The sequence below is a fragment of the Emydura macquarii genome, unplaced genomic scaffold (genome assembly GCF_026122565.2).
Source record: "Emydura macquarii macquarii isolate MOO-44397 ecotype Brisbane River unplaced genomic scaffold, CSIRO-AGI_Emac_v2 contig_509, whole genome shotgun sequence".
NCBI classification, from domain to species: domain Eukaryota; kingdom Metazoa; phylum Chordata; order Testudines; family Chelidae; genus Emydura; species Emydura macquarii.
The window spans coordinates 1311438-1599795 of record NW_027130646.1 but is presented as its reverse complement, the minus strand read 5'-3'; the positions used below and the strand labels follow the sequence as shown (position 1 = coordinate 1599795).

The 288358-nt window shown below is 50.2% G+C and overlaps 2 protein-coding genes across 3 annotated transcripts; one reads left to right on the top strand and one right to left on the bottom strand.

The window, feature by feature from the left end:
* Positions 1–73957: 73957 nt before the first annotated feature.
* WDR73 (WD repeat domain 73) lies at positions 73958–86997 on the top strand. Its single transcript, XM_067539092.1, has 8 exons — positions 73958–74130; positions 74614–74681; positions 77739–77827; positions 79372–79460; positions 80947–81014; positions 82334–82498; positions 84176–84550; positions 85593–86997. The coding sequence occupies exons 1-8, from the start codon at positions 74075–74077 to the stop codon at positions 85826–85828; spliced, it is 1146 nt and encodes a 381-aa protein (XP_067395193.1). The 5' UTR covers positions 73958–74074; the 3' UTR covers positions 85829–86997.
* A 4735-nt stretch (positions 86998–91732) lies between these two features.
* Positions 91733–265419, bottom strand: LOC137147202 (beta-arrestin-1). Of its 2 annotated transcripts, XM_067539090.1 has the most exons (16): positions 265021–265419; positions 173086–173116; positions 147807–147867; positions 136786–136830; positions 133456–133652; positions 123492–123551; positions 121939–122006; positions 119227–119362; positions 118715–118799; positions 116946–117018; positions 115203–115340; positions 114153–114236; positions 111745–111768; positions 100452–100522; positions 99707–99758; positions 91733–96868 (listed from the first exon to the last, which is right to left on the bottom strand). In XM_067539090.1, exons 1-16 carry the CDS (start codon positions 265038–265040, stop codon positions 96757–96759), a joined length of 1257 nt encoding a protein of 418 aa, XP_067395191.1. In that variant the 5' UTR covers positions 265041–265419; the 3' UTR covers positions 91733–96756. The 2 variants fall into 2 exon arrangements, with proteins under 2 accessions (XP_067395191.1, XP_067395192.1); XM_067539091.1 differs by lacking the exon at positions 111745–111768.
* Positions 265420–288358: the final 22939 nt, after the last annotated feature.

Genomic DNA, 288358 nt, shown 5'->3' with positions numbered 1-288358 from the left:
GAACACAGATGTGCGGTAACGGTGTTATAGAAGATGAGGAGGAATGTGACTGTGGCATGGATGAGGTTAGTAATGAAACACCTTAGTTTTATGCATATTTTACAGAAGAATTAATAAGTTTGTATTATCCAACTTCAAAACTACTCCATGAGACATGATTTTATGATGGAAGGGGTGTTCATGGTTCCATAGTTAAGACTGAGTTGAGTTTTGCATTTAAAGCAGAGATTCAATTAATTTGTTATTACATATGAAGAACACAGCATATGCACAGCAAAATTACAGCTTTGAGTACAAGAAGAATTACTCTTTGAGTGCACAATGAATTTTATGAAGATGTTTATAAAAAAAACCCAGGAATACATTTCCACATTTTCTAACTATTTTTAAGAAAGGGATAAAATTGATCCAGGAAACTACAGGAGTCTTAATATGACCTCAGTTGTATGCAAGATCTTAGAACAAATTTGGAAAGTTAAGGACATAGAGGAAAATGGTAATTGGGATAAAATACAGCATGGTTTTATAAAAGGTAGATCGTGCCAGACCAACCTGATCTTTTTCTTTATGAAGATTACTGATTTTTTAGACAAAGGAAGTGCAGTAGATCTCCTCTACCTGGATTTCAGTAAGGCATTTGATACAGTTCTACATGAGAAATTATTACTTAAATTGGATCAGGATGGGGATTAATATGAGCATTGAAGGGTGGATAAGGAACTGGTTAAAGAGGAGACTGCAATGAACCATACCGAAATGTGAACTGTCAGGTTGGAGAGAGATTTCTGGTTGAGTTCCTCATAGAATGGTCTTTGGGGACAATCTGATTTAATATTTTTATTAATAACCTTGGCACAAAAAATCATAAAATTTGCAGATGACACAAAGTTGGGAGGTATTTCCAGTATGGAGGAGGACCAGAATATCATACAAGAAGATCTGGATGACCTTGAAAATGGAGTAATAGAAATAGGATGAAATTTAATAGTGCAAAGTGCAAGGTCATGGACTTGAGGACTAACAACAAAATTCTTTGTTATAAACTGGGGATTTATCAGTTGGAAGCAACAGAGAAGGAGAAAGGCTTGGGTTTTTTGGTTGATCACAGGATGACTGTGAGCCGCCAATGTGATGCGGCTGTGAAAAAAGGCTAATGTGAATCTAGGGTGCATCAGGGGAGTTATTTCCAGTAGAGACAAGGAAGTGTTATTACCATTATACAAGGCACTGCTGAGACCTCATCTGGAATGTTGTGTACAATTATGGTCTCCCATATTTAAGAAAGATGAACAGGTGCAGAGAAGGGGTGATGATCACAGGCATGAAAAACCTCCCTTATGAGACTGAAAGAGCTTGTCTTGTTTACCCTAACCAAGAGAAGGCTGAGGGGTGATATTATTGCTCTCCATAAATACATCAGAGAGAGAAATAGCAGGGAGAGGAGTTGTTTAATATAATCACCAGTGTGGGCACAAGAACAAATGGATATAACTGTCCATCAACAAGTCTAGTCTTGAAATGAGATGGTGTCTTTCAACCATCAATGGAGTGAAGTTCTGGAACAGCCTTGCATGGGGAGCAGTGGAGGCAAAATAACCTAACTGACTTCAAGACTGAGTTTGATATGTTTATGGAAGAGATGGTCGGATGATACTGGCTATGATGGAATGCAGCTGATCTGCAACTGCTAGTAGCAAATATCACTAACAGCCCAGGATGGGACACTAGATGGGGATAGATCTAAGTTACTATAGAGAATTCTTTCCCAGGTGTGTGGCTGTTTGGTCTTGCTGAAATGCTGAGAGTCCAAATGTCCACCATATTTGTGGTTGGGAAGGAATTTTCCCCTGAGTCAAATTACTAGATACCCTGGGGGGAGAGGGTTCGCCTTCTTCTGCAGCATGGGCACGGGTCATTTGCAGGTTTAAATTAGAGTAAATGCTGGATTCTCTGTAACTGAAAGTCTTTAAATAATGATTTGAGGATTTCAGTAATTCAGCCAGAGGTTATGGGTCTAATACAAGAGTGGGTGGGTGAGGCTCTGTGGCCTGCAATGTTCGTGCAGAATGTCAGACTAGATGATCATGATGGTCCTTTTTGGTCTTAAAATCCATGAGTCTGGGTCTAAGACTGATCATAAAGCCTACTGCATCCATTCAAGTCAACAGAAGTCATGTATAATGAGGCACCATTTTGTGTGCATTTCTTATTTGAATTCTACTGTATGTATTAGCTGCCTATAAACAGGATCAAGCTCTTTGTATACAAAAAACTTAGCCTCCATCCCCCGTGGCCACAGAGAGCCCTTTTTCCAGATGGGAGCCCACATCAGTGCCAACCTGAGCACTCAGAGGCTCTGGTTGGGGGAAGAAAAGGTGCTTGCAGGTCACCGTGGAGGAGCTGAGAGCCATTTGCCTATCGTGCAGGCTGTTCCTCCAATTCCTGACAGGTAGAGTGGTGCAGGCGCTGCTGGACAAAACCACAGCCCTTTTTACATAAAGAGGTAGGGAGGGACATGCCCCTCCGCTCTCTGCGAGGAAGCTACCTGTCTGTGGGGCTTTTCCATGAGGCACGACTCCGCTGGACTGCCTCTCACTCATAGGGGTGAGGAGCGACGTGGCGGATTGCCTCAACAGGTCGTTTCTACCCCGCCACGACTGGTCGCTGCACCCAAAGGTCATGACCGCGATCCTCCAAAAGTGGGGTGTCCCCCAACTGGATCTATTTGCGTCGGTTTGGAATGCGCAGTGCCAAGGCTCGGCTTGCGCCGGGGTCATGAGACTGGGTCAGTTTCAGATACTTTCCTCAGTAACGGGACGGGGACCCTCGGGTATGCATTCCCGCCCATTCCACTCCTGCTAAAGGTGTTGCTGAAGATAAACAGGGACAGGGCAGATGTCATATTCATTGCTCAGGCCTGACCGAGCCAGCGCTGGCTCAGCATGCTGCTGGACCTTTCATTCGCCCTGCCCATCGGGCTCCCAAGGCAGCACGACCGTCTTTCCCAGGACCACGATCGCCTGTTGCACTCGGACCTGGACTCCCTGCAGCTCACGGCCTGGAGTCTCTGTGGCTGATGGAGGAGAGGGAGCCTGCTTGGTGCAGGTCCAACAAGTCTTGCTGGACAGCAGGGACCCTTCTACACAGGTCGTGTATCAGGCTAAGTGGACATGGTTTACCTCTTGGGCGGAGTCCCGGGGCATTCTGCCAGCCTTTTGCCTCCACAGGTGACCCTGGACTACTCCGGGGTCTGGTGCTGGCCTAGTTGATGGTCCACTTGGCAGCTATTTTGGCCTTCCATCACCTGCTAGCAGGGAGATCCCCGTTCTACCATCCCATGTTGGTCAGGGTGCTCAAGGGTGGTATCCCCAGGTCCGCAACCCGGTGCCTCACTGGGATATCAGCCTGGTCCTCTCAAGACTCATAGGGCCCTCCCCCTTGGAGCCCATGGCTTCATGCCCTCTGCCACACTTCGTGGAGGGTAGCCTTCTGGGCAGCCATTACCTCAGATTGGGGGATCTCCGAAATTAGGGCCTTGACTTCGGAGCCCCCTTATACATTATTCTATATGGATAAGGTGCAGTTGAGGCCACTCCAGCCTCCCAACCTGGGATGGTTTCCCAATTTCATTGTAACCATGATAAATCTCTCCCTGTGCACAGTTTGGAGGAGGAGCCTGTACACCAATGCAAGAAGCCTGGGAAACAAGCAGGAGGAACTGGAAGTCCTGGCACAGTCAAGAAACTATGACATGATTGGAATAACTGAGACTTGGTGGAGTAACTCACATGACTGGAGCACTGTCATGGATGGGTATAAACTGTTCAGGAAGGACAGGCAGGGGCGAAAGGGTGGAGGAGTTGCACTGTATGTAAAAGAGCACTATGATTGCTCTGAGCTCCAGTATGAAACTGGAGATAAGTCAGTTGAGTGTCTCTGGGTTAAGCTTAGAAGCAAGAACAATAAGGATGATGTCGTGGTGGGTGTCTGTTATAGACTACCAGACCACGAGGATGAGGTAGATGAGGCTTTCTTTACTCAACTAGGGAAAGTTTCCAGTTCACAGGACTTGATTCTCCTGGGGGACTTCAATCACCCTGACATCTGCTGGAAGAGCAATACAGCAGAGCACAAACAATCCAGGAAGTTTTTGGATAGTGTCGCAGACAATTTCCTGGTGTAAGTGCTGGAGCAACCAACTAGGGGCCGTGCTTCTCTTGACCTGCTGCTCACAAACAGGGAAGATTTGGTAGGGGAAGTAGAAGTGGGTGGCAACCTAGGCAGCAGTGACCATGAGATGGTCGAGTTCAGGATCCTGACAAAAGGAAGAAAGGAGAACAGCAGGATACGGACCATGGACTTCAGAAAAGCGGACTTTGACTCCCCCAGGGAACTGATGGGCAGGATTCCCTGGGAGGCTAATATGAGGGGGAAAGGAACCCAAGAGAGCTGGCTGTATTTTAAAGAAACCTTATTGAGGACACAGGAGCAAATCATCCCGATGTGCAGAAAGAATAGCAAATATGGTAGGCGTCCAGCTTGGCTTAACAAAGAAGTCTTTGGCGAACTTAAACACAAAAAAGAAGCTTACAAGAAGTGGAAGCTTGGTCAGATGACTAGGGAGGATTATAAAAATACTGCTCGAACATGCAGGAATGAAATCAGGAAGGCCAAATCACAATTGGAGTTGCAGCTAGCAAGGGACGTGAAGGGGAACAAGAAGGGTTTCTACAGGAATGTTGCCAACAAGAGGAAGATTAGGGAAAGTGTGGGCCCCTTAGAGAATGAGGGAGGCAACCTAGTGACAGAGGATGTGGAGAAAGCTGAGGTACTCACTGCCATTTTTGCCTCTGTCTTCACAGACAAGGTCAGCTCCCAGACTGCTTCACTGGGTGGCACAGAATGGGAAGGAGGCGAACATCCCACAGTGCTGAAGGAACAGGTCCAAGACTATTTAGAAGGATTGGACATACACAAGTCCATGGGGATGGATGCAATGCACCCGAGGGTGCTGTGGGAGTTGGCTGAGGTGATTTCAGAGCCATTGGCTATTATCTTTGAAAGCTCGTGGCAACAGGAGGAGGTCCCTGAGGACTGGAAAAAAACAAATATAGTGCCCATCTTCAAAAAAGGGAGGAAAGAGGATCCAGGAAACTACAGCCTCACTTCAATCCCTGGAAAAATCATGGAGCAGGTCCTTAAGAAATCCATTTTAAGGCACTTGGAAGAGAGGAAGGTGATCAGGAACAGTCAACATGAACTCACCAAGGGCAAGTCATGCCTGACCAACCTGATTGCTTTCTATGATGAGGTGACTGGCTCTGTAGATGTAGGGAAGGTGGTAGATGTGATAAACCTTGACTTTAGCAAAGCTTTTGATACTGTCTTTCACAGTATTCTTATCAGCAAGTTAAAGAAGTATGGGTTGGAAGAATGGACTATAAAATGCATAGAGAACTGGCTACAGCATAGGGCTCAACGAGTAGTGATCAATGGCTCCATGTCTAGCTGGCTACCGGTCACAAGCGGAGTGCCCCAGGGGTCGGTCCTGGGGCCGGTTTTGTTCAACATCTTCATTAATGATCTGGAAGATGGGGTAGATTGCACCCTCAGCAAGTTTGCAGATGACACTAAGCTGGGGGGAGTGATAGATACCCTGGAAGGTAGGGATAGGATACAGAGTGACCTAGACAAGTTGGAGGATTGGGCCAAAAGAAATCTGAAGAGGTTCAACAAAGAAAAGTGCAGAGTCCTCCACTTAGGAAGGAAGAATCCCATGCACAGCTACAGACTGGGGACCGATGAGCTAGGCAGCAGTTCTGCAGAAAAGGACCTGGGAGTAACAGTGGATAAGAAGCTGGATATGAGTCAGCAGTGTGCCCTGGTTGTCAAGAAGGCTAATAGCATATTGGGCTGCATTAGTGGGAGCATTGCCAGCAGATCACGGGAAGTGATCATTCCCCTCTATTCGGCATTGGTGAGGCCGCATTTGGAGTATTGTGTCAACTTTTGGGCCCCCCACTACAACAAAGATGTGGAGAAGTTAGAGAGAGTCCAGCGGAGGACAACAAAAATGATTAGGGGGCTGGAGCTTTATGAGGAGAGGCTGAAGGAACTAGGCTTGTTCAGTCTACAGAAGAGAAGACTGAGGGGGGATTTGATAGCAGCCTTCAACTACCTGAAAGGAGGTTCCAGGGAGGATGGAGCTAGGCTGTTCTCAGTGGTGGCAGATGACAGAACAAGGAGCAATGGTCTCAAGTTGCAGTGAGGGAGGTCTAGGTTGGACATTAGGAAATAGTTTTTCACTAGGAGGGTGGTGAAGCACTGGAATGGGTTACCTAGGGAAGTGGTGGAATCTCCATCTTTATAGGTTTTTAAGCTGTGGCTTGACAAAGCCCTTGCTGGGATTATTTAGCTGAGGTTAGTCCTGCTCTGAGTAAGGGGTTGGACTAGATGACCTCCTGAAGTCCCTTCCAACTCTGTGATTCTATGATCTATGATTCTATGAAAATGCAGCTTCTGTCTCTGGTGCTGACTCTAGCTTTTATTGTTGGAGAAACACAGACACAGCACACAGTCATATCAGCCACTCTGAGACCTGACAAATTTATATCAGCATTGGTCTGTTTAGGGCATTGTTTTTAGCTGCCTTTCTAGACACAGGCTTACAGCCATGTTGCAAAATATACAGTCTTGGCCAGTTAAGCCAGGATCTGATTAAACAGAAGGAAAAAGAAGAGCAATGGGAAAAAGAAGAAATTAGATGGGGAAGGAAGAGGATATGCAGTGGGAGATTAGAGGTGGGGGTGGAGAAAGAGAGATGGTATCTCACATTCCAGCTGGTCTTCAGGATTTAGCATGTGGAGGTGTCAGTGCCTTCTGAGTTCCTTTTTCTGGCCTGATTTGGTCAGTGGTATCAGTAAAACCCTCTTTGTTTAAATTAATTCAGTCTGTGTCTGTCTTACATCTTTTCTTCCAGGGGTGAGGTCGACTTAACTATGTCCCTCAGGGTTGTGGATTTTTCACACCCCTGAGTGACATAGCTGGTCAACCTAACTTTTTAGTGTAGATCAGACCTTAGAGCATATATCAGGCTTAGTCTTAGAGTTAGTGAAACCAAAGTATCTTATTTATTGCACCAAGAACAAATACAATCTTACAAGGGACTGGAGGATTAAAGAAATACTTTTATATGCAGAATTTTTTTATCTCACCCTGTCTACATAAGTCAGTCTTGAGTTTCTGAATTGTTTATAAATATACATACTTATTGTGCTGTGACCTGTGTCTGATGTCACCTCTCAGCACCAGCCCTTGGTGCCAGGTTACTAGGATGGCTTTGGTAATCCCTCACTTTCTCTGACAAAGCTCTGCACTGAAAAGACCATGGTCTACTTATGTGGAAAGCTTCTGGGGCTAAGGGACACCAACCTGAGCTCTTTTCAGCTTCTTCGGGTTCCCTTCTCAGAGCTCTTCTAACCCTTCTTCACCTAGGCTAGACTTCCCTGGAGAAGTGGGCTATGACATCCCTATCAATACCCAGATCGCCCTCTCTCAAGATCCACTTTGTCACCTTGACCAAATCCCCCCTCCCGAGGTTCCACTCTTCTGGTGACATCACCACTGATATTGGATATCAGTGTTTAAAAGGCTTCCCATCTCAAAACATTGCCTTGGCACCACTCCCATTTTGGCAACACAGCCAGAAGAACTGATGTAGGAGCACAGGGGGTGCCTTTAAACCATGAAGACATTGGGACTCAGGGATTATGCTGTCACCACACCTAATATCACATAATACCAATCTCACTAACACAATCCTGTAAATCAATTATACATTCAGTGATAGATTCATAAGTACATTTTGGCTTCTTTGTGCCACTTTAGTATACTGATTAATATGCCTTTAAAAGTTTACATTACAATAATTTTAGTTTGTTTGCACATATCTTAAAATTATTAGCAATATTACATATATCTATGGTATTTATGTGATAAATATCACTTTAATATCTAGCTCCTTACAATTCTTTCAATCTTTTTAATGTATTTATGTGATGTTTCCCTGGTGCAATCTGGACTGTTGTTTTGCTGCGTCACTGGAGCCCCTCTTACTCTGCTGTTCGGTGAGAACCTCCACTCGTGGGGTATTCATCCACAATGTCCAGCATGTAAACTGCTTCCAACTAAGTGAGTGAGTGCTTCTAGTCAGCCATTCTTTGAATTATGCAACAGAATGACTCCAGGCACTACTCCCAGTCCCAGATGCAACCCTAGGAAACTCTGTCTTATAATGTTCAATTATGCCCACTGAACAATGTAAGCTCATATACATTCTTCAGTTTAACAAATAAATTAATATGCACCAGCCTTGTTATACCAAGTGGAGTCTCCAACACAGTTCAAACCAAATGCACTGCTTTACGTAAAACAAATGTATTAACTACAGAAGGATTTTAAGTGATTATAAGTCAAAGCATAACAAGTCATATTTGGTCGAGAGAAACAAAGACAAAACTCATTCTAAACTAAGCTTAACACTTTCAACTACCTTACAAACTTGGGTGATTCTCACTACAGTCTGTCTGGTTTCCCTTCAGCTAGCCTCTCCCGTTTGGTCAGCACTTCAGTTGCTTAGTGATGTATGTAGATGGAGATGGAGGAGAGAGAGCATGGCAAAAGTCTCCCCTTCTTATAATGGTCCTTCTCCCTTCTGGGGTTTTGGACCTCCTCCTCCCCCAGGGCCAGATGACAAACAATGTCCTTGTATAGACTCATCCATGTCCTGAGTAAGTGAGCATCACCTCCTTATGATTCCAAGCTGCCCAAGGAAAAGGAGGTGATTCACTCGAGAGTCCAACTGATCCTCCATTGATGCCCAGGCCAGTCCTTTGTCCCTGGAAGGCTGAGCTAGGTTTGTCCTATACATGCCTTGATGCAGTACAAACTGCCGTCTGCTCCTGGAGAGTTTTGCCTGGGTATGTTTCAAGCCATAAGGACACATCTTTGGGAATATTACATAGTGAAGCCTCATCACTACACACATGACATTACAACAAACATGTCACTATAACAATAATGATCCGTATATCATGAGCACTCCAAAGACATCTAACATGACATACTTTGCATTAGACAATACTATAAAGGTGACCATGGAGGTGCATGGTGTCACAATTTAACCTCACAATATCCCTCTGAGATAATACGTCCTTATTGCCCCCACTTTGCACATAGGGAACTGAGGAACAGAAAAACTAAGTGACTTCCCAAACTCACAGCAGATCAGAGAATTGAACGCAGTATCCATAATCCCAAACCACTGGACCATCCTTCCTTTCTTGATCATAGCACTCACTTTGGATTCCTGGTGTTGCACAAATAACTAAAAATACTATTAGTACTTAGAAGAATTCTATACAATTAGAACTATGGTAAGAAATGGGAGTTTGTTTCTCAAATTCACTGAGCTTTGTTACAGTTTGAAATAAAACAATAAGTGGCAAAATGGTGTTGTTATAGGAGAGTCCCACAAAAGACTTTTATGGTGAGGTGCTATTCATTTTGTACTTGAAGGTGTGCCAACAGAGTGGTTGTTGCCTGTCCAATTGTAGAAAAAAGCCAGGTGCTGCTTGTATTTCTGGACTTTGCTGCAAAAATTGTCAGGTAAGAAAAATGTATCGTAGGTTTTGTATTTAATGATAAACTGAACGTTTAATTACTTTTAAAAAAAAGTTAATAGCCAGTAGCAATATTATTCATTTGCACTATTTCCTTCTCAAGTACTGGATCTGTTTATTTGCTGAAAAGGGAAGTTTTGGTCAACCCAAAAGTATTTGTGAAGTCATGTAGCGTTCACTCAATGTTTTTAACCAAACCAAAAAATCAAAATGTTTCAATAATGTTCAAATTAAATGTTTTACTTTACCTCAAATCAATTTTTTTGTTTTGACTTGAGGCATTTTGACAAAAGCAAAAGAGGAGAAAATTGCAATGCTTTAGTTGCTTGATATTGTCCATAGCTTGATAGCAAGAGAGAACCAGCAGCCAAAATATCTCCCCTTTTCAACATGTCCCTGTGCCCCCCTCTAGGGCCTCATGCCCTTCCTTCAGGGCCAGGTGACCAACAGTATTCCTTCATGGTCTTCTACATGTCCTGAGTCAATGAGCATCACCTTATCAGATGCTTAGGTTAGTCCATTGTGCCTGGAAGAGCTGGGTTGTTTTAGGCATTTCTTAGTGAGATGTGAATTACCTCTCTGCTTTTAGTGTTTGCCTGGATCTGCTTCAAGCCCTGTGAGACACATATTTGTGAATATTACATAGCAGAGCTTCATAACCATACAAATGACATTGTAAGAAACATGCTACCATAACAATAATGTTCAGTATGTCATAGAGCATTCCAAAAACACCTTACCTGACATACTTTGCATTAAAAACAATACACAGTTACACTATGAGGATGAATGTGAATGATACACAATCACACCATAAGGTGTATATGGGGTGAATTGAGTCACACTCCCATATTAGAGGAAAGTGTCCTAGACACTGGGCTATGGGAAATTCTGGTGTCATTCTTTCTTAATGTCTCCTGTTGAAGTTGTTCCATTTTTTAATGAGTTAGTCATTGGAGCAAGAACTTGAACTTGGGTCCATTACATTCTAGGTACCTGCCCAAACTACCAGTCTAGAGAGTCATTCTCATTTGTTTTCCTGAACCCAATAACTATCCATTTTCATTATGCATGACTAAGGCTAAGATTTTGTCAGTTATTTTTAGTAAAAGTCAAGGACAGGTCACAGGCAATAAACAAACCTGACTTTTACTAAAAATTACTGACAAAATGGGGCTGAACCTGAGCCCTGCTGCGGAAGAAGAGGAAGGGTCCAGCACCCTCCACTACTGCAGTTCAGAGCTTGGGTGTCCCCTTACCGCCTCTGGCACCCTTGGTAGCTGAGAGCTATGAAGCTGGTGCTTGAAGCTCCAAGTCCCCCAACACCTGTGGCAGGTCGAAACTCTGGCTCCCCAGGGATGGTTGGGAGCTGCTGGGTCTTCCTGCCACGCATGGCAGCTAAGAACTTCAGGTCATCCTTTGGTGGCTGGGAGTTGTGGGGGACTCCACCACGCATGACAGCTCAGAGCTCCAGGGCCCCCACCAGCTGATAGCTGCAGCCCTGCTACCCCAGGGATGAAGCAGAAAATGTCACGGAAATCACAGATTCTGTGACTAGTACTTCAAGTGCTGCCCCTGGGTGTGCTCCACTTCATGTATCAGTGCGTCCCGGTACCATCAATTAGAAATTTCTAGCAGCAGTGTCCAAGCAGGTTGTGCGTGGCTCCGTTGGCACCTCAACCACCATGACCGCAACCCGACCTCCTCATTTCTTTCTCAGCTGTCCTTGATCTGAGACTGAGCTCCACAGCACTCTCACTCACAGACTTAGAAAAAAAATTGTTTTAAATAGTTTTAGATAGCATTTAGAATAGTAATAGTTGAGTCAAAATAAGTTAGTTTTGGTGTAACTCACTTAATTTTTTAATTTAAAAAAAATCATCTTTTTGTTTTTTCTTAAGTAGTTTTCTCATATTGAAACTACCCAATAGTGCCCAGTTCCCAGGTTTTAAGAGATGTGACTCCTGTAGAGACATGATACCCATCTCTGATGGTCACTCTCTTTGTGTCAGGAGCCTTGGAGAAGGGCACTGTAGGAAGGCGCTGTGGTCTTCCTTGGAGCCTGGGCCCAAGGAAGGGTTGCGACGCCCCAGCTGGACCATGCCACCGGCTTACAGGCACATATTACAGAAGTGCACTCACTGCACAAATTTAAAGGTCAGAGATAGGCGAGATAGAGATCTCCATGTCAAGATGATACTTATGGAACGATACCTCAGACAGGAGAACTCCCTGAGGAAATCAGACAGAGACAAGGTTCATTCCTCCACAAAAGTGTGGAAAAGAGTCCTTACCTCACCACAGAGAGACGGGCCTAAAAAGAAGCAGTCTCCTGCCAAGCTGCTGTCCTTGGTGCCGATCACCTCCCGGGTGAGCGCCTTGAAGGTACTAGGCACATTTGACACCATCCACACCAGGACCGCTGCCAAGCCCCAACTGAAAGAAAAGGAGCCAAAATGTAAGTCTGACTCCACCTCCATGGCACCATTGACTCCAGCAAAACCTTCACAAAGACCTTCTCTGGTGACTATGTCTCCACCACTGGTGCTGAAGGCCCTGCCGGTACCAACCAAGATGGCACCGAGAAACTCAGGGTGGAAAATAATGGCACCAGCTTTGGCACCAGCCAAGCCAATCACATCAGCACCAACAGCACCAAAGCAGAAGGCACCGCAACAACTGTTGGAAACTGAGGACATCACGGTACCCTCGGCAATACACTCACCGCTCTTTGGCACTGATGGTTCCCCAGAATACATGGCACTGGAGCAGCCATTATCACCCATCACCACTCCTTTCTCAAGTGATGATGAAAATGACCAGGAAGAAGGTGCCTTTTCATCACATTACTCTTCCTCCATTAGACACTAGTCTGCATTGGGATACACAAAATCAGGACATCAATATGGCAGGGAAATGCAATAATGGTTCAGCCAGACATAGATGTATCCATTAATGTTGTGCCCAATGCAATGGTCACCATGGGACCCCTGGGAGGCATACAGGAATCAATACAGTCATCTCACAATGCCACCCCATGGTGAACTAAGATCACTGCCATCATCACCTGTGCCTGAAACTTCTGAAGTCCATGAAGAGACAATGGAAGAAATGGAAGAAGGTTGGGAACACGACACACACAATTCTTCTTTGTCACCTGATGAGGCCATAACGCCAGTGCCTGTCACCACAGCAAACAAATTTAAATAATTCCAAGAGCTCTTCAAGAGGGTGACTCAGAGGCAAAAGATTCCTCTTGAGGAAATATCTGAGAACCATCATTAATTACTTCAGATACTCCAGACAACTCCCAATACCAAAATAACATTACCAATAAACAACATATTCATGGAGCCAGCAGAAGTCATGTTGCAGACACCAGCCATTGCCCCACCAACATGTAAAAGAGCTAATAGAATATACTATATTCCTGCTAAAGGCATGGAATTTTTATTCATTCCCCCCTCCTCCAAACTCCCTAGTGGGAGAGGCAGTGAATCAACAAGGAAAGAAAACCCAATATAAATCCACGATAGAGTGAAAGAGACTCGATTTATTCAGCTGCAAAGTGTACTTTTCTTCAACGTTGCAGTTTAAGATAGCGAACTACATTGCACTCCTAGTGAAATATGATTGTCAACTACAATAAACTTAGTTAATTCATCAGTGGCCTGCCAAAGGATAGACAGGAACAATTCAGAGCCATGATAAGCAGGGGGCACCTTGTCACTTGTATGGTATTGCAAGCATCCTTCGATGCTGCTGACAGCGGCATGAACAACTGCCATTGCTGTAGACATGTGCAGGCCATCATAGCTGAAATCATCCGGAATACCAAAAGACCTACAAATGAAAGTAGAAGACCTCACTTTCAATATAGCAAAACTATTATCAGCTCAAATGGACGAGGTCCTCCATTCCATGAAGAACTCCAGAGCAAGCCTAAGAACCCTCAGTGTATATACACAGCTGCATCCAACTGCAAGAAATATCAACCATACCAATGCAGGGAATCATCATTTCCCCGCCAAAACAGACATTTTGATAGCTACAGACAAAGGTAAAGGCCCCAAAGATGGAGACCACCACAGACACAGTCATCTTCTTTGTAATCAACATCAGCGAAACAGTCATTTTGGAGTCTTGGTCGAGGGTCCAAAAGACCGCCCCACATTCCAACATCAATAGCCACCAACACACAAATCTTTGGACACAGATTATGCCCTTTTTACAATATATGGACATCAATTACCTCAGACAAATAGAAATCATATCAGTGGGCTATTCCATCCCTTTCACATTGATTTCACCCACCCAACCTTCCTCCCCATCAGGGAACCCTCTCATGAGCACCATCTGTGACAAGAAGTACACCATCTTCTATAGTTATGTGCAATGGAACAAGTTCCTCCACAATACAGACAGAAAGGATTCTATTCCCATTATTTCTTAACACAGAAGAAAAGTGGAGGTTGGAGGCTCATTCCATATCTCAACAAGTTCACGCAAGTCCAAAGATTCAAGATGTCACATTAGCCATGATAATCCCAACAGTGGAACAAGGGGACTGGTTCTCAGCCCTACAAAAAGAATATTTTCATATCACAAAACACACACCTCACAGACGATTCCTTCATTTCACAGTTGGAACAGGCCACTACCAATACAGAGTACTGACATTTGGCATATCTACAGCACCACAAGTCTTCTCAAAACCCTTGCAGTAGTAGCAGCACACTTATGCAAGCAAGAGATAGTAATATTCCCATATCTCAATGACTGCCTACTAAGAAATCCCAATAATAGAGGCCACAGACAATATTCAGAAGACCATCAACCTCTTTCGAACCTTAGAATTGCAGATAAACTAAAAGAAGTCAACCCTAATTCCAGTCCAACAACTGGAATTCATAGGAGCACACTTGAATTCCATACAGGCCAAAGCATCACTACCACTATAGAGATTTCAAACACTGATAAATCTTATCTCAATAGTGATGGACAGTCAATATATACCTGCCTACTGTTCACACACCAAACTAGCACAGGCTCAACAGACGCCTCACAATACCCGCTAAAGTCAAGTCATCAGTACACTGGTGGACAAAACCAGAAAATGTATGTTTGGGAATACCTTTCCAACAGGAACAACTATCAGTAATGATCACAACAGATGCTTTGCTAATTGGATGGTGTGCAACAATACACCATTCAGCGACCTAGGGAGGTGGTGGAATCTCCATCTTTAGAGGTTTTTAAGCTGCGGCTTTACAAAACCCTTGCTGGGATTATTTAACTGAGGTTAGTCCTGCTTTGAGCAGGGGGTTGGACTAGATGACCTCCTGAGATCCCTTCCAACTCTATGATTCTATGACAGTAATCTCCTACAGAAACATGACTGCACATCAATCTCCTTGAATTACAGGCAGTCCGCAACGCATGCCTACATTTCCATCCACAGATAACAAACAAGACAGTACAAGTAATGACCAATGACATCCCCTGTATGTTCTTCATAAATTGCCAGGGTGAAGCCTGATCTTATTCTCTATGTACAGAAGCCATGAGACTGTGGAATTGGTGCATAAGTCACAACATAACCATCTCAGCCTCATACCACCCAAGTTGCCAGAACATGACAGTGGACATACTAAGCAGACAATTCTTTCACAACCACGAATGGGAAATGGACAACACAGTCCTGTAGTCAATATTCCAACAATGGGGTTCCCATCCATAGACAGCAAAAAATTAGAAATGCCCACTATTTGCTCAAGAGTTGGATGGGGGCCCCTTTCCCTGGCCGGGGGGGGGGGGGGGGGGCGGGGACGGACACGGGGACTCCTTCCTCAAATGGGAAGGAATACAGCTGTATGTGTTCCACCAATCCCGTTACTCTCCAGAGTGATAAACAAGATACAACATGGCAAGGCCAGGGTGATATTGATAACCTCAATATGGCCCAGAGAAACCTGGTATTCTTACCTGCTGAGAATGATGGTCTCTACCCTACGACAGCTCCCTCTCCGGAAGGACCTCCTCTCACATAACAATGGTTGGATTCTCCACCCTACTGGGTTCCATCATGATGAATTAAACTATTGAGAACAAGTTAAATAAGTATTACTTAACAGCAGGAAACCAACCATACATATAACTTACCTTCAGAAATGGAAGAGATTCCACATATGGTGCCAAAATAAACAAACTAACACACTTTTGGCACTCCTCCTGCTAGATCTGGACTACATATTGGAATTAAAAACCTTGGGAGTCTCCATGAGCTCCATCAGGGTACATCTTGCAGCCATTAATGCATCCCACCACAAAATGTAAGGGATGTTATTATTTATACATCCCATTACCAAACATTTCCTCATCAGTTTACATAATATACACACAAAAGTCTATGACACCATTCCAACATGGGACTTAAACGTGGTACTAAAAACTCAGAAGACCCCCCATTCGAACCATTGGCTACATGCTCATTACTGCACCTATCGGTAAAAGTAGCATTTTTGGTCACTATCTCCTCAGCAACACAAATAGGTGAAATAGGAGCCCTCATGGCTCACCATCCATTTACCATATTCTTTAGGGATAAAATCACACGGAAACCTCACCCTAAATTTGTACTGAAAGTCACATCATCCTTTCACATAAATCAATCAATCCATGTCCCTACATTTGACCCAAAACCACCTGGGAGCAAACAGGAGGCCTGGTGGCATACATTAGATGTCAGAAGAGCACTGGCATTGTACCTAAAGAGAACTAAGCCTTTCCGTAAATCTGCAAGACTATTAGGGCTGATTTACACTGGCGGCAGTGGTCGACACACATATCTCCCATCAATATACTTATGTGGACCTACAGTCCATGGTCAACACTGCCTTCCACCTTTCTACAGACAGACCTGCTCAATCGATGCCACTTCATCAATGCCTGTCACCATGGAAGTGTAGACATAACTTTAATCTCTACAATGGAAAAATTCAGAGGCTCCACTATATCCACACAGAAACTTTCCAAATGGATCTCTAGCTGTATCCATTATGCTATGAGGGAAACAAAATAAAACCACCGTTGGGTATCAGAACCCACTCCACTAGGTCAATGACGACTTCAGTCGCTTTCCTGCATAATGTGCCACTTATGGACATATGTATAACTGCAACCTGGACCTCTAAACAGACATTCATTAAACATTATGCAATCACACAGAGCTCAGGTACTGACACACTGGTAGGCTCTACAATGTTAACATCAGTCACTCAAACCTCTCCTAAATTCCCCCACCCATGCACAATGGGGCAATGCTCTACAGTCATCCACAGTGCACAGCACTCGAAGAAGAAGAGAAGATTACTCACCCTGTGCAGTAACTGAGGTTCTTTGAGATGTGTCCCCCTGTGGGTGCTCCACTACCCTCCCTTCACCATGGTAGGGAAGAAACTGAGGGGAATCCATAGTACAGAAGGAACTGAGGGGGTTGGGTCATGCACGTGATGATTGAGGCACCCATGGAGCTGTGTGACAGCCACTGTGCATGCGTGACCCAGACAGACATTTCTGCTTAAAATCTCTGATTGACAGCATTGGGATGCACTGATACCTGAAGTGGAGCACCCACAGGGACATACATCTTGAAGAACCTCAGTTACTGCGCAGGGTGAGTAGCATTCTCTTCCATGACTTCTGTGACATAATCTTAGTCTTATGCATGACTGAATAGTAATTGGTCCAGGGAAAGAGTGAGAATGATTCGATAGCCTGGTAGTTAGGGCACTCACCTAGGATGGCAGCTAAAATTATCAATGGCAGATGAGGTTGAAAATCTGCCCATCAAAATCCTTTCCAGAATGTTCTGCCTCCATTGGCAGTGCCTGACTTTGGGCCCTATTGGAATGTCTGCTCTGCATTTAGGAACGAGCCTCCCAGCGTAGGTCAGACTTGTGCTATCAGGGCTTGTACTAGTGTGCTATTTAGACAGAGATTTGATGTTGTGGCTTGGTTTGGATATCAGACTCTGAAGCCTGGAGATGGGAGGAATTACCTGGACAGCGCAACCTTCAGCCTGAATCAAAATGTCAAAGCACCATCTACACAGCTAAAAATAGTGCACTGGCTCAAGCCCTGTTGTTACAAATCTGTGGACCTTGGCTGGGAGGCTCCCTCCCAAATGCTGTGTAAATATACCCTATGTGACTTCAAAACATCCCCAAATTGATATATTTCCCTGTATTATCTTCTCACATGGATTTCTAATTTCTCTCTATTGTTCTTCTCTTCCTTCATCGTAGTTCTTGGTTTCCCACCATAGCATGGAGTACCTTTATGTCCAGAATCATGAGCTTGGGCACTGTTAAGATGGTTCACCTGGAGAAATTCTATGTTCTCTTCCCCTACCTAGCATCCTATAGCTCTTTACTTCCGTTCTCCTGGGTTGGAGCCCTCTCAGAGCAACCCAATTTAATCATATCATTCATCCCTCCACCCAAGTTCTCAGGAAAACTGGGTAAAAATTCCAAAGGATGTTTTCTGATAGATGTGTAGTGCTGGGCACACAGATAGTTCTTCTTTTTCCCCAGTGCCCAGTTATTCAGAAATATTTACCATAAGCCTGTATTTACCCAAAGATAATGGAATCCTCTAGAATTGACATTGGAGGATGCATCCAGACTCTCCTTTCAGGCCACAGATAAAACAAAACACATACTTACAGATCTCGTTTACTACTCTAGACCTGTCTTCCTCTCTCCAAACAGAAATCTCAGCGTATGTCTCTGGTGTCTCCTTGTGGATGTCCAGCCGTCAGTTCAAGCTCAACATGGCTAAAACGGAGTTATTGATCTCTTTCTCCCAACCCCCACTGTTCCCTCTCTTTCCTTTCTATCTCACTGTGGACAATAGCATCCTATCGTTCCTTAGGCCCATAACCTGGGTGTCATCTTGGAGTTGTACCACATTCAGGCAGTTTCTAAACCCTGCCAATTCTTTCTGTATCACATATCTAAGATATGGCCTTAACTCATCCCAGCTCTCATCATCTCACAACTCGATTACTACAACATCCTTCTCTCTGGTCTTGATAAATGCAGTCTTTCTCCACTCATACCCTTTCTGAATGCATTTTCCTAGTCTGTAATTTTGACCATGTCATCCATCTCTCTGTTTCCCTCCTCTGACTCCCTCTTCTTTATCACATTAAATATACACTACTTGTCTTCACTTTCAAAACCCTTCATGGCCAATCCCCACCATGTCATCTCTCATTTGCTATCGAGAGGTCAGTACTCAGCTCCAGTCCACACATCATGCCAGCCTATACAACCCACTTGTTCATTTTTCAAACAAGTACTTTCATGCTTTCTCCATTCTGGCCCCCGGGCTTGGGAGGAGCTCTTCATAAACATTGATACATCTAAGTAATTATCCTCCAAAACCCAACTCAAAACTCTTTTTTTCCTTAATGCCTAACAAAAAAATTGACAGCAGTCAGGCTGCTGGTGAACTGAGACCACTGCCTATCAAGCTGTTCAATACTGTCAGATTGGTTCCTTGTACGCTCCCCCATCTGTCTGTATCCATCACTTGTCTCTTATCTTATACTTGGACTCTGGCTCTTTCATGCAGGGACTCGTTTCTTGTTCTGTGTTTGTACATTGCCGAGCACAATATAGTCTGGGTCCTTGACTGTGGCTCCTAGGTGCTGCAGTAATACTACTTCTAGTAAGTACTCATTCTGGAGAGGAAATTTATAGGTGGGTCCCATCACCCTTTCCCCAATGATTGACAGATCCAACTTCTGAGTAAGTGACCCCAGTTCTAGCTTCAGCAGATTCAACATGGAAAAAAACGAGTAGATGGGCAAAAACTACTTATTCGTTTGTTCATTGTTATTGATTAAAGTTTATCATCATTTGGGAGTGAAAAAGAACAACGAATACTTTAAATACTGGAATTATGATGCACTCCTTAATAAACAGCCCAAGGAGTATTTATGTTGCATCTTCCTCTTACTTGATCTGTGTTAAAATAAATGGCAAAGTAACTGCAGGTGACTTTTTCATTCCTGTTAGATGTTTGAGGACTCCTAAAACAAACATATTTTAAGAAAGTAAATGGTGGCTTGTGGAATAAGTGTCCGGAGAGAAATCACCTCCAGATTCTTATTATTTTAACAGCTTCGTAGACAAGGGAAAATATGCAGAGAAAGTATCGGAGAGTGTGACCTTCCCGAGTACTGCAGTGGGACTTCAAACTGGTGCCCAGAGGATGTATTTAAAGAAGATGGAACTCCATGTGGTGACAATGACTGTTGTTTCCAAAGGAGATGCCATAGCCACAAGAGACAGTGCAAAGCTATATTTGGCAAAGGCAAGACCTGCATTGTTGTTTACAAAAACACATAGCAGCAGCAATTAACTCAATTAACTTTAATTAATCAATTAAATCAGTTAATGTAATTTAACAGAAAATTGGACAGTTCTTAAATGATTGCCATCTAGGGACTAAGTAACAGCATTTTTTGGGCAGTGGGCTCTGCCACAAAGGAGGGAGAGTTTGTGTGGCTGCTGGGCGTGGCTGCAGCCTTGGTTGATCCTTCCTCACCTCTGCTGGGAATCTCCCCTTCTCCCTGGGCTTGCCCTGTCTAAGCAGTGGATTTTTGTATCACACCTATATATTAGGATGGTTATTCTATAACATCCATCATAGCAATATCTAAACAATCTCACTGTGCCCTTTACCTATCTATAGCAGCCTGAAAGTTCAGTTCTGCTTCCAGGCAAACTAGAACTCTTCCTTGAATTTAGTAAGGCTTTTGATACTGTCTCACATGATCTTCTCATTTAAAAAACCAAAAAAACAAAAAGGAAATACAACCTAGATGGACCTTACTATAAGGTGGGTGCATAACTGGTTGGAAAACCTTTCGCAGAGAGTAGTTATCAGTGGGTCAAAGTCAAGTTGGAAGGGCATATTGAGTGGGGTCCCACAGGGATCAGTTCTGGGCCAGTTCTGTTCAATATCTTCATCAATGATTTAGACAGTGACATAGAGAGTACACTTATAAAGTTTGTGGACAGTACCAAGCCGGAGGGGTTGCAAGTGCTTTGAAGGATAGGATTAAAATTCAAAATGATTTGGACAAACTGGGGGAATGGTTTGAAGTAAATAGGATGAAACTCAATAAGGAGAAATGCTAAATACTCTACTTAGGAAGGAACAATAAATTGCACACGTGCAAAATGGGAAATGACTGTCTAGGAAGAAGTACTGTAGAAAGGGATTCGGGGGTCATAGTGGATCACAAGCTAAATATGAGTCAACAAGGAAACATCATTCTGGGATGTATTAGAAGGACTCTTGTAAGCAAGATCCGAGAAGTAATTCTTCTGCTGTACTCTGTGCTGATACGGCCTCAACTGGAGTGTTGTGTCCAGTTCTGGGCGCCATATTTCAGGAAAGAGGTGGACAAAATAGAGACAGTGCAGAGAAGAGCAACAAAAACTACAGGTCCAGAAAACTTGATCTATGAGGTAAGATTACATAGGTAATTTTATCTCATAGATCACATAGATTAGGTAATTTGAGGTATAAATTACATAGAATTTTAGGTATAGATTACATAGATTAGGTAATAGGTATGAAGTAAGATTATAAAATTACAGGTCTAGAAAACATGACCTATGAGGCAAGATTTTAAAAAATGGATTTGTTTAGTCTGGAGAAGAGAAGACTGAGTGGGGACATAATAGTTTTCAAATACCTAAAAGGTTGTTACAAGGAGGAGGGAAAAAAATTGTTCTCCTTAACCTCTGAAGATAGAAGAAGAATTAAGGGTTTAAATTGAAGAGAGGGCGGTTTAGGTTGGACAAAGGAAAAACTTCTTAACTGCTCAGGTAGTTAAGCACTGGAATAAATTGCCTAAGGAAGTTGTAGAATCTCCATCATTGGAGAATTTTAAGAGCAGGTTAGACAAACACCTGTCAGGGATGGTTTAGATAATGCTTGGTCCTGTCATGAGTGCAGGGGACTGGACTAGATGACCTATCGAGGTCCTTTCTAGTCCTATGATCCTATGATTATCTTCCCTTTCAATATAAAATTGCTTTCCAGCTTTTGACCTAAAGGACACACATTTCCATATTTGTATCAGTCTGGCACACAACAAGCATCTTTGTTTCCTGAGAGAAAAGGATCATTTCCAGTTCAGAGTTCTTCCCTTTGGCCTTTCTACTATTCATACAATAAGCAATATCAATACACCTTTATTTAAAGAAGTTTTTTAATTTATCATACATTTATTCATATTCATTCTTTTTTCATTTTAACTGTTAGAAAATGGTGAGTGATGCATTTCTTATTTAATAGATTATTTTTTTATTTGTGATTTATGTCAAGCTGCATTTGGATGGAAATTGAAATTCAATTTAAAATACACAAAACCAGCATTTTAACATTTTTTTAGTTAGATTAACTGCCTTTGAATGTGCAGATGGCCTAAGACAAAAGTTTTCAAAAACATTTTTTGCATTTAAAACTGACATATTAAATGAAGGCTGTATTAGGGGTAGTTAGTGAATTGAATTGATTGTTTCTGGCCACTGTGTCCTTGAAGATTTTAGAGCTAGTAGATATCATCCTCTCTCACACCTGGTTTTAGTTATAGAGTGGAAGAGGAAAACAAGCTTTTCTGCTTTTTCAACTCCCAATCAATTTCTTAACTTTGAGTGACCTACTCACTGAACTGAACTGAACTAATTGAAAAAGATGTAATGAAGAAAATATTCTCTGTGACCTGCAGAAGAAGCTACTGTTGTCCAAAGCTGGTATAGAATTTCAACAAACTCTGGTTCCATTTGCTTAGCCAGTGACTTTTATCAATTCAGTGGTCCAACTGTCTTTAAAACTTTGGGGTAAGGATGCACTGTTAATATTTGTATTTAATTTAAGTGATTTTAATAGATTCTAATAAATGTGGGCCTTGACATAGGCTCTCATAATTTCAAACTCAAATTTAAATAGGTTTCTATTTAAATACAAATATATTTAATTTAAAACATACTGGATTTCTTTTTTTTTAATATTTGATTTTTATACACAGCAGTACTGTATCTTTGTTTATTCATGCCTCCTGTCTGTAATCCCATTCCATGAGGAGGGCTGGGGCCTCCTGATCATAGGAGAGGATACTTGTCCTTAGCCCCAGGACCAAAAGGTTTTGATTTGAGGGATTCATGAGATTTTCATACTTTGTAAAAGGAGCCAAAATGAGCCCCCGAAAAGGAGTTCCTGGGGTCAGGTCTACACAAAAATGTATGTCGACCCAGATATGACACTCGTGTAGGGTGATCGGATGTCCTGATTTTACAGGGACAGTCTTGATATTCAGGGCTTTTTCTTATATAGCTGTCCGTTACCCACCTCCTGTCCTGATTTTTCTCACTTGCTATCTGGTAACCCTACTCTTGATATAAAGAAGCCACACCCTTGAGCGATGTAGTTAAGCTGATTTATCTCCCAGTGTAGAAGGCACTAGGTCAATGGAGGTATTTGTCCATCAACCTCACTACCTTGTCTTGGAGAGATGACTTAATTACAGTAATGTAAGAACCCCTCCCACTGTAGTGATTATCTACACTGAAATGGTACAGCTGTGCTGCTGCAGCCCTTCTAATGAAGACAGCCTAAATCTGAATAAATGATTGCATGCCACAACAGGGTGCTGAGGGCAGCACACCTGCAGAGCCTTGAGGGTGACAACCTGTAACTTCATACTAAAACAACTGGCTAATTAAAGGGTTACCAGAAAAATCTATTGGGAGCCATATCCTACACCTGCTTCCTATTCAGGAAAGTAGGTCTAAGAATATTAGGGATTTCTCCCACTTTGATACCCACAAGGCAATGGGCAACATTGAACTCCTATATCAGCACCGCCGCCTTTGCAGAAGAAATGTTTGTAAGATTCAATGAGCCATAGTCTTGCTGCACCGATTTCCATGTCAGAAAGTCATCTTGCTCAGATTAATGGGCCTCATAGACTCATCTATGTAGGTATAACATTATACCTGGCTAGAAATGTGGTCTATCCAGCCGTGACTGGCAAAGAAGTACAGACATCATTTAGATAGTATGTCTCTAATATTGACTATATCAAGAAATGTGCCCCTGCCTCTGTCATGGTGGACTGTGTCTCAAGATGAAGAAAGGAGTTTTAACTGTCCAGTAGCATCAGCAATAGTAAGTTCAAGTACATCCAACCAAACCAGGGGAGTTCATATTGACAATTTGACAGTTTGTGGCCACTGGAACTCTCAGGAAAATAATGCACATCAGTGTGCTAGAACTCAGAGCAATGTGCTGGGCTCTACAATCTTTCCTGCATCACTTATATTTCAAGGTTGTGCAGCTTATCAAGGACAACACAGGCCAGCTACAATCAAGGAAAGTGATGTATTATATAAACAAGCAAGAAAGCACTCCTTCCACACATCTATGAAGAGAAGCAGTGGCTGGGGGGCAGTGGTGCATTCAACACAAGATCTACCCTGTACACTGAGCAGAGAAATGCAACAGTATTGTAGACCTACTGAGCAGACACACAGTAGAATTCCAGGATTGGCTATTAAAGACCTCAGTGATGAACATGATCTTCTACTTGTGGGCTTTGTCTGCATATAGACCTCATTGCAACCAGGCAAAATTTTTGTCCCAGATTTTGCTCAAGAACAGGAAGAGACAGCCAGTCCATCTCAGACACATTGCTGGTAACTGGTGGAAAGGTCTTCTATATGCTCTCCCCTATTTCCCCTCATCCACAAGGTGATAAAAATGATAAAACTGGACAGAGCCACTATAAAGTGACAGTGGTTCCCAGGCCTCCATCTAACAAAAGGAGTCTACCAATTTCTCCTCCCTCCTCCTGATCTGTTGAAGAGTTGATCACCCAGATCTACAGATCTGACAACCTGGGCTATGCATCTTTGATAGAATTAGAACAATCTTGCTCTCTACTGATACATGTCCTACTTAACTGTAGGAAGGAATCAACTTGTAAGTATTATAGCTTCAAATTGAAGAGATTTATTCCCAGGGCAAACAATAGTAATGTAGCTGCTGCAATGAATCATAGAATATTAGGGTTGGAAGGGACCTCAGGAGGTCATTTAGTCCAACCCTCTGCTCCAAGCAGGACCAACCCCAACTAAATCATCCCAGCCAAAGCTTTGTCAAGCTGCACCTTAAAAACCTGTGAGGATGGAGATTTCACCACATCCCTCGATAACCCATTCCAGTGCTTCACCACCGTCCTAGGGAAAATCGCTCCAGTTCATCATCTTTTAGAATACCTGCAACAGCTGAAACTTTCAGATTTTTGTTATCAGCACTTAATGTTCATCTAGCAGCTATATTGGTATACCACTCTCATAGATAACAAGTCTGTATTCACATAAAACACAGTTAAGACCTTCGTGAAAGAGTTCAGTAAATCTTCCCTCCAGGTAAGGATCCTTATCGAGCATGGATCCTCTGGTAGCTAATAAGGCTGCCATCTGAGCCAAAAGCAGAAAGCTCTGTATGTTAACTCTCAGTTAAAACAGCTTTTATTATAGAACCATAGAAATGCAGGGCTGGAAGGGACCTCAAGAGGTCAACAATTCCAACCCCCTGCACTGAGTCAAGATCAAGTAAACCTAGACCATCCCTGACAAGTGTTTGTCCAAGCTGTTTTTAAAACTTCCAATGATGGGGATTCCATAGCCTTCCTTGGAAGCCTATTCCATAGCTTAACTAATCTTATAATTAGCATGTTTTCCTAATATCTGATCTAAATCCCCCTTGCTGCAGAGTAAACCCATCGCTACAGCATGTGTGATAGCCATAACAGCTGTGTAATTACTGGAGATTGCACTGTGCTGGAGTACACTAAATCCCTAAAGTATTAGCAGCATGCCTCCTGTACAGCAACTCAGAAGCAAGTGCTGTAGGTGCTTCAAAAACTAAGCCTTGTAGATGGTAGCCCTGGTAGATCCCAATAATCAATTGACCCTATGGTTAAGTGAAATGAAAAGGTAATGTGCAAATACCCTAGGAATAGAGGCTTAACAGTTACATTTCAAAGTTCACAATATGCGGTTTTGTTTTGGGCCTTGGGGCAGTCCAACTTAAAGCCAGGGCTCTTCAGGACTAGTGCCTGAAATGCCCCATCCAGTCTAGTCTCTATTGAAGTAAATTGGCTCTTGCAGGTTTCCAGGCGAGCTCAATTAATTTCTCTCATTGGGGCTCTCTCCACTGGCTTCCTCCACTGCCCCACAAGTCCCACACTGACCTGCACTCAACTGCAGCATTCAGCAGTCACAGCCTGTTCCACGCATGGCTCTGCATACAGTTCCTGGCATTTCTTCTCTGCAGCTCCTGGCTTGTTATGAGACTGCTGATTTTTAAACATTGCCCAGCCACTTCCTGGGTCAGGAACTTTCCCCCTCCTGGCCAGAGGAAAGGGAAATGCAGTGTGAAGAGCTGATTGGGTTTGCAATCTTTTGCTTAGCCAATCCATCACATCTGCTAGAAGAATGCATGAATTACAGGCCCTCACAGCTGAACCGCCATTCACTGTTTTCCATAAGGATAGAGGAGAGTTACGTCCCCATCCCTAATGTGGTGACTGCATTTTATATGCTTCTTACTTTAGGAGCAAAAAAGTCTTTAGCTTATTTCAACAGGGCTAAATGATTCAGATAGTGCCATAATAGATTCACTTCCTTTCCTGATAGCGAAAAGAGACAAGTGCTTAAGTCTCATACACTCTCAAAATTGGTTAGGCTATGCTTTCATGAGACCTGCATTTTAGCACCAGACCCTGTTCTGGAGGGAATTTGGTCATATGCCATTAGACATATGCCTCAGACATTCCTTTTACACAGATCTGTAGAGCTGTAACGTTGGGTTCTTTGCAAACATTTTACAAAATTCTATTCTTTGGACTTAGCATCCAGATTGGCTGCACAATTTGCCAGGGCAGTACTTCAGTCTCTCTCTAATTATAGGACCCACCTTCATCTAAAGGGAGTGCTGCTTGTCAAACTGTCCCATGAGTAGGAATCTGCAGAGAACCTCTATTTCTTCAAGCGTCATCAATCTGTAACCAGAATTCTTCAAAATGTACTCTGCATATTCATACCTCGCACCCACCCTTCCTCTTTGTTGGAGTCCTAAGTACAACCTGGGACTTGGAGGAGGTGGAGGAAGTCACTGAGATGGGTGAAATGCCATGCTCCCTTTTATAGCCTTGCCCTCAGAAAATTTAGGAATAGTGAGGGCAGGGGTAAGAGAGGGTATGAGAGTGCTCCAACAGGCACTACTCCCTAAAAGTTCCACCATCACATCTGCACCATCACATCTGCATGAGTGTGAATATGCAGAGTTCATCTCAAAGAACTCTGATTACAGGCAAACAACCTCAGTTTCCCCTTAATCCCTTGACTTGGTTGGGGGAATTAGTACAATGCATTATGTGCTTTATTTCTGCCTTGTCATTTACCTTGTGCCTTTTTCCTCCTTGCAGCAGCACATCTGGCCCCAATGAGTTGTTTCAAAGCAGTGAATACTAAAGGTGACCGGTGTGGCAACTGTGGTGGGGATGGACTTACTTACAATAAGTGTGAACATAAGTAAGTTATATATATTGATGTCTCTGATCTACTCGAAAATGTACTAAGAAGAAATCACTGTAGATTAAAAAACCACCTTATTTTAAGAAATGTATAAAAATAAATCATAGACAAGTGAGAGAAGATTAAGAGCAGCATTTTACCAGAAATAGTTTGCTTAAGCCTTTCATTTTCACTCCCAGTGTGTTTGATAAGGGTGGCTTGATTTTTTTTTAAAGGTAGTTCTACATATTCTTCTGTGCAGCCCAAGCAGTGGCAAACATTGTCACATTCTTGTGGTTTCATTCAGCCTCAGGAAACTGTTACACAGTTGAAACCATTAATTACTAAAATTATTTAGAGGTACAAGGTGGGTGAGGTAATCTCTTTTATTGGACCATCTCCTGTTGGTGAGAGAGACATGCTTTCAAAAAGAAAAGCACTGTGTAGTTTGAAAGCTTGTTTGTTTCATCTACAGAAGTTTGTCCAATAAAAGATATTATGTCATCCATCTTGTCTCTCTCATATTCAGGGACCAGCATAGTGATAACACTGCAAACAAAATACAATTATTTAATCTAGAGAAACAAGAAATAGTGCAATTCTGACTAATTGTTTCTCTTACTGTCAACACAGAGATGTGATGCCCGCTATTTTAGTCATAGGGGTTCTTTAACATGCCTTAAGGCACACCATGATTAAAACCAAGCAAAATAATCACAATTGTTAACCATGGCTATTTTATCAAATAAAAATAAACAAAATTACATAAAAGATAGAACACATATGAAAACTAATGTGTTGTGTGTTTGGATTTAATAAGTCATGATGTCTAATAAGTAAAACATCAACTGAGTTACTTAAGTAAGGCGACCAAGCAATACTCAATGCAGCACTATGCAGGACACAGAATAGGAAACATATGTACCAAATCTGAGATTGGAGAAGAGAGGCAGCCTACTTGAGTTCACATCTGACTAATTCCCTAAATCTCACTGTTTTATATGTTCAGAACAAAGAAAACATCTCTTTCAAGCTTCATCTCATATTGAATCAATAAGCCAATGATATTTGTAATGAATTTATCACTTCTAGCACCATCTATGACCACAGTTAGCTCTTAATGCTTAGGATTAATCCACACATTACTGTTTTGCTGATATATTGATTATAAAACACACCTTACATGTTCCTCGTCTATTTTGTCTTACACTGTAAGAAATTCTGTAGTGTAGGAAACTCAGTGTTCCTACACTGTAGGAACTCTTCTATAATTACAAATAGTTTATTAATATATTTAGCACATTCATAAACACCCCAATATAGTAATCTAGAGAGAGATAGTATAGAATGGACATTCATATACTTACACCATCCCTTGTAGAAAACCTGAAACATTAGCCATCATCTTCCTCATCACAATCGCCTTTTCCTTTATCCTTTATCATCTTTTCTTTTTCCTTTATCACCAGTGGCTAAATCATTTTAGCACTTTCCAAGGATTACATCTTTTTTTCCCACTGCCCCAAGGCTGGGATGTAACTTTTATAATATGACATGCTGACACCATGATGTTTGATACATATTCAGTAGGAGATTTTTCCTTTTTCTTATTTGTATTTTCTTACCTTACGAACATTGGAGTATTCTTCTCCTTATAGGTTAGCACAGTGATTTCCAACCTGTGGCCTGCAGGCCAAAAGTGGCCCATGGGGTCTTTCAGAGTGGCCCACAGTTCTCCTGCCACTGGCTGCAGAAGGGAGCTGGTGCCTAAGTACCCACATGGTGCACATTGCCAGTGCAGGCTCATTGCTGCAGCCCAGGGAATGGGAGATCAGCATGTCTATCCCCTTAGCTGTAGCAGGAAGCACAGCAAAGCAATCTGCCTGGGTCCCTTCTGGAGTTAGAGGGAGGGGAGCACTGCTCCTCTGTCCCCCTGGCTGCAGATGCTGCCTGAGGACCCAGATGGAGTGCACAGTTTCCCTGCTGCAGCCAGGGGGATAGGAGATCAGCACTCCTCTCCCCTGGCTCCAGCAGAAAGCAAAGATCTCTGTCTTGGTCCCTAAGTTCTGAGTTCCTGCTGGAGCCAGAGGGAGGGGAGCACTAATGTTCTGTACTCCTGGCTTCAGAAGGGAACCACTGCCTAGGGACCCAGGTGGACCACATGGTTTCCCTGCTGCAGCCAGGGAGACGGGAGATCCTCCATTCTGAACTCCTTCCCCTGGCAGAGACTGGTGGCCTGTAGGTTTCTTGCATTACTGCTGAAAATAATGGAAGGCAATTAATATAATAAAGGCAAGCTAGCCCTATGGGCTACACGTGATAGTGTTGCCCTGGATTTGAGGAGTGTGTTACCTTCAAATTTAATCACGCTAATAGCAGTCATCTTGTGTTCATTCAGCCACCATAAATTAATAAAATAAAACACCACATAGTTAAGGGTTAATTTGAACAAGCAGGGCTTCTGGAGGTAAGGTCAAATGCTAGCTGCAGGCTTGCAGTTTCTGCAAATCAGAATGGGAAGAGGAAAAAAAATCAGCAATTTAAAACTAAAAATAAAATAAGTAACTACAAACCTTAAGTCCTTTAATATAAAATATTATTATAACTGAAATTATTACAAATATTAGTAAGTAGTTTATTAAAATTTAAAAATAATGACCCAATAGGTGTCACTATAATTTATATATTTTATAAAAATTAATTACAAACAATCTAAATATGCAGTCTTTAAAGTGCTACAGAACTCTCATTTTTTAAATAATAAATTATCATTTAAAGCAGTTATCTTAAGCTGTTTCTAAAATACTTTTTCCTAACATCTTACTCCCCGGTGGGCAAGCAACCAGCCATTGCTGATCTGCTGCAAATTATTCAATACCGTCTCATATTCTAGATAATTATTTTAAATGATCTAAACTTATTGCTTATGTCTCTGTGTGCTTAAATCTAATAAATAGTGGTTTAAATAAAAGCATATTTGCTTGTATTAATCTTCATCAGCTGAAAGCGCTGTGTTCCCATTGATTTATTCCTGACAGTGCCTGGAGTGAAGCAGTTAAGTTACCACTGCTTTGGGTTTTCTGAAAACCCTGGATAACAATAGAGCCAGTGGGAACTCTGATAATAGAAACAAGAAAACTATTACTTATTTTAATCCATACATACCAAAGCACTTTATAAAGGAAGGTAGTAGGGCTTGTGGTAGAACAGTAGACTTACCATATAGGATCCAAATTCGGACACAATTCCTTATTCCTAGGCATCAGGCTGGGAGTACTGCAGAAGCAGCATATCACATTGCTCTGCTATCACCTTGCTGATGCAACATTGATGAGATTCTGATTGAACTGAACACAGTCCTTCATGGCAGAAAGATCAGTAATCGTGCTGGTACATTAATGGGGTTAGCATGGCACACAGAGAATGGATGTAGGGAAGGATTTATGGCAGAGACTTTGCATCTTCCATAGTAAGACGCACCACAACTCACACAGATTTCCTCAAATCTCTCATAAACTTTTAAGCAATTTTTTCTTTCAGAGATGTCCTGTGTGGAAGACTGCAGTGTGTTAATATTAAAAAAATACCTCAAATGAAAAGTCTTGCTTCCATTGTTCAGACTCCAGTTGATGATATCTTGTGTTGGGGTACAGAATTTCATACTGGGAGAGACATGGTGGATATTGGCTCAGTGAGAGATGGCACATCATGTGGTGATAACAAGGTACTATAGTAAGTATAGTTAGACTTGTCAATGGGGTAGAACAGAGATTAAATGGGGAGAGAAGCCTTGAACTCCTGTTTCCCCCTCCAGGTTCCCTTCCCTCCCCTTATCTGAAAAGCCTCAGAGATCACTGTAAGGACAGTCTGTTCTCACCCACAAGCAGCTAAAAAAGATCAGCTGAACCCTTTACAAGCTGCAGCAGATGTGCATTTCCCTTGTGTGGGGTGGATGAAGAAATGGTCAGTAGGGGTCAGTCTCACAGTTTTAGGGTTCACTGAACTTTTCAGAATTCCACCTAAGGGCCGAAATGCTTTTAAAATCTGTCCCCAGATGTCGTCTTCCCTCCTGAAGTTGCTAAACTGTCTAAATCCATCTTCATTTGCTCAGTATATGCCAGAATGTGACTAAAAAGACAGAAAACAAGACTCTCCAGGAAGAATGCTTTTGCAAAAAAGTTGATCTTGCAACATGCTCTGAGAATAGTTAGACTTGAGCTAAGCATTCTCTGCCAGGTATCTGTCTGAGTTTGAATTACAAATCTAGATGCAAAATCCTCAAGTATTAAAATAGTGGTGAAGACATCTGGGGTCTATTTGTTCTATCGTATGTAAGGCTACAACTTATGGGATAACTGGGCCTCTTTGTTATTCTTCCATTGGATGGGCATACAGGAGTTTTTCTGCTTAATTAGCTTCTAATATGATCCCTATTACTGTATTTTTATTTTGACACCTGAGATTATCTGCACAGTCCAGACTACTAGATGCATAGGAGTCACTTTCTCAGATTAAGTAAGTAAATCCATTTATTCATGTCTGAATGTTGGTGACATCAGAGCAGAATTTAATGAATTTAATTTAATTTAAGCGTTAATGATCCATTGTAGTTGTGCTTTAAAAATGCTTTAAAGTCTGCCTTACAAATGAAAAAAGATCCAGGGCATTTAAAAATAACATACTTCCTTCTTCAGATAGTGGCACTGTGGGTGCTCCACTTCAGATACACATGTGCCCCATGTGCCTTGAATCAGAGATTTTCAGTAGCAGTGCCTGTTTGGCCCACACAAGTGCTGCAGACATCCTCATGCCCCATACAGAGGCTGTATAGAGTTGTGTGAGCAACCACTCTGTTTCTTCTCATGCCCTCTTCTAGTGTGCAGAAAGCTTAGCTTTAGCATCCTCTAGTTTTTAGTTTAGTTTAGTGTAGTTATTTATTTCTACTTTAAGTACTATATTCTAATTTCTTTATTTCATTTGAGGATTATTTTTCCAATCTTTCTCCCCTCCTCCTCTTCCCTACTTGAAAGTTTCCCTTAGAGATTATAACCAGGGTGTGCCAGGATCTCAAGAATTCAAGCACTTCTCCACGGGCTGTGACTCCTGGTCAATGGCAGACATTCCTGATACATTTGCTGTCTGGGGAACATGCACATCCCACAAAAGTGCAATATTTGGTCAACCTTTAAGATCACAGCTAGAAAAAACAGGGAGATTAGGCTCAGGCTCCTTATGATGGAACACTTCTTTTTCCTGCCCTGGATGCAGGCTATGATATCTGCCCCATACATCAGCCTCCAAGCAAGCATAATGCCCCATTAACCTCCAAACATTGTTCACCCAGACCTTCCTGGCAAAAGACAACAGAGGGTGCTGGAAAGGCCTCTAAGAAGAGGAATTCTAGTTCTTCTCATAAATAACCTACCGTATTTCCCCATGTATAAGACGCACCTTTTTTCAAAAAATTTGGGGTCTAAAAACTGGGTGCGTCTTATACAGTGGTTTTAGATTTTTTTACCGTAATACATTTTTTTTCAAATTTCGGGCCCCAAAATTAAGGTGCGTCATACATGAAAAAACCTCAGTCTCGTCAGAAATCAATTGCATCAGAGACCTCATGTCCTGGACTGGGTACTGCTGAGATTCCAGGCTCCTAAAGTACTGGGAGCCCTTCTAAGACTCCAAGCTCTTCGAAGAGCCATGGTACCAAGCATACTCAGTACCACCTAAGCATAACCATTCAAGGAGGCCCAAGAGTTTCAGCATAAGTTTTAGACTTTCTGCATTTAACAGTCTCAGCTCAAGGGACTTTATCAGTAAATGATGCTTTACCAAAACCCACCAAGACCATCTAGCAGATGGAACCACCCACATGTAAAGGCTCCAATAAAAAAAAATTTACATTTCAGCCAAAAGCTCTGAATTTTTATTTTCATACCCTTCACCTAACTCCTTGGATGTCAAAGCCGTCAATTAACATGGCAGACAATATCACACTAAATCAGCACCATATAATAAGGATCAAAAATGCCTTGACCTCTTTGGCCATAAGAATTATTCATCTGTGTCCCTGCAGTTTAGGATCGTGAACCATTAAGCTCTGATGGTGAAGTATAATCAAACAACTATGTTGAATTTAAAAGCTTTATTGAACACCTTCCTTTGGAACATCCTGAATATTTTCAAGCCATCATAGCTGAGGGTTAGCATTAGATGCAACTGACTTTGCATCTCATTCCATTTCCATCGCAATTGTCATGCACTGAGCAACAAAATACTGTAAAAGACCTTGCCTTTGACACTGCAGAAGACTTGAGAGAGGTTCCCACACCTGACCATTCTTTTTAGGTGACAAATCTGAGGAATTGTCCTGAACTGAAGTGTCAGTAGAGGAGGTGTGACAGGGTGGATTAGGTTCTAAGGCCTCTGCTGGAGGCCCCATGACTGTGTCACACCCCACCCCAGAAAAAGGCAGAGGAGAGGATCTCCAAGGCTGTAAGGGAGGCAGCCAATCAGGATAGAGGCTGCAGGGAGCAGCCAGTCAGGGCCTAGCAAGCTCATATAAAGAGAACTGCAGGGCCAGAGTGAAGTCAGTCTATTGGAAGCAACCTGGAGAACAAGAGATGCTTCTGGCTGGCTGCAGGAGCTGAAAGGGCTGGACAGATCAGTTGCCATTAGGGACCCAGGGAATGAGAGAATAGCTTCTGGGTGGCTGCTGGGACTCAACTAAGACAGGCTAGGGGGAAGTGGACCAGGGAAATGTAGAGCAGCAATTGTAATAGCACAAGGCAGCTATACTAAAAGGTCCCTAGGTTGGGACTGGGAGCAGTAGGCGGGACCTGGTCCCCCTCCCTACCCCTCACCAGCACTGGGGGAAGTGACTACGCTCTAAGGAAGGGAATTAGAACTGTGGCAGCCGAGTGAAGGGGGTCACATTGTTGGGACTGACTCAGTGGTGAGTTGTGGTCGGGGAACTGAGTTCAAGAAGGGTGACACAGCAGGAAGGCTGGGCTCACTGAGGACTCAAGTAGAGACAAGGAGTCCACAGGGCAGAAGCCCTCCGGGCACTGCTCAATACCAGAGCAGGAACCTTTGCAAAGCAGCCAGACCCAAGCTGAGGGTACTGTGTTGGATCCTGTTGGATGGACAGACTAAGGGCTGATCATAGGGAAGGCTACATAGAAGGACAAACCCAAATGAGGATACCATGATGGGCCCTGTTGGACTGTGAAGGGACTGAGCCCAGGGAGGGCTACAGGATATTATACTGTATACCCTGAAAGGGGGTTGTTTGTTTTGCACACGGACTGTGTATGATTTGGCCAGAGGGCTGAGTCACCGAAGACCTGCCTGACGAGTGCAGTAGGTGACAGGGTACCCTGCGGATAGGAAAATAAGAAAACTGCAGGTCTGCATACACTTGACCAAGAGGTGAGTGCACCTCATTACAGGACAGTTTAGGAACAAATTGATAAATTAAACAGTAATAAGTCACCAGGTGGCATTCACCCAAGAGTTCTGAAGGAACTCAAATATGAAATTGCGGAACTACTAAGTGTGTTATGTAACCTATCATTTAAATCAGCTTCTGTACCAGATGACTGGAGGGTAGCTAAATGTGACACCAATTGTTAAAAAAGGCTTCAGGGGCTAGCCTGGCAAGTACAGTCCAATAAGCTTAACTTCAGTACCAGGCAAACTGATTGAAACTATAGAAAAGAACAGAATTATCAAACACGTAGATTAATGCAGTTTTGGGGGGAAGAGTCAACATGGATTTTGTAAAGGGACATCATGCCTTACCAATCTATTAGAATTCTTTGATGTCAACACACGTGGACAAGGGTGATCCAGTGGACATAGTGTATCTGAACTTTCAGAAGGCCTTTCACAAGATGCCTTACCAAAGGCACTTAAGCAAAGTAAGGAGTCATGGGGTAAGAGGGAAGAGCCTCTCATGTGTCAGTAACTGATTAAAAGATAGGAAATAAGGATAAAATAAATAGTCAGTTTTCAGAATGGAGAGAGGTAAGTAGCAGTATTCCCCAGGAATCTGTACTGAGTCCGTGCTGGTCAACATATTCATAAATGATCTGGAAAAGGATAAACAGTGAGGTGGCAAAATTTGCAGACAGTACAAAATTATTTAAGATAATTAAGTCCAAAACTGACTGAAAAAAGTTGAGGGATCTCACAAAACTGGATAACTGGGAAACAAAATGGCAGATGAAATTCAATGTTGATAAATGCAAATTACTGCGTATTGGAAAACATAATCCCACCTTCTTGTCCACTGTAACTTCCAGGTCCTTTTCTGCAGAACGGCTGCTAGCCCGTTGGTCCCCAGTCTGTAGCTGTGCATGGGATTCTTCCAGCCTAAGTGCATGACTCTGCATTTGTCCTTGTTGAACCTCATCAGATTTCTTTTGGCCCAATCCTCCAATTTGTCTAGGTCACTCTGTATCTTATCCCTACCTTCCAGTGTATCTACCACTGCCCCCCAGCTTAGTGTCATCCGCAAATTTGTGGAGAGTGCAATCCACCCCATCCTCCAGATTATAAATGAAGATATTGAACAAAACTGGCCCCAGGACTGGCTTCCCTTGTTATCGGCTGCCAACTAGAAATCAAGCCATTGATCACTACTGTGGGAGACCGTATCAAAAGCTTTGCTAAAGTCAAGTTATATCACATCCACCACTTTCTCCACATCTACACAGTCAGCTCATCATAGAAGGCAATCAGGTTGGTCAGATATCACTTGCCCTTGGTAACTCCATGCTGACTGTTCCCGATCACCTTCCTCTCTTCCAAGTGCTTTGAAATGGATTCTCTGAGGACCTGCTCCATAATTTTTCCAGGGTCTGAGGTGAGGCTGATTGGTCTGTTCTTTTCCAAATCCTCCTCCTTTTCTTCTTTGAAGATGAGCACTATATTTGTCTTTTTCCAATCATCTGGGACCTCCCCCAATTACCACAAGTTTTCAAAGATAATGGCCAATGGCTCTGCAGACATATCAGCCAACTCCCTCAGCACCCTCAGATATATTGTATCCATCCCCATGGATTTGTGCATGTCCAGCCTTTCTAAATAGTCCTGAACCTGTTCTTGCACCACTGAGGGCTGCTCACTTCCTCCCCATTCTGTGCTGCCAAGTGCAGGAGTCTGGGAGCTGACCTTGTCTGTGAATAGAGGCCAAAAAAGCTTTGAGTACTTCAGCTTTTTCATTGAATCATAGAATACTAGAGTTGGAAGGGAGGTCATGTAATCCAACCCCCTGCTCAAAGCAGGACTAACCTCAGCTAAATCATCCCAGCCAGGGCTTTGTCACGCCGCAGCTTAAAAACCTCTAAAGATGGAGATTCCACCACCTCCCTAGGTAACCCATTCCAGTGCTTCACCACCCTCCTAGTGAAAAACATTCCTAATATCCAACCTAGACCTCCCCCACTGCAACTTGAGACCATTGCTCCTTGTTCTGTCATCTACCACCATTGAGAACAGCCTAGCTCCATCCTCCCTGGAACCCCCTTTCAGGTAGTTAAAGGCTGCTATCAAATCCCCCCTCATTCTTCTCTTTTGCAGACTAAACAAGCCTCATTCTCTCAGTCTCTCCTCATAGGTCACATGCTCCAGCCCCCTAATCATTTTTGTTGCCATCCACTGGACTCTCTCCAACTTTTCCACATCCTTTTTGTAGTGGGAGGCCCAAAACTGGACACAATACTCCAAATGCGGCCTCACCAATGCCAAATAGAGGGGAATAATCACTTCCCTCCATCTCCTGGCAATGCTCCTACTAATGCAGCCCAATATGCTATTAAGCTTCTTGGCAACAAGGGCACACTGCTGACTCATATCCAGCTTCTTATCCACTGTAAATCCCAGGTCCTTTTCTGCAGAACTGCTGCTAGCCCGTTGGTCCCCAGTCTGTAGCTGTGCATGGGATTCTTCCTTCCTAAGTGGAGGACTCTGCACTTGTCCTTGTTGAACCTCATCAGATTTCTTTTCGCCAAATCCTCCAATTTGTCCAGGTCCCTCTGTATCCTATCCCTACCTTCCAGGATATCTAACACTCCCCCTAGCTTAATGTCATCTGCAAACTTGCTGAGGGTGCAATCTACCCCATCGTCCAGATCATTAATGAAAATGTTGAACAAAACCGGCCCTGGGACCAACCCCTGGGGCACTCCGCTTGTTACCGGCTGCCAGCTAGACATGGAGCCATTGATCACTACCCGTTGAGCCCTATGCTCTAGCCAGTTCTCTATCCATTTTATAGTCCATTCATCCAACCCATACTCCTTTAACTTGCTGATAAGAATACTGTGGGAGACTGAATCAAAAGCTTTGCTAAAGTTTTTTTTTTCCCCACTAGGTTGCTTCCACCATTCAGTAAAGGGCCCACACTTTCCCTGACTTTGTTCTTGTTAATATAGCTGTAGAAACCCTTTTTGTTATCCTTCATATCCCTCACTAGATGCAACTCCAGTTGTGCTTTGGCCTTCCTGATTTCACTCCTGCATGCTTGAACAGTATTTTTATACTCCTCCCTAGTCATCTGTCCAAGCTTCCACGTGTAAGCTTCCTTTTTGTGTTTAAGATCACAGAAGATTTCTCTGTTAAGCCAAGTTGGTTGGCTGCCATATTTGCTATTCTTTCTACACATCGGGATGGTTTGTTCCTGTGCCCTCCATAAGTCCCAGGAGATCCTGCCCATCAGCTCCCTGAGGGAGTCAAAGTCTGCTTTTCTGAAGTGCAGGGTCCATATTCTCCTGTTCTCCTTTTGTCAGGATCATGAACTCTATCATCTGATGGTCATTGCTTCCCAGATTGCCACCCACTTCTACTTCCCCTGCCAATTCTTCCCTGTTTGTGAGAAGCAGGTCAGTTCCTCCAGCACTTGTACCAGGAATTGTCTCCAGCATACCCCAAAACTTCCTGGATTGTCTGTGTATTGCTGTATTGCTCTCCCACCAGATGTCAGGGTGATAGAAGTCCCCCATGAGAACCAGGGCCTGTGATCTGGAAACTTTTGTTAGTTTTCTGAAGAAAGCCTCGTGTACCTCAACCTCATGGTCTGGTAGTCTATAACAGACACCCACCATGACATCGCCCTTGTTGCTCTCGCTTCTAAAGTTAACCCAGAGACTCTCAATAGGCTTTTCTGCAGTTTCATACCTGAGCACTGAGCAGTCATATTAGTCTCTTCCATATAGTGTGACTCCTTCACCATTTTTCCCCTGTCTGTCCTTCCTGAACAGTTTATACCCATCCATGACAGTGCTCTAGCCATGTGAGTTACCCCACCAAGTCTCGGTTATTCCAATCACATCATACTTCCTTGACTGTGCCAGGGCTTCGAATTTCTCCTCCTTGGTTCCCAGGCATCTTGCATTTGTGAACAGGCGCCTAAAATAACAACTGATTGCCCTACTTTCTCAGTATGAATCAGAGGCCTCCCCTGTTTCACCCTCATCCTTGTCCTTCCTCTTGGTATCCCACTTCTCTATTTACCTGCGGGCTTAGGTCCCTGCCCCCTGGCGAATCTAGTTTAAAGCCCTCCTCATTAAGTTAGCAAGCCTGTCTGCGAAGATGCTCTTCCCTCTCTTTGTTAGGTGATCCTGTCTCTTCTTAACAATCCTTCTTCCTGAAACGACATCCCATGGTCAAAGAATCCAAAGAATCCTTTCTCTGACACCACCTGTGTAACCATGCATTTACTTCCACAATTCGATGGTCTCTACTTGGGCCTAGAAATTTTATGTCTGCATCCTATTCTGAAGTAACATGTTCCCAGTCAATATGCAGATAGTTGAAATGCCTCATTATTATTATTTATTCTATTTTTATAGGCTCTGTTATCTCTAGGGGCATTTCACACTCACCATCACTATCCTGGTCAGGCAGTTGGCAGTATATTCTATGCAATAAACTGAATAGTTCTCACTCTGCGGCTTGACTTCTATATGCATTCATTTTACTCCTGCAGCTTTTTTGGCGGGGTGATTGTTTTGTTTTGACTCACAAAACACCATGACCAACCATCTCAACAGGCACTTATTCCAGGATTACAAATGGGAGCTGGATTTACAGAACATCAGTCACATTTTTCTGACCTCAGGATTTATAAAGGCGGAACTTTTTGGCACTGCCACTAACTTGGGGGATGTGTTCCTCATTCCTTGGAGGAAGGGCTTTCTCTGTGCATATTCTCCAATACTGTTGATCTTGAGAATTTTGAACAAGGTCAAACGTGATCATGCCAGGGCCATTTTAGTTCTCCCGGTGTGTCCAAGACAAGCCTGATACCCTTACATGATTCACCTCACGTCTTTTCTGGTGTTGTCTTCTGTTCATTCCCCACCTGTTGTCTAAGGACTCTGGTCACACTCTTCATCCCAACCTGGGAATTCTTCATCTCAGAGCTTGGTTATTCAATGGTTCCCAGGGACAGAGACTTCCTGTTCTGCAGAGGTAAAACAGGTACCATTAAGCAATATGAAGATGTCTACATAAAACACTTACCTTCAGAAATGGAAGAGATTTTATCACTGGTTTACCTGGTGACAGTTTTCGCCTGTTGACACCTTCCTCTATGCTGTTTTTGACTACCCTTTGGCGTTGAAAAAGTCAGGACTCTCCATGAGTTCTGTCAAGGTTCATTTGGTAACAATAACTGCTTTTCATTCCTCTGTTGAGAGATTCTCAGTATTTGATCACCCCAAAACAGCAAGACTCATTAAGGGGCTGATGAACTTTTTTCCATCAGTTAGAGAGCCCATCTTATATGTGATCTAAAGTTGGTCCTTCTTTGTCAAATGAAACCCCCCTTTGAATCAATGGCCACATGTCCCCATCTTCACCTGGCTATGAAAATGGCTTTCAGGGTGGCATCACTTTTGCACGAAGAGTTGGGGAAATGGGAGTGTTATGGGGCATACACCCCACACTTGCCCAGCAAGAACTGGGTGGAGCCAAATGGGACCAAGCTACTAATTAGGCTGAAAACCAGGAAGTTAATTGATGAGGAACAGGCTCACCTGGACAGGACAGGCAGGGCCTGTGGGAAGCTCCCTGGAAAGAGGGAGGAGTGTTTGTAGTTGCAGGAAGGCAAGCTGCACACACTCCCCGAGAGAAGGGAGTGGAGAAGATGACGAACCCAGAGATGGGGGAGCCAATTAGGTAGGAAAAAGCCCAGGGAAACAGCAGCAAGGTCACAGGCAGTACAGGCCAAGGCTGCATGTTATAGGGTCCCTGGCTGGAATCCAGTGTAGAGGGCTGGCCTGGGTTCCCTTGCCAGACACTGTGTAGTGGCTCAGGGCACTGGAGATGCCCACCGGAGAGCTGGTCTGGAAAGACTGTAATTTCCCCAGAAGGGGAGGGACTTAGTGACCTGGCTGGAGGGCAATAATCCGGAAGCGGCAGCACTGAGAACAAGAGAAGCCACGTATGGAGAGAGGACAGGCAGAGAGACAGTTGAGGAGGGTGCAGCTGAGAGACTGAGCTAATCCCCAGAGCGACCAGCAGGAGATGCCATGAGCAGAGAGGGAACCCCTGTCACAGGGGGCTTTAATTGCAGACCCTCCCATTACAGTATTCTTCAGGAAGAAAGATTCATTATGGCCATATCCAAAGTTTCTTCCAAAAATCTCCAATCAAAGACACATGGGTTGCATCTGCAACTGAAATACAGTATTCACAGGGGATGTGACTCTTGAAGAACTGCAGTTACTGCATAAGGTGAGTAACCTCTCCTTCTGTACAGTTTCTTTAGCTTCTGAAATGGTTATTTCTCCCCAACAGCATCAAAAAAAATCTGTATTTTGATACGAGACCAACCCTTTTTCTTCTGATCTCATTTTTCCACCATCACACTAGGAATTTCAGGTTGATGCCCCATCTGACCCAGTAGCTATTCACTTCCTTGCTCTCACCTACCCATATGATCTTTCAACCATGGATTGATTTATAAAGCACAAATCTTAATCCGTGATGTTCATTTGATATTCTAAAGATTCTCTTTTGTGCAACCACCCATTGGGAATCTCCCCAAAAGGAATTTTCGTTGATCCTGCAAAAGATATAGTATATAAAACAACAGACTAGTTGTCTATTGATTAATGTTGGAAATATTGGACAAAAATTATGAAATCTGGTCAGCTTACAGGGGTAACAGGTGAAGATAAGAAGTTTAAATGCAATGCAATGAATAAAGAGGGATCCAGTAGAGAGCCAATAGAGGAATACAAAGGAGGGAGAGGGTTATATGGTCAGAAAATTGAGCTAGGATAATTTTGAATGGATGGGGAGCAATGTGGAGATGCTAGAAAAAAGGATGTTGCAGTAGTCAACAGGCTATGGATGAGTTTTAGCTGTTACCATGTATCGCTGCTCCTTAAAACTCAATTCATATATTCATCTAGCATTACTCTGTTGACTTGGCAGCTGATGCCTGTTTCAAGAAAGCAATAGTGCAAGGCTTTACACTAAAAATACTTAAAGAAGAAATGCTTTTTGCCAGAATCTGACTCTTTGAGTAGATTGTCCATATAGATCTACACTCCCCACTTCTTCAAAGTCTCTGATGTGGATTCTGAAGAATTGGAAGGAACTCTGTTCTGCAAATGAGTACGTGCATGACCTTTAATGCTTTCTAGAGGGCTTTGACAGTGGTGCCAGGGGTGTATGCATCCTCAAGTATGTGACTTTGTGCAAAGAAATTTAAAAAAAAACATTTACCATTAACCTTTTTTTTTTGACCTATAGTATTGTTTCCACATCTAAAAACCAGTCACGATACAGACTATCCTAATGTCATTCTATTATCTAATGTATATTTATTTGTGAACTTTTACAGATATGTATAAACAGGACATGTGTCAATATAACAATTCTGAATTACGAATGTAATTATACAAAATGCAGTGGCAGAGGGGTAAGTAGTAAAGATTTTAACATCCTCAGAATTTTAGAGTATAATATGTAGAACACTAAACTTAGTCTCTTAGAAGTGATGCTTCACATTAGACTTAATAAGATTATTTTACTCAGAGAAGATCTTGGAAAGCAGCAATTAAAGTATTTTCAGGAGGGCGTTTATCAACTGTACACCATTTGATGAAAAGCTACATATGACGTATACTACAGTAAGATCTTCAAAATAGCCAGATCTCATGCCATTTGGGATTTTATTACTAATACATTATTTCTATATGTTGCACTTGCAGTCAGCTAGGAAATCGGTGCAGAACAAGAAACTTAGGTTTTACATTCTCATAGCACAAGATAAAGGTTTCTGGGGTCTTCAAGAATAGTCCTAAATGGAGCACATTACACTCATGCATCCTGGAGTTAAGAAGGATAGGATTTAGAGGTTTACACACTTCATTGCTTTTTAAGGTCAAGCTCATTGCTTGCACCATCTTGCGTCCCTCTGTTACATAGGGGGAGGAGAAATATACAACCCCCAAGCACCTGACTCCAATTAAGTAGACTCCTCAGACCCAGATCATTTCAAGGAGGGAGAGAAAGGTATGGTGACACTCTAGAAAACTGGCACACTGAAGCAGTACTGTTGGAAATAATTTTCCTAATACATTTACTAAGGTTCATCATGACTTAGCTTCAACACAAGTATTACTTTATTAGTTTAAAGGCCATTTGGTGTTGATTACATTCAAAATACAAATTCCAGCATATACATATTTGTACTCTATATTTTAGTGACAATACAGTTATAAGCATTGCCCAAATACGTACAACAGGATCAGGCTTGGGAGATACCGTCCCATGTTGGCATGTATGCAGAAGAATAAGAATAAGCTGTGACAAAGGAACCCCTAAAAACCTTGCCTTTTATACACTTTAATAAGCAAGTATGTCATTGCTAGTTATCAGATCTTGGCTAAAACCTGATGAGGCAGTTCATGGCTGAACTCTGTCTGCTGGATCGGTTGAGACAAGATTAATGGCTGGACCCCTCTCTTCCAGGTTTTCTTATCTTATTTTGCTATATTACTCCCTAGCTATTGTACGAAGCAGTTCTTTATAATAAATTAAAGAAGTATACATAATTAAGTATTTACTGAACCTGGTACCCAATTAACCATGTTTTCTTTATTTTTAAAGACTTATTTACTGCATCTGAACCCCAACCTTAAATAAGATAATGTTGGTATTTCAAGGGTCCCTATAAATTTAACACAAACATCCTTTTTTCTCATTTCAACCTCTCCACTTCTCATTCTTTTTGGTTACAAGCTTCAGGCCTATCATTTGCACGAACATCCAAACTCAATTTAAAATCACAGTTCACCAGGTCTATCTTCCAACAGGTACTTAGGGAAAAACAGCTCCAGAAAGGGTCAGGAGAAGAGAGAAACACTGATGGGGAAAACATAAATACTCATACACCCCTTTTTAAGTATTAGTACATTAATGATCAGCTGCCAAACTCCCTGCTCCAGATGAGAATCCACTGGTTCAAACCTCCATTTCTCCCTATAAGCTCCCTGTGCACCACCTTCCAATCCACATCCACTTCAGGAAGTCCTTGCAACCCCCGTGCCCCTTCCCTCAAAGCAGGGATTCTGTATTACCACCCATGTTCTGCCTTCCCTGCCCCCCCCATCCCCATGGCAAGGGCTCTGTATGTGTCTCCTCTTTCTTCCTCTCTCTCATTCCAACTCCTCCCCCCCCCCCCCCCGGTGGATCTTTTTTCCCCCCTGGGATGGATAGACATATTGTTTCCTCTTCCTTCCCTCACCAAAACCCATGGAGCAGACTTTGGGGAGGCTGCACACTGAGGGAGAGGAAGGAAGAGAAATACTATGCAATTGAGTGTAGGGCCACTTCACTTAGCTCAGCCCAAAACTGAGGTGAGGTCTCCATCTGACAGCAAAGGTCATAATCTCCAGGTCAGCTGAAGCAATAAAAGCATTTTCAACCATCATTGTCCCCTGGGATTCCTTGGCTTACTGATGGATACAGTAATATTAATATTTCTCACAGAGGGGTGAAAGGCTTGCAAATCTCTGTGAGCTGAAGTCCTCTGAGATCCTCAGCTGAATGGTGCAAAATACTTCATTAGTTTTATTCCTTCTGAGTAGGCTTCTCATCCGCATACAACCATCTCTCCTCTTCTATATTGTCTCTTGTTTTCTCCCCCAACAATTTTCATCCCTTCTTCAACAAAAAATGATAGAACAATCATTTCCATTGCTCCCAGTGGCATGTCATTTCTAGATGAACTTCATAGAAATATTTACCCCTCTATCTTATGGCAGTTCTATGACCAACAGTCCTTGTTCTGTCACTTTCTGAATGAAGAGACTGAATGGCTCCAGAATGTCAGCAGAATGGGAAAGCCTCAGAAAAAAACTTGCTCTCCTCAATAAGACTGACTCTATCCCATGCTAACTTTAAAGAGAAACTTGCTGTGCAGGATGAAGGGCTGTTAACTGTAGGTACCAGCTTAGTTTACACACCAAAATTAACTGGAGGAATCAGGAAGAGATGAACATAGTTATTTCAAGCCTTTTGGAATGAATGACAATGAGAAACAGGAAGACTTAACTTGCCCTCAGATTCCAGTGAAATGTAATATTTATGTGTATCACTACAGCAAAGTTTTAAATGTCGTCACCTCTGTGGCAGCGCAGTCACTGGGATTCCTGACAAGCTGTCCAAAGTCCCAGCATGACATAGACTATATTAGAAACCACTAGACATAGCTATAAGCTCGAGGAACTGGGACTAGAACCCTATCCTTTGACTCCAAAAAGCCACGTCCCTGCTGTTTCAGATAAAGGAGAGCTCCTATATTAACTAGTAGCAGAATTGTGACGCTCTCTAAAGAGCAACATGACACTTTCAGTCCATTACTTGCCTACCTATCAGGTAGACAACGTTTAGCCTGAGCAACTGATATTCTCAGTATTTGATGTCTAGCAGTCAGGTGCCAGTCTGTAAGGTGATCTATGCAGACCACAGATGCAATTGCTATTTAAATCAAACACACACAAATGGGAATCTGGAACAAGAAGCTCAGGATGCATGTGCCCTAATCTTAGCAGAGCTATGAGAGCGTTAAGCTCCTTCAGTGAGCCGAGGGGAAGAGCCCAGCCTGTAAAGATTATCTTAAGTGTCAGGCTTGAGAAGACTTGAGGGCTGTAGCTTAATAGCACTGACAGAGGAAGCCATAAAGATTAAGGGTTTCAGCAGGAAGCGGGTGCTTGTGGGAAGCATGTCTTCTGCCCAAATGAAGAGGAGAGGATTTTGTGTGTGGATTGGAGCTTGGGAAGGGGATAAGCACTCTCTTCTTTAGCCCCCTGAGGAAAGGGGGACCCAGACTATTTGGCTGTCCTGATGAAAGGGAACAGAGGGATTTTAATCGATAACCCTCAAAAAATAAATGTGGTTTATGAAATTCTAATAACAAAACTACAGTAGTACCTTTATTAGGAGGAATCACTCTTTCTTAAAACCCAGTTCTACAGTATCTGGCTGATTTCTGGCCTGACCTGAGGTCTCTGTATTACTGAGTATTATCCTGAGCTCAGCCAAGTTCTAACCAAGTTCTTTGGGGCAGGAACTGTCATTTATCACATATTTGTGCACCAGTTAACACAATGGGAGAACAACCTTCTTATGTCCTTTAGGCACTACTGCAAAGTCAATGTTAAAATATAACATTGTGTCCTGACCTCGATTTACGCCTAGAAGTAGGAAACCTGTTTTATAATCCCATAGCTTCTCATCTACCTTACATCAGTCAATGTAAAGCCAGTACCAGCTTTCCAAGTTGCATTCCTAGCACCAGATGGTGCAGTGCAAAAATAGAAACAGTAGCAGTTGCACGAATGAAAATGGAGTTCAAGACCTACAGGTTAATATAGTCAGCTTCACCTGGCTCTGAGGGTAAAACATACTCCTCCAATATAAGAATGCCCAGATCTCTACTTTTTATAGTACAGGGCAGAGAAAGGAAGAAACCAATTCTGCCATGTGCAAACTGCTGTTGCTTTCTCAATCCCTATCTTTCCCCTTGGGGCTTTACACATGATTTCACTAAGGGTTTCAGTAAAATTAAAATTTCTTTTATCAGAAATTAATAACTCTACACATTGGATTTCTCACGAGGGGAAATCTGCTCTATTGTGTACTCTATTTTCAAAGGCTTGGTGATTTCTACCAGAGACGATATACAGTCAGTCAATTAAACTTTATATTTTGGCTCCAAAATACTGCCCTATAGAAGTTAAACTAAAGGAGAAATCATTTAACTGATTAGAGAAGTGGTTCCATTTTTTCTTTTTTAGTCAGCCATTAAATGACAAGATTGCACACTATTAAACCAAAGTTAGTAAATTAACTCCTTCTGCAAAGATGCAGACTTTGGATAACTTGTTATCTTGGTGCTCATATCAAGAGACATGGAGAAACATAAAGTAGCAGCTAAGAAATTACCATACTGTCTCTTACTTAGTACGTGATGCCATGCTGTACAGGGCAGTTAGAATGTACCAGTAGTTCAGGAAGGCTGTATTTTAATCAGATTACTCATTTGTTTCATGTTATTTACATCCTTAATTCTATTTCAGGTGTGCAACAATAAGAAAAACTGCCATTGTGATTATGGTTGGGCCCCGCCAGACTGCAAATTCAAAGGATTTGGAGGAAGTGTTGACAGTGGGCCCCCTCCAACTAGCAAGAGTAAGTGCTGTGAAAAACTAAGCACGCTATATTTTATCCTGTTTTTCAGTCTAAAGCCCAGGAACCTGGATTATAATGTGGTCCTTGTAGCTTTCACCCACGCCTTTCTCACATCCAGGCTATATTACAGCAATGTGGTCAATTTGGGGCTACCCTTGAAAGGATCTGGAAGCCATTACTTACATAGTACCCAAAAGGCCTGATTCTGATATCCTTACTCAAACTAAGTGTAGCCCAATCTATAGATTATGGATTAATTATATTGATTACTTAAGAATTCTGTTATCACTCTGAGGTTTGACAGGTTCTTGTCCCAAGATCAGACCCAGTATTATTAAAATTACTGTATAGCCGAGAAATTTGATGAGCACAGTTGCAACACTCACACAGTAGGAGCATTTCTATATTTACAATAGTTTATTAATACCTTTAGCAAAGTGACAAATACTCTAACCCAGTAAAGTGGATAGAGATAATACAGAATGCACATCCGAACATCCATACACTCACACCATCCCTTGCAGAACAACCTGAAATGTTAGCCATTATCTTCCTCATCAGCATCACCTTCCCCCTCATTACCTGTGACCATTATCCTGGCATTTCCCACAGGCTACAACTCACTCTCCTCCTGCACACAGGCTTGGACACAACTTTTATAATATGTTATGCTGATGCCATTATGGCTAATGCATATTCAGTAGGGAATTCTCCCCTCTTCCTTATTCGTATTTCCCCACCTTACTGATGATAAGGTGCCCTTCTTCTATAGGTTAGCATATGAATGATCTCAACTTATTATCATATACATCAGTTCATTGTCATGGCACTCTTGTGGTCAGATATCTGTGGATGTTCTATCCAAAAGCCAGTATTAGCTCATGTTCCTTTGGTTGGCTGATGTCATTATGGACAAAATTCCCACTTACACACACTATTTCCAGTTCCCCAAAACTTATGGGTGACCATTAGGCCATTTATCTGTGCCTAAGTTCATAGGCTTCAAGCCTTATGCTAACTGCTGAAGCCAATGTCTTACAGGTTACAGGCCTGTGGGTTCCTTGCATTACTGCCAAATAAAATCAATGCTAAAACTAACCCCTTCAGCTACACAAGTAGCACCTTACTTCACAAATGGTTCCACTGATGTCAGTAGGATCTTGTGGAGTTAAGGTACTATTTATCATGAATAAATGTATCAAAATCTGGTCCTAAATAGACACCAGCGGCAAAAGAGTAGTGGAAAAAATGTGATGCACTTTTTTTCTACCTAGCTCAGTGGCCCCTATTATATTCCTACCCAAACCCTTTGAATTTTCCTTCTTCCGTATGTAGCATTTCTCTATTTTACCATAAGCCTAAATCCCCCAATCCTAGTAGTCACCCATTCCTTTTTAATGGTTCTTATTTTCCAAGTTTTATAAACTCACTGAATTCCCATATTGCCTCAGTTCTTCAAGTGAATATCCACATGTAGTGCACTTTTGGTGTACATCTGCAGTAGAAAGGGCTGTTTCAAGTTGTTGAGCATCAAGTAATTTCATCTTAAAAATGACTACAATTTTATTGTCTAGAGTAATAAGAAATAATAGGCCAAATCTTAATAAATGTCTCTCTTAATGCCAGTGCAGGGACACAACTCCCACTGTTTAGTCACATGAAGTTCTTTGCCTCGTGGTGACTAAACTATAAACAATGGCTGCTGTTAAAGAAATGTAAAAAATTAAAACTAAAAGAGAACACAAAATTAAACAATGTATATTTCAGTTGCAGTCTTGTCCATAAGTCATTTGACAAAGATTATATCTTTTCAGAGTTGGTCTACCCTTGGAGGGGACCAAACTATCTTACTCCCAAAAATTGGCAGAGAGGCTTGTCTTAGTGTATCATAGATAATAAAACAGTTTATAGATGGGCAAAAGACATTTACTTAAGGGCTGGTGAGCCCTGTTTGAATTGTCATGGATAAGAACAGCCACGCTGGCTCAGACCAATGGTCCATGTAGCCCAGTATCCTGTCTTCCAACAGTGGCCAATGCCAGGTGCTTCAAAGGCAATGAATAGAACAGGTAATCATCAAATGATCCATCTCGTCATCCATTCCCAGTTTGTGGCAAACAGCAATCCCTACCCCTCCTGGCTAATAGCCATTGATGGACCTATCCTCCATGAACTTATATAGTTCTTTTTTGAACCTCGTTATACTCTTGGCCTTCACAACATCCTCTGGCAAGGAGTTCCAAAGGTTGACTGTCCATAATGTGAAGACATACATCCTTTTGTTTATTTTAAACCTAATTTAATTTGGTGACTCCTGATCCTTGTGTTATGAGTAAATAACACTTACTTATTTACTTTCTCCAAACCAGTCATGGTTTTATATACCTCTATCATATCCCCCCTTCTCATCTCTTTTCCAAGCTGAAAAGTCCCAGTCTTATTAATCTCTCCTCATATGGAAGCTTTTCCATACCCCTAATCATTTTTGTTGTCCTTTTCTATACCTTTTCCAATTCCAGGACATCTTATTTGAGATGGGGAGACCATATCTGCACACAGTATTCAAAATGTGGGTGAACTATAGATTTATAAAGAGGCAATATGATATTTTTTATCTATCCCTTCCCTAATGATTCCTACACATTGTTAGCTTTTTTGACTGCCACTGCACATTGAGTGGATGTTTTCAAAGAACTATCCACAATGACTCCAAGATCCCTTTCTTGAGTGGTAACAGCTAATTTAGACCCCATCATTTTATATGTATAGTTCAGATTATGTTTTCCAATGTGCAGAACTTTGCATTTATCAACAATGAATTTTCATCCGCCATTTGTTTCCCAGTCACCCAGTTTTGTGAGATCCCTTTGTAATACTTCATAGTCTATTTTGCAATTAACTGTCTTGAGTACTTTTGTATCTGTGATGCTGGCTGGATTAGGGTGACCATTTATGTTATTATTTAACATCAATATTTCAAAATTACAACAATTCATATGAGATAGGCCATGTCAGGTACTGTTAGAAAGGTTATAATTTGCTAAGTATGATCATATTGTTTATGTGCATGTTTCATATTTGTGTTGGAAGTTATGGATATGTTTGATGTATCTGTATTTCAACTTGTTCTGTTTCTGGGCGACATCTCAGACAGGATGGTTGCAGCACTAGCCTGCTTCATGGCCCATTAAGAAACTCCCAGGTACAATGGGCCCAGGAAAAGAAGCTGGGGCTACACTTGATGAGTCACCAGGATTTACTCATGTGACCCTGAACTCCATCTTATTCCTGTAAATTTCACAAGCAACATGGCAAAGGCTAAGGGACATAAAAGGCAGCTGCACCATATCCATTTTGTCTTCAGTCAGTCATCAGTCTTCAGTTTGTCTTCAGTCATCAGTCTTCACCTACCTCTGGATCAACTCATCTACAACTGATGCTGTGAATCAAAGGACTGAGACCCATCCAGGTACTGGATATACACCAGAGGGACTATACAAGCCTGAAAACTTCACAATTCTACTGGAAACCTGATTTATATGGACTTTCCAATCATTTGTATGTATCTGATTGCTTTAATCATTTAATATTTCTCTTATAGTTTGTTTCTTTCCTTAAATAATAAACCTTTAATTTTAATTACTAAAGGATTGACTGGCAGCCTGGTATTTTGGATAAGATCCAAATTTATATTGATCTGGTAATGTGGCTGACCTTTTGGGGTCAGGAGAATATTTCTGGTAAAGAGCATAGAGTTAAAATATCTTATCTCTTTACTAGACCTAGTGGCTTATTGGGAGCCAGAGACTGACATGCAGTAAAGGGGGCTGTGTATATTGTTTTAGCTTCTTGATAACCAGCATGTGGAATCAGAAACATTGTTTGTCACTGGTTGGGAAGTCTGACTTCAGTGTCACCCAGTGCTGGGAGAATCTGCTCTCCTTTTGCAGCCTGCCTTGACCTTGGCGTTTTCAGGTGGCTACCCTAGGCATAAATGGGTCACAGTATCATCTTCAAATTTTGCCACCTCACCATTTACCTCTTTTTCCAGATCAGTTATGAATATGTTGAACAGTACTGGTCCCAGTACAGACTCTGGGGGACACCACTATTTATCTCTCTTCTTTCTGAAAACTGACCATTTATTCCTATCCTTTGTTTCCTATCTTTTAACCAGTTACTAATCCAGGAGAGGACCTTCCCTCTTATCCCATGACAGCTTACTTTGCTTAAGAACATTTGGTGAGGGACCTTGTCAAAGGCTTTCGGAAGATCTAAGTACACTATATCCACTGGATCACCGTTGTCCACATGCTTGTTGAGCCCCTCAAAGAATTCTAGTAGATTGGTGAGGCATGATTTCCCTTTACAAAAACCATGTTGATGCTTGCCCAATAAATTGTGTTTGTCTATGTGTCTGATCATTCTGTTCTATACTATAGTTTCAACCAATTTGCCTGGTATTGAAGTGAAGTTAGGCTTACCAGCCTATAATTGCTAGGATCACCTCTGGAGCCTTTTTTAAAAATTGGCATCACATTAGCTATCATCCATTCATTTGAAGCTGATTTAAATGACAGGTTACGTACCACAGTTAATAGTTCTGCAATTTCACATTTGAGTTCCTTCAGAATTCTTCGGGGAATACCATCAGATCCTGGTGACTTATTACTGTTTAATTTATCAATTTGTTCCAAAATCTCTTCTACTGGTACCTCAATCTGGGACAGTTCCTCAGATTTGTCACCTGAAAAGAATGGCTCAAGTTTGGGAATCTCCATCACATCCTCAGCTGTGAAGACTGATACACTAGCCTTATCTTCCTTGGACGCTCCCTTAGCATCTCAATCGTCCAGTGGCCCCACTGGTTATTTAGCAGGCTTCCTGCTTCTGATGTACTTTAAAAAAAATGCCGTTACTTTTTTAATCTTTGTCTAGCTGTTCTTCAAATTCTTTTTTGGCCTTCCTAATTATATTTTTACACTTTTTTTTTATTTTTATATTTTTTTTATATTTTTACACATTTTTACACTTCACTTGCCAGAGTTTATGCTCCTTTCTATTTTCCTCAATAGGATTTAATTTCAATTTTTAAATGATGCCTTTTTGCTTCTAACTGCTTCTTTTACTTTGTTTAGCCATGGTGGCACTTTTTTGGTCCTCTTACTATGTTTTTTAATTTGGGGCATACATTAAATTGCCCCTCAATGATGGTGTCTTTATAAAGGTACCATGAAGCTTGCAGGGATTTGACTTGTGGGTCTGTATCTTTTAATTTTTGTTTAACTAACTTTCTCATTTTTGTGTAGCTCCCCTTTCTTTAATTAAATGCTACCGTGATGGGCTGCTTTGGTGTCTTCCCTCCCACAGGGATATTAAATTTTATTTTGTTATGGTCACTATTACCAAGCAGTTCAGCTATATTCGCCTCTTGAACCAGAGTCTGTGTTCCACTTAAGAATAAAACAAGAATTGCCTCTCCTCTTGTGGGTTCCAAGAGTAGCTGCTCCGTTTAAAGTGTCCAGAAACTTTTATCTCTACATCTCATCCTGAGGTGACGTGCCCAGTTAATATGGGGATAGTTGATATCCCCCATTATTATTGAGTTGTTTTAATTTTTTTAGCCTCTGACATCTCCCTGAGCATTTCATAGTCACTATCACCATCCTGGTCAGGTAGTCAGTGGTATATCTCTTCTGCTATATTCTTATTAAACATTGAATTACTATCTATAGAGCTTCTGTGATACAGGTTGGTTCATTTAAGATTTTTACTTCATTTGACTCCATGCTTTCTTTCTCAAATAATGCCACTCCCCCACCAGTACGACCTATTCTGTCCTTCCGATATTTTTTGTACCCTGGTATTACTGTCCGCCATTGATTATCTTCATTCCACCAAATTTCTGTGATGCCTATTATATCAATATCCTCATTTAATATGAGGCACTCAAGTTCACCCATCTTAGTATTTAGACTTCTAGCATTTGTATATAAGCACTTTAAAAAATTGTCACTTTTTAGCTGTCTGCTATTATATGATGTAATTGAATGGGACTCTTCCTTAATTGATTGTTTCACATCAGATCCTACCCTCTTTTATCATCTTCCATCCTCTCCTCTTTACCAGGATATAGAGCATTCTGTTTCTAAAAGATCACAGAAGGCAAGAGAGCGTCACAGTTATTATTTCTTCTAGAGAAGTTTAGAAGGGACCTTCAGATCTGGAGAAGAAAGGCCCTGCAAGGACTGAAAAGCCTTCATCTTACAGTGCTCTGATGAACTCTAGCTAAGCTTTCAACTCCTGGGCTCACTATATTTTAAGAAGGCATCAGTGGGGGCTGGCATCCACTCCTGCACTTAGATGGCTCAGTGCCTTCACCCACCATTAAAGTTCAGGATGGTATCCTTAGCCTCTCCTCATGGCTGGTTTTCAGCTCTCAAGCTGTAGAACACGTATTTTCACACAGTTCACTTGGCACATGTGGAAGAGTACCTAAGAGTCCAAGTGGGAAATTCTCACTATCAGTACAGAGTCCTGCCCTTCAGTCTATCAGCCACTCCAAGACTTTTCACCAGTTGCTTGGCGGTAGTGGCTGCTCACCTGACAAAGCAGGGGACCCAGGTATTCCCATACACTGATGATTGGCTCATTAAAGGAAGATCAACATAGCAGGTAATGACTCCATCCATCAAATCCTACAACTTTTCACCACATTGGGCCTCAGAATAAGCGAGGAGAAATCATTTTTATTGCCAGCTCAGAGAACAGAGTTCAGAGAGCAGTAGTAGATTCCTCAACAGCAAAGGCTTATCTACTGCAGGATGGATTCAACGCCATAGAAGATCTCAGCCAGCTGCCGGCTTACTTTCAAACACTGAAAGAGTCTGTCTCAGACTTCTTGGTCACATGGCCCCCTGAATGTATGTCTCTCAGCATGCCAGCCTGTACCTGTGCTGCATGCAAGCATGGTTAAAATCAGAAAATTGTTATATCTACCCAACATTCATCACATTGACAGAGGGTACAAGTCTGCCAAGAAGTCCTCTCTCATCATTAACTGAGTGGAAGGCTCTTCTTCAGGTATGCAAAGGAATACCATTTTCTTCCCCTCTACCTACCAACAAGCTCATGATGGATGTTCCCAAATGTGGGTGAGGAGCTCACCTGGACCACGTTCAGACACAAACTCACTAGACTCCCAAAGAAACTCATTTTCACATAAATGTGCTGGAGCTCAGAGCTATTCATCTAACCTTCACAGCATTTCTCCCCATGTTATGAGAACTGACCGTCTAGTCTCTGACTATTCCCTATTTGAGGTCTCAAGATCTGATGCCACTTTGGCAAAGCTATTCTGCAGCCTTTATTTAGGTAGAGTCTGAGTACTGGCCTCCTATCAACCAGATCACGGCTTGTGAGTCACCAGAAGCAGGGACTACATGTGGACAATTACTCTAAAGAGTAAGGTGGAGGACGCAATATTTTTCATTAGACCAACTTCTATTGGTAAAAGAGACAATCTTTCAAGCTTACCCAGAGCTCTTCTTCAGGTCCTGAAGAAGCTTGTCTGTTTCACCAACAGAAGTTGGCCTAAAAAAAAATTACCTCACCCACCTTGTCTCGCTAATATCCTAGGACCAGCATGGCTACAACACTGCAAACATCAAAGAAGAAAGAACAGTTCCTTTCCCTACAGTTAGTGTATTTACTCAAGACGTGTTGTCCACACATATTCCATGACCCACTTCTATGGAATCCTACAGCAGCTGGGTTCTCTATTGGTGATGGAACTTAGAGACGGTTGGGCTCAGCCCACCCTTTCTACCCTTGCGGGGATGTGGTGGCCAGGGCATAGGCACAGATATAGCTTCAGCAGACACTGTTGGCCAAAAGAATCCTATCTTGAGTGCATGGGGCACATGCACACCAGAAATGAAATACAAGTGGACAACACATCTTGAACCACAGTTTCTTTAAGGTAAATACATTTTCTTTCTCCCTCCACGCAGCAATTTCTAAACTCTCCTCCAGCAAGTTCAACACACCTACATGCAATCCCTTTTCCCCTTCACAAATATGCTGGTACACACACACTGGTGCTGCTGACATCATGAAGATAACTGAAGGCACCCAGAGACATGAATGCAGACTGTTGCTCTGTTGTGTATGTATCTCCCAGAATTCTTTTCCCATGTGGTACCTTAGGTGTTAGTGCCAGTGCTCTAGAGAAGTGCTTCTCTGTCCATGGGATGGTCATGGAGTTGCACTGTATCTTCCATGCTTTCTGTGGATCTGAATCTGCCACCAGAGGGTAGTTGGTGCAGAATGCAGTGGCTCTCCTCTTGAACTGAATGAGCTAGTTAGCTGTTGGCATATAACAGTAATGCTATGTGATCTGTACTGGGTATCCATTTGTGGCTTTAGTTCTAGTTGTTGGGTATGATCTTTAAAGCTCTATATAGCCTGGGACCCAAGTGTTTGAGAGACTACCTCTCTCACTATGGCAGCTAACAGTTGCTGGGGTGCTCAGGATTGGCAGAAGCAGACCATTTTCATTTGGGAATGCTTACATAATTGTAGACTCTTATCATGTTCCTCCTTAGTCATTGCTCAATCAAACTATAAGTTTTTTTCTCTGTTACTTTTCCCTTGTGAATCAAGCCCCCAAGGTCCCTGATAATGTTGTTATTTTTTCTTCACTGTCTCTAATTTGTCAAAGTCTTTCTGGTACTGTAGTGCTGAAAAATGAACACAGTTCTAGGTGTGGTCCATATAGACCCATATAGTCCCTCCTTGTTCCATGATCTGGTGCTTGTACATACTCAGTCTGAAACTGCATTGGCCCTTTTTTTGGCAGCTGTATTGCATCACAAATTCATGGGCAATAAGCCAGTCATATAACTCTGTCACACCACCTGCCCACCTGCTGCTAGTACATGACATTCATGATTGGGGGAATGCACAGTAGAAACAAGCAGCAATGCTGGCAGCTTATGTTCAGACATAGTTTGGAGGCTCTCTTTCCTAGAATTGTTAGGTAATTTACATATGGGATAGCTGTATGTGTGTGTGACACATGCACACTTCATGCAGGGACGAGTCTCAGCTTCTACAGAAATGTTTGTTACAGTTGTATGAGTAAGTCTTAAGTGCAAACGAAGTGTAATGGTCTGTGTTTTTTTTTTTCTTTCCAAGTGTCCATTAGTGACATTATCATTATGGGAATAGCAATTGGAATCATCCTACTTCTTCTTCTGGCTATCAGCTTTGCCATATATAAAAGAAATCAAATTGCTCAGCTCTTTAGAAGGCAAGTAAAATTCCATTTATGTTTTCACTATATGATAAGATTGTGACACTTTTACTTATTTCTAATCCCAGCTCCCCCAGTGTTTCTGTTAACATAACACTTGGCTGTAAGCCTGCTATGCATTACTGGCTACCTGCAAAAGCACCTGTTACATTTCCTTACTTATATGTACAGGAGCCCACATGGAGGGGCAGGTAATGCAAAGGACTTGGTCTCCTCAGGAGCCCATGTTCCACATCAACATGTTGGAAGTGAGACTGGTCAGGCTGGCCTGTGAGCGATTCCTCCCAAACATCCGCAGACAGTCAGTCCAGGTATTATGGGACACATGACAGCGGTCTGTTATATCAGCTAGCAGGGAGGAGCACTCTCCTCACAGCTTTGTGTGGAGGCCATCACCTCTGGTACTGATGCATACCTATGCAGATTACCCTGACTGCTGTCCATTTGCCAGGAACCAGAAGACCATGGGAGACTCTCTGAGCAGACATTTCTTCACAGGGAATGTGCGGGAGTGGAATGACTGACCCTACTGGAGGTGTTTCAGATGTGGGGTTTCCCAACCACACGTCTTTTTTGGTCACATATGAACAAAAAGTGCAGGGAGTTGTGCTCCAGAGGGGGCTGCAACCCAAGCTCTCTGGGCAACACTTTCCTCAAATAATGGTCAGTAGTCCTGAGGTTGTATGTTCTTTCTGATTCCATTATTACTGATAATGGATGTCAGACCTAAAAAGGTTTGCTTGTCTGACATCCAGACTATACAAAGCACTACTTGAAAAGACTCTACCAGGAAGTATTACACAGTAAGTGAGAAACATTTATGTTTTGGTGTGACCAATGAGGAATTTCCCCTTCATGAGCAAAGTTTCCAGGCATGCCAGACTACCTAATATCCTTAAAATTCATAGGACTGCCTCACAGTTACCTCAGAAAAAACCTGCTGACCATCAGCCCTATTTCTTAACAGAGGGAAATTTCTTTTTGGTTTTTAAAAAAACAAAGGAAATTTAATGTAGAAAAAGTTAATGCAGAGTTAAGGTTACACAGCTAAAAAGACAAAATGGTAAAGGGTTGGGCTCAGAATCTGATGGGATCTCCACACATCATCTAATGTCTAGTTTCATTCAATAAATAGTAAATATTATTCTATTTATTTCTGAAATTCATCTGGTACATTCCAGATACTAGCTTCCCTGGTCATCAGAATGCACTTATTTTAGTTTGTTCAGGACCTATTGCAATAGCATGCTACCTGCAGATTTAATAGGAAATTTGTGTGTGGCTGTAGGAGCATCTTACCTGATCTAGTACTGAATGCCTCAGCTGCCTCAGTTTCCCTTCTGCCTGCAGGCTTCCAAAGCTGGTAGGCTGTTCTGGTGCCTTCGGAGGTTTTTTCTGGCATTTTGCTTTCTTGCCAAACCTCAATTTAGCATCAGTCCTCTGTCAGGGATCAAAGTTTATATAAAGCGCTATGAAAAAACCTGAAATGAGGAATTCCAGAGAGATGGAGGCTGCCAGGAGCCAACATTTGCACATTGATACCAGTTACTTAAGGTGAAAGAGCAACCCATTCACCCAGACTGGTTTAATTTGAAATGCAGAAACACTATTACAGAGTTAATTAATATTCTGTCATATACCATTTGGTTTGATAGATTTCAGTAAGCATCTTCTCAAAACCATGCATGATAATTATGGTTTCAGCTTGCTCACAAACTGTATTGTACAAACAGCATGTGATTTGTATCGTAGGTCCTCCAGAAAAAAACAAACAACACCAAGTGGTTCTGAAGCTGCAGACATAGTAAGTGTTTTTTAGATAGCTTGCTTCTGTTATTCTTTAATATGTGTTCTTAATTCCTGGAGGAACTGTAGTTACCTCTCCCATGGAATTACTTACAGTCACTGTCTCACAATGATACATACACTTAATGCAGTAATATCTCCCAAAGATAGTGCAGGAAATTGCCATATGTGCTACAATAATATCAGGCGGTACCAGGTCAAATGCCTTATAAAAGTTATATATATTACATCAACAGATTTACGTTTATCCATCACGCTTACTGGTTTTAAATTTTGGCACAACATTAGCTTTCTTCCAGTCTTCTGGAATTTCCTTGGTGTTCCAAGACTTATTGGAAATCAACATTAATGATCCAACAAGCTCCTCAGCCAGCTCTTTTAAAACTCTTGGATGCAAATGCTCCAGATCTGCTGGTCTGAAAATATCTAACTTAATTAGCTAATATTTTGACATCCTTCTGAGATACAAGTGGAGTGCAAAGAGTGTTTCCTTTGATATGACTACATTATTTGTTTTTTTACCCAAGTGTAGAACAGAAATATTTTGAACACATCTGCCTTTTCTGCGTTATTATTGATAATTTTACCATTTCCATCTATTAATGAACCAATGTCATGATTAAAATTCTTTTTGTTGCTAGTATACTTAAAAAACTCCTTCTTATTGTCCTTAACTCTGCTGGCCATGCATTTCTTCTTCAAGTGCTTGCTCATGTCCATTCCCAAATTAGGTGTGTGCGTGCGCCACATGCACTGGTGCCAGACAACTTTTTCCCCTAGTAGTACTCGAAGGAGCCCATTCTAGTGCCCCCTGCAGTGGCATGCCTATGCACCTGCATATAGGTGCCATCAGCTCTCCCTCCCTCTCAGTTCCTTCTTGCTACCAGTGACGGTGCTGAATCGTCTCTTGCCTTCGCAAGTCCTCTCGCTATACCTATTGGTTTATTGTTCTAGTTGGTAGTTTACTTAATACTTTAGCTATAGTTTGTTCCAGTTTTGTTAGCCTGTTAGTTGATAGAATCCCAGGGTCGGGGCATGCCCTGTTCACCGGGGTTCAAACCCTGCACTTTGTGTCAGAAGCCTATGCTGAGGAGCGACCCGCATCAAAGTTGTTTAAAGTGTTTCGGAGAAGCGCACGTCAATGAGAGGTGCAAAATCTGCAGAAGTTTTCGCCCTCAGACCAAGAAAGAGCAGGACATCTGTCTTAAGGCCACCCTCATGGAGTCGGAACTTAGACCGGTGTCGGAGCCCGGTAGATCCAATTCTACACCAAGTACAACAGCCTCAGTGCGCAACACTCCTCTAGCACTGTCTGCTTCATCTCAGCACCGTTCGCTATTCCTGGTGTTGAAAAAGAGACTAAAGAAGACTCGCACGGAGCGGGGATGCTCCCCTGCGGAAAAAGCTAAAGGGGACCAGGCGAGATCCGGGTCAGGCCGCAACTCCGCCCAACTTCAGAAGGGTCCCTCACCATTGCGAGCATCAACCCCGGCACTAGGCCCCACACCAACTCCAGGTAGCAGTAGAGGCCCTCTCCGCCTTGTGGTGCCATCGACCCCAGAGGCTTTCCAAGCCATGAAAGACGACTTGGCATTGCCCGTGCCTCCAATGCAGAGGGATGGTAGGCCGCTCCATGAGTTGGCACCGGCAATAACGGGCAGTGTTTCGAGGGCCATATCTACCCATTCTTTCTTCGAGGCACCGTTCACCGGTGTGCAGGTGATCCCTGGAGTCAAGACCATGCTCTCCGGGTCAGGACGGTACCAGAACGGGCTCCCGAAAGAGATCACCAGACTCGCGGCACGTCTCCCTGGCACCATGGCCTTGCTTGCCTACTCCATACAGAAAAACGAAGGACAAGAGCAAGTCCCAGCACGCCCACCGCTCAGGATCCCCTCACCACTCTCTGGTGCTGGAACTATGCGATATTTGGGCTCGGTGCCACCATGGCCATCGGATAGTGGTTCATCCTTGGACAGCAAGGAGGTTACTCATACGAGGCAGACCGCGGCACTGATGCCCAGCTTCCCTACTGCACTGCCGATGGGAACGTGGCCTCAGGGTCAATGGCCTGGACCATGGCCCTATTGGTGGGGGTTTGACTCAGGGATCCCTCAGCCTGGCTTCAGGAGAGGAACTTCGGTGCCACAGTCCTCCATCTCTCAAGGTTCGGCACTGCTCTTGGACTCGGAGTCCAACCATGAGGAATTGCATGCTTCAAGCTCAGGGAGCACTACCCCTCCCAGAGCAGAGAAACCTCCCCCACCTCAGCTTCTGGCCTCTTCATCATCATCCCTGGACGAGGCAGTCGCAGGGTCGTCGTCAGCAGTACCGTCAGACGACTTCAGAGCACACCAGAACTTATTGAAAAGGGTTGCTTCTAACCTGGGCTTTAAGATAGAGGAGCTGAATGAGCCAGTAGACGAGCTCTTTGGAATGCTGGCCTCAGTGGCTCCCAGCAGAGTGGCCTCTCCCGGTCTATGAATGGGTGATTAAATTAGTCAAAGTGTTGTGGCAAACTTCAGCCTCCCTTCCCCCACATCGAAAAGGGCAGAGAAAAAATACTATTCCGATAAAGGGGTTTGAATACCTCTATACCCACCCCATGCCCAGTTCCCTGGTGGTCACCGCTGCTAACGAGAGGGACAGTCAGGGGAAGATGAGCTCACCCCTAAGAATAAAGAGGTGAAAAGCCTGGATCTCTTCGGTCGGAAAATGTATTCCACGGCCAGCTTACAACTGCGAGTGGCTAATCAACAGGCTGGGCAGGTATCATTTCAATATCTGGCAGCCGCTAGAAAAAATTGCAGACTCCTTGTCCCCCTCCTCCAAACAGGAGTAAGGGAAAGCGGTGGCCAGGGCATCTCTACATGCGGCTTCCAATGTGGCGGACTCAGCTGCTATGTCAATGGTCTCAGTGGTATCGATGAGGCGGGTGTCATGGCTGCAGTCCTAGAGGTCAAGCAGTGGATACTGGACCTCCCTTTCGATGGCGCAGACGGACTCCAGACTGCACGGCATGAAAGATTCGAGGGCAACGCTAAAATCCCTTGGACTATATACCCCATCTTCCTCCAGGAGACACTTCAAGCCCCCATATCACCAACGGTCGAGGGACTACTCCCTCAAGGACTCCTATAAGAGGAAGAGCAAGGGTTATAAGAGGCACCAGACAGCTCATCATCAGCCGGCCCACAGCCAGGCCTAGCCGCCATTATCAGGGCACAAAACAGGCCTTTTGAAGGTGCGCCCGAGAGCGACCCACCAGTTTCAACTGCGGATCCAACCCCCCTTATGTTTTCTTTCTGTTTGGCCCACTTCTTCCTGTCTTGGGCCACCATCACTTCAAACCAATGGGTGCTCAGCACGGTGGCATTTGGCTATACCCTCCAGTTTGCCTCACTACCTCCCTCCCACCTTCTCTCCCCATCCCTCTTTGGGGACCCCTCTCATGAGCAATTCCTCAAACAGAAGGTGCAAGCACTCCTGCAGGTGGGTGCAGTGGAAGAGGTTCCCTGGGACCTACAGGGTTGAGGATTTTACTCCCGTTATTTCTTAATTCCAAAGGCAAAAGGAAGTCTGAGGCCTATCCTGGACTTAAGACGCCTCAACAAATACCTCAGAAAGTTAAAGTTCCGTATGATTTCCCTGGCTTCCATCATTCCCTCTCTGGATCCAGGCGACTGGTACCCCACTTTCGATTTAAAGGACACTTACTTTCACATTGCAATCTTCCCTGGCCACAGGAGGTTCCTACGGTTTACGGTAGGAGACCATCATTACCAGTTTGCAGTGCTCCCCTTTGGCCTTTCAACTGCACCAAGAGTCTTTACCAAATGCATGTTGGTAGTAGCGGCATACCAAGAGAGGGGTGCCAAGTGTTCCCTTACCCGGACGATTGGCTCATCAGGGGCAGGTCTAGGTTTCAGGTCCAGGACAGCATCGCGAGGACCCAAAACATTTGCCAGGTGCTAGGCCTCCTAATAAACGAGCAAAAATCGACTTTAATCCCCATACAAAGGATAGAGTTCATCGGTGTTATGCGGGACTCAGCTGAAACTGAAGCATTTCTTCCAGAGGAAAGACTCCTGGCTATGACAGACATTATAATCCGCATTTTGTCTCTCCCCCTCACGACAACGAGGGTTTGCCTCAGCCTCCTGGGCCACATGGCGGCCTGCACCTTTGTGGTTTCCCATGCCAGACTGCACCTCTGACCCCTCCAGATGTGGATGGCATCTGTGTATTCTCCAGCCAGGCACTGCCTAGACAGGATACTTCCAATTCCTCCGGAAGTACTTACCTCTCTAGGGTGATGGACAGATCAGCGCTGGGTGCTCACAGGGATGCCTTTTGAGATGCCCCAAATATCAGTGACACTGATTTACGATGCTTCAGACCGGGGATGGGGCGCTCACTTGGGTTCCCTAAAAGCCCAGGGTATGTGGGCCTCAGAAGAACTGCAGCTACATATCAATGTCAGAGAACTCAGGGCAATTCATTTAGCTTGCATGGTCTTCCTACCACATCTTACCAACAAAGTGGTGCAGATACTCACGGACAATACTGCCTCCGTGTACTATATCAACAGGCAAAGGGGAGCTCAATCCCCGGCCTTGTGCAAGGAGGCCATAAGTTTCTGGGACCTTTCTGTCATGCACAGCATTCACTCAATCACAGTACATCTTCCAGGGGTCAATAACTCTTTGGTGGACTGACTCAGCAGCTCCTTCTGCTCTCACCACGAGTGGTCCCTCCATGCGGAGGTAGCAACCCACATCTTCCAGTGGTGGGGCTCTCCCCAAGTGGACCTCTTTGCCACCAGGAAAAACAAGAAGTGCCCTCGCTTCTGCTTCTGTCTAAGTCTCAGTACGGGCTCCAACACAGATGCCTTTCTCCTCTCCTGGTCGGAGGGTTTCTTGTATACCTTCCTGCTTATATGTCTGATCCACTCTGTTTTCCTGAAGGTGAAGAGAGACAGGGGTTGGGTCATTCTTGTAGCATCAGCATGGCCCTCGCAACAGTGGTTCATGATGCTTCTGGAGTTGGCGGGACCCAGCTGTCGGACGCTGCTGCTGCAGTTGGATCTCCTGTCTCAAGATCAGGGTCTCCGGCTTCACCTGGAGCTGAGCTCCCTACATCTGATGGCATGGATGCTCCATGGCTGGGTTGGGAGGAACTGGCCTGTTCAGCCCAAGTTCAGCGCGTGCTCTTAGAGAGCAGGAAACTATCGAACAGACCGGCCTATAGGACCAAGTGGAAGCGCTTTATCTGCTGGGTGTCTGAAGGTGGTATGTCCCCAACGGAGGCATCGATCCTGACAATTCTGATGTATCTGCTCCACCTAAAGCAAGGAGGGTTGGCCTTCTTGTCTGTTAAGGTCCATGTAGAGGTCATTTTGGCTTTCCACCCCTTGGTGGAAAGTAGAACAGTCTTCTCATACGAGATCATGGCCAGGTTCCTTAAGGGTTTAGAGAGGCTTTTCACGTCAATAAGGGAGCCTTCTCCTCAGTGGATCTTGAATTTGGTCCTCTCCAGACTCACCGGTCCACCCTTTGAACTCATGGCCTTGTGCTGCCTGATGCATCTGTCCTGGAAGGTCGCCTTCCTGGTGGCTATTACGTCTGCCAGGTGAGTCTTGGAGATCATAGAATCATAGAATATTAGAGTTGGAAGGGACCTCGGGAGGTCATCTAGTCCAACCCCCTGCTCAAAGCAGGACTAGCCTCAGCTATATCATCCCAGCCAGGGCTTTGTCAAGCCTCAGCTTAAAAACCTCTAAGGATGGAGATTCCACCACCTCCCTAGGTAACCCATTCCAGTGCTTCACCACCCGCCTAGTGAAAAACTTTTTCCTAATGTCCAACCTAGACCTCCCGCCCTGCAACTTGAGACCGTTGCTCCTTGTTCTGTCATCTGCCACCACCGAGAACAGCCTAGGCCTATTCTCCCTGGAACCCCCTTTCAGGTAGTTAGAGGCTGCTATCAAATCCCCCCTCATTCTTCTCTTTTGCAGACTAAACAAGCCCAGTTTCCTTAGCCTCTCCTCATAAGTCCTGGCGTTGACATCAGAACCACGCTACATGGTGTTCTATAAGGACATGGTCCAGCTGCACCCACACTCGGCCTTCTTGCCTAAGGTAGTCTCCCATTTTCACCTTAATCAGGACATCTTTCTATCTTTGTCCCAACCCTCACAACTCCAGTGAAGAGAGAAGCCTGCACTCTTTTGATGTGAGATGGGCCCTGGCATTTTACATCAACAGGAGCAAACCATTTCGTTGTTTGACACAACTCTTCATGGCTGTTGCAGACCGAATGAAGCGGCTGATGGTTTCTTTGCAGTGTATCTCAGAATGGATTATGGCCTGTATCCAAACCTGTTATGAGCAGGCTGGTGTCACGCCTCCAGGACCCTTCACAGACCACTCAATGAAAGTGCAAGCCTCATATGCAGCCTTCCAAGCTCATGTCCCCATCCAGGACATCTGCAGGCTGCTACCTGATCATCGGTACACACCTTCACATCCCACTATGCCTTAACGCAGCAAGCTCGGGATGATGCTGGCTTCGGTAGAGCAGTGCTCCAAGTGTCACGTCCATGAACTCCTGCCCACCTCTGGAGACACTGCTGGTGAGTCACCTAATTTGGGAATGGACATGAGCAAGCACTCGAAGAAGAAAGAACGGTTACTTACCTGTAATTGTTATTCTTTGAGATGTGTTGCTCATGTCTATTCCACACCCGCCTGCCTTCCCCTCCATCGGAGTTCCAGCAAGAAGGAACTGAGGGGGGGGAACCGACAACACTTACATGCAGGCGCATATGCGCGCCTCTGCAGGGGGCACTAGAGTTAGCTCCTATAGGTACTACTAGGGGAAAAAGTTGTCTGGCACCGGTGCAGGTGGCATGCGCACACACCTAATTTGGGAATGGACATGAGCAACACATCTCGAAGAACAACACTTACAGGCAAGTAACCGTTCTTTGTCTTTGTGTCCATTTGCTTCCATTATCAATTTTCAAAAATGTCTTGCTTCTGATTTATATTCATTACTTTCAGCTTCCCATTTCTTCCATTTGTTATGTAAGCCAAATTGCTTTTTTTAAACCAATACAGCCTTCTTCCTCTATTCAGGGTTTGTGGATTTTTGGGCATCTAGAAAAGTGTCCTTAAACAGTTCCCAATTATTCACATTTTTCTGATTAAATTCTTCCTCTCAACTGCTTTGGCTTATGATGATTTTCAGCTTTGTGAAACTGGCCCTTTAAAAGTATCAAATACATACATCACTGGTTTGGATTTTATTCTCTTTGCATATTATATATATGACCAAGTCATGATCTCTTGTGCCTAATTTACCATTAATTTGAGTTCTGTGATCAGTTCCTTTTTATTTGTCAAGATGAGGTCTAATAAAAAATTCCCCATGCTGGATGCCACACTCTTTGAGTTGGGAAATGGTCATCTATAATATTTAGAAATTCCAAGGATGTCTTAACACTGGCAGCATGATAATTCCAGCATTTGTCACGCAAACTGAAGTGTTAAGGTTGCATGACTAAGCACGCAAAAATCTGATGATGCCAAAGTTAAAAATGCAACCATAACCTTAACTCTGACTTGTTGTGAGTACCTTAATTACATGATTTTATATTATTTTTTCATATAATCTAATGTGTTAAATCACACAGTTGCAACTTTAGATACATAGGTAGCATATTCTAGTCAGGGTCCCATGTAATCCATGATTCTGTAGCTATGGAATTTGCCAAGGAGTTCCTGCTCCAGGTCCTAAGATTAGTTTATAAAATTCTGTTCTCATACATCAAAGAAATCCACTGGTTAGTGGTCTAGCTTCTAGTTTAACCACACCCACCAAAATATCTGAAACTCCGTTGTTTTCCCAAATTGCCCTTTCTATATTCATTTGGAACTGCCCTACAGCGCTGGTTTGCTGCTTCTTTAATAGAACATGCAGCCTCTCAGCAGTCTGCTCTGCCAGGGGGAGGGAAAAAATATAGGCCACCCACTCTTATCACAGCAGTCTTTCTGCACTTTCACCTCCCCTTCTTCTTCGAGGAGTGTCCCTGTGAGTGCTCCACTTCAGATGAAAATGCGTCCCTGCGCCTGCAGAGAACTTCAGTGGCAATGCCCATTTGACTTGTACATGCACTCTCCCTGTCTCACGCCGCTCCTGGCTGCTACGTAGCGCTGTGAGACCAACCCACCCTCAGTTCTTTCTCAACTGCCTTTAGCCCTAGATGCAGCCACAGCAGCGCCTCTTGGCTTGATTCACATTTACCTCTTAGAGTCAGTGTTAGTACAGTTTAGAGTACAGTTAGTTAGCTATAGCTGCCCTTCTCTCTCCCCATTTATTTTCTTTAAAAAAAAAGTTGTTTTTAATTATTATTAGTTTAGATTCCATTCACCCTTACAGTGCAATGTAGCTTTACTCTCCTTCACCTGGGGGAATGCTTGGATCCCCAGAGTTTAAATGGTGCCTTTCTTGCCAGGATGCAATCCCAGTCAGTTACAGGTATTCTCAGTGTGTCCGTTGTCTGAGCAAGACACACATATCTCAGAAGTATCCCCATTGGCCTCTTTTTGCAAGAAGCTGAGAATGGGCGACGGGATGGATCACTTGGTGATTACCTGCTCTGTTAATTCCTTCTGAAGCACCTGGTATTAGCCAATGTCAGAAGACAGGATTCTGGATTAAATCAACCATTGTATGATCCAAAAGGGCATTGCTACTGAAGTTATCTGCAGCTGTAGGGACACACTTTCTTCTTAAGTAGAGCACACACAGGGACATTCCTCAAAAAAGAGGAGGTGAAGGTGCAGAAAGACTGTTGTGATGAACGAGTGGGTAGCCTATATTTTTCCCTTTCCCCTGAGGAGGGGAAAAATTGATGAGGTTCAACAAGAACAACTGCAGAGTCTTGCACTTTGGACGGAAGAACCCTATGCACTGCTACAGACTGGGGACTAACTGGCTAAGCAGCAGTTCTGCATGTCGTGGAAAAGAATCACACTGCTACATTTTAGAGTTGGATCGGGTGCAGCTTTAATTGTGACACACACAATCACATAACCATAGCTATGGGGAATACTATAGCCATAGGGAAAACCCAGGTGGCTATAGGGAAGTCAAGCAGCATGTTTGGATGCTGAGCAAATGTACTTCAACGGGCTAACAGATACAAAAGACTTATATAGGGGTTGCTTAGGTTCATTTACATGTTGATCGTATAGTGGGATTGGATTAACAGTTTATACTTAACAAGGTAGACAATCACAATGCATAGTGGGCACACCAGACGCCCTCCCAGAGACGCCCAATGAGTCACTTGAGTATACAATGGTGTGAGTCTCTGTGGGGCCCGTAAGACAAAGGGACAAGTATTGGTACTTATCAAACAGGTGAAGTCTGTTCACAGACTTCAATAAGATTTAAGGCTCAACAGAGAACTTGCCTCTCGGGTGTGGTTCAGAGACCTCTTGTGGGATTTTAACATCTTTATCCTAATTTCAGTTGAGGCATTCTGTTAATGGCTTAGCCTGGGCCTTCTGTTTCAGTTTCAGGCTACAACTTCAGGGCAGGCCTTCTATGACCAGTTTCAGACCAGGCATTCTATTAATCAATTTTATGATTAATTCTTTGATTCCACATGCAGAAAAGGACCCCTGGGGGTTACAGTGATTAAGAAGCTGGATATGAGTCAAGAGTGTGCCTTTATTGCCAAGAAGGCTAACAGCATATTGGGCTGCATTAGTAGGAGCATTGCCAGTAGATCAAGGGAAGTGGAATCGCCATCCTTAGAGATTTTTAAGACCCGGCTTGACAAAGCCCTGCTTGTGATGATTTAGTTGGGATTGGTGGGCAGCATTATCTCCCGTAAATGGACTTGTAGGCTCTAAATTTTATGTTAATTTTACGTTAATTTTTAAACCCGTTATTTCACCTCTGTCCCATTGTCCTGTTTGGGGATTTTCCACTGTCCTCACTTCCCATCCCTGCAAACAACTTAGAGGAAGTAGATTCTCCCAGCTCCAGCCATGAGATGGTCGAGTTTAGGATCCTGACAAAAGGAAGAAAGGAGAATAGCAGGATACGGACCCTGGACTTCAAAAAAGCAGACTTTGACTACCTCAGGGAGCTGATGGGCAGGATCCCTTGGGAGGCTAATATGAGGGGGAAAGGAATCCAAGAGAGCTGGCTGTATTTTAAAGAAACCTTATTGAGGGCACAGGAACAAACCATCCCGATGTGTAGAAAGAATAGCAAATATGGTAGGCATCCAGCTTGGCTTAACAAAGAAGTCTTTGGTGAACTTAAACACAAAAAAGAAGCTCACAAGAAGTGGAAGCTTGGTCAGATGACTAGGGAGGATTATAAAAATACTGCTCGAACATGCAGGAATGAAATCAGGAAGGCCAAAGCACAATTAGAGTTGCAGCTAGCAAGGGACGTGAAGGGGAACAAGAAGGGTTTCTACAGGTATGTTACCAACAAGAGGAAGATTAGGGAAAGTGTGGGCCCCTTACAGAATGGGGGAGGCAACCTAGTGACAGAGGATGTGGAGAAAGCTGAGGTACTCAATGCCTTTTTTGCCTCTGTCTTCACAGACAAGGTCAGCTCCCAGACTGCTGCACTGGGCGGCACAGAATGGGAAGGAGGTGAACATCCCACAGTGCTAAAGGAACAGGTCCAAGACTATTTAGAAAGATTGGACATACACAAGTCCATGCGCCGGATGAAATGCATCCTAGGGTGCTGAGGGAGTTGGCTGATGTGATTTCAGAGCCATTGGTTATTATCTTTGAAAGCTCATGGCAATTGGGGTGGTCCCTGATGACTAGAAAAAAGCAAATATAGTGCCCATCTTCAAGAAAGGGAGGAAAGAGGATGCGAGGTACTACACACTGGTCAGCCTCACCTCAATCCCTGGGAAAATCATGAAGCAGGTTCTCAAGGAATCCATTTTAAGGCACTTGGAAGAGAGGAAGGTGATCAGGAACAGTCAACACGGATTCACCAAGGGAAAGTCATGCCTGATCAACCTGATTGCTTTCTATGAAGAGGTGACTGGCTCTGTGGATGTGGGGAAAGCAGTGGACGGGATATACCTTGACTTTAGCAAAGCTTTTGATATGTCTCTCACAGTATTCTTATCAGCAAGTTAAGGAAGTATGGGTTGGATGAATGGACTATAAAATGGACAGAGAACTGACTAGAGCATAGGGCTTAAGGAGTAGTGATCAATGGCTCCATGTCTAGCTGGCAGCCGGTCACAAGCGGAGTACCCCATGGGTCGGTGCTGGGGCCGGTTTTGTTCAACATCTTCATTAATGATCTGGAGGATGGGGTAGATTGCACCCTCAGCAAGTTTGCAGATGACACTAAGCTGGGGGGGGAGTGATAGATACCCTGGAAGGTAGGGATAGGATACAGAGGGACCTAAACAAACTGGAGGATTGGACCAAAAGAAATCTGATGAGGTTCAACAAGGACAAGTGCAGAGTCCTGCACCTAGGACGGAAGAATCCCATGCACAGCTACAGAGTGGGGACCAACTAGCTAGGCAGCAGTTCTGCAGAAAAGGACCTGGGGTAACAGTGGATAAGAAACTGTATATGAGTCAGCAGTGTGCCCAGGTTGCCAAGAAGGCTAATAGCATATTGGGCTGCATTAGTAGGAGCATTGCCAGCAGATCGAGGGAAGTGATCATTCCCCTCTATTCGGCACTGGTGAGGCCGCATTTGGAGTATTTTGTCCAGTTTTGGGCCCCCCACTACAACATGGATGTGGAGAAATTAGAGATAGTCCAGCGGAGGGCAACAAAAATGATTAGGGGCTGGAGCACAAGCCTTATGAGGATGATGAAGGAACTAGGCTTGTTCAGTCTACAGAAGAGAAGAATGAGGGGGGATTTGATAGCAGCTGTTAACTACCTGAAAGGGGGTTCCAGGGAGGATGGAGCTAGGCTGTTCTCGGTGGTGGCAGATGACAGAACAAGGAGCAACGGTCTCAAGTTGCAGGGGTGGAGGTCTAGGTTGGATATTAGGAAAAAGTTTTTCACTAGGAGGGTGGTGAAGCACTGGAATGGGTTACCGAGGGAGGTGGTGGAATCTCCATCTTTAGAGGTTTTTAAGCTGCGGCTTGGCAAAACCCTCGCTGGGATTATTTAGCTGAGGTTAGTTCTGCTCTGAGCAGGGGGTTGGACTAGATGACCTCCCGAGGTCCCGTCCAACTCTATGATTCTATGATTCTCCTTAACAACTTTCTGTTGTCCATCACCTGACAGGAATGGTGGATTCCACATTCACAGAAAGGCATCCCTTTATACAACAAATCTATCACATCATAATATCAACCAGAATTCATACGTTTTAAACATACAGATTTCCTAAATTGTCACAGATGCTTCTATAGTGCCAAACTATTGGCCACGAACAAACCACATAAACCTAGAGGAACTATGAAAGTTTGGTGACACAGATAGGCTACCTATATTTGAAAGCAATTTAGCTTCATAGTTAACTGACTATCACCTGAACCAAACCTAAGGAAGGCTGTACTGTTAGTTGAAAAGAAATAGAGAGCATCCTAAATGGTTGTGTCAAAGGTATTTTGGTAATTCTAAAAAGATAAGAGTAAGAAGTAATGTAAAAAGTCTATGGACCTGATCCTGTATTCTTGCTTGACTTCAAGGGGCTCTGTCTGGGTACAGAGCGGTGTTCACCAACATGGAGTTGCTTGTGAATTGGGCCAGCATGAATAATGATACACTGCATCTTTGTGACAACTAAATCAGTGCAAGTATTTGAGTGAAAAATACATTGCAAGATGCTACACACACACACACACACACACACGCACACACACACACAGAGTTCTAGAACAATTGTATAATTTATTAAATTTGTAAAGCAGTATTTGAAAACCACATTAATAGAATATCCAAAAGCACTCATGCAAGGGGCAGGAGTGAAGGCTGCATGTGCAGATGACTGAGGCTCAAAGCCAGTAGGTTTATTTTATTATCGTATTTGCTGGTGGATATGTATTTATATATCAGGAGTAAGTAATCCTGGACTGCATGATTTTGTATTTTAATTTGGTAATAGATTCCTAAGGTATAAGATGGATGCATAGTGAGTCTTATAAGAATATTAAAGAGAAAAAATTCCTGACTTGAGCACTTAGCTGTGCAACTTTAAGATTCTTGAGAGGTTATTTTTAAGTGTTATGGCGTGAATACATAGCATATGGAAAATGGTAGATTTATCAAAGAGTGTTTCCAAATCAGGCAGTAGCATGTAAGGTCATAGTGCCTGATAGGAGTTCTTTGTGAAAATTAAACTAGAAATGTAAGTGGATTGTATAAACTTTTACATCTTTACTATAGTCCTTTTCCCAAGGGAATATGATTGCTTAGAACTCTGAATGCCAGATCCCAACTGACAGAATAAATATGGTTATATAAGGTTTGCCTGTTTGATTTGAATATGCTTTACTCATTTTACTGTTTTGATTTTTTTTAGATGAGCCTGAAGAAGAAAAGCAGTATTCAGACTAAAAAGTAGAAGGGAAGCAATTTGTTTAACAAAACACAGGATACTGGAAGTTTGAAAAAACAATGTTTTTCTTATCAAATCAGCCTCTGAAAGAGCATAGGAACCCTGCTGAGATATTGGTGTGCCAAAACTCCCAATTACATGGGATTCATATGGAGTTTTAGTTTTTTGAAACTGTCCATTTTATTTTGTTGTTCTGATCCACTTTTTTATTTGAATAAAAATGCTTTGTTCTTATCTGTGCATCTCTTTTGTATTCATGTCTCTCCTTGGCACTTTACAATAAAAAGAGCTGATTTGCAGCAAGCAACCAACCAGCTGCTGAACAAAACAGAGGTCTTTAATGTGAGCTTCAAACATAAAGCTCAGACTCTGAACATACAGAGACAGTGAATTTCACAAATGACGTGCACAGAGATTAGGCAGCAGTTCAGCAGAAAAGGACTGGAGGTTACAGTGGACAAGAAGCTGGATATGAGTCAACAATGAGCCCTTTTTGATAAGAAGGCTAATGGCATATTGGGCCGCATTAGCAGAAGCATTGCCAGAAGATCGAGGGAAGTGATTATTCCCGTCTCTTCAGCACTGGTGAGGCCACATTTGGAGTATTGTGTCCAGTTTTGGGCCCCCCACTACAGAAAGGATGTGGAGAAATTAGAGAGAGTCCAGGGGAGGGCAATGAAAATGATTAGGGGGCTAGAGCACAAGACTTATGAAGAGAGGTTGAGAGAATTGGGCATGTTTAGCCGCAGAAGAGAAGAATGAGGGGAGATTTGAAAGCAGCCTTCAACTACCTTTTTCACCAGGAGGGTGGTGAAGCACTGGAATGGGTTACCTAGGGAGGTGTTAGAATCTCCATCCTTAGAAGTTTTTAAGGTGCAAGTTGACAAAGCCCTGGCTGGGATGGTTTAGCTGGGGTTGGTTCTGCTTTGAACAGGGGATTGGACTAGATGACCTCCTGAGGTCCTTTCCAACCCTCATCTTCTATGATTAAACTCCCAAAAAGATGAGTGAGCAAGCAAATAATCACTATGCTTGGAAAATCACAGGATGTGTCTAAACACGCTGTTGAAGCGAGCCTCTCAGCGCAGGTTGACAGACTTAGGCTCTACCTCTCCCTAGGCTTCAGCTCCCGACCCGCAACTTCATGGCACTGTCTATGCAGCTATTTTTAAAGCACTAGTGTGAGCCCTACACCCTCAAGTCCGTTGGTCCAGGCTGAGAGGCTGTGTAAACATACTCAGTGTGCTCCACAACAAGAGGAATGTTTAGGAAAGAAATAACGCCCACGTCACAAACTAAGAATACTAATTTAGATAGACTGACAGTATGAATCCTGCAGCAAAGTCCCCTTTGACGGCAATAGGCGTCTTGCTCAAGTACAGACCACAGGACTCGCCCCAGACAGAGGTCGGTTCCTTGTTCTGTTTCTTTACACCCTGGGCCATCCCTAGCACGGCAGGCAGGTGCAGCAAGGCGGGAGAGCGCAGGCCGTGGCTGCGCGGGGTTTACTCGTTACGTGTCCATGCTGGTGGCTGGCCCCGATCACTCAATGGCAGACCCTGAAGCTGGCTAGCCACCAGTGACACAGGGCCACCGCGCTCAGGCAAGGCTCCTGCTAGCAGGCGCCCGGCCTGCAAAGGACCAGGCCCAGGCCCAGGCCAAGGCCGTTGTGGTCGGACCCGCACCCATCCTCGGCGTCACCACCCCACGACGCAGGGGCTGCCGCGGCGGCGACGCAGGGGCTGAGAGACGGCTAGAGACGCCGGGCTGGCGCGGACTGAGGCCGGGCTACCGACACCTCCTGGCACAGGAGCCAGCCCCGCCTCACACCGCAGCCCAACGCGGGCCGGCGCAGAGCCCCCCCCGCCGGCCGTGCGATCATGTGACCTGGGAATCATGGGATGTTTGAGTGACGCGCACGCTCGGTTACGGGCGCGGGGCGGGGCCGGCTGGAACCACGAGCTGCGCCGCGCGTCCCGGAGGGCTTGTGCGCATGCGTAGAAGTAGTTCTGTCCACTGTGGGCTGGGCGGGGGCGGGGGAGGAGCCTGGGCGTGGCGGGCGAGAGGAAGCCGGAAGCGGCGGCGCTCGGCTCGCGCGGGGTGATGACGCAGGCGTCTCCCGCGCCTCTGTCCCGAACGGGACAGCCACCCCGGGGAGGGATCACGTGAGCTGAGGGGGGTGTCACGTGCCGGGGTACCAGGCGACTGGCCCTGAAGGAGGCTGTCGGTCACGCGGACGGGGTCATGTGACCGTGTCGGGGTGTGAGTGACGGGCTGGACCGTTGCTGGGAGCGCGCCGGGATGGCGGCGGCGGGGCCGGCCGAGGCCGAGGACTGGCTGCTGGAGTCCCTGCGGCTGTGAGCGCCCAGCGCGATCCCGCCCGGATCCCCTCCCCTCCCCCACCCAGCCCCGCTGTGTGAGCGCCCGGGCAGCGTCCCCTCTCCCCCCGCTGCGCCGTGCCTCGGTTTCCCCCCCGCGCCAGGGGGCACCGCCCTGTGCGGTCAAGCGCTTTGAGATCCCCAGGCGGCAGCGCGGGATGAGACAGAGCGGCTGGGCTCGGCTGTCAGCAACACTGGCACCGTCTGTCCTGCCCTGGAGGGACAGAGAGACAGCCTGGCCCTGCTCCCCGCTGCCTTGCCCGGGGTGGGTGGGGGAGGGGCGCTGTTCTCATGCCGTGCTCGGGGGCGGGGAGGGGAGGGGAGCTGTTCTCATGTCATGCTGGGGTGGAGGGGGAGGGGAGCTGTTCTCATGCCGTGTCGGTGTGGGTGGGGGAGGGGAGCTGTTCTCATGCCGTGAGGCGGGGAGGGGCGCTGTTCTCATGCCGTGCTCCTTGCTCTCAGGTACAATGACTTGCACGTGTTTGAGCTCCAGGAGCCCACCCGAGTCATCGAATGGACGGGAGAAAAAAGTGAGTCGTTTGGCTTGCCTTTGCCTGGCGAAACGAGCAGCTGGTGCCAGACCTCGGTGGCTCCCGCGTTTGTCTTTGAGTGAATTTCCTGCCGGTGAAAGTTGCCAGTTTAACACCCCCGGAGATAGGAAATCTTCTGCCCGTCCGCAGAAATCGGCACGGCCCTGGCAGACGCAGCCTGGCTCTCCAGACGATTCCATCCAGAGATTTTGGATGGCTCATTTGTAGGCCTAAAAGGGGATTAAAATTAATGTGTGGGGGTGAGATAAATTGGGAGGGTAAATCTTGTATTGGACCAACTTCTGTTGGTGGAAGATACAAGCTTTCAAGTCACACAGAGCTCTTCCTAAGGGCTGGGGGAGGAAGCAGACCTGAAAAGAGTTCTGTGAACTTCAAAAGCTTGTATCTTCCACCACCAAGTCAGTCCAATAAAAGATATTACCTCAGACGGTTCAGAGAAGAGCAACAGGCATGATCAAGGGCCTGCAAACAAGAAAGAGAGAGTGAAAAGATTGGGATTGTTACTGAGATGAATAAAAGGGGACAAGATAAAAGTATATAAAATAACAAATGGTCTTAGAGAAGGTAGGATGGGAGCTTCAAGCATATCCAGTGTTGTTATAATTAATGACAAGTTTTTAGTAGGGATTTAAGCCTTGTGTTTCAGAGTTTAAGCCAATCACTATTAAAAATCAGGGTAAGACCTGTGTTGGGCTAGATAATTATACATCTGCTGCTGTATTCTGCATCTGCATGCTTTTCTCTGAAGCATTTGGTTTTCACCACTTTCAGAGACCACATACTGGGTTAGATGGACTGCTGGTCTGTTCCAGTATGGCAATGTCTATGTTCCTGTGAGTTGGTTTTTAATCACTGGCTTCTAGTTGAAAGGTTCTGTGTTCCATTAACATCCTCCTGAAGCATCCACATCTCTGGCTTGTTTGCCATTTAATTAATTCACTTTAATTTTCATAAAGCCTCTATTCCTAAATTCATATGCTTTTCCTAAAATCTCAATGAGCTTAGGCGGAAATCAGGGGTAGTGAAAGCAGGTGCAATTTGACAGGCTCTGTAATAGACCTATGTCTAGACCGATGTCCAGGCCCTGTAATGAAAAGGAGACAGTAGGTTGGAGGCTTCAGTGACAGTTGGTGCATACTCATGTCAGCTATGGTAGCTGAGTTCCTGGCCTGCCATGTTACGTGGATATTCCTGGAGCAGAGTAAATGCTTTCATTCATGGTGGAAGGACTACAATTCAGAATTATGTGCCCACTAAGGCCATGTCTACACTACAGAGTTTTGTCGACACAAGTTATGCCGGCGTACAGCCTCCACTGTAATTAAACCGTGGTTGCAAGTCCTCACTATGCATCTTGTGTCAGTGGAGTGCACCCTGACATCAGTCCTCACCTCCATCCCTGGCTCTGCACAGCACATCAGGAGTCTCTCCCCTTCTCCGCCCCCAGCAGCAGCAGACCGCACTGCTTGCATGCTTGCCATCGGAGAGCAGGATTGATTCTCTGAGTTCTCCCACAGCCTTGTCTCCCCACAGACCCGGAGAATGATCCACCCTCTCCCCTGTAGTCTAGGCAGGATTGTGTTTGCTGCCAGAAGCCGGTATGCTCAGCTGGGCAGTAGTTGTGTGAGCTCTCCGTGTGGAGCAATTTCAAAACTTCCTGGGATTTGAAAGGGGCTGGGCGCATGCTTGTGTAGCTGGAATGCAGGGCAGTGCAGCAGAGTTCAAACCAGTGAGTAGAGTGGTCAGGGTGGGCATTATGGGATAGTTCCTGAAGCAGTTACAGCACACAGCGTCTACACTGATGCTTTGTCACTCTAACTTTGCCAAAAAAACCTCTATCCTCTCGTCGAGGTGGTTTTATTTTGTCACCAAAGCAGGGGAGTTTTGTCGATGCGGGGGAGCATTGTACCATGTACACCGCCACTGTTTTGTTGCCAAAAGCTGACGTTTGTTGACCAAACTAGTGTGGATGAGCCCTAAAAGTGAGAGTGCTCTTGCAAATATACAGAGCACAAGGCACAGCTGGAATCGCTGTTTTCCAGTGTCAGTTCCACTCTGCAGCAGTTCATGGAACCTTTTCGTTCTCAGGAAATATTATCTTGAAGCTGCAGACTTCGGGATCTTGTAGACTAGATGCAGATCCTACAAACCTTCAATCCTAGATACCATGGGGATAGGCACCTTGGGAAGGACCTGAGAGGGAGAAAGGTCATTGAAACTGATACAGCAGCTCAGCAACTTGCTTCTTCCTTCAGCCCCTGTGGACTCCTCTTCACCTTCCTCCATATGCCTAGACATTGCCATCCCCTATGAAAGCTGCTTCTGTCCCCTGTAATACATACCCACAATCCAGGAAACTGGCCAAGGTCTGGAGTCTAGTGCTTTGGTTGACCAAAGGTGCTGTCGCCATAAAAGCCTTTATTTTATTGTTTCTGGAACCTTGCCCCAACTTAAGAAAATTATGCTTCTAGTGCCGCTCGTGTTTGCATCACCCTGCCGGGGCCTTACCTGGAGCAGCGGTAGAGAAGGATGCGATCTTTGCCAAGCTCATTCTGCTGAGGAAGCTGTACTTACAGAGGCCCAGACACAAGTACAGTCCTTGGCTGATGTAGGGGATTTGGAATGCAATGCAATGCAATGCAATGCTTCTCCTACATTACTGTGACCTTACAGCACCTGGGCTCCTGCACATAGCACTTCATCCAGCAGGAAATTGAGTTGGTGACTCTAGCAAAGTACTGTGTGCTGTAGCTGAGACAGTGGCGTCACCCTGTGGAGAGTAAAACGAGATGGGAGAACAGTGAAGGGCAAGTTTGCTGGGTTAAAAAATACCAGGATGGAAGGAAGAAATGGGTTAGAAGGCAAATGTAGCGGAGAGGTAAATTGATACAATGGCAGCACGTCGTGGTTTGAGATACATTTCCCAGACAATAGAGCTCACACTCTAATCCTTAAATTCCCATCAGAAGATGGTTCCTAGTGAATGAGCAGGCTCGTTCTGAACTCATCTCATCATTGTTTATTTTGTAACTCTAGGTGTCTGTGTAGCGGGATATGAAAACTCCAGAAGAAATGAAATTCTCCAGCTTCTGTTGCCTCAAAAACTGTATGTGAAAGAGAAGCAGGTGATGGTGACTAAGTGTGGTATCCGTTTAAAATTCATTACCTCCCCCAAATGTGCCCTCAGCAGGCATTTTACAGAACCCTGCAAGAAGACTGGGTCTGTCCCCTGAAGAACGTAGGGGGCTACATGTAGACATGACCTGGTTAGACACAAAAGGTAGAATGAGAGAGACATTGAGATCACTCAGTGAAGGGATGGATGCATGTTGACATTTCAGTCTGACTGGTTGTGGGATTGTGAGCATGTACTGATTTGTCATAGGGCTGGGGTGTTTTCAGCAGGAATTGAATGAGGAGAGAGAAGTGGTCTGGTGAACTTGTTTTAGGAGGTTGTTCCTATCGCAGGGCAGTGTGGATGAATGTGCGGAGACCAGCTGCTCGGGAGTTAGTTCATGCAGACTGTTGGGCTCTTTTGCTTGTTCTCCTCTTTACTCAGCTAGTTTAAATAATCAGTTTGCAGTCTAATGGAGACTCAAGTCGTCTGCCTCTCTGAGGGCCCAGTCCTGAAGCCTCTCTGCGTGCAGAACCTCATGCGAATAAGAATACCTAACTCTTCTGTCACTTTTCTTGTAGATCTCAAAGCACTTTACTCCAGATATCAGTTTCATTGTCTTCATTTTACAGATGGGGAAACTGAGGCATAGAGAGGCAAAAGCAACTGGTCTCAGATTCCCCAGCAGGCAAATGGCAGAGTAGGAAATATAACCCACATCTCCTGAGTCCCAGTCGAGAGCTTTGTCCACCAGGCCACACTGCCAGTTTGGTTCCTGTGTCATCACTTGAGTATCTCTGCTCAGTTCTGACTGACTCACCTCCCCACCCCCTGAACAGAAACTTTTGTGATCTGGCAGTGCTGCCAGTGGCTCAGATACGCATCCTTGGTACCTGAAGAAACTCCTAGTATCTCCCTGCACTTATAATAAACACCATGGGGCCCCCTTGCAAACACTGGTACCTGCTGGACCGCCTTGTGCTGTGGTCTCTGATCTCCGAAGCGAAGCGGAAATAGATGAAGTTCGTACTTAAATGGGCGACCTCCCAAGTGCTGCAGAAAATGGTGCTTGCTCACTTGTGGCGTGCTCCCCGTGGCCAGTGCACCACGTGAGGGAACGGGGCACTCTGCTGTCTTTAGGTGAGTTGTAAATCCAGAGTCATGGCTGCTAGTGAGAAATGGCTCCAATGACTCCACAAGCAGGAGTGTTAAACCCTGGTGTCTGGCTGTACCCCAGCACTAGTCAGCCTCTTGCAGTTGATTGGATGTCGTATTCTTCGTGTCTTGTCTCAAACTGCAGTGTTCGTATGCTAGGCTTTTCCCCAGAACTGGGTGCAGAAATGCTCCCTGTGTATCAGATTGTTTTCAAAGGGCCTTGGGATCCCTCAGGACGAAAGACACTGCATAAATCTACAGTGTTGACTGTAACTGAGGACTTCAGCCCTTGCAGACCTTGACTTATTGTTCCATTACCTTGAAAGAATGAAGGAATGTCAAACTTAGCAGCGTTATGTGCTAAAGAACAGCCTCTGTCTGTCTGCTTCTGGTTTTTAGGGTTTGTGTCCCGAGAGAGATTTCAAGGTGGAACGTGGTGGATTTTCCGACCGCCCTGTGTACAGCCTGCAGCATGTGCCAGACACCAGGTACATGGGTGGGGACTTTCTGGTTCCTGTTGAATGGATGTGTTAGATTTGTTTTGTTTGACGAAAAATCCCCCTTCTCTGTCCATTTTAAGAGCCACCTTTTAACGTAGCTGGCCAGCAACATGAATGTAACAAAGGGCCCCCCAACACTCAGACAGGCCGCCTGCCACGAAGGTCCAGTAAAACGGGATTGTCATGTACCTCCGGCTCCATCCTTCTCCCTTCAGTGCCATGCCAATTTCCTTTCTCTTTCTCCTTCTTTCTCTTGCCCCAGTTCACAGTCACTCCCCCGCCTTGTCCTCTCTGATGTGGTGTTGCCTCTCCTGTCTCCTCTGTGCCACCTTCCCCATGCCGATCCCCCTGGGCCCCTGTGTATTTTCCCCTCTGCTTTCCATTGGTTTTCCACTCTTTTATCTTCTCCAGTTGTCCTCCCTCTTTGGGGTTTCTCTGCACGGCCTCCCCCAGAACAGGTGTCTTAGGTATCTCACCCACTAAGGTATCTACCTCCCCAGTACAGAAGTGCTTAAGCTGGTGTGGGTGGGGTGCACAGGGCAGCTGGCTGCTCCATTTTTGCCCTAGTGTGATATGCAGGGGCAGGGAGCCAGCAGAAAGGGAGCAGCTGTAGAGAAGAGGCAGTGCTAGCAGCACTCCCTCATGGTGGGAAACCACTGACTGCTCCGTGGGGGGCAGAAAGGACTGCCCCGGTGGTGGAGTTTTTAGGAGGCAGCACCTGCAAACAGCCTCCTTCACTGACACCGGCTCCTTCTCCCCTGTCCCTCTCTTCTCCCCAAGCTCCCACAGATGGTTCCCTGGATATTTTCCAGTGCTTTGCCCAGTCTAGTGTTAGAGGCTGTGAGTCAATTGCTGGCATTAAAGCAGGGCAGGAATGAAAAGGCAGAGCAGCCCGAGGTGTCTGTTAGGTCCCAATGGCTCTCGAAAGACTTGATTAACTGGCACCGTCTGCTGTGCCTCGGACTCTCCCCTCTCTTGGGTCTGAGTGTCCCTGCCAAGGAGAGTGCTGGGCACCTCTGCAAGGATTTTCCCATGGCCATTTGAGGACCATGCAAACAGCCAACTTCTGTTTCCTGTTCATTCCAGCTGAGCTGCTCCACTTATCAGTGGATTTCCCCACCATGCGCCCACGGCCCTCTGCTAGTCTCCCTTCCTCGGTGTTTGCTCACATTGTTCTTCCCAGTCTTGGGATGTGCTACAAATACGCTAAAGAAATGATGTCACCTTGGGGCTGCTCTAACCAGGCAGGCTCATGCGAGGTCCCCAAATACAGGCAGCACTAGCATAGCTTAATGCCTCAGGTGTATCCGTCCTGCCCCGGTTGCAGGATGGGAGTAACTGAGTCCTGGGCAGGGCAGGTGGAAACAGAGAGAACAGACATGCTTGTCATCATCATTGGCAAGTATCAGTCCTGAGGGGCAAGTTTATTGCCCCATTAATGAAGAGCTTGCATCTGGTTTCCTTGTTTTCGCAGCTTGCTAGTAACAAGTGGCCCACCAGACAGTTCCCTTCAGGTTTGGCAGTTAGCAGCAGAGGACACTGGTGAGTGTGTATTGGAACAGCAGTTACGCAGGTGTAAGCTGGTAGGTAAACAGTCTGCCACTAGCTACTCTCCCCACACAGTCCTCCTGCAAATCAGGTGACTTATAAAGTACCATTTGCAACTCACTCAGCCTCGCTGCCTTGCTTTCCCCTCATATAAAAGAGGGCTAGAGCTTCCCTGCTTCACGGGAGGCGCGGGGTTGTGTGAATTAATCCTCTCCGGCTTGTAGAGCACTTAGAGGCTCTTGGATAGAAGGTGCTAGAGAAGGGCAGAATGTTAATGCCACTTACTGACCTGCTCTGGGATTACGGAGGACAAAAAAGGCTCTATGGCCTAAACTTTGAAAAGCGGCTGGTTGTTATGGGGGCCCAAATTGAGACCCCCTAGAAGGACGGGTGAGCAGCATCTCTGAGAATCAGGCCCCCAAGTCACTAGTTTCTGGAAACTTTGGCCTATATATCAGTGTGAAATTGTCATTTAGAGAGCCGTAGTTCACCAGGAGAGCTGTGGCTGTGAGCTCTGACCCACCATCTGAGTTTTCCTTTGTTGGGAAGCTTCCACTTGCCCAGGTCAGGTTATTTTATAGGTCCTGGGGTCCATTTTCATCACTTTTCTGTGGGTGATCTTCACTCAGTGTTACTAGCCCATGGCCAGACCCACTGCACTGCAAATGACCTCGGAGGTGTTTAGCTCAAAGGACAGTTTCACGTTTCTAACCACTGACGTGGGCTGTGCTGTGACTAGGGAGGCACGCAGCCCCATCAGACTGGAAGTTAGGACAGCGGGGTTCTGCTCTCATTTCTGCCTGTGACTTGCTTTGGGCCGGATTGTAAATCCCTTACTCTTGTTTGCGAGCACTTATTCACAGTTGTCGTCTCATTCACTGCATTGGCATCACTCTCCTAAGGAGACGCTTTCAGCAGTATGAGTAAAGGCTCCATGCTCTGATCCTTTGTGACCTGCTCCGTGCCTCAGTTTCCCCACCTGTCAAATGGGGATTCACGGTGTTTCCCCAATTTGTAAAGCACTTTGAAGTCTATGGATGAGAAGTGCTAAGTATTTACTGCAATTATTTTATTTATTCTGTTGTCCAGTGAAAACAAGCAACTTGCTTAACATTTTTTAATCTCGGTTTTTCTAGATTTCTAAATAGACCATTATACCAGCTTGACTGTTGTGAAGGGTATTCTTGCCCTGAGAAGAGGATTTAAAATATCAATTGAGAGTTGAATTGTAATGCCTCTTCACAAAACACTTCAAAAACATGACTAACGCAGTACTTGCATTGTGCAGCTCAGCATGTCTCTCTTTCAAATAGATGTTATTAAATCTGTAAGTACCATCCCTACGGGAAATGACAGCAAGAAACTTTGGGCTAAAATTGCAACCACTTTCACCAGCAGCCCCTGTGTCCTTCATGGCTCAAGAGTCAACAATGTCCAAATTACAGAGATTGATTCAAAGAAAAACATCTACACAGCAGGTATTTAAAGAAAAACCTTCTCTTGTTTGCCTTTATAAAGCTGGGGATATGGGGGGGGGAGGTGATTTCACAATAGACTACCCAAGCTGTGCACTCTTGAAACCAGTGGTTTTCAAGGGGGAACATTTTCAAAAGCATCTAAATCCCAGTGCAAGCCAATGGGACTTAGGCACCTAGGTCCCTTAAGCACTTTCAAAAATTATATACTCAACCTTTGCTACATGTAGACCCCATGTTGCAGCAGAACATAGCTTTGGCATCGTCCTCTTATCTAGCCAGGAAGAAGGGATGATGGTTGCAATGCCATGAATACAGCTATAAGCCCTACACTACACTACACTAGAAAGTTGTACCAGCAAAACTCACCTCTTTGGAGCACAAGTTGGTGCACATCCACACTTAATTTTGTCTCCTACTGACAAAACCCTCCACTTCTTCCAGCATAGTTAATCCCTTTTTCAGAGTGATGCAAGCTACCAGTTGGTGAAGTTCTGCTGGCACCATGACAGTACGAACTCACATCTGTACCTGTGTAAGCAGTCCCCCAGCTGCAATCCCACCGTGCAACATTCTCTTAGTGTGATCTCTCTGTTGGCACTTTTGAACTCCTCTGCCTAGGGGCCCACAGTGATTGAGGAACTTAAATCTCATTGAAAGTCAGTGGATCTTAGCCCCTTCTGTACATTTTATCCTAAATCTGTCCAAAGCCTGGAAAATCCACATTCCAGGATCAGCTTTCTCAATCCACTTGGATTGAGATACATTTACCCAGCAGATGGATCTAAATAATATCTTTAAAGGCAGAACACTCTAGCAAGTAGTGTTTCGTCACTCACAAGTGGGAAGCTCATCAGGAAGGTCTCACCATAGTTAGTTCTCCTTCCTCATCAGTACAGATTTAATGTTCGTTCACTCCAGTGTTTTCTAGCTTTTTAGTTACTTTCCCTTTTCTTGGTCTCACAAACATGATTACTCTGCAGTTTCTTTCGTATACAGTAAGCATAAAGAAAACTGTGTGTTAACCGTTATCAGAATAGACTCAAAATCCACAGCCTGTCTGTCAGGCCTAAACATGTCTTCCCTCCCAATAAATCCAGCTTCTGAGGAACAACACTTGTATTTGCCAAACTAGTAAGAGTTCAAATGTAAAGAGTCCTAATGGGTTGTAGCTGTGGCTGGTTGTACTGAGGGGGCGTTGGGAAGTGCAGGTCTGCAGTGAAAAGTAGCTGACGCCGTGGGATTCTGCATCACAGTAATGCTGTACCAAAGTGCTGCTTTTCTGGCACCAGTGGCACTCTTAGTAGTGAGGATAGCTGTGGGGCTTATCTGCAGGTTGATGATTTGGGTGTGGAACTGCCCCGTGCTGGGGTAGATTCACCTGCACAGGTCCTCTGCCCGGGGTTCATTTCCCCCCAGCCAGAGCAGAACAAGCCTCTTCAACTTTGAGCCTATACAGTAATAGACCTAGGGCATCCAGTTCCCTGTTGCTAGTTCTGCCCGAAAACTGACCCTTCCTCTTTCTAAAGCAGCTTCCATGGAGATGGCCGAAGTCTACTTCCACAGAAAGGAATGTGTCTAATCCCCTATTTGATGTGTTTGTCACCTCTGCAATGTCTGAACCTGGCATTTGTTGCTGAGCGTTCTGTGAAGTCTGAGGTTCTCTTCCTCCTCTCTTAGCCTCAAGTATCAGTGATGAGGTCAGTGGCCTGGAATTCCTGGATGGCAATACACTGCTAGCCTGCTGCGTGACGGGCCAGCTGTGCCTGGCAGATATTCGTCAGCCTCAGAGTCCCCTGGCTGATACATCCGTTCCTTCAGCGTTCGGTGGGGAGCAGTGGTGCCTGGGCGTCCGTCTGGGTCTGCGGGGCTCTGATGTGAATGCACTCTCCATTGCCCGCCTCTCCTCTGGAGGACAGCTCATGCTAACGGACTTGAGGAATATCCCGAAGCCTCTGAAATCAGCCAAGTGCAACGTTCCTGCAGCCAGCCCAAGTGCGGAGTTCCTGTGTGTCTCCTGGGCGCCTGCTCTGGACGGATGCCTCGCCGTTTCAGGTACCTCTGGGGAGGAGGGGATTTCTTTGCCCTGTGTTTTTAGATCTAGTTGACTGCACTGAAAGCCTGGTCCCATGGTTGTCTGTGTACACATGGTGCCTTGCATTATAACATAGCTTGTCAGTTTGACAAGAGCGAGATCATGTGACTGCTGATTCCCCTAAGACTCTCATGGAGTGGAGCTGTGTGTTTCGTCTCCCAGAGAGCTAAAATAACAAAACTTGATGGACCAAACTCTGCCCTGGTGTAACCCCAGGGACTTCAGTAGTTACAGCAGGGTTGGGCTTGGCGCAGTGCCTGGGACAAGATGGCAAGTGGATGCAGCTTTCATCAAATGCATGAAGAGCCTGGCTCTGAGTGCAGCCCCAGGCCTACACCTGCTTTTGTGCACACACTTGGGCCTGTGTGCAGATCCTCGGTTAGTCTGCATGTGTGTGGTTAGTGCTTGAGCTAGTGTCTCCTGCCAGTGTGGTCTAGTTATTACTTCAGCCCTGCTTTGAGTGTAGCAGACTGGACTAGATGATTGATTGATTCTATGATTGATTGACGTCTATGATTCTATGTACAGCATACACCAATAGCTGTCACCCAATTGTATGTGAAGAGCTAGTTTCCTTCTTTACTTAGAACTCAAATTCACTCTGGTAACCGTGTGGAAGCTGTTGGTAAATGCTGCCTGTTCAACGGTGACAGCTGTCGTATATACAGATCTAGGATACCAGGCAGTGTACCTGTCGGGACACCATGGACATAAGGTCTTGTCTCAGCGGGGATGGTACAAATATAGGTGAATGAATTCTCAGGTTACCTGAGCCTGCACTATGCTCTCTACAGTCATGTGGATAAATACCTGGTCTCTCTGACTCCAGGACTGTAGCCTGTTCGATCTCACCTGTCCTGCCCAGATGGAATGTGTGAACAGGAGAGCAGTCTACTGAATGTAACTCATGCTGCAGGGCAAGTGGAAGTTAGGGCTCCTGGACCACGCGAAGAGTTGGCCATTTCTACAGTCTGACATTCTTTTTTTATTCTTTTAACAAAGGCTTCAATGGAACTGTTCACATCTATGACACACGGAGCTGGCCTGTGTCTGGTGGAGAAGTAGAGCCGCTCTTTAGTCACAAAGGACACATCTGCAGTGGCATGGACAATGGCGGTGACTTTCCCTTGGTTACAGCACATGCTTGGCATCCGTGGAAACCAAGAACGTTGTTATCAGCAGCAAGTGATGGCTCCCTGCATGTCTGGGACTGGGTGGAGTCTCACAATAACAGTTGATCTGTCTTCCCCTTATGAAAACTCAGATCCGTTTTAATTTTTCTAGAGTATTTGCACTCTAGAATCCGACCTATCTCAGCTGCCCTTGCATGTGTAATCTTGTTTATAAGGGACATGCTAGACTGATGATCATCGTTCCGAATAAATTTTACACTTTGGGTTATTTAAAACAGTAAGAATTTTAAACATCTATTTAATTTGTCACCATTTATCCTGTTTTAGTTCTTGTATCCCCCTCTGACTGCTCTCATGGGGCCTGTTTCACTTACTGCTTCTCAAAGCGACTGAGCTGGCTTCCCACACCACGGGAAAATTGGCAACCTACAACAGCAACATTTCACTGAAGTTTATTTTATACTATGAGAGTAGTTCTGCTAATGAAACTCGTGCACCAGGCGATCAACTCCTATGGCTTCTGTGATGCAAGCAGCAGCCTTTCAACACTAACACACACAGCTTAATTTTGAAAGGCTTTTGGATCTCTCTTCTGTAACGAAGGCCCAGAAAAGCGTGGATGACATAACTCATAATGGCTCTTTTCATCAGGAGATGTCTGATCATTTAGGCTGTTAACTAGCCTCCAATCGCATCCTGTTTTTATTACTGTTATAGAGAGCCATCGTTGCACATAATGCCTTACGGATAAAATCCCTGCCACAAATACCGTACAGTCAAATCCCTAAATGCTGCAGCCACATGTCTGAGCAGTGCCCCATTGACTTCAATGGGATGCCTTGTGGGCATAAAGGCTTCAGTTGTAAACCCCGAGTTTACGGTAAAGAATGTCGGGAATGGTTGTAACAAGTACATGTACAATATGCTGTTGAAGTTTGGCTTACGTTTAACTGCAGAGTTTTGTATACTGCGTGTGGGTGTCACAAAGTGCTGTTACAGTCCGAGCACGTGAAGAACGTGGCTCATGAAAGTCCGAGTGAAGAAAGTGAGTGAGCAAAAAGTTATAGGGGAGAATAAAGTAGCTAGATTCATAGGGGACAAGAATTCACCCCTGGTCGTCCTGTGCACTACTTCAGTTGCATTTTGGCCTAGGTCTTGGCTGGTATCTGCTCCTTTTTTCGGTCAGCCAATAAGCGTGTGTTTTTCAGCCACATCCAGAGGCCCAGCCAGTCTGTTTTCCTCCTGCTGTGTATAACTCTGCTCCCAAGGGACTGTAGCCTGTCCTTGTTTTCTTTCAGCAGCAGTTTACACCTGTCTTTCGCAACGTTACTGCCTCCTTGGTAGGTCTGTGGTGCTGAATGCACATACAAGATTGGGTTTGGGGTGATGGGGAGGTATAGAGTCTAGGGGATTTATTGCTAACAATCCCCAATGCTTTAGCTGGTACTCCAGACACACACAGCACAGTATTGTTTGTGTATATATTGAAAATGAGGGTACTAGTAGAGGGCATACAGAGTCCAAGGCCAAAAGGGACCATTGTGATCATCGGGTCTGACTGCCTGTACAGCAGAGGCCAGAGAACTGCCCCAAAATAATTCCTAGAGCAGATCTTTTAGAAGAAATTTGATTTTGATATAAAAATTCAGTGATGGAGAATCCACCACAACCCTTGGTGAATTGTTCCAGTGATTAATCACTCTCATCATTAAAAATGTATGCCTTATTTCTAGACTGAATGTGCCTAGTTTCAACTTCCAGCCATTGGATCGTGTTAGACCTTTCTCTACTGGACTGAAGAGCCCATCCTTAAATATTTGTTCCCCATTGGTAATCAAGTCGCCCCTTAACCTTGCCTTGGTTCAGCTACATAAAGTGTGCGCTTTGAGTCTCTGGCTAGAAGACAGATTTTCTAATCTTTTAATCATTCCTATGACTCTTCTCTGAATCCTCTCCAGTTCATGCACATCCTTCTTGAAGTGTGAGCACCAGAACTGGACCCAGGATTCCAGCAGCGGTCACACCAGTTCCAAATGGAGAAGTAAAATAACCTCTCTCCACTCCTACTTGTGTAGTCTTTTCTTTTATTTAAAGTGAGGTATTTATTTAGTGATGTAATACACCAGTGAGGGTTCATCTCTGGGGGCTAGTCTCTAGCTCAACAGCGTTACCTCTGCCCCTTGTTTCAGATCTAGAACTAGGAACACATGAAAACCAAGGCAAAGAACACAGACAGTCACATGTACGAGATCTAATATCTTCTATCAGTTTTATTGAGGTTGCCAACAAAGTTATGAATATCACAACATCTATAACTCTGAGGTATATCCATGCACAAATTACAGCTACAGTCACTCTCGTACACCTAGATAGGCGTAGGGTCTGGTAGGTCTCTCATGACTTCAGCAGCAGCAGAGGGATGGTTCTTGTGGGAGTTTTCCCGTAGGGAGCTCAGTTTTCCTAATCTGGGCCCCATCTTTTTATACTGTGATTCTGAGTATACTGCATACCCTTCACATGTGCTTGAAAGTGTCAACCCTTTTTTTCCTTATTTGTATTGTGTCCCCAAGGATATTCGTGTACCCTGTTTTCCATAGGTGGTTTATAGCAGTGTTGCACACCCTGTCTCCTGCGAGTAAGACACATGTTAGAAGAAATGTGCCTATTGCGCATTTTATGACCTAAAATTAATCTTATGGCTTAATTTTCACACCAGCACCCGTTGGTACAACTTTTCCTGTCACACTATGGCATCGTGTTGTTCTTTGGTCACTCACTTACGGCAAGCATTTCTCATCTCTAAGGCTTAATATGGTGAAGCTAAAACCTTTACAGGCCTTGTGTTTCAGCCCTCCTTACTTAGAAATCTAATACATATTTATCCTTTCTAATCACTGATCAATCTTACACTTCTATAATCCTAACATTACACAGTACATGAACCATAAGATAAAGTCATTGGCCTGTTTATATATCCCAGGATCACCTTAGCTCGTTTGGCCACAGTCACACGGGGAACTTATGTTCAGCTGATTATCCACCATGACCCCCAAATCTTTTTCAGAGTCCCTGCTTCCTAGGATAGATTCCCCCATCCAGTAAGTAGCCAGCATTCTTTGTTCCTAGCTGAATACATTTACATTTACCTGTATTCAAATGTGTATTATTTGCTTATGCCCCGCTTACCAAGTGCTCCAGATCTCTCTCTATCAGGGACCTGTCCCCTTTGTTAATTGTCTCTCCCCCAACTTTTGTGTAAGCTGCAGTCTTTGTCAGTGATGATTTTATGTTTTCTTCCAGCTCATTGATAAAAACATTAGATAGGCTAAGAACTGATCCCTGCGGGACGTGTAGAAACACACCCGCTCAGTGACAATTCCATGTTTACAGTAACATTTTCAGTCCTATCAACCAGTTTTTAATCCATGTGTGTGCCATGTTAACTTGATACCTTTCTTGTTTTTTAATCAAAATCTGTGGTACTCCATTAAATGCCTTACAGAAGTTGAAGTATATTACGTCAAAACACTTACCTTTATCAACCAAACTTGTCTCATCAGAAAGGGATCCTATTAGTCTAACAGGCTGTTTTCCATCCACCTATGTTGACTGGCATTAATTATACTGCCCTCCTTGAATTCTGTATTGATCAAGTCATGTGTGGGCCTTCCATTAACTTGCCCAGGATGGATGTCAGGCCTCGTCCAGCTAACCTTATTGAAAATCAACATGGGTCTGTCTTTTGATGGCTGAACACCCCCTGGGTGTGTGTGAATGACAGTGCACGTGTACTGGGGAAGGGGGTTTTGACTGGACCTTGTGCCCCCACTTCTACCCAGCCCTGCCTATCAGCTCAGTCCCCCTCAGCATCCTGCATCTGCACCTCTGGTCCTGGGGCTCATCACCGCCCTCTATGCCTTCCCAGGCTGAGGGCTGCAGATGGGTAGAGGCCATCCTGTCCGGGGTGCATGAGGAACGGGGGGAGCCTGCTGTCCCCACTGTGTGCAGAAGGGGAAGAGGGCACCTAGTACTAAGTGGAAGGAGGAGGCCACTCTGAGCAACAGGGCTCTTTTAACACCGCCTCCACCCCTGGTGAAATGGTTTGGGGTTACTTTAGCAGAGGGGGCTGGCGAGAAAGCTTTGCCTGCAGCGGCTCTGATGGGTTATTCCGCCCCAGGAGGTGCACAAGGGGGTCTGACAGCCACTTGGAGGGCTCAGGTTTGCGTAGCGGCCGGAGCCCCCTGGCCAAAAATCCCTTCGCTGCTGAACCAGTCAAGGGGCAAGAGCAAGTGGCCCCAGCCTGGGCATGGCTTCAGGAATGTGCCCTCCCCCCGCCCCCCAGGCTCAGACTGTGCTGGGCAGAGCCCCGGGCTCTGTTTCTGCACCCACTGAAGGCAGCGGCGAGGCTCTGGTGCATTCAGGCTCAAGCCCTGGATGAGGCAGGGAGAGGGGCTGATTTCCTGCTCCTCCCGCCATAACAAACCCACCCAGAGGCAGCAGGGGGCCCAGCGGCGGCCCTGCCCCACGGCAGGGGCTTTCCTCTGCTGAACTGCGGCGGACCATCAGGCTGGGTCGGGCCATCGCACGCAGCGTCCTTTGCTTATGGGACCGGGGCGCAGGGTTTGCTGAGCTCACAGCTGTGCAGACCTGAGCCCACTCTTGGGTTTCCTACCCATATGCAGGGGGGATACGGATTACCATGCGGGAGGGCGGGCACATTTCCTCAGGAGACGTTGGCAAGGCCCATAGACGTTCAGCACCGTCGTCTGGTGCCCTCAGTGAGGGGCAGGGCAGCGTATCCCACATGAACACTTCACCGCCCTCACTGAAGGGCTGGGACTTGGGAACCTCAACACCCAAGGAGAACTGCTGATTTATAAAGCACCATGGGCCTTAGTTGGGGCCAGCTTCGGCTCTCTGTAGCACCAGACTAACGCCAGAGTAACACTGCCCAAGTCAAGCAGGGGCGGAGGGACGTGCAACCACAGGGCAGAGCTAGAGTCCTTCATAAAAACACACACACAGCCCAGTCACACCCGATCCACAGGGAAGCCAAGCATCGCATCCCCCATGGAAAGGGCAAGTCATTGGGAGCAGAAGCGAAAAGGGCCGAAGCCAATTCAGGCTGTCCCAGCCATGGCCTGAGCAACAGTGGCACGTAAACGTTTTAGGCCAAATGCAGGCCTCGAAATCACCCATTGGGGCCCATGGGCGTCTCAGAGGCCAAATTCAGTGGGCTGTAAGGCAATGGGGTCTAGGTTACACAAATCACACAACTCACACAGCTTTGCGGGTCAACTTTTGCTCTCAGTCAGGTGCTGGATGAACAGTGCATATGGTGTAAATAGACATGATGAAAAGCTCGAGAGCAAAGATTTTTTTCAGGCCAAATGGGCCATGGACTGAAGTGTGAGGCTTGAATCTGAGTCACAAGGACGTCGTGAGGTGTAGGATTTTCATCTGGCCTAATCCGCCTGCAGTAGTTCAGTGAAGGCCCGTAGCTGGCAGTGCGAGCCGAGTCTTTCGAGGAGAGATGCGAGAGATAGGAACTCTCACATTTCCATAGCACTTTTCATGTGCATATGCCAGCAAACCTGCCTCGCCGTCGCGCTGGGCTGAGCTGGTGGGGCAGTGTGCATGTGCCCAACCTTAGTGCCGGGCACGAGGGTATTTACTGAGCACTGGCCACTTACTTGGTGCTTTACGAACCTCCTACTAGGCCCAGTGCTTGGCACCGGACCATTGCCTGCTTGTCTAGCTACAGCTGACGTAGGCGCTGTCAGTGGTGCTGTGTGGGTACATCGCAAGGCAGGTCTTGCCCTGTTGGATGCTAGACTGACTCTGTCATGCTAGCGTGAGGCTAACATCACTCCATGGGCTGCTTTCGGCTTTACCAGCATAACCAAGGTTGGAATTTGCCCCTTAATGTACTCATCTGAGGCGCCCAGGACACAATGCTAGGTGAAAACATCCAGCCTTCAACCACAAACTAAAGCCAGACCCGGGAGGGCGGTTGGTTTCTTCTCCGAGTTTAATAAACTAGAATAATTTATGTGACAGAACACTGAAACGCCACAGATACAGTGGAGAACCAAAGCAGCACATTATCAATGACCAGTACAAAGGAACCACGTTACAAAAAGTACCACATTGCCCAGTTAGGTCACTGCACAAGAACAACGGTTGGTTTTTCTCTCTGTCCCGCTCTCGTGCTCCCTTGGGGTGTCTATATAAATCAAATGGTCACTGCCTGGTTTCCAGACGTTCATGCTGAGTGCGAGTGAGTTATGACACAGGGCCAAGGTCTTTATTTACCAGCACTCCATCATCGGGGAGCCCATTCCTGGCTCAATGATTGGGGCAGACGGAACTGTCTGACTACATGAGCTGAGCGCCTCAGTCATCATTGTATGGGCCCTTTTTTTCCCCTCCCAGCGGATGGATTGTTGCTGCTTTCATTGCATGTAACTCTACAGATTTTACCGTCCAAACAGTGAGCCTCAAAGAGCTGCTGGCCCCTAGCTAGACCCAGTGGCCACGCTAGCAAGCACAACTGGCTGTGAGGGCACCTGTTAGTGGTGTAAATGCCACACATCCAGTCCCCCCGGGCCCAGCCCCGTGTTGGCCTGGAAATTTCACACACTTGGTGGTGGACGTGACACTCTGTCAAGGGCCTGATCCAAGGCGCGCTGACGTCACGGGGCGTCTGAATGAGGCTCCCATTAGCTTCAATGGACTTTGGCTCAGCCCCTAAGGGGTGATCACTGGCGTAACTTGGCTTGCTTTGATGAAAGTCCACCCCGAATGACTTTAGCCTGCAACGCACAATTCTGAGCTGCTGGGGTCAGTGGTGCTACTCTGGAGCTACCCCTGTGCTAACAAGCTCAGCAGCTGACCCACTGCATCCAAGGGAGCCTAAACTAGTGGAACAAATATGCGGCAGGGCCGGGAGAGCGGAGAAGAGCAGGGAAGCCAGTCACAGGCAGCTGTTAGTCAAAGTAGCCCCTGCACCAATCCACTGCACCAGTTAGAAGTGGGCTAACGCCTGAAGCATGCAGGAGTTGAGCCCACTTAAACATATGATAGTTTTGGCTCTTGTCACAGCTGCACGGCAGTTCCTCTTTTAAATCCTCCTCAGCGCTTTGCCGTGATATCCTGTGGTGGTGAGTTCCACAAGTTAATTCTGTGTGGTGTGTAAGCAATCCGTTATAATCGGTTTCCCTGCTCCAGCCCATTAGTTTGTGCACCTTTGTCATGCCCTCTCTTACTCTTCACTCTAAACAGGCCCATCTTTTCAATCACGCTTTATACAGACGTTGCTCACCATTGTCATCACCTAGCCCGGGACCCCCTGTATTTCTGCTCAATCTTTTCTGCACAAGGGGCGACGAGATCTAACACATTCTATTGTGGCAGATGATCTTTCCAGCATTATTTGCTAGCCCGTTTCTTATACTTCTGGGACATTCGCTTTCCTGTGTTTGCCACACATTGACCAGTGCGGAGGCTTTCGCTGAGCTGCAGCTTTCTCCAGCGTTGGAGACGGTTCACTTAGGCCCCATCAGTGTCTGTGGGCAGGTGGCTGATTTGATTTAATGTGCCGCTCCTTGCACTTGGCACAGTGGAGCCCCCTCATAGTTTTCTCTAACTTAAATAATCTTGTGTCCTCTACAAATTTTGCCACCTCTTTGTTCAGTCCTTGCCCAGTTCCCTGATAAATACCATGGGCCGCGCCAGTCCTAGGACAGGGCCGCGGCGCATCTGTTACCAGTGAATCTCTTGAGGGCCAGTGGAGTTGCACCACTTGCAAATCAGCCCCTTTAGGTGAACTCAACGTGCCACCAGGCCCTGCCAGGACAACAGATGCAAAACCTGCAGCCATATCTCCAGCGCTACAATGACCAACACCCCCCCCCACAACACACCTTTCAGGGCCCCCACACGTGCCTATCACAGCATGTGATGTACCTCACCCAGGGCATCAAGGCCCCAACAACTGCAGCGTGGCTGAAACCAGACAGTCACTCTGCGCTCGACTGAACTCACACACCACAATGATAAGAGATAAAAACACCCTCGCGCCGGTGGGTGAACATTTTGCACAAAGCAACCACGGAGTAGCACAGCGCGCATTCCCCGTGCTCCAAGGAAACCTGCCCAACGCCTCCAAAGACAAGCCGGGGAGTTAACTTTAGAACTTTGCTGGACACCAAAAATCAGGGTCTTACTAAAGCCGCTGGTTTTATGGCTCATTACAATGTGCGACCGACCAGCTATCCTTTGTCCTGTGACCGCAACGGTGTTAATTGCCCGCAGCACTTTACCTGGGCTCTGGCAACATGCGGTAACCCCGTTATGCTTACCAAGCTGGCCCACCTTGCACTGACCTCTGGCCCACACGGTACCGTCCCCACTCCAGAGCTTGGTTCTTCCACCCCCATAAAAGCTATTCCCTCAGCCACCTCGTCTCGCTCAGATCCTGGGACCAACACGGCCGCAGCTCTGCAAACAGCAGGAGCAGCAGGCCTGGGGGCATCCGGAATAGGCATGGCGATGATTGATGTCAGGCGCAGGGCACCCGCCCTGAGTTCTCCGGCGGGTTGACAGGAGAAGATGGCTTCTCAAGGGCCCGGTAGATCCTGCCCGGATGTAGCTCACCACAACAGGACTTTATCCCAGGGGGCATCTTTCCTCTCAGCCCTGGCACCGATGAGGAGCTCAGTCCGTTGTTTGGAAATGAGACAGGGAATCAGTGGTGGGAGGCAGGAGCTGCAGACCAGAGTTGTTCACTGCAGACCATGGAGACTGAGGGGCTTGTCTGAGCCCCCAGTGACGGCGGACTGAGCGAGGAACGGATGACGGGCTGCGGGCTGAGACGGGACAGCTGGACACTTTCTGTCCCGGTACGAAGGTTTTTCTTTAAATCTAATCTGGCTGCTGTGGACTAGCTAGTGAGTTTCAGCTCTGTGTGTGTGGGTGTGTAATGTGGAGATACACGCGCATGCAGTCCTGGTATGGAGGATAAAAACGTGAGGGGGTTTCTACAACGCGCCGGTACTCAGGCTTTCATGCCATTGGCCCTGCAGCTCAAACACCACCGAGCGCTGCAGTATTTGTCTCTCCTGCATTGCTGGGGGCAGGCGTGTGCGTGGCGGTGGAGCAGAGGCGGGTCTAGAGCAGTGTTTACCTCCAACAGAATAAATGCAAACAACCTAGGTGCAGATCATCACCCCATGCCAGCCGCGCTGCAGGGGCCCATCCGACTGTGCAAACCCGACCAAAACTCTTCCTGGCCTCAGCGCGTTTTGCCTTCATAAGGCTGCCAGGACTGGCCCCCAAGCCTCAGCTAACCTCGGCCAGAGCATTTATGGAGGAACGAGCGAGTGAAATCCCAGGAGGCGGGAATCTCGCTCTCATGCCTCACTCTAGGAACATGCCCTTGATCCGACGACGGAAGGGCCCCGGACTGGCGCTACAATACTGCCTGTTTCTCTCTTCACACTGCTGCACCTGCCTCCCTTAACACCGAGGGTCCCAGTGCTCAGCTCATTAGCACCACAGCCACATGCCGGGCCTGTGCAGTAGGGATCATGATGGGACAGTGCACGGCCTGGTCCGCGCACAGAGCCCCTATCGCTGCCTGGCAATGTCCAAACCCAGCCCTTCCCATCCTTAAAGAGCAACTGCGCCACTTCGCCACGGCTGCGGCTGGGCCAGCTGGTGCCCTCTGCCTCCCATACCCCAGAGGGCATCCGAACTCACCCCGCAGCTGGCAGTCCAGAGCCTGGGTCTGGAGCAGCCCGAGTCCCTGGAGCGGCACACGAGGTGCAGAACGGGAGACGGGCTGCCCAGGCCAGAGGCTCATCAACAAGTAAGGGAAGGTGAAGCCAGAACAGCAGTCTCCGTATTGGGAGCCGACACGCTCAGCAGCCTTGTGTCAGATCTCACGAACCGGCTGGTAACCATCACGCCCCTGTCCTGGCCACAACAGACATCGCCCATCATCCTGCCTCCAAACACGCGAGTCTCGGGGGAAAGTGTGTCACAGGAAAAACAAAACTCCTGGGGTCAAGCCCCCGGCAGTCCCCTTTCTCCTGACTCTGCAAGAGCCGAGCGGAACGGGCAGGGATCAGGTAAGGAGATGCTTCGTCCAGCCCCACCTGCAGCTAATGGGGGACTCTGCACGTGTTCCCAGCAAGCGCGCCCTGGCAGACCCCGCCTTCCTGCAAGACCCCGTGCGGGGCTGCGATCCTGGCATAGCGGTGGGGGTGCCGGGGTCAAAGCAGGGCCAGTCTGGGACCCACATTGCAGAGTCTCGCAGCCCTGGAAGGAGGGAGCCGATTGCCATCAGCCGGGACGGGTGGAGGGCCAGCAGTCCTAAGGCTGGGGAGCCGGCTTGGAGCTCTGTGCTAAGAACAGGCCAGGCCCTTCGCACAGATCTGCCATGCACAGATCCGCAGGCTTTGCCAATCGCCTGTGACCCGCAGGGAGGGGGGCTTGTCAGCTGATCGGTGCCACCCCTGATCTCCAGCCCGGCTATGGCACTGTCCCATCTGCAGTGAAAACAATTTGCCTAGAAAATAAACCCTTTTCCATGCGTTCTCCGCCCCCCCTTTCCTCCCACCCCCGTAGCAAATATTTGTCTCGTCTCGATTATACAAAATGCATAAACGGTGCAGATCATACGAAAGGGCTGAGAGCAGCTGCTCCATAGTGAAAACGGGGCCAGGAACTAGACGGGGCCAAATCCTAAGGGGTGCAGCGCACGGGCAATGCCCATTTGCTGCAGTCCCCCTCAGGCTCCAGCCCGCCACCCTGTGCTCGTTCTCCGAGACAGCTGCTGAAACGTCAGGCTAGGTAGCTAGATGCACGCTGATAAATACGGCACAGCTGGAAGGTTATAATTGCTGTCACGATTCGGGTGGTCCATAGGCTCCTGGTACACGTAGAAAAAAAAAAACTCATACAAAATATAAGAAGCCTAATGCAGAGGTGTTACTGGAAACGAACAAAATGGGTGAAAAGAATCCCGTCTATCTGTCGTTCAGCTGCGGCGAGTTTGTGCCCTCCTCGTCTTCCTCCTTGTCGTCTTTCATGCCCTTCAGTCGCTGCCGGGCGAAGTCTTCGAACACGATGTCGTCGTCACTGGCGGAAGACACGGGAAGAAGGTTATGGCGGAACGGGCGGGTTGGGACCGGTTGGGGCCGGTTGGGACCGGGTTGGGAGGTCTCACGCTGTCTCTGCGTGAGCGGGGAGCAAAAGCAGCCACTGAGAAATCAGTGCAAGAGGGGGAGAAAAATCGTACTAAGGAAGCAGTATGTATGGGGCACCCAAGGGGTAGGGACAGGGGGTCCTACCCTCAACGCAGCAAAAGCTCCCCTTGAACGAAACAAACGTCTATTGAACAGTGACTTTTTTTAAGGGGGCGTGGATCGGCTGTAAATCCCAGGAACAAAGGATTTGCCAGGAGCCTCCTGCAATGACCAGCACCTCAGAGGCCGTCCCAGCGCAGTGCAGTCTCTGAGAGGGCCAGTGCTACTTCTTGAGGGCCGGTCCCAGCTGGCACCAAGTGTAACGTCACAGCTAGAAACAGCCTCAGACAATATGATGGTGCAAGGGATCACGACTTGAGAGGGGGTTGAAATCGAAGCCACAGACAGAGGGCTCGTCACCTCTCGGTTCTGCCAGCGAGCCCCCCGTGATTTCAGCAGGGGAGTTTTACCTAAACGCATCAGGAGGAGATATTGGCACTCGCCAACTAAGGATGTTCTGCACCCGCAGCATTTGAGTTTCGAATAACTCCCAGAGTTTGGAGTTGTTTGGGCCCAGGGTCTGGATCTCTGCGCCCAGATCATCCCTCAACCTGTTTAGTCCCCTGGGCTTTTTTCACCTTCAGAACCGAGGGCTGAAGGGGAACCAGGGGTCTTTTCACCAGAACCTGCATGGCATGTAGAGAGAGCCTGGGGGTGTAAGGCCCTTGCTATAAAATAATCAGGCATGATCGTGAGCTTTCCTAAAGGGCGTGAATCCGCTCTAACAGGAAGACTTGCAGCTGCCACGAGAGGCTGTGTCCGAGCCAAGCGGAACACGGACTGAGACAAACCAGTGCAGCTGCCCGTGGCTAGAGAACCCAAAAGGGGGATTTGAGCATCAAGCTTTAGCTCTGCAGACCTGTTGGACAGCCAAGACCACGGGACACCCGGCTGATGCGGTGGGTCCTCCTAGCTCTACTGCACGGAACAGGCCATTGTTTAGAGTCTCAGGCAAGGCTTATTCTTGGAACCGGATCGAAAGCTTCCAGTGGGGGTGTAGGGGTTTGGGTGTCAGAACAGGGATGGATAAAAGCAAATCTCAGTAGAGTGCCCCGGACTCGGTATTGTCAATACAGGTGATTTGGCTTCCAAGCTACCAATTTGCCAGATAGGGTGGAAGGGACGTGGGATATGCAGCAAGGAGCAGAAAGAACTAGAAAGCGTTTCAGACATTTTATACAAACTGAGTGCTACAGGAGACAGGTACCAACCAAATTCTGATGAAGAGAGCCCTGAATTTCCCTGCCACATGGAGAATTTACCAGATTACGACTCAGCTAGGAAACAGTTTTGATCCAACCCCCAAATTATGCACATTTTCAGCTTATCTGAGCCAAAGGACCAGGTTCACGTTCCAGGTTGGGGCGCACAGTGGAATTCTGTTAAAAAGAGTGAACTCAGCATCTCCCGTCCACAGCATCGGGCCGTGTGACAGTGAGCTCCCTGCATCAGATTGGATGGAGAAGCCAGATTCCCATGGTGCAAGGATAGCGTGGGTGTCTAACAGAGTCTTAGTGCCAAGGCAGGGCAGCCAGATTACTACGCACTCTATAACTCTCGCTAACATTCAGTGTAGTTTTTGTGGCCTTCAGAAAGGTGTGAGAGCCTCTCTCGACTTGGACAACATCATAGAAAACCATTTCGGCTCTGACCCTGTCAGCCCACATGCCCACTGATAAACTTACAGGCAGGGGGTAAATGCAGCAGGATCCAGGGATTCTGGAGTTTTGAAAGTGCCCAACTACAGGCATCCCGAGTGGGATTTTCCAAAGCCTCTAAGTCTTAGAAGCTTTTGAAAGTCCCGGCAGCCCTAGTTCAGCACCTCAATTAGCAGCCTGGTTTTCAGAGGTGTTGGGCGTTCTTGGATGCCTTCGGCCCAAAATCTCAACCATAAGAAGGGCCAGATTGGCTCAGACCAAGGGTCCATCTAGCCCAGTCTCCTGCCTTCCGACAGTGGCCAAAGCCAGATGCTTCAGCGGGAATGAACAGAACAGGCAGGGCAATTTTGGAGTGATCCTGTCACCCATTCCCAGCCTCAGGCAAGCAGGGCTAGGGACGTTTCAGAGCATGGTTTCTAGGCCCAACCAGAAAACCCTAGGGCCTGATTTTCAGCAGCGCCAAGCACCCCTAGCTCCCCCTGCAGGCAAGAAGAGCTGCACGCACGAGGCGCCAGGTGCTGCCAAGTCCGGTTACCTGAAAATCTGAGCCACCCAAAACCAGTGTCACTTCTGGGCTAAATATGGATTCAGCTTTGGCCTGTGATATATACCCACAGCACTTAACGTCTCCCCCAAGCGACACTCGGGACAAGCAGATTCCACTGCGTGACACCCAAGCCCAGCTGTGACGATACAACACAATGGATGAAACAGAGCAAACTACAACTCAGAGACAGAGAAAGGGGTTTCTTACTGTGGTTTTCCTGTTGCAAAACACATGCAAGATGGTGGTTATCATGCAGAAAGGAAAGAAAAGAAACATACGCCTCATGCATTAAAGGTTACGTGCCGGTGAGTCAATCATTGACTGTTACATGGAGATGGTATTGAGCGAGTTGTGTCTAGATGAGTTAGCTGGTTATTGAGTTACATGCAAATGAGCTGATCCCCGATTGAGTTATATGCAAATGAGTCAACATTCCCATATAGGCTCTGGGGTGATTTTAGCTTACTTTGTATCAAGCTCTATGAGATTTGTATCTATGGGCGCTTCGTTCTCTGGAACTAAACACAGGAAATTATGGCACATGGTTAGTTACTTGACAGAATAATCATAAATTAACAAATAACCTTTACACAGCGTCTTTCATTCCATAGCATCATGGAAACGGGCACAATCCTACCATCTTTGCTTGGACAAAACTCCTTTGGAAGTCAGTGGCAATAGGGTTTGTCCTCGAATGTATCAGGACCGGGACTGAAATGCAGCCACCTCGGGGGTGAAGAGTGGCAATCAACCCATACCGTGGCGACGTTGCGGAGAGGAAACTTTGCCCATAATGCTGGACTCAACATCCCCGTGCATAGAAAGAAAACCGGGGGATCTTTATCACCCACAGGGAGCAGCCAGCGAAATTCTTCCATGGCAATCCACAAGGAGTTCAGTTTACCTGCCTGGACCACGTCAGCTGCACCATTTACACATGCAAAGGGGCATTTGCACATGAAACTGTGGGAGCCCACACACTATGTGACTTTCACCCGCTTCTAATCTGACGCCTCCACCGCCCCGTATCCTGCTTGTCAGTGTTTACATGGTCTCTTTTTCAAACACAAGAGGGGGTCTGAAACCGCAGTTCTGGCGCAGGACATTTCTGTATCTAACAAACCCACCCAGGTTGCGACGCCCCCCCACGCCCCACCCCACAGCAGAGCAAGTCCTGAAGCTAAGAGAGGACTAGAAAGGGTTCGACTCACCATCCCTGTGCAAGGGTTCTTCTTTGGGCTTGGGGTGCATCAGTGTGAAAGGCAGCTCCACGGCAACGTCACTGAAACAGACCCAGAGACACGGATGAGACTCTGTCCTGCCCTGGGAAAGCCCAATTCCTGCCCCCAGCTGAAATTCTGCTACTGACAGCAACGGAGCAGGCTCAGGCCCTGAAGCGTGCTATGTGCAGACACCTCACACGGCAGTGTGTCTACATGACACCTCGCATGGCTGTGCGTCTACATGACACGGTGGACTAGAGCCTGCTTTGAAAGCAGCTCTCTAGCGCCCCCTGCTGTGCTGGGCCAATCGGATGGGAATATTTTGGGGGTCAGAACAGCTCTGGCAAGTGGGAGTATTTTTCCAGTTGCAAAAGAAGTATTTCACCTGGAGTCGAGGCCTGTGACGTTAGTGTAAACCCTAGACACTTGGATCCTGGATTTACAGCCCCTTTTTTCGAGTCTCCTCTCACACCACTGTGAGTCAGGAGTGACGCCACTGACGTCAAAGGAGCATCTATCACTGCAGCAGCTAAACTTGGGGTGATACTAAGTCACATGCTGACGCGTGTCCTACACTGAAGTCAAGGGTGTTTCAAGGAGTAAAGCTGGAGTTCTTAAGAAAAAAGGATTACTAACCTCTCCAGAACTGTTGGTCTTCGAGATGTGTTGCTTGTGTCCATTGCTATGTAGGTGTGCGCGCGCTGGATACTTTTTCCCAGTGGTATCTGCTGGGTCAGCCCTGGTGCCCCCTGGTGTGGCGCCCCCATGATGTGGTATATAGGCAGTAGCCACCCCACTGCTCCCTCCTGCCGGCTACTGGGACAGATGGGCTGGTGGGCGGGTTTGGAAAGGGACATGGCAGCACATCTCGAAGAACAACAGTTACGGGAAAGTTAGTCATCGTTTTTTCTTCTTCGAGTGCTTGTTCCCGTCCAGCCCCGTGTAGGTGACTCCCAAGCCGTGAGTCAGGGGGTGGCGGAGGAGTTTCGATTTGATACAGACTGTAAGATCGCTTGTCCAAAGGCTGCACTGCTCCTTGCCTGCTGCGGGATTGCACAGCGTGCAGTCAGCGTGTGGATAGATGACCAGGTCACAGCTTCGCACACGTCCAGAACCGGGAACTTTGCCACAAAAACCACTGATCAAGCCTGGGACCTCATGGAATGCGCTGTTCGCTGGGGAGGCGAGATCTTTGCCAGATCGTAGCCCTTGCGTATGCAGGATGTAATCCAGGAGGAGCTTCTCTGTGCAGAGACTGGACCCCCCTCTCATGAACTCTCCAATTGCTATGAAGAGTTGAGTGGTCTCTTGAAATGGTTTGGTCTTCTCTATGTAGAAAGCCAGAGCACACCTGACACTTCGAGAATGGAGCCTTTGCTCTTCCCTGGTAGTGTGTGGCTTAGGATAAAATACCGGGAGAAAAATGTCCTGGCTACTGTGAAAGTGCGAAACCATCTTAGGGAGGAAGGAAGAGCGTGGGCGAAGTTGCACCTTGTCCTTAAAGAAGATGGCGTACAGTGGTTCAGAGGTAAAGGCCCTGAGCTCTGAAACCCTCCTAGCCGAAGTAATGACAACTAAGAACACTACATTCCAAGAAAAATGGAGCAAGGAATACGTCACCTCGAACGAGGGCCCCATGAACCTTGACAACACCAAATTGAGATCCCAGGGAAGCAGGGGTTGATGAACTTGGGAGTATAAATGTTCCAGCCCCTTCAGGAGCCGAGAGCAAATTGGGTTAGAAAACACCGACCGGCCATTTACTGGTGGGTGGAAAGCCAAGATCGCGGCCAAGTGAACTCGGATGGACGATACCACAAGGCCTGCCTTCATGAGGTGGAGCACACAGTCCAGGATAAGAGGCAGGGGCGTGGCAGGATCCCTTTTGGCAATGCCCACAGCGAGGACCTCTTCCATTTCGCCACATAAGTCACCCTAGTTGCCGGCTTCCTGCTACTCAGAAGGACGGTCTGTACAAGTGCGGAGCAGCCCTGCTCTGCCTCACTCAGCCACGGGGTCAGCTGCAGCGACCTGAGAGGCGGGTGGAGCAGGAAGCCGTGCTCCTGGGAGACCAGGCCTAGGAGCGTCAGGCGGCTGATCGGTTTGTCCGCTGACGATTGCGGGAGAGTCGAGAACCAACGGTGTCACAGCCAGGCCGGGTTCTAAGGATCGTTCTCCCTTTGTCCCTCCTGACTTTGAGCAACACCATGTAGACCAGGGCCGTGGGGGGGACGGCGTAAAGCAGAGTCCCTCCCCAGGAGAGGAGAAAAGCGGCCGAGAGGGATCCCGGACTGTGCCCCAGGAATGAGCAGAACTGGGGATATTTTCTGTTGAGCCTGGTTGTGAACAAGTCTATTTGGGGAAACCCTCACTGCGGGAAAACGACATTCAAGCCATCCGTGCGAATGGACCACTTGCGATGGGGGACGAAGGATCTGCTCAAGCGGTCCGCCCGCTTGTTCTGCGAGCCTGGCGGGCAAAACGCCTCCAGGTGAATGGACTGGGCGATGCAGTCATCCCACAGGCTCACCGCCTCCCAGCACAAGGGGAAGGGTTTATTTATACGGAACGTTGCTGTAGGATTGGCCGGGAGCACGGAGATGCATTTGCCCCGCAGGTGGGACTGAAACGCCTGGCACGCTAAGTGCACCACGCTCCGCTCTCTGATGTTGATGTGCAGGGTCAGTTCATCCGGTGACCATAGGCCCTGAATCCCGAGAAGCTCCAGGTGGGCTCCCCATCCCAGGTCTGAGGCGTCGGCGACTAACGGCATCGAAGGAACTGGCCTTGTAAAAGGGACGCCCCTGCACACCGTGTCCTGGTCCAGCCACCATTGCAGGGCGAGGATCACCGCCGGCGGGATTGTAATTACTTTGTGTAATGGGTGACGGCCTGGCATAGAGACTGACGCCAGCCAGGACTGGAGGGGTCTCCGTTTGCTGCATCACGTAGGTACAAGAGGCCATGTGACCCAGAAGCTTCAGGCAGTTTCATGCTGTGGTGATGGGAAAGGTTTTTAGACCATTTAAGAGGGCTTCGGTGGCTCTGAAACAACTCTCCGGAAGGGAGGCTGTGGCCCTGGTCGAGTTGAAGACCGCCCCTATAGATTCTGTTCTCTGCACCGCGAAGAATGTTGACTTCTGCTGGTTTATTAGGAGGCCCGGATTTGAGAAAGTGGCCTGAACGAGTCTTACATGGCTTTCCACCAGTTCCCTGGAGTGGCCCTTGATTAGCCAATCGTCCAGGTGTGGGTACACCTGCACTCCTGCTTTCCTAGGGGAAGCCACCACCACTTCTATGCACTTTGTAAATACTCTCAGAGCCGCCGACATGCCGATGGGCAGCACCGTGAACTGATAATGGTTGTGACCGATGATGAATCAGAGGTACTTTCCGGGGCCCCGGAATATCGCTAGGTGAAAATATGCATCCTTCAAATGGAGGGCAGCGTACCAGTGCCCTGGATCTAGGGAAGGGATGATTGAGGATAGGCAGGCCATGCGAAACTTCAGTTTCTTCATGAACTTGTTGAGATTTTGCAGGTCTAGGATAGGCCTGAGACCCCCGTTGGGCTTCGGGATCAGGAAGTAGCGTGAGTAGAACCCTGGGCCTCTTAGTTCCGTGGGAACCTCCACAGCTTCCATCCTTAGGAGCCACCGCACCGCCTGGGTTAGAAGAATCTCATGAGAAGGGCCCCTGAAGTGGGACAGGAAGTGGAGATGGGAAGGAGGAGAAGAAATAAACTGAAGGGTGCATCCCACTTCTTCAGCGCGGAGCACCCAGCGGTCCAAGGCCATGTTGACCCACGCCCTGTAAAAATGGGATCGACCGTTTCCAAACATAGGGGTCGGATCCAGCTTTTGGGTCTGATGCCTCGCTCCCCGAGCGCCCCTTCAAAAGTTCTGCCTCAGGCCTGAAGGTTGCCTTGGACTGCAGCCACAGGGGCCCAGGAAGAGTGGCGGGAGTGCCTCTGTCCCAAGCCCTTGTTTCGCTGCCGCCTAAAGTCCTGTCTTTGCTGGTTCTGTGGCGGGTAGAAATGGACCAAAGGCAGGGGCTTGAAATGCCTTCGGGACGGGGACGGAGTGTGGATACTCAGAGACTTCAGTGTGGTGCAAGAGTCTTTCAAACTATGGAGCCACGCGACTGTTTCAGCGGAGAAGAGAGATCTGCCCTCGAATCCAGGCCCTGCACTGTTTGCTGTACTGCCCGGGGCAGGCCTGATGATGGGTGCCAAAAGGTGCATCTCACCACCACTGCTGTGGCCATGGTGCGGGTTGCTGTGGCTGTAGCATCCAAGGCGGCCTGGAGGGATGCCTTGGCTATGGCCCTGCCTTCCTCCACCAATGCTGGGAACTCCACTTTGGCCGTCCAGGAATAAAAATCTTGGCGACTGAAGAAAGCCTGGTGGTTTGAGACCCTCCGTTGGAGGCTCCCAGTGGAATACACTTTCCTTCCTAACAGGTCCAATTTCCTGGCTTCTTTGGCCTTTGGTGATGGACCTTGTTGCCCTTGCCTCTCTGGCTCATTGGCTCGGGCCCGGAACAGGGATCTTGGAGTAGGGTGCTAGTGTAAGTACTCGTCTCCCTTCAGGGGTACGAAGTGTTTCTTCTCGACCGGCTTCACCATGGGCGGGAGGGACGCGGGAATCTACCACGAGGCTGTTAGGGGTTTCAAAATGGCCTCATTGAGGGGTAAGGACACCCTTGCTGATCCAGGGGGTGTTAATACATCCACCAAGGCCGGAGCTGAGTCCTCAATCTCTTCCACCTTCAAGGCCGTGGTTTTGCACCATCCTCTGTAAAGGCTCCTGGTGAGTTTTGTGGTCATCCTGCACCGGTGCTAGGGACGTGCCAGCTACTGCTTCGTCCGGAGAGGCGGACGAGGTGACCAAGGCTGTCCCGGGGTCCTGCAACTCCTCTGGTGCTGGCGGCCCCCCCCCCCGTAGGGGTACCGTGGGCCTCCGTCACCTCTGCCCCTGGAACTGAACCCCGCTCTGACAGGAAGGAGGGGGCGCTTTCGCCTCAGAGGGCGCCGAGTGCAAGTGACTTGTGTAGGAGCTTTGGAAGGCCTGAGTTGTCCATCTGCCACTGGCGGGAGGTTCATGCTGGCAGGACGGGTCCCTGGGTTGCAGCCACATATTTCTGGCCTGCGTGGTACGTGCTCCTTCCTGACCCATACGTTTCTGCCCGAGATTCTGAGCCAGAGGAGTCGCTCCTCGGCGAGTGGGGGGTGCTGTGCCTCACGGTGCCGTCTAACAGTGCCACGATGCTGAACGGTGTCGAGATGGCGAGTGATGGTGCTATGACCCGGTGCGGCATCGGGACCGGGAGCGGGGCCGGGAGCAGGACCTGTGCCATACCGGTGTTTGCTGCCATGGCGCCGAGGCTCGCGAGGTCGGGCGAGTTAGAGGCCGATGCTTCGCCATCATTGCTGGCTTGCCCCGGGCTGGGACCAGTCTCCGTGAGGTGATCTTTTGTGGTGCTGGAGCCGTCCCCTGTGGGCCGTGGCCTGAAGGAGATGGAGGGTCAAAAGACTCCTCGCTACCCCATACACCTCTGGCGAATCTCCTTCCTGGATAACCGTCAGCACGGCATCCATGCGCACCAGACTCAACGGTTCCCCCGCCGGGGCCAGAGTAATGATGCCGGCTGGCCGATGGCCGTTGGAGATGGTCCAGCACAGATCTCACTCGCTCCGTGTTCTCTCTCGTTGGCGAACGTCCCAGGTCAGATTTCGTCATTTTCTTCTTCAGCACCAACGATGGGAAGCGGTGCCGCGGCAACGGGACTGATTCTTTGGGTCCCGGGGAAGTGTTATGGGGCCAGGTGGCCATCGGTGCCAGGGATGCCCGGCTCCGTTGAGGCTCTCTGGTTGAGGCCGGGCCGGGAGCTGCTTGATGCCGGGTCCAGCTGATACTCCGATGCAGGGCAAAGTGCAGCCTCCATTGGAAGGAACCATAGTCTACTCCCCCTCTCTTGTCTGGTCCTGGGCCTGAAGTTCTTACAAACCCAGCACTTTGCCTGGCTGTGCCCCTCTCCCAGACACGTCAGGCCGCTGCCGGGTGGGCCGCTTACTGAGATGTTCTTCAGGCGAGTCGCAGGCTGTCTGACGCCCTGGGATCGAGGCATGCCCTGGGGCTCCAGGCGGGCTAGCCCTGCAGGGCGGGGACTCTGAGCACACGAACTCACCGGTGCTCCATCTCATTAACTATCTGCACTGTTTACAGCCGTTTACAGGAAACAATCCCTGAGGAGTATCACTTACAAAGCAAGAGCTGAACCGCATTCCAGTGGTCACCAGCGGACAGACAGAACCGAGGGGGTGGCAGCTGCTGATGGACCGCGCCATGAGGGCACCACCGTCTCCCCTGAAGCACGCTCCACGGCTGCAGGGGCAGACGGGGGAGAGAATCAGGCGTCGGAGATGTGCATTTCGACTTCAGGATTTGCATAGAGACAGAGAAGCTCCCTGCAGCCAGTTTACTCTGAGATCAGCTGCCGTTCTGCAGCCCCTCCAGAGCCTCATGAAAACAAGGACTGCATCATCTTCCACGGCTCAGTCAGTCTGGATTTCAGTGCTGGTGCAAGGAGCTACCCTTGCAAACTGAAAGTTTGTTTAGCCACAGCATAAGCAGAGCCTGGGCGGGTTTCCCCCACACTGCCACCCCCCTATGAGTGAGAGAGGCGATCAGGCTCCAGGACCATTCAATCCCTGGCATCTCCACCAAGCACTGCCAACGAGGAACCGAATGTGGATAGCTGGGTCCTATGGAATGGATTGTAGGCCTGGCCAACACACGGCTGCCAGCTGGAAGCAGCTCTTGAACAATGCAACATCTGAACGGGCAGCCAAAAGAGGCCAGGTGCTCCCTCCATTACCAATCCTCACAGCCATCCAATCCACATCGTGAAATGACACGTCGTGCCACAGGAGAGACGCCGGTTTCAAAGGTGGAGACAGATTGTCTGAGAAAGGGCCATAGCTCAAAGCCTTCGTCCTGGAAACATGTCCTCACGTAGCTCAATGCATGCTTTGCATCTGGTCTACCTAGAGTGCCGCTTGCAGCAGCGTTTTCACTCTGAGCAGCACTAAACCATACACTGAAACACGTGCACGGTGACCATAAGCTACTGAGTGTGGTGAAAAGCAGCAGTCAGTCATGTCACACTTCATCCCAGGCTCAAAAGACCATTCGAGGGCAGTCAATTCTGAATTCAGTCTGGGGACAGATTTTTTGCAGCGTACCAACAGTTTACCAGCAGAAGGGGGTTTCTATCTCTTGTTTAAAGGCTGTTGTGTCCGGAGTTGCTGTGGATGGCACAATACAGCTCTCACGCCATTACACAGCACACGTGAGGAAGGGTTTAATAAGTGACGAAGACATCACGCTGTGTGAGATACACTTTTCTGAATGGAATAGATCCATCTTTGCTCCTACACGGTCCCCATCAGTAGCACCAGTTCTCCTCCTCCTCATTCAAAGTGATTGCTCCCCGTACCGGAACGCACGTCAGAGCAGGCAGAACATGCAAGGTAATAGACAAGGCGGCGCTTGACAATGAATGTCCAGAAAGGAGGACAGAGAATTGGATGTGACAGGAAGATTGCACAAAACCTCTAGTTCTGCGCCTCATTGAGAAGCTCTGCTGTTTTTTCCTTGGAGGTCTGGGACATTTTCAAAATTGACTCTAATTAGTTGCAAATTAAACAACCATCCTGAAAACATCTTCCTACAGCCTTAAGTACAGAGAAGAATTTAAAGACCTGGCACAGGATGAAAGCTCATTCCAGCCCTGCAGTCTCACCAGCATTTCTTTATTCTCACATAAATATCGGTTTCCATTTGTGACTCAGCACCACTGAGTTGGCAGAACATCCTTCCCTTGACTTGAAAAAGCTTTGTGGTTAGTCGCTATCGGAGGCTGACTCCGTAGAAAGAGCTTCATTCCACAGCAGCAGTAGCAGCAATTTTTTCTTGGTGGCCTATTGGTAGAGAACAATTTATTGGATCAGTTTATTGCTCACAGATTATCCACAGGCAGCTCTCTGTGAAGTTATTGACAAACATTTTATGCAAACCTGGTTCGGCCAAAGGGATGTTTGTTTTGACCACCTCTGACTAGTTATGCTGTGTAACAGCTCACTTACATCATGGGGTGTCATTTCTCTTCCCTGAGAGAAGGGAAATCAAGAACATGTATTCGTGAGACTCTTGCTTTCCACACACATTCCTGGGAACAATCTCTCTTGCCAATCTTTATGGAAAATTAAGGGTCATGCAACGGGGAAATAGCACCCTGTGCTCAGATATTGGCACGTGAAGTGTGAAAATGTTGTCCTGTGGGCCTAAGTGACATCTAATTCTGTTCACAAAAGGAGCTAAAACGGCCTGCCCCTTCTTCAAACCCATCTGCGCAGGATTGCTTAGTTGGTTCTTCCAGGGGAGCATCCATTTTGTTGCTCTGGAGGAAAGGTTTGGGTAAGGAGATGGCTTCTGGCGAGACTTGAGCGCATCCTGATTTCCAGTGGCAGGGAGTTCCACAGGCTGGGACCCTCTGTTGCCGACACCCAGTGCCTGAGAGTTCTACTGTGAGGACGGTCAAGGGCAGAGTCCCTGCTGATCACAGTCAGTGAGGGACAGGTGGCCTCCACGATTGCTTGGGCCTCACCGCTGTAAATATTCTGAGAATCCAGCTGTGGTGGTTGAGCCTGCAGCAGGGCCTGGATTACACACAAGTTCACAGTATGAAAGAGTTGGAGAACCACCTTCCTGGGCAACCAAAGGAACCTCCCAGCCCATACAGCATCCTCCACCGCGCAGCGAACATGCCACTGCTACAGAACTGTAATGTAAGAGAGGGACGCCCTTTTACCCTCAACGCTCCATGTGAGGTGTAATCTCAGCCAGATGGGACAGCCCATTTATCTCCAGTGGAGCCTGTTATGGTGCAAGGGGCTCTCCGTCATCTACCTCAGCATTTGTGGGGTGGAACCGGAAGAGCCGCTGCTGGCACCTGCACGCCTGGCACGAACAATGCTACCACTTCCTCCGGAGAGCACGCAATCCTGCCGGTCGGAGACCGTGTCCAGTCACACCTGCAGCTGGTTGAGACAGATGATCCCCTGGCAGCGCCTGGACTCTCACACAGAAGCGGGAAAGCCAGCGATCATGGCAGATGGCAGTTGCAGGGCCCGACGTGAGTAGGGATTGAGCTATCCGGCCCTGCAATGGCAGCTCACAGAAGTGCGGGGACGCTGAGAGGAAAGAGGCTGTGTCAAACCCAGAGCCACGTGCAATTTCCCAGCCACAGGGCCTTCCTCAGGGGCTTTGCATGGATGGTTTGGGCTCTTAAAGGGCTGTGAACGGCTCCCATGGCGTTCTGTACGAAGAGAGGTGGATCCAAGCTATGGAACTTGGAGCTGGATCTCCAGAGATTCCTCCCAAGAAGCCTGCAGGTGGTCAGGCCCAGGGCCGGCTTGGATCATTCAGATGTTTATCCTGACACGCTTCTGGTTGCCCTGTTCCATCTCTATTACATTCAGCCATGTTGCCAGGAGGAAGGTCTCCCCTTGCCTGCACCACACCTCACGAGCAGTAGGGCAGGGTTCCTAATTAGCGTAGTGGAGAGTGCGGCCTGGCTATTCTGCTCACCAGACGTGCGGAGGCTGAAGAGGGTGTGGGCAACTGGGTAGCAGCATGGTTTGGGCCTAGGCACCAGCAGCCCGTCCCTACACCGTAGTCCCCTCAACAGGAGACTCAACAGGGGTTGCATTGCCAAGAAAAGGAGGTGGGACTCTTCCAAGCTCTGCCCACAAAATAAGCTCCACCCACAAGTTGCCAAAATGAGACACCACTCATCGGCTATCGTGCAGCTGTTCAAACTGTGATCATTTGCCGCTTGGCTTCACTTCAGTAGGGCTGGAGCATGGCCATGGACTCTGTTAGGGTCCTTTGATGTAGGGTGACTAGAGGAAGGTAAATGGAGGCAGCTCCCAAACACCATCCGTGTGTGGCACCAAAACAAGACGTCCCTCTTGGTGCATGGTGCCCATACGTGACTCTCCCTCGCTGCTCTTACATGCCTGTTGACAATGGAGTTAACCCCTCCCTGGGATGAATGGGGCAGTTCACACCTCCGAGCTTTTGTCCCAGGTGCCTTCAGACTCCGAGTCTCTGCATTCGTGATGCTTGGTTCACATTTTTGAGCTTATCTTTGCCACCAGAAAAGCGAGAGGGCTTGCCTACACGTACAGCACTGCAGCGGCACCACCGCTGCGGCACTTCGGTGAAGACACTGCTACACTTACGGGAGAGCTTCTCCCGGCGGCATAGTCAATCTACCTTCGCGCGAGGCGGGAGCAGCTCTCCTGTCGACAGAGCCTCGTCTACACCAGGGCCTCGGTCGGTCAGGGGCGTGGATTTTTCACACCCCTGAGCAATGTAATTATACTGAGGTAAGTTTGTAATGTAGACCTGGCCAGAGACTTGCTATTTTTTAAATGAGAGACAAAGCAGGTGACGTAGCATTTTTTTATTGGACCAACTTCGGTTGGTGAAAGAGACGAACTTTAAAGCTCTGTGGTGCTTGAAAGCTTGTCTCTCCCCAACAGAAGTCGGTCCAAGAAACGATACGACCTCCCCCCCTTGTCTCTCATCTCCTGGGACTGAAGTGGCTCCCACGACACTGCATGCAGCGGAAGATAGTTTTTAAATGACAGCAGCGATTCTGAAAAGCAAACTAGCAGCTCAGCCTCCTGCCCGTTTGCCATACGAGCATGTATCACCTGTCTCGGAGCCCACCCCCTCACTCACTCAGAGCCAACCTGCCCTGTGCCAACAGGGTAGGAGCTGAGCCAACACTTTACTCTGCAACCCTTCGCCGGTGCTGCCCCGGGCACAGAGCAACATCAGTAAAAAGGCTGGCATAAGTCCGGAGTGGTAAATTAAATTGTTACAACGATCCTGCAGTGAGAGAGCCAATGTCCCTGAACCAGCAGGCATGGCCTCCCATTCCAGGGACTGATGAAGTCAGTAAACAAGGATCTGAGTGAATGGTTTATCTGCAGAGTTTGTCATTTCCCGCCAGCTGCGAAGCCATGATGATATTCTGGGGTTTGGGTGGAAAAGGAATCAAAGGAAAAAGAAAAGATGAAGTGGGGAAACGAAAGATGGCGAAGGGTGAAGGGGAAGGTGAGAACCATGGAAGGGTCTGAAATATGATGAATGAAAAAGGTGGGCTGCAGATGTCTATGCAGCACGGCCATCGCGGGAAAGCGTTACCTGGATGCAAGATCTCCCAGCAGGCTGGCATGGTTCAAAGGAGACGAGAATTAGTCACCAGTTTAAAAAAGAAGCGCAGCAGGCAGCCCACAGGTCTGAAAGCAGGAACAAGCCCTGAGATCAACTCCCCGCTCCACAGCGCCTGCCTAGATTACACGGCCCTTAACCACGTGGGAATGTGTGTGTCTAGCCTGGGTCCTGCCGGGATCCCACAGGACACTGCTCTCAAGCCTCCAGAATCCTTTGTCCCGCTTCAGGCGGCATCTGCGGGAACCAGCAGAGTGGTTTATGGGGTCCTGCTGGGCCTGCGGCGGCACGGGCGAAGTGGAGACTAGAGACAGGACGTAACAACTGACCTTCCCCACCAGGCAGCAGCTAGGATCATAGAAATGTAGGAGTGGAAAGGACCTCGACAGGTAGTTAGTCCAGTCCCCGGCATGGAGGCAGGGCCAAGGATATAATATCTTCCAAGGTCTGGAGACGTCCCCGAGTCACACCTGCCCATCAAGGCCTATTGGCTCTGTCTTGCCAGGAACTTCAAGCAGGGTTTCAGCAGATAATGTCAGGGGCAGGAGACAGGCGATGGCAGACTGCGGAGGGCAGAGTTAGCGGGGAATGGGTTACCTAGGGAGGTGGTGGAATCTCCATCTTCAAAGGTTGTTAAGGCCTGGCTTGACAAAGCCCTGGCTGGGATGGCTTAGTCAGGGTTGGTCCTGCGTTGAGCAGGGGGCTGGACTAGACACCTCCTGAGGTCCCTTCCAACCCTCGTCTTCCCTGATTCTATGTCCCCTTGGTGGCCATTTGTTGGGCTACGCTGTCTGTGTGATCTAATCAGCACCAATGAGGCCTCATCAAATCACGTCACGCAGCTCTCTGTACAGGGCTGTCGAGAGAGATGAACCCCAATGACACCCGCTTTGCATTGCGACAGCAACTTCCCTGCAAGGATCTCAAAGCTCATCACAGACACAAGCCGTCACCTTCAGCAGCCCGCGTGGAATAAGGAGTCAGGATCACTAGCCCCGTTGTAGAGAAGGGGAAGCTGAGGCACAGAGGGCAGGTCACTGGCCGTGCTGGGAATTGAGCCTATCATTCTAATGTTCCTGGGAAGGACAGATCCCAGAATACCTCGAATTTGGCACCACAACAGAGCGGTACCGAGCTGAGCCTCCAGCCTGCCCGTAAGCAGCCTGCACCCCACCCTCTTCCACAATTACTATCCTCGCCCCTTCCCCCTGGTCCTCCCAGGCCGAGCGACCGACTTGTGGTCAGGAGCTTTCACCCCCCGGTGTGTGAACTGAATGGCCTGCCAATGCCTCTCTGGAGGCCGCCTAGCAGGAAGCGCCGAGACGCTGCGTGAAGCTTTAGCCGTGTGCCTGGCAGCAAAGGTTGCTGGCAAAGCCGTGTCTCCTGGCCTGACAGCAGGACCCTGGGGGCTTTGCCAGTCTAGGCTGCAGAATGCTTCGCTCCAGCAATAAACCGTGACGCGTCTCCAAAAAGGTCTTCCCAGCTGCAGGTAATGTCAAGGGCTACAGGACATTGGTACCTGGCTGAATTCAAGTCTCAGCCGAAGAGCTGAGGCAAAGAGCACATGTCAAATGGAGGGAAGAAGGGTTGTTGACGAGGAAGCGGGACTCTTGGCTCTGCCACTGATTGAGTGCCAGGCCCTGGACCAGTTGCTCAGAGGAGTGCGGTGAGACTGAGCCAGTTCTTGTGAAGTGCTTTGAGATCCGCAGAGGAAAGGCACCCAGGGTTTGAGCCAAAGCTCACTGAAGCCAATGGTGGTGATTGGCGAACGCTGCCACCCAGTCAGACTTCACCTGTACTAGAGCCAGAGCCACTCACAGCCAGGAGACCGAGGTTGGGAGCAACACAAGCAAAACTGCAGGCTATGAAGTTCCCAAATGAAAGGGGAGCGGGGCATGATGACCACACCACTCCGAGCATAGATGGTGTTGAGCTAATCCGAGGAGCTGGACATTGGCAGGCTGGTAGCCCACCCCGTGAACATCATCCCGATTCAGGGCCAGACAAAAGAAGATTCAACAAACCCTCAGTATAAAAACACCACAAAGGCTTCTTCCTCGGTGAGTGTTGGAAAACTCCATGCAGCTTCTTTCTCAGACTACAGGGGCGCAGCGCAGCCATGTGCTGGAGGGTGTGGTCATAGGGCATGACCATGTGGTGGAGGGTGTGGCCTATGAGGTCTTAGAAGGTGTGGCCATGATCTAGAGGGTGTGGCCATGGGGCATGGCCATGTTTTGGAGGGTGAGGCCTATGAGGTTAAAGATTTAAATTACTGGATATATTTGCATCATGGAATCTCCCTGGCCTTCATCTGGAGCAGAGAAAAGGTTGATTTAATTTTTCTGAGCTGTGATTAGCCACAGAAGTAAGAAGATACTCACCCTCCCCGAGAGACGACAAGTTTCACTTTCACCTTGTACGAGACAATAATTCCCAGGACCTCCTTATTGGCTCCATCTCTTAGTCTAGAAGCAAGAACAAATGAGGGATTTGTAAGGAAACGGCTGCTGGGACTTTCAATTAGAACTACATGAAAATAGTAGATCTTCTTCCCAAACACAGACTCTCAGACTTGGCCATTTCCCAGCTACCGAGCCCCACCACATTTTCTGCAAAATAGCGGTTTCTCCAGGGAGTCAGGTGACATTTTGAAATTTCACGTATTTACACAGGAAAATTGACTAACTGAGAAGGGACTTCAAATTTGGAAAATTACACCTTTTTTGCCACCCGCAAAACGGGTGACGTGAAGTGAAAAATCAGCCAGTTTTTGGAGTGAAAATGGGCTCACCAGTCCAAAAAATGCCAGAGGCTCTCCCAGGGTCTCCTCTGGTGCTGGGTGGGGAGAGAGAAAGAAACAAAGGAAAGCCAATGGGAAGTGTAAGCAAGAGGAGTTAGGCCCCTCAATAACTTTGCGAATATCACCCAAAGTGGCTAGCTAAGAACTTTGGCTGACGTTTCCAAACCTGGGTGCTCAGGGTCCTAAGTCCCTGGTAAGGACTTAGTTGGCATTTTGGGGTCTCCCTTTAAGTAGCCAGGTATGAAAGTTTTGGCCATCATCTTTGTAGAATCCCAGAAATTAGCAATAGGGTATTAGCCTCCAGGGTATTCTACAGAGCTCTGGCCAGGGCCGTTTGAAATGTCTCATTTTTATGACATCTGATTCTGGTACCAACACAGAGGTTTCAACCCTGATCCAGCAAAGCACGTGAGCACAAGTTTAAGTCCACAGGCAGTCCCATTGAAGCCAACCGGTATTGAAGCCAACAGCACAACACCTGTTCTTCGAGTTAAGCCCGTTCCCACGTGCTTTGCAGGACCAGGGACTTTGTGGGTGTTTCATAGCCCAGGGATTCTTCACGACAGTAATTCTCTAGGTGGCCCACAACAAACCACTCAGACATGCAGGTGAGGAAGGAAGGAGCTCTCACAACGTGCTGGAAGCCAGATTGGTGTCTTCGTGTTTAAGCTTCCCGTCCAGGGCCAGGCCGCGCTTCTCACGGTTGTTGGCGAGAAAGGGGGTCAGCGTGTAGACCTTGCAGAACGTTGAACTTGGAGCCACCACGTCACTGGGGAGAACAACGCGGGTGAATGAAACTGACATCATGTCTGAGAGCAAACCAACACTGGCACCTCCCCACATGGTCCAAGAGCTCCCATCTCGCTAGGAGAAAGGCAAACGTCAGAAGCACGTCACAACAGTAAAGGCAAGGCTGATGGGTCAGCCTCACTGGAGATCATGTGAGTGCCTAACGCCATCATGGTGATTCCCGGGGTGGAGCAGAAACGTGACTCCCTCTCTGTGACACAGAGAAATCCTAACACAAGAACTACCACTACGGACCTGAACACGCCCACCTCACCTCACCCTTACTCGGACAATCAGGGTTAGCACAAGCTAGGGTGTGCGCTGTGGAGGCTGAGACAATCCTAGCACTGGAACCAATTCCTGACAGCACCTGACACTCAGCCTAAATCCATCTACCATTCGCATCCTCTTGGGGAAACTGGGAGCTAGTTGCCAGCTCACCAAGAGATTTTAGGCAGGAGCCGTGTGAAGCGCGCGATGCTTTTGACAACGTTCCACTCTGAGTTTTGAGATGTGATCAAAAGCCAGTTCAAACAAAGGCAGCCCCGAAGCCCAGCCAGACCGAATCGCGTTGCCGTGCGCAGGGCGACGCGCAGCACTGAAGCTGTGTTACAATGCTGGCATCTTTCCACAGCCATCTCACACTGATGCCACATCACGGAGTCGTGTCGTGACATCGCAATGCGACAGCACTGTGTGACTCCAGCACGATTTAAAGGGCAGTTCTCTGGAAAGGGACGCTCTAAAAATACCACTCGGGGGCCTCTGTGTTTGTTGTCTCAAGGACTCCGGATCAGCAGTGCGGAGATGGCAGGTAAAGAGATTTCGCCAGCACACTCAGCGTGGGGGCTGACAGGCAAGCTGGGGTCTCTGCGCACCAGCAACAATAAAGATCCAGGACTCAGGAGTGAAAAGCGGTGAAGCTGTGGCGGAGAGCAGCAGCAAAGGCTGCCCCAACCAATCAGCAGGATGAAGTACAGAGGGGTTTAGCAGAGAAGAAAAGGTACCAAAATTTCCTTTTAAACAAAATCAAAACCCAAAAGAACATCAGCGGGTACCTTCCCATCCCATCAGGCACCCCGCTTACCCAGACAAAGTACTTTGTATACATTATAACAGGCCTTCCTTCCTAGCCCCACAACTCTGACTCCCTAGCTGGGAGGGAGCCAGAGGATTTATAGAGGGCTTCCCTACCCAGAACCCTTTACACTGAAGGGAAGTCCCGCCCAGCTCTCTGGTTGATTGACAGTTTGTCTAGCCAATCAGCTCTTTCCCTTCTGGTTCTAGAGGGGCTTCCCCCCGTCCTATAAGCCTTATGTAAGGAAGTAAAGCCAGCTGCTCTGACTCTGAGGCGCACACACGGGGACAGGTCTGTGAGTCAGAAGAGACCAGTTCTGCATAATCCTGGAGATCACGTCTTTAACGGTCCTCAAGCTCATAAGCTTCAGAAGGGAGCCATGAAAATCAGGCTGACTTGCTAATCTTGGACTCAGCAGGAGGCCCCAGCACACCCAGATGTGCCATGGGCCCTGAAGTCGAGCAATGCCTGTTACATCACCGAGGGAAGGGAGCGGGGCATACTCACTCTGCTTCTTCCACCGCAACCGGGCACTTGTATTGAGCAGTGTTGAAGAGGCAGATGTCCGCATACTGGCGCACTGGGGACGAGAGACAAGCAGAGAGGGCAGGGCTGTGAGAGCGCCGGCCAACCTGGGCAGTGCTTGGGCAGCTAGGGACACGCGGGGGCACCACAGGCCCTGGTGGCTGGGAAGGGATAGGGGCCCAGCACAACTTCTGGGGCTAGCGAGACATGAAGGATCAACACCCCCTCACACACACGCGCTCGATTCCTGGTTACACAGCCCAGCCGTGATACGGAGAATGAGGATCGTTCTAAGTCCAGAAAGGACCCTTAGATAATCTAGTCTGCTCTCCCATGTACATTACATTTTGCCCAGTTACCTCTGTAGTGAGCCCATTAACTAGCGTTTGACTAAAGTTAAACTTGTGTTGGGCGAAGACACATCTTCCAGAAAGGCAGCCAATCGGGATCTGAGATGGCGGGCCCACCCCTGGCCTTGGTGGTTGGTTCTAGGTTAATGACCTGCGCTGTTAAACGTGTGCGCCTTCTTTCTAATGTGCATTTGTCCGGTACCAACCTCCAGCCATTGGTTCTTGTTCTGCCTCTGTCTGCTAGATTAAAAAGCCCTTCAGTACCCATTCTTTTGTCTCTCATCTAAAGCATTTTCTTCAGCCCTTGGATCGCTTGCGGCCCTCCCCTGCACCTTTAGCATCCTTTTTAAAATGCAGACACCAGATCTAGACACAGTATTCCAGTCCTGGTCTCACCAACGCTGCATACAGAAGTTGAAATCACCGCCCAGCTCACTACTCCCTTGTTTGTACAGCCAAGGACGGCATTAGCTTTTTTTGCCCCAGCATTGCATTGGGAGCTCAGCCTACTTTTTAGGTCCCTGTGGGTAGAGGACCTTGCTCTTCATCCACAGATCTCAGAGATCTGTAATCTGTAACCCCTCCTCCTCCAGACCATTGCTGAGCAAAGTGATGGACTCATTTCTCTTTCTCAATTGTTGCCTTTACACCCCCCTTTCCTTGCTGGCCAGCGGCTGGGTCTTTCTGTAACAGTCTGGCACCAGGGCTCCCTGGACCTAAGAACAGCCAGAATGGTCCATCCGGCCCAATGTCCTGTCTTCTGACAGTGGCAAATGCCAGGGGTTGCAGAGGGAATGTACAGCACAGATCACCATCACATGATCCATCCCATCAGCCATTCCCAGCCTCCGGCAAACAGCAATCCCTGTCTGTCCTGGATAATAGCCATCGATGGACCTATCCTCCAGGAACCTCTCTAGTGTTTTGTTTTATTTTGTTTTAATCCCGTTATACTCTGGCCTGTCACAACATCCTCTGGCAAGGAGTTCCACAGGTTGACTGTGCGTTGTGTGAAGAAATATTTCCTTTGGTTCGTTTTAAACCTGCTGCCTATTCATTTCATTTGGTGACCCCTAGTTTTTGTGTTATGAGAAGCAGTAAATAACACTTCCTGCTTTACTTTCTCCGCACCGGTCATGATTTTATAGACATCTATCATATCCCCCCTTAGTCGTCTCTTTCCCAAGCTGAAGAGTCCCAGTCTCATTAATCTCTCCTCATATGGAAACTGTTCCATACCCCTCATCATTTTTATTGCCTTCTTCTGTACCTTTTCCAAAGACTTAAAGAGCTCTCACTGGAAGGTTGGGGAGGAGGGGGTGGCCCAACTGTGACAGCCTGCGATGGTCCCCTCCTGCCATTCAGCGAGGCCGACACGGGGAACGCAGCCTCCCCCCTTACCTGAGATTTTAATCTTCTTCACTGTCTTGTTTGTGTTGTTTGTCACGTGGACGTTGACGTTGATTGGCTCGCCGTGGTAGTAAATCTGCGGGAACAAGGGAGCAGTCAGGGGCAGGCAGGTGGGAAGGGGGCTCCCTGGCTGGGCAGTCAGGGCACCCCCCAGTCAGGGGATGGCCCAGGGTCGGGGCTAACCTCACATCGATGTTTATTAACAACAACCCGCAGAGAGAGCTGTGCGGGGGTCAGACAGCCGGGTCTCTGCCAACCCTTCGCTGGATCGGTGAACAAGGGTCCCAGTCCAGAGCTGCACTCGCCACCGTGCACCCACCGAGGGTGGCGGGGGTGGCCTCGATGGCGTGGCTGTGAATTGGGCCCCAGGATATTTCCCCAGTGTCACCCCCTTGGGGCCTGCTCCTCGCTCGAAGGGTGCAGGGCAGTCATTAGGCACCGGCCCACGGGCCCTACGCCGCCGAGCACCACAGCTGCCCGGTGAGAAGCGGGGCACCCCGCACCTCTTTGTCCAGGGACGCCTCCAGATGTAGCGGCTTGTCGGACATCAGGAAATGCCGGGTGGTCTCCGCCGTGGGCTGGGGACCCGGTCGCTCCGGCGCGTACTGCACTTTGCGGATCACCAGGCGCACGGAATTCCTGCGGGGACATTTGGAGGCAGAGGCTGACCCCGAGGCTGCGGGGAGATGCCCCGGGTGCCGGCATGCTGCCCTGGCATCCCAAACCCTGACCTTCCCTTCCACCCCCCCCAGAACGCCTGATCCAGTCCTGCCACAGCTCCAAGCAAATCAAAGGGCCCCTCCCTGGGACCCCATTTCTCTCCTGCTTCCGCCTTCCCTGGATTTCCCCCATCGGAGTGAAATCTCAGGCCTCCACGAGCCCCGTCCCAGCCCAGGGCTGCCTCCTTGAATCCTGCCTTTCCCCAGGCACAGGGAGAGAGGTGAAGTGACGTAACGGGTCGCACCGTGAATTAGAGGCAGAGCTAAGGACAGAACCCAGGCACCCTGACTCTCACACTCCAGCTCTAACCACTAGGCAACGCATTTGCCTCAGCCTGAGCGTCCAAGGTCTGTGTGCAAGTCACACCGCCATTGGCCACAGGATGGCGCACCAGGCTCTGGCGCCCAGGGCCAAGCCTGGATGGAGTCAGTGCATGCACCCTTTCCTTCCCGATGCTTCCCTGGAGCAGCAGGGTGCTGGAAGCCCCCAGCAGACGTAAGCCATTGAGCAGGGTCGCTGCCCCCCCCCACAAAAAGTCAAAGACCCAGAAATGTGGCGGGGGGATAAGGCCGCGGGAGGCAGGGAGGGGAAGCGAGATGTGTCTTTGCGCTTCACATATTAACAACCGGCTTGGAAGGATTTGATTTTTATCGGCAATCATCAATTTGCCCACACACCCCCAAACCGACGCGGGCCTATGTCCCGTCGAGAATAATCACAGTGCACGGCTGGGCAAAGGAAGGACAAAGGCCGCTTGAGAACGGACGGGTTTGATTTAAGGATGTCTAGACCCGTTTTCTGTTTCAGTGCTTCTAAAGCTGGAAACTTTTTAGCCTCTCAGCATCTCTCGGCATTAAATAATTATCATCCGACGCCCCGGGATTTCCTGGAACGGTGAGAAGTGAAACCGCTCAAACTCGGGGGGATTCTTTACAAAGAAACACCAAGAGTAGCTGTCCGAATGACAAAGACAGAAAAATCGAATTCTGCCCAGCCTGAGCGGGAGCATCAGGCTCCCTAGGCTCCGGGGGCTGCTGCAATCGTGAGACCCACTAGATGGCGCTCGAAATATTTAGAGGGTTACGCTACCCCGCTATGCACTACACTGGGGGGTGGCGCCCACCCTCAAGGTAACAGGCTTCCTGGTCTCACTACTTACCCTCTTTGTGCCTCAGTTTCCCCATCTGCGTAACAGGGAGGATACTGCTTAGCTGTCTGACAGTGGCACAGACACGCCATGCTAAAAGTGGGGACCAGGGCCTAGAACCAGGACCCTGCAGAGAGGGAGGCCCAGGCGGCTGTTACCTGACGGGCCATGAAGCTTTTTCCAAGGGGGGACGTGCTTCCGTGCAGCTCAGAGGGGTGCCAGCTCTGAAGCTCACCGGCTGCTCTCACTCAGCGCATCTGCTCTGTCTCCACTGGACCTCGACCAGGGGCTCTGTGACTAGCCCGGGAACGAGGCTTCATGAGCCACCCCCACTGGGCCCCACGCACCGCGCTCACGGACTGCCGGTGGGAGAAATCCCCAGGCTGGCGATCTGCCGGGTGGTCACCAACCCGTGGTCCACAGGCCAAAAGTGGCAGAGCCTGGAGGCCCTTCAGGTTGTAAGAATTATATTTGTGGCCCTCGAGCCAAAAAGGTTGGGAACCACTGCTCTAGGGCAAGGGATCATTGAAGGGCCCAGCCCCCGCCCAGGTGCAGAGTTCTCAGAGCGGCTGGATGCTCCCCCAGAGCAGGACCCGCCCAGAGACCCTCTGCACTCTCTGAGGGCCGGGGAGCTCCCTGCAGAAGCTGCAACGGTCTAATCAAAGTGCCGTGGCTGGGCTGAGCAACCAGGAGATAATGGAGTTAAACTCCCCCGGCTGCCCAGCGGAGCCAGGCAAACGTTCTCAGTTCCCACCCAGCCGCAACCCTCGAGATCCACTGAGGACCAACGAGAATCAGCCACCCCAGCGTCACAGACCAGGGGCTGGAGTGGGCAGGAAATGTGACCAGCCTAATGCAGAGGGAGCCCACGCTGCCATGTGGGTGGCTGGGATCCAGGCCTCAGCTCCTGGAGCCGGAACTTGGCTCCTAGCTCCAGCTGGGGGAAATTGCTGGCCCGGCAAGCGAGAGGAAGGACGATGCTCTGTGACAGAGGCGTCTGGCGCTGGGTTTGGAGCCTCCCAGCCAGCAGGCGAGGGATCAGAACGAGGCATGTGGAAGGCCCAGGAAGGACATCGAAGGCCTGGCCATGGAGGAGGGAGCACACGGGGCGAGGGGCTGTCATTTACAGCTAACACCTAGCGTCTGCTGCCGGCTGGTGGAGCCACCGGCATGCGAGAGAGAGAACGGCACCGAGCACCAGTTTGCAGCCTTCAGTGTCAGCACTTGAGGCCTGTCCACAGCTGGCTGGACTGTTCCCTCCCCTTGCTCTGCATTCTCTCTCCCCAGCGCCGCCACAGAAGGGCCTTTTGCCCCCGGCAGGGTCGATAAAAACCCGGGCTTCGTTTACCTCTTGTGGATTTTCTCCTCCAGGTTCTCTGCACAGAACGCTTTGACCTCATAGTCCACACCACAGGCCTGCAAAGCAGAACACAGTGAGGCAGGAAGCTGGGAAATCATTTCTCCTGGCCCTTCCTTATCGCCTCAGTGGGGGTCTAATGGCTTTGCCATGTCTGTGTGCAGTGAGGTGTTAGCGGGAGGGTGTGTGGACGTCACTTTGTTCTCCTGGACTGGTCGCACGCACCCTTATCCCGTTTGAGGGGCTCAGAAATGCTCAGCTGTGTAATAGCCCCCGTACTGCTAATGGAGATTCTCCTCATGTGACAGGGGCCTGGGCCGCCAACGTGTTACCATGAAGTTCCGAGCGGGCAGCCCGGTTATGAACCCTATGTGTTATGATGTCTACACTGAGCTTGAGGTCTTGTAGCGATTGTGAAGACCAAGTAACCACTTCCCGTTTCCAGCCAAAGCTCATCTTCCGGGCTGACATTTTCAGGATCTGGTCTCAGTGCAAGGGGTCGTTTTTTGGGAGGAAGGAAGGTGTGTGTGGGGGGGGGGTTGAATGGTGAGCAAGTGGAGAAAACTCGATTTTCCCGGGTAGAAGAATTACTGCCACTCTTTTCCACGTGCCCAGGCAAGTAACACCTGAAAATCAGGGCGGTGGAGGGTGAAAATGGGGGTGCAATGGGGCAAACGCTGCCATTCTAAGTTTAATGGAACTTATTACTAGCGGGTCATTAATATTCCTGCAGAGACCCGACAAGCTAGGGCTTAAAGGGCTGTTCTCTGAGCCATGGCCATGTAGACGTTGCCCTGCTCAGCGGATCTGCCCATCGTGTGTGTGTCAGAGCCAGAGCGGCTGGCTTTAGTGACCATAGCAAGTCTGTGCTGCCTTTGTTTTGCAGACCAAGCGGCGCTTTGGGCGGGGAAGCTGGAGTCTATTTCTTTTGGGGCATCCACGGAATCGTTCACAGCGTTCCACTTCCAGGGCCGTTCTGCAAGCCCATCGAAAGCCAGCAGGGTCTCATGGGGCTACTAAAAGCCTCATTTGGCCTGTGGACCTTTTAGTTGGTTTGGAAGCACAAGAAGGAAGGGAGCCAGCTTGACTCTCAGATCCCAGGCGAGCTGGCAGGGCTGGGATACCTGTACTGCGTAGCCACTTGGTTGTCGTGCCACCGGCACAGCTACTCCCAGGACAGCCAGTCCCTTGGCAAAAACCTTTTGGTTTGAATCTGAGCCAATAGGATCTGGGGATGGCTGAGACACAGCCACAAAGGAGCCCCCACCTTGCCACTGGCCTACGGTCCTTTTTCAGAGGAGAGCCGCCTCTATAGGGCAACCTCATCACCCCCTGGAGCTGCATGGAGCTCGCTTCCCGAGGAGTGTAGTGAGCCGTCGGACCATGCCATCGCTCTGAGAAGCCGCCGCCCATTGCTTGGGTCACTCTGAGGCAGGCACGGCTTTCGGGAGCGAGCCCAGGGGACTGGAGGATTCCAGCTAAGCCATCATCGTGCCTCCGCGAAGCATGAGCTACTGAGCGACAAAGAGGAAACCAGCATTTACCTTCCCCGTGTCCTCCGGTCCGGGCTGCAGCGTAACAGAGCACGGCAAGTTGGGAGGGATCTGAAAGAGAAATCAGGGTCAGGGTCGGACTGTAACCAGATGTAGCCCACGGAAGAGACCAAGTGCCTGCCTGCTCCACACACGCACGCTACACCGCACGGGACTCTATTTACCTACCTCGGGAGGAGGAAGGGCTCAGCTGGCCGGTCCAGGGTGCCTCAGTGTCCCAGGTCCGAGCAGGGTTGAATTTTGGGGCTCAGAGGGTGAGCAGAGAGTCACACCTAGGATGAATGTGGCCCTAATGCTGAGTGGCCCAATCCTGCAAGGTGCTGAGGCCTCCGGCAGGATGCTGTGCACGCCCATCTCCAGCAGAGGGCAGGTGCCTGGCACCTCATAGGAGACATTCAGCTGCTTAGCGCCCTGGAGCCGAAGGCACGAGACAACCCGGCCCGCCTCCACATCTCAGCTACTGAGGGCGGCTGCAGCCAGCCCCACTGGAGCGACGTGGGGGCAAGCAGGGGTGAGACGGGTCCTTAGAAACCCTTGGCATCTCCTGAGTGTTTCCCAGCCCTCTACAGAGCAGCAGAGTGCTCCACACACACACCCCGTGGGCCGTTTCTGCCCTGCCGCCATGCCCACTGACGTGCAGGGACTCGCACCGCGCCCCTGTGTGCGAACGGCTGCGCGGCTAAGCCAGGAGTGATGGGCGAGCCCAAAGCTCGGACTGAGTGTGACCCAGAGACCGCGTGGTGCTAGCTAGTAAAGGCTCAGGGGGTGTATAGACTTTCACAGGATGCTCTGGGTTGGATTGACGCAGGATAATTCACTAGAGGGTGGCTTGTGAGGTCTCCACCAAGGCCTGGAAGCCCAGGGGTCGTCGTAATCACTGTGAAACGTACGGACGGCTCGTATTTAACAAGCTGTGCGACAGTGAAAACAGACTGAAATCTTCCAGAGAGGAAATTTACCGGGGTGGGGGGGAAGGGCAGGAGGGGCTCCTGTTCGTGAGTAAAGACATTGCTTGTGGGGGTGTCGCTGGGAATGCAGAGAATCTTTCATCGAGGAGGCAAGCGGGCAGTGCGGGCTTGTCTCGGGAGTGGAAGATCCCAGCCGAGCTGCTGGTCAAACGCCGGCAGGACATCCAGTGAGCGCTGCTTTCTGCAACGTGAAAGTACCTGCGTGAGGGAGGCGAGGCTCTAGAGTGTGTGCTGTGATTTTATGTGGTACGTAATGATTTCCTCCCTGCACTCCTGCTTGCTGTTCCGTGAGTCCCTATACTTCGTTAAAGAAGCTCAACGCTATAAAGGTATCCAAGCGCTGGGGGTTAGCCGAGCGGTGAGCCGAGGTGGGACTGGCAAGCTGCAGTTGTCTTGCTTCTTTGGAAGCAGCGTAGCGGTGCACACCGCCCGTGTCCTGGAGATCAGGTGCTGTACACGCCGGAGGGGCGCTCTGCGGGCGGGGCTGTGCCGATCGCTAACCTGCAGAGAGCGAGCGGGGTCTGTGTAGGCCTAGAGGGGAATGTGTGGGTTGCCTGTGGCCAGCGGGGCTGGAGAGCTGACCCCTGGCCGGCACAGCCAGGCGGTGGTAGCTGGGTACCCCACGATGCTGGGTATCCCTGGGAAGCATCACAGTGAACATCCTGCAGAGGATGAAGTCTCAAATCCCCAGTGACCAGCCCCCGCTCACCCCCACGGGGCTGCTAGTGAAATGGCACCACGGTGGCAGGAGTTAAAGCGCCTGGCCCTTTTAATGAGTGCTGGGCGATGCCAGCAGGAGGGTGACAGACGCAGCGGTGGCGTGCCCCTCTCCTGGTCGGCTTGGACTGGCTGTCCCAGCGGAGGAGCGGTTCGTGGTTCAGGGCAGCATCTGAGGTGAGTGGACAAGACACTGCGACCTACACAAGCAGCCGTGAGAGGGCAAAATTATCCACAATTTAAAAACAAGGGGCCAGGTCGCCGGCGGGCATCGATCACAGTAGCTGTGCTGAAGTAAATGGAGATACTGGCCCAGGAGTTTTCACCTTTCATCCAAAGCTCTCAAAACTCGGATTCTTATATTATCCCCAGGAGGGAGCTGTGGGAGACACAGGAGTCTCACAGACCCATAGACTTTAAGGGCAGAAGGAACCATCATGACCATCCCGTCTGACCTCCTGCACACAGAACCTCACCCACACCCCTCCTGTCATAGACCCCTGGCTGCGTTACTGGCATTCTCAACTCATGACTTCAAGACTCCAAGTTACAGAGAATCCACCATTTACTCTAGTTTAAACCTGCACGTGACCTGGGCCCCCGTGCTGCAAAGGAAGGCAAAAAAAAAAAAACAACAAAAACAACCCAGGATCTCTGACCCAGGGGAAAATTCCTTCCTGACCCCAGATATGGTGATCAGTTAGACCCTGAACATGTGGGCAAGACCCGCCAGCCAGACCCCTGGGAAAGAATCTCACCCACCCCTGAAATGCCATCGCCTGGGAAGGGGGGACACACAGCGGGTGTGTAACAGCTGAGTGAAGAATGCTGTATCCAAGTAAAAGCACAGATGGGGGCTGGGGAGGATGGGAATTGAAGTAGAATTTATCTAAGGTGCTGGGGCTAATCCCCCATTCCTTACCAAAAGCACCACATGATCTTTAATGATCATCACAGGACCATGGCAGGACCTCGGCTCACCTGACAGAACTTCCACAGCAGCCACTGGGAGAAGCACCCGCTACTGAGTCACCAGCACCACCCTGGATGTTCCTCGAAGGCCTGCCCTCCAGGTACTGATCTACCCACACCCCTTAGCTTTGCATAAGTCAGTCCCAGGGCATTTAAAGCTGTGCCCCCAGAGACACCCCCAACAGAAAGGCCACTTTTGACCATCAGTCCCTAAGTGACTTGACCAAAGTCCCACAGGATCTCTGTAGCAGAGCCAGGAGCAGAACCCAGGAGTCCTGCCTTCCGTTCCAGCCCAGTGCACACAACAAACGGCTGCGCTGACAGGCACAACAAACCGTAGCTGTGTCGCCAGAGCCACAAGGCCCTGCTGTCAGATCGATGCACGGCATCACAAAACGTCCCTAAACAGATGTTGGCTGGCAAGAAGCTGCACTAGCACGGGGGGAGACAGTGGCTGGAGCATCAGCCTTCCCCAGTGCCTGCAGTAGTTGGACTTTCCTTTCCACTTGCTTTCAGTATCCAAGAAGATACAATGGCCTCCTTCTTAAAACTCACCTGCGCTGCGAACCCCACCAAACCAGCAGCCATGCAGCTGGCGTGTAATGTCTGCTGATTGTTACACGGGTCATAATTGTCTCTGTTCCCCCGCGCTCCCCTGTCTTTCTGTTGTCAGCTGTTCTCTCTTGTTTGTAGTGCGCTCGTGCCTTGGAGGCTAGTCAATGGACCAGGCCCCCCTTGGGCTAGCCACTGTAAAAACACAGAACAAAAGGACAGTCCCTGCCCCAAAGAGCTTCCAATCAGTCTTTTTGTCCGATGTGTGTACAGCTCCCAGCACAATGGGTACTTGATTGGGCCTCCAGGAGCTAGCACAATATAAACAATCATCTTCTGCCTCTCTTTACAAGGACAGCATTCAGTGGGTGCAGAAAGGAGTTCTGCGGGAAGCTGCTAAGATCCCAACAAATGGGAGAGGGACAGAAAGTATAATGATGGCTCCCAGCTGGTTGAAACTTACACCTCTCTGCTCTATGCAAATAGGGTTCCAGCTCATTTCTACCTCGCTGCTTTATGTCACGTTGGCACCTCACACAGTGCCACGTCATTCCATGCCACGGTTTAGTCCACACCGTTTCATGCCACGTCTTTGCATGTCACGGGCTGTGTCATATTCCAGGCCCTCTCCTGGTCCCCAGCCTGTCACCCTGCATTTTCTCTTGCCAGTCCTTCGGCGATGCATCTCCCCCTCAGACACCAAAACGTCAGAAGATTCTTCGCTTGGGGCTGCTGATTACAAGCCCCTCGGATACTAACAAAGACGAGCCACCCCTGATGAGATGCTATGGAACGTGCGTCCCTCAGCCTCTCCCCCGAGTCTGATGTCAAACCCACTTCTCGAGGTACAGTTTAATGAGACTCGAAAGTCAGCATGACTAAGGCTGAATAAAAACAAAATTACCCGGGGAAAAAGATGAAAGAACTGATCTCCCCAACACACACATTAAAATGATGCAAACCAGGTCAATCCAACCTCCTGGCTGTAGAGACTCTGCTTCACCCTAACCTCCGACTATCCTAGGTACTTATATGGCTCCTATCACCGTAGCACAATCATTAATGTATTTATCCTCACACACACCCGTGAGGCAAGGCGGGGCTGTTATCCTCACTGTACAGATGGGGAACCGAGGCACAGAGAAGCGAAGTAACTGGCCCAACAGGAAGTCTATAGCGGAGCAGGGACTTGAATCGAAGTCTGGAACTCTAACCACTAGACTGCCCTTCCTTTCCTGTGCTCAGCCATTCCACAGCTCCCTAGAGCAGGGACTGTCTTGTATAGATACAGGGTAACATTTTCTAAGGGGCCTATGTGACTAAGGAGCAAAAGTCCCATTGCCTTTTATTATAATTTAGGCTCCTAAATCACTTAGACACTTTTGAAAAGGTTACCCACAAAGCCCAGCACAACGGGGTTCTCATGCCTACTGGGGCTGTCGGCACTACTGTAATACAACTACTTTATCATCCTGACGATTGGTCAGTTTCTAGTTGGTTTCATTTATTGGTTTTCAGGAACTGAAGTAAGATCTGGGAATGTCAGATTTAAAGGGGGGGGAAGGGAGAAACTGTTTTCACTGAAATAAAGAAACCCTCAAAACGTTTCTGTTCCGATCAGGCTTTGCAATCCTCCCTCCTTTTAAAAACAAACAAGCCTGCCCCCCCAGTCCCTGAATTCAGGACCTAGTTTAAACTGACTGGCCCTTTAAATATCCCAAATCCAAGAGGGTATACAACGTATAAAGACATGTTTAATCTGTGGGATTTGGAGGAATTAAGCTTGTTTTACAAGGACATGGGAGTGTTTACAAATCTGGTGACCCCGGCGAGTGTAACTGCAGCCTCACGCATGCGAAATATTTCTGGCTTGCTTTTCTGCTCTTCTGTGTCGGCTGGTGTTTTGCAACCTGCCGTGGTCCAAATGCGGGGGGGCAAATACCCTCTTAAACGAACGACACCCCACAGAAAAATACCATGGCCCTGGCAATGGGAGAGAGCCAGACAGTGGTCGATGCAAACGTAACAGTGCTTGGCACAGCCTGCAATCTTAAACCGCTACCCTATTATTCTTCTTAACGCTGTGCCAGCAGGCCTATGAAAATCTTGAAAACAGTCAGGCTGCTGGTGTGCAGAGTGCACTGCTTGTCCTGCTGATGAGAACGGTCTCATTGTTCCTTTATGCTCCCCTGTCAGACTGTCCGTCTCCCTCTCTTGTCTTACACTTAGATTGTAAAATGCGGGGGGAGGAATCATCTTGTTCTCTGTTTGTACGGCACCCGGCACAGTGGAGTCCTGGTCCTTGGAACTACAGTAATACATATAATAACTAATTATTAGAACAAGCCTTTCTCTGTCCAGCTACAGATCTTGGTGCAGTCTGTACCACGGGGGCACAGAAGCATTGCATTCTCTCTAATTCCACTGGCTGTTACAATCTGTAGCATTCATTGTCCCCTGTATCGGGGAGCAAAGAGGTGGCTGGTTATACTGAAATTTCCCTGACTGCCTCTCCTCCGCTGTGTTTAGTAACTGCAGGGTTCTCAGAACAGTGCATGTTTTAGTGGCTGTAGTGGGATGTCTGTCTGGTAGCTGTGAGATCTATTTGATTGTGGAATAGTTTCCCCGTGGAAGTCGCAGAAGCCTCATCAGCTGAGTAATTCTGAACTAGATTGAACCTAGCACTGGGGAATATGCTGTAGGAAGCAATCTGAGGGGTGGACAAGATGTTCTGAACCAATGCAGGGCGGTACATCACAGCTGCAGGGCTTTTTAAAGGGCCCATCAGTTTCTGCTGAATTTCAAATCTCACGTTGCAAGCAGTTCCTCGCACTAATGGTCGCAAAGAAAACTTTCCCTATGTGACGCAATGCAGCGCGGCCTTCCTGAATCTGCAGAGAGTCTGCACCAGCACCTCTCACGGCTGGCATGACTGGCAATGGGGCATTTGCTTTGGTGCAAAATGAGCACAACACCAACCCGGTTCTGCTGCCGTTCAAGCAGAGATCGTGAGCGGGGATTTAGTAGCGCACTGAGTTTATTTTTTTTATTTTTGCCCCTTCTCTGATACCTGGGACTTGCTCCAGTGGAAAGCTATACAGTTCTGGCTAGCATCTACAATCCAGCCTATTAATGCCTGGGAAGGTCAAACGGTAGAGGGGAAAACCGAGTATCTACACCCAGAAACAGAGAAGCAAGAGAAATCTAGGAGATCTGTGGCCTTGCATGGATTTATGCCTGGTTTTCTTGTCAAATCCGTTAATGAGAACACTTGAAGAAGTGTTTAATTATTGATTACTTGTGGATGGGGTATTTAGCTGTAATGTGTAATTGCCCTGTGTGTGCCACTCGGCTGTATTGAACATTTATAATTGAGAAGTATTGCCAAAATGCTATTCTGTTGTGATTCTTTATCAAAGGATGTAAGTCAGAATAGGCATTTCTGGGTGTGATTTCAAACCAGGAATGGCCAGGGATCTCCAAGAAAAGACTAATTATTTGCATTACAGGCAAAATCTGGGTGAGCCCCATTGCGCTGGGTGCTGTACATACATATAGTGAGAGATGCCCTGTCCCAAAGAGCTGACAGTCGAAACAGGCAAAGGATGGGAGGGGTAACTGAGGCACAGAGAGGGGATGTGAAATGCCCACCGTCACCCAGCAGGTCAGCAACAGAGTCGGGAATAAGGCCCAGGTCTTGTGACCCCCAAAACAGTACCCCATTGACTACAGCAAACTGCCTGCCCAGGGTGGGGGGAAGCAGTGGATGCAACAGGAACAAATGTTAGGCCACTCCGTTATAACTGGATATTTGTCCTTTCATTGCTGAGATAATTTGCTTCATTTCAGTTACTATTTAATCGATATGGGAGGTCGCAGGACAGGCCTCTTTGCTTCTCTACATTTTAGACAACATTTTCCTCCCACCCAGCAAACCATTTCTGGCTGCTCCTCTTTGCATTCCAGACAAGAGTGGGAGCTAATTTCCAGAGCAATTAAAACTTGGTGCGGAGGAACTGTTTGAAATTGCCGAGCTGATAATAACAACGGACAATTAGATGGTGGCTCTCAGCCAAGTGCTCCACAAACTTAGATTAAAAACTCTTTATCATCAAGGGATCGCTTCCCCCCATCATCGAAATGCAGGCACTTCAGGGGTGGAAAGCAGCAGCCTTTAAACAGCACACAGCAACCCTGCACAACAGTTTAGGACAAGAAGTACCTATGAATCCTCTATCCCACTCAAACTACTGGCAGAATTTAAGGTCCAAAATGTAAATATAGATTCATAGAGCCCAAGGCCAGAAGGGACCATCGTGATCATCTAGTCTGACCTCCTGCATCGCACAGGCCAGAGACCTGCCCTGCAATAATTCCTAGAGCAGATCTTTTTAGCAAAACAGCCTGTCTTGATTGAAAACTGGTCAGTGATGAAGAGTCCCAAATCCAATGGTGAAGTAACATCACAGTTAAAAATGTACACATTTTTTTCAGTGTTAATTGGTCTAACTCCGACTTCCAGCCATTAGATCGGGTTAGGCCTGTCTCTGCTAGACTGGAGAGCCTGTTATTAAATATTTCTTCCCCATGTAGATACTTATATACTATGATCAAGGCATCCCATAACCTTCTCTTTGCTAAGCTAAATAGATGCAGCTCTCTGAGTCAATCACTAGAAACAGATTTTCTCATCCTGTAATCATTCTCCCGGCTCTTCTCTGAACCCTCCCCAATTTATCAACGTCCTTCTTGAATTGCGGGCACCAGAACTGGGCCCAGGATTCCAGCGGCGGTCGCACTAGTGCCAAATACAGAGGTCAAATAACTTCTCGACTTTTACTCAAGCCTATTTATGCATCCAAGGATCACATTAGCATTACACTGGGAGCTCGTGTTCAGCTGATTATCCACCACGACCCCCAAACCTTTTTCAGAGTCACTGCTTCCCATCCTGTAAGTATGGCCTGCATTCTGTGTTCACATTCTTCGTCTACATTTACCTGTGTTCAAACACACATTGTTTGCTTGCACCCACTTACTAAGTGATCGAAATCGCTCTGACTCAGTGACCTGTCTTCTTTGTTATTTACCACCCCTCCAATTTTCATATATGACACAATTTTTGCATCATATTACACACACACACACACACACACAGAGAGAGAGAGAGAGAGAGAGCTGAGAGAGCTATTCACAATGAGCAAATCCTGGTAGAAAAACTAGTCTTTTCTGTTTGTTATCTCTGAACAGCCTTTGGTTGAGAGTTCCAAAGCGGACTAGGAGATTTAGCCACACAACTCCCATTAACTTCAGCCTCGATCTTTACACACGTCTTCGTTATTCAGAATTATTCACTGACTTCTGCAGCCCACACGGGCTAGTCACTGTCGCTATGTTATGAGAGCTCTGTGTACAAAGCGATATCTGTAGCTACACGAGTATATGGATAATACACATCCAGAGTCTCATCTAGTGGGGTATGAGAATAGGGACTTGCTCACAACTGTATAGGCTCAATACAGATTTTGTTCTTATACTGCATGAGCAGCTCTTAACAGACAGGTTCAGGGCCAATAGTTGTTGGATCAGGCCCTTCAATCATAGAGATTTGCACCGTCTCTGTATATGTGCAGCTCCTAGCACATTGTGAGCGACACTAAAGCACGTAAATAATAACAACACATCATTCACACTGTGCAATTGGGCACCCAAGTCACATGGTGTTTTTCCCACTTCCCTCATTGGTCAACTCCCCAGAGCATGTGAAGCTTTCAACAGAAGGGCCGGGTGAAGCCTCCCAGCCTGAACATTTGCACGCACACCAATTTGCACGAGTTCTCCCCAGGCTCTCTCTTTTCAGACAGTCCCTGCAAACAGAGAGATGCACTGCAACGTCCATGAGGATGTCCGAGCAGTGCCACAGGGATGAGGGGCTTGCCAGTACCCACCCAACTCCCAGATTCGCCTGCGTTGGCATTGGGCCAGGACGCTGGGCCCGGCATGCCTGCTCTTCCGAGAAAGGCACCAATGGACCTTCACTGGCCCGAGATGGCCAGGAGCTTGGCTCCACGTCTCATCTGAAAGACGCCACCTCCGCCAGCACGGCACCCCAGCACCAGGCTCCAGCGTTTGTCCAGCACCGACTTAGGCCTCGTCTACGCCTGGGTAAGCCATGCACACTCAGTGCATGCCCTGTCCCCACCCATGGTGGCTGGACCACAGGGACAGGGAGATACACCCACTGGAGCCTTTGCTCTTTGAACTCCCGCAGTAGAGGCTTGTGCATTTCCATCTCGAGGTTCCAGATTTAATCCCCCTGCTGACGACCGGGCCGGGGTGTGTCAGTATGCTGGAAACAGTGGGACCTCTGATCTCCATTGATGAGCTCCGTATTGTTGACAGGACTCTGGTGTTTATACCACTGCGCCATCTAACCCGCTCCAGAGCCCTCTCAGCCCCTGCTGTTGCTGGCACCGATACAGCAGCACCAGTGGATACCGGTGGTCCCATTTTTTTTTTTTCCAGCACAGATGCAGCCTCCGATGGAAAAGCACCACCTACTGAACTGCCAGCATCACTTCCTGCAGTGATCTGGTGTTTCCACGGAGACATCTCAGCCAAGTTCTGATCTGGTCCAGCACCACCCTGGCTTGGGATGAAGGAACCGCCCAAGGGGCAGGAGAGCCAATCAGGGATGAAATGGGAGAAACGCTCCCCTCCCCCCCCCCCAACGTGAGGGCTCCTACCTCAAAAGTGAAGGGGTAGGCATGCTCGCCAAGCTTCTTGATCAGCCGTTCCTGGAGTCGCGTCAGGGGTTTCTTCTCCTCAGGGACCGGGGGGAAGGCTTGGATGTTGGCCACAAAAAGATCCTTCCGGAAGGTCAGTCCCAGCACGTCCAGATCCTCCCGGCCGTAACGGAAGGCGCAGGTCAGCGTGACGAAGACTGGCAGGGAGAGAAGGCATCAAATGGGAGAGATCAGCAAATAATCCTTTCAACGGTATTAACATTATGGTGGGATCAGGGCCCCACTGTGCTGCATAAACACACCACCAGAGACCAGAGAGTTCACATGCTAAAGAGACAGAGGACGTTGTGAAAGGAAGCGAAGAGCTTGTATATTTCCCACAGGCGGCACAGCTAGGATTTGAGCCGGGATCTCCTGCCTCCTATTCCACTGCCCTAGGCACAAGATTCGGGTGCAACACGCACTTTTGTGTGTGCTGCGGGGCTGAGGAGAGGAACAGACAGACCTGGCAGTCGAGACGGGAGGGTGGGAGCTGGGATTTCATTACACAAGTACCTAATTCCACGCTTGCGATTTCATTTCCCCCTCGCCCCATCGTTTCTGCTGCTAGCAAACAGCCCAGCGAGGGGAACTTTCATCCGTCGCCTCGTATTTCTCCCAGGAACGCAGACACAAACAGAAAATGACACAGCTGAACCAAATACCCACGAGAAATGACTCAGACTAGGGGGATGGGACCCATGCACTCCGCCCCAGGGTCTGGGCAGCTGTCTCAATGCCGGCTCTAGTCCCACCGGCCCCGTCACCTGCAGCAACGTCTGAAGGCTTAAATAACAATCTCCGTGCTGCCGTGTCCCACTCTGGAGTGCGGGTGATGGTGGGAGAACAGGAGGGTTCAGAGTGATTTCAACCCCTCTTCCAGACTGTTTTAGAGCTGGATTTATACTGATCCCTTCCCTAGGCAAAGGCATCACAGGCACAGCTGGGCCAGCATCGCCTTGTTCGTTTGCTTCATCGTTAGATCCCTGCCCTTCTGCTGTTCTTCTCTCTCTAGGTTGCAGAGCAGGGACTGTCTGTGTGCGTGCTCGGTACTTCTGTTACAGCACACTTCGTATTTCTCTTACAGGAATGCCTAAAGAGCTGAACTGCGATCAAGCACGCTGCGTCGGCTTTGCCTTCTGCCAGCGAAAGCATACAGCACAGCTTCCGCACGCTACATTAAAGAAGAAAAGGACCCTGCACCACCTGGGAAAATGAAGGGAGAAAGACCAAGCCACAGGTGCGCGTCATTGCACTCAGATACTGCGGTGATGGGTGCGCTGTGTAAGGACCTGAACAGACCAGAACAGTGCTAGGCACTGTACGCACAGAGTAAGAGACGATCCCTGCTGCAGGGAGCTTGCAATCTAAGACGACAAGGAAAAGGTAGTTGAAAGAAAACACCCCTGCTTGGCGCTGTAGCACCCTGCTGGCTGAATGTCATACTACAGGGACCCCCAGCCTCAGTTTCCCCCTCCCAATGATTTTCTGCCTCTCCGGTGGGCTCGTGTGGGTCATTGTCCAAGTTCAGTCCCCTTTTGGGTAGCTGAAGTCCAAACCCACAAGAATCTCTTTTGACCCATTTGGTTTCTTCAGCCTCCTTCTGGGCTCAGTTCCCAGTCACTGCTGGGCTACCTTTCAGTTTCTGTGCTCTGGGATAGAGCGCTGACTCCCCACTGCTTCCTCTGACTCCCCGAGACCCGGTTTCAGGGTTTTCCACGGGCACCCAACTTGCTGCCTGCAGTCCCTCCTCTAAACTAAGTTTTCTTAGCCCTTGTAAAGAAATCGCCCAGCCTGGGGGGAGAAGGGGTGCTAATCTTATACAGGTATGAGTCCAACTGTCCTTAAAGGGCTAGCCAACCTGTGACACCCTGTCACAGGCCAGCGGGACCCTGAAATCAGCCTTGCCCCCAGTCTCTCCCGGTCGGGGCAGACTCCCAGCTGGGTGTAATGGCGTTGAGTGATGGAGCCTGGCTGCAGGCAAGGACTCAGACACAGCTGAGGGAGGACGACCCAGGGGAGAGGGGGTTGAATTTTGTGACATTTAGTCTGCAGAAGAGAAGAGTGAGGGGGGATTTGATAGCAGCCTTTAACTACCTGAAAGGGGGTTCCAGGGAGGATGGAGCTAGGCTGTTCTCAGTGGTGGATGACAGAACTAGGAGCAATGGTCTCAAGTTGCAGGGCGGGAGGTCTAGGTTGGATATTAAGATAAACTTTTTCCCTAGGCGGGTGGTGAAGCACTGGAATGGGTTACCTAGGGAGGTGGTGGAATCTCCATCCTTAGAGGTTTTAAGCTGCGGCTTGACAGAACCCTGGCTGGGATGATTTAGCTGAAGTTAGTCCTGGTTTGAGCAGGTGGTTGTACAAGACACCTCCTGAGGTCCCTCCCAACCCTCATCTTCTCTGATTGATTCTATGACTTGGCCAGAGGGCTGAGCCACAGAAGACCCAGTGAGAGGCAGACGGCCTGTAGGAGGCGCTAGAGCCAAGGATACCAGTGACATTACACACAGATACTGGGGGGCGCTCTAAGGGCGAGCGTACCCTATCGCACACCCCCATTTCACAGACAGGAAAGCGAGAGGTTCAGTGACTTGTCCAAGAGCACATGGGAAGTCCCTGGCAGACCTGGGAATCAAACCCAACTCTCTCCTGAGTTCTAGTCAAGTGCCTTATCAACAAAACCAGCCTCCTTTCTCTACAGCTCAGGGCGCCATTTTCCAGCTGAATGAAATGCTTTGTCCTCACCAGCCTCAACATTCACAACACCTGAAGAGAACACAATTCTAAGTCTAAATCCTCCTGACTGGGGCCTTTCAGGGTTATTCTAATGACAGCAGCAGCAGAGATGCTATTTCTTACCTAGAACAAGAGGCGTCTGCGACAGAGAATTTGGAGGCGACCCCCCCCATTTTCTCCCGCTCTGCTGAGATTTGGTGGGTGACTTTCTCTTAGAGGTGCTGAGCCCTGCTGCTAATCCTGAACGACCACTCCTTGATGTGGTGCGCGCCCTAGCCCCTGCTTTGGCGCAGCAGATAGCTGACCCCCCTACATCCCCCAGCGATATTTAGGAACCGTGTCTGTGCTTTTTTGTTGCCATTTGAAGCAAGCAGGTTTTCAATGGGCCTCCTGCTCCTTGCGTGGTCACTGTAAAAGCACATTCGGATGGCCCTGCAGCAATGGAGTTGTTCTGCCCTGCAGAACAGGTGAGAGGCTGCTCCCCCCACGTGGGTTTTGAAGCCCCAGTTAAACACTGCCCAGTCAGCTGGGACCAAAGGGCTAAGCAGTTACCTTTCCTTTCTTTTAAGTACTCTGGATCAACCAACACAACGCCATCTGAAAGAGAAGACAGGCAAAATTAGGAGGGAAACTCAGAACACAAACTAGTCTCCCGTGCATAGGGGTCAGGGGGAGAATCTCAGGGGTGCCCCGTTAACACAATTCTCTGGTATCCCACAACAGCATGTCCTACACATGGTGAAAGGATGGGTCTGCCCGTTCCCCACCTGCCTTACACACCGTCTCCATCAGTCTCTGTCACTCCCCCTGTCTCTGGGCCACTCAGACCCAGTCTTGGATCCAGTTCCCTTCCCCGTCGGTCCAGCTCCCTCCACCCCACCCAGAACCAGAGCTCATGATCAAAAAGGACTTTACAAGCATTAATCTTCCTAGCCACCGCTGTGAGAATGGTCAGTAATATCCTCACTTTGCAGATTGGGAAACTGAGGCACAGAGAGATTTAAGGCCAGGATCTTCAGCAGTATTTAGGTGCCTAACTCCCATTGGTTTCTTTGGGAGTTAGGGGCCTAAATACTTTTGATACTCAGTGACTTGCCAGAAGTCTCACAGGTCAGAGCTGGGACTAGAACCAAGGAGCCCTGAACTCACTGGTGAGGACATCGAGGGACATTGCTCAGATAATCGCAGCAGAGCAGAGCACATTTTCTCGGGGGCATTTACCGGCTGCCACATGGCACAGACCAGCTGGTGGCTGGCTGCCTTCCAAAGGCAGCTCCCATCATGAGTCGCACCAGGGCTGCTTCTAGACCTTCCCAGGGGTTATGCCACTCTGCCTGACCCTCCGTCGGGGAAGGCTCAGAGGCCTCTTGCACCAGCGGGCTGGACAGGCTGTGACGGAGGCACCACGACTTACATTCCCAACTCCCTTTCTAGCGAACACTCGAGGAAACCTCGTCAAAATGACCCTCGTGAACTCTCTGATGTTTATCCTCTCCTTGCTCTCACCTGGGGCTCTGAAGCCGGCCGAGACCACCGTGGAAACCAAAGAGAACTTGCAGCAACCAGCATCTTGGTCATCATCAAGGATTGAATTTGGGACCTCCCAAGTGAAAGCTGTGAGAGGCTAAAGCTTGAGCCAAAGGACTACGAACCCTGAGGAGGGACCTGTAGCAGAGTCATAGCCTCTGTGGATATGGCGGCTGTGTAATAAACACTGCGCCTAGCCTACGCACGAAGACCCAGCTCCTCAGAGGTATTTGTCTACCTCCCCCTGACTTCAGTGGCAGCGAGGTGCCTAAATACCTTGGAGGGTCTGGGCCAAAGTGAATAAAGATCTCAAGGGTTGGCCTCCTGAGTAGAGAAAAGGTTCCTCTCTGCCTATGGGAATTAGGGCGCTGGGTGACAGCACACGCTGCGTAAATGTTCAGTCTAGGTTGCTTTCTGTACTGAGCTTCTGCTTCCCAGCCTGTCTTGTGGATGCCCTCCCACACACACGCGGCACTGAGCGCTGCGAGCGCAGGCGACGCATGCGTGGCCCAAAGAGAAACCATTAGTGGTGAGAATCAAGTCCCATTGCAGAACAAACCAACCACACCCGCTCCTAGGGCAACCGATCTCCTCCCAGCAGAAGGGGTGAGCCAGTTGCAAGCATAGCTCTGCAGCCTAGAGAACGCAGGGTCAGGACAGGTTTTGCCACACCGGAACAAGAGCCCATCCAAGCTGTTACCTGGCAGCTCTGAGTTCTTGGGGAACCAGGGCGCAAAACCCCGACTCTCTCTCTGGCTCACCTGAATACCTCCCCCAGGCTGCTTGAACCAGAAACCAAAGGCATTTCAACATGAAAAGGCCGTGGAAAACCCTCCCATCAAGGGTGATACAACTCCCCATGCCTCATCTACAGCAAAGATGTAAAAAGGGGGCATACAGAAGCCTCATCTACATGGAAGATGGAACACGCACTGAACTCTGGGACTGCCAAAGCAGGGAACGCACTGAACTCTGGGATTGGTAAAGCAGGGACGCACTGCATGTTGGGAAATCTCTGCTCTGGATGTAAATGAACTCACACCTGTGCACATCCGGCTCGGCTCCGCAGTTATCAGACCATTCTAGGTATTGATATGCAAAACACTGAATCCTGGTTGCATTGGGAGCTCTCTCTCAAGGAAAAACACCCTTCCAGGAAGGATCAGCTCCTTTTATCCAGACATTGTTTATCCATAAACAAACCTGGTGTCTACAAAATCCCCCTATCAGAGTTCAAACCCCTGTTCTGATGCTTGGATCCAAACTCTGCATCAGTTTCACTGGAACCTGTCTTCTCTTCCTGACTGATCATGCTGGGGACTCTGCCAGACTCAGAGCGCTCCAGACCCTAAGCCGACCAGCCTGTTCCTGGGAACCTCTGAGCTGCATGGAGTGGTGAGACCGCCCCCCCGCCTTTCTTCCCCCAACACACTTTTTGTCTCTCTCCATCTCTCTCTCTTAGTCCAGGTATAACTTCCTACTTTTGTAATCAAACCTGGGCTAGCTTTCTCCAATCCCCCAACTGTGATTGTGTAGTACTGTAAGTGTTTGATTGTTTTTCTCTCCTTGTATGGTATTACTATTAGTATCATAAGTTTTATATACCTGGCAATAAAATAACTGTTATAATCAAGCTGGTTGCCACTCTCTCTCTCTCTCTCTCTCTCTTTCTACAAACTGCATGTACTCCTTTGTGTTCTTGGTCCCTATCTTGCTCTGCAGCAATGCTTCTCTTACCTAAGCCAAAGATCTCTGGAGTGCCCAAAAATCCTATGGGGTTTGCTCATCAAGGGGGTCACTGCTAGAACAATTGTGGTGTAAAGGGGCATATGAAGAGGACAGCCAGGAAGTGCTATTCTGCCTAGCCTATGGAGTCCAGGGGCAAATAAGGGTGTGGCTCAAGGTGCCGTTTGACCCAGCCTGATTGAGTCCAGGGGCAAATAAGGGGAGTAGCCGAAAAGTGCTATTTGGACCCAGCCTGCTCAAGAAGCACGCTCTATTCTGGTGCGTGGCAAAGGGGCATATAAGGGTGGCCACTGAAAATGTGACGTCACCCAACCTGCTGAGTTCAGGGACGCATAAGGGGTCAGCTGAGAGTGCTGATAGCCCGGTCCGCTCAGACGTACTCGGTTAATCTGGAATGTGTGTGTGTGTGTGTGTGTATGTGGGGGGGGAGGGTTTATTTGAATCAGGGGCTGGAGGAACCCAGCCCTGAAAACCTTAGGTCCTGCAGGATAGCTCCATTGGGAGGGGACTTGTAGCCATATGAACACACAAGTAACGCAAGCAGTACATTAGTAGAATCACACCCCTAGAATCACCCCCCCTTCCAGGAAGGTAACCCTAATAAATGAGCATACCCCAAGGTGAAGAGCAAATCTGGTAACAAAGCCTGGTATCCCCTTGCCAGGCCTGAGCAGACACTCCTGCTGGCCTCCCTGGGCTTTGGATTAGGTGCTTGGACAACAGTCCTGTAATACACTAGCTATATAACACCACACAGGTGCGGGGGGTGGCATTTTCCCCTGACCCCAGCAGCTGATCAGTTTCTGCCCTCATCATTTTGATCCTGCTCACACCTCCAGAGGTGAGACTATTCTGAATAGTGACACCATCAAATCATTGCCCATCAGTTCCAGAAGGGATCATTAAATCATCTCGTCTGACCTCCTGTATAACACAGGCCAGAGCGTTTCACCCAGGTACACCTGTCTTCCTTAATGATCTGGAGGATGGGGTGGATTGCACCCTCAGCAAGTTTGCAGATGACACTAAGCTGGGGGGAGTGGTAGATAGGCTGGAGGGCAGGGATAGGATACAGAGTGACCTAGACAAATTGGGGATTGGGCCAAAAGAAATCTGATTAGGTTCAACAAGGACAAGTGCAGAGTCCTTCACTTAGGACGGAAGAATCCCATGCACAGCTACAGACTGGGGACCGACGAGCTAGGCAGCAGTTCTGCAGAAAAGGACCTGGGGGTTACAGTGAACAAGAAGCTGGATATGAGTCAGCAGTGTGCCCTGGTTGTCAAGAAGGCTAACGGCATATTGGGCTTCATTAGTAGGAGCATTGCCAGCAGTGGAGGAAAGTGATTATTCCCTCTATTCGGCATTGGTGAGGCTGCATTTGGAGTATTGTGTCCAACTTTGGAACCCCCACTACAGGAAGGATGTGGACAAACTGGAGAGAGTCCAACGAAGGGCAACGAAGATGATTAGGGGGGTGGAGCACAGGACGTATGAGGAAAGGCTGAGGGAACTGGGCTTGTTTAGTCCACAGAAGAGGGGATTTGGTAGCAGCCTTCAACTACCTGAAGGCAGGTTCCAGGGAGGATGGAGCTAGGCTGTTCTCAGTGGTGGCAGGTGACAGAACAAGGAGCAACACTCTCAAGTTGCAGTGGGGGAGGTCTAGGTTGGATATTATGATAAACTTTTTCCCTAAGCGGGTGGTGAAGCACTGTAATGGGTTACCTAGGGAGGTGGTGGAATCTCCATCCTTAGAGGTTTTTAAGCTGCGGCTTGACAAAGCCCTGGCTGGGATGATTTAGCTGGGGTTGGCCCTGCTATGAGCAGGGGATTGGACTAAAGACCTCCTGAGGTCCCTTCCAACCCCCATCTTCTATGATTCTATGTCTTGAGCCCAATATCTTGTGCCGGACTAACGCATCTTCCAGCACGGCAGCCAGTCTGGATCTGAAGGCGGCAAGAAATGGGGAATCCACAGAACATGCTGCACACAAACACTGCCTTATCTCCTTTGCAAATCCGTTGCACCTTCCTCCCTGAATTCATTCGTAACACAGCTCTGCTGGGCATGAAGACAGGGGCACGGGAGAAAAGAGACCCGAGATGGAGGCAGGGCCGATGCCAGGATGGTGAGGACAAGCAGGCTGGAGATGGCAGAAGAGAGGGATTTGGAGGAGGGAGTGAAGTGGTGGGAGGGGAGAGGGTTTGGGCAGCTGGGTTCAGGATAAATGATACAGGGAGGCCGAGATGAGCTGCAGTTGGTGGTCACAGTGGCTGAGGTCAGAGGACAGAGGCCGGCGTGGAGACTGGGAAGCACTCAGATAATGAAGGCATCCAATCATGGGCTCCAGCAAGGCTGGGACCTCAACCACTGTGCTCAAGGCTAAAACCGGAACTTCATCTCCCCACTCCTTGGACTTTTTGGGGGAGGGCTTAGGAACGCAGCCCAGACAGACCCAGCCCTCCCCAGCGACGGGGAGGAGTCACAGCATGGAGCCGTCTGCCTGGTGGTTCTGGTTTTGGGAAGGCGGCGGTCTCCTCAGAACACCCCTAGCAGGAGGGTTGGGCCCAATCCTCCCTCGAAACCTCTTTGCTCCTCCTGAGCCGCACATCTAACTAAGCTCATGTCCTCTGTGTCCCTTCCCATGACAGCTGGAATTGCATAACCCTTCTGGGGCCATCTGCCAGCATCCCTTGTGACTTATCTCAACAAAGGGCCCAAGCAGAAACCGCGGGTGAGCCCGGATCAAGGCCCTGCACAGGGACTCAGGCCACAAACTCCCTGGGTCACCCTGAGCCAGTGACTTCATCTCTCTGGGCCTCGGTTCCCCAGCTATACAATGGGGCCAGTGATGCTTCTTTTTTCCCCACCCTTTGTCCATTTTGTCTGCCCGGACTGTAAGCTCCTCGGCGGCAGGGATTGTCTCCCACTCTGAGTTTCAATGGGGCCCTGATCCCAGCTGGGGCTAGGGCTGGTCAAAAAATTCCATCGTAACATTTTGGATTGGGAATCGGGTTCCCCACAAGCCAGTCATTTCCCCCGGGATGTCTGCTGTCTTCCAAATGCTTTGATGGTTTCATCAAAACACCAACAACCCTGGAGTGTTTTTGGTTTTTCGATGAAAAGTCCAAAGTTTCTGCTGAGAAGTTTGATGAAAGCTATACCTGCCCCGACCACCCATTTGAATAAAAAATCTCCATGAAAACCCCCCCATTTTCCAGCCAGCTCTTACTGCAGATGCTTCCATCTCACGAAGACTAGAGTACACCCTTGCCATACGGCACAGCACTTGAGTAGCCACATGCAGCTGTAATAAGCACTTTACCCAGGAGCCTTTGCAGGATCGCAAACTCCTGTGGCAGGATCATAACCTGCCATGCCTGTGAAGTCCTATGTCATGTATATGTTGCTGACAGAGGAGGTGATGATGGACACTGCAGGGAATGGTTGATGCCCGCCACCAGGAGATGCTATGGAGCACGCTTGCACTACTTCTGGGTTATCAATCTGGTACTGCCCACTCCAGAGATATATTGCAATGCACACGAATAAAAGCAAACAAACATGTCTGTCGGCAAAGGCCCCCGCGCTTCAGTCTGTGACTAATAAGGTGCAGCCGTGGTCCTTTGCGATGTGCTGAAATTAATTAGTTTGTCGGGGAAAGGGCAGCCACTTGAAAACAAATCAGAAGAATCTGAATCAGCAAAAGTTAAACGGGTGCAATCAGCTCCTCCCAGAACAAAGGAGATTGGACGTGGGGATGAGTCAGGTTTACAAATTCCTAGGGAGGAGAAATTAGCAATTTGAAAAGGTTGTTTTTCTTTTTTTTCCTAGCTAAAGTAATCAAAGGCAGGAGTGTAATTAAATATTAAAAACACCCGCCACGCGCAAGATGGAAGAAAATGGGGAAGCAATGTTCTCTGCTACTCTGTGTAATTAATCCAGGGAGACTCGGTGTATAATAAAAATAACAACGATAATTAGAAATTGACTCTAGTACAAATACCCAGATAGCGGTGATGGGATTGGGAGCGTCTCAAGACCCCCCACTACAAAAAAGATGTGGACAATTTGGAGAGAGTGCAGCGGAGGGCAACCAAAATGATTAGGGGGCTGGAGCACAGGACTTATGAGGAGAGGCTGAGGGAACTGGGCTTGTTTAGTCTGCAAAAGAGAAGAGTGAGGGGGGATTTGATAGCGGCTTTTAACTACCTGAAAGGGGGTTCCAGGGAGGATGGGGCTAGGCTGTTCTCGGTGGTGGCAGATGACAGAACAAGGAGCAACGGTCTCAAGTTGCAGGGGGAGGTCTAGGTTGGACATTAGGAAAAAGTTTTTTACTAGGAGGGTGGTGAAGCATTGGAATGGGTTACCTAGGGAGGTGGTGGAATCTCCATCCTTACAGGTTTTTAAGCTGAGGCTTGACAAAGCCCTGGTTGGGATGATATAGCTGAGGTTAGTCCTGCTTTGAGCAGGGGGTTGGACTAGATGACCTCCTGAGGTCCCTTCCAACTCTAATATTCTATGATTCTATGATTCTATGAAGACAAACAGTGTCACTTAACTCTGAAGGAGGACAGGTGGTCCCATGGATAGGGGCCTGGACTAGGACACCTGGGATGTCTTCCACTAATGTCTTTTGTTGTTTGGGGAAGTTGCTTTCCCTCACTCTCCTTGTCTATTTAGGTGGTAGGGTCTTCAGAGCAGGACCTATCTCTCACTGTACATGTGCAGCATCTGACACGGGGGGACCCAGGTCACAGTTGCGGCCCTCAAGCACCATGGTAAGACAAATAAAAAAAACACTGGGAGATACATATGCTGAAATGAGGGCAAACAAGTGTCATGCTTCAGGGCATAAGATGGTGTCCACATTGACACGGGTCAGGAAGGAATGGGTCCCCCTCACCTCTGTGTGCAGCATTGCACAGCTGGACAAGTGAGTTATACAGAGTGTTCACCCTCCTTTCTGTATGGGCCATTCTCAGACTAGCTGGACTCATTGTCCGATCCAGTACAGCCAGTCCTATGATCCAGAATGAATGGCCTTTTCTATCCCTCCTGCCTTCTCTCAGAGCTCTGGGTGGAGGAATGCACCTCCAGTTTGGCAGGTCAGTGTTCTCAGTGCTATGCCTTTCCAGCCAGGGATACTCCTCTGGGTTTGCAACGGGTGTAGCTGAGAGTGAAGTTCTGCCCTTGGAATCTAGACATGGAAAGGACCTGTCAGGTCCATCTCACAGCGACCTGCAGAGGACTGCCCCCAACAGGTCATTGACTCTTCTCTGCCCGCCCACTCCTTTGCCAATTTATTTCCGCTAACGCGGTACCAGGGACCAAACGCAACAGTCCAGGTCCTGCTGTACCTCAGCTACACCACAAGAGACCACGGCTCCCTGCTCTGTGCCACGTTGGCTCTGACCAGTCAGCCTTCAGTCACACTGCTGGCCTTTTCGACAGCCACTGCAAACTCCGCTCTGATTTAACACACTCCAGGCTCTTTGGTCACTATGGCCGGCCAGTTTTTCCCCAAGCAGAAAGCAGCCAAGGCAATGATGCTCGGACCAGATTAGTGTTCAGGGCAGATTAGGTTTAGGGATAAGGGGGAGGCCAGTTCCAAAACTGTTTCTTATTATTTCCTTGATGGAAATATTTCCTAGGTGGTCTCTCTCTGGATCCATGTCCCTGGACCACCCCATCCTTCACCACTAGGGGCTGGGCTTCGTGATGCAAAATTTTTATGCTGGGGGAATTACAAAATGGCCCTCAGATGGCAACAGTTCCAGGTACTTTTATAGTTCCATTCTCCCCATGGCTGCCTCCCACTCACAGACAGCCTGACCCACAGCCCAGCGAAGAGAGTGGAAAGGCTCCCATGACTAAGTGGTTCAGGTCCCATTTTCAAAAGTGATTGAGATGCAGGCGCCTAAAGCGCTTCTGAAAATGCTACCCAAGGACTTTGGTAGGAAGGCCAGTCTTGTAGCACCAGCTCAGGGGCTCTGAGTTCAATTCCCAGCTGCTACAAATGCCCTGTGTGACCTTGGGCGAGTCATTGGATCTCTCTGCGCCTCCGTCCGCAAACTGGAGAGGATAGCAGTTTAGGTGTCTGGTTAAATATAGGGCATGGACTGTCTTCTGATGCGTGTGTCCAGCACCTAGCACAATGAGTCTCTGATCTCAGCTGGGGCTCCTAGGTGTAACCGCAATACAAATAACAAATAACACTAAGTAAATGCCTGGGCAATGGTCTCCCAGCGTAAGCCGGGAATGGAGCTGGACTGATTCCCTCTGCACAAATCAGAATCCCTTTGCTTCGAACCCCTCCAGGGCGTGGTTTCAGCCCAGGGGACTTGGTGCTGTGTTGAATCCTAATGCTGCTCCCCGCATGCGTGGGAGCTGTACAAATGACGAGCCCTCCTGGGGATTCTGCTAAAAAAGAGTTACTGCACCCAACACGTGTCAAGGTTGCTGTTGTCATTTTCCAAGAAGGTTCCTAGGCTGCACTGGGGGGCGCTGCACAGCCAGAACTGCTCTGTATTCGATCAGAAGCTGCTTTCAGCGTTTCAAGACTGAAATAAAAATACCTCCCCCCACTCCCCAAGCTAGTGCAACTGTTATCCTGGGACTTGCATGGCCTGGACAGTCAGAAACCAGCTCATTCGCAACTGGAGGGGCGTTAAAAAGGAAACGTTCTCCAAAGCCGGCTCTCTCGGCGTGCCACGTTTGGACCAGGAGCACACTGCAGGCAAAAGGGAGTGCTGCCACTGACTTTGATCAGAGCATGACTGGACACTGAGGGCTTGTATGCAGCGAGCTTCTCCCTGACAGAGCAACGTACAGCCACGGCGATGCAATCCCAGGCCACGGACGCACTGCAGCCGTGTCAGAAGGGACGTATGCGCCGGGAGCTGCAAGTCCCTCTTCCTCCACATCATGATGGCTAGAACTAGTCCATAAACCACTGCCTTGTCTCCTTGCAAATCCCTCTGCAGACCCTCTTGTGAAGCCTCTAGCCAGCTGGGATTGCTCCTAGCTACCGTTCTGGTTAATCTAGATGTTATTATTCATTCGGTAGTGAGATAGCCACTCCAAGTTTCTGTTTAAACCCAGTATGAATGTGTCAAGTTTGCAGTTGTTATATATGCCATCATGTGCCAGCAATGCCCCTCTGCCATGTACATTGGCCAAACTGGACTATCACTACGCACAAGGATAAATGGACACAAATCAGACATAAAAAATAACAACATCCATAAACTAGTGGGAGAACACTTTAATTCCCCAGGGCATTCTGTCTCTGACCTGAAAGTTGCTGTACTTCTCCAAAAAAACTCCAAAAACAGACTTCAAAGAGAAACTGCTGAATTAGAATTGATCTGCAAACTTGACACATTCAAACTGGGTTTAAACAGAGATTTGGAATGGCTATCTCACTACCGAAGGTAAATTACTTTGTTCACCCATTCTCACCGCCTACTCAATGGTTGTCATTAGGTCTTAAATACCGGACTCCACCTCCCCCATTGTTCTCAATGCACCTGTATATCTATAAGATGCCTCTGTGTTACCTATTTTCTGTATTACTGCATCTGAAGAAGAGAGCTGAAGTCTCTCGAAAGCTTATGCCTACAAATATTAAATTTGTTAGTCTTTAAAGTGCCACAGAACTCTCGTTGTTTTTGATGTCTACAGACTAACACGGCTACCCCTCTGGAATTATTATTCATTGCAATCCAAGCGTTTAATAATCGTACTTAATTGACTTGACACCATGCTTAGACAGCCGGTGCACATGCGTGTTCTTAGTACCATGGCCCTCATCCCCCTTCCAATAGCTACACCCACTTGCATCTGGACTTGACGGTATAATGTGAGCTCTCTGAGGCATGAACTGTCTTCTACCATGTGTTTGTGCAGCATCCTGCACAAGGAGGCCATTATCCTGAGCCTGTGGGTGCTACCGTAATAATAATGCTAGATCTCAGGGCCCTAGAATTCAATCCTCTCCTCTAACCACTAGATAAGATGCCCTCCAAGCAGTTAAAATTGGCACTGAAACAAGCTCCATTAGCAGCTGAGAGAACATGCTGCTGTGGAAAATCTCTTAAGTCTTGTGTCTAATTAGAAAGTACAACCAAGCCGGTACGTAAGAACAAAGTTCTGGACGTGCCATATTCAGGTTTAATACAAAGCAAAAGTGCCTTCGACCGGCACACAAGGTCTTCTCGTAATGTCATCTCTGCACTGCAAATTCAACCGCGAGTCGCTATTAGATTGCACAAAACCGAGCCAAACTCTGACTTACCGACAGGATCGACAACATCTATATGGTCGACAAAGTCCCTCTTCCCAAGGTAGACGGTGAGCTGGTGGGAGAAGAGACAAACAGAAACGGAATGAGAGACCGGACAAAGCATTGCCATAAAATAGCCAGAACTGCACCTTTCACCATCGCTATCCGTTCCGTTAGTGTGAGTCGAAGAGAGGCCGGAATAAAAAGGCAACAGCTGAAGACATGGGATACAAGGTTTTATTTTCCATGTGGCTTCAGTTCAATTCTAGTTAAAACCACTCTGGCTGTTTGCTTTTTATTAGTGAATTCAGACTACGCTAAAAGGGTTTTAAAATGCTCACCTTTGAATAAGGGAAGTGGTGGGGCTACAATCTTGGAGGTGGTGACATAGGCCATAATCTCTGGGACATAGGTTCTGGGTGGTGGGATGGGGTCTGCTCTGGGAGATGGGACATGTTACCCGGGATGGCACAAGAGGAATGATCTCTGACCATGGTTTCTAGAGAGGGGGATGGAACACGGCATGATGCTGTATAACAGAACGGTGACTATGTTTACACTAATGGAAGGGACCTCAGGAGGTGTCTAGTCCAGCTCCCTGCTCAAAGCAGAACCCACCCCAATGAAATCATCCCAGCCAGGGCTTTGTCAAGCTGCACCTTAGAAACTTCTAAGGGTGAAGATTCCACCCCCTCCCTGGTAACCCATTCCAGTGCTTCACCACCCGCCTAGGGGAAAAGTATTTTCCTAATATCCAACCTAGACCTCCCCCCTGCAACTTGAGACCATTGCTCCTTGTTCTGTCATCTGCCACCACCGAGAACAGCCTAGCCCCATCCTCCCTGGAACCCCCTTTCAGGTAGTTGAAGGCTGCTATCAAATCCCCCTCATTCTTCTCTTCTGCAGACTAAACAAGCCCAGTTCCCTCAGCCTCTCCTCATAAGTCCTGTGCTCCAGCCCACTAATCATTTTTGTTGTCCTCCGCTAGACTCTCTCCAACTTCTCCACATCCTTTTTGTAGTGGGGGGCCCAAAACTGGACACAATACTCCAAATGCGGCCTCACCAGTGCCGAATAGAGGGGAATAATCACTTCCTGCGATCTGCTGGCAATGCTCCTACTAATGCAACCCAATATGCCATTAGCCTTCTTGGCAACCAGGGCACACTGCTGACTCATATCCAGCTTCTTGTATCACAGTTCGGATCAATCTTGCACAAAGTATGCCTTATAAGGAATCAGTAGAAAAGTTATCGTCTGCTAACTATGATTATCCTGTTTCTATCAAGTAACACCCCAAGACAGATGTACATCAAGGCTAGCCAGCCTGTTTTCTGACCCATTAAGGACAATCAACTCTTCCAGGGACCCCTCCGGAGGTCTCTTCAGTCAGCACATAGGCAATGAAGCCTCATGACTCAGCCAGGCACATATGACCCAGGACTCCATGTTTGTGCAAGTCACTTTTTATGCCCCTGGACTAAGAGGTATAAATTGCAGACTGTTACATCATTCTTCGTCTTCACTCCTGCTCCCCATCTCTGAACTCTGATTTCGAACCAAAGGAAGCTTTGAACAAGCTAGCAGATTTAACATCACATCCTGATCCACAAACTCTGACATCAACTGTAATGTACCTGATTCATTTTAACCTTTTAATAATTCTGGTCATTTTTTTTTGATTAATCATGATTTTTTGGGTGAGATCTGAAATATATATTGACCTGGGAGGTGTGTCTGATCCTTTGGGATGGCAGGAACCTAATATATGTGATTTCTGCTTTTAATGCTCATGTGGCTTCATAATAACCAGGATAGTATTTGAGAAGCACACATTTGTTACGGGCTTGGTGAAATCTTACGATAGAACACACCCCCAGTGTGGGATATTGCCCTGTATTCTGGGACCTGAGATTGGCACTCTTAGCTGTGTCCCTTACCAGGCAGTGTGACACCTGGTCTATGGGGTGGAGGGCTGGGATGTGCTCTCTGGGATAGCTGTCGCCGGGTGATGGGACGTGATCTCTGGGACAGCTGTTGCCAGGCGGAGGGGCAGGACATAGTATCCCGTTTTTAAAGCAGCACTTTGATAACAATTCTTTAATAGATTTTAACCTTTCTGGCCACCAATGACCATTCACTCCCTAGTTTGTCACTGATGCTAGAATAAACAGCAAGGAGCATTGTTAATGAAGCCACTGTGCTATTCTAGCCCTGCAGGTGGACATAGCAAGATCCACAATTTAATCTACAGCTCTGCACGCCTCTGCAGCTAGTGCTGAAACCCACAAGGAGGGAAGCAATTCTTGATTTAGTCCTCAGTGGAGCAAAGGATCTGGTCTAAAAGGTGAACCGTTTGGTTATAGCAACCATAATGTAATTAAAATTAACATCCTCGTAGGGGAAAAACGCCAAAGAAACCCAGCACAGTAGCATTTAACTTCAAAAAGGGGAATCCTACACAACAAAGAGAAAGCTAATTAAATGGAAATTAAAATTAAAAGAACAGTCACAAGGGTGAAATGCCTGCAAACTGCATGGAGACTATTTTAAAACAACATAATAGAGGCTCAAACTAAATGTATACCCCCAAATTAAAAACAAAGAAAAACCAGTAAGAAGACTAAAAAATGCCACCAAGGCTAACCAGCAGAATAAAAGAGATGGTTAGAAGCAAAAATGCATCCTTTAAAAATTTGAAGTCAGATCCTACTGAGGAAAATAGAAAGGAGCATAAACTCTGGCAAGTACAGGTATAATAAGGCAGGCCAAGAAAGAATCTGAGGAGCACCTAACAAAGGACACAAAACTAACAGGAATTTTTTTTAAAAGTATATCAGAAGCAGGAAAGTGGTCAAACAGTTAGTGGGGCCCCTTGTTGATCAAAGTGCTAAAGAAACGCTCAAGGAAAATAAGGCCATTGCAGAAAAGCTAAATAAATTCTTTGCATCGGTCTTCACTACAGAGGATGTGAGAGGGATTCCCACACGTGAGCCATCCTTTTTAGGTGACAAATCTGAGGTACTGTCCCAGACTGAGGTATCAATAGAAGAGGTTTTGGAAGAAATTGATGAATTAAACAGTAATAAGTCTCCAGGTCCAGATGGGATCCATCCAAGAGTTCTGAACGAACTCAAATATGAAATTGCAGAACTGCTAACTACTGTATGTAAACTACCATTTAAATCAGCTTCTGTACCAGATGACTGGAGGTTAGCTAATGTGATGCCAAGTTTTTAAAAAGGCTCCAGATGTGATCCTGGCAATTACAGGTCAGTAAGCCTAAATTCAGTACCAGGAAAATTGGTTGAAACTATAGTAAAGAGCAAAATGATAAGACACATAGATTAATGTGATTTGTTGGGGAAGAGTCAACATGGTTTTTGTAAAGGAAAATCATGCCTCACCAATCTACTAAAATTCTTTGAGAGGGTCAACAATGTGGGCAAGGGTGATCTGGTGGATACAATGTACTTGGACTTTCAGAAAGCCTTTGACAAGATCCCTAATCAAAGGCTCTTAAAGCAAATGGTAATGGGATAAGAGGAAAGGTCCTCTCATGGGTCAGTAACTGGTTAAAAGATAAGAAACAAAGGGAAGGAATAAATGGTCAGTTTTCACAGTGGAGAGAGCAAATGGCAGGGTCCCTCACATATCTGATCTTGGACCTGTTGAATAGCAAGATGGCAAGGTTTGCAGTTGACACAAAATAACTTAAGATAGTTAAGTCCAAATCTCACTGTGAGAGCTACAAAGGGGATCTCACAAAACGGAGTGACTGGACAACAAAGTAGCAGATGAAATTAAATGTTGATAGATGCAAAGTAATATACACTGGAAAACATAATCCTAACTCTACATACAAAATGATGGGGTCTAAATTAGCTGTTACCACTCAAGAAAGAGATATTGGAGACACTGTGGGTGGTTCTCTGAACACATCCACTCAATGTGCAGAGGCTGTCATAAAAGCTAACAGAACATAAGGACCCATTCAGAAGGGGATAGATAATAAGACAGAAAATATTATAATGCCACTAGATAAATCCATGGCATGTCCACACCTTGAATGCTGCCTGCAGTTCTGGTTGCTCCATCTCAAAAAAGACACTGGGCATGTCTACACTGCCGGCGGCATTGTCGGCAGTGCAGATCGATTCTGCAGGATCAATTGAGCGTCAGTGGAGACCCGCTCAATCGATTCCGGAAGTGTCCTTCGATCAATGCCATCAATCCACCCCCGCAAGAAGAGTAACGCCGCGTCGACTGGAGGGCATTTCCCATTGGCGCAGCACAGTGGGGACGTTGTGGTAGGTAGAAGTTAGTAAATCGACGGGATATAAGCACACGACTCTACGAAGGTTCTGTATCTCTCGTCAACTGCCACCGAAATCTGTCGGCAGTGTAGACCAAGCCATTATAATTTGAAAAGATGCGAAGAAGGGCAAAAAAAAGTGATTAGTAATTAGATTAAACAGTTTCCATATGATGAGAGATTAAAAAGATTGGGACTGTTTGGTTTAGAAAAAAGACGACTGAAGGGGGATATGATAGAGGTCTATAAAATCTTGACTGTTGTGCAGAAAGTGAATAAGGAAGTGTTATTTGCCCCTTTGCATAACACAAGAACCAGGGGTCATGCTATTAAATTAATAGGCAACAGGTTTAAAACAAACAAAAGGAAGTATTTCTTCACACAACGCACAGTCAACCTGTGGAACTCCTTGCCAGAGGATGTTGTAATGGCCAAAAGCATAACTGGATTCAAAAAAGAATTAGATAAATTCATGGAGGTTAGGTCCATCAATGGTTATTAGCCACAATGGTAAGGGGTGCAACCCCATGCTGTGGGGGACCCTAAACCTCCAACTGCCAGAAACTGGAACAGGATGACAGGAGGTAGGTCACCTGAAATTGCCTTGTTCTGTTCATTCCCTCTGTGATGCTGGCTGGACTAGGGGGACCATTTGTTACAGGATTTAATATAAATATTTCAAAATTACAATAATTCATATGGGACAGGCCATGTCAGGTACCGTTAGAAAGGTTACAATTTGCTAAGGACGATGATATTATTTATGTGTATGTGTCATATTTGTAAAGGACGTTATGGATATGTTTGATGTACCTGCATTTCAACTTGGGCTGTGTTTCTGGGTGACTCCCAGACAGGATGGCCACTGCAATAAGCTGCTTAATGGCCCATTAAGAAACTCACAGGTACAGGGGGCCCAGGGAGAGAAGCCGGGAATACACCTGATGAGTCACCAGGACTTACTCATGTGACCCTGGACTCCATCTTATTTCTGTCAGTTTCCACAAGCAGCATGGCAAAGGCCAAGGGAAATAAAAGGCAGCCGCACCACATCCATTTTGTCTTCAGTCAGTCTTTGCCTTCACCTACCTCTGGATCAACTCATCTGCAACTGAAACTGTGAATCAAAGGACTAAGACCCATCCAGGTACTGGATGTACGCCCCAGGAACTATACAAGCCTGCAAACTCCACACTTCTAATGAGAACCTGATCTATATGGACTTTCCAATCATTTCTATGTGTCTGATTGCTTTAATCCTTTAACATTTCTCTTATAGTTTGTTTTTTTCCTTTTACAATAAACCTTTAGTTTTAGTTACTAAAGGATTGGCTGGCAGCGTGGTATTTTGGGTAAGATCCAAACTTATATTGATCTGGTACTGTGGCTGACCCTTTGGGGTCAGGAGAACTTTTTTGGTAAAGAGCATACAATTTTAAATAACATCTCTCTTTACTGGACCTAGTGGCTGATTGGGAGCCAGAGACTGACATGTAGTAAAGGGGGCTGTGTATATTTTGTTTTGGCTTCTTGATAACCAGCATGCAGAGTCAGAAGCACTGTTTGTGGCTGGTTGGAAAGTGGGACTTCAGCGTCATCCACCAGTGCTGGGATAATCTGCTCTCCTTTTGCAGCCTGTCCTGACCTTGGCATTTTCGGGTGGCTACCTAGGCACGGACGGGTCAGACCCTCTGAAGCATCTGGCACCAGCCACCGTCAGAAGACAGGATACTGGGCTAGATGGACCATCGATCTGACCCAGTCTGGCCGTTCTTATGGCCTAATTCAGGTCTAAATTGCCAATTCCAGGTCTCCCACTTGGCTTGAGTGAAAGAAGCTAGCAGCAAGGCTACTGGGTTGGCCAGGAATGAGCCATTAAAGTCACTGGCTTAGCCAAATTTTCACCACTAGGATCCTTAGGTAGGTAAAGAATTAACATAAAGAAAATGCTCAGTGCTTTGTGAAGAGTTAAAGGAACCGACTCTGGGGAAGGTCTCTCCCAACGTTCCTCCTGTTTCTTTATCGAAGGCTTTTTTTTAATACCCAGGATAGGCCAATTAAACACGACAGCTTGTTTACGAGTTCTTGTCTGGGTCTCGTTACCATTAAGTGCCTGCTTTTGGCTCCTCTGTAGATTTGCTCCATGGGACAGTCCCTAAATGCAGCTGGATAGTCCAGCTCTCGCCTGGTAGGATAACTAGAGAACTCCTGGTTCAGTCCAGGTCCCACCAGTGTATGGGGGCGGCTCTCAGGATCACAGAACTTTGGCTCTTTCAGTTATGTTGGGTCTCCTGATCATTTCCTGACGGGGAGACCTGGGTGCAATACAACCTGAAACTCAAGTTTCATTGGATGAAAGACTTTCTGACGGTCCGGCAGCCCACACACCTGGGTATGTTATGAATCCCCTCTCTTTTGCCATTCTACACGGGCTGTGAAGCTGCCACAACTACCAGCGAGGGGACTTTGTTCTGTAAAAGCAGATTTTCATACCTCTGGATTTCCCAGGCTCAATCTCTGGGGATGACCAAGATGGCAGGCATTACATTACTAAGCCTGCGCTGAATGCAGGGTAAGTATCAAGCAAATCAATATGACACTCTGGGCCTGCACTGAGTTTGGCTTTGGGTGCAAGGGATGAAATTCATGGTTTCAAGCAGGAAATTTCTGAAATGACTAGGGCGCTGGAGCACATGACTTACGAGGAGAGGCTGAGGGAACCGGGCTTGTTTAGTCTGCAGAAGAGAAGAATGAGGGGGGCGGTGATAGCAGCCTTCAACTACCTGAAAGGGGGTTCCAGGGAGGATGGAGCTAGGCTGTTCTCGGTGGTGGCAGGTGACAGAACAAGGAGCAATGGTCTCAAGTTGCAGTGGGGGAGGTCTAGGTTGGATATTAGGAAAGCTTTTTCCCTAGGCAGGTGGTGAAGCACTGCAATGGGTTACCTAGGGAGGTGGTGGAATCTCCATCCTTAGAGGTTTTTAAGGCTTGGCTTGACAAAGCCCTGGCTGGGATGATTTAGTCGGGGTTGGTCCTGATTTGAGCAGGGGCTTGGACTAGGTGACCTCCTGAGGTTCCTTCCAACTTTCACCTTCTCTGATTCTTCTGTAATTCTGTGAAATGCTCTGTGTCCATCATGCTTTCTCCCCAGAACAAGTAAAACTTGGCAGTTTGGGCTGTATTTTGCCTTGATGTGGGGTTTCTTCAGAGTTTAGTTCAGCAGGTACTCTGCTCTGACCTGCTTGCAATCCTACGGGCAATGATCACCAGCCAACGTGTGCTTTTCTAGACAGTAACAAGGTAAAAGCAGCTGACTGGGATTGCTGTCAGGATCCAGTCAGGTGCATCCAGGAACCCAGTTCGAGTTAATCTGCTTATTTGAAATGCGTTAACAAGCTGGAGGAAATCCTTTGTTTGGCACAGTGAACTTGGCTTGTTGGGATATCAGCCTGGATTTCTCACGTCTTTATTTGTTGACGTTACACATTTCAAGTTCTCCAGGTGGCCGAAGGAACATGCCACTGGAAGTTGGCCCAGTTAGTCAGATCTGAAGTGCCTACGTGGGCTGGGTCTCTCTGGATCCATTTCCAAAATAAACCCAGAAGCAGGGAGGCGCAGAAGGCAACGCTCTGAATCAGGGTTATACAGGGACCCTCTGAGCTGAGCTATTGAATGTACATGCAGCCAACAGATGGTATCAGAGAGCTTACAAGGTAGTTCAGATGATCTGCAATACTACAGCACCCCTTTTTATATATAGCATCCATCTCACATGGCATTAAAGTAAGATTTGCCAAGCCCCGAATAAATCCAGTTGTTCATAAATGTTTTGCCGATGTCCAATTTTATCATGGTTTGACCCCTTCCTCCTGCCTGGAGGAAAATGATCTGCTTAAATGAAAAGCTCCGAAAGCTTAATTCCCCACACAGGGCTGGAGAAAGAAATAACAGTCACCAGCATTTACACCACAGGCTACGGTATCTTTCACCCATCGCCCATCTACATGGGAAGGCGGGAGTGGAACCAACCCCAGCAAATAAGCCAGGCACCTAGCTGCACTGTGATCACACCGTGGCTGTGTTCTGAATCTCTTCTCCCCCACCCCCCACCTCTCTTTGTGACTGTGGGGCTCATTTACAGCCTGGCCCCTTGACACTCCTGTGTAGGGGCTGGTCAGCCCCTGCTTCTTCCTGAGCCGGGAAAGGGCCAAATGCAGCTTGAGAAAGAAGAACACCCATCCCCAGATCACAACATGTGCAACAACCTGCACTGATTACCCAGCACAAGAGCCCATGGACTCTGCTGGCTTTGGATCAGGCCCATATCGCGCACACCCCTCCTCCAGCAAGCCAAAGGATTCCTTTCCCGCAGAGCATCGCCTGCCCATGGAGTCCTCCTGATCGACACCAGTTCTTGTATTAAGCCACTGCCCTTCTGCCGAACCGTGCCCGGGCGCAGGTGCGATCAAGAGCATCAGGTGGGACCTCAGACTCCAGAATTGTCTGTCACCGTTATTATATAGACAGACCCAGCATTCATTATAGACCGGCACAGGAGCCTGGAGGTGTTCCCGCAGCATTAGAAACCATTCTCTGGACAGCAGATGCTCTGTGCAGAGTCTGGTCTATTTGCTATGGATTTGGTACAAATCAGGGGGCATTTCGGGAGGCAGCGGGAGACGGGCGGGCGGAGAGCTAGCATCACGCAGCTCGGGAAGGTGCAAATCGCTTGGAAGAGGCAGACTTGCTAATGGCTAATCCTCAACGGCCTGCAAATGACAAACCGCCCGGTGCGTGGCACTGGACACTGTCTCTGCTGCTCGTCCAGATTCCGGCTGCTGTCTGGTCCCAGCTCCACTTCAGGGCTGGGCGCTGGTCCCTTGGCGATGAATGGCACAGAAGTCTAGACAGACAGACGGACACTCCCAGCCATCATTTCCTACAGCAGTCGTAATGGTTACGGCTAACTGAATTATTCTCGACCTGCCGTCGCAGATCATCTCTCCCAGCGCGGCACCATTTGTCACTTAACCAGCCTCTGCAAAGAAAAGCTCAATACACCGCGCTTGGCTTCCAGCCCACCCAATAGACGGTACCCGTGGGAACACCGCGGTCCTCGCTGCACACGGGGGGCTCTGGCGGAGTACAGGCTCAGCGGGGAGAGTGCTAGCCACTGAATGACCAGCGCCGCTTACTGCGGCACCCTGGGGTGTTCTTGGGGTCTCCCAGCCAAGTCCAGCGATGAGTCCGTGCACATCCCGTTCTGTTGCGCTTAGGTTAACAACCACTGCTCAGAGCAACGGACGCCAGGCTAGCCGTAAGCTCAGTCCCTGGATTTTCCTTTCCTGCGCAGTGCCCAGGCCCCAGGCAGCTGATCGCAGCAGACGCCCAGCTGCCGCTCTCCCCCGCTAATGAAGCTGGCGGCGGCTCAGGACCGGCTTGCCACCCGGCTGTTTGCTTTGTGCCATGCTATAAACGTTTCCCAGGTGCCAGCTCTCAGAGACTGCTCGTGCGACAGGCACCCCCGGGGTACCCCTCTCTAACCAGATGGCGTGGCCACGTGCCAGCAAAGCAATTAGCTGCTGTGCGTCACGAGAGACGGATGAAGTCACCCGGGGCTGGGCAAAAGGCCTGCGAGCCATGAAGCTGCACTAGTCCCTAGGAGCGGGGGATGGAAAGGAGCAGCAGGTCACCCCACCCCTCTTCCAGCAGGTTCTTATTCCCTACGGTTGGTGCTGCCCCTGCAAGAAGGTCTCAGCTCCGGGGCCCCTCCGGCGCCATGCTGACGCCGCTGCGCAGCTCTTCTGGCTCCTGTCCTTTGACTCAGCTGCTAGGGCCCATCTGCTGCTCTCTGGGGGGCACTTAAATGTTCGTTGTAATGAATAAGAAATGACGGCTCTTGCTCGGGACGTTCTACAGCACAGCCGCTCCCACCACACCTGGGAGAGAGATTTGTGGAATTGCACACAGGACTGGAAGCTCGTCTGGGCCGGGGCTTGTCACGGTATCGGTCTGCAACGTGCCGTGCATGCACGTGGCGTCGCGCTAAGCACCTTCAGTCACTGCAGTTAGGATAGTAGCGATGACCACAGAGGCCTCCAAAGCTGCTCAGAAAAGGAAAAGGGGGAGATGACGCCAGGCACTAATATCTTTGGATGGAAGGGTGTAGGTCTCCGAGTCCTTTGCACAGATGGGTAAACAGCATGACTTCCCTCGTTGTCCCAATGGGGAAACTGAGGCACAGGGCGGTGACGTGACTTGTCCCAGGGCATACAGGGAGCCAAGTGGCAGAGCCCCGAGTAGAGCCGAGACTCTAGAACCGCAGCTGCTCCCTTAACCAGTCCCTGGTACCACTCGGCTGGGGCTGGGAATAGGATATGGAGTCTTTGTCTGACCCTGGCTCCGGCTGGTAGCGCCAGAGGTGTTGCGGCCCGGGGGCGGTGTGGTGATCTAGGAGACACAGGCTGGGGTTACAAACCCGCACCTGGTCGGCAGGCGTCCACATCACAGCTGGCTCGGTCGCTGATGGACTCTGGCTCGAGGTCTGAAGGGGCCACGGACACAGAGCTCCTGGCCCACCCTAGAAGGCATGGGCCCACTCCAGCACAGGGTGAAGGTGCGTCAGCACAGCAGCCTGGGGAGGAACACACAGGGGAGATGCTGGGGAGGTCTTGCGGGGGCTATAGCCACCCCAAAATTTGCCTGTCCGGGCAGAAATTACCGGCTGAGAGCAGCCAGTCCTGCACCGCCGGCTCTGTCCAGCTTCTGGCCTTCGACCTGGCCAGGGGGTGGGGCCACAGAGAGGGGCGGGTCCTTGTGTGCCCCCCCCAATTTTCAGTCTGGCCCACCTCAGCCGCCGGAAATACACAGAAATCCAGAGTTCACTCAAGCACCATTCTCCGGCATGTCTAACAAACAGCCACTCCTGGTTCTGCTTCCCCGACCTCGCAGGCAGCTATTCCAACAAGTGCTGCTGGTCCCCTCATCCCCCGCTCCGGTCACATCCCTCCAGATCCCTTCGCTGCCTCTTCCGTCCAGTCCCAACATCACACCCTCCAGGTCCCTGCTCTGTCAGTCCCTGTGGCCCCCCATCACTTCTTCCACTCCTCCCTGCTCCCCGGGCCTGGCACTTCATCCCTCCCTACGCCATCTCCAGTCTGCATTCAATCCCTCCCCGCAAAGCACACAAGCCTTTTCGGCGGAGATCCCGCCCAGGCTGGTGTACGCTTGGCCCACCAGCCCCGGCCCTAGCATCACGCTCCCAATCGCCGGCGATCCCAGAGAAGGACCCGGCTCAGAGCCAGAGGTGGCTGTCGGCTAGACTGGCTGTGGGTGTGTGTGGTTCATGAGAGCCCCGGCCTGTGGCAGGGAAGGAGGGGTTAATCCAGCAGGGCATCGGCGGAGAGGACGATGAGGATTCAACAGACGCCAAGGAAGCAGATTGGCCTGGGAACATATGTCTCCTGGCTAATTCGATTGCCCTTCACGGGCCTGGCCACATGCGAGCCCGCCGGCCAGGCGCACTGGGAAGGAGACAGTTGTATGAACACAGGCCATCGTTAGCACCCCAGGAAACGAGCCCGGCGCAGAGTAACAGGCCGAGGGGCTGCAGACCTACGTCTGGCCAGGCCTCGAGGCCAGCGCCCAGGGGACCGCGGGCTTCATCTGAGAGAGAAGCCCCGTCAGGGTGATGCCCAGCTCCCAACAGAATCCACATGCCCCCTGCTCGGCCACCTGGGGGCTGGCTCTGAGGTAGTGTGCTCGTGTCTGTTTAGGGATTCCCTCCCTGCCTAGCACAATAGGGGCCTGGTCCGGGCTGGGGCTCCGTCAGCTACCATACGGTAATACCCATGACAGGAGAATGGGCTTTGTCTGGCAGTGCCCGGACATTCCCGGGTGGGGTCAGTGTGCAATCAGCCTCCTTCCTTTCCCAGTCCCAGGTGAAACCTGGCCATGCCCCTGGGACTTTCGCAGACCTCAGCGCTGGCTCAGCGCGGTCTGGGGTGGGTGAGAGTTTGAGTCATGCCTCAGTTTACCTGGACAGGCTGGCTGCTGATCTGACTGGGCTCTGACTCCAAAAGGTGAGGCGTGCCCTCCCCGTTCCCAGAGACGCTGAGCCATTGGCGCTGCACGCAGCACCAGCTCCCTCCTGGAGGGCAAGGAGCAGAGCGGGTGCACCATGGTGCCACGATGAGTCATGTCCCCCCTCCCAACCCCACCCCACCCGCTTCATGGGCTGTTGAAATTCAGATCAGGCTTTCTGGAGCTTGCAGGACCAGCCCGCTCCGCTCTCTGGGATAAGTGGGAGCAGCTGGCAGGCAGAGAGATAAGCTGTTCATCTGGAGGAAGGGGAAGGGGAACAGAGCTTGTTTCATTCCTAATTGTCTCCTGGCAGAGCCGTGATAACGGGGGAATTGCTTTAATTACAGGCGCGGCCGCAGCTCGCTGCGCACAGAGATCGCTGGCCTGCGCTCGGAACTTGATCAACCGCAGCAGCCGACTCAACACAGCTCTGCATGAGAGAGGAGGGCTAATGCCGGTGTCAGCGTGGCTTCAATTCAAGGCAAATCCTTCAGCAGCCTCCTGCTCATCTCCGAGCTGCATTTTATCCTGGCTGGGATAGGGCTGGATTACGCTCCTGGCAGCAGGACGGTATGGCTCTGGAGGGATGGTGCATCTCCACCGGCTGCCTTTGGACCCATTGCTTTCCACCTGCGGCAGAGGCTGGAGAGCTGGCGGGGAGATCTGCGGAGCCTGACGCCCAGCGTCACTCACTCACGTGGCCATGCGGGGACCGAGCGAGGCCTCAGCCGTGCTGATGAGCAAGCTGCGCAGAGAGCATCACACTCTGCTCTCCGCTAGAATGGCCCGAACTGAGAGCCCGGTCTGGTGCCCAGCTGGCAGAGATTATAGAGCACACTCCACACCGGTGGGCAAGCCCCAGAGACCGCAGTGCGGCACGGCTGTCTTGCTGCAGGTTCCGTGCCTCGAGCCACAGCATCTGGGCAGAGAACCACGGCACCAATTTAAAGACGTGCTTAGGAATTTTTCCACGGACTCCAACGGGCGTTGTCTCCCCGCCACATCTCACAAGCTGTGAGATGGTGCAACACAAAGGCTTGCCTTCCCTGTTCAGTTCCTAGGTTTTTTAGAGCCAGCTCTATCCAACCCTGCTAAATTCTACGGGACTTTTCCGCAAGGGCGGACTTAGCGTGGCTTTGCTCTAAAGGAAAGTTGTCCCCACTCAGGGGCGTGCACAGGAATAAAAATCTGGCCGCTTTTGGAGGGGCACTTTCTGTGCCCCCGGCAGCGGGAGGAGTTGTCTTCCCCCGCTTCCCCACCCCGGGGCCGGTGAAGCTTTCATCTCCCGCCCCAGCCCCGGAGGAGGCCCACTGACGGAGGGGGCTGGGCCCCTGCTTGCCCCCCCTTGCGCACGCCCGTCTCCACTGCGTCTGTGAGCATTGGTGATCCAGCTGAGGATCATTGCTAATATGACTTCATATGACTGAATGACTATTAGATATGACTGAGATGACTTTGCAAAGCCATTAGACTATGCTGCTTCTTCGTCACTTGCCCCTGTGCTCCGTCCCCACTTTGCCCTCCGGATGGGAAGTCCTGCGGGCTGTGCATTTGGCCCGCTGGTGGTGAGAAGGGTAATGTGCATCTCTTCACACAACTCCTCTAAGGCGCAGCTGCATTAACGTACGCCTTTTTCCAGCTCCTTTCTGAGTACGCTGCCTCAGCTAAGCCTTCCTTGCCCGTGGGTAGAGTGGGTGCCGGGAGGCAGAAGGGAGCCTGAATGGGCGGAAGGAGGAGGTTTGAATGACAGGTGCCTCAGAATCAGACAGCAATAAGTTGATGTGTACGCCACTGTTGCAACACACACACACACAAAGGGCGTGGAGCCTCACACACCTCTCCTGGCTGAGATGCCGACGAGGTTTCCGAGTCTGCTACTGCTGCCAGCTAGGGAAGCTGTTCTTTTAATTCAAGCAAGCCAGGCACTTTCTTTGAGTGCCGGAGGTCCTGGGTTCGAATCCTGCCGTCACAGCCCAAGTGGGGTGGCTTACACTGTTAAAATAATAAATAAAGCAGCAATACAGAGCCAAATTCTCCCCCGCCTAAGACCACATAGCTCTCCTGAACTCAAAGAGTCACTCATTTGGGAGCGAGACAGACCCACAGGAAGCATGTGGCTCCTGCATGCCAGCCAGAGGGAAAGGCCTGAGTGGAACGACCTGCAGCGAGGGAGAGGGGCAAAAAACCCTTCAGAGGAAATTCAGAGCCCCTGGATCAAACAGCGGAAGAGGCTGTGGGATGTCAGCTTTTGTTTTATTGAACCGTGTTGTTTTAATAAACCAGATCTTGGAAGGAGGGGGTGATTTGATGTGCCCCAGAGCCTGGAATGGACCCCAAGAGTGGGGCCAGGGAGATAGGGTAGGGGCTGACCCTGGGTGAGGTACGTTGTAGGCTTTGCCTGCTCTGTGGATACACAGATGACCTCATCCTTCAAGGCTGTTGATGTGGCCCCTTTCACCTGCTGGGAATTAACTCTAAACCTGGCCGTTTATCTGGGGGCCTTGCCAAAGCGCTTCCTGGGTTGTGCTTATCTCCCGCCCGAGCCCCGTCAAACCAGGAACAAAGAGATTGCACAAGCAACACATCTGATGCACTGAACCAGGCGGGACAAACCAGTGAGCTTAGGGATTTGGAGCCCTGGCTGTTATATGCCTGTCGGAGGTGCCAGCAGAGCCGCTGTATGAATACGCAAAGAGGGGCGCCGCTTGGTGGAGGGGCACACGAACATGCTGAGAGCTGCAGGCAACTAAATGCCACTGGGCTCTGTGTGGGGAAAGCAAAGCAGCAGGGTTCCCGGCAGCTGGTATTCAGGGCTGAAATGAAGATCATCAGTTATGGAGGGAATAGCGGCTCCTGCGTCCCGGCTTTAATCTCGAGACCCCAGATTTGCAGCTGTCGCTGTTTTATGGACCTTGCTTTCCCCACAGCAACCTCCAGATCAGACCCAAACCATTCGAGGGTCCCGTGCCAGTCCCAGTGCAGCTACAAGTGCTAGCAACACACCGCTGGTGCGAAAACACAGCCTGGGGAAAGCGTTTCTCTGTAGAATGAAGGAAAGGGTTTTTCCCAGCAGGGTTCAAATCCACAGATGCATACCTCTGCCATCTGAGCTATGGGTGCATTTCCTTTCCCTAGTAGCAGCAGTAGGCTGTTCTCTCCCAGTGGATTGGGAGAATTGTCGCACCCTTTGATTGTATGTTACACCAGTAAAGGGTAGCCACAATGGTTTCGCTATCATCCCTTTAAGAGACCACAGGCTGGTTGTATTGAGGCAGGATTGTGTGGCCACCCGGCTCTGAGCTGGTGTAACAGCATCCACAGCCACACCGGGAATTGTGGTCGCACCCTACGCTATGCACCAAACCCGCAATGAGCTGCAAGACCTTCTGCTCCAAACCTGCAGCCCTCTGAAGAGCGAAGGTAGATTTAAATCTGCAGCAAGTGTATTAAGCTGCGTCCACTGGAGGGCAGCATGATCACTCCCACGCTTCCACAGGCGAGCTGCTCTGCCACTTTGCCCTGTAAGGAAGCAGTGTGCTCACACAAACACTAGCCCTTACATTGCAGTGTGCGGAGCCGAGCTGATCGGCCCATTTGAACTTAGCCTTTTCCCACTCCCAGGGAATAACAAGGGACTCTTCGCAAGTCCTCACCTTCTGGTACACAATAGAGAGCAGGAGGAATGCTACAGGGGGACCCAAAGGGATGAAAATGAGCAAAGGGAAACCGATTATAGAGCCTGTTTCTTCGACAAGAAATCCCTACAAACAGGACTGTGTCATTTTATGTGTACATGCAGCACCTAGCACTACCAGGCCCTGAACCGGCGTGGTGCCTCTGGATGCTCCCATGATATAAATATCACTGAATAATAGAGAGCGGCCAGGACTTTCATTTTTAAGGCCCCTTTCAGTAAAATCTGCACATAGTAAACCCTGTGGTGCTCAATTTATCTCCTTCAGAAGGATGAAGAGACCAAGATGTTGCTCTCTGGATTTGAATCTGTGGCTTAGGGGAGTCCGCGGGGAAGATTTTGATTCAGCTGCATCGGTACAAAGCCAGACTATCCCTGAAAAATCTGATTAAGAACATCCAGATGTGGCTCTGGGGCAGTTGGGAACCTTTAGGCTAAAGGAGATTATACCAGGGAAAATCTACCGGGTAGGGCAGTGGATGAGATGTCAGAAGAGCCGGGTTCTAGTCCTACCTCTACTGCTGGGTGACCTGATAGTCAGTTTTAAGGGAGGATAAGCATCATTGTCTTCATTTTACAGATGGGGAAACTGAGGCAGTTTGAGGCTGTGATATGACACCCTCTCTCTAAAACCTACGGCTGAAAAGCACCACGTTAGAGTCAGGTATTACGAGTATGCATGGTCTGCCGTCATCGCCCAGCAGCAGAGCCAGAGCAGAGTACAATGCACAGCTCCCATTCCATTCTTCCAGCAACTACAAGCGTTCATGCCAGGAAGGCATTCAGAGCGCAGCTCCAGCCGATAATGGTCATTTCGAAGCTTCAGCCTCACAGCCCATCCTGCCCCGGCGTGGCTGACGCTGACTAGAGCCGTCCATGTTAACGGACACATTTGCCCCAGGCATGCTTTTCATTCACGGGGTTCCCAGGGCCTGTCAATCAGGACCCGCAATAAACCCAAACCAGTCTTGGCAGACGCTTCCTCCGTGACAGCACCAGATTAACGCACGGAGAATTTCTCCAGCAGGCGACAGATGCTCCGGCTCTTGGGGAGGATGGGCTGGGGGGAAGGGGTGTTATATGCTGAAAGCAGCAACGCCGGCAGCTTTGCTATAGAAAAGCCTTAAAAATGCCTTCTTAAGGGAGTGCTGGTGTCTAGGCCTTGGGCTAGCCCCCGGCACAGGGTGAATTTCACCCTCTGGGGGAGCCCTGAGCAATCATTAATCTATGGCTAAATGTCAATCAACCCTGAAACTCCCTACAGCTAGCCTCCATCCGCAACTCGGTCCCCATTCTCAGCCGTGCCGTGTGCCCCGGTCATTCCTGCCGCTCTGCCTCTGCCATAGCTCATTGCCTCTTCCCAGCAGGTCCAGCTCCCTGCACACCAGCACCGGCCAGCCGCTCGTGTCTGCAGATGGGACAATCTCCATCTTGGCCAACACGCCTGGCAGTGAGCTAGGCATCCCCCGAGCTGAAAGCATGAGCACGTGCGCTGCTTGCGCTAAAAAGTCAGGCCACCTCATGGGCGCTGTACCTGACTCACCTCCTCTGAGGGCTGGGCACTGAAGGGCATTCATAGCACGCTGTCCAAAGGGCCACACCAGGAAACCCAACCATGGCTCCAAATCTTCCAGCTTGCTCATTTCAGGAACTGGTTCGAAGTCTCCCATTGGCCATAGCTCACCAGAGTGCAGAGAGCTTTACTAACCCAGTGATGGGTGCTCTGGTGATGGGGCAGACAGAACAGGCATTTCCCAGTGGGCTACGGCCCTTTGTCAGCCACCCCGATGGAAATCATTCTTCCTTTTAGCGGGAGCAGGCTCCCTGCGTAGAACGGCCATGTGCAGGCCGATTGCTTTCATCGGTGCTGCTGTTACAGGCAGCTTAAGCCGCTTCCTCCAGCTTACCGTGTCCTAGGAAGTATCCAGTGACCAGTTCAGAAATGCGAAGTCACTGGTTCAGATGGCGTATTCCTGCCTGAGGGCTGTTTCCCATAGTCATGGAGCTACCAGCTTATCAGTGAGAGTATTTTCTTTTCTATAACACCTTTCGCCCCAGGACCCCAGAGCGCTTTGCAAACATTAAATAAGCCCCAGGAACACCCCTGGGAGGACGTATTGTCATTCCCATGTTACAGAGGGGAAACTGAGGCACAGAGAGGCTAAGTGACTTTACTACTGTCAGCAACACAGCTAGAAGCAAGGAAACCCCTACTCCTTTGCTCTAACTACTAGCCAATGCTCCCTCTGCCTCTAATGTGTTAGATCTGCAAGGGGCCTCTGAGTCCCTGTGGGTCAAATGTTTCTCTCGTTGACACAGAAATAAATCTAGGACATCCCAGTGGATATCACCAGAGTTTCTTTGGTTCCACAGAGAGCAGAATCTGTTCCTCCACGTGAACCGATGTAAGGATCAAATTAACCCTGGTGTAAACTCACTGCAGTCAACAGGTTACATTAGGGTTGGATTGGCCCCTTAAATTTCCTTTCCTCCCCATTCTGGCCTACCTCTTCATTATCCGGGAGAGCGCACATCCCTTGCCTTGCCTGCCCTCCACACTCAGATGCCTTATGGGCCATCAGAACAAATCAGATTGGAATTGGTCCGGCCCTGGAATTCCAGATGCAACTCGTTAGCTCCCTGACCCCGAAACTCATCCGATTAGCTTATTGAATAAGCTTCCATCTCAATCACACTTACAGCACTGGCGCTAGAGAGCGGGTAGCATGACTCACCGGCCAGCTGTATGCACAGCAGCATTCGGCAAACAAGCGTCTGTCCTGATAAATGACCCTGGCAGTCGATCGTTTGCGCTGCCGTGATTTCTGGGCAGTTGGATCTCTCACCGCTGCAAGGCGGGGGGGGGGGGGGGGGGGGGGGAAGAGGGGACTTCTTTCAAAACAGTGGCCATGACTTTTCTGCAATTAAGCTGCGGGACTTCAAATGTCCACTGGTGAATACAACAGCTCTCCAAGGAGATGTCTCAGGCCTGTGTGTCTTATTCATGGCATGGGGCTCTGGATGGAAAGCAGCTATGTGCCAATCAGCTGCTGCCCGGGGCTTTCCGGCTCTCTAGCAGCCTGGTCCCCATTGCCAGCCCGGCAGCTGACCACTGCTGCTAACAATAACGCAGCATGTAGGCACCTGCATGGATAGATTTACCCCTTTCGCCTGTTACGAACCTCGTTGTGGGTTGAGCTAAAGCCTCCTTCGAGCTGCTGCGTGAACAAGTCCGTCATTTCAGATAGAAGGGCCGCAGCGAAATCCAAGCCTAAAGTCTGCTCAAAGTCTTGTCGGAAAACGTCAAGGCCATAAGCACAAAATGGTCAACAAAGCAGCCCAACCTCACGACGGGCGGGGTTGATATTGAGTGTGTTAAAGGATTAGAGCAATCACATACATACAAATGATTGAAAGTCCAGATACATCAGGTTTCTGGAAGAAATGTGGAGTTGCAGGCTTGTATAGTCCCCTCTGGTACACATCCAATATCTGGATGGGTCTCAGTCCTTTGTTACACAGCTTCAGTTGCAGATGACTTGATCCAGAGGTAGGTAGGTGGCTGAAGCTCAGGATAGAAGGCAAAATGGTTTCTGAGGTTTGATCTTATACACCCTCTGTCCCTGGCCATGCGGCCTGTGGAAAGTTACAAGAACTAAAACGCAGTCCAGAGTCACATGGGCCAATCCTGGTAACTCTTCAGGTATGCCTTTAGTTTCTTCCTGGGCCCCTTGCTTCTGTAAAGGTTTTGATGGGCCATTAAGCGGGCTATTGTCCTGCCGCCTCTCTGTCTGGGGTGTATCCCAGCCAGCACAATTTGAAATACAGGTACATCAGATATGTCCCTCAACTTCCACTACACACATAACACATTAATATAAACGTCATCATCTTACTTAGCACCTTATAGCCATTCTAACAGTACCTGACATGGCATACCTCCCATGAATTATTATGATGTTGACATATTGATGTTAATCAATATGACAAATGCTCTCCCCCCCATCTACCCAGCGTGATATGCCTATTCCCAGTTCTGTCCCATTTCCCTGTCATGCCCTGAGTGACGCAAGCTGGTATTTTTCGGGCTTAACCCAGTGCGTAATCAGGTCCACTTTCCACTGGCGTCAATGCGGGCTGGGTCCGGCCCATATGGCTCAGCACAGGGTAACTGTGAAGTTACAAGGCTTGTGTTGTACAGGAGGTCGGCCTACATGATCTAATGTTCCCTTCCGGCCTGAAGCGCCATGAAGCTGTGGTTTACCCTTGGCTCTGCCACTGACTCAGTGTGTGACCGTGGGCAAGTCCCTTAATCTGCCTGCGCCTCAACTGCCCACTGCTCAGATAGGAATAAATGCTGCTCCCCTCCCCCCTTTTGTAAAGCACTTGGAGGTCTCGGGATGGAAAGCTCTGCTTTGCTTAGCTGTTTGTTTTCTAAATCTATTTCTCTGAATTGCTTTAAAGCTTTCCTGTCAAAGCCCAGAAGCTATTAAATCGTCATCTTTGGTTTTTACTGCTCCAACGGCGAGGGTGAGTGGAAAAGCGACCGGCACTTCTGCTGCATGGGGGCTGTGTGACGTCAGAAATCAGCACCTGGCAGGCCGTTGCCTGTCGAGCCGTTTCTGAGAAGTGCGGAAATACTTGCACTTTACACAACAACTCAGATTTGGGTGTCAAATAGGCAAGATTCCAGCCCATCGGGGATTTCCTTCAGCTTCTCAAGTGAAATGCTCACCCTTAGCCCCCCATACCTTGTGCGGCTTCTCCCCACCCCCACGCAAGCACCATCGCAGTCACCCTCGTGGGGCTCGTCCCCCCAGCCGGTCCTAGCCTCACAGCTGAAATGCTTCAGCCACGGGAGTCTCCCCTTGCTACCCCTAGGCTCTCTCTGCGCAGGACCGGGGCCACATTCCCCCCCATTCTCTTTTCCCTCTTACTGAATCTCTTCCCCCTTCTGGTGTTCTCTTCACACCACTCCCCCCCCCCGTCTTTGACTCTTTACCATTGGGATGTGCTCTCCGCAGCTCTCCTAAGCTAAGCAGGGCCAGGTGGCGGAGCACTGGGGCAGGAGTCCTGCCCTGGCATCCAGCCCATAGCTCTCTTCCCTCCCCCAGCTAAGGGCCCAGTAGGATTTAGTGTGTTACTGGAAGGGCTGATAGCACGTTCCATTTGAGGACACTGCCAACTGCCTAATGACACTCTGCCTGTGCACGTTTCCACCGAGTCACTGATCCCTTCGCAGCATCTGCAGCCAGGATGGAGGCAACTGGGGGAGGGAAGAGAAGGTTGCTTTAAGTTTCCCTATATTCTGGGTCATGAAAGGGTTTTTCCAGTCCCTGGCGTGAGCTAGAGCAGCCTCAGGGCTGCTCTAAATTATACTCCGCTTTCTGTGGGCCCTGGTAGGCAGAGAATAGCTGTACTGCAATGCACTCTGCCCACCCTAGTTCTGCACTGGCCAGGAAGGACTCAAGCACATGAAGGATTCTCAGGGGGATGTTTCCACCTCGACTCAGGCTCCGTTACGCTGCCAGAGTGGCCTCAAGAGGCTTTGCTATGAGTGACCATCAGGCCCTACCCTAAACTATTGAGCAGTATTGCTGTGTGCTGTTAAGCAGCTGCTATGATCCACCCAGAGATGGTTGAATGTCAGGGGGGGTGCAGCAGAGAGCATATGCACGTTTTTCACGTGCTTCGGGCTATCTGGATGAAAGGCAGGGTATCAATGGCAGACAGTCATCTTGGATTCCTCCAGCCCTCTTATGCCGGTTTCTCAGGCCACAACAGTGAAGTTCACCATGACAAAGCGTTTCCCTTAGGGGCTGGATTTTCTACAGAGATCGGTCCCCATTTAGGCACCAAAATAAGTGGCCAGATTTTCAGAAGCTCAGCACGGTGGGTGCTCTTTCGAAACAGCTTATCGGTGTCACACAGGGAGCTGCTGGGCGCAGAGAACCGACCCTTAGTTAGGCGCCCACGTGGGATCTGAGCCCTTCTGAAAATATCTCACCCCAAAGCTGCAGACTGGAAGAAATAAGTCCTTGAAGTTTTGGTGGGACGGTTGTACTTACGGGCTATTGCAATCCTACGGGGTGTGACCAGACAGCTGAGTAACCACCACATAGTGACAATAAATAGAACTTCATTAATCAGCTGATAGGAGTTTAATCAATTAATAGGAGTAACCATTTCAACTAGAACTCTCCATTATAACTGCAGAGCAAGGACTCGAATTCCCCTATGACTCACGGCAGCTTCTCGCTTTGTGTTCTTTATTTGGCTTGCTAGAGATTGGCCCGGATTCTACTTTCCCTGACACCAGTGCAAATCCGAAGTTTGCTCCCATTCGATCCAATGGAGTTACACCTGCACAAAGGAGAATCTGGCCCCTTCTGTCCCATAAGTGCCTGTATCCAGCGGTAGAGAAGCACAGGATAGGAAACAAGTCACTGCTAGTGTGTCAGTGGGTATGTAGAGCTCTACTGACCATCAAATTTTTTTTTTGATTTGATGTGATGTGGAATAATCTGATCCTAAAACAGGGAATCCACTGGGAAAGGGGGAAGGTGTGTGTACATAGGCCCTGTATCTTCAAAGGATTTTTTTTTTTTTTTTTTTTTTTTAAGCATTAAAAGACTTATTTTTGGGAGGTGGGGAATAGATATTTGAGGTCTGATGTTGCTGGAATGCAGAGCAACATCCGCTCAATGTGCAGCGGCAGTCAAGTTAGCTGACATTCTGTGAGCTTTCGTTAGGAAAGGAATAGATAAGAAGACAGAAAATATCATGATGCATCTATAAATCCATGGTACACCCACATCTTGAATACGCCGTGCAGATCTGGTCACACCATCTCAAAAATGATGTATTGGAATTGGAAAAGGGTACAGAAAAGGGCAACAGAAACGATGAGGGATCTGGAACAGCTTCCATATGAGGAGAGATTAATAAGACTAGGACTTTTCAGCTTGGAAAAGAGACGACTAAAGGAGGTCTATGATTGTCGTCTATAAAAACCATGACAGGTGTGGAGAAAGTGAATAAGAAAATGTTATTTACTCCTTCACCTAACACAAGAACCAGGGGTCACCCAATGAAATCAACAGGCAGCAGTTTAAAGCAAACCAAAGGAAGTGTTTCTTCACTCAAAGCACTGTTCAACCTGTAGAACTTGTTACCAGGGGATGTTGTGAAGGCCAAAACTATACCAGGGCTCAAAAAAGAATGAGGTATGTTCATGGAGGATAGGTCCATCAATGGCTGTTAGTCAGGATGGGCAGGGATGCAACCCCATGCGCTAAGTGTCCCTAGCCTCTGTGTGCCAGAAGCTGGGACTGGACAACAGGGGATGGATCACTTGATAAATTGCCCTGGTCTGCTCATTCCCTCTGAAGACAGGACACTGGGCTAGATGGACCATTGGTCTGACCCAGTAGGACCGTTCTTATGTACCCTGCAGCTCAGACAGCTCTCGCCTGCCCCTTTCCTTGCTCCTCCAATCTGTGCTCTCAGGCAGCAATGTCTCCCCATGTCTAGGCCTCAGCTGCCCCTTTCGAGCCCAGTTGGGGGGCAGCCGACCAGTCACAGGGTCTCCCCCATCCCCATCTGTACCCTCCGATCCACCCAGTTTACTTGAGAAGTGCCCTTCTCAATCACCAACCTAGTTCTTCCCTTGCAACCCGCATTTTAATCCCTCTTTGCAACGAACCTTTCCTGAACTGGGAAAGTTTCTGAACTGAAAGTTCCAGTTTCCTGAACTGGGCTGCCTGCTCCAAACCACTGGAACACTCCCGTGGCCACCTGGGAGCTTAGCAGGACGTAGGATGGGTGCCAGATCTGCTCCTCCAGCTCCACCAGCACAAGCCCCCTGCCACTTGACCTCAGGGAAAGTCACCATGAGCAGCATGGTTCTTATGACACACAGAGGAGTCCTGGTTCTGTCCAGTAGGGGGCAGTGCACAGATACACAGTAGTCCGTTAATCACAATTCCTACTCTGGTGTGCCCACTGGCTGTTCCTAGTTCCATTTCAGCTTCCCTACTTTTCCCAGCAGAGTGAGACAATCCCCCCAGCAGGGAAAGGCAAATCAATGGTTTGTTTCATTTTCAAGCAAGGCAAAGGCTCTTCTCCCCAATGGTAGGTAAAACCGCCATCCTGGACTGGCTGCCCTCACGGACCAATCAAATTCCATGTCATCCTCCCTGCAGAATTCCAGGTAACTGGCTGACAGCCAGACCCAACTTGTCTCACTCAGCAAGTCTCCACTCTCAGCCAGAATGCTCCTTTTTAGGAGAGGGACACCCCACGGGGAGCTACAGGGAAGGTTTTTAATCCCCTGATGGCAGCAGGGGAACTGATTTGTTCCCTGATTCATTTGCTGCTGAATAAAGACAGGGCTTCAGCAAAGCCCTGGATGTGAATTAAGAGCCAGATTTGCATTTTGCAGCTTAATGGAGCTTTACATTGGGCCAGAACAAATCCCTTTCTCTAGACACTCCGGAACTTTGACTATTTGCCAACTTGCAATTTTATCATGTGTTATGACAGTCAGAGGTTTTCTTAAAGCCCCAGCTCCTGGATTCATGGGATTGCATGACAATTTCAGATCAATCTCCCTCTTTTCTTTTTTTCTTTTTTTTTTTTTTAAAGTTTCTTCCTTTCTAGCTGCAGAGAAAAGCTTGAAAACATGACCCAAGCACACCTTAATGGCTCAGAAATCAAAGGCAAGTATAAAAAAGAACCCAAAATTCATTTTTTTTTTAAAAAAAAACCCCACATTTTTACACCAATCTCAAGATTTTTTCAGACCTGATCTCCCCCCCCCCCCCCCCACCCTCGCCCCTCACATGGGGCTGGCAGTACTGTATCAGGATCTGAATTTTGCGGCTGGGGGGCAGGGACCATTGCTTCCCATGTTTTCCAAGAACCATCTAGCAGATGTATGGGTGCCATAAAATGAAGAACAAGCTTCCCTATTGCCCAGTGCTTGGCCCATATTTTGCCATTTAAAAATGCCTTATCGGCCAGGTTGCTTACTTCTCCATTCACTTCATTCTGCACACACACCACAGCAAATTCAGGCATTGTCATGTCATGTCCACAAAAGGAGCCCTCGAATTTTGGCAGGGCACCTTTTGAAAAAATGGCATTTGTCACACCCCACTCCTGCTTTTCAAAACCCAAAGGTACAAGGACGGTCGACTCACCTTCCCGTTGGGACTCGCTTTCTTAAATACTCTGCAAAACAAAGACAGGAAAGATTCATTAGCAACAAGAGAACAGAGACTTTGAAACCAGGGTGAACTTCACCGAGGCGTGCAGCTGTACCTGCATAGCTAAATTGGTGTAGGCAAAACACAATCTAGGCAAGCCCCGGCTTTAATCAGGCCTCTCTGTAACTGGATTTCTATATGATCTGTCTGTCTACCTGGATCTTATCACTGGGGTGTCAGAGACCCTAAGGTCCGATAGAAGCTCTGATCAACATCAGCTGATCTTTCGATTACTGCAAACTGGACAAACCCAGTGGAGTGCAGTCATCACGCAAGTCCGCCACCCACGGAAATCAGCGGCAGGTGAGCCTGAGTCGTGACTGTGAGTCTGTTTAAAGCCAGCAGTCTTTCCAACAGTGGGGACAGGAGCCGGTGATTGAATTCTTGTGGCATGTTCTGTTCTGTTCCCAACTCTATCGGACCATGGGCAAGTCACTCCCCTCTCCCCCCGTGCCTCAGTTTCCCCTCCCATCCTTTGTCTATTTAGATTGTAATCTCTTTGGGCCAGAGACTCTCTCTCACTATGTCATAGGCTGGCTTCTCCTCTGGCAGGCCCCAGGTGTGACTGCCTTTGCTTCCCTTTTCGGCACCCATGCAAAGGAACATTGTCTCTCTCAATAGAAAATTCCAAACCCTTTTATTCACACAGTTCCAGGCAGCAGATCCCACATGGAAAAAAATCAGTTCCTCCCCAAACCCCAAAGGAAAACCAGATCACAACACAGCAGCTCTGCAATCCCATTCAAAAGGCGCTGTTCCCAGGTGAGTCACCCGAGACTCATTACCCCCCTGCCCCACTTCTGTTGGCCCCATTTCCAGCACCCCACAGACCCAGCCTGAGAGTTCCAGGACCCACATCGCTCCGCGAGCCTTCTCCGGCAGCCCCAGTCAGGTTTCCTGCCAGACAGCTCCCCACAGGGTCCCCCTCCCCTGCCTCCTCGCTGGTGAGTCTGGGGAGCCCCCTCCCTGGCTTCCATGCCCAGCTGGCACTTGCCAGACTGGTCCCTCCCCTCATTCCTAGGCCCCATTGCAAAAGCCTTCATGCAACTCAGCCGGGCCGCCCAGCTCCGGCCAGTCTGCCCAACCATCTCCTCAAGCATGCACAATTACTGCTCTCCTTCAGCTCCTTGCAACTCTCTGCTGCACCGTCTGTCTCTCCTCTGTCTCCAGGCAGCGCTCCTGCACTCACTCACTCACATTTCTCACTCCCTGCAGCTCTCCATTTTATAGACCAGGTGCCTTCTCTTAAGCCCAATGGGGAGACAGCTGACCAGTCACAGGTGTACTCGACCCCGTTCCCTCTTAAAGGGGCCAGTCACCAGTGACAAAGCCCCAGGCTCAGAGGTGCTCCCGTAGCATTAGAAACCATTCTCTGGACAGCAGATGCTCTGTGCAGAGTCTGGTCCATTTGCTGCGGATTTGGTACAAATCAGGGGGCATTTCGGGAGGAAGCAGGAGACGGGCGGGCTAAGAGCTAGCATCGCACAGCTAGGGAAGGTGCAAATCGCTCGGAAGAAGCAGACTTGCTCAAGGCTAATCCTCAACGGCCTGCAAATGACAAACCGCCCGGTGCGTGGCACTGGACACTGTCTCTGCTGCTCGTCCAGATTCCGGCTGCCGTCAGAAATTCAAACACTGAGCTTTTCTTTGCAGAGGCTGGTTAAGTGACAAATTGTGTAGCGCTGGGAGAGATGATCTGCGACGGCAGGTCGAGAATAATTCTGTTAGCCGTAACCATTACGACTGCTGTAGGAAATGATGGCTGGGAGCGTCTGTCTAGACTTCTGTGCCACTCATCACCAAGGGACCAGTGTTTGCTGAAAGATAAGCAACTCAGACATCATTACACAGAGCCAGTGGCAGAGCCGGGACAGAACCCAGGCAGCCTGATTCCAGGAAGCTGTGCGCCTAATCCTACACCCCTTGAAGCCAGAGGGAGTCAGTCCCTTGATTTAAATGGAGGTTTAAGTCCATTCCATTGATAGCAATGGGGTAAAGTTAACTATCAGGTGCACACATACACACCGGGCAATGACTGCCGAGGAAGGAGCACTGCAGCATGGGATCTGGGGTCACAGTGGATCACAAGCTAAATATGAGTCAACAGTGTCACACTGCTGCAAAAAAAGCAACCATCATTCTGGGCTGGATTAGCAGGAATGTCGTAAGCAAGACACGAGGAGTGATTCTTCCACTGTACTCCGCACTGATCAGGCCTCAGCTGGAGTATTGTGTCCAGTTCTGGGCAGCACATTTCAGGAGAGATGTGGACAAATTGGAGTAAGTCCAGAGAAGAGCAACAAAAATGATGAAAGGTTCGGAAAAGAGGGAAGATTGAAAAAATGTGGTTTGTTTAGTCTAAAAAGAGAAGCCTGAGGGGGGACCTGAGAACAGTTTTCAAGTACATAAAAGTTTGTTGCAAGGAGGAGGGTGAAAAATTGATCTTGTTAACCTCTGAGGACAGGACAAGAAGCAATGGGCTTAAATTGAACCACGGGAGGTTTAGTTTGGACATTAGGAAAAACTTCCTACCTGTCAGGGTAGTTAAGCACGGGAATAAATTGCCTAGGGAGGTTGTGGAATCTCTATCACTGGAGCTGTTTAAGAGCAGGTTAGACAAACACCTGTCAGGGATGGGCTAGATAATGCTTGGTCCTGCCATGAGTGCAGGGGACTGGACTAGATGACCCCGCGAGGCCCTTCCAGTCCTACGATTCTATGATTAGATGGGGCGCTGGGTCTGATCCAGTCTGGCAGGTCCTCAGAGCTGAGACGATCTACCATAACTTCCACAGGATGTTTCAGAATATCGCTCGTGAGCTCTTGTTGTGATTTATGGTCTGTACGGAGTAGCACAAAGGATTCCCAGTCAGGGGTCAGGATCCTCTTGCATTTGGTGCTGTGCATACTCAGAACAAAAAGATGGTCCCGATCCCAAAGAGTTTACTCTCCAACTAATCTCTGTAACAACATGGAAACATGCCAAGGAGTGGATAGGTCACAGCTCCTAGGCAGGGCTCGGCTTTGCTCCTTCATTCGTATCGGATCCAGAATACGCAAGCCGTTTAAAGAGAAGCCAGGTTAGACAAAGAACAGGTCGGTCAGCTGAAGGCGGGATCTATATGTTAGAAAAACATCTGCCCTTTACAAAGGGTATCCCAAATGCCTCCGGCGCCGGCAGGTGCGCCGAGCACTGCGGGAACTTGGCCTGAGATTTTGAAGGGGCCTGAAGGATTCAGGCACCTACTGAAATTCAATGGGAGTCGGCCACCTGCTTCTCATGCAGGAGGTTTCCCGTCTCACACTGTGCCAGCGAGTGAACTGATTAACCCAGGGTCCGGGCCAAGTCACTGCCCATCAGGATAAGAGCTCATTGGCTCCCGTTCCATCCCAGTTGATGGGACACAGCGCTGCGTCCCCTCTTCCAGAGGCGAGGTCGCCACATTAATCAGGACTCTATTAGGGAGACCGGCCTTTCCTTTCCTTGTCTCACGCCCGACACAACACGACCTTTACACAGCTGGGTACATTGCCTCTGAGCTCGCGGGTCACATCTGAGTGTCCATTTCGCCAACTCTCCTGCCCCTCTCAGAAGCCATCTGTCCGCACTGGGCACGTCTCGCCCACCTACTCGCCCCTTCCTGAAAAGAGTCACAGACACAGCTGCCGAGCGGCAGCATGCTTCAGTGGGCAGGGCTCTGGCCAGGGACTCAGGAGACCGAAGTTCTAGTCCCAGCGCTGCTGTGTGCTCGTGGGCAAGCTGCTTTCCCTCCCACCCCCTTCTGTGCCTCAGTTTCCCCACCCCCTCCTTTCTGTTGGTTATATAGATTGTGAGTCTGTTTCTCAGTGGGTTTGTACAGCACCCAGCAGGATGGAGTCCCAGCCTGGGGCAGGGCCTCTCTTGTAATGGTAGTAAACAACCACAGCATGGGATCTGTGACCAGGAAAGAGAAGCCAAACTGAGTCTCGCTCTATTAACTCAGCAGCAGCTAAATGCTTCACGTAGAAGCTTCTCCCTGCTCTAAGAAGCGTCGCCATCTTTGCCACCCCAGGTTCCCCTGCCCAGCACTACATCTTCAGCTATTGTTCTCCCCAGTCGGCTGTTTGCCATCCCTAAAGCAGCTGGAGTATTTGCGAGCCGGATTCCCTCTGATGTGTGGGGCTATTGTTTGCTCGCCGAGCAGCTGGCGATGGATTCTTTGTGCTTCCGTTCCGCTTCCCCTTCGCTACGCAGCAGCAGCAGCTTCGCAGACGCTCAGAGAATCGCGGCGTAACTGGAATCGTATTTCCCTTTCCTTTAATGTCCCCGCCAGCTGCTCGGCTTCCTCGCCATTTCAAAGGCAGTCGGGTGGCATCCTACCCCGCGAATGCGGCCTGCACCCTCCATTTAACTGAGTGAGGGGGGCTTGACGGATGGATGGCGGGGCGCCAGCGCAGGCCAGCGCTTCGGCTCACAGCTCGCGCGGGTCCCAGGGAGGCCGAGAGCCGGCGAAGCACGCGCGAGGAAGGAGAGTCGGCCAGGGACACGGGCCCACAAACACGCAGGGAAATAAACCACGCCTCCCCCCAGGTGAACACAAATCCAGGAGCCAGAGACGCTGACAAATGGGAAATCAAAGCTCACCCAGAGGCACGCACAAAGGTGCACGCCCACCTGACCACAAAACCCACAACCGCACGAGAGAGCCGGGGGGCAGACACACAACACCCCCAGGCACGTGCACGGAGAAAGATCCGACTCACGCGCCGACCACCAGTGGCGCAGGATCCCTCCCCACCCCCCGCACACATCCTGGCTTTGCTCAGCCTCCCCCCAGCTCTCGCCCCCCGGCTCCATGTCATTTCCTGAGGACAGTGAATGAAGCATCTACATCTCCTCCCTGGCTTGTGGTGTCCACGTCACTCGGAGCTGGCAGCGGCCCCATCCTTCACAGCCACTGACCCAGTTAGCTGCATCACAAGCAATTAGCAAGCCTGGGAACTCAGCTCCACGGCTCCTTCCCTTCCCTGCCTTTCCACGCTGCCACACGCCTGCTCTCCAACAGCCCCCGCGAGGGAGTCGGCAGCCGGGACGCCCATCACCTTCGCAGGCACCTCGCCCCGGGCTGCAGCGTCTGACTCGAACCATCGCTATTTCGCCGTCCGTTATCAGGGTCCCCAAACCACTGAAATATCCGACTCCGAGGCCACCGAGCCCAGGGCAGGGCAGAGGTGCAGTTTGACGCGGGGGCAGATGGCGTTTCAGAGACACGGAGAGTCGCGGCCCAGAAGTTTTACAATTCCACCGGCCCGGCCAGGCAAATTCCAGGGAGAAGCACCGAGTCTGTGCACTGAAGGAATCTTCCGACAGGACAAGCTGGTGTGTACAGCAACCTGGCCCGGGTGGAGCACTGGGACGTATGTCACATGTATGCCATGGTCCCCACCAGTGGCTAGTCTGCAGGGAGGATAACAGCCTCCTACTGCTGCCAGGCCAGCCAATGGAGTTACTTCTTTAGTTCGGGTAACAGTGGGGTGTGTTTTGGGGCTTTAAATGTCTCTGAAATGCAACCTGAGCCTGCATTAAATGGCAGCTCCCAGAGCAAAGCCGTGAAGGTTGCTCTCTAAAGCGCCCAGGGATTAGTCAGAGGTCTCTGATTGGGAGCATTGCAGGAACAGACCTGTGAGGGCTAATGGGGGGGCCGGTCAGAGATGACCCAGGGCTGTGGATCTTTAATAACCAGCTCTGATTCTATTAGCACTTGCCCCAGCCTCCCCCTTATTCATCTCAAACCGGTGCACGGCGTATTTTACAGCCCGGCCCAGGCAAATGAGATGAAAACGCTTTCAATTTTCCTGGCAAAGCTCATCTTTTAGTCATGCCTCCATGAATTTTTTATCGTCACACTCCTCCTTGTCCTCCCCCGGCCTTTCGGGAAGGGGGGGAGGATAGGAATGATTTCAATTTGGCGTAATGCAACCTCAACAGAAAGGAGCGAATGAGGGAGCCTGTCCATCACAGCCACCGCGCATCTCTGGTTGGGGAGTGGACGAGAGAAGAAGCCAAGCCTGCCGCAAAGGCGTCTGCTGCACTGGATCTCTGGGGGCCTTCGAGCACTGATTTTGTAATGACAGCGGTAGCTGTCTTCTGCCATTTCCTGTTTGCGGGCCAATTAAGAGCAGCTCTTTAACATGGAAACGGCCCTGGAAACAAAGAAACCTTTAGCTGCCAGTACAGAATCCAGAGGCCTGGCTCAGGACCAGATCTAAGCTGATTTAGCGCTTCCGGGGGGTCAGTGTGCAGCTCACCGGCAGGCTGGGTCAGCGGGCGCGGCTGCACGTGCCAGCAAGTCCGACCCGGTTCCGGAGCCGCGTACCTGTCTTGGAGCAGAAGCCGGGGGTCGGTGATGGAGGGGAGCACGGGCGGGGGTCCCTCCCGAGACCAGCGATTGTCAGAGCTTTTATGCCCCGGCTGGCAGCTGCTGAAAGGTTCCCTCGGAGCCACATGCCCCGGCAAGCGGATGAGTCCCGGGAGCTCTGGAGATTGGAGGTCCCTGCAGCACATGCGGCGCTGTGCGGAGCCCGGGGCAAGCAGACTCAGCGCTTGCTTTGGGCCATAACTGCCCCCCAGAGGAGAGCTGGGGACCTGAGGGTCCCTCCCCCCTGGATGTTCAGCCTACACTTTCCTTAGGCGCAGGCCACCACTCCTGGCGAAACCATCGATGCAATTCCCCGGCCCCTGGGCTCTGGGTGGAAATCACCGTAACCCAATTTCCTCTCGGCCCCGTCACACACGTAGGGCACAGTCCTGCCCCCTGTGGTACCCGCGCACGTGCTGGGATTGCCGGGGCGGGGGGGTCGCACCTGCACGGCCGAGCCCATGAGACTCAGCTCTTCTCCCCCTCCGCTCAGTTCTGCCGCTCCTTTCAGCTCCTCACTCTCTGGCTCTCCACAGGCCCAGACATGAACACGGCCACCCCAGGGGCCATTCCCTGCCTGCTCTGGGAGGCCGTGCTGCCGCGTGTCGAGCTCCCCGCCCCACCAGGCCTATCTGCTGCCATTCCCGCCTTGCTCACCCTGGTGGGATCTGGGGCACATTCACCCCACCATCTCTCAGCATCACAGCATCCCGGGCTTCTCCCACCAAGTTCCTCTGCATTTTGCCTGGCTTCCCCGGGGCGCATTCGCCCGCGTTGCCCCTCATGCCTGTATCCGCTCGGTAGCTTCTAACCTCTCCCACTCCCTCTGGCTTCTTTCTCCATCCTCCCCGGTATCGGCAGCTCCTCACAACTTCGTGTCAGCTGCACGTTGACGTGCCTTTTGGTCCGTTTTCCAGACCGTTCCTGGCAATGGTAAATAAGACCCAACCCGGCCCCGATCCCTGAGTTATGTGCTAGCTGGCAACTCCCCCTACACAGATACCCCTGAGGTTCAGCGTTACACTTCGGCCCAGACCCATGGCTGCATTGTAGCGGTGCTCAGCAGAGCTCAGAGAGCGGGGGGAGAGGAGGATGGGTAAACCTAGGCCACCTTTACATCTCTCTCAGTCCTGGGTCCAACCAGCTGCCCAACTGCTCTCTGGCGTAAAGCAGAGCAGCCTCAGGGTTGCTCTACTTTGCACCAGCTGCCAGTGGCCACAAAGACATGGAGACGCCTCTTCCATGCCCCCCTGTTCCCGAGGCTGGCGGAGGCGGGGTAGGAGCGGCTTCGGTAGCTCTATATCACCTGGAGATTTTCACACACAGGGGATCTCCTCAACAGCCCAGGAAAGCCGAGCGGCGGGACAAGATCCGCCTCTCCATTTATAGTCCTTAAACCAGTTCTCAATCCCCAGAACAGCATTTCCACCCAAATCAATTCAAGTTCATTCACCCAGGGAGCTTTTGAAAGACCCGGTATCAAACGCGTACCGAAATCCCACTGTCTTGGGTCTGCTCCTTCAGTCACTCCGTGGGCAAGTCGCTCAGAGACAAGACACCAGTTCATGGGGCAGGGTTTAGCCCGTGCTGCTGTCACCCTTTGGGTAGTTAGTGATTCCTCCTCGTATTTGGGCCCACTGACTGCCAGGATCCCACTGCTTCCTTCCCCCAGGAGCAGGAGCCCACTTGCATTGCTACACAGTTGTCTGACTTCCCTCCTCCCGCTCCAAAGTGCCAACAGAGGAACAGAAAGACCTTGAGCAAATCGCCTCTAAGACGGTGCCAGCTGTGATGGACGGCGGCTGAGACACAGCCATGTGTGCTTCTGTAACTGGACTGGGACTCCAAGCAAGGTCAGGCGAGAAGGGGCATGGAGAAGCCATCTCGCCCAGCCCCCAGCCCCGAGGCAGCTCCAAATAAACCCAGACCATCCCTGAGAGGAGATCAACCGGTTCTTCAAAACCTCCGATGACGGGGATCTCACAGCCCGCTGGGCCGTCAGTTCAGTGCTTAGCTACCCTGATAGATAAAAAGCTTTTCCTAATACTAACCTAACCCCCCGTTTTGATCTCTGCTGAGCCAGGCTGTCCTGAACTGGAGACGAAAGGTTCTGGATCACATTATGTCAGTCCTGTCCGCCGTCGGGTGGATGCACCGGTGCTAACGCTCCTGGTGCTACAACTCAGGTTCCTAGTTACTCCTCGTGCTGATGCACTTCGATGATCTTGTAGTTAAGGCCCCGGCGACTGGGACTCAGGAGACAAAGGTTCGATTCCGGGCTGTGCCACTGACTCCCTGCATGACCTGGGGCAAGTCGCCACAGCTCTGTGCCTCAGTTTCCCAACCTGTATAATGGCTACAATAACGCTTCCTTGGTATGTTTCGATTGCAGGACGGAGATTCGCCCTTACAGTGTGAGTCCGGCGCCACGGGGCCCTGATCTCAGGTAGGTTCTGCAGGCGCGTTTAGCATCCGCGAACGAGGAGGCCAACACCAACCTGACAGCCGTGGCCCTCCACGCCGACCCCGGCCAGCAGAGTGCCAACCAGCAGGTTAGGGAAGATGCCGCTTAGTCCAGTTCATAAGGCTCTAATCTCAGAGCCACCAAACCTAGTCAGAAAACCAAGTCCCTGGGGCACTCTCCGCCCTCAGGCAGTGACCAGAGCTTGCAAGTTGTAGCAGCTAGCAGGACAACAGCCTGGGCCTGTGTACAGATCACACCAGGTGAGCCCCAGGCTGTCTGGGAAAGGGGCAGCACATCCCGTCCCAAGGTCCGCAGGGCTGACAGACCTCCCAAAGTCCTGCCCCAGCGCGCAGGGGGCCGAGTGTAAAACCTGGGCGGGGTTCTCAGGAGGGGTGCGAGCCGGCGGTGGGGCTGGCTGTCTCTTCAGAGCCGTTCCACCGTCCGGGCCAGGAACCTGGAGGGGATATGGCTGAGATAGGAGAGGGCAAACCGGAGCATCCCTGAGGCGGCCAGCCTCACTGCAGGCCCCGTGCCCTGCAGGATTGTGCGCTGGAGTCACACAGGCTTATTGCACGGTCAGGATAGTCCTCACCAGCCGATCACTGCTTCCAGCCTGGCGGGGGAGATTTGTGCTATTTAACGAACCCCCCCCCCCCCCCCGGGCAAAGCCTTTCCCATAAATCTCCCCCTGGTGAAAAGGGCCCACTTTCCGTTATTAATCTACCCATCGCCTCGGAAGCCCCACCAAGCGACTACATTGCATTAATGGTCTGGAAATGGCTCCATCTATCTCGACTCTGCTCTGTGTGATCATAAATCTCCAATGCTTTCTCCACACAGCAGGAGCTAATAAGTGGGATCTGACGGGCCAAGGGGCTATCCCCGGGCAGCCTCTCTTCAGCACGAACTGTTCAGAGGAGGGTCACGGCGGGAGAGAAAGAGCCAGCCCCTGCTGGAAAATAAACCATGCCCTGAGAACTCAGCAGCCTGTGGAGCAAAGGTTTAAAACCACAGCACATGCGTGGCCTGGTTTAGAGCGGGGCAGGCGGGGTGGAAGGAAGGGCATATCCCCAGAAATGCAGCAGCCCTCTGACCGTGCTGCCTGCACAGGCTTCTATGGACAAGTGGGGAGGGGAAGGGGTACATTTCAGGGTCTCCCACTCCGGAGATGCTGGTGCCTTAGCGCTCGAGCTGTCAGCTGTGACTCATCTCAGCGCTCATGGCCTGGCTGGGCCTCCAGCCACCGGGGGCAATAGAGTTCTACACTTGAATGGGTGGGATATTCCAGCCAGTAGAGAAAGCGCTGCTAGTTCAATTCTCTTCTCTGCCACTGACTTCTTGGGTGTCCGCGGGCACATCACTTAAGCCTGTCTGTGCCTCGGCTCCCCATCTGTGCAATGGGGACAACAGCCCTGCCTTGCCTTACGGGAGGGTGTGAGGATAAATACATTAAAGATTGTGAGGTGCTCGGATGCTCTGGTGATGGGGGCCAGATAAGTACCTAAGACAGATAACCCACATGAACCCTATTCAGTAAGAGATTTAGTGCTTTCATGTCTCTCTGGACCCAATTCTGCAAGGTGCTGAGCACCCGCTGCTTAGGATGACCAGAAAGCAATGTGAAAAATCGGGACAGGAGGCGGGGGGGCGGTAATCGGTGCCTGTTTAAGCAAAAGCCCCAAATATCAGGACTGTCCCTATCAAATCAGGACCCCTGGTCACCTTATCGCAATTCTTGCTGACTTCCCTGGGAGTGCAGGGTGCTCAGCGGGCCGCAGGGTCATGTTGCATGGCGCATGCCTCTTGTGGAGAGGCCAATCTGATTTGCAGCTCAGAGATCCAGGTTTGGGGATGGTTCTCGGGAACCGCGGGAGATCCACCCATCTCTGAGGCCGAGGGATCAGGACCAAACTAGCTAGAATAACACTAATCCAGGTCTGTCTCCACAAGCTGCCATCACGCTCTGTGATTGGAGTACAGACCTACCCTCCGATGAAGGAAAAGGTGGAGAAGAAGAGATACAGAAAGGCTCCTGGTGCCATGAAACCAAAACCTGGAAGCTCGTGGAAAGATTTCATCTGCTCAGCAGGCTGTAAGATCCTGGCAAGCCCGGCCAACTAGAAATCTGCGCTTTTCACTGGAGAGTGCAATCAGACTCACAGAGGAAAGATGCAATCCAGTGTAGGACTGGCACCCGTCTCTCAGTGCTGGTAGAAAATTAGGGGCTACTTGGGAATTGCCCCAAAGCGGCCCCGGCTCTTCCATTCCTTGCTTTCTTTTCCTGCCTTTCCCTCCATCTCATGGGTATAACACTGTGCTTTGATTTGCTCGCATCCGTGACTCCTGCAGTCAGCCGCTCTGTCTCTGCTCTGTCAGTCAGAGACACTTAGTGGAGCAGTGAACCAGCTCCATTTATCTATTGCCATCGCTTCCATGGGCAGCTGACTCACAGCAGAGTGTCTTCCCAGATCCAACCGCCTATGTATTCAGTAGAGACTAATAATGACTCCCAAGAATAGTACAACCAGTGCTTCCGCCACAGTTTGACATTTGACTTCCAAAAGCCAGGGGCCGCTAGACAGGTACGTTCTCCCTCCGCGAAGGGCGAAGCAGGCGACGGTGTGTAATCAAGTCAAAACAGAGAACGCACCGCTAGCACCCTCGGCCCCATTCACAGCAGATTTGTTCCAGCCCACGCCAAGCAAGAAGGGACGGGCCAGATCATCGGTCGGCTCCGTCACGCTGAGACACTGTGGCATTTCGCCAGCGAGAGCGCTCAAAAAGTCAAGTGCGCAATTAGCTGGCACAGCGTGAAAAGCTGCTTCCCCCCTGGAGTGAGGAGTTAGGGAAATGAGCACGGACAGGGCCGGAGGGCAGCGTTGAATGGAGACGCCTGTCACGACCGTCCACAGCACCATCTGCCAACCACGGGACGTTGACTCAGCTTGACAGAAACCGTACGCCTCCCTCAGCCTCTATTCACATGCCTCTCGATCCACCTTTCCCCAGCCTCAGACTTGTGCGCTCAGCAGCGGATCAGAAACCAGGCCTTCTAGTGACGGGCTGAAAGAGCTCAATCTAGTTAGCTTAACAAAGAGAAGGGGCGGCCCGATCACAGTCTAAGGATCTACACGGGGAACACACATTTAATAACGGGCTCTTCAGTCCAGCAGAGAAAGGCCTAACGCCGTCCAACGGCTGGAAGTTGAAGCGAGACAAATTCAGACGGGAATAAGGCGTACATTTTTAATACTGAGAGTAATTAACCTTCGGAACAATTCACCAGGGGGCACGGTGGATTCTCCATCACTGACAAGTTTTAAATCACGGCTGGCTGGTTTTCTAACAGCTCTGCTCTAGGAATTATCTGAGGGATGTTTTCTGGCCTGTGCAAATAGAGGAGGTCGGGCTGGATGAGCTCAGGGGCGCCTTCCAGCCTTGGGATCTATGACTCTATGAAATGAAGCATCATCTCTCATCTGTTTCCTGCTCAGCCATCTGATTTCCATTGGTCCCCCTCCTGGAGCTTTCCTGGCACATGAATCTGCATAGCGCGTAGCACAATGGGGCCCTGATTTCTAGTAGTGATGTGGAGAGAAGAGGGAGAATGGAGAACACTGCCCCAGATCCTCAGTGCGGGTAAATCAGCACCTTTGTTTGACGTCAGTGGAGCTACAATGATTTATACCCACTGAGGATCTAGCCCTCGGGTTTCTCTGTCTCTCTCTCTCCCCCACTAACGTACGAACAAACAGAGCACCCACCGCCACTTGCCATCAGCAGGAAATGCACCTGGCACCTTCCGAATACAAAAGCACAGTCTCCTATCACTTGAGCAACTCCTGTAGTTGGCAGCAAGCACTTATACTCGCTGCAAACAGCTACTAGAGGGGACATTTCAGACTTAACCACCCTGTAACACAAATGCCAATTGTTTGCCAAATGGCGCATCGGGGACCGGGGGGTGCGATAAAGAGGAGTGCTGGGAAGAGACCAAACTTTCCCTCGTAGCCCCAGGCACCTGACACTGGACAGGGTCACAAAGCATTGTATTCCTGTCACACCGCAGAAATCAACATCTCTAGACTCCAAGAGCTGTCACCGCACCACGGAGAGTTACGCACGGGGCTAAGATTCAGGACTCCTGGTTTCAATTCCCACCTATGCCTCATACATTCTGTACAACCATGGGCAAGTCAATTACATTCTCCATGCCTCATCTGTAAATGGCACTCCTGAGATTTACCTATGGCATGGTGGGGTGGGTGGGAGAGTGTGGGTGTTAATATTTGGAAGCTGCTTTGAGATCCTCTGACAAAAGGCGCTGGATGATCATAGTATTATTGGGATTGTATCAAACCCACTTTCAATTGGCAGTAAAATTACAGCCTCGTGTTGGTCAGAGACATTTAGACAGGATCATGTTCCATCAGAATATGTGGCTTCTTGGAATCGAAACACTTCGTGAAATTGGGTCAATTTCGCTAGAATTTTATTTTGGAAGAAAACCTGAAAATGTCCCATTCTGACATTTTCGGAATGAAATATTAAAAATGTTTTTGCTTTGCAACGACTTTTTGTTTCAACAATTTTTTTGTACTATCTGGCGTAATATAATACAATATAAAAGAGTTGAAATTGAAATGATCTATTTAGAGTTTGTCAAAACGAAATATTTTGATTGACCCAAACCAATATTTTTCAGAATTTTCCTTCAGAGAATTTCAAAATTTTGGGTCTTCATTCCCAAAACCACATTGCAAAATCCTTCACAAAACTGTCCTCCACTTAGCTGTGTTACAGACTATGATCACGTCATTTTGGGACCACCAGGAAAAGAACCCATTCACCACAGGACACAAGGTAGCTACTGATGTTTGACTTTCACACCCCTGCAGGTTCAATGCAGTTTGGAGAAGTAACCAGATGTTTATAGGCCCAAATCGACACTCCTATCCCACCCGCTCAGAAAACCGCCAAGACGTCTGATCCAAACTCTGCAGCTAGCCCCTTTCTTCATAACGGAGTGAACCAAAGCGAGCCGCGCATGGTAGCACACGGAGCTGGGTTGCAGGCACTTTGGAGGACAGGATTAGAATTCCAAAGGACCGTGACAAATTAGAGAACGGGTCTGAAATCAACAAGATGAAATGTAATAAAGACAAGTGCAAAGTGCTTCGCTCAGGAGGGAAAAGGCAAACACACAACCACAAACTGGGGAAGAGCAGGCTAGGCAGAGCACAGCGGGAAAGAATCTGGGGTGGGGGGGTAGAGTGGTTCACAAATTGAATGTGAGTCAACAGCGTGGTGCTATTGCGAAAAATGCTCATATCATTCTGGGGTGTATTAACCGGAGCGTCCTTTGTAAGACACCGGAGGTAACTGCCCTGCACGACTCGGTACTGGTGAGGCCCCGGCTGGATACTGCGTCCAATTCTGGATCCCACACTTTAGGAAAGATGTGGACAACGTGAAGAGAGTCAAGAAGGGAGCAGCAAACATGGTAAGAGGTTTAGAAACCCTGAGCTGTGAGGAAAGTTTTTAAAAAATGGGTTTATTCAGCGTTGAGAAAAGGAGAGCGAGGGGGCACCTGATAACAGCCTTCAAATCTGTGCAGGTTTGTTCTCAACAGGACTGATGAACTGTTCAGTATTCCTGCCAAAGGTAGGACAAGAAGTAATGAGCTTAATCTACCGCCTGGGAGGTTTAGGATACGTATTAGGGAAAACCTTCGAATGCTAGGGGTAGTTGAGTTCTGGACCAGGCTTCCAAGACAGGCTGTGGAATCCCCGTCACTGGAGGTTTTGAAGAACAACCTGGACAGGGCTGGTCTAGGTTTCCGTGGCCCTGCTTCAGCGCAGGGGGCTGGACGAGATGACCTCTCGTGGTCCCTTCTCTTGGATTCTGCGTCCATGAGTCACACCGGCAGAGCAGGGCAGCGGCTGGCCCAGTGGGAGCGTTGCAGGATTTGCTAAGAATGGGAGGGGGGGGAGCCTTGCGAATCAAAGCGCTGCCCTGGGACGATCCTGACCTTCTTAATATTCTCCCTCGTTCGAGTCTCTCTTTCCACAGCATGTCATAGTCCTCGCCCCCTCCCGCCTCCAGGCAGGCCGAGCTGAGCTGTCCCCAGGGAGCAGTGGGAGGTGAGATGGGGAAAAAGGCACTGCTGAAAGAGTCAAAAAGCTCCCCGAGGCCTACGAGGCCATCTGGCAGGAGCTCAGGCACAACACCTGCTGCCTCTCCTGACAGTGGCGGAGAAGGAATGGGGAGATCAGAGGGTATTAACCCACCGTCTTTGCCCTGTGTTCTGTCCTGCCCGGCACCCTGCATTCGGGCTAGCAGGGGTAACTGCAGTTAAAGTCGTCACCAATGAGGCTTGGAAGGGTGGTGAAGGCATGGGGATGAGAGCAGAAACCACAGGGTGTTTGCCTGCCTCCAGCCATCAGATCTGGGAAGAAGAAGGGGGCTGCTTCCCCCACCTTCACCCACTTGTGATACTCACACCCACCAGACCGTGCAGCTCTTCCTGTTACGACCGTCTCTCTCTAGCACGCGTTGATCAGCAGCTAAAGGGTTAACGGCACTGCTCATGTGAGTTACCGTTCGGCACAACCAGCAACAAGCAGGAGCAGTTCCCACCTCTCCTAGCTCTATCCTTTCAGGCTCTCTGCAGACTCAGGCAGACACCGGCTTACAGCTGGTTGGCACACGAAGGCTCTCTCTCGGCAGCCATCACAGCCAGAGAAACAGAGAAAGCTTAGCTTCTGGAGCGGGAGAGGCAGCCCCCAGAGAAAAAGAACAGGCTCAGCAAGACCGCCTCGCGGGAGTCCTGCCAACCTGAGCGAGATTGTGAGGCTGAACTCACGCGCCCAGGTGCAGTGCTTTGAGATCCTGTGACGCTAAGACTCAACAGGGCAAAGTCATGTCATAGGGTGCCAGGCTGGCCCGATGGTGGCCATGGAGATGTCTCCAGAGTTTAGGAATGTGCCAGTCGGCTTCTCTCTATCCTGCAGCTCAGGAAGATTAGATCACCGAGATCACCACCCGGCCCCCACCACCACCACCAGGCCCAGCAGCTAAAACGAGATCAAAGTATAACAGGCCTCAGAAGACTAAACTGCAGTGTGCCACAGAGACAGACCAGGAGGTCCCGGCAATAGGCCCATCGAGAGAAATGTGGGGTCCCCATACATCATGTCCCCTGAGGCCCCAACCCCTCTTATTTCACCCCATTACAGAGGTTTGGGGGAGCCCTCGTGAGCTCAGGGTCCCGGTACAATTGTGGCCCCATTTCCCCCACTCTGGTCAGCCCTGCCTGTGACGGCAGAGGCTTGATTCAGGCCCGGTCTACACCAGAGAGTTTTGTCAATAACCGTGGGGCACACACTGCAATGACCCTTTGAAAATCAAGCCACCTAGACAAGAGGCGAAGGGCCTTTTTCGGCAAAGTTTTTGCAAAAAAGCACGCGTGTAGATGCTGCCCTTGGGTTCTATCGCTGCAAATAACCTCCTGATTATCCCAGCGTGGGACCGCGCTGGTAAGCAGTTGGAGCTCCACCCTTCCCCTTTCAAAGCCCCAGGAAGTTTTCAAGTTAACTCGCGGTGGAGAGCTCACTCCACAGCGCAGCAAACGGCGGTCCTGCCTGCCTGCCCTAAACGACAGAGGAGGGGTGTAACTCCTGCTGTGCTGTGCAGAGCCAGGGAGGGAGGTGGGGTCTATGTCCCTCTCCCTGCCCCGGTCCCTGCCCCCGGGGGTGCTCCAGACCCATCTCTGTTGAGGGTGGTGTGGGAACAGGGGATGCAGCTATGAGCTGTCTGTGTAGCAGCTTCTGCCTTGGGATTGGTTGCTTCCGGCTGCTGCTGGCTGAACTTAAAGAGACAGGACAAGTGCAGACACACTGACTGTCCCCCAACACGTGCTGTCTGTCTGTGTCTCTCCGTGTGTGTGTCTCTCTCTGTTTCTCACACACACACGCACTCATTCACTTACTCAATCATTCACACTCCCTCCCCTCGCTTCTGTGGGCTTCTTGTGTTTATGTTCAACAGTGTCAGCTGGGCTGACAGGGCAGCTGAAAATCAGCCGTCAGACTAGCAGGATGCCCATGGAAGCATGGGATTCAGAAACCTTCATCATGTGACGCTGCGCCTGTCCCGTGAGGCACTGCGAACCCTTCCCAAAGCACCCTGCCTGCAGTGGTGCAGTGGGGGAGCTGCCCACGGTGCACAGCTCACTTTGTCGACAAAAGAGCTGACAGCGTGACTGCTCTCCACTCACGCGAGGAGACAGCGAAGACACGCACCAGCGATTTAGTTACAGCGGCGGCTGTGCGCCGGCAAAATGTTTGTCGACAGAACTTTCTAGTGTAGACAAGGCCTAAGTGAGATGCCCATAAGGGGCTCTGATGTCTCCCATCAAGCCCGTTAATGTGTTTACAGTGCGTTCATGAGTCAGCTTCAACCAGGCCCAAATCTGCCTAGTAAGCGCTTTCCACGCAGCCGGGGGAGGCGGGGTGTGAAACCAGAGCTTAAATTAACGCTCCTCCGATAAATAGCGTATTTATATTCATCACATGATTAATAGATGCAACCACAGCCTTTAATAACGTATCGCATGTGGCCCAAACCATTAGCCTCCCAGGCTGAGCACAGGATGCTGGAGAGTTTACAATGCCCATCATTAAAGCCACGTTAGTATCAGCACCGCTGCAGGTCTGATCCCTGTTCTCGGTGCCGTTCAGGGGACTTCTCTAATTAAACTCCGCATGGCAGCCAGCTCCGATTACGCCGGCCTGCTCAATGCAGCGCCAGAACGACCTCGCCCGGACTGCCAGGTACAGAGAGTGGTGGCGGAGCCCATCAAATCCGCCAGGGAACAGTCCGTAGGGAACAATGCTGCGGTAGCTGGGCCCAGATGGCTCAACAGAGCTTTGCATCTTTCGTTTCCATTATCCTGAGGCTCTGAACCTCCACGGAGGTTGCACCTCCCTCTCCTCCACCCATTCTGTGCTGCATGGAGCTGATGGTTTAAATGACTCCTTTCCCCTCCCAGATCCTTGTTATCGCTCAGGGACGCAGAGGTGGGGAGGATGCCGCCCTGCGAATCAATAGACCTGGGTTCTATAAGTCTCAAGGCCCCAGACTGCTTGGGAATGTCTGGCCGGGATCCCCCGTTCTAGGTCTGCACAGTCTGAGCCATCTCAGAGCAATGCGGAAGGAAATGACGGACAGAGAAGGGGTGGTTTGGTTTTCTCTGCCCTTTCTCTTTCCCCAAAGAACCGTTCCAAACTCTATTTCCCCGTTGAGCAAGAGGAGAGGCAGAAGCACAGAGCGTTCCCAATCCACAGGCCCCGGCGAGCTTCCGCAAAGTCCAATTTAGATTTCGGTGCTGGACAGTTGCCAAGCCTGCATCTCCCAGACGGAGACATGCCAGCCTGTAAATTGAGCTTGAGCGGCTCAGCGTGCACCAGCAGCAGAGATTGGATTGATGTCTGCCTGCCTTTGCAGGGAACTGTTCATTGAAATGCGAGAACCGAGCAGAACGCTTTGTGGACCGAGCACTGGTTTCGTTTGTTGGGATTCTTTCTCCCCCCGCTTCTCAGACGAATCTGCCGGCTCCTCAGCTCCTTCCGTCGAGCGTTCTAGAGAAAATGACCCTGGCTTAAAAAACCCGACCGGTAAATGGAGTCTTAGACTATGTCCACACGGCCACAGTCTCGTCGGCCCAGCAGCTCTGGTCTTTATTCTCCCAGCCCTCACTGCTCCTCCTCTGGCCTGCTTCCTCGCTGCCTATGCCAGGCTGCTGCTCGCCCCGCTGGCGACAGAAGGGTGACTGCAGGCTTCCTCACGGCCCCCCTCCTCCCCTGGTGCCAGCTGCCTGGCTTTATAGATGCGCTGCCAATTTCTGCCCAGGTGAGCTTCAGCCCCATCTAATCCTCGCTGGCTCCTGTCCCCCCTCCAGGTGCAGCCCCCGGCCAGTTCGCCTCCCTTCCCCTGTTCATTCTTCCGGGGTCAGGTGGGGTGAGGTCACATCACCTCTCTGTGACTCTGTACCCGTTCCCCTTGCTGGCTGTCTTTCTAGACTGTGAGGACTCCTGAGATGTGTGGGAAGCGGGTGCTCCTGGAAACACGGGTGCCCTGGTGCACGCCTGGGACTCAGAGGTGCGCCGATAACACCAACAGATAATAATAACAGGACATTGCTATTACTCAGCATTTGTACCGTGGTGGCATCTCAGGACCCCAGGCATGGATCAGGACCCCATGCAGTAAAGAGACACCCCCTTCCCCAAAGAGCTCCCAGTCTAGACATAGGAACAGTAACCACCATCTGGGTTCTTTGCCCATAGGCCTCTTGCTCCTTACCCATCCTGTAGGATGGTAATAAAGGCCTCATCCCGCTTAAGTGAATGAGAATCACACAGTTGGTGCCTTGTAGGATTAGGCCCCAAATCCCCCCACTTAGGGCTCTGCCAGCAAGCCCTGGCTTTCTGCATCTCATGACCTGCCAGCCCTGCACAATGGGGGCGTCTGCACTTGACGGGCTGTTTTGTCTCCGTGCTGCATGCCATGCCAAGGTCCCTTGGGATCAGTTCCCTTAGCAGGCAGCGGGGAAGGACGTGCAGGCTGTCCTGTCAGGCAGGTAGCAGCGCTGCAAATGGCATTGGGAAAGTGGAGTTTGAAGTTCGTGTGCTATGGGGACCGCTCTCTCCCTGAACTCGTCAGGTCTCCGTAAATGCTGTCTGTGAGCCAGCTGGGATTTATAACACGTTCGACAGCTACCCCCGTTACACCCGGGTGGAATCCTCGCCTGAGGCGCTTCACTTAGAGCAGGCGCAGAACTCAGGCACTTCCAGGACAAGGGCACGATAGAGCCGTGAGGATAATGCTCAGGATCAGAGAAACTGCCAGGCTGGGTGAGGCCCCATGCTCTGTCTAGTCCAGTATCTTGTCTCGGACAGCGACCAGTACCAGATGCTTCAGAGAAAAGTGCAAGAAACTCCCCAAATGGACAATTGTGCGGTTTTCATTAGCTATATAAATATCCAATCCTTTTTAAAAGAGATGCTAAGCTCTTGACCTCACAGATACCTTGTGGCAATGAGTTCCACAGGTTAATTTCACAGCAGAATGATCAGCTCACTTTACATAAGAACGGTGCTTCAGAGGGAATGAATAGAACAGGTAATCACCAAGTGAACCATCCCATCAGCCAATCCCAGCCTCTGACAAACAGCAACCCCTGCCTATCCTGGGTAACAGCCATTGATGGACCTATCCTCCATGAACTTATCTAGTTCTTTTTTGAACCCCGTTATAGTCTTGATCTTCATAACATCCTCTGGCAAGGAGTTCCACAGGTTTTCTGTGCGTTGTGTGAAGAAATACTTCCTTTTGTTCATTTTAAACCTACTGCCTCTTAATTTCATTTGGTGACCCTTTGTTTTTGTGTTATGAGAAGGAGTAAATAACGCTTCCTTATTTACTTTCTCCATACCAGTCATGATTTTATAGATCTTTACCGTATCCCCCCTTAGTTGTCTCTTTTCTAAGCTGAAAAGTCTCAGTCTTATTAATCTCTCCTCACATGGAAGTTTTTCCATACCCCTAATCATTTTAGTAGTCCTTTTCTGTACCTTTTCCCATTCCAATATACCTTTTTTGGGACGGGGCAACCAGATCTGAATGCAGCATTCAAGATGTGGGCGTACCATGGATTTATGAAGAGGTAACACGATATTTTCTGTCTTATCTATCCCTTTTCAGACCCAGGAAGCCTCACCACGCCTCTGTGAGCTCCCTTCCACATTCCTGACCAGGTCTTTGGAGAAACCAAAGGATAACCCACTCCAGGTTTTATGCCGTGCTCAATGCATTCTGGGACAGAGCTTTCATAGGTTAGATAGCGGGTGTCTGGATACCCAGGGGGTGTGCAGACAAGATCAGTTGTGCTCCCAGATATGTATCTCACTATCAACTCTCAGTGGCTTTGATCTAAAGAACTCTCAGCCACTTGGCTCACAACAAGAAAGCAGTGTCCTCATTTCACAGAAGAAGAAACTGAGGCATAGGACAGTGGAGTTACTTAGGTGGTGCATATTGAAAAGTCAAGCAGCACGCTATTGGATTACTTAACTTCACCTTAGAAGCCACGTATGTCTGATCAGCAGCTCTCACTATTCTTCTCCTGAACCACTAGGATGCCAGTGGCAGCATAGAACATTAGTTGCAACAACATATCAGACTACACGCTAGACTAATTAACCCTTTGATTATTGGGCTAAACTATAACTATGCAAAGTTTATAAATCTAACTGTGGCCAAAGCTATTGGTGGTAGCACTAGGATTAAAACCCAGGGGGCTCAACTATTCGTATTTGCTTTAGCTACTAGGACACACTCTCTTCCTTTTAACAAAGCCGATATGGCTAACTGGCTCTGTCAGAGGGAAATATTTGCCCATACGTGCTGGAAAGCTGCAAAAATGCCAAGTGCATGAGCAACCCCTTCGAACGCAGGCCCAGAGACAGGGACATTGACAAGGGAGGTTCATATTACATCTACTGTACTAGGGGGTCTTTTGTGCGCAATTATTATGTGAATTTCAGTGGCACCTAGGGGCCGTCCTTGAGATCTTGGCCCCATTGTGCCAGGCACTGTACATACGCAGAAAGACAGCCCCTGCCCCAAAGAGCCTGCAATATAATGGACCAAAGAAATGGTGGGAGGAGAAACTGAAGCAGAGAGAGGGGAAGTGACTTGCCCAAGGAGGCCAGGTCTCCCAAGCCCTGGTCCAGTGCCTATGGTGAGGGGGGAGGAGCGGGTAGGCTGGATGGATGGACAGCCTCTAGGATTTATGTCCACACAGCACTGTGAGGCCAGGCAGGCTGTTATCTCCATTGTACGGCTGGGGACAACCACACTTCACGCTGGAGGTGCATTCCCTGTCTTCCAAGTGCTTTAGCGTGCCGCCGCAGCCCCCGGTTACACTAGCTTTGTCTGTTAACACACCCGAGTCTGGAGCCTCTCTGCTTCGCTCGCAGCAAACGCGCAGTGATCACTCGGATCTGGAGCTGCTGCGTGTACGGGCAGAGGAAAGGCAGCTGGCTGGCCTGCTCCCTGCTTGCACCCAGCCGTTGAATGAAAGGATTCCGCGGTGGCATCTGTCAGAGGGCAGGCGGCACACAAAGTACTGCCCGCTTCTGAAATCTGTGCGGTTTCAGCCACCCGCAACCCCCCGAAGAGCTTTGAAACTGACACACACACACATGTCTGGTGAAGAGCCAATCTCAGCCCAGCACAGGAGAGCCGGGTTCAGAGAAGTCTCGGTCGAGGGGGATCGGCTATGTCCGTAAGTGACACGCAATACGAACGACTCCCCTTTTCCCAAACCCCTGCCAACCCCCCCAAAAATAACCTCTCAAAAATCCCCACCCCAGGCAGGGTTTTGACCTTGAAAAGAGAAAAGCACCCGAGACTCCACGACGTTCACTAGGGATGTTGCTATTTGCGATGGCGTTTATGTGCAAGGCGCCCAGATGCTATGGTGACGGGCAGCAGCACAAAACCCTGAGATGAATAGCTGGCACGGCCTGAGCAACCAGCCGCAGCGTGGTGGGCAAAGGAGAGTGGCTGCCTCAATGCGAGGAGGACCCATGATCCACAAGTTTGGGGGCCATCAATCCCTGGGGAGCCTTGGCCTCTCCACCTTGCCCGTCTCCTCCCCTGGGGGGAGAATGTTTCTCATTTCCTGCAACCTGCACAGCTTGGAATGTCTCTCGTATGTTTCCCCTTCCTCGGGGGCTGCCATGGGCAGGTTACGGAGGTCAGAAGACAGGCATCTGACAACGGCTCAGTATATGGGATCATATCGCCCCTTGTGACTGGCCCCAGCGATTATAACCACCTTCTGCTTACACCCAGCCGTGCTGTCGCTGAGCACGGTGCCAGGAAACCGTGCTGAAGGTCCTGGGTTTGATCCATGCTGAGGGCTGGCACCACATCCCTCTGCATGAGGCCATTGCTTTTGGAAAGAGGAAAAATGAACGGAAAAAAACCAGGGAGGAGACTGCACTGGGGGTCGGTTCAGCTGGACGTAGGTCACTCCTTGTTCTCTCTTCCTTTGGCACGCATAGCCCAGCACGATGGTGGGAAGCCTCGAGCCTCATCTGAAGTCAGACGGAGGCGTTTCAATCAAAGAAATGGCTGCAGTAAGTCATCGCCCTCCTGCACGTTCCAAACCACAGAGTCCCTCGCCGGGAGCAGCTTCCCCAGTGACGCACGGGCTTCCTGAAGCCGGATCATTTATATGCGTATGTAAACAACATGCAAACCCCTTTGAAAAGCAGCTGTTTGTCTGAGGGTTGCTGGATTTTATTTTTTTGCTTGCATCAAAACTACTCTGAAGTCTGTAACAGTTTAATGTTTGTTGGGAGGGCGGGGAACGGCCAGATTTTCCACTCACTTAGGCCTTGTCTACACGCACAAGTGTACTGGTTTAATTGAACTGGTACAAACTCAACATGCACACTCTTTTTGGCTTATTGCTCTTCAGCTTAGGTAATCAACTCAGACTAAATTGAAATGAACCTGATTGAAACAGAAAGAAGCATTCACATGGAACCAGTTTCTCTTTAGAAGTGATTCTCAGCTGGTTTATTTAAACGAATGCAACTTTCTCATGAAGACGTCTTAACTGAAACCGGAGTGACTTCACAAGTGCAGCGTAAATCTAGGATCACCTCATCGAGCCCAGTGGAGGGATGCTGGTGTGAAGGAAAGGCGAATCAGCCCAATGCTGAGGATGGCTGTCTCCTGAGGACGGCACCGGCAAAGTGCGTTAGCCATCGCTACGCTGCTAGTTTGAATTTGTATCGTCCGATGGCTGTTTGGTGGCCTACATGAAATGGTGAGCTGGGCTGAGTCCTGTTCTCAGTGGGCAGGGTCCACCGTGCAGCTGAGAGGGAAAAGCTTTTCTCGTTCTGTGGGAATTTTCGACATTTCCAACTTTTATCCCCATCTTGAATCAGGACAAAAATGACAAATCTCAGAAAGTTTTGTGAACCAACTCCTCTCCCCCCCAAAAAAATTCAGTTTGGGTCAATCCAACCATTTCAGATTGACCATTTCAAAATGTTTGTTTTGAATTCAACCTAGTGGAAATTTACCAACATTTTTAAGCAAAAAGTCGTTTCGTCTAAAAAAAAAAAAGAGAGAAGCTTTCCAGTTCAACAACAGCCAACCCTTTTTTTTTTCTTGCCCAATTTTTTTGAGTCAGGTGTTTCTTCGAATGGACACTGTTTCGCAAATGGGTTCGGTTTGGACGAGTCAGCATTTTTAAGGCAGAAAATCGTTGCATCAAAAAGTTGCCAGCCGGTTGTAGTCTACGTTTCATTCGCCCTGTCCCAGCGAGCTGGCTCTGCTGACAGGGTGAGATCAGGGGCTGGCCCTGCGGGGGTTACAGTCCCTTGGTCAGAGACAGAGACAGGGAGGGTCAGGCCGAGTGGCTTGGAGCAGGGGAAGTTGGGCCTATTGAATAAGGTTCAATCAGGTTCTAGGTCAGGGATGACTCATCGCCGCACACCCAGGCCTTGCTTCTGGAAGCCGTTCCCCTGGGACAGGCCTGCAGCGGGGTGCGGAAGGAGCTTGGCTTGATATTTGCTGTAGACGTCCAGGGGATGACTGCAGTAGATCATTCTCCAGGGCCCCTTTCACGAGCACCAAGTTGACTGTCTCTTCCCGAACAGGAGGTTTCAGCACCTTCCGGGACGGCAGCCCAGGAGGTCATTGCAGAGCTCCTCAACGCCCCGTTCTCCTGCAGACTGCTTGATGCCTTCTCTGCTAGCCAGCTGTCAATGCAAGCAAAGGCCTCATAGCAAAAGCTAAGAGCTCCGGCTGGTGGGAGCAGCCCAAGGCTGTGGTATGTTCCCTGCTGCAATCTTCTGATGCATTGCCTGGAATGGCCAACAGCATTCTGGAAACACTGCTCGGCCGCCAAAGCCAGAGAAGCTCTGTGCATTAGCACAGATGTTGTTCTCTGCAGTTGGCAGCCAGCAGCTTAAAGATTTCAGAGGTTTCTTTGTTAGACGCAGTCAGAGCAGCCCTCCCCCAGCTTCTGGGCTCTGTGGGGCGGCTGGGACAGCGAGGTCTCCTGGGGCAGCCGAACTTTAATGGCAGCACTTTGGGCAATTAGGAAGCAAGCCCTTGGAGCGGGCGGCCAGGGAAGAAATGGCCTGTGAGTGGAAAGTGGCTGGCCGGTCTGTGTGTACACTGCTTGCACAATCCCTGCTTGCATAAACACAGACGCCGCGGTCCTCTCTCCGAACGGAGCCCTGCGACTTTCAGTGCCCCAGACAATCAACTTGAGCTAAAGGGGGGGGGGGGGGGACTCCTCTACGCTGCAAAGATAGGTCAGCTGAAGTGGGTTGTGCAAAACGTCGTGCCCTGTGTGCTGTGATTAAGCCGATCTAAGCCCTGGAGTAGACCCCACTCTGCTGAGGGCAGAATTCTTCCATTGCCCCAGCCTCTTGGAGAGGTGGTGGGTTTAGTCCAGCGACAGATGTGTCTGCTGCTGGAGCGTCTCTAGTGTAGACACAGCCGAAGTAGCAGGTCATTATAATCGCGGGAGCCAGTTACTAGTGCAAGACATTGTAACAGGAGCTTCCGGAGCCAGAGAAAACTCACCCGGCCTGCGAAACCTTTGGTAAATCTGAGCCATTCTCATCAGCATGCCTGCTTCTTGCAGCATCCTCACGGACACACGACTGGGCTGCCTTGGGATGCCCAGAGACCAGAGGGAACGCCCAGAGACCCTCACGTGGGCATGACTTCACGACTGCGCGCTATCTCCGGCTCTCCATGCGGCTCTGAGTCCCTTCGCCGGGGCGAGATCCAGGCTCAAATCAAAGCTGTGGACCGGTAACACTCTGTCGGTGTTTGCAGTGCGTCTGTGAGGAAGGTGTGAGACGCAGGCACGCTGGTGAGAAACCGCTGACACAGGCTCAGGTTTCAGACCCCGTTCCCGGGTCAGTTTTCTCTGGCTCCGGAGGCCAGAGAATTCAGAGGATCCTTGAGCAAGCCCAAGTTGACTGCAGAGGCTGCAAACCACGATCTCTTGTGGCCAGGCCCTGGTGGGCCGCCATGCTGTGGCTACCCACTGCGCAGGGGTGGCTTAGGGTAGCCATGAAACCTCAGCCAACCAGGCAGAGGGCTAGAGGCCAGTGGGCAGATCAGCTCTGCAGAGGCCAGGAGACTTCACGCAGCACTAGGGGTGAAGGTCACGCCCTGCAGGAGGCCCACGCCCCACTTAAACCCCAGTGTGGACGCTGCTCTCCCCAAGATGGCCCACGGCGGCTGCTGTTCTAGCCCAGGCGTCTTTGAGGAGCTACCGCAGGAGATCGGCTGCGATAAAGCCGACCTGACAGCGTGGCGCCAGGCGCCAGGATAAGAGCCGGAAGAGCGAGGAATCCACGCCTTGTTGAAATACGCGCAGGATCTATGCTTGCCCGGCCCCTCTAAGCTAGAGCCTGATGGCCACTTTGTTCAGAAACCCCCCCACACTGCAGGCCCAGGAGATCCAGAACTGGAGAGCCCCGAACCAAAGCAAAGAGGATGCGGAGCCAGCTCTCCAAAGACCCGGCAGAGCGAGGAGCGGCGCGTACGGCTGTGGAGTGGATGTACTGAGCGACTCCGGGCTGCCTCATCACTGGCCCCGTTCGTCACACTTCGGCAGCGCCTGCCATGCCAGGCTTGTTCCAGCACCAGCACGGCCGCCCCCAGCCACTCGACAATCATGAGTCTCCCCCCAGCCAAGTCATCAGCGTGACTTAAAAATCAGGAGATTTTGAGGATATAATAAACGTGGGCTTCAACTATCAGAGACTGGCAGCACTGTGACATCAGTGAATTAATCCCCATCACGCCGTTCGGGAAACGTTCTCATCCACATAGGCACGAGTTATCACACTGTTACTGTAGCAGCCGCAGGCCAGTCGTGCTGGGTGCTGCCCGGACGCATAGCAAGGGACAATCCCTGCCCTCGAGAGTCTTTTGTCCAAGTAGATAAGGCTCACAAGGGTGGGAGGGGAAACCGAGGCATGGAGAGGTTAAGTGACTTGCCCAAGGTCATGCAGCTGGTCAGCGATGGAAGTCAGAATAGCATCCACACGTTCAGAGTTGCAGTTCACTGCCCACTAGACCACGCTGCTTCCCCGTGACCGTCCAGTAGCCTATCCAATGGTGTTTTCATCCCAGGTTTCAATTCTGTATTCTGCCGTCTGGCTGCTCTGCTGTCTCTCCTCTTGTAACACTGACAAACAGACACCCCTGCAGGAGATTTCAGAACCAGCTACACGCGCAAGGGGGGGCGAGGGAGGGGGAAGCAGCAAATGTTGTGCTGCTTCATGCCTGAAACCACTGTGGTGTCAAGGAGGGACTGCGTGTCTCTGTGCTGGTGCCTCACAGAAAGGGCTTGTTTTAGCCAGGCCGGACGGCGTGACCCTCACTTGCCTCTCTTTATCTGAGGGCTCCTTTAAGCTCTCTGCATCAGCAAAGAACCTCTGCTCCTGAGGCCTGGAGGGGCAGCGTTTTTTTACATGTGCCCAGGTCTTGAGAGGATGCTGCCGAGCTAACGTGGAAAGCAGGCAGGCGGTTAATCCAGGGGCTGCGAACAGACACAAGTGCTGGGTGAATCGCACACCGTGATTCACAAACACACACACGGGCAGCCAGGATGAGAACGCTAATCCTTCCCCTCCAAAAACACGAGTCTCTCCCACCTCAGCTAAAGGAGAGCTCCCCTCACTGAGGCCTGTAGGGAGAGCGCCTATCTCCTGCGTGAGCGGCCTGCCAGAAAGGGCTCAACCATCAATCACTCGGACGCGCAAAGCTGGGTGTTGCAATTACCGAGAACAGCCTCACTCAGCAAAATGTGCGGTCATCACCCAGGCACAAAGATGGGCCTGGGCCACAGCGCTGGATCTGAGCATCGGGAAGGTTCAGATTGGCCCCCAAAGGCTGAAGCTCACGTCCATCTCTCAGGGTACGTCTACACGGCAAAAAAAAAACAACCCAAACACGGCGGTGAGTCTCAAAGCCCAGATTTACTGACTCCGGTTTGTGCTAGGGTGGATAAAAATAGCAGTGTCGGGCTAGTGGCCGTGCTCTGAAACCGGGTCAGGCGGGTAGATCTCAGAGCCCAGGCTCCAGACCCAGCAGGAATCTCTACACCACGATTTTTGGCCCCATAGCACCAGTCCAAGGCAGTTGACCTGTGTTTTGCAAGTCGCTGCCTTGATGTTTTGTTTTGCCGTGTAGACGTAGCGCAAGCCCAGACAGCAAGATATTGAAGCACCTGTTTAAATACCCTGGTATGGTCTTGGATTGCTAACCAGCACCAAAGTCCATGCCGCTGCGTCTTCATGCTCTTTTTCCCCACACTAGCTACCTCATAGCCTGCATGGCTACAATTACACCGTAACTCCTGGTGTAGACATACCAAAAGAGAAAACAGTCTCCTCCTCTCCTGACACCCACCTCCTTCCAGACTAGATGTACCAGCCAGCCCACACGCAGGGGGAATCGCTGGATTCATCTTCACAAGAAGCTCAGCACAGGCAGACCCGTCCTGCGAACTGTGAATATTTAACGGGCGGCTCGGACATGGACTCAGCCGGAAAGCAACGACCTGGCTGGAGCTGGCTTCTGGCAGCACATCTCCACCAGGCTCGCCAAAAATCCCATGACTTCTCCTGCATCGCCACGGCTTCCTCTTCAAAAAGCCAGGGTGTTCGGGGCGCAACGGCTCATTTCTCCCTGGCCCGAGGGGAACCGCGTGAGCAGCCCCCAGCAGCGCCCGCCCTGCGATCCGGCGGAGTGGGTTTCTGCCCACGAAAGCTGATGCCCAGATAAATGTGTTAGTCTTTAAGGTGTCACAGGACTCTCGCAGTTTTGCTAAAAACAGGCTAACACGGCCGCCCCTGCGGAACTCACCCTGCCTGGCTCTGCCTTTTCTACCACTGGCTTTCTTCTCGACGCTGCCCAGCTGCTGAGCGAATGACCTCATTAGCGCTTCAGATGCCCTGCGGGTGCAAGCAATCCTCCTTACCCCCAATCAGCCCACCTAACCTCTTCCTCCTTTCTGTCTCCCCGGTGCTGCTCTCCATAGGGGCTCTGCTGACAGCTGCTAGCAGCACCCCGTCGCACATCTGCAGGACGAGCTTTACCCGCTGAAGTAACCTGGATTTGACATCCTCAACTCTTCACACTCAGCCCCCAGGGAGCTGAAAGTCCTGAGTCTCCACTGGGTTCAACCAGCGTGGTCGGCAGCTCCTGGACCCACAGAAGAAGAGGCCCTGTAGGGAAGCCTGTAAGATTAGCTTTTTGTTCCCCTGGGTGAATCCTCTGCGTCCAGACTTTGATCTCTCTCAAATTTGTTATGTCAAACTGCTTGGGGAATACAGCCAATGTCAGCGTTACATTATGTTCACATGCGACAGTCAGCGGTCAGTTCCCCTTCTCCTTCAGTCACTTTCTACTTAAAGTGAGTCTGACCATCTCATTTTCCCTCCACCCTGGACCATCACCGCTGGGACAGATTTCAAATCACATGCTGTCCTGAATAAAATGGATAGCTTTATCATTATGTACCCAGTGGCCTTGGTCAAGTCACTTAACCTCTCTATTTCTGTTTCCTTCTGTGTGAAGGGGGCACGGTGGTGCAACATACATCACAAGGGCTGTTTCAGAAAGGTATGCTCTGCCTTTCATCTTTACACGAGCGTCTCTAGTCAAGAACAAATCATGCCAAACCAATCTCATTTCCTTTTTTCACAGTGTTGGTGGCTTAGCGGAGGGGGGGAAGCAGTAAATGTGATAGATCTTGGTTTTATTGAGACTTTGGACACAGTCCCACGTGACATTTTCATAAGTAAACTAGGGAATTGTGGTCTAGATGAAATTATTATAAAGTGGGTGCACAAGTGGCTGAAAAACCCGACTCAAAGAGTAGTTATCAATGGTTTGGTGTCAAACTGGGAGGAAGTATCTAATGGGGACCTGCAGGGGTCAGTCTGAGGTCTGGTATCATTCAATATTTTCATTAATGGCTTGGATAATGGAGCGGAGAGGGAGCCGATACAATATGTAGGTGACATCGAGCAGGGCGGGTGGCAAGCACTTTGGAGGGGTGGATCAAAATTCAAAATGACCGTGACAAATTGGAGAATTGGATCTGACTTCAACAAGATGAAATTCAATAAAAACAAGTGCAAAGTACTTCACTTCAGAAAGAAAAATCCAGTGCACAACTATAAAATGGCAACTAACTGGCCAGCAGGTAGCACTACTGAAAAGGATCTGGGGGTTGTAGTGGATCACAAATGGAATGTGAGACAGTAATGTGAAGCAGTCGCAAAAAAGGCTTGTATCATTCCAGGCTGTCTGAACCAGAGTGTTGTATGTAAGAGCCGGGAGGTAACTGTCCCGCTCTGTTTAGCACATCAGTACTATGTCCAGTCCTGAGTGTCACACTTGAGGAAAGATGGGGACAAATTCGACAGGGTCCAGAGGAAAGGAACAAAAGTGATCAAAGGTTTAGAAAACCTGACCTATGAGGGAAGGTTAAAAAAAACTGGGCAGGTTTAGTCTTGAGACAAGAAGACAGAGGGGGGACCTGAAAACAATCTTCCAATATGTGTAGGGCTGTTATAAAGAGAACTATGATCAACTGTTCTCTAGGTAGGACAAGAAGTGATGGGCTTAATCTGCAGTCAGGGAGATTTAGATGAAGTATTAGGAAAACTTTTCTAACTCTCAAAGTGGCTGAGCACTGGGCTAGGTTTCCAAGGGAGGCTGTGGAATCCCCGTCACTGGAAGTTTTTAAGAAAAAGGTTGGGCAAACACCTGTCAGGGCTGGTCCTGGTTGCTTGGTCCTGTCTCAGTGCAGGGGGGCTGGACTAGATGACCTCTCGAGGTTCCATCTAGCCCTACATTTCTAGGCTTCTGTGGTTCCTTATTATTATTGCTGTTACGGTAGGACCTAGAGAGCCACCTGAGGTCAGAGCAGGTGCCATTGTGTGAGGGGCTGTACACCTATGTAGTGTGTATCTGCACTAGGGAAAAGGTATGTTTTTTAAAGCGTGATAGTTAACACCTTTTAAAATCCTGGTGTAGACAGGGCAAGTTCTAGCTGCAGTATGTGTTAGCTGGCTGACACGATTCTGAGACCAGTTAACGCATGTTAAAATTACAACTTGTCCTTCCCACACACGTCATCTGTCACGTGTCCTGTCTCCCTAAGCTACTTCTATGGCCCCCATCACCATCGTATCTGGGCGCCTCCCAATCATTACTGTATTTATCCTCACAGCCCTCCTCAGAGGCAGGGAAGAACTGAGGAACAGAGAGGCTAAGTGACTTGCCCAAGGTCACACAGGAAGCCTTTGGCAGAGGAGAGAAATGAACGCAGGTCTTCCAAGTCTCTGCTAAAGCTCTAAGTGCTATGCATGCCATGGTCACCCACTGAGGACTAAAACTCAAAAGCCTCCTACTCCCCCAACATACAAGCTCGTACTTGCTATGTTCACTGCATATACATAGAGAAGTTAGATGAAACCGGAACTACTTTGAATGGAAGGTTGCAATGTAGATTTCAGAATGATAACACCCCACCCAAAAGCAGAGAGAGAGGAAACAGGCTGCTCCTTTAGGCAGCAAGGCAGAACTCACCCCACCTTTGCAGACTGACTCTGCTCACATGCTTTTGCTACAGAGCCCTCTCGGCACTGGCAGGCAGTGCGGTCCCAGGGAGCGGGTATTGGAGTGGGAATCAGGAGAGTGGCATTCCATCTTGCTCTGCCACTGACCCACTGTATAAGAATGGCCATCCTGGGGCAGGCCAATGGTCCATCTAGCCCAGGATCCTGTCTTCCGACAGTGGCCAATGCCAGGTGCTTCTGAGCGAATGAACCAAACAAGCAACCCTCGAGTGATCGACGGCCTTGTTAATCAAAGACGGAGCTGTATGACCTTGAGCAAATCACTGTGCCTCAGTTTCCCCTCCCTTCAGCTGCCTCATTACTGCGCGTAAGCTCTTTGGGGCAGAGGACTGTCTCTTTGTACAGCCCTGAGCACAACAGGCAAACACAAGCCTGTGTTTGGTTGTGGGTTCAATGTGCTACCATAATACCAGCAACAAGAGCTGGCAGGCGGAATGTATCTGGTTGTTAATGTCCCCTAAGAACTTCCAATGAAAGACATCATGAATGCAAGCACTAACCAGGATTTAAGCTAGTACTGATACTGAGGGAAGTGAGGAGCAGTTTGGATTTATTCCTGTTTGTAATGCCTGGATTACAAACCACTATTTCCTCTGCGAGAGAAACACAACTTTTCATGCTGTTAGCGGAAAGAAAACAAACAAGCCCCTCTCTCTGACTGCTCTTGGGTGCGGGGAAGTTAGATTGCTCCAAGGGGAGTTCACCCGTAATCAGAAAGGTCCTCGAAAACCGAGTGGCATTTCCCAGGCAGAGAGTTCGCCAGGATCCTGGCTCTTGATCAGCATCAGAAAACCAGCAGCTGAGTTCGCACTTTGCCTCCTGGAAGTGAGGGTGGCGAAGGGTTGACACAGGTCAGTTCCCAGCCGCAGGGAACATCTACACATGGAGCTGGAGGTGTAATTCCCAGCTCAAGAAGACGTACCCGCGCTAGCTCTGACTGAGCTCTCACACACAGTGCCTTTGTGGCGTGACCTTTCTAATGCGCCCACAGATGGACACAATAAAGAGTTCCTCTCTCACTGGGGGGCTTTCATAAATCTCTCTAGATGTTTACTCGGCCCTTATTAGCACAGGATCTAAGTGCCCCGTGACCAGTAATTAATTTATTCCCACAGTCCCGCCCCACCCCCGGGAGGTGAGGTTGCTTTATTACTCAGTTTGACAGTTGGGGAAACTGAGGCACAGAGCAGTGCAGGCCCGGCCTGGAATTTTCAGAAGTGACGAATGATTTTAGGTGCCTCAACTGTTGGGTGCTCAACTTCAGCCATCTTAAAAGGGGCCTGGATTTTAGGATATGCCAAGCACCCACCTTCGGAAAATCAGGCCCCTTTAAATCAGAATCAGACATCTCTCTAACAGCTACGCTCCAGTTCAGCCACAATGTATTCAGTTCACTGCAGGAATCTAATGGATGAATTCCTCTGCAGGAGGTCAGGCATCGATGATCTATTGATACCTTCTACCTGTAACATCTGTGCAAAGTGTTTCAAATTGTGGCACCTCAAATCGGCCATGAAATCTTGGCCGTGGCCACAATGGAGCGCGTCTGAACAAAGCTCAGCAGTCAGTTTAGAGCAGGGCAACCCCAGCGGGCTTGTGAACGTAATTACCCTTAGTGGACATGAAACCGAACACATAAGAACAGCCATACAGGGTCAGACCAATGGTCCATCTAGGCCAGAGTCCTGTCCGCCGACCCTGGCCAATACCAGGTGCTTCAGAAGGAATGAACAGAACAGGGAATCGTCAAGTGATCCATCCCGTCGGCTATCCCCACTCTCTGGCAAATAGCAATCCCTGCCAACACAATTCACTCCAGTCTACATTGCCTGCCACGCCCCGTTCAGCTAACATGGCGGTCTGGTCACCAGCCGTTCTGCCGATGCAAGCATCCGTGATATGGGACGGACTCGAAGGCCACCAACCCATTCCACGTGGTCCGCCAAGCGAACAGCCTCTGTGGGGGAAAATGCCGAGCCACGCCGGACAAGGACGAGGGATCGCGGGGGCTAAAGGGTGTAGACGCAAGACCGAGGGGAAGAAATTGAAAGCGCAATGAAGAGGACTGGCTCGCGTGGTTTCATGGCTCCTGTTGGGCTGGAGCCTGGGGAACGGCTTTTGTTAACGAACGATTTCCTCGAAGAAAGAAAGAATCGCTCGGCAGCATTGTCTCCCTCGTTAGGGTTTTGGACCATCTCGCCACAAGCCACAATCCATATCTCTGAGCATTTGACGGAGACGGGGCATTCTTAAAGGTGCACCTCAACCCTCTGCTAATCCACGAAACCATTGGCTCATGCCGCCAAGATGCGTAGCAAAATCTTGCCCTGGTGCCTTGCAGGCAGCGTGCAAGGAGCTGCAGTGGCTGGCAGCAGTGGCTCAGAACAGAAGCTAGCCACAAACCACTGTGTCCTAAAGCTGTGTCTCTTCTCTTGGTGAAGCCTGGCTAGGAGATTTCACTCCTCACGCCCTTCTGCCAAATCCCACGAGTCCAGAGATCTGATGGACACCTCTTCCTCTGTCCCCGTTCGGTTACAAACAGTGAATGCAGCAGCAGATCTGTGCTCCAGTCACTGAGCTAGGAAGCAGGAGCCCTCGAATGCTAATCTCAGCTCTAACAGTGACTCACCTCTGTCACCTCAGGCAAGGCACTTAACTGCTCTGTGCCTCAGTTTCCCCATGTGGATAATACTGTTATGACCTGGCTAGTGTGCATGTGCAACAGCCTGCTCTCTAGTGGATGGGATTGGAACTGCTCCATGGGGTCTCACAGGCCCTAGATTGCTAACCACTAACGGAGATTCTCCTTCAAACCGACGATCTAAGGGTTTGGTCCTCGCTGTCTCCATGAAGTTCCAAAGGGCCTTGACTGTTTCACATCACTGCAAAGCCCCCGGGCGGCGATGGATTCCTTACAGGACGTCCTTCATCCAGAAGGGTGTGAAGTATTAATTGCTATGGGCTGGTGACAGGCTTTGAAGATGCAAAATGTTGTTGTTGTTTACTAAAGCAAAGAAAAACGTGAGCAGAATACCGGGAAAGCTCCCTTTCTGATGCAATCGATCAGGCTGTCAAACCGCCTGCCGCGGGAAGAAGGGGAAGCTCCACCGCATGGGATCAGTCAGCGTTGGACGGGCAGTGATGACCATCTTGCATCTGTGCATCACTTTTCATCCGAATGGGTCCCAAAGCACTTGCCAAATGGGAGGTTCACAGTCCTTCCTCTCTCTCAGGTGTGAGCTGCGTGCAGAGGCTCCTGCTCGCATGAGCTGCCCCCACTGGCTGCCAGTTTCACTGGCCAGGTGGAACATAGCCGTCCTGGGCGGTCCTGGTCGTGGCAGGCTTTGAATATCAAGGCAACGTGATCCGGGCTCTGTACTGAACGGGGAGCCGGTGCAGAGAGCGGAGCACGGCGGAGGGGTGGATTTGCTCACAGCAAATGTGCTGCTTTGCACCCCGGTGGCTTTCCCAGGGCAGGGGGCTTTGTCACGAGCTAAGAGGAATCACCGCGATCGAACCTACTTGGATCGCCGTGGCTGGGACTGTGTCCGTGCCGTCTTCTGCCCAGTCGCACACAGGCCAGGGCATGTTTGCCACTCGGCTCTTTGAGGCCAGAATAGTCCTGAGGAGCCACGAAGGGCCCGAGGGCCTTACATAGCCTCCTGAGCAGGTCAGGTGGCCTTGACTAGGGACAGTGACTGGGGACTGCCTTCCTCCTATGAGCAGCACCTCTGGGCCCAGCTGCTCTTCACCCAGGGGCTGACTCTGGGCCAGCACCGAGCCAGGTAGGAGACGGGGGGTGCAGTCCTGGGTGTTATCTGTGTGCTGAGGGCACTTCGGTCCCTGCCATCTCACCGGCTCCCCCAGCGGCTTCCTACAGCTGTCGGACAACATGGAGGAGAGGCCTGACTCTCTGGAGCCATCAGTCCAGGTTTCCTTGCAGAAGAAGGACATGAGCCATGTCGGGCCATTTCCTTTCATCCCTGCAGCTTCTTGGAGGCAGGGAACTGGCTGATTGGCAGCAGAGGGAAGGCCAGAGAGAGGTCCAGCGTGACCAGCATGGACAAACTGCCCTTGTCTTGGGCAGAAGGAATCAGTCTTTGACCTCCCCAGCAATGCTCACCCGCCCCCCAAATCTCGGCAGTGAAACAACACACCAGTAACCTCGCCACTGACGCTGGAGGGGAGAGAGACAGAGACATCGGCTATAGCTGCCTCCCCGCCCGGGAGCGTCACTCGAGCGAGCACGCTAAAATTAGCTGCATGGACACTGCAGCATGGCTGGTGGCTCCGGCCAGCCACTTGAGTTCAGACCAGACTAGCCTGTGCCGCCCCCTGGGCCACAGCGTCGACACTGGCATTTTGCGCACCAGTCCGTCTAATCAGGCTGGGAGGCACGCTCCTAGCCGCTGTGGTGTGCCGTGATCACCTTGGATATATACATTTGGGAAGCACTCAGACATCACAGAGACGGACACAGCATGGCAAGGAAGGATGGACGGACAGATCCAACCCCTAGATCAGATGCTGGGCACCATGAAACTTTGAAGTATCTTTGGTCTGAGCTCTGAGAACATGAAAATGGCCAGACTGGGTCAGACCAATGGTCTATCTAGTCCAGGATCCTGTCTCTGACAGCACCAGAGGGAATGAAGAGAACAGGGTAATTTCCCGGGATCCATCCTCTGTTGTCCCATCCCAGCTTCTGGCACTCAGAGGTTTAGGGACACCCAGATAATGGGGTTGCCCATCCTGGCTAATAGCCATTGATGGACCTATCCTCCAGGAACGTATCTAATTCACTTTTAAACCCAGGTATACGTTTGCCCTTCACAACATTCCCCTGGCACTGAGTTCCACAGGCTAACTGCCTTGGGTGAAGAAGTACTTCCTTGTGTTTGTTTTAAATCTGCTGCCCATGAATTCCGCAGCCCTTGAATAGTTTCTATGTAAAACCCTCGGCCAGATAAAATAGTGTATTATAGTAGCAGAAAGTAACTCAGGTTAGTTTTTGCTACTTGGCCTGTCTTTCTGGCTAGACAGTTGAGTAGACAAGAAATAAATCCAGCGGGCAGCCTAATTCTTCCCCGGAACAGGCGATCACTACCATCATTTTTACTCCTGCAACACCCCTTTGCAGATTTGCTTTCTTTTCTCAACATTGCTTTGTGCATCAGTCACTCCATACTCTGGAGGGGGCTGAGTTCTGGAATGGAATATTAGAAGGCGGAAGTGGCTGTTAATAATAATTTCCTGCAGCTCTTATATAACAACACTTGTCATCAGTAGATCTCAAAGTGCTTTCTACGGTGGTCACGATCACCGTTCCCATTTTACGGCTGGGGAAACTGAGGCAGAGAGGGGACGTGACTTGCCCAATGTCACCAATCGGGCGGCCATGTGCCAATTGGGGTGTAGGGAGGCGCTGTGGCCTTCCTCGGAGCCTGGGCCCAAGGAAGGGTCGCCACACCCCAGCCAGACCGCGCCACTGGCCTATATGGGGGTTCTGGCTTCCTCTCCTACAGTGCCTCAGTCTGTGGCCCTGGGTATGTCACCTGACTGCTCTGAGCCTTTGTTTTCTCCCCAGAAAACTGCTTAATGCATGTGTCATCCACAGCCATCCATTGTCCAACTGTGTGCCACTGGCCCTGTACTGCTAGAAGACAATGGAGATTCTCCTTTAGCACAGGTGGCAGGAGCCTGAGCTTCTGGAACAGGAAGGCCTGGATTCTATCCCAACATCCGTTGCTAAGCTCTGAGTAGGTATGGTGTCCGGCATACTGACAACCATGATGTTCTTGGTGACTGCAAATTTGTTACGCTATTTCATCTGGGTCATAAGAACGGCCATATTGGGCCAGACCAATGGTCTATCGAGCCCAGGATCCTGCCTTCTGACAGTGGCCAATGCCAGGGGCTTCAGAGGGAATGAACAGGACAGGGCAATTTATCAAGAGATCCATCCCCTGTCGTCCACTCCCAGCTTCTGGCCGTCAGAGGCTTAGGAACACCCGGAGCATGGGGTTGCATCCATGCCCATCCTGGCTGACAGCCACTGATGGACCCTGTCCTCCAGGGACTTATCTGATTCTTTTTTGAACCCACCTATAGTTTTGGCCTTAACAATGACTCCTGGCAACAAGTTCCACAGGTTGACTGTGCGTTGTGTCAAGAAATACTTCCTTTTGTTTGTTTTAAACCTGCTGCCTATTCATTTCATGGGGTGACCCCTGGTTCTTGTGTTATGCGAAGGACCAAACAGCACTTCCTTCTTCACTTTCTCGACACTGTTCACGATTTTATCGACTTCCATCATATCTCTTCTTAGTCATCTCTTTCCAATCTGAAAAGCCCCAGTCTTTTTAATCTCTCCTCCATGCCCTTAATCATTTTTGTTTCCTTCTCTATAGCTTTTCCAATTCTAATATATTTTTTTTTTTGAGATGGGGTGACCAGATCTGCATGCAATATTCAAGGTGTGGACGTACCATAGATTTATATACTGACATTATGATATTTTCTGTCTTATTATCTGCCCCTTTCTTAATGGGTCCTGACATTCTGGTCGCTTTTGTGACTGCCGCTGCACATTGAGTGGATGTTTTCAGAGAACTATCCACGATGACTGCAAGATCTCTTTCTTGAGTGGTGACAGCTAATTTAGATCCCCGTCATTTTGTATGTAGAATTGGGATTACGTTTTCCAATGTGCATTCCTTTGCATTCATCAACATTGAATTTCATCTGCCATTTTCCTGCCCAGTCTCCCAGTTCTGTGAGATCCCTTTGTAACTCTTCGCAGTCTGCTTTGGACTTAACTATCTTGAGTAATTTTCTATCAACTGCAAATTTTGCCACCTCACTGTTTACCCCTTTTCCCAGATCATTTCCTAACATATTGAACAGCACAGGTCCCAGTACAGACCCCTGAGGGACACCACTATTTACCTCTCTCCATTCTAAAAATTGACCATTTATTCCTACCCTTTGTTTCCTGTCTTTAACAGTCACTGATCCAGGAAAGGACCTTCCCTCTAATCCCACGACTGCTTAGTTTGCTGACGAGACTTTGGTGACAGACCTTGTCAAAGGCTTTCTGAAAGGGTCTGTTTCCCTTTTCATGTCACTCTGTGGCTTGGAAAGACCTCTACAGGAGTGAAAAAGACCAACCCTCGCAGCGGCCCAGTTAGAGCCATCAAGCTTTCTCTCGCTGTCAAACTCAGTCGGATGAGGTCCCTGCGGTAACAGCACGGGAGCCCGTGTGTCATCCTGTTTTTCTGCTCCGGCCGTGGCAATATGATTGCCATGCTCTGCAGAAACATGAACCTCGAACGACTGCTTTGCCGGGTCGAAAGCATGAGGAGGGGCCGTTTGACACCTGGGATTTTCCATCGGCCCAGGCTGTTTGCAGTAAACCCTTTACAGACGTAAGCAAATGGAGAAGTGCACAGTGAGATTACGAAGGGGAAGATGGAGCATGAGAAAACGGTGTCGTGCTGGCAGGAAGGCCACCCAGTGTCCGAATCAACAGTCAGCTAGTTTATAATGCAATTAAAAGCTTTGCTGCCGAGCAGACCAGGCAGATGCACTGCAAAATATTCCCAGGTACGCTCCATTAGAATATACCAGCAGTGGTATTCAGTATACGAGGTGGGCCCTGTTAGCACACCCCTGCAGTGGTATTAAACAGACCAGGTGTGCGCAGGCAGAAGACACTGGCTGTGCTGCCAGTGCATCAGGCACAATGCAGCCGGGGGGAGAGGAAGTGCAGCACTGAACGGGTCACAAAGCAAATGGTGCAGCACCGGCTGGCCAGCGGCGTGATGTCAGGGGGGGCGAAATGCAGCATTCGGTGAGGCATGCAGACCCGCGGGGAGAGAAGCCGGTACCTGTACTTGTAAGCTGCCGTCTCGTTACAACTGAGAAGCAAGGCAGAAAACAGCATGGTCAAAACATCTCCCAGTCGAAGGTCAGACAGTTCCCCCTCAATCCCACTGGCCCACTCCATGGGAGCCCGAATGCACCAAGACTCCAAGAGGCAACGTGCATAGACACATGCTGCTGAACGCAACAATGGGAGAATGAAAGGCTTTGTCCAGGGCTCCCCCCCCAGCAGCATATCTGAGCAGCCGCAGGCATTTTCACAGCTGAGTTACGTTGACAGCCCCCCCCCCCCCCCCCATGTGACAAGCAAGGACACCCTCCTCACTGACAAACGGGGAACTGAGGCACAGAGAGGGCAAGGAACTGGCCTGAGGTACCCCGAGAAAGTCTGCGGCACAGCTGGGAACTGAACCCCGGTTTCCATCTGGTGCCTGAACCACACGGTCTGTCTTCTTCCTTGGAAGCTGTTAATTGTTAACCTCTGGTCAGCTCAGGGGCTTAGTGACAGCTTTTCCCCTCTCCATTCCCGGCTCAGCTCCGGTAGCGGTCAAAGGCTATTGCCAGAGGACAGGACGGCCGTTCAGTGACTCCTACGAAACGAGCTGGACGGCCTCAGTCCTCAGTTCCCACTGGGGAGGGATATAAAGATCCACGGATCTAACCCAGGTCTGCAGAGCCGGGACAGTCGATGGTCCGCCAGTGCCTCTGGGGGCCATGCAGGAAGAACTGCCCAAAGGATCCAGAGAGACGGCGCCCTGCAGCCCTCGGCCTGGCCAAGGATACTAGTTCCCTCCCTGGGGAACCTTCCAGGGTTATCTGTGCGATCGCCTGGACTTCTGGCTGCTGTGACTCCACACTTCACCTTGTCCCCTGCTTGCCAATCTCCGACCCCAGCCCAACGCTGACCCTGACTCTTGCTTATTGAACCTGGATCTAGCAACTTCTCCGACCCCTGCTCCCCGACTATCCCAGCCCAGCCGTGACTGTTAGGCCAGACTGCCTGCACCCTGGTCCCATCAGAAAAGATCTCAATTACACCTACCCTGGCACTCAGCCGAGACCCCAGGGGTCACATAAACCTAGGTAGCAAACCTCCCAGTGCTGCTCCCATTGAATGAAGCTGAGGAGAAGTTTACCACTGACTTTAACAGGAGGAGGGACGCCCCCCCCCCACCACATATTTTCTTGGTGCTTATTACACAACCAGGGCTTTACTGGTACAGCAAGGCAAAATGAAGACATCTCCCCTGCTCAGAAGCAAGTGGATATTCAAGAAGCTTACTGATAATCGCATCTCGCGTTAACGTCAACACATAGGAAGGAAAAGCACCGGGAAAAGGGAAGAAAAGAGAAAGAAAAGCCTGCAGACGGATCTATGGCAACAAAAATGCCAGGAGAGGGTATTTTTGTATGAACCGATGCTAGTGAGGACAAAGAGGAAACAGTCAAAGGACGAAGATGATGGCTATTGAAATATGGCATCTCTGCGTAAGGACGTGACGGCCAGAGAGAGAAAGGACGGGCTGCAGCACAATGACGTGAAGATCAAGGAGGCAGCCCGGACTTTTGTCTGTGCAAATTCAAACACTGGGAAGTCGTTCCTGGATCCACAGCCGCATGAGCACGCCGGCAGTGCTTTTCAAAAGAGCCAGGCCAGCCAGCAGAGAAAACCAGAACGACTTGATAGGGGGTGACGGAAGAGCAGACATCGCACCCTGTGAAATTAGAGGTAGTCCGTGGCCAGTTACGGTCTCAGCGAGGCCGGTGGTGTTAGCACTGTACTTCGGATGCACACTGGAATTGCTGAGATCAAAGGAATGTGAATCTCCAGAACCAGCGACCCAGCCTTGTTCCCTTTAAGAGCCTGGAGTGATTCCCCATTGGCTTCGGATCAGGCCCAACGTTAATTGCCAGCTGGAGAAAGGTGCTGGGTTAACAGCACTGCAGATCTGAGCTTTCTTCCTTGCGGCTCCACCGGGCAGGTCCGGCGCCGGCTGCAGCACGCACGTGTCCCGCGTCAGCGCCTGCCGACCGTGCTCGGCGCCGACCTCGAGGGATCTCTCGGTGGGAGTCAGGGAGCTCGGTCTCCAGGCTCATTCCGATTGGTGCTGAGAGGATGAAAAATGACTCACGTTGGTTTTCCACCCTGGCCCGTGTTGCTCGCCTGTCACTGAACCAGAATAAATCCAGCCGGCCAGAGCCGGCTGCTGCTGTGGGGACACCTGGTCTTTGGGAACCAGGCTGACCTCAGTGTCTTTGCCAGAGGATGCTGACAAGCCGTCAGATGGAAAGGCAGCGCTGGGCCAGAAAGGAATTAAAGTGGTGGGCGGTGTTGCAAAGCAGCACAGTCCAGTGTGTGGGGCGCTGGGCTGGGGGCTGGGAGACATGGGTTTCATTCCTGCGAAAGGCACTGACCCGCTGGGTGACTTTGGGCCAGTCACTTCCCATCTCCGTGCCTCAGTTTCCCCCCCCCCCTTTGTTTTGTCTATTTAAACTGGAAGGGTCTCGGGGCAGGGACTGTCTCTCCCTAGCCAGCACCTAGTACAAATGCTCAGATTGTGGTTGGATCGACTGTGATACCCCACATCATCACCATAACAACGACCCAGTCATCCAGCCCCACCGCCTGGGAGAGCCGCTCCTTTTCCTCATCTCCCGGCCCTGCCTGATTTAGCTCCTGCCTCTCAAGCTGCTCCCATCTCGGGCTTCAAAGCCCGCTTCCTCTCTTGCCTCTGCACCTTCTTCCGTGTGCTCCCCTGTGCCTGCAGCCCCCGGCTCGATAGAGTGCCCCATTCTTCCTCCCCGTCTCAATTCACTTTTCCCAGAATGCCCGGCTCCTCCCCAGCCCATCTTCCGACTTGTCCGCACGGGGTCGCCAGCGACTGCCCGGAGCTCGTCCGACTCCTGGGAATCCCTCCTTCCTCAGCCCCTTCACAAGTCACAGAGACGCTCTCATCCAGTGGGGAAACCGACCACCATGACAGGCGGACAGGTGAGGATGACTAGGGGAAGAGAGATGGACGAAGGAACCTATCTCCTCTGGAAGACACAGGGGACGCTGTTACAGATCAGGCTCGGATAAGCTTTCCTTCCCCAGTCCAACACACGCGAGCCTGTTACCGCCCTGCTCTGTTTGGGCGCTGCATGCTAATAGGCCTGGAGGTCTTTGAGATAGAGAGGAAAGGGTTAACAGAGGGATAGGGAGAGTGGGAGGGGAATGTGGCCGGCTGGGCTGAGCACAGGTCTGGGAGCCAGGATCCAGCCTCTGACAACGACTCCCATCTCCGACCCTGGGCAGGCACTGAACCTCTCTGCCTCAGCTGTAAAATGGGGATAATTGTCACAGGGAGGGCGATCTAGTTCCGTGGTTCTGAACCTTTCCAGATGAATGCACCCTTTTCAGGAGTCTGATTTCTCTTGCGTACTCCACGTTTCACCTCACTTAAAAAGACTTGCTTACAAATTCAGACATAAAAATACAAAAGTGTCACGGCGCACTACTGCTGAGCAATTGCTTCCTTTCTCACGTTTACCATTTAATTATCAAATACATCAGGCGGAATATAAATACCGGACTTACATTTCCGTGTACAGTACATAGAGCAGTATAAACACGTCACTGTCTGTATGAAATTTTAGTCTCTACTGACTTCGCTGGTGCTTTTTCTGCAGCCTGTTGTAAAACTAGGCAAATATCTGGATGAGTTGATGGACCCCCCTGGAAGATCTCAGCGTCCCCCCGGGGTACACGTCCCCCTGGTTGAGAACCACAGGTCTAGCTAAGGGGGGTGAAGCCTCTGCATGAGGCAAATGGGTGGTGCTAAGTGCGATTAAACACACCTGGGACAAAATGGGCAGCCAAGTCCTCAATTTCCCTCCCCGGAAGTGGCCAAGAAAGCTGGAAAAAACAAAGTCCTTTTCCACATGGGCTTCCTCCACACTGCTCCAGCCTGGGCCCCCCGAGGCTGCGTGACAGTCAGCCCAGCCGTCCCCTTCGTTTAAGGCGTGACAAGCGCGCATTGATCACCGGAGATCTCTCCGCAGCAGTTCTCGCAAGGCCCTCTGTGTTTTTCACTCTGAAGAGAACGCGCCCCTCGCTCCAGTCGGGTTTTTCTTTTCTCCCGCGACAGCCCGGCTGTCTCCTCTGGCGCAGCACGAAATCCCCCGCCAGTGGCCGTGGTGCGAGCGGTTTGGCTTTCATGACATTTGGTGTCTGTCGAGAGCTGCTGTGCACACCCTCCCAACCCGGGGGCTGGCCCGCCTGCCCAGGGGGGTTTCTGGAGGCTGGAGATTGCCAGGACGTGGGGCTACCTGGATGTTCCCCCCTTCTCCCAGCCATGCCCCTGTCCCAGCACTGAGGACCGGGTGAGACAGGAACTGCTGCCATGATGCCTGTGCATTGCCCAAGAATTCCCCTGCCCTGGGGCCAGGCTGCCTTGCACCGCCGGTGGTTTGAGCCCAGCTCCACCATTCTGTCTCCAGTGACTGTCCCCATGACACACGCTAATCAGGGAGCTCCCCGAGTCAACAGCCTCCTCGCCTCACCCGGCCACCCTGGGGAAGGAGACGCAGCGAGAGCAGCCGTGCGATTTGCGGCATGCCTTATTCTGCCTGCACGAGAGCTGGCAGCATCCGTCTGTCACGCAGCACCCAGCTCCCGCCTTCTTAATCCCCGTGTGGTTGGAAATCTAACGGGAAGAATCTCTGCAGAGCCATGAGGACGTGTTGCTCTTGCTAACGGAGAAGGTGTCCCTCGTTCTCAGGCAACAAACGCTGCCCTGCCTCAAAGCTGCGGCTACGGCAGCACCCGTGGGCATCTTGCGTAAAACACATCAGGCTGCTTCCGAGCATCCCGGAGGAGAATGTGTGACCTACTGACCAGTCGCTCTTGCTATTTAACGTGAGATAGTCGGATGCTGGCTACGCAGAGTTTAAGGCACAGGGCTTGGGGGAGGGGGCAGGAGACCTGGGTGTAGTTCCCAGTCATGCCACATACTCACTGGGAAGTCACATAACCTCTCTGTGCCTCAGTTTCTCCACTAGTAAAAGAGGGATAATGACAGCCACCGCCTACGCCAGGCTGGTGTGAGGCTCAGTTTGAACTGCAGATGCTATAGGAATAGAGTGATTAACTGGACCCAATAGTCTTCTTCTAAACTGTTATTGCATGCTGTTCAATAGCTGCTGCACTCCACCCCAGAGCAGGCTGCATTTCAGTGGAATGACAAGATGATTTCTAGATATATAACACTGTAGCTGCGGAATCATTAACATTCTTGGGGCCTAAATCAGGATTTGAGCCCCTACCCTCCATTATTGCAGTAACTATAGGCTTGTCTACACGGGGAAGTTAATGCGCAGTGAGCTAAGGTGTGAATGCGAAGCACACTAACTACTCCTCACCAACGCCCCACGTGCACACTCCTGCTGCACGCTGAGTGCCTTCAGGCGGCTTAGCTTAATACGCTTCCAACGTGCATTCAGCTCATATGCACAAGTGTACTCTTAATGCACAGTGAGTGTGTGCACACGGGGAGTTAGTGCAGAGTACCTGGTGCACACCCAGCTCCTGTGGGCTTTTCCCCAGCATAGATAAACCCTAAGGCTCTGTCTTCACAAGGAAAAAGGGTGTGTTCTGAACTCAAGGTAAAAGCCTCCACTACCAAATTAAATCGACCTAAGTTCCGTTGACGTCCAGCCACACCTGGAATTAAATCGCTTTTGCATGTCCACGCTACACACCTTGTGTCGGGCGTGCGCGTCCTCACCAGGAGCGCTTGGGCTGATTTAACTGCCAGAGTGGGGCACTGGGGGATGGCTTCTGAAAGGCAGCAGCAGCCCATGCAAGCAGGACGCTGCGTCGATCTAACGACATCGACCTAGGCGCTGCACCTCCCATGGAGGTGGAGTTATGAAGTGAGGCCCAGTCTACGCTGGCCATGGATTTCGGCAGCAGTCGACGGAGATACGCGAGTGACGTACAGTACCTTGTGTACAGTGCTACGTCATCGGGAGAGCTTCTGACACAGCTCGTGCTGCGCAGGGTAGTGGGGTTTTTATGTTGATTGGAGACAGTTCTCATTGCAGCGCTCTGGGTATCTACAGTGGTGTAACTGACAACGGAAACTGATCAATAATCAGCCACCAAAAACCAGGTCTGGACTGTAAAAGCCTCCACCAGGAATATTCTGCAGTGATATCTCCCAGCTGTGATCATAGAGCCACACGCAACGTATCCACACATACCGAAAAAGGGAGCCAGGAAAGGGGAGATCTGAAAACATCTTCATCTCCTTGTGCTTCCTTCTTTCTAACGCTATTAACTTTCTCCCCTGGCAACAGGCCACAAATAATGGCTCGTCCTTGGATAATCGGTGCTTGCGTTTAAATTCTATCCGTGCTATCTTGGAAGATTATCTACTGCACTTCAGGCTGGAAAAACAATTAAAGCAAAGCACAGAGAGTTTGCTTGGCTCTCTCAAAATAACATCATCTTCCAGATGCTTGCGAAGGGGGGAAGTGCAGTATCATTCCCATAGCAGCTGTGACCTGAACTCGTGGGAGGCTGCGTGTGAAAGAACAAAGCTGTGGTGTAGGAAACACACCCAAGTAAGCTTCTATGGCCACCAGTCCAAGCACAAATGATTCCTCTGCACCATCACGCCTCAGTTTTTAACACCCGGCGATCTCAGAGGCTGACCCGGCAAAGTCTCGTTCTGTGTTGGGTCTGTCTCCGCTCTCCTTCACGCTGGTGTGAACCAGGAGTCACTTCTTTGAAGTTAATGGCGTTTCACAACTGTAGAGGCAGGGCCATTGATTTCGCTGGGGCTGTTTGTGTGCATGAGGGCTATACAGGTGTCCCAGGCTGCGTCTACACTGCACCGCCACAGCGGCACTGTTGTAGCGTTTTACACTCACTGCCGTGATGGGAAGGGTTCTCCTCCCTGAGAGGTGATGGATAGGTTGGTGGAAGAATTCCTCTGTTGATTTAGCCCTGTCTACACCAGGGGTCAGGTTGGCAGAGCTGCGGCTCTGCACAGGGCGGGTTTTTCATCCCCCGGAGAGATGCCGCTATGCCAATCTACGTTTCCAGTGCAGACCAGCCCTTAGGAAATTCAAGCCTTGAAACAGGACTTCATATAGGCCTCTGAGGACGTCTTCACTGCAGGGTTTACCCGGCCCAGGTGCCCACGTTTGCCAATCCCGCTGCCCAGGAGCATCCACACGGCAGAACCATGCTCGATCCAAAGCCCAGGCTGGGTTGGGCGCTAGGATTTCTGGGGGCACATACAATAGAGTGGCTGTGGTCCTGGAAACCATTCATCCCGACCGTGGGAGGAGAAGTTCAACGACTTGAATGAAAACTGGCGCTTTTTGTGCTCTTTTCTTCAGATCGACTTTACCTCTGTTGGGCCCAGTCCTGCTCCCACAGGGATATTGCCCTCAGTGGGAAAACAATCAACCTCCCATTACAGCGGGAGAGGATGGCTGGGCTTGGGGTTTACACCCTGGCTTGGACCCAGTCCCAGATGTGTTGCTAACTCCCTGTGTGACCTTGTGGAAGTCACTTCACTTCTCCGTGCCTCAGTTTCACCAACAAAAATGGGGATAAGAAACCCTGCCGGGGTGTTTTGAGGATAAATTCATGCCTGTTTGCAGGACACCCTGACTCTGAGATACATGAAAAACAGCGCGGATGCTTTAAGGAAGAAAGAAAATCTAAAAGCGATGCATATCTTCTCACTGGCATGTCCCATTCTTTTATGTTTCCTTGTCATATCTGCCATTTTCCCATGGCAGGCCTATTTACTTTCCTTCTGTCTTGCTTCCCATTTCCTATAGACCCGCAGAACTAGGAGCAGAAAACCATGTCTGCTCTCGGTATACAGCAGATCAAGGTACCTTGGAGTCTTATTAAAGGGCTTCTTATGACGTGCCTCCTTTTGCTATATTAGGGAATTGGCTACCGCCTCCTCCAGAATAAGAAAGGGAAAATATAACAGGAGTTCAGGGATCTTCCCATTAGGGATGTAAAAATTTGGTTAATGAGCCACCCGATAGAAATGGTTAAAGATGCATAAAAGATTCTTGCATTTCATTGCAGCTTTGTAAATAGTTTTAATTGTTTAAAAGTGAAAATGAAATGGCTAAGAGTGGGGGAGTTAAAGAGTCAATGTGTTGCTGACTGGGGGAGTTATTGACTGGTGCTTTGTGTTAATGACTGAGTTGCTCTGTTAACGGATGAGTAACTAGTTAATGACTGAACCCAGCAGCTCCTCCCCACAGCACAGGATCTCCAGCTGCTGCTGCCGGGCATCTGAGGGTCTCCGGGACAAGCCTTCCCCCTCCCCCTCGTTTAAACATTTGATTAATTCGCTAAACGGTGAGACGGCAGCCCCCGTTTAAACCTTGATCCTGTTACATCCCTACTTCCCAGACGAGAGACATGGCAGAGAGCAACAAAACGGCTGCATTTCGCTCTGCCAGATTTAAAGAGCCAGCCCCAGAAAGACATGCTGGTTCCTATCAGAAGGCAACCCTGCACTGGAGAGAGACCAGCCGGCCTCAGAGATGTGGTCTAGTGGCAGTGTGTTCCCCAGGTTAACCATGGATCGTGTAGAAAAGTATTTCCTACGATGCGATGCGCTATAAAGTTTGTCCCGCAACGAGTTCAGAACGACTGCATGGCTCACTCCAAAGGCTTAGCCAAGACATCTTCAGTCGCCGATCACTGGAGGGAGAGTCTCGTCAGCAAAGCAACGGAGATCATGCCGCTCCTCCGCACCTCTGACCGGAGCAGGCCAAACGAGAACAAATCCAGCTCAGCAACAAATTTTACAAACGTCAAATGGTTCAGGCTATCGCTTTCATGTGTCGTTAATTGTTAAGACATTTCGCTGCATTCCCAGCCCTGAAGCTCAGAACAGACAAAGCTTTTCATTGCTTGCCATAGATCGAACACGTAGACCATCCAAAGCGCCCGGCGGCCCCTTCTCTCGTGCCTGTTCCGTATTTATTTTTTTTCCTTGACAGAGAGAATTTTGTACATTTTTAGCGCTCATGAAGCACAACTGAGGGCCGGGCAGCTGGTCGACAGACTTCGCACACACGCCCTGCGCACGCCCATTCTGGGAGGAGAAACCAAGGAAGGACTGGCACAGATGCTCTGGGACGACCTGCAATTCCTTTGACAGCATAATACCAGTTCAGAGATGTCCATTTACCTGCAATCCTGCGCATCCCAGCTCTTCCAGTTCTAAGCCCCTTACCCCGCTGTACCCCCATTGTAAAACTGGGCCCTCCGAACAGACACGGCCGCTCATTCCGAGTTATGGGATGAGTCTGTGATGCTGGCTAATGTCCTCCAGTGATTAGAGTGGGGCCCCCCCAAACCCACTTCTCTTAGGGCTTCAAGCCCAGTGCAGCAGCACAGAACGTATGTGTCAACTTGCCACACCAGTCCCCGTCCAGTCCCGTCCCATCAGGCCCCGTTGTCACACATTGTGAGGACAACCAATCACACACCAGATGGGGTGGAACAAGATGTTGTTAGAGCTGGACCGGAGCTGCAACGAGCCGATCTGGAGCCTTTTTACACAAAACTCCTCTCAGGGCGATAATGGTCGACGCGTATGATTGCAGTGACTCGCGGCGTCGGGCTGCCAGACACAGCCCTCACCGTCCGCCAGGCTCAAAGACCACCGCTCCAGCTGAAGAACTGTAGGTGTTGCAGTCCGTGGGGATGGTGATGGGGGCGACCTGCTTCCTCCCTCTCAGACGTGCACGCTGCTGCTTCGGTTGCATTATAAGCCTCCCTGGGTATTTAGCGTCTGGGCACAAAAACCGGCCCTAATGGCCGTAAGCTCAGCAGAGGGGCCAAGGAGCAACTGAGCTGCGGAGAACCGACCTCCCCTTCTCCCCCCCTGGCTGGATTGGTCGGGGCCGGGCCAGCGATTGCAGCAATTCGACGTATCCTCCAGGACAGAGGCCCAGCGGCAGGTGCCACAGAAGCAGCTGGGCAAGCGCCACAGGGCGCAGGGACCAGGCCCCTCCGGCTGAGATGCTGTGACTTTCCCCGGGTGAAGCATGGCCAAGAGGGGGATGGGCAGCCATCACATAAGCCCTCCTCTCCTGGCCCCCCCCCCGGCCCTGCCAGCCGGCGGCAGCTGTAACGTTTTTGCTCTTGGAGGGAAATCCAAGGCTGGTTGCAAAGGCCCCTGACGTCAGTGGGCTTTGAATCCGGCCCAATTTATGTGAGGGGGTGTCTCTGCGGCAATAAGACCCCCACCCCCCCCATAGCTGGCCCATGCCAGGGCTGCTGAATTGCAGAGTAGATGTCTGAACTGTGGGAGCCTCCCCCATCACGGGGTCCTACAACGCAGGCTCCAGCCGCGTCTACACGGCCATTAAATAGTCCCGCAGCCCAAGCCCCGGGATCCCAAGTCGGCTGGCTCGGCCCCCCCGTGGGTTTTTAATTAAGAGACGAGGGACCACAACCCTTGCCCGTGCCCAAGTTTTCTCCAAGCTGAGCAAGCCACAGGTACCCCAGTCTTATCCCCTCCCCCCATGGATCATTTTGTCCCCCTGGGATCTTTTTTTGGGGGGGAGTAACCAACGCTCGCAGAGATGAGGCTGGTGTCCCAAGGGACCAGGAGGGGGCTCAGGCCTAGGAAGTGAGCCAGAGGAGAAGATGAGTTTTTAAGGAGAAAACGGGGGGATCCTGTTGAGTGGTGTCCTTTGTGATCCGTAACGAAGTTGAAGGAATGAGTATTTATATTCTGGGAGCCTCTGGAGGCCCCCCAACAAAGGAGATCAGCACCCCCTTCTGCCAGGTGCTGCACACGCCCCCCCACACCAAGGGGATGGGGCGCCCCTTCACGACAAATGTACTTGCTGCTCTCCTCCCTTTCTCACTGTTCCGCTTCCCCTTTCCATCTCTTCCTCGCCTCCCTTTTTGGCTCACGTTCCCGTTTGCAATCAGATACACGATGAATTGCTCCCTGGGACGGGAGAGTTCTCTTTGCTAGCACCCCCATTCCGCGGCTCCGGCTCCGGCTCCGTTCATTTCCCTCCCCATCAATACTCCCTTGCAGAAATAAAAGTTCCGGTAACTCTATAATTCATCAACTCGATCGCATTCCAAAAATGCTGCTGAATTAAAAGTACTCCAGCTCGCTCTATAAGCGGAGGTCATGGGCGGACGATCTCCACGTGAGAAGCAATCGAAGGCCAGGAGGAGGAGATGGGAAGCCAGCTTGCCGGATAGACGATACAGTGAGGTGTGGAAAAGGCCCTGCAGACAGGAGATGAATGGCTCAGGGTACTGGCAGTGGCATGTGGCGCCAGACACCTTGAGTGCTTTGTTTCCAGTCCAGCCTCCTGCCCACGCAGATCCTTCGAGCCGGTCAAGCGTTTTCCAGTGAAATGTTGTGCAGGGGAAAGCACCGGTTCTGCTAAATCTCCCGAACCGCAGTCCCAGGGCAGATAAACCATGTTGTCAAAGGCTTGTTGCACCAACCCTCTGAAAGTCAGCCAATCTCTTCCCAAGCTCCCCCACTCCAAGGATAAAAAACGTGGGTGCAGATCTCATGGGAAGTGACCAGATTCCTTCTGCTGACGCATGCAAAGCGGGGTTTGCTCCTTTCACTCCCGACTGCCCCCGTAAGACACAGACTGAGCGAGTGGTGATCACGGCTCCCGGCACCGCAGTCTTGCTGGTTTCCACTGTGAAACAGGCGCTCAGGCGGTAGATCTCTGTGTTTTTAGTGCTTGTGGGCTTGTGTTTGAGCCCCGGTTCCTGACACACACACTGGGAGCTGAGCACACGCCAGATGCACTGAGTCAAATCTGCACTGTCGAAAATCTAGCTCCTAATGAGGTTGGTGGGGTAGTAACATCCCTGTTTTACAGAGAGGGAAACTGAGGCACGGCCAGGTGACAAGCCTGGCTCAGGGTCACACAGCAAATCAGTGTCAGGCTTGGGCTAGAATTCAGAGCATTAGCTGAACCCTTCTGACCCTTCAAGCCGGTTTGGATTGAGGTTGGGATGGGCTGACTATCTGGGCACCTCAGATCTGACAGCCTCTTCCACTAACCTCCTGGACTGCGGTATGAAAAGACAATGGCTCTGCAGCCCTGGCCTATAACCAGAGAGAATCCGCCTCCTCAGTTAGTTCAGTCGCCCTTTAACTCCGGATGGCGGCTACAGCCACGTCGGGGAAGAAGTGGGAACACAGAGTTCTCAGCACCTCTGAAAAATCAAGCCGTAAGTACCACGCATCTACCAGCCAGCGTTTCTAACGTGCCCATCACCCTGGCCTCTAGGCACGGTACATCGATTAAGAACTCAAGGGAGATCTGTTCAGATGGGACAGTCATGCTCTTTCCTTCTCCTAGGCGGTGCCATCTGCTGCTGACACAACCAGGGCCTGCATTACATTGCACCCAAGACAGGACAGGTACGTTTGGGTTACATGGCTTGCACGACAAAATAATTATGGAATGCAACATTTCTTTCCGAGTTATCCCTGTCAGAGGCCAAAAAGACCCAGTTTGTCCTCCCGCAGCCTAGAGGGCAGAGCTGTTCCCTGCAATGTATCCTCCGGGGCAGGGCTGTGCGCCGGATCACATTAAATGTGAAGCACCGGCATTTGCTCTTTGTGACATTGTGGGATTCTTTTACACTAGCAGTGACCTGTGCAACATTAATGGGAATAGGATTTACCATGGCTGTAGGCTGCAACCACTAGATGGCGACATGAGCTCTCTCTCACACACACGCGCACACACAGTTCTTGTATGATTGTGATCACCACAGCGATATTTAGCCATTGGGGTCGGATTTACAGAGGAGCACTGTACCAGATTTAGAGAGCAGATCTGAAGCATGCTGGGCGCTGAGCACTCCTGACAATCTGACCCTTACTTAGGTGTCTAAATGGGGGCTGAGGTCTTTTGCAACATCTGGCTCCGGTTGTGGCTGAGCTCTTGAAAATCTGGCTGCAAAAGGCAATGCAGTTACAACCACTCAGGCAGGTCAGACGTTGCAATCAGCAGGGTGCAGAGGCGCCCAAGGCACACGGGAGCCAGGCGTCGAATCCATGCCCATGCACTTCATGTAGCAAGGAGTTCCACGGGCTAACTGCACGCTGGGTAAAAAAAGCGTTTCCTTTTATCGGTTTTAAATTTGTGCAACGAGCGGGTGGTTGCTGATGAATGAGTGAGCCTGTCATAGAGAGGCCAAGAACAGATGGCCCACAGCGCCCAGACTAGCCGCTCACTCTCCAGGCGCCCCTCTGGGGAAGTAGTGAAGCAGGTCATTGTGAGGAAAGACTGCCTTGCTGCTGCCTAGACCACCCTTGTCCTGGAGACTGAGGCCCACAACGTCCACAGCTGTCGACCTGCCACTGCTCACCAAGGGGGGCTGGTGGGGGCAATGCGGCTCTTGTTTGGTGCTGCCCTCCCTCCCCAGGGAGGAAGGATGGTCCCAGGCTCAGGGTCCTAGGCGGAGATGTGGATTCAGTCCCCTGTTCTGCCACAGGCTTCCTGTGTGACCTCAGGCATGTCCCTTAGCCTCTGTGCGCTGCGGTTCCCCCCGGGCCATGGGGATGAGTATCCTTCAGGGTGCCCGGGAGGCTAAGTACATTCCAGGCGGGGAGGCACTTGTTTGAAGAGAGACGGATTTGGTCCTTAGATAAAAAGCCAAGCACTTGAAAACACGGGTTAAGGAAGATGGCTGGAGCAGTGTAGCATGGGACCATGAGGAGGGAGAGCAAAGGCACGCGTTGGCTCCTCCAGGTGCAGAGTCTGCTGGGTCTGGGGCACAGACAGACGGGGGCTGGCGCTGTGGTGTGGCGGGGCTCTGTGCGCTCTCTGTAACAAGGTCCAGGGATCTCGCGAGGCAGCAGAAATCTGTCCGAGCCCCGGGGTGTTTCGCTCACAGCACCGACGGCTGCAGGCTCAAAGGAGTGCAACACTTTTAATCCCTGGCTTTAATCCCGGGGCAGGGTCTGTCTGCTTGGAAACGAAGGGACGTGGGATGAGAAAACACTGGTTCAGCGACGGCGCTGAGACAATATCCTGCAAGAGCCGGGAACCCTCCGGCCTGAGCTTTCCCTGGAAGGCTTGGAGCGTGGCCTGGGCAGAGGGCTGGCAGGGCGCCAGCGTATCAGCGGAAACATCTTGCGGTGCAGAGAGAGCTGTGCACAAACACGGCCACCTCCTTTCCGACGCAAACATCCCTGGCAGGTGCACAGCACATCACTGTACTGGAGGGGTGGAGATAGGCACCGTCAGCGACCCCCGCACCTTCCTTCCTCCCTCTCGGCCAGAGCCCTGAGCACAAGGGAAGGGAAAGAATCGGTGGCCCAGAGCGGGTACCCAGCACCTGCCGGGCACGGCTGAGGCTGCAGCATGTGGAAATGGGAAGAGGGTGAAGGAGATTGGGTGATGAAAGTTGTGGCTTCACCCAAGCACAGCACAGGCAGACTGTGCCAGCACCCCACTGAGCCCTGCAACACACCCAATGCGCCTTTCCCCCGCCTGCAGCGTGCCCAGCTACCGCACCCGCTAGCACCCAGCTCTGCCAGTGCGCCGTGGTTCTGACTTTCAGCCCCCGTTGGTCTTCCACCCCTGTGGAGAAAGCCCAACCCCACTGAAGTCACTGGCAAAATTCCCGGCGACCTCAGTCGATCCAGGATTCAACCCCTGAAGGCAACAGTGGAGCTCCGGCAATGAACTTCACCCCTGCCGCCTGCCCCCTGCTGTTCCAGTCCCGCCTCTCTCCCCACCGTTCTTGCAACCGGATTCCCCCCGAGTCTCATTATTAGAGCAGGTTTGCCTGATTTAGGAGTAAGACATCGGAGAGATAAACACCGGGGACGGATAGGAGCTATTCAAGTTAAAGGGCAGTGTTGGCACTGGAACAAATGGATATAAACTGGCCACCGACAAGTTTAGGCTTGAACTTAGAGATGGGCCCAGCTTACCCCAAGGCTCAGGGGATTGGATCCAGGCAAGCGCTGCTCGGATCCAGGGCGGGTGTCTTGGTTCAGCCCATTGCAGGTAGACGGGGGCATTCAGCACTGAGGTTTGTGTAGGATCCCATTTCCAGGCAGTGCCATTACTGCACCTGCCCTGCGGCCATCGCACCCCTCGGGACAGAAACGCTCCCTGGGTTTGCGGGATATTCACAGAGGAAACCGACGTGGCAGAGCGGGGAGCCCCCGACTGCCCTGGCAACCAGCAGCAGCTGACTGGGTTGGCTCCCGTCCTGCGGTGCCCTCCTGCCACGCTTCGGCCTCTCCTGCCAAAAGCGTCAGCCCCCGGCTGCCAGTCTGAAGCAGCGAGAGCTGCTATGGGTCAGCCACACTGGGTCAGCCCAATGGTCCATCCAGCCCAGTATCCGGCCAGTGCCAGCTGCTTCAGAGGGAATGAAGAGAACAGGCAGTCACCGATGATCCATCCCCTGTGGTCCAATCCTAGCTTCTAGCACCAGCGACACGCACAGCATGCGGTGGCATCCCTGCATAGCCATTGATGGACATATCCTCCAGGAACTTGCCTAGTTCTTTGCTGAACCCTGTAATAGTTTGGGCCTTCACAACATCCTCCGGCAAGGAGTTCCACAGGTTGACTGTGCATTGTGTGAAGAAGCACTTCCTTCTGTTCGCTTTAAACCTGCCGCCTGTTCATTTCACTGGATGACCCCTGGTTCTTGCGTTATGAGAAGAGGTGAATAACACTTCCTGATTCACTTTCTCCACCCCCGTCAAGATTTTATAGACCTTTATCACGTCCCCCCTCAGTCAGGGGCGTGCGCAGGATCCCCGGAGCCAGAGGAGCTATATGCTTCCCCACCGATTATTGGTGGGGGAACCGTGCCCCTGCTTGAACCCCCCTTTGTGCATGTCCCTTCCCTTAGCTGTCTCTTTTCCAACCTGAACAGTCCCCATCTTTTTAATCTCTCCTCATACGGAAGCTGTTCCCTACCCGTAATCATTTTGGACATGTTCCAGAGGGGCAGCCGTGTTAGTCTGTATACAGCAAAAACAACGAGAGTCCTATAGCACCTTAAAGACTAACAAATTTCTGCCGGCATAAGCTTTCGTGGGCCGCAACCCACGTCAGATGCATGAAGTGGAAACCACAGATAGGAGGTAAATATAGATATACATCCACGGGTGAGAAACAACAATAGGGAGGGCCCGTGCTAACAAAGTCAATACAGTTAGGGTAGATGAGGCCTGTTCACAACCATTGATTAGAAGGTGAGAATGTGTGAACAGTGACAATTACTTCTCGGAATGAGATAACCATTCCACATCCCTATTCAGACCCAGTCTGATTGTGTCAATAGGCCTCATCTACTCTACCTGTATTGACTTTGTTAGCAGGTGTCCTGCCCGTTGTTATGTTTCTCCCCTGTGGATGTATATCTATATTTACCTCTTATCTGTGATTTCCACTTCATGCATCTGATGAAGCGGGTTGCAGCCCACGAAAGCTTATCCCGGCAGAAATTCCTTAGTCTTTAAGGTGCTCCAGGACTCTGGTTGTTTTTGCTGTAATCATTTTCATTGTCCTTCTCTGTACTTTTTCCAATTCTAATATGTCTTTTTGGAGAAGGGACAACCAGACCTGCAGGCAGGTTTCCAGGGGTGGGCGTCCCATGGATTTATATGGTGGCCTTTCGATATTTTCTGTCTTGTTATTAAGGATCCGATGGAGTCCTGGAGGTCACGGATTCTTTAACTTTAACGAACCTCCGTGACTTCTTCGGCTCAGCCCCCACCGCCGTGGCTGCAGGGGGGGGGTTGAAGCTGTCAGTCCCCCACCCCGGTGGGGCTCGGGCCTCAGTGCCCCCGGCAGTCAGCCCCCTTCCTCCCTGTTATTTTTAGTAAATTCCATGACTTTTTGTTTATTTCCTGCAACCTGGCCATGACTTCTACTAAAAATAACTGTGACAGAATCGTAACCTGACTTATTCTCTACCCCTTCGCCAACGGCATCTACCGTGCTGGGAGCTTTTTTGGCTGCCACTGCACATCGAGCAGATGTTTGCAGAGAACTAGCCAGGATGACTCCCGAGATCTCTTTTTTGAGTGGTCACAGCTAATTTACACCCTGATGATGCAGGAGCCTCCGCTGCGTCTGTCGTGCTGACCCAAGGTGGCCCATGCAGAGTTAGTCAGTCTGGGAGTTAAAGAGCCAGGATCCATGTGTCTCCAGCAGCCTCGATAGAAGATCCCCTTTCCGTTCACCGCAGCCACGTCCTGCTTCCTCTCTGCCGCGGAAAGCCCCACAACTCGGGTCAGGCAATCTCAGGGAAACCTGGCAGGGGCGCTGATGGTGTAAAGCAAATGGGTGTTGAGTGTGTCTCCCCCCAGAACTACTTTGGCCTGTCCCTGCCCGGCTGTGGTTGCCTCAGTGCATCATGGAGGCTTCTGGAGCACTGGTCGTTTTGTTCTGTGTTTGTACAGCCCCTAGCACGATGGGACTCCGAGGCGTCAATCATCATCATCATCTACTGTTTGAGTGGTAGCAGTGGCCTTGCGTTCCAGCTGCCCTTCTGCAGCCTGACCCTCGTGCTCCACTTCCACTCCTCATCGTACTGGGAGGAGGGGCCCTGGGCTCATTTCCAAATGCACTGCATTAGGGGACAACCAGCCAGCTGGGGCATCTGCAAAGATCGCAGCTTCTGCTCCAGACTAGAGGGAGAAACTAGGGCAGACGGCATTGGCTCGAGCGGACAACCTTTGCAACCAGCTGCTACAATTAGTGCTTGGCAAAGCCGCTGGACCGTGGCTATGTGTACAGCGCCTAGCGCAAGAGGATGCCAATCCTGCTTGGGGCCTCTGTCCGCTACTATAATATCAGTTGGTGAAGTAGGCCACTTGGTCCAGCATCAAGAATTGATTTCGACTGAGTTTTACAGCTAGGTTTTACTCTTCCAGCTGTAAACAAAAGGCTGAGAAAGAAACAAAGGGTCACAGAGGAAAAGCCCAGTTTCTAGCCAACCTATGGCGAGTTCTGCCTCCGCCGAGGCTTTCCCTGACTCCCACGATTGGGCCTGCAGTCTCTGGCCCTCCTTGGCTCCCTCCTTGACACTTGTGGAAGAGCGAAGCAGGGAGCTAACGCTTTGCTTGCCGATGCTCGGCACCAGCAGAGATGTTAACGTGATTCAGCTGATGCAAAAAAAAAAAAAGGTCAGGTTGCAGGGGAACAGAGGTGGCTGTCTTTTCTAAGCTCCGCCCACAAAATAAGCCTCGCCCACGGGAGGTGCCACTCACAGCACATCGTGCAGATGTTCACAGCATGGTCACATTCCATTTCTAGGCCCAGCTCCCCCTCGCTGAGGTGCAAATACAGCCAGGGGCTCTGCTGAGCTCCCCCACAGTAAGGCTTAGATGCCCCACGGGGCTTGCTGAGATTGGCTGCCCTCTGGGATGGGGAGTGGTCTTGAAGGGCCCGCTGCGCTCTGATAGGCTCTTTCTCGATCGGGGGATGGAAAAAAGTGATGGCATGTCCCAAACCCGCTCACTCCTGATGCCAGGACTTCCCATCCTTCATGAGCAGTGAGATAGCTAATATTCAGCACGCTGACACTGTGCCCGTCGCGTCTCTGAGCTAGCCCTCCCGAGATGAATGGGGCTGTTCACACCTCTCTGAGTTACGGTTTCAGGCTCTTTGCAAACGCAGGCAAACGTCACGGCATCGGAAGCCTGATGTTTTCAAGGCCATCTCAGCAGCCATAACAGCTGGAGATCGTCTTTCTTTTTCAAATGAAAGCTTAGATCCTGGAGAATAAGGCAGCACCACGGAAGCAGCGCGCTGGGCGTCTGTACTGACCTGTGCCAGGTGAATCTTAGCCCTGTGGATGCTCATCCCTCCAGGTCATGGCTGGGATTGTCACGCCTGCTTTCTGCCCACACACCAAATGCAGGCCGAGAAGGGAAATATGGGACCAATTCATCCCTTCATCACCAGGCGTCCTGGAGAGGAACCCGACCCGACCTCCTGGAGCGGCCGCGAGTGAAACAAAGCGAGGTTTGGAGCAAAGTGGCCGTCCATAGAGCTGGGGCCGGCAGGGGAACGGGAGCAAAGAGATTCAGTGTCTTATCTTAGCTACATAACAGACAGGACCGTTTCATGAAGCCAGCCATATATTTCCCCTGCCAATAAAAAAAAAATCCCCCAAACCGCCTCCCTCCCTCCCCGTCAGCTGTTCACCGGGGAGGTTCTCCGGAGTCTGAGAGGTTATTTGCTCAGCCTGAGATTAATGTCATGGGAATGACAAGGGTTGTTACATTCTTTGCCGCTTGTATAAACAGTTTTCGCAAATCTTAAGCCCCTCGCAGAGCCAAAAGCTCTTGGGCGGCTGGTTTGGAATGTCCCACAATCCCCCTCACGCTCAGCAAATAACCCCGAAGTGTCTTGCTCGCTACAGCCGTCCTGATGAGCCGCTGCAACTGCCAGAGCGACAGGGCGGGCCAAACTGACCCGGGGGGTAAGGCAATTGACTCCAGCGAGATGGATTTGACCCACACTGACTCGATGGCCTGCACCGTGGCTGGGGTTTAGAACTCCTTCCCCGGTGTTCGGGACTGCACGTTAGAGCATGTTAGAGGCCGTGTTGCCTAGTGATTAGAGTGGAGAACTGAGAGTCGAGAGGCCAGTGTTCTGTTCTGATGGCTGGGGGACCTTGGACGAATTACTTCTGCCTCTCTGCCTCAGTTTCCCCATCTGTAAAATGGGGAGAGTTCTTTCAGCCTGGGAGGTGGGGAGGTTTCATGGCACGTTGAGATCCTCGGACGGTAGGTGCTCTGTGGGTTTCCCTCACCTTTGCTAACGCATCAGCTATGGACAGATGCTGTGGCAAAACCCACGTTCCTTTCCCACGTTTACAAGGCTCCAAGAGGTGCAGTGAGTCTGTCCGTTGGGGCAACGAGAGGGGGAAATTGTGGAACTGGAATGGCAGAGCTGAGAAGACAGCAGAAACAAGAGGGAGGCAGAAGCAAACATCTCTGAGAAGCTGGGAGTCAGCCGGCAGAGACTGACAACACCACAATACTTTTCATAGTATTTCCAACTTCCAACCAAACCACACCCCATCTCAGGCTCACCCTCTTTGCCAAGACACAACTCGACAAACATCAGCCAGGGAGGATCTAGGTTTACTTGGTCCTGCTGCCTCAGTGCAGGGCAGAGAGATGAGATGACCTCTTGAGGTCCCATCCAGCCCTACCTCTCTATGATTTTAGGAAATTCACGACGGAACCAAAAATGCTATCGGCTCTTCAAACCACCAAGCACACAGCACACGTGATTTTCCTAAGGAGAGGGAAAGGCGAATGATATTTACATTTCAGAGCCCATTCTAACACAAAATCTACCACATCAACCAACATGAGGCTGTATGAAAATACAAAGCATAGGTGAGTTGCAAAAAAAACCCAACGTAATTTGAAAGGTAACCATATGTTTTTGCTTGAAGCAGCTTCCTGGAGCTTTACAAGTGGAGCCACAGTACAAGGCTTCAGACCAAAATAATGAAACAGGACAAACACTGAGAAGGATTTTTTTTCTGATTGATTGGTTGGTTCAAAAGGCAAAGAACTATTTGGCCAGAACAACAATGTTTTTTCCTCCATCAGTGAAATGACGTTGTGGCTAAATGATGAGAAAAAAATGACTGAATTATTGGCTAAAATGCAATCATATCTTTATTAAAGATTGGGATTCTGGAAGCACAGCTCTGGTACATTGTGTGAGGTGGCGGCTGAGTGCTCAGCAGAGCATATTCAGCTGTTATTTGCAGTGTCCAAAAGAGGAATTAGAAAAAGAGCAACTGGCTTTTATTAAGAGAAATTAACATGATTCAGCTTATTTGAAATGGCCTGAGTAAATGAGCAACAATTTCCAGTTTGCTTAAAAAATCCCAGCTCACTGCAGAAAGTAACATGCATTGCAGAATCAGAACAAGTTTTCATTGTCTGATTTGTGGGGAGACGGGGACATTGCCACCTAGCAGCCACAGAAAACTAGGGATATCCAGAGTGGAATTTGCATCTCAGGTCCAACAACCACCACGGTTTTTACCACCCTCGGAGCTGGGGCTCCAAAGCACGGTTTCAATCTTGTGAAAAGACTCTGCAAGATCATGGCCTGGAAAAGAACAAGAAGGAGAAGCAAAGCCACTCAACGTTTTGAGCTAGTCACATTTTGTTTTGAGCTACAGAAAGCATGATTTAAAGCCAGGAAGGACAATGAGATTATCTTGCCAGCCCTTCCGTTGAGCACATGCCAGAGAAATTCACCCACTTACTCCTGTATTGAAACCCAATAAATGGGGCCAATTTTCATGGAAAATTAACAGGACAATTTTCCAAGGGAAATAAGATGGTTTTATTTATTTTTCTCACCACAAACAAGGTTCTTTCTCAGTGAGAAATAACCCGATGCTATAAGCAACGTTTTTTCTCTCCATTAGACGTGTGTGTGGCCCCCAATACCATATTATTTGAGCACCTCACAGTCTTCAGTGCACTTATCATCACAACACACCTGTGAGGTAGGGAAATGCTATTACATATTTACAGATGGGCAGCTGAGGCACTGAGAGGCTAAGTGACTTGGCCAAGGTCAGACAGGAAGGCTGTGGCGGAGCAGGGAACTGAAATCTGGCCTCCCAAATCTTGAATCACAACATTGCATTCTCTTCTGTGACTTCAATGCTGGTGTTGATAATTTGAGTGGAACATGGAAACCGTCATTGGACCTGTTGCCCAGACACCGTAAATGATAACGACAAATGCCTTTTACAGTTGTGTGTTTCTCACAAGCCTGTGGTTATGAACATCTGGTTTCACTGGAAGCGAATTCGCCAATTTGTTTGGCCAAAGAAAGAAGATGATTGATTATATTAGAACCTCTCGTGGCTGGAAATCGTCCATCAGCAAGTGCAGGACTTACCGGTCTATCGAGCTCGCTAACACCGACCGCAAAGTGGTCTCTGCAATTTTCCATCTCAGACTAAAAGCGCAGGCAAGGTGACGATTGGCTTTCCAAAACTGCAATGTTCTAACCCCAAAATTGGCAGCTCTCAAAACTGCTCCGCAACTGAAATCTCGGACAGGTCTGAGACCCTGCTTCGTGTGCTCATGTCTATCCACCTGGACAGGCTTCAGGTCCCAGATAATCAAAGCCTCTAAGACCATCGCTGGTCCCAAAAAGCCCAAGAAGCCCTGGATCTCTGTTAATACCTAACCCAGTGGTACCCAACCCGTGGCCCAGGGGCCAAAAGTGGCCCATGGGGTCTTTCAAAGCGGCCTGCGGCTCCCCTCCAGCTGGCTGCAGAAGGACCCAGGCAGAGCACGTTGCCGTGGGGCTACAAGACGGGAGCAGGTTCCTTCCTGCAGCCAGGGGGATGGGAGATCAGCGCTCCCTTCCCCCTGGCTGTAGCAGGGAGCACAGCAAAGCGCTCCGCTTGGGTCCATAGGCACGGGGGTCCCTGCTGGAGCCGGGGAAGGGAAGCACTGATCTCCCATCCCCCTGGCTGCAGAAGGGAGCCACTGCCCAGGGACCCAGGTGGAGTGCATGGGGCTACAGGACGCGTGCGGTTTCCCTGCTGCAGCCAGGGGGACGGGAGACCAGCGAGGAGGAGGAGGGGGAGATCATCCTTCCGTCTGGCTGCAGTGGTGGTGGTTGGGGGGCTGCTGGCAGAGACTGGTGGCCCTTCAGGGTTGTAAAAATTATATCAGTGGCCCTCGAGCCAAAAAAAGTGGGGACCCACTGACCTAAACCAATCCTGAACTGAGTCACACGGTTTGCTTGAGAGGTGCTGGGGCCATGTTTCACGAGCTAACCGGTGCTGACAACAAAGCCATGTTGACAAAGCTTTTATGGAAGCCAACGCTATGGCACTGGAGGACGTTTATGCCAGGAACGACATCACTTCCTTATATAAACATTTGCACACCCGTGCTGATAGGAAAGATCATTCACCCGGTGTGGCCTGCTCCACTTCTGGTTGGCTAATCAATACAGAGGCGGGGGGGGCATGGCATACTGGAGGGACCAATCCAGCCAGCCGCTAAATTCAGCTCCAATTTCTTCGGACCCTGACATTAAAGCCGCTGCTGGGTTGACCTACTGTGCACAAAACGATCCTGCTAAATTAACTATCGACGAAAGCCACAGAGCCAGGAAGAGGCGTAAGGGAAATAATGCAGCAGGAATCTGTGGACTTGCTGTTTAAAAGCTCTGGACCGGCTCTTCTTTTGTGGCTGCAGGCGCTATTCGGTTATCTTTTGGAGAACAGAGTCAGTCCCATCCGACTGGCAAAAAGGCATTGTTTTACCACTTGGGAAACACAAAGGCGGCAGAGGAGACTGTTGCATCTGTTGTGGCATTACTCTTCTGTCTGTCCTTTCTTCTGTCCTTCTGTCTTGTTGTCCAGAACTGCTGATATCTTAAGGAGCAAGAGAAGACCACAGCAAGCTGGCTTCCCTCCTGGGTGTTCCACGACGGAGCAAATTTTTACAGTACGTTGGCTTATTGAGAAAGCGTGAGAGTCGAAGTTCCCTGTTCACATCATAGGTGTGGATATCAGGGCAGCGCTTGACTCTGTTGACAGGGAATCACGCTGGCTAATCATGAAACTTGCAGACCTCACTGACCCGTTTGGCAGGATGGTCTGCATCTTATATGATGACTGCTCTAGTCACGTTCTTGTAAATGGGAAAAAAACCGCCTTCTTCCACGTTAGGTGAGGACAAGGATGTGTCCATGCCCAGAACTCTTCAGTGCCATCACAGACTACGTGCTTGGCCAGATATTAAGTAAACGACTGATGGCACGTGCCTGGATGAGAAGAACGTCCCTTACGTCTATTTTGCCAACAACCTAGCGCTAGCTGAAGAATCAATAGATTGCAGCACTTGAAGCTCTGGAAAGTTCAATGGCAAAAGTTGGCCGGAAAATGAATTGGGGTAAAACCAAAATTCTTCCGGTCAGCAGCTTGGAATCTGCTGCAGCCTAGAGTGTCTTATCGGGTGGCCGCCCAGTCAAGATGGTCAGTGATTTCACCTACCTTGGTTCTGCTGCAGATAACATGGGAAGCAAAAGTGTCATCAGTAATGAAGGACTTCACCAAGAACATCTTCTGCAAATCATAGATCCTGATACGTAGCGAGATGAAGCTGCGGATGTATGACATTTTGGTGGCTGGGATCCTGGCCTATGGGACTGAAACGTGGCCTCTTGCTGTGAGAATTAAAAAGAAGTATGACGCCGTTCAGATGAAGCCTCTCCAAATGATCGAAAACATCAAATCATTTGAATTCAAGTTGAATGAAGAGATCCATTTCCTAGCTAAACCGGTCCCACTCTCTCAGACGGTTGCCCGGCACTCTCTAAGGTGGTATTTTCATCTGCTCTGAATGCCTACCACCTTCCCTGCGAGAGTCAGCTTTGACTTCAACCCACCGAAAGCAGGATGGAAAAGATGCCCGGGAAGACCTAACGCACGATGACTAGATGGCACCAGAGTTGGTTCAGGACAAAACTGTCTTCCTGGCTTCCGCAGCCCCGCTCTCTCTGCATGGCATAACAATAGATGCACTCCAACACCTGCATCCTCCAAGCATCCCCCTAGAGCGCCCAGCCACTGTTCCCCTGGGCACCCACAGAATGCACCGATCCACTCCTCCCACCCCTCAGCTCACCTCAGGATCGCCGCTCAACACACAGCACTGAGATACGTTTGTAGTTAAACCGAGAAGAAGTTTATTCAACAAAGAACAGAGAGACAAGAAATAGCAAGCAGATGGAAGCGCTGGAAACAAGGTATCACGTATAAAAGAGAATCAACCCACTCCATTTAGAGCCGAGGATTCCTCACCAGCGTTTTTCAGCCAGGCAGGCTGCAGTCTCTAGACGATCTCGCCAACCCTTCATTAGCATTCGACTCAGGCTGTCAATGGGTGTCCACTGAGAACCACACAATAGTCCGTTTACACGGAGCTAGATAGATAGCTAACCCTCTCTTGCCTGAAAGGAACCGGTTTCTCCCCTTTTGGTGACCAGCCCCAAGTCAGCAACCTTCAAAACATAGTTTTCAGTGTATTCACATTACTCCCTCCCTATTGTCTGCACGTACATTTCACAATGGTTTGGAGGCTCAGTGGGACATGGGCTTTCCATAGAGACCTTACACAATTCTTTGGCAGCTAGTATGTAAACACCAGACCCAAGCAATCCCTGTAATCATTCTGACCCTGTGCCTCTGACAGCAGGCATCAAGATGTCTCTGGGACACACACCCTAACCCCTGGACCAGCAAAAGCCCGTGGAAATTAACATTTTGCCAAGTTTTTTTTGATTGAAAAGATACTGTTTCACAACATCGCAAATAAAGCAAACTCCGAGGCGTTCCAAAATGACATGAAACAAAATGGTGAACAATTAAAGGTGAAAGTCCCCAAGCAGAGAAGTGTTAATTTCACGCAGCTTAAATCCTAAAAGAGATGAGCAGCCACCAAGGAAACCGAGCACACTGCAATAAGATCTCCTGTGCAATGAATTCTGATGTTGCACAAATCTCTGCATCTCTGCGTCCTAGTGCTAGGACGTCCTCCACAAGGCCCTCACCTGGACTCAGGTCAACCTGTGGTAGGGATCATCCTCGAATCTCCTTGCCAAAGAAGAAGACGACCTGGACTAAAGTCAGCCACCTGCCTTATCCACAGCATTTATAGCATAGGCTCAAATCACAAAATGCAGATCCGGATTTGGATGTTCGAGAGGTTTCAGACAGACTGACGGTCTGTAGTTTGACTCCTGACAGAGATAAACGCTTGCTACAGGATGTGGATGCATTTCTGGGTTTGGATTCTTAACACTCCCAAAGCTTGAAGGTGATCTGATGCAGGTTTCTGTTCCTACTCTAAATAGTACGAGGTAGAAAGCCCAGGAGATGCCATATTAGATTTGAGCAAAGGTCAAGATCCACTTTCTTGCAGACTAAAGTAACACCTGATGCTTCTGAGAAAGGTCATCCTCCATCACCCTGAGTTCTCCCTGATACACCTTGACAGATGTAAGATCCTATACATGACCCCTACAGGAGACGGTCCTACCCATGAAGAATGAGGTTTTGCGATCCTTTGATCAACAACTTGGTTCACATAGCAACAGTTATGGTCACAAAACCCTCCAGTGTAATTTTATATCCAGCTCAGTGTTTGCCTTAATGATTTCTTAGTGAACTAGGGGCTCGATGGCTCAGAATATCAGCCAGGGACTACTTCACTCTGGGTTGCTCTTTACTATCTGGCTCAACTTGGTAGTGACCAAAAGCCGTTACCATCCGATGACTCTTTGGTACTTCCCAGTGGCAGATGTTCACAACACAAAGGCCACCACCCAATCTAAGCAGAACTTACACCCCAAGAGTCCTAAAAGAGTTGGCTGAGGAGATCACTGGCCTGCTGATATCAATTTTTAATAAATCTTGGAATATTGGGGAAATTCCAGAAGACTGGAAGAGTGCTCATATTGTGCCAATATTGAAATAGAGCAAGTCAGATGTGTCGGGTAACTAACTGCAGGTTAGCCTGACATCAATACCGAGCCAAATAATGGAAAAGCTGGTATGGAATTCAGTCAATAAAGAATTAAAGGATCAGAGTATAATTAATGCCAGTCAACGCGGTTTTATGGAGAATTTTATGGAGGTTTGTCAAACAAACCTGATTTAATTCTTGGATGAGATTACAAGGTGCCCGTGTCATATAATAAACATTTCTAAAGCATTTGACTTAGTACATCATGATAGAGGGAGTAGGAGTTGGGAGGTAATATTACCTCTGTATACAGCATTGGTGAGACTGATCCTGGAATACCGTGACCAATTCCACATTTTAAAAAGGTTGTTGAAAAATTGGAGAGGGGGCAGAAAAGAGACACAGAAATTATTCATGGGCTGACGAGAATGCCTGACAGTCAGAGACTAAACAAGCTCAATCTGTTTAGTTTACAAAAAGAAGATTAAGAATGACTTGATTGTAGGGTATAAATACCTTCACGGGGAGAAAATACCAGGTACTAGAGGGCTCTTTAATCTAGTGGCTAAAGGCAGAACAAAAACCAATGGCTGGAAGCCAAATCCAGCCAATTCAAGTTAGAAATAAGGCACAGATTGTTAACAGCACAGGTGATTGGAACAAGCTACCGAGGGAAGTGGTGGATTCTCCATCTCTTGATGCCTCCAGATCCAGAGTGGCTGCCTTTCTGGAAGACGTGCCTTAGCCACACATAAGTTACGGGGCTCAACAGAGGGGTAACTGGGTGGATTTCATGGTCTGTATGATACAGGAGGTCAGACCAGATGATCCTATGGTCCCTTCCAGCCGTAAGCTCTGTGAAAGACTAGCCAAGGACTGAATAAGCCTGGAGGCAGAAGTGCCTCCCCCGTTAACAGTGCGCCTTTAAGGGCAGGGCTGAGATGCCCTGGCTGGGTGCTGGGTGGGGAAGGGGACAGGAAGGGGATGAGGAAGGGGGATTCAGAGTCGCACCCGGGACGCCATGCAGTGCATAACAATAACGTTAGTAAACCTACACACTGGTGAGCAGTACCACAGAGGCTATTACTATAGGCCAACAGGACACGAGCGCTACACAGACACGCCAGGGAGAGGCGAGGGATCTCACGCACACGCGTGCAGGTGTCTCCGGGCACCCGTCTGCTCCTCCCTGCTTTACCTGCCGGGGCCCCGTTCACCATCGCCCTGCACCATCGCCCAGCCAGCTACACTTGTGCAAATGCTACCCCGTCGGCGTGCATGGGTGGAAGCGACAGCACGAAACAGCGGGGAGGCTGAATAAGGCGGCGGGGAGGAGGCCCCGAAAACTGGGGAATGCCAGCACTTCAGAAGACCTTTCAGCTTCTACCAAGCGGCCCGGGCCGCGTGCTGCGTTCGGAATAAGAGCCAGTGCTCCAAAGGGCTGAGGAGTTTCGCTTGCAGAGAGGAAGGGGCTGACTGCCGGGTGGATGATCTGTCACACGGCTGCCGTGTGTGTGCCCGGCTGTCCGGACACACCTAGCCATCAAAATCGATAGAGCAGAGCCTTTTGCACCAGTGACCCATGGTGAAATGCTCTGAATTCTCTTGCTGAGCCTCGGGCCGGGCTGTCCAGACGCCTTGACACCAAACGACCTGGTGGGAGTTCCAGGTCTAGTTCATTGGTCATTGCATGTGACGCGTCTCCCTCCCCCCCGCCCAGCTCCACAGAGGATGCAGGTCTGCCGGGATGCACCGTCTACACAGCTGGCAGGGAGTCTCTGAGCCGGGTGCGACCCGCTCAGGCACATGCTACCCACTGCAAATTGCTGTGCGGACGACGCCGTGGAGGCACAGCTCGGGCTGAAGCTTGGACTCTGAAGCCCACCCCGCCCCCCAGGCGTCAGGACCTGAGCTGCAATGTCTACACAGCTGTTCTTAGTGCGCACCCAATTCTGTTGAGCCGGGCTGGGAGGCTCGCTGTGTAGACATACACCGAGACCCAGAGCTGGCCTCTTCCTCTCCAGTGTAGACTCCGGTTCATTGGGCGGTGTTGACCAAGATGGGGACAGGCGTGGGCATGGAGGGCTGGCAGAGTCAGAGCCAAAGTAATGTATCATCCAAACCTTAGAGTGTACGTGGTCAGGGCAAACTTCAGGGGGAGGGTGTTTGATCCACAGTACAATAGCCTTCCCCATCAACTCACATCCGGCCCGGATAGATTTCGCTCTCCCAGACAGGCGAGCCTGCTCCTTGTCTAACGCTGTGTGATGACAGGACAGCAGAAATGGCTCTCACACGGCGGTGGGGCTCCAGCTGGCCCCTGCTCGACCGGATAAGGGCAGAGCGCCAAGTTTTGCTGCCAGGAAAGCAGGGTCCATCTCCAGGCCAGCTTTCTGTCTTCCTCCTTCCCCAACAGGAGACTAATGACTGGAGACAGGAACAGAGCAACCCATTCGGATACGAGAACTGACGCGCCCCAAACTCCAGCTCAACCTGAACTTGTTTTTTAAACCAGAGATTTGGGAAGAACACCGGTTTAACCCTTTAGGGGCATTTCTGATTTTCTAATAGTCATAGAATAATAGAGTTGGAAGGGACCTCAGGAGGAGTCTAGTCCAACCCCCTGCTCAAAGCAGGACTAACCTCAGCTATATCATCCCAGCCAGGGCTTTGTCAAGCCGCAGCTTAAAAACCTCTAAAGATGGAGATTCCACCACCTCCCTAGGTAACCCATTCCAGTGCTTCACCACCCTCCTAGTGAAAAACTTTTTCCTAATATCCAACCTAGGCCTCCCCAACTGCAACTTGAGACCGTTGCTCCTTGTTCTGTCATCTGCCACCACCGAGAACAGCCTAGCTCCATCCTCCCTGGAACCCCCTTTCAGGTAGTTAAAGGCTGCTATCAAATCCCCCCTCATTCTTCTCTTTTGCAGACTAAACAAGCCCAGTTCCCTCAGCCTCTCCTCAGAAGTCCTGTGCTCCAGCCCGCTCATCATTTTTGTTGCCCTCCACTGGACTCTCTCCAATTTTTCCACATCCTTTTTGTAGTGGGGGGGCCCAAAACTGGACACAATACTCCAAATGCGGCCTCACCAATGCCGAATAGAGGGGAATAATCACTTCCCACGTCCTGCTGGCAATGCTCCTACTAATGCAGCCCAATATGCCATTAGCCTTCTTGACAACCAGGGCACACTGCTGACTCATATCCAGCTTCTTATCCACTGTAACCCCCAGGTCCTTTTCTGCAGAACTGCTGCCTAGCTCGTCGGTCCCCAGTCTGTAGCTGTGCATGGGATTCTTCCTTCCTAAGTGGAGGACTCTGCACTTGTCCTTGTTGAACCTCATCAGATTTCTTTTGGCCCAATCCTCCAATTTGTTTAGGTCCTTCTGTATCCTATCCCTACCTTGCAGGGTATCTACCACTCCCCCCAGCTTAGTGACATCCGCAAACTTGCAGAGGGTTCAATCTACCCCATCCTCCAGATCATTAATGAAGATGTTGAACAAAACCGGCCCCAGGACCGACCTCTGGGGAACTCCGCTTGTGACCGGTTGCCAGCTAGTCCTGGGCGTTTCGGTAGCACCTTCCCTCCGAGAGCACTTGCCAAGTGATAACAAGCCAAGTGTCACTTGTGCACCGCCCGTGAGATCGGAAAGGAGCATCGCTCTTGTGTTATGAATGGGGAAACGGAGGCACAGCAGAGTCGCAGACCGCATCAGTGGCAGAGCCATGTCTAGCACTCTGACCTCCGGAGTCCCATAGCTACACAACCACCCGCCCCTCACACCTGCCTTTATTTCCCCACTTCTCTTTCTGGTGAGTCCGGCCCAGGACCTGAAATGAAATCACTGAAATACCACACATGACGGCGTTTCCGACGCAACCAGGAAACAGAGCAGAGCTCAGTTCAAGCCACCTGCACAAAGGCCCTGTGTGAGCAAGCGGCAAGCAGAGGCAGACAGCCCAAGGACTACCCTGAGGCAGGCACGTAGCCAGAATGATGCACATAAGCAACAGGAACAAGAATCCTGTAGCGCTTTAAAGACGAACAAATTTAATTTCTGTAGGCAGAAGCTTTCGTGAGCTGCAACCCACTTTGTCAGATGCAAGAAACAGAAATCAGATAGGAGGTGTGTATACACATCCAAGGGTGAGACAACAATGGGGAGGGGAGGTGTTAGCAAAGTCCATTCAGTTCGAGTAGATGAGGCCTATTCACAACCCTTGATTAGAGGTGAGAACGTGTGAACAGCGACAATTACTTCTTGTCATGCGAGAACCATTCCAAGTCCCTGTTCAGCCCCAGTCTGATTGTGTCAAGTCCGCAGATCACTTCCAGCTCTGCGGTTTCTGGCTGACGTCTGTTTTCAAGTTTCTTTGTAGAAGTCTGGCAGCAGGCAGCTAGATGGGGCGGGACTACCGCAGGGAAAGGCAGTGGATTGATGTGACGTCGGAAGTTCATGCACATAAGCAAAGCAAGCTGTGTAGCGACTCTGGCCGTGGCTCTGTTGTTGCACGGGGGATTCTTTGCTGGAGCTGCTGAACACAGACAGACCCCGGGGTTCTCTCGGACTCCCAGACAGAACATCGCAAGGCCATGCTGCTTACCGGCCCTGCGAAAGGACGCCGCCATGCGAGGGGCCGCTGCCGACACTGCAGACGAGACATTCCCTGTACAGAGCACCTGATGGCTCCCAGGCAAACTCTGTGCATGGCGCCCCTCTGAAATGCATCCACAGCCACCAGGGAGGCGGAGGGCGGCAGCCAGCCAGCTCCCAGGGAGAAGCAGGAGGGGGCATTCTGGCAGACGCCAGAGCTTGTGAAAAGCCATGTGGAATCTTTCCCGCACCCCAGAGAATGAGATCCGGGGGGGTGTATGTGGCCAGTTGGCCATGGAGTTATGGGGTCATTTAATGAGCTCATTAGGCACAGGTCCGGGGGTGCTCAGCGCTAACGAGCACCTTATTTACCGGCTGGTAATTGAGTGGGGCTTGTCTGATCTTTGTTTTGAAGCTTGACGAGTATTAGGGCTCTAGGCCGGGAGATTAAAGCCCGGCCATCGATTTCCTTTCACCGCTGACGGGAGGCGTGAATTCCACTCCCTCTCGGCTCATGGCCTTCGCTGGCCGATCAAACCGGCATCGAGTGATTTGCTGGTTAGGTGGGACGGCGGCACGGAGGGGAACCTGCCCCACGGAAGCCCAAAGATCACTCAGCACCTGAGTGCCGGTCCGGTGCTGCTGGCTGCCGTGGGAGACTCCCAGGGAGCTGACACGGGCAGGGCATGGCAGTGGGCACTGAGCAGACGTGTCAGAGAACGTGCAGGGCGGGGGCAGCTGCTGGCATGACGGAGAAAACACAGGGGCCGTCACGCCTAACAGCAGCACTCAGCATGAGCTGGGGGTCTCCGCACAGGTGACCGGAAGCTGGGCTGGGGCCTGTTGTGGGTGGGAAGAGAACCACACCGGGGGCAGCAAGACGCTTTGGCCGCCAGCACAGGGCAGATTGCGTGTCCTGGGGGGTTCCGGCCGCCGAGAGGGTTTGGCAGAAACGGCCACTTCCCAGGAAACGGGGAGAGGCGGGATGTGACGGCCACCGGGGTTGGCATCCGGCCAGGAAACCCTCGCACACGGCGTTAAGGGAGCTTTGCCGTCCCGCTTCAGACATGCCCCGGCCCGCGGAATTTCTTTGCCTGGCTGCAGCACTGTACCAGGCCAACGCCCGAGATGAGCCGTTTGCACACACAAGCCCCTGCATGGGGACAACCGCGCCAGCTGCCCATGCAAGGGGCACAGCCGCACGCCGTGGAATGCCGGCGCAGGGAGCTGCGTGCTAGAGAACAAGGAGCCAAAGCTCTTCCGCGGTGGAGGACTCCCTTTGCAACAGGGGAAAGGGAGGCTGCTTGTATCCCCCAGGGGCTCATGGCCCCCAAGTGGAGAACTCCTGTGGCAGAGAGACAGATGCTGTCCAGCCACCCTCACCCCACAGCTGCCCTCTCCATCGGTGCATTGTGCTGTACACATCCAAACACAGGTGCCTCAGCTTAACACCTACTTTCCTCTCTGAAAGCCAGCTCGGGGCTGGTACGTGGCCAGCGATGTCTTTAATCAGAGCTTCAGCTTCCCCCTGATAACCTTACGGTGGATGAATATGGCACAAACTGCCCATCTCCCCCCACAACTCGGTGTAACGAGACAGGAAAGTGTGCGTGTGAGTGATTAAAGTCTCAGCGACTCCTCTCATGCAGGCCCCACGCCAGAGCCCTCCGACCTCCTGCGAGATCCGACAGCCCGGCGTTATTGATGTTCCAACCACAGCGTTTAGACAGGAGACTGAGCATCTCCCTGGGCATACGGCAGCGAGAAGGAGACACCGAGTCTCTTTCTGTCCAGGCCGGGGTGGGCACTGAGGAGATGGGCCAGGCAGCATAGGGGCAACCAGTCGCTCACACAGGCAGAACGGGGGGAGGGAAGGAGGTGATGGATAGATCTGTGTATGTACAACAGGCCTGCTGCCCCTCCAGAGGCAGGTCCAAGTCTCACAGCTCTAATCCAAACCTCCCCGGATTTCCGATCCGGGCTTTGGTTCAGCCTGCTGGATGCAAGGACCAGCTGCCAGTTTCAGCTCTGGGTTTTGACCCCCACCCTCACAAGCACAAGGTCCAGGGGGGCCCGATGGAAGGCGGGTGCATGAGGATCTTCCCCAGGCCCGTTCCCTGTCCTCCTGCGCGAGCAAGTGGAGCAGACACAGGGGCACAGGTGAGGTTAGCTGCAAGCCTTAGATCTGTGCCCGGGGCAAGAGAGCAGGATTAGAGCCCCTTGAACTCTCCAAAAATGTCCAGCACCATGCACCTGTGTGGGGCAGGACCAAACCCATGGCACAGCCACCCAGCCAGGCCCGCAGAGCTGGGCAAAGCTTGCCGCGGTTCTGGCTCACAGCAGAATGGGATCTGCAGGCAGTTGCTGGCATTTACACACAAAGAGAAAGGCTCGGAAGCAGAGAGGTGCGGGATAGCACACAAACGCTCTCCCAGGGGATCAAACAGAAGAGCAGCAATTCTCCCTCTGCTGGAAGCGACCTGAAGAAAACAGACCTGCCCACTTAGAACCGGAAGCAGCAAACTGGCCATCGGAGTGAAGTTGTGCAACTCTAGGGACCTTCCTAGTTGCCAGAGGGCAGCAACAGACATCCCCAATCTGTGGCTGCCTGACTGTCCATGAACATGGGCTTCCTGGCTGGAAGAGGAATTTATATTGTGGTGCGCTAGGGACTCTAGCTGGAACCAGGGTCCCCTGCGCCAGGCGCTGTATGTTCACAGTGAGACAGTCCCTGCCCCAAAGAGCTGACAGTCTAGATAGATGAAGCAGATGTGTGAGCTAGAGGGAGGATGGGGTTATGGTAGTAACAGCAGGGTGTTTAGCACAAGCAGTGGGGATCTGCCCAGCTGGTATTTGAGGGCAGTTCTCTGTGTGTTACAGAAGAGCAGAATTTTAAGAGAATTTAGACTGGACTTGGTTAACAAAGAATAAAAGGAGGGTGACATAATTAAGGCCAATCACCGTGGGTTTATGGAAAACAGATCATAAAAACGGCCATACTGGGTCAGACCAATGGTCCATCTATCCCAGTCTCCTGTCTTCTGACAGTGGCTAATGCCAGGTGCTTCAGAAGGAATGAACAGAACAGGTAATCATCAAGTGATCTAACTCCTGTCATCCAGTCCCAGCTTCTGGGGTCCTGTCAAACTAACCTGACATCTTTTTTTGATGAGATTACAAGTTTGCTTGATAAAGATAATAGTGTTGATGTAATACACAGAGACTTCTACAAAATGTTTGACCTGGAACCATATGACTTTTTGATTAAAAAACTAGAATGATATAAAATTAACTTGAGAGAGACAAGCTGGCTGAGGTAGAATGAACCAACATAGCTACAACAATGTTGCAAAAAATAAAATTAATTTGACAGGCAATAAATGGATTAAAAACTGGCTAACTGATAGATCTCAAAATGGAATTGTGAGTGGGGAGTCAGCACTGAGTGGCTGTGTTTGCAGTGGGGTCCCGCAGGGATCGGTTCTTAGCCCCACACTATTCAACATTTTTACCAATGATGTGGAAGAAAACAAAATCATCACCAATAAAGTTTGCAGATGACACAAAAATTGGGAGAGTGGTAAATAATGAAGAGGACAGGTCAGTGATTCAGAGTGATCTGGGTGGCTTGGTAAACTGGACGCAAGCAAATGATGTGCGTTCTGATACGGACAGATGTAGAGGTATATATTGTCAGTGTTGGCTGCGTGCGTGTGCTCCCCGTGTAGGTGCGGTCCCAGCTCTGCGCAGGTAACCGAGACGGCACTCACGATCGAATGAATCGACCCAACCACGGATCTGCTGAGCAACGAAGGCACCCGGCCAGGTTATTGCAGTTGAAGCACAATGAGAAGCAACCTATGACTCACAAGTAAACTTCAAATACAAGTGCTCCGTTACAATGGACCGGCACAACTTAACGGCGGAACTTTCCGTTATCCCCTAGGCCGGACAACGTGGTTCCCTCTGACACCCTCTTTTATACACTGTTACAGACAAGTTTAGTTCTGCCCCTTTGCCACAAGCAGTTGCTCTCCTCTTGACGTAGTCTGATACCACCCCCTACCTTACACTGGATGGTTCAGGCAAAACATCTCGATTTGTCATATTATCAGACATTTCTATCCATCCAAGTGTCATTTCAGGGGGTCAGGTGGCCTCTGTTATCTCTTTGGTGTTAGGATATCCCGGTACCTTCTGCCCCTGACATGTATTTTTAGACTTTAGTAGTGTTTGGAAATATGTGTGTTTGCAGTATCAGCTTTCTTCCTGCCAGTTTCTGGGAGTCGTAAGTTCACAGCCTGACTCCTGCTAACTTGGCTTTCTAACAGGCTTGGCCATTCTTTCAGCTCACGCCTTGGCCTGTTCTGCTAGGCCTCAGGCCGTCACTTTCTACCACAGCATATTTCTGAAAACAAAGAATATAGGCCAGGCTTCCAGGATGGGGGGGGCTCTATCCCAAAAAGGACTTGGGGGTCACAGTGGATCATCAACTGAACATGAGCTCCCAGTGCAACGCTGCGGCCAAAAAGGCTAATGCGATCCTGGGGTGCACAGAGAAGTTATTTCACCTCCATATTTGGCGCTGGTGCGACTGCTGCTGGAATCCTGTGTCCGGTTCTAGTGCCCACAATTCAAGAACCATAGACTCGTAGGACTGGAAGGGATCCTGAGAGGTCTAGTCCAGTCCCCAGCACTCAAGGCAGGACTAAGTATTATTTAGACCACAGGGTTTTTGTCTAGTCTGCTCTTCAAAATCTCCAGGGATGGAGATTCCACAACCTCCCTAGGCAAGAAGGAAGTTGATCAATGGGAGAGGGTTCAGAGAATGATTACAGGATTCGAAAACCTGCCTCTGGTGACAGGCTCAAAAAAGTGAAGATTAAGGGGTGACTTGATCAGAGTCTATAGGCACCTAGATGGGGAACAAGCATTTAATAATAGCATCTTCAGTCTAGTATAACAAGCGCCAATGGTTGGAAGTGAAGCTAGACAAATTCAGAATGGAAACAAAGCGTAAATTGCTAACAATGAGGGTAATTAATCTTTGGAACAATTTACCAATGTTTGTGGTGGATTCTCCATCACTGGCAATTTTTAGATTGAGATTGGCTGTTTTTCTAAAAGCTCTGGTCTAGTTCGAACAGGCGTTAATTCAGGGAAGGTCTCTGGCAGTAGCTTTCTGGATGTTGACAGGGCGTTTTCCCGTGCGGTAAGAAGCGGCGGAGGAGAAAGCGCAAAGATTCTTGTGAGAGAAGCAGCTGATCAAGGCTGGCGTCGTTGGAGCAGTAAACACAGGGTCAATCACATGATAAGATTATGGGGTGGATAAGTGACATGAGGATAGATGGAGAGGGCTTTGAAAGTGAGAACAAGTATGTGAGTGTGAGAGATAGAGATGCAATGGAGAAGGGGGCTACGGTCTCAGGCAGTATCACATAACGCACACAGAGGCTGTGCAATACTATATGGAATCACAACTTGGCAAGGGATGGTGAAATGACAGAAAGGTTCAGAAGTTGGGTCTGGGGAAGCATCCAAAATACCCATATCCCTTTGGGCTGTGGGGCAGGCCGGTCTCCCTCCTCTTGTGCTATTTCCATTCCCTCATTATGACTGGGCCTTTGCATTTCTGGGGCAAAATGTTCCCTCTCCCGCATAACTGATTTCTCCCCTTCATAACCCAGCAAAGGACTAGGCCAGTTGTGAGGGTCTGCCATGCTATATGGAATCACAGTCCTCCTTAAACATGAGGTATTCATTAAATCACTACATTCTACAGCCCCAACCAAAGATGCTTCCACCCAGCTCAAGTTCCAGCTTCGTCTCCTTTGTATACCAGGGACCGCCCCGCCACCAGGAACTCTATATAGGGCACAGAGACATCTAGTGGCTGAACTGGACACTGCAAAAAAACATTATGTGAAATTATTCTGCTGGACACATGTATGTAATGATGCCCATGAGCAGGCTGCCTACGGGGATTAATCTTGGGGCCCCAGGGGCTCAATGCATGAGCCTCCATGGGGTCCTTTAGCTCGACGACTGGGGAAGGAGATCCCATGCTGCAGAAGTGAGGCCCAGCTATTTGACCTTCACAACTGGTTTAAAAGCCCTTTTCAAGGCTCTCCGTTTGCACCAGCCGGAGCCAGGTCTACATCAGCGCCACAGTGGGGGGGGATGGAACAAGCAAGATCGGCTCCACATCTTGCAGGATCAGGGCCATGTGCCGTCTGAGCCTTAACGAAAACAAAGCCGGCCAGAGCAGCAAGTGCCGCCAAAGTTCTTCTCCTTCCAAGCGACTTTCCTTGGCTGGGCTACGGCAAGCACATGTGCTGGGGGAGGATCGGGGGAGGCTTGTTTAGAGAAGCTGCAAATAAGTAGGCGACATGTTTGAGTGTTTACGATGGCGGCTGAGCAGCAGGAGCCGCCTGACTCCCCGTTTACTCCTCTGGAGACGCTGCCTTCGGTTCCAGCCCGGCGCTTTGGAGGAAGGGCGGCAGAGGGTTTAAAGATGCACCGTGCTGCTGAGTGGCGTGGGATTGACCTCCGTGGAGGCTGACATCCTCAGAGCAGGTATGGAGAGGGCAGTGGCAGGGCAAGCGTCCCACACCACACCCCTGCCTTGCGGGGAAGAGAGAGACAGGCTCAGTGAGGCCAGGGAACTAGCTGGGATGGTGGCTGCGGAGATATGGAAGCTGCTCCACGAGGAACTGGACCAAGACCCACCAAACACATTTCACACAGGCCTCGTCACAGCCACCAGGTGGAAATGATCTTGGACCGGAGCTAAAGCAGTGACATAGAGGTAAAAGGCTCTTTCCCCCCATTACTGGTGCCCTCAAATATCCCTAACACCCAGCTCTGATCTTGCACTTTTCATCAGGAGATTGCAAAGCGGTTTACAAAGGAGGTCAGGATCATCCACCCAGTTTTACAGATGGGGAAACTGAGGCACAGAGCAGCTGAGTAATCTGCCCCCTGTCACACACACACACACACGCAGCCTGGGGTGAAGCAGGGGCTTGAACCCACATCTGATGAATCCCATGCCATTGTCCCAGCCACGGGACCATCCTCCCTTCCAAAAATCCTCACCTACTCCCATGGACCTTCGTTAAAGACATACCTGTCCCTAAACTTCTCGCCTGCCCCCTATACCCCACTCCGTGTCATGTGAAACATACGCCATTATGGCAGGGGTTCATATGATATCAGCACTGTGATATCAGCACTGCCCTGAGAATGGCGGGTGTTAGTTAAGTTGCTCTCCCGTCTGCTACCTTCGTGGAACACAAAATAGCGTAGGTCCTACCTATATAAGGGCTATTTTATTTCACAGTGATAGAATTGTGGGTAAAAACACAAACATGAAAGACAAAACATGCAAAAGGCAGTTCCCACCACTGATAACCACACGTAATTAACCAGAGGAACAACTTAGCTAGGGACATGACAGGTTCTCCATCACCTGGAGTCTTTAAATCAAGGCTGGATGGCTTTCTGAAAGAGACAGGCTTGGAAGGATTCGATTTTTATCAATAAAAGTTGGCAAGCGTCGATTTCTCCAAACACACACCGACCGACAGGCAAATATTTCCTTCCACCTAAATGCACAGCTAGGCAAAGCAAGAAAAAAGCTGCTTGAGAATGTCTTCCAGTTTGATTTAAGGATATTGATTTTGTATGTTTTGACACGTGATGTTGACAATTTGTGTTTTCACGGTCCTCAAGCTTTCAGTTTTCAAAGGCCATTAAATCATTATCATCGGACCCCTCTGCCCCGCAATGTCTGACACTCCCAGAATTCCCCCCAACTGTGAACATTTAAAAATCCATTTAAAAAAAAAAAACAAAAAACTTAAAAATAAACATGGATTTGGTCAGGTTAAATGATAAAAAAATAAAAATCAAATTCTGCCACGCTTGCTCATAGGTATTTAGCGATGGGGCAGGGCATACTGCCCTCTTCTGCACACTGCCAGGCGTCACTGGACGTGGGCTGGAGAAAGGCACGGAGATGGGTTGAGCTCAGACACTGAGTAAGACACCAAATCTGGTTGCATCTACCATGGCATTGAGGTAAGTGTTAAATAAAAGCATTTCACTGCAAGTCGCGACTCCCTGCTGCCCAGAGACCCTGGCTGTTTGGTGGCCAGAGATGATGTGGAAAAAGATGTCAGGCCTCAATTTACCACCCCCTATCCTCAGCCTTTCACTTGTAAGATACCAACGCACCCCTAACTCCTATGGGCTTGCCAGGGGACCGCAAGAAGCATGTGAAGATGAAGCACCGTGAACATTACTGCGCCATGTGGGACCCTCCTAGGAAATCATTATCAATAACTTTAATTTTATGATGCACTTGGGGGATATCCCACCCTTTTTGTAGAAGGGGAGGTCTGGATAATCGGAGGGTCCGTTTTCAGGCCTCCTACTCATGGGGTAGTTAAACCCACTTGGGTAGATTGTCAGCTTAGGCACTGGTTCTGAAATGGGCTCCCCTGCTCCCGTTGGAGGTCTGTTCACAGAGGAGTTCATTCCAGGATCGGGGCCTTAGACTGTAAAATCGAAGGGTAGATGGTTTCCTCTGTGTGTCTGTACAATACCTAGCACAATGGGGCCCCAGTGTGTAACACAGTGGTCCAGGGAACGCCGTTCGGTTTAAGTGTTTGCTTTCCAAGGGCTTCCACCACCCATCAGGTTTCAAAACTAAGCATCCACATGGCCAAGCCCCTTTGAAACGACACTCCCATGCACACCTGCTCCTTGTAACTTTGGGAAACCGCAAGACCAACATATGAATTACAGCTGCCCCAAATCAACAGATCCCACCAGGTTCCAGATTCTTTATGAGTTCCAGGCTTGTTCTTTGCATGACCCAGGCTGCGGCTGATGTCATTTTAATCATGATGGAAATTTTAATACCCCTCAAAGCTTAAAAAAAAAAAAAAAAAGGTTCCAAAAGATTTGATTCCAAAACTTTGCGCAATACAGTAAATGCACCCGGAAAATTGAAGGAATAAGAGAGAGAGAGAGAGAGATTTGTCAATTTAATCCAATCCTAACCTTCCTGTAAGGCACGCAATAGGAGAAAGAAGCTGTGTGTGGGCGGCTATAACATAATATCACTGCTGCAGTCCCTCTGGCTGAGGTTGAGAGTCTGCAATCACAGCAGCAATTTCCCTGCAAATATTTCCGTCACACTTGCTTTTCCATTCTCCTGCCAATTAACGGCATTTCTAAACCACCCAAAACAATGCTCTCTCGGGAATCTTCAATCCAGTCCTGTTACAAATGTTCATTCAGCCTCAAATCCCACCCGGGAGGTTAGGTCAGGGTTAACGTTCCTATTATGCTGATAGGGAAACTGAGGCACCAATTATTGGCAAAGGAAATTCAATAGGCGTTGTGCTCCTTTGACAATCCCAGCCTAAATGACTTGCCAAGATCACACAGCGAGTCCTGATCTGTGACCCGGTCTAAATGCCAGACTGCACGGTGGGACAGAGGAGACACACTGCTACCCCTGCTGGAGACTTCACGTTTGTTCCTTCTTGTTAGTTTTCCTGCCTCCATGGTAAAGGCCTTTCAGGCTGAAAGCGCAGACATGAAAATAACATGACAAAAAACAGAAATGGGTCCCACCAGCCCTTCTCCTGTCCGAGGTCCAGGCACCCCTAAATCTTGGAATGGGTCAGAGCCTAAATCCAGATTCGGATCTGAATTTCGTGGCTGTGTCATGGGCCTGAGCAGAGCCACTCTGGGTGTCAGTCAAAATCATTCTGCCCTCACACTCCAAGCCGAGCTCCCGCTCGCAGCCGTTCCCTGATCCACTCACCACTGAGCTGTCACAGGTCCCTGTATTTACATCCTGGATCTGACCCAGGGCCTCCTCCGGGAGTCCTGCTCTGTTAGCTCCCAGTTGCTTTTAGCTCCTGCTGGCTGATGTGATGCAAACACCCCACAAATGCTGGGCCGGGAGGAATAATCCCCTTTAATGCCGGGGGCTGGCCGCTCTTGTTGATTGAACAAGGCGGTGGCCAGCCACTGGGGGCTTCAGGTTAGCACAGGGCAATGTCCCACCCTGCCTGGCACTCGGAGGGAGGAGGAGGAGGAGGGAGGAAGCAGCAGGAAGTCAGTCTGTGTGCGCGTGGCTGGAACGCGAGCTGCAGCACCTTTGTACCCAGGTCTCTCAGTACAGAGCCAGCTTAGCGTGACAAGCACAGAGCGCCCAGGTCACTACCCGGCACGCGGTACCGGGAACATGTTGGCAGCGGTCAGTCTAGCGAGACCTACAGTGAGGAAGAGAGGAGGACGAAGAGGCAGCATGGAGGGACTCAGACCTCGCCGAACGAAACCAGCAAACGGAAGAGTCACAAGAAACCACCTGGGCTCACCGAGCCACCCTAGGGCAATCGTGGTCCTGTGCCCACACCGCTAACAGCTGAAGTCAGCACGGCACTACCCCACCTGCAACCTGCGCACAGCTTATCACCCCCGCCCCAGCACTGCCTCGACCCACCTCTGCTGAGATACCCGTGCAAGCAACACCTTCCTGTCCCCTGCCACAGCCCTCTGCCGCCCAGGGATTCCTGCCCACGCAGGAAACGGCTGCCTGCCTTCCAAAACGCAGCCAGCTCCACGGCTCTCCACTCGTTCGGGGTTCCCATTTCCTGCCCCAGGGGCTGGCTCTGGGCAACGTCACAGACCTGTCCCTAACTTCCCCTCTCCTTTGCCGTGATTTGGACAACACTGATCTCCTCCCTGTCCCGTCAAGGTTAGTGCAAGCGCCGTCTCCTCCTGCAGCTCCTGTCTCCCGGGCCAGTCTCTCTGTAGCTTTCCATCCCACGGACGCTCCCTCTTCCCAGATCTCACCTGAGAACCTCCCCTTTCGTTTCCTCCTGCTGCTGCTGTTTCTGCCTCAGATCCGCTCCAGGATTATTTACCTCCGCGAAGGGTTGGGGGGACAGTTTGTCTGAATGATGGTACCCAAAATACCCCGGGGTTGTGTGACCATCTCGAATGGTTTGGGCATTCCTCGCTGCAGAAAGCCACGTGATGCCCCAGCTCTTACTCATTCTGATTTTAAAATGGTGTGGCCAAGAAGTGCCCTGATCTTTACCTCCTGTGGGGTTCGGTCACAAGTGGAACAAGACAGGTGGGGTCATGACTCTGGTGCCGGGACAGGTGCAAAGCACTGCAGGATTTGCCTGCATTGGCTGTCTAGCGCTGAAGTAATGGGGCTGTAGTAGCGGGCTAGGATAGGGTGCTGCAGGTCAGGACGGAGGAACCCTGGCAGAGCTGGGGGCAGGAACAGCAGAAGGATTTAGGTGCATGTGTAAGCGGAGGGATGGGCCCACTGTTGTGGGGAACTTTCCTGGCTCACACACTACCCCGGGGGAGTTGGCTAGCAAAAGGATCTGAGTCCCTGCTCCCACTCCCTTTACCCAGAGGCCGGCCTGACCTCGAGGGCTCCCCGCCCACTCTCCTGTGTGATGGAGTCCCTGTAACACCGACAAGGCTGGGCCCAGGATCCCTGGGGCTCAACCCCACAATCTTGTCATGGTCCCGTAGGGCAGGGGCTAGGGTGTCCCCACTGCGGGCACTAACTCTGCACCGGGCGCCTCCCTGCCCCACTGATCAGTGCATGCCGTGCACAGCCATACAATGTATTACACAGACAGCAACCGGACATCACATACACACACTGAAAAGAGGAGAAGGGTTAAAGGCAAACACCCAGCGCTGCCCCTGGCCCGGGGACCCACATGCAGCATCTCTGGGGTGTGCGGGACACTCACAGTCTGTGTCACGTCACAGGGACGCAGCGAGTCAGACATTTGCCCTGGCAGTGGCCACACGCCCCAGGCGCTAGGGGGCAGGGCCCTTCTCCCAGCGTTGGACCCCCTGTCGGGGTCACGATCCCCCTCTGAGTCTGGCCTGTGAGGCCTCTGGGCTGGGGGTGTTGCCCTGCCCAGGGTCCCCCTCGCTCTCCCCAGCTGCTCAGCGCACCCAGCTCCAGGGGGTCCCAGCTCCTGCTCCGCTCTGCTCAGTGCACCTGTGCTCTGCTCTGCTCTGCTCTCTGCCCAGCACAGGCAGCTGCAGCTCACAGGGAGGATGGGACCCCCCCCACAAACCCTGCCTCCCTCCTGGCTCCCTCATTGGCCGCCCCGCCCTGTCAATCAGGCTGACCTGAGTTGGCCTCTCCCCACTGGCCCGGGGGGGCTGTGTCTGTTTTAGGGTCCTGCTTCCTCCAGAGATGCCAAGCAAAGAGACCTGCGCAGGTTCAGTAAGGGGCTAATGGACCCCTGACACATGATGGAGCTGTCTGGGGGCTCCCAGGGCTGGAATAGCAGGGGGTACCCATGGGAAAGGCTGTGGTGCACATCCCCGCACCCCCACTTTGCTTGGCTATCACCACTCTGCTTCCCAGGGCAGGCTCCCGGACAAGATGCTGCGTTTGTATGAAGTTCTCGGGACAGACCCTCCCTGGCGAATAAAACCCAGCTCTCTAAGGCGGCGGTGCTCAACCTAGTTACCACGGTGGGCCACGATGCACTGAGCTGTGTGTTTTGTGGGCCGCATCCACACAACATACACGGGACCTGTATGGCCCTGAGGATGGCACAGCTGTGTGCTGATAGGGCCACAAGCGGCCCGCGGCCGCGGATCAAGAACTAATGCTCTAAGGGGAAAGTGTTATCAGGTAATGAGGTCAGGAAATCAAAGCGTCTGCCGGGGTATCCCACTGGATTTCACAAGCAGCCTGTGTGCGTGTGTGGGTGCACGTCCATGAAGGGGGGAATCTGGTAGGATATGTCAGTTTCGTAATCTGTTCCTCTGAGTGTGTGTGGGTGGGTGCGTGCCCACAACATGTGTGATTGTAGGTACATGATGCGGGTTTGTGTGGTCAGACGTCAGTTTCATTAACTATTCCTCTGTGCGCGTGTGTGTGAGCGAGACAGACAGACAGAACATAAGAACGGCCAGACTGGGTCAGACCAAGGGTCCATCTAGCCCAGTATCCTGCCTTCCGACAGTGCCCAGTGCCAGGTGCTTCAGAGGGCATGAATTTAACAGGTAATCAGCAAGTGATCCAGCCCGTCAACCATTCCCAGCTTCTGGCAAACAGCAATCCCTGCCTGTCCTGGCTAATAGCCATTGATGGACCTATCCTCCATGTATGTGTGTGTGTGTGTGAGCAGCACAGCATGTGTGATTGTGTGTACATGATGGGGTGTGTGTGGCGGGATGTCAGTCTATTCCTCTGTGTGCAGGCATGCCAGCAGAGCCCCCACAGGTGGCGGCGTGCACATGATGGGTGGAAGCCTGGAGGGATATATCCATTTCATGATCTGTTCTGGAACCTGTGAGCACCTGGGTTTGGGAGGAGGGGCCGTGCGCCTGTTTCACTCCTGCGTGGCTGCTGTGTTGGCGTCTGACTGATCCCCGCTCTTCTACTCAGCCAGGTACGGCGATTGCCATAGCTAGTTTGCTGCCAGCCTCATCACCACGACGCATGGCTGCAGGAAGCAGCTGCTTTCCTCTGGGGCGTGGGGACAAGGGTTATTTATGCAGGGGGGAGAGAAAACAGCGTGTGCAAGGAGCTAGCACGAGGCCGGGATGCTAAGGAAGGCTGCGGTGTTACGTGGGTTTTGTTTTCTCCATGCGGAGTTCAACGTGAGGCAGGATTTCAGGAGGCCCTAAATTGTCATAATTTTCCCCTACCATAATTGCTGCAATCTTCCCATCTCTGCCTGCTCCGGTCCATCCCACACACAGCCAGGCTGACCCCTTCTGCCACCATCACAGGCTCTATGCTGACTTCCCTTTGCTGGCTGCATTCCACGGAGCCTTCCCCATAGCCCTGGCCCTGCCAGCCCCTCCTCCTCTACACCCAGCCCTCTTCTCTCTTTGCTCCCTTCTGTCCCCGGGACCCCACGGGTCTGAGATGTTCTGTTCTCTCGCCCCCTGCCCATATGGCCAGACCACCCCACCACGCTCAGCCGCAAAGAGCAATCCAGGCTGAGTGGAGCAGATCAAAGGGAAACAACAAGAAAGAACAAAAGTCAAGTCTCCAGGAGACAGCGCAGCGAAAGAGAGCGGGTGTGTGTGTGCGCGAGAGAGAGAGCGCAAAAGCCAGTTGCCCTCACTCTGCACACAGGAAGCGGGCTTCAAAATGTAAAGGTGCCGTGTGCAGAAAACACAAAGGCTTCAGAATTCCCTGGGGAAGAACAGCCCAGATATTTATCAGCTTCGTGCATATTTTGCTTTACTCTCTGCTGGAACAAGTTAACAGAGCAATTGCACTTGCTGGCTCACCTGCTCCCAGCACACAGCTGCTCTGCTCAGCAGAGGATATTCAGGAGGGGGATTGAATGAAAATGCCAGCTCGGGGTGTAGGTCACGTACCAGCTGCGCTGGTGGAAGCCTGCCCCGTGAGACGCCCCGGGACACGCAGCTGCTGGCTGTGATCTCAGTGGGAATGAAACACTCACTGCAACAGAAGTGAAACCGGAACCTGCCCCCGCGCAGGGACGCTGCGATCTAAACCTCTGCGTGGAGAGAAAGTTTCTCACCCCGGACGAGCTGTGAATTGCATGTGAAAATAGCGGTGTAATTAAATCGCTGCTGTTGAACCTCTTAGCCCTGTTGGCATCTCAGAGACCCCGCTGAAGGGAAAGCCACTGGTGCAGACAGCTGTTCACACCTGGCCAGGCACCTCCCCACTTTGTCAGGGCGGAGGCTGCTCCTGGGGCCCCAGCGGCATTCGAACCCGCCACCCTGGATTCCGAGCGACCGCTGCCCTCACCCCATCATTGGAATCCCTGTGTCACCCTCTTTCCTGCTGCGGGGCGCTCCCTTCAGGACAGGGGAGGCCCTGGTAGCTGGGATCTGTGGGAGTCCTGGGTCCAGGGAGCATGTGGCCTCCTATGCGGCCCTGAGCCACAGACAGACCGGGCAGATCTCAGGGGATCCAGGAGCAATGTGGGGAACCCCCCTGCTTGCTCCCTGAGGGCAGGGATGGGCCTGCCTCTGGTAGGAGAATTTGGGATATGTCCTCCCAGGCAGCTGCTGCTGAGTGTCCTCGGGCGCGTCCGAGAGGACTGAGCAGGGATGAAAGCACCTGGGTGGGCACTGGGAAAATTCAGCTGGTTTCTCTACAAGTTACTCCTGAGAGCCCAGGTTGGGCGGGGCCCCTCCAGGGAATGGCTGGGATGTTCGCTCCTCCAGGGTGCTAGGCAGGGCTGGAACCAGTCCCTGGGGCGGGGGGGCAAAAAGCCCCTCCCCCCACTGCATAAGAACAGCCAGACTGGGTCAGAGACCAACCCAGGATCCTGGCTTCCGACAGCAGCCGGTGCCGGGTGCTTCAGAGGGAATGAACAGACCAGGGCAATTATTCGAGTGATCCATCTCCCAATCCCAGGTTCTGGCAGTCAGAGGTTATGGGACCCCCAGAGTGTGGGGTTCCCTCCTTGCCCATCTCGGCTAATAGCCACTGATGGACCGTGTCTTCTGTGGACTGATCTAGTTCTTTTCTGGACCCACTTATACTTTCGGCCTTCAAAACATCATCTGGCAAGGAGTTCCACAGGTTGAACAGTGCGTTGTTTGGAGAAACAACTTCCTTTGGTTTGTTTTAAACCTGCTGCCCATGAATTTCATGAGGTGACCCCTGGTTCTTGTGATGCGGTAAATAACACTTCCTGATTCACTTTCTCCACCCCAGTCATGATTTCATAGACCTTTGTCATACCCCCTAAGTCGTCTCTTCCCCAAGCTGAGCTGTCCCCATCTTTTTAATCTCTCCTCAGATAGAAGTTGTTCCCTATCCCTCATTGCTCTGGCTGCCCGTCTCTGTACCTTTTCCAAGGCCAATAGATCATTGCTGGGGTGGGGCAACCAGAGCCACAGACACTATTCAAGGCAAGGTGATGCCAGGGGAAACTCACCTTTTCCCTTCAGTTCTGCAGGACTTTCCCCCTAGGCCCAGCTCAAGGGACGTTCTGTAGCGAGGCTGCACACGCACACACACACGCACACACACACACACACACACACGCACACACCAGGTATGGTTCTCCCTCACCTCAACTGCCACACGCTGGGCACAGAGCCCCCCTGTCTCCATGCACATACGCACTGACACACGGGGTACGGTCCCCTACCCACACGCACACACTGACAGACTGGATACCTGCCTCCACACACACACACACACACACACACACACACACACACACTGGGTACGGTGCTCCTCCAGCACACACACAGTGACACTATGGTTACTGTGCCCCCCCGCACACATTCACGGATACAATGGGTACTGCACCCTCCCCCCCCCTTTGCGCACACACTGGGTACGGCGCCCCCTCTGCACACACTCTCTGACACACTGGGCTTGGTGCCACCCAGCACACACTGACACACTGGGCATGATGACCCCACACACACGGACACACCGGGTACGGTGCCCCCCTGCACACACACACACCTCACACACACGCTGACACACTGGATAGGGCACCCCCCAGGCACACACACACAGACACACTAGATATGGCACCTCCTCCACTGACACACTGCGTGTGGTGCCCCACCCCACATACGCACACACTGGTATGTTGGGTACTGTGCTCCCCCGCATACACACACTGACACACTGGGTACACCCCCTGCATGCACACACATACACACTGGGTACACCCCCTGCATACACACACATACACACTGGCTATGGTACTCCACACACACATACTGACACACTAGATATGCCTCCCCAACCCCTGCACACACATTGACACACTAGGTACACCCCCCGCGCACACACACACACACACACACACACTGGGTACAGTACCCACCCCACACACACTGACACACTGGGTATACCCCCCCTTGTACACACATTGACACACCCCTCCCTCACACACACACACACACACATTAACACACTGGATACGCTCCTCCCTCATACACACATACATTGACACACATGCACACTGACACACTGGGAATACCCCCCTTGCACACACATTGACACACTGGATACACCCCTCCCTCACACACACACACACACACACATTAACACACTGGATACACCCCTCCCTCATACACACATACATTGACACACTGAGTATGGTGGCCCCCCTGCACACACACTGACACACTGGGTATACCCCCCCTTGCACACACATTGACACACCCCTCTCTCACACACACACACACACACAGACACGACACACTGGGTATGGCGGACCCCCTGCACACACACTGAAGTTTGGGGCAGCCCTCACTTGCTGACGCCTCCTCCCCGAGTCATTCTGCCCTGGGTAGGGAAAGCCGCATCACACTGACCCTGCCAGGGCCATGTCCCCTAGCCAGGACGCTTACACCCAGGCTCCCACCGGCATTAAAGCCGCTGTGCCTAATCAGAGGGCAGCCCTGCACCAAGAGGATCCAGTCAGGGGCCAACGGCCCCACGTGTCACCCTGAACTGACGGTGTATGTGAGCCACCGCCACCACCCTCCACGGGACGGACTCAGAGCTGCCCAAGTGAGTGTCATTCCTCCTATACTGCTAATGGCCACTGGAGAGCCTCCTTTAGCTTAAGCAGTAGGAGGAAAGAAGACCGGAGTTCTAGTCCCGCTGCTCTGTGGAGGTCAGAATGGCCAGGCTGTGTTAATAGCTGTGTTCCTGTGTGTTGGTAGAAGGCCGTCTAACACCTGTCCACTCCTGGTGTGTGGTCGTGGAAGGGGTTACAAGAAACTTTCCGCCCTGACTGGCACGGCGCAGCCAGGAAGCAGCCACGTGAGGGCAGAGGGAGCCCCGCTGCCTAGGAGGGACGGAGGGGGAGCGAGCCAGGCCCTGAAGTACCTCGGCCGTAAATGACTCAATCCGTACTGTAGTGCAGCAGGGAGAGGGGCAGGCCCACAGGCAGCGGAGATCGGTTCTTATCAGCATGGTAAGAACACACGAGCGGCCAGACTGGGTCAGAGCAAGGCTCCATCCAGCCCCGGAGCCTGTCTTCCGCCCGTGGCCAGTGCCAGGTGCTTGAGAGGGAATGAACAGAAACAGGTAACCGTGGTAACGGAATGACTCAGTTTCCCCAGGGGCGATGGCACTTTCCTCATTTGGAGAGGTGGGGGGATGCTGAACGTGCCCCGGCTTGCTGTCTGGAGGAGGACAGAGACAAGCCCGCTGACCTCAGTAGTCTCGGAAGAACCCATGGGAAGAGAGGGTCCCTTAAGTACCTGGAGCCTCAATAATTATTCACATACAGCGTAGCCCCTTAGCTCATCAGGCTGGACAGCCTTCACCCTTTCCCTCCCCGATTCCTTCGAGTAGTGGTCTGAGGGTGGGGAGAGAGCTGGAGGAGGGGCTGAGTGGAAGGGGCAGGGGGCAATGCAGAATCGCTCCTGGCATGCAGGATAGGCAGCGAGGAAGAGATGCCACTGATGGGGGGCGGGGAGTGTATTTATGTACATACGCACAAGGTAGTCTAAAGTGACCAGAGGCGGCGCTGCAGGGCTGGCCCTGTGTTACCAACGTCCTCTTCTGCTTGGACTCAGAACGGCTCTGTACCTGCACAGAACAGTGTGTATCTCAGGCCCTATACTGCTACCGTCGAAAGGAGAGTCCCTGGGCCCAGCTCAGCCCTTTTCCTTTTAAACACAAAGGGGGAAACTTTCACCGGCACTCTCATTTGTGCTTTGAAAGTCTCCGTCAGGCTGAACTTTGGGAATCCAGCCTGACCATTGTTCGGTTACATCAACTAACTCTGCCGTCAGGTCGTTGGAGTCACGCCAGCAAAGCCGTTCTCAAGGCCTGGCACACGGCTCCCTCGCACAATGGGGTTCTGGCCCACGACTGAGCCTCCTTCCCGCTGCCGCAATACAGACAAATAACAGTGCAACGGACGGTGCTTCTTAGCAAGGAAATACTGTTGACCTGTACTACCCAGACGGGCAGGGCTGGGGTTAGAAATTAAATATGCAGGACGGTGAGTAGCAAAATGCAAACAATAAATCTATTAAAACCCCCAACAACATGTCCATGCAATAGGCCACAACGTGAATCTAGTTCATTTCGCTGATGATGGTAGCAGGGCCAGGTTTTAAAGATATTTAGGCACCCAAAGACCTTTTAAAATTCCAGCATTTGTCTCTTATCCTGTCTTTGGGCCAGTCACTAATAGACAGTGTATTACAGTTCACTCCTGCATTATCAGAGTACATCTATGTCCCTCGCTCCCTCGTGAGTCTGTACTGAACCAATGCTCCCGCCTGGCTTAAGGGGTGCCGTACTGCTACCGGTGCTGTCTTTCACAAGATAGTCTCCTTCTTGTCCCACACGATGGCGTAGTGTTGCTGTGAGCTGTTAACCAGCTGCCACATCCCACCCCAGAAGTGGCTGCATTTCAGTTATGAATAAAACAACCGGTGCATTTCAGTTATGGGTGAATCAGTTTTTATGGCTGAAGAATAATCCACGGAGGGAAAGGGGCTTGGAACTGTAACCTGGACCCAATTTTTGTGGCTGGCCTAGATCCTAAAATCTATGCACTCTGAGATGAGGACCCCATTGTATACACACATAGGGGTGCATAGGGGTGAATGGGGGAAAAGGAGGATGGTTGTCCCCATTTTGCAGATGGGGAAACTGAGGCACCAAAAGGTGCCATGCCCAATGTCACCTAGGGAATCTGTGATTGACCTAACAGCTCCTAAACCAGTGTTTTACCACTAGACCATCCTCCCTGGAGGAGGAGGAGGAGCAGCAGCTCCAGGAGGGGATTTTGAAACCCATACCCTGATCCAAACCTATGAGCATCAGGTACAAGTGGGAAGCAGCAGCTCGGGGCTGAGAGCTCTCCCCAGCTCAGCCCCCACACATCTCACCACAGGCCCAGAGACTCACACCCCGCCCCCACTATTTCCTCCGTCTCTGCAGCAGGAACCTCCCCCGAGTTGCCAGTCAGAACCCAGCACTGGAGGAGGATCTGAGATCCCACTGGGACAGGGAGGCAGGGCCAGCTGAGCCCCTGAGCCAGGACTGCGAGCCAGGCCTCCTGCGCTCGAGCCGAAGCTCTGACTCGCTGGCCGCACTGCTGCGCCTCAGTTTCCCCATTTGTCAAGCGGGACTCCCATTGCCCAGCGGGCCGAGCTGCACTTCACATCAACAGGGAGTGGGGGTGACCCTTAGCCCCCCCGCACCCCAAAATGACCCTGCCGTACTGTAGCCCTGCACACCCCGAGATGAGATGGCAACCCCCCCCCCCACAAACAATCCCGGGCAGCCACCCAGTCTGAGCCCCAGACGATTGCAGGGAGAGTGGCGCGCTCCTGCGTTCATCTGCTCCCAGGAACCGGGCCAGTTTCTGGCCCCACTGCATCTAAACCCGGCCGGGAGGCCACCAGCCCTGAATCCACTTCACTTTCTGCTAGGGACGGCAAAGCCAGGTGGGAAAGCGCAGGCCAGGGGGCACGGAACTGGTTTCCCCCAGCCAGCATCTGTGCAACCCCGGATTCAAGGGGGGGGGGGAGCCAGCTCTGCTCCCCCCGGGCAAGACCCCAGCAGGGGTTTACACGCCAGGATTCCTCAGCAGCCCACACCGCCCTGGCCCGGGGGAAGCCAGAGCCGGGAAGGGAAAACGCCCCCACTGGGGAAATGCAGCCCCCCCCCCGGTGCACCGCCCCTGCAAATCTCCCGGGAGAGGGGCCTGCGCATTGCCAAGACCCCGCCTGTTTATCCAGCGCTTCCTCGGGAAATCAGGCCAGGGAGAGAAGCAAAGGCGAGCCCCCCCCCCCCCCCGGCCCCCCCACTTCGGAAAAGTCCGGCTTCTCCGAGCCTCTCCCGCTGCAGCCGGCCCGGGGCGGCGGGGGGGGACCCAGCCACACGCGCCGGGCAGCCCGAGCGGCCGAGCCGCGGAGAAGGCAGGATGCACCGGGCTCGTAACGTGCATTGAGCGGCGCGCTGGGTGCCCGGAGCCCGCAGCCGCCCTCCCGGGCCATCGCACCCCCCGCACACAAAGCACAGAGCGAGCCCGCCCCCGAACCAGACATGCCCTGGGGTTAGCAGGCTGCCCGGTCCGCCCCCCCCCCCCCCAATAATGCACGAGCAAGGATTCCCCCCCCCACCCACCCACCTTGCAAAAATAAACCACAGATTAACCAACCTGGTTCCTTTGTCTCCCATGGCCCAGGCCACCCTTCCAGCCGCTGGGTCGGGACGGAGCCGAGAGGCGTGGAAAATCCCCAGCTGTGGAGGTGGGAAGCTGCGCGCAGGACCCGCCGCTCTCACACGCACACCGAGCCCGGCTGCAGGCTTCACGACAGCAAGGCGTGTGTCCGTCCGGCTCCGGAGTGCCTTTGTTCCTGCAGCTCACAGACTGGAACAAGCCCGGCTTGTGTGCAGGGCTGTGGAGCCAGCCATGAGATGAAGGGCACGGGCGGAAATCCAAGGCACAGGGACACACACACACACACACACACACACACGGTCCCTTAGAGGGATGTGGCTTTCAGACACGGCTGCTCCATCGCTCCCGCTGTTGCGTCGTACCCAGGCTGACAGCTTCCCCTCTTGCCTCTATGGCGAGAGATCCACCCTCAGGCGGCTCCGAGCAGCACTGCCTCCTGCTCCGGCTTTGCACAATTCAGGGCTGAGCCCTGCACGGCTGCTGCACCCCGTGCGGTGACACGGCTCAGGAAAGGATCCTCTCCACTCTCCCTGCCCACAGCTGCGGGAGAGCGGGGGGCTGACTCTGCTTGTGACCTGTGAACTCGAGCGTGTGTGTGTGTGTGTGTGTGTGTGTGTGAGAAAGAGAGAGCTGGCCACGCTGCACGTCTCCCTGCAGGGGAGTTTGTGTTGCCTGGAAATGTTCTGTGACCCTTCACTTTCTGATTGCCAAACAACTGGGCTGGGGCAGGAACAACCCCCTCCAGCGGCTTGGCTTGCAGGACGATGCACCAGTGGCCTCACTCCAGCGCGGCCCTCGGCACTGACACCTGACCAGCCTCTTGTTAACAACCGCCGGCCCTCGCACCCCTGCCGCACCTTCCCTCCGAAGTGCTTTACAGAGCGGGCAAACTGGAGTCACTTCCTGCCCGCTGAAATGCAGCCACCTCTGGGGGGGAACATGGTTACGGCAGAACAGGGCTTCCCAGTGCTGAGCAAAGGTTTGTGTCTGGGGTAACAGCTTCTGATTTGGGTGCAGATCAGCGCTCCCTTCATGCCACACTGGAATGAACACCAGCAAAGGGTGTGATACATTACCCCTCTTGAGAGAACAGCCTACTACTGCTGCGGGTGGAGGGAGCTGCTCCTTTACCTCAAGCAGCAGAAGTCCCCGATGTGGTGTTCAAGTGCTTGGACCTCACACCCCCTGCTGGCCGGACACTGCACCAGTCTGTTCACTTACCAGGCACAGGCTGGGTGGGCAGAAGGGGGAAACATTGGATTGGTGGGTGTGCAAATTAGACCCAAGTATTACAGCCCACAGGAGACTGGACTATTGTGTGCCGCAGGCAGAAAACGGGAATCACCGAGGTGCACCAGTGCCCAAGCGCCCTGCAATGGCAGGGAAACGATTCGCTGAGATCTAGCCAGACGATCTAGCAAGTGATTGCAGAGGAAGGCAGAAAAAAAGCCCCCGAGTCAGAGCCAATGTGGCCTGGGGGAAAATTCCTTCCCGACCCCACATGTGGCGGTTAAATGAACCCCAAGCAGGTGAGCAAGCACCAGAGATAGAGAATTCTTGACGCCACCTCAGAGCCCCCTTCCCTTCCCTCCAGCCCGCCCCAGTCCAGATCGTCTTCCAACCATATCAAGAGATGCAAAAACTAGCCGTGTCCCCATGTAAGAGCTCCCTGAATCTATTGCCTGGCATAAGGACAGAAAAGTAGAGTAGCACCTAGAGGCTGCACCTGGGATCAGAACACCACTGGGCTCATATGAATACATTGCGAGCCCATCCCTTCCTCAAAGAACATACACCCCAAATGGACAAAAGGCAGAGGAAAGGAAATAGCCCCATTGTGTAACTGGTGATCCCAGGGAAAGAGAGATACAGGGACTTGTCCAAGGTCCCCCAGGGAATCTCTGGCAGAGGTGGGAAGGTCTGGGTCCCACTCTCCGATGGGCAGTGTTAAAAGGCTGGGGGTATGAGGAAGATGGAAGGAAACACGCAATAGTTTCTTTCAGGACATGAACCTTACACACGCTTCTCCAGCACGATGCTGGAGGCAACATCAGCCAGGATGCAGGGAGCAGGGGACGGTGCCTTAGCAGTTTTCTCCATTACGTAATTGTGGTTGTTTGAAAACCTAGCTGTGGTTTGTCCCCTCTTGATTCTCGCTCATGATGTCACTGAAGTTCTAGGTCTGATGTTAATTCTTTAAACAGACAGCAATGGCCCAGTCGCTGTGCCTGCGGTTTGAAAATGGCTAAGCCCGCATGAAGAGCTGCTCTCCAATTAATAAAGGGCTATTTGTGTAACTAAGTAGTCCACTAAAATCAAAGAGTTCGAGACGGGGAGTTCGAGGCAGGAGACGACAGGAGGCAATTTCCATTTCTGAAGCAGACGCTGAAGCTACTCAAATACGCCTAGCCTGACTCTCCTCCGCTCCCTGTGTTACACTTACAGCAGGCTGAAGATTGGGGTTCTCTTCCCACCGAAAATTTTTATTTTCTGCGCAAATTTGAGTTTTTTAGGCTGAAAACCCCAAATATTTCAGTTTCCCGGGTCAGACTACATCACCCATGATGCACTTCAGTCTCCCTTCTTGCAGAGGGAAGGCACGGCATCATGGGAGTCCCTGGCTCTGCTGCATGATGGGAGACGCAGCCCTGCTGAGAGAAGAACAACAGCGCCCATGAAAGATGATTCTCAGCCAGGTCTAATTACAATGACGCAACCATTTGGGGCAGGGACTGTTATTTACTGTGAGTTTGTGCAGTGCCTAACACAATGGGGCACTTGACCTGGCTGAGGCTTATAAAAGGCCTCAGCAGAGGTACGCTGCTGTTAATCAGAGACCCAACCCTCACCCAGCTGCATGTGTAACCCTCCACAGGAATATAAATAATATTTGACATAATCTCTTTCCACGGCTGCCATCTGTTTCCTTTATTTGGCTGCTAAAATCAGACTGGTCAGTTTCACTTCCTGGTTCTCAAGAACTAATGGTAACAACATGAGGTTCAATTCCACATTCAGACAGGTGGAGCTCTGGCTGTGTGTGTGTGTAACGGAGAAGAATAACAGAAGAGACCCATAACGACAAAAACCCTTTGACTTGAAACCTGCTAACCGTGTGCTGAGCTAGTCCACACAGCCGTGCGTTCCCATCCCCCTATCCCCTGGGATCATTTGTTTCATCCGCTTTTCAAGTCTTGTCTTGAATTACATTTATCACAGAGACCATTTCTTCTACGCATGTGCCTAGCACCCAGATTAATTACAGGGGGAATTACAGACCAGTCATCTTAACTTCAGTACCCACAAAGATAATGGAGCAAATAATTAAGCCATCAATTTGCAGACACCTAGAAGATGATCAGTTACAATCAGCATAGATTTGTCAGGAACAAATTGTGTCAGACCAACCTGACCGCTTTCTTTGACAGGGTAACAGCCTTGCGGATAGAGGAAAGCGGTAGATGTGGTATATTTTGACCTTAGTATGGCTTTTGGTACTATCTATCTTGCATGACCTTCTCATAAATAAACTAGTGAAATACAGCCTAGACGGAGTGACTAGTTGGAAAACTGTTCCCAGAGAGTAGTTAGCTGTGGTTCACAGTTGAGCTGGAAGGGCATAACGAGTCGGATCCTTCAATGATCGATCCTATTCAATGTCTTCATCAATGATTTAGATAATGGCATAGAGAGAACACTTACAAAGTTTGCGGACGATACCAAGCTGGGAGGGGTTGCCAGTGCTTTGGAGGATAGGGTTGTGATGCCCTGCACTCCTATGGTCACCCTTATAATGTCATGGTGTATTGTCTAATGCAAAATATGTCCCGTTTGGAAAGTTCCCAATGTACTGATCATTATTGTTATGTATAGTAACATGTCTGTTGTGATGTCATGTGTGTTGTTATAAGATTTCACTACGTAATGGCGACAGGGTGAGACTAGATGACTACTGGAGAGTGCTGCTATTTGAATTCCAGGAAGTGGGCGGGCACAAGCCCACCCACTGCTAAAGGCCCCTCCCCCAGCCTAAGGGGAGGAGCCACTGGACCCAGGACTCAATTGATTTCAGGGGACAACTAATGAGAAAACAGGAAAGGGCGCGAAGGTCAAAGGGTCAAACGGAGGGAACTGGAAGGGGACACCAAGCAGAGAACTCCAGACAGTGCCCACTGCTCCCGGAAGGTGTCTAGGGAGCCAGAGGACGCTGCCCAGAGAAACCCTGCCAGGATGCGTGAGCGGACGGAGGAATGGAAGTAGGACCCACAGTTGCAGAGCACCCCTCAGCCAAGCTCCTCTCCCTGGTCTTGTAGCTGGCCACTTTGGCCAGTGCTAGGAGGAGGTTGACGAGGAGATCCCTTTCTTTTTCCCCTGACCCTTTCTGCCGGCAGTGTCTGCCGCTGCCCCAGGGAGGGTGGTGGTGGCCGTAGCTCCGGCAGCAGCGTGGTCCAAGCAGTAGCTGCAGAGGTAGATAGGGGAGCAGGCTGAGGGGCAGGGACAGGGTTGACCGAGGGGGTCTCTGTGTCCGTTTAGGGGGATGGACAGGAGCAGACACCGGGGAATGGGCATGGGCAAAGGGCAAAAGGGCAGGTCAGGGCGGACCGCTCCTCCCTGCTAGGATGCAGGCAGGGAAGGAGGGTCCTAGCAGGGAGGGGTCACAGGGGCAAACACCGAGGGAAGGGGGGGTCTAGGAAAGGGAGGGGCGGGATGGCTGACCTCTCCTCCCCACAAGGCTGCAGGCAGGGGAGGAGGGCACTGACAAAGAAGGGTGTCAGGGGCCTTATTCGGGGTGGGTGTGGGGGGTGCCGGCTCCTCTGGCTGCACTGGGAAAGGGAGGGGGTGTTACAAGAACATCAGGGGTGCAGTGAGCAGGGGGCACAAAGAAAAACAGGGGGTTGCGGGGGCTCATGGGCACTGAAAAAGACGGGTGCCTTGAGGAAGTAGGTCAGGGTGAGGCAGAGACAAGCGGCTAAAGGGGGGAGGGGGAAGAAAGCATGTTTGATGGATCCATGTAGATGGATGTGGGGGGAGGGCTCCATGCTGCTCCCCCCTCCCCACACTAACACCAATAGCTTCCCCCACCACCACAAGAGCAGAGATGTCACAATCACTCAGCCCAGCAACTCACCAAGCCCCTCCACAGCGTCCCGGTGTGGACCAACACACTCCCCCTGCAGTGGTGGTCTTCCTCCTTCTCCTCCCAGGCAGCAAAAGCAGCAGCAGCAGCAGCAAACAGCTGGCCAGGAAGGGCCCCCCACAGGTGGTAGCAGCAGCAGTGGTGGGGCCGCTCACTCCCTGCAGGGAGGCAGTCAGGCAGGCCAGCAGAGCCCCCACATGGCAGTAGCAGCAAGGGGTGCAGGGAGGCTGGCCCCCACAAGAGAGCGCTCACTTGACGGCCCATGTATCAACCGCAGGAGCAGCAAGTCCCTTTTCCCCTGGTAGCAGAGCAGGTGTTAGGCCAGGTTAATTAACACACCTGGAGCCAGTCAAGGCCCCGCCCAGGACTTGTTAAAAGCCTGCCCTCCAGAGAAAGGGTGTGGCTGGAGTTGTCTGTTTGAGTTTCAGGGCTGAAAGCTCCTCTCCCAGCCTGAGGGGAGGAGCCACTGAGCCTGAACTCCATTAATTACGGGGGACAACAAACGAAAAAACAGGGACAGGCTTGAGGGTCTGTGCCCCGCCTGTGCCCAGGGTTGCTAACTGATAATGCCCAGGTCAGGACAGGCTGCAAAAGGGGAGCAGATTCTCCCCACGCTGGTGGGTGACACTGAAGCCCGGCTTCCCAACCAGCCACAAACTGCTTCTGATTTCCCCACACTGGTTATCAAGAAGCCAGTCCACAAATGCCCACAGCCCCCTTTACTGCATTCCAGTTCCTGGCTCCCCAATCAGCACTAGGTCCAGTAAAGAGACCAGTTACTTAAACTCTCTGCTTTTTACTAAAAAGGTTCCCTCTGACCCCAAGGGGTCAGCCACAGCACCAGTTCAATATGAGTTTGGAGCTTACCTAAAATACTCTCTTCTCAATGTCCTGCGGCAGCCAACAGAGCACACACCGTGTTAAGATGTGTGAGGAATGGGACGGGGCGGGGAGGAAAATGCTGAAAAAATTCTATAGCTCAATGGCATGCCCTCACCCGGAATACCGCACTTCGTTCCGCTCACCGTAACTCAGACAAGACACGGGAGCTCACGGGAAAGATTAGAGGCAAGGAGTAGCTTCCACAGGAGGAAGGATTGGGGCAGGGACCATCTTTTTGTTCTGTGTCTGTACAGTGCTTAGCACAGCAGGATCCTGGTCCGTGACTGGGACTCCCAGACATGTCTACAAATAATAGCAAGCGATTGGAATAGGCCTGGGATGAAGACCAGTCAGCTGGTCCATATGCTTGGAGATGAACACATCACATGCAATAGACCCCTGGATCACCCTATTATGCATTTCCCCCCACCAGCCATAAGAGGGAAGATAGACTGTAAACCCTCGGGGAAGAGGCTGGGTCTCCCTTCCTTTGGGACGTAAGGTTTGACTGAGCGGCGCACTCAGCAAAGGTGCAGTAAAGACAGGGTGACCAGAGAGCTAGTGTAAAAAAACCTGGCCAGGCAGGAGGATAACAGGCACTTATATTAGACAAAGTCCCAAATAGCGGGACTATTTGGTCACCCTAGAACCCTGCATGGCCAGAGGCAGGACCACACTGCTGCTCCAACAGGCTTTTCCATTGCTAAAGTAAGTTATTCCCGGCCTCCAAGCCACAGGGAAGAGCTAAAGATACCATTCCAAGAAGGGCCGCAACATTGGCCTTCTGGTGTCCCTAAAATGGTCTGTGCCTTTCAGCACAGCTCCGGGATCGGCAGCACTGGAATAATAAAGTTGGCTGAGCTCTTGGGTAAGTCACAAACAGGGACTGAACCGGCTCTGCGCCAGGCGGAGAGGGATAGACGCGAAACGAGCACTGCTGCATCTCTCAGCCTGCTTACGGCGGCTGTGAAATCCGGCACTGTAACGGCGTGCGCACGAGGAACACAGCCGCTGTCCGCAGTCTGGACTCAGAAGCGCTCGGCTGTCGGCCACTGGCGTTACGCTGCTGACAGCGATCCCCCTCTCGCTCCCGCAGCAGGGCCTGGTGGGACCGGAGAAGCTGCCAACAGCTGCATTCTAAGGCGCCTACGACTCGGACACCAGAGTGTGTCACTCGTCTGCCCCTGGGTGACTTCAGGATGTCAGACCCACTGACTTAGCCATGACTGACGGCATCCCAGGGGGCTGAGGCGGCATGATCCAGAGGGCAGGGCTCTGACCTGAGGGGCAGGAGACCTGGCTTCTCATCTCATCTCTGCCCCAGCCCAGCTGTGTGATCTCAGTCATGTGTAGAATATTAGAGTTGGAAGGGACCTCAGGGGGTCATCTAGTCCAACCCCCTGCTCAAAGCAGGACTAACCTGCTCCATTTCCCCTCTCGCCCTGGGGGCATCTTGCCTCCAACCAGTCTGTGCAAGCGCCAGCAGGGCCCTGCTCTCAGTGGCGACTGCAATAAGAAAGCAGCGACTTCTCCATGCTCACAGCTGGCCCTACCGCATTAGGGAACCTCACTAGGCAGAAGAAACTGAGGTCGTCTTTTTGACAATAAAAGATGTTCAGCTTTCTCCGCCCTGCTGTTCCCTCACTAACAAGCTGCCCTGTCTGCTCCTGTTCTCTCTTCCCCCTGCACATCCTGTTCAGAAGGAAGAACTCTTGACGGGTGACTTTGAACCCTGCTCTTTGCAAGGTTGCTTTCGGAGCCACCACGCTTTGCTTCTGTCCTCCGTCGCATTTAAAGAGCCCCACCGTGGAGCTACACTGTGAGACGCAACGGCAGCCCCGTGGGGGGAGAACATTGCCCCCATGAAGGGCAAAAATCAGAGACGGGCATTTGCCTGAACCACTCATTACACATACTGGCTAATTAGCGGTCAGGGCTCCGTTTCTTACAGAGCAGATAAATTGCTGGAGTCTAACTTCCCGTTTGGGAGGGTTGCAGGAGCGATGAGCTGTAGTGTGTTTGAAGCGTTGACGCAGACACCTTGAGAGTCAGGATTGGCGGGTCACGTTCCCAGGTGACTTAGTCACCTCCCACCGCTGACCCTCAGCAAGCCTCAGTTCATTCATTTACAAGATGGATGCGATGCTGCCGTGAACTGGAGCGTCTGTGCGTTGCCAGTTCCGCGTGGTGCCTCTGCTCGGTCGAATCAGTTCTGCATTAACTGAGTGTGGTAGGCCTCGTAGTTCTATATTGTCGGCTAAAGTCGTCCCAACCCTGATCTCCTGGATCCCAACCCGGTGCCTTCATCACTAGCCCAGCCTTCTCCAAAATGTTCCGTTATAATACAATGTCCTGAATACAATCCGCTTTCAGGCACGTTGCAAGCACTAAGACACGCTGGGGAGCGTGTAAGAGATTCTGCTAAGAGATTCCCTGTCTTCATTAAATGTGCTGGGCCCGCGGCCCTTATGTTTCCCCTGTGTAAATGCTGCTATTTATATGCTTTAACACGGATGCTTTCATTACATGCCACTCTAGTGACCCTGTGCCTCTCCCTTCAAATCGTCCCCCAGCAGGGCCCTTTCCCAGCAAGCCCTTCTGCTGCTGGGGCGTGTGTCTGAATCATAGGCTCTGTCTGATGTAACCCTCAGCTAGGATGATCTAGCTCTCGCTTGGAGTTCATACGATGCTGGGTGCACTCAGCTGACAGCACTGCCCCCTGCTAAAGCCAGCCTTCCCTGAGATCCCAGCACCTCTGCCAAGGAGAGAGCGGGCTGCGTATGGCTCTGCACAAGGGGCTAGCCACTGGGCGTCATATGATGTAGCTGGGACTGGAGGGTGGGTAGATTTGGTTATTAACACCCAGCTCCAGCTCAGCAGACAGCTAAACTCCTTTCTTTTCCTCCTGCCGGCTCCCCGCTGAGTCGCCAGAAAATCCGCTGCTCTTCTCCATAACCAGAGAGAAGGGCCCAAGGACTGGGAGTCCAGGGCTGGTCAGCTGGTTCCATAAGACACATGGAATAAAGGCAAGGAGGAACCCCACCTGTGCCGCCCATGGTGCATTTCCACAGCAGGAGAGACATCGCCCAGGAGGAAGAGGATAACAGTTATGTCCTGGAGACAGCGGCCTGCCTGGAATCCACCCGCTGCCTTCTCTAGGTACAGTACCGTCTTCTTCAAGATACAGTCCCTGCTGGAGCAATGCTGTGTGCGGGCAGCCTACCTCTTGTTGCAGATACATGCCACTAAGGTGTGATGCGGCACCGCGTTGTTAGCTTTACAACCGGCCAGAACGCAAGACTTCAGGGCGGGACAGCAGCATTCCTTTGGGAAGAGAGACGGAGCTGAGAGGGTCCGTTAGAAACAGGCAGCGTGCCATTACGTGACCAAGGCCTGTCCAGACTGGGGGCGGGGGAGTGTTTGTTCCAGGGATACACTGCAGACCTCAAGGGCTTCTCAGGCATTTCCCACGGCAAATTACCAGGCCGCACCACACCAGTACAAGCTCCATTGTGCAGTTCATCCACATCAGGGAGTTGCGCTGGCATAGCTCCGGCAATGTCTTTACACTGGACCTAGAAGAGATCTAAAAGTCAGGGAGAAGGAAATCAGTAGGAACTCCTACAAGAACCAGCCAATGCGAAAGGGCTGAACTGAATGGCAAGTAGGGAAGCCAATGCTGTTAGAAGAGGAAAACCAGTCAGGCAATCTGGAGCCACCTAGTTGCACATATTGCTACCCAGTGTACCAGCATCATAGCATCACTGCCCTCACGCTGTCTCCCTTTTTACCATTGGTCCCTGCTCCGGAGACTTTTCAGTCCAGTTTGTCCAAAGTGCGTATGCTTCTTTGTTTGGCGCCAGCTTGGTCTCCTTTGTTTACCAGGGACCATCTCCCCTAGGGAACGCTGTATATCACAGAGCCATCAAGTGCTTGATCAGAGTACGGCCAGTGGCCACCGCCCCCAGGGCAGGGCAGATTTTTTTGACAGAAAAGTTTTCAAGGGGTAAGTGCCTTTCCCCACCGCCCCACAAATCAAGGAGCCTCATGAAAAACTAGCTGACATTTTGTTTTTGCAAAAAAAGAATAAATAAATCGTGTTTTCACTAGCCATTAAAATTCCAATATATATCTTTTTTAAAAGGTTGAAAGAGATTTACTAGAAATTTTGAAGAAACAAACAGGTCAGGTTTGAACATTTTGAAACAAAAAAACACTTCTGACATTTCAGTTTTTCCATGAAGACAGAGTGAAAAGCCTAAGCATTAGTGTGTGCAGCAGAAAGAGATATCGCAAGCGCAGGAAGAAAATAGGTTTTGTCTTCACCTGTAACAGGCATGCAGGGCTGTACAGATCATCTCCGTTAAGGGGCCTGCTGAAGGTTATCCAGCCATGAAACATGGAGCCTTGTGGCGCCAGTTGGTTAGAAAGATAAGGACACCTGATCATCGAGAACGAGACTGAGTTGAAAACTCATTTCATTTAGGATCCCCAATAGTCATCAGATAGTAGGATCTTTCAGTCACTGCAGACCTGGGAGGTTATCCAGACCGAAAGCTGATTTCTTGAAAGGCTCCATCTCCATTACTGATCTGAACCAGTGCTTAGAGCCATAACATGGCATGTGGCAAAGCACTGACGTACATTTGAAACCACATTGTCAACCCACCTGTTCAGAGTTCATGAGATTGGCTTTGAAAAAAAAAAAAAATCATGAGATTTGAAGATAGATAGATAGATATTTTGGGAGTCTTTTTAATTGGCCTTCTGCTTGAGGCTTTAAGGGTTCACATTTTTGAGCTTTCATCTGCAACTGTACAAGCCAGAAATATATTGAATGAAAGCTGGGAGTCTCACCAACTCACATGACTCCAAGAGCTGGGGATTTAAGCGGAGCCACCAACCCAACATTATGCGCCTCTTGCTACGATTCTGGGAGGTACAGTGCTGTAAGAAATCTACAGGCACAACAGGAAGTGGGGCTGACATCTCATCTCTCCCAACGCCGAACTTTTTAAACTGTTTGCCATTTGAAGTGTAATTGCAATAACGAGATTCTCAAGGTAACTGTCTGTTCCCAGCACCTGGGAATAAGTGGCAGGAATGACACTTGCCGTTGACAGATTAAATTTGAAAAGAAAAATACCCACAAGACCATTCTCATTGAAACAGCCAGGCACAGCTATGTTTGCGGGCGGAGAGACAGACCTTGAATAACGAGGACTCTGAGCATCCAGGGCCGCGTTGCTTTTCTTCGCCGCTGTGATGGTTAAACAAAAGGCAAAGAGGCTGGTGATGACTCACTCTGAGCTGAGAGGGTGTGGGTGGGGAACACAATGCAACTGCAGTCGCTGGTGTCCTGTAGCCACAGCAAGCTGGGTAGCAACACAGCCCTAGATGGGGGCAGGGGGACTAGTCTGCAGCCAGGAGCAGAAAGGCGGTTGGTGGGGGTGGATCTACGTAGGCTTCTATTTTGTGCGTTACGAGTCAGCTGCGTCCCCGGTGATAAATCCCCACGCTCTGTACAGGCTCAGACCGGGGTGATCGGCAAGGCACGGCAGCAAGTGGGCGTCAGGGAAGGTGAAGGGGTGAAAGCACGCTGGGCCGAAAGACAGGGCCGACTTTAACCTACACAGTCTTATCTGCACCTTTGAGCTCCTTCTCCGGCTGCACTCCTCCCTTCCAGCCCTGAGCTGCTTACCCACCTTCATTGCTGATGCAGAAGGGGCTGTAAATTACACCTCGGGGCCTGGCGGCAGCGTAATTAACCAAGGGAAGGTTGCAGCAATTCAGACCCCCCTCCTCTCTGATTTCAGCCAAAGGGATCGGGTATTGGAGGGCTACAGAAGTCTGTTTCTTGAAGCTTGGAAATCCTCCTGCAAAGGTCGTGGCTGCTGAATTCGGGCCACCACCCTGTCGCATTGCTCCAGCCCCTTTTATTTCTGTTACCACACGGGGAGATTTTATCTGTGCCAGGCCAAACGGTCCAGCTCGGGACAGCCCCAGAGATCTGTGGCTGCACACAACACCCTTCCTAAACTCATCGTGGGTAGAAACCACGTGAAGGTGAAAGGAATTGGACGGGCAGCCCTCGTGGCCATCCACAGGGCAGGGCAACAAGTTGTCAGACCCTCTGGGCTCAAAGGACAGTGCTCCAGCCCCGCGATAGTGCAATGACACCCCATGTCTGGTTACATGCGGGGAATTGAACTCAGGACCTATTGGACTAAGAAAATGAGCCGTTCCTTTGGGAGGGAGAGGGTCCATTAGCGAGGAGGCAGTAGCAGACAAGTCTCGGTGCAGGGGCTAGCCCCTGGGGGAAGAAAGGGGCAGCAAAGAGACGCCCTGTTAGCATGGGGTGCCAACATTCAAACTCCCTGCCCACTAAGGACTAGGCTGAGTCACGACTCAGTTCATACAGGCCAGAAACGGACACAGGCTGGATTTGGACCGGTGCCTGCAAGGAGAACGGCTCTGTAGCCCAGTTCTCCGGGATAGATCTCAGAGCACAAAGGCAGGGAGGAGGATGGCTAAGTGAAAAGTTAGCAATCCAGGACGGGAAACCCAGCAGGGTTACAGCAGCCATCTAATCTGGGCTCCTGGAAAGAATAGGGTGAGCGGTGCAAAGTTAGCAAGCTGCAGACAGTTGTATACATTTCTCTCTCTCTCACACACGCACCTGAGGAGCTGAGACTAGAACCATGGTTCTTAAACACTCCCCACCACAGGCCACCTTGAGCTAAAGGAGAGCTCCTTGAGCTGTCAGTAGTAGTAGGTCCCTTATCCTTTGTGGGTGAGCCACTAGAGGGCAGCATCCCCCACGTACACGAACAAGTGCACTGCGGTTTGTACAGCGCCTGCACATTGTCAGTGCTATGTAAAAACGGGTTTGAGATTCACTCTGAGATTCACATTAGCAGAGCAGCTAACGTGCGTGGTTCAGCACCATCAAGTCAGTGCCCAAGATGACGTGCATCGCCCACACTATTCCTTAGGAGCTGGGCTGAGACAATGGGCTCGTTTCTCACTACTCTGAAATGGGAACAGCTGCCCACTTCACCCGTCCTCGGAGCCAGCCAGCCCCCTAACAAAGACACTTCAGCAGGGCCTTGTCCCGAGCTTGGAGAGCCACCGGTTATTCCTGCCACGCGTGAGCTAACCAAGGAGAACAAAAAGTTTAAAGTCAGTAACAGACCCACTCATGCAGCAGGCACCTGGCAGAGTTACAGGGGGCAGCAGAATCCCCTTTGGTGGAGGATCGAGTCTGGATTCACGGTTCAAACCGACTCAGCCCTCAGATGAGATTAAAAAGACATCTTCAAATCATTTGTTTGATCATCCCTGCTGCCCCGGGCTGAGAACTGGGAACATTAAGAACAGCCAGACTGGGTCAAAGCAATGGTCCATCGAGCCCCGTGTCCTGTCTTCCAACCGTGGCCAGGGCCAGGGGCATCCACGGGAAAGTCAAGGCTCCTGGGAACAAAGCCCAGCAAAGACAGTGAATGCCACAGTTTTTCCAGTGGCTGATTTTCCCCCAGCAGCTGCAAGCGGAAGAGCTGGGTCCTGTGCTGAGAATCTGGCCCCACACGCTTTCAGCTCTATGTGGGATTTGGGGGGGAGGTCTGCGCTGCTGCTCAGGATACTATGGGGTGACAACATAACTAGGCACTTCATTCTGAACTGCTTTTCTCATCCCTCCATTAACGCTCACTGCAAGAATTTCAACACCACGCAGTTCTGTGACACCATGGGCCCCGATTCTGCTTGCACTGATTCTACATGTCCACACAGGAACACAGCGATTGCCAGAGCGGATCAGGGCCGAGGTCCATCCCAGCATCCCGCCTCCGACGGTGGCCAGCACTCGCTGATTCAGAGGAAAGTACAAAAAGCTCCACAGTAGAAAAATCTGATCCCTGGTGCCATTGGGGAAACTCACCCTAAACTCCCACCCTACGTTCCTCCGGTCTTCTTCTTCCGTATGGCTTGGGTCGGCAGCAGTGATTACAGATTTACATCTGGATTTGATAGCTAGCACGTGGCCACAGCAGTGAGCTGGGGAATGGCCTTCTGGCCCCTGGCAAAAGCACCCAGGAGACACTCAGATATAATGTGCTCCATCGTTTGTGGCTGGTGACCAAGTCGCACACGTTTGCCTCATTCTTCATTTCAAGAGGGTTTGTCCACATCTCCCAGGAGACATCCTAATGCGAGTCAATCTGCACCAGCCTTTCCGACATAAATCAAAACCCGGGTAGTTCTTTGGCAACCTCTACAACAAGCCGTTTATTCTGAGCAGTCGAAATGCTCCTCAGCATGGAAGTGGAGTGTCAGGGTCTTGATGCGGTTCCCCGGGAGGGCTGCGGGATTCGAATCTGATCTGTGGCGGGTTCTGCAGCTCATTGCACAACGGGCTCCTCGTGTTTGCATTGACATGGGGAAGAAAGTGAGATGTCGGGGCAGCTCTTCTAACCTGTGCAGGCTGGATGTGTGATAGGACCAGACGCAGCCAGTCAACTGGGGTTGATCTGAGCACCCTTGACACCATGCGCGTGGCGTGATTGAATTGAGTATCAAGGAGTTTAATGTGATGCAGGGAGGTCACAGAGCCTACCAAGACAATTGCGGTGTGTAGGATCCGTGTACTGGAGCCCCATGATGTTCGGGCCAGTTTCCCAAATAAGCACGACACGAGACCAGACCTAATCACAGGCGCTGTAAGAAAGTCAAACTCCGGCCCAGTGTAACGCTGGGATACTTTGGGTTAGGCTCCTGGCTCACTGACACTCTCACTGCAGAACTTCCCATCAAGTATGGCATTAGCCGTTTTATTGTTCAGATGGAAAGCGGTCACCAGTGGGTTTCTTTGGGGTTTCCAGCACTGGAAATAATCAGCCATCTCGGGCTAGGGTGCAGCTGATGAGAAGGAGTCTTGTCTGCTGAGCAGCTAAGGCAATATCATCCGTGTACACAAATTTCCTCGACTCGGTCATCGGTATATCCGTGGTTTATAAATTAAGAAGCATCGGGGCCAGGACGGAGCCCCGAGGGACGCCCCAGTTAAGAGTTCTCGGCCTGCCGATCTGGCCATTAAGGTGTATTTTACAGCGGCGGTTCCTGGTCGTGGCTATCAAGAGATGGATCGTTTGCCGGCAGCGAGTGACACGGGAGATCTTGAGGAGGCAGCCCTGTCTCCGGCCGGTGCGGTGTGCTGAGGTCAAATCCAGAAGGGCGATCCCTGTCTTCAACGGACGTCGGCATCTCGCCTCGGTATGGCCGGTGCTACTTGGTCACAGCAGCTCGTCTTCGGGCGAAATCCACTGGGAGGATGTCTTCAATAACATCCGACGGACGCAGAGCAGCGCCCGTCCCGTGAGCCTAACCCCCAAACCCCCCAGTTACAGACTGATCCGAGACAATATCATTGTACTCCTCTCCCGCAACTTCCCCAGCCAGCACGCTGGGTCAGGCCCAGGCCAGGGGACAGTCCCGGGAGGCGTGGGGAGTCCCCTGGTACGCTGGCAGGCCGCGAGGCTGGACTAGCCGGGGATCAAAAGCAGCTAGAGCGGCCGGCTGAGAACAGCATGCAGCCCCCGGGGGAAGGGGCGAGCGAGCGAGCGAATGGGCGGGTGGAAGGCTGGCGTAGCCGGGAGCACGGCAGGGCAGGTTTCAAGGGACACTGGCAGAGCTGCCAGGAAGAAGCTTCCTCCTTAGGAGCCTGACCAAGCAATAGGAGTCTCTCCACGGGGCGCTGGATCAGGCCCTGCCCACTCACGATCTAGCCAGGACTGTTAGCCACTCCCATTCAGACTGGCTGTCCGGCAAACAGGGACGTGTTTCGTGTCCTCCCTGCTCTGTTCAGGGCATTGTCGATCTCTCCTGCCCCTGCCACTTGGCCTTTTACTTCACCTTGACCGGACCCCACCCCTGGCTTCTGAGACCTTCCAAAACCCTTTTTTTCTTCCTGTCTGCATCCTCTGCCCCCCTCCATTTACCACGTCCCTCCCCATCACGGGCCGGGCAAAGTTCCTCTTCCCAGTGGGCTACAGACCAAGAGGTCCCGCAGCTGCTGAGCCTTCTGCCCTCCGCTGGGCCAGGCAGCATGCAGGACCTCTGCCGCGGGGTACATCAGCTGGGACCTTGCAGGAGAGCTTCGTCTGCAGCCCCTGAAGACTCCAACCCAGACCGAGGATCATAGAGATTATCCGTGGCTGTGCTGGGTGTGGACTGCGCGGAAGAGACAGCCCCTGCCCTTTGCAACCTAACCAGTGTGGCAAACGGCCAGCTCCTCCCTAGTGGGTCTCACGCTTCAACCCCTTACAGGGGGCCAGGGAGTCCCCAGTAACCCTGTCTCCCCTTGGAGGTACCTTACTCCAGCTTCCTTCTGTTGGCTGGGGCCAAGGGTTTTCTCCTTCTGTACCTGCAGAGAAGCACAGTCTCCTGGCCTGGGGGAAGTTTCTCCTCCAGCTGCTACCAGCCTTCTGGCAGCTTCCTCCTCCTGTGCTTCTCCCCCTCCCTTTAGGGAAGGCAGGTTTAAGTACACCTGGACTGGTCCTTCATTGGGTCCAGGTGTCTCTAACTGCCCTGCAATCATCTCTCCCCTGCCTGCAGGAGAAAGGGTTTTTGGCCTTCTCGGGCTCCCACTCTGGCCCTGGTATGCCCTTTTGAGGCCCCCTAGCCTGACTTTCTCACACCAGGCAGAGGAATTCTCATCATCCTCACGTTGAAGATTGGGGGTCAGGCAACAGAGGGCTCAAGTGATTTGTCCAAGGTCCCATAGGGAATTGAACTCAGGCGTCAGACTGACCCTAGTGACTCCGGCCTTGTCTACACTAGTCGGTCGTAGGGCTGTACGTACACCAGCACATAGTTCTAGCGACACAATGCCTTAGTGTGGATGCTGTTCTGCCAATGCAAAGGTGCCTTACACTGGTCTAGCTATTCCCGATCCTGTGTAGGAACCGCTAGACCAGGATAACTGCATCCACACTCAAGGTTGTTCTGGTGTAACTATAAGGGTAAAAGAGTCACATCCCTAAATGATACCTGTGTAACTCCTGTGTCTACAACAGGCCTTCGCCACAGAACCATCCTATGTTCAATGAACCCCCTGATCCACCCTACACTAGAAGGGTAACGGATTGTAGCATTTTATGGGTTGAGGATGGGGTGTTCTCCCCCACACCAGCCTGGAAAGGATGACTGTGGCTCAGAAGGGGTTAAGTAAGTGGAGAGGGTTGATGAGCAGGCACTGAAGGAGGCTGGAGCCCAGCTGAGCAGGGGCAGGCAGGGCTGGTAGAAAGCCAGGAAACATGCAGCAGAAAAGAGCTGCAGTGTGGAAGCCTGCAGCTGCTCTCTGGGCTTAGAGGGGAAAGAAGAAGCCCAGGGGGAAAGCAGAAGCCCTGGGCGCCTGGCCATGAGGAAAGGGCATACCCAGAAAGGCGGTGGATAAGGAAGCCTGATAGAGACGGAGTAGGAAGCAGTCCAGGGAAATAGCAGCAAGGTTTGGGATGGAGCAGACCTTGGCTGCTGGTTGTAGGGTCCCTGGGCTGGAACCCAGAGTAGTGAGTGGGCCCAGGTTCCCCCACCAGCCAGTCACAAGGTGGCATAGCCTGGAATTGGAGAACTGCGGGGAACGATCCCCGGTCAGCCAGTCCAGTGAGAGTTTGATACCCGGAAGGGGAAAATTCTAGTGACCTGGCTGGAGGCCAAGCCACGAAGAGGGAGCATCCCGAATCACGAAGAGGAAGCACTGTAATGCCCAGAGCATGAGAGGGGATGGAGCACGAATGACAGATGAAAGGGGGTGTCAGAGCGGGCAAAGCTTTTCCCCAGAGGCGGCCACAAGGAGTTGTCTCACCAGAGCACAGAGAAACCTGTGACAGGGATTCCCAGCTAACCCCACTGCAGCTGCATTTATCTATCGTCTAAGGTCAATGACTGACTCCAACGTACAATGGACAGACAGGCCAGAGCAATTCAGCATCCCATAAAAGCTATCCCACCTCTGCTGGGCGGCTAGACGAGGCAATAATCCAGTGTCCTCAATGGGATAAGTAACTTGGCCTTCTGCCTCCTCTTCTATTCACTCAGGATCTGGGTTATTGCCTCGTAAAACAGTAAATCTTTTCTCGCCCACTCCATTCTCCCATCTCAGCTCATAGAGGCTCACCAGGAGCCTCCTGGCTGGCGGACAGAGGCATTAGCACGGCGTCAGCCATTCAAAGCAGCAAGCAGAAATGCGAAGGACTCCTGGCACCTCATAATTAGTGCCGGAGAAACAACACGGCTCTGGAACGTGATCAGATGCGTGCGGCTGGGAGTACGTTGAAAAGGTATTGAATAGCACGCAAATATTGACGCGTGTTCTGCTCCCCTTCGCCTTACGGCAACTTACTTCTTGCCCGAGCGGTTGTGTATTAAGCAACACAGGCCCCTTTGCAACCATCAGTGACTAACGATATTGTTTGACCTCCTCACAGATGATCTCAGGAAGCAAAGGCAGGAAAGCTGTTCAGTGTTAGTCCCAGACTGCGCTCTGCAGAACCGTTCTAAAGAAATATGGTCCTGCCAACCAGCACTGAGGAGCAATCCCAATACACTGCAATACACGGGGCAAGGCATGGCAAGACGACACTGCCCCAGGGATATGGACAAACTCATTCTGTAGGGGCCAGGTTCTGATCTCAATATCTACCCATGTAAATCAGGAGAGGCTGCATGGCAACCGGAAGAGTTACAAATGAGTGGCATAAATGAGAATCAGGTCCAAGGTCTTTCCCAGTGCCCACTCCATGATTTTCAGTATGTCGACACTTACGGTGGCGTACAGACACTGCATGCCCAGCTAGCACGGGCATGAATAGCAGCATAGACGCTGAGGCATGGTTTAGGTGAGGGAGCAGAGAGCCTATTGTTATAAGTGGGCCTACAAAATGACCCTAAATGTAAGCTCAATTGGTGAAAAGCGGGAAGGTTCATGAATTGTCCCAGTGATCTGTTATCTAAAACCGCTTCAGAAAAGATGTTAGGAGACAGAATTAAACAGAAAAGGGGCGACTGGTACCACTCAAGGACCGCATTAAGATTATGAGTGGTAAATAAGAGGCGCAGAGGAGCAGAAATCAAGGAATCAAAATTGATGCATTGGAAATTAAGCCTAATCAGTGGACAAAATAATGAGGCTGGATTATTCCACCCATCACGATGGCTGGGGCCCTTAAATAGAGACACTTACCATCACCATGGCTGCAGTGGAAGGATTGTTGCTGTGACACCATCATCACAGCCCCATCTTCCTCCTACGCTGACTCTTTCTCTTGGCTTTTCAGCTATAGCACATGGCACCGGCATGGTCAGACACAGAAGCCAACTCAGCTCTCCCGGCCTGAGAAGTACCAGAGAATGGGAGGTCTGACCAGACATCAGAATGGCCATACGGGGCCAGTCCAGTAATCGATCTACCCAGGATCCTGTCTTCTAAGAGCAGCTGGTGCCAGGTGCTTCAGAGGGAATGAACAGAACAGGTCAATTATCGAGTGATCCGTTCCCCGTCGTCCAGTCCCAGCTTCTGGCAGTTAGAGGTTTAGGAACACCGAAAGCGCGGGTTGCACCCCTGCCCATCCTGGCTAATAGTCACTGATCAACCTTGTCCTCCATGAAATTATTGAACCCAGTTATACTTTTGGCTTTGGCTAGCAACGAATGCCACGGGTTGCCTGTGAGTTGAATGAAGAAGTGTTTCCTTTGGTTTGTTTTAAACCTGCTGCCCATTAATTTCACTGGGTGACCCCTGGTTCTTGTGTTATGTGAAGCAGTAAATAACAACACTGCCTTATTCACTTTCTCCATGCCAGTCATTGCATAGAGATCTATAATACCCCCCTTTAATTGTCTCTTTATTTTGTGTTGTCTGCAACCTTTGCCATCCCCGTTTGCCTCCTACTGATTCTTTCCCTTTTGTGTGTTCCAGTCAATACAGTTCTAACCTTTGGACTGGATTTTACGTGTGTTAGCCATTCATGGTACTAAGTAGGCTGCCTTCTAACCTCCAGACCTTTAATACTGGACAGTGACTGGGTTCTGGTAACACCTTTGGCCCATATATTATATCTAAATTAATACAACATGCTCTCCACACCTGAAGTGTTACTTACACCGTCCCATAACACACATACTAGGGGTCACCTGATTAACTTTACAGGCAGCAGGTTTAAAACAAACATAAGGAAGCACTCTTTCACACAACACACAGTTGACCTGTGGAACTCCTTGCCAGGGGATGTTTGGAAGGCCAAAAGTGTGGTGTAGAATATGTACCCTACACAGCTTTCTACATACACAAGCAGTGCCTACCACAGCTGTGCTATTATTTTTAGCAACGTACTGTCCAGCTGTCTTCCCCCTGCCAGAGCCTTTTCCCACTGCCACGTGTAGCTACACGTGTAGTGCCTGGACTCTATACACCACTGTAAGTGTAGATTTCTCGGACTGCAGCAGTATGCATTTGGAGTTTGTTCTTTAAGAGAGTAATAGTACTTTGTTTCCATATCACAAGCCATTGTGTCCAGTTTTGGGCCCCCCTCTACAGAAACGATGTGCACAAATTGGAGAGAGTCTGGTGGAAGGCAATAAAAATGATGAGGGGGCTGGAGCACATGGCTTATGAGGAGAGGCTGAGGAACTGGGCTTGTTTAGTCTGCAGAAGAGAAGAGTGAGGGGGGATTTGATAGCAGCCTTTAACTACCTGAAAAGGGGTTCCAGGGAGGATGGAGCTAGGCTGTTCTCAGTGGTGGCAGGTGACAGAACAAGGAGCAATCTCAAGTTGCAGTTGGGGAGGTCTAGGTTGGATATTAGGAAAAGCTTTTTCCCTAGGAGGGTGGTGAAGCACTGGAATGGGTTACCTGGGGAGGTGGTGGAATCTTCATCCTTCGAGGTTTTTAAGCTCTGGTTTGACAAAGCCCTGGCTGGGATGGTTTAGCTGGGGTTGGTCCTGCTTTGAGCAGGGGGTTGGACTAGACACCTCCTGACGTCCTCCTGACGTCCCTTCCAACCCTTCTAGGATTCTGATGTCAAATCATTATAGTAAATAGTAACAAAGCCCCATTTTACAGGAGGGGGGCGAGGGGTGAACCAAGGGATGCAGATATTAAGTGACATGCCCAAGGCTGTCCTTGCAGAGCCAGGACTTGAACCCAAGACTTTGAAGGCTCCCCTTCCTCTCCCTGCCTTCAATACACGCTGGCTCAGGCCCAGGGGGAATTCTTGAGAGCCCTTCCAGGTATATTCGAAAGTGCCCTATAGTGTAGAGGGTGCCAGGTTACGGGAGCTGGGCAAGCTGGGTCCTGATGCTGGGGGAACAGCTCAGCCAAGGAGCTGTCCAAAGTGCACCAGGCCAGTCAATAGCCCAACGTGCAGACACAGTGAAGCCGTGCGGTGCATTTCTGGGACGGCCTTGTAAGCAGACTGACCCGCTTCAGGGCATGCAACGAGGGACTAAAACGGACAAGAGACGACATCCGGGGCTCCCAAGCGGGGGGGGCGAGCACCAACACAGCCAAGGCTTCACAGGCCGGGGTGAGGCGGCCAGCCCAGCGGTGGGGTGGCAAGGGGGACACGGGCCCTCCCGACTCCGCCGCGTCCCAGCCCAGGGCCCTGGCCGTGGCCCAGTGCTCTGCTACTGGGTGGGTGGGGCTCCAGCTGCAACACGCCGACCGGTGCTCAGGCACTAGCCCAGCCAGACAGGTCGGCTGCCCCTCCCCGAGGCTTCTTCCTCCACCCCCTTCACACTGGAAGATGACGAAGCTAAAAATAAACCTGGCTTTGCCACAAAGAAACCTCGGCAGCGGTGTTCCAAACTCCAACCCCCAACCTCACCTGCACAGAGGGCAGCTATTCTCCTGGCCCACACACCTCTGCCTAACAGGCTCCCTTTGTCAGCAAAAAGCACCCCGTCAGCCAGGAGTTACAGCTCTGCTCGTTAGGGGCAATCAGGAAAGCCTGGGGTGCTCTCCACCCCTTCCTTCCCCCAGTGCTAAAATCCCACCGAGTTATAATAATAAAAAGGGCAAGCGGTGTTCACGCTGCAATTTGTTTTGAGTGGTTTATCAGGCGAGGGGGTAAGTCTGGTTCTGCGGGAGCCTGGTTGCGTCCTTACGAAGGAAAGGCAGTTTGGACACATTCGGTTCGGGTATAAAAAGGCATTTTCTTCTTTACTAGGGTGCAGAGGAGAGAGCAGAGCTACTCACTGCCCCCTCCTCTTTTGCTTTGTGTTTGTTTGTCTTTATCCAGCACAGAAGCTGCACTGTGTTCATTTATCTCCATGCACATGGGTTTTGACGCTGTGGTTTTGTCACCTGATCCCACATCCCCCGGTGCCTTCCGCTGTTCCGGGACGGCTCACTGAAGGCGTGTGGGGGGACTCTCGTGCTGGAGGCTGAAGTCTTGGCTATTTGTAGATAACGCGTGAAATCCGGGCTGCAGTTGTATGAACGGTCAGACACTCCCCTGCTCCTGGGCTGCTGAATGCCAGGGAGCCACTCACCTGAGCCCTTTTACGTCCTTCAAATGTCTCACGCTCTTAATATCATCCCACTTGTCATATCAGACTCCACATCGCCCTGGCATTTCCCATTCACAACCCCAGGGCAGCTCTGCACCAGCCATCTGCTGGGAACTCATTGCTGTATGGTCTGAGGAACGAGCCGGCCCACGTGCTGCAAAGCCAAGGGCGCAGTTAGCACCCAAGACACTAGTATGTGTAGAATATGATTAGGCCCTGGCCTGCTTTCCTGTCTGAGGGAAAGCCACCAGCCCGTGACAACCCACCTCTGACACACTTGGGAAGCGGCCCGCTGAAGTGGTCGGGCGTTACCACCATGTTCTGGTTATAGACACACCAGTGTTTGGCCATGTTCAGTCGCCCCCCTTCAGAGCCATGTGTTGAGTCTGGCATTACAGCTTTCAGTGCTTTTCCACTCCAGGGACTTGGTGGGACCAGCTGGCGGCTCCAGGCCCTGGTGCCCTTCAGGTCTTGACTGCAGTCAGCAATAAAGAGCCAATGAAAATAATGAGCTCCTGTTACCTAGAAAGCCCCGTGGCAGGGCTCTCCTTGAACAGAGCAGCCCTCCTTATCCTGGTGTAGGACTTCCTTCCAGGTGGACATCTCAAAGCATGTGGCAATGCCCAGCCAGCCATCACCTCTCGCCTAAAGAGATGGGACTCCAACTCCAGCACGTCTGCAGATCACAGCCGGGCAGCATCCTTTCCAGAGAAAGGCTGGCCATTCTCACAAGC

Bases quoted from the DNA above. Each gene is read 5' to 3' on its own strand.
- WDR73 (XM_067539092.1), top strand. From the start codon at position 74,075: ATGGCGGCGGCGGGGCCGGCCGAGGCCGAGGACTGGCTGCTGGAGTCC. The intron at 74,131-74,613 runs GTGAGCGCCCAG...CCTTGCTCTCAG, and splicing joins CTGCTGGAGTCCCTGCGGCT to GTACAATGACTTGCACGTGT. The intron at 77,828-79,371 runs GTGATGGTGACT...TCTGGTTTTTAG, and splicing joins TGTATGTGAAAGAGAAGCAG to GGTTTGTGTCCCGAGAGAGA.
- LOC137147202 (XM_067539090.1), bottom strand. From the start codon at position 265,040: ATGGGAGACAAAGGAACCAG. The intron at 117,019-118,714 runs GTAAGGGGGGAG...TCTCGTCCCCAG, and splicing joins GAAGAAGATTAAAATCTCAG to TGCGCCAGTATGCGGACATC. The intron at 99,759-100,451 runs GTGAGTCGAACC...TCCTGTGTTTAG, and splicing joins AGAACCCTTGCACAGGGATG to TTCCAGAGAACGAAGCGCCC.